Source organism: Heterocephalus glaber, unplaced genomic scaffold (assembly GCF_053883595.1).
Source record: "Heterocephalus glaber isolate CG9 unplaced genomic scaffold, H.glaber_assembly_v1.0 deba00001555, whole genome shotgun sequence".
Taxonomy (NCBI): domain Eukaryota; kingdom Metazoa; phylum Chordata; class Mammalia; order Rodentia; family Bathyergidae; genus Heterocephalus; species Heterocephalus glaber.
The window spans coordinates 8452124-8740481 of NW_028258346.1; the positions used below are offsets into that span (position 1 = coordinate 8452124).

The window sequence follows — 288358 nt, forward strand, 5'->3', positions numbered from 1 at the left end:
TGAAAGAGTTAAAGTCATCATAGAGATGAAGGTATATCCGTGTTTATAGAGGTACAATTCATTATATCTAAATTATGGAAGCAGCCTATAAGTCCATTAACAGATGAGCAGATAAAGAAAATGTCATATATATACACAATGGAGTATCATGCAGCCATAAAGAAGGCTAAATTTGAGTCATTTATAGGAAAAAGGGTGGATCTGGAGATCATAATGCTAAATAAAATAAATCAGACATAGAAAGTTAAATATCGCATAGTTTTTATGAGAGACCTAAAATATAAGTAATTTAAAGAGGAAAATCAAAGAGACACAGTAGGAAACAGGGACATGGATTGTGGAGAATGAGAAATGTATCTGGGGAAGGGGAGAGAGGAGAGGGTGGGTAGATAAAATAGAAGTAAAAATAATCAAGATGCAACATGTATATATACCAATTCCTCCAGATGAATTTAATTATTATGTATCGCAAACATGTCAAGTACAGGTGCAAATTCCCTATGATGAGTGTTATCATTATGTATTTCTAAAATGTACCAATAAATATTGTGCTTAAAAACGAATATATGCTAACAATAAAATGATGTAAATGTGCAGATTGTATTTGACATACTAGTATATATTTATAAGGAATTGAGTTTGAAAAGTGGAATAAATAATGCTTAGGTATCTGGAGAAACAATATCTGTGTTGCTGACTCTCCTTATGGCTTTGGAGAAATTTTTGTATTGTTTTGTTTTGACTTCTCTACTTCATTTCCTCATCTATTAAAATTACAGTAAGTCTCAATTTGCTATACAACAATGTGTATAATTTGTAGTGTTTGCAAACTCCCTTCAAGATCTGTTAAGCAGTAACTCCCTAATTGCTGATTGCAATAAGCTCATTGGTATAAACAGAAAAAAAATATATATGTTGCTTGTATTTTAGTTCCTAAATAAGAATATGTTAATTTAAGTTCTGCTATATATGTATGTGTGTGTGTGTGTATATATATATATATTTTTTTTAATCATGGAAATCTAATCAATTCATGAATTAGTAGACTTTTGGTAAAAAGTAATCTAGCATATGAACTGCCAATAATCTGATAAAGACAGATACTTCTCAGCACTGGCAATAATCTAGCTGTCCCTCTGTTCCAGCCAAAAGACACTATGTCCCCGAAACAGGTCAGAGCTACATATTAGCTGCCGATGTTGGATTACTAAGTAGGAACATCAAAATAGTTGGTGAAGATTACCCTGGTTGGTCCAGGGACTCATTTGGTGCACGCATTCTGGTTGGCTCATTCACTGGGAATATGATGACCTTTAAAGGTTAGTATAAGTGCAATTTATTTTTCTAAATTATATAGGACATTGCCTCTTCCATTATTAGTTCTTAAATAATTTTTACTTCACCATAGGATTACATGGAAAAATAAAGCATTAAAAGTGTTCCTGTAGTTCATGTATTACCCTCCAAGTTAATTCTGTAACATTATTGGCTGTTCATTCTGTTTTCATAGACAATAAGAATTTCAAACACTGACCTTTGGTAAGAGTACTAAACCTCTCACCAAAACAGAAATCATTCCATAACATGTACAACAAATCATCTGTTGTTTTGCTGTTGTTTTTGCTTGTTTTAAGGAAAATTTTAGACATATACTGAGAACACAGAAAACAACATAAATTCAATTGTCTATCACCACCTCATTACCAGCTTTGGCCAACCTTGTTTTATCTATGCCTCCATCCACTCTCTTCAAGCTCCTGGATTCTATTGAAGTGACGACGTATTATTTCATATTAAAATATTTCAGTAGCAGATCTAAAAATATTGATAATTATTCCTTATTCCATTTTGCAACAGTTTTAACATTAGAAAATCTATATATTGTGCAGAAACCTATACCAATATAACTTTTACCTTTTGGTCATAACCAACAGAAACTTACCTTATGATAATGAGGATGATAGTGGTAATAATAAAATATAAATATAATATAAAATCACAGGCCCTGTGCTGAGCATTAAACATGTATTATCTACTGCACAAATATTATCCCTCTTTAAAAATAAAAAAAACTATGCTTAGAAGGGTGAAATTGAATTTATCTTAGATACTACTCTGTATCTATCTTATTTCAAATTTTGTGATGGATTCTATTCCCAAGACAATCTTTCCTTGCTTCTGTAAATTGTTTTGTGATGTAAGTAAAGAAAAAAACAAAAATAAAAACAGCTCCCCCCCACATTTATGGCTATTGTTATAACCAGTTGTTCTATTTTAATCATTTCTGCTCCATCTCTTCTGATTATTCTTATGTTCTCCACCATGTATTTAATTGCTAGCTCATGAATTTCAAGGAAGATTTTTCTCTTCTAGTACAGAATCACTCTCCTCCAGTGCATCCTATAAATACTAGTTTTTGAAAAAAGGACTATCTTCTACTGTTTTTTTCCATCCATGAATTTCCAGGCCTGAGTTTTTTTCCCTAGAAGTTAAGGATAATAAAAGCCCTTAAATCATAGAATACTTTACAGAATTAAACTCCATATTGCCTGTTAATCATTTAATACAGCCACTTGGTATAGAGCAGTTGCTTGTGGATTATCATTGTTATGATCAATAATCTATAAAATTATTTTATGTCACTTCAGTGGTACTCTGACAAACTGTTTGGCAGATAACTGGCAACACATATTCTGAAAGATTCTCTGAAAGATAATACCCTTAAAAACTCTTTATAGCACCAAAATTGAAATCTCAAATAAACTTTATCTCATGCCTTGTGCATATTTTCTCAGCATGGCAATGTTATCCCTAAGGGGGAGAAATTTGGTCCTTCAGGACAAAAAGTACTTAGCTTTCACAATGGTTTGTAGTTCTTCAAAGGGCCACTTTATATTTACAAATATATGATACATCTGCAAAAGTAAAATTTTACAATTTTATGGGAAAGGGAGTTTATTATGAGAAAATGTTTAAGAAGGGCAAAAATGGGAAAAAAGGTTGAGAAATACTGCCTTTCTAAGGAGCAGAGAAAAACTAATGCAGTTTCCAAGAAAAATGTGAACAGTTTTATATCTTATAAAATGTTTTATTGTATTTGCTTTAGGAAATTTTCTTCTGTTTCCTTTCCCTAGGAAATGCAAGAATAAGTAACGTTGAATTTTATCACAGTGGTCAGGAAGGCTTCAGAGATAGCACAGATCCAAGATATGCAGTAACATTTCTTAACCTAGGACAGGTTTGTACTTTGCATTTGTTGAAGATAAAATATTTTTCCTTTTGGTTTTTTTTTTGGTAGTGGGTATCAAACTCAGGACCTTGCACTTGCGAGGCAGGCAGCGGAACCACTGAGCTAAATCCTTGGCCAAAAATATTTTTACTTTTACTTTCATTTAACTAGCCACATCTTCATATAGATAAATTTATAATCTAGTATGATAAAAAATTTCTTGGATATATTTTGTATTAACTTTTTTAGATTCATAACAGCATGTGATTTATTCATTTCATGCATTTATTTACAGTGAGTAAAAACTGTAAGAAAAGTAACAAAATTGAAGATCTGTAATAGTGGTTCGCATCTCCACTTTATGTTGCAGTGGCAAAGAATAACAGTTTCTATTAAAGTGATTTTTTCTTACATTTGTCAAATGATAAGTGTGTCACTATATCTATGTCCCAATCAAAAGAGGGAAAATAAATATTCTGAGAGGGCTGATGATTTAAGAAAAAATGAAATTAAAAATTTCTTAAAAGAAAATAAAAAATAATTTTGTTAAGTTTAAGGTTTTTTGTAATTTAAAAAAAATCCCTGCTTATTATAGAATAAACTATTCTGGAAAATAATTTTCACGTTAGCATTTTATAGGTAATAGTAGAAATATGTATGGATACAAAAGCACATTAAACTATTTTAAGTGTGTGTTAAAGTAAGCATATTTTTTGCTTCATTTAATTACAAATTTGAGATTATATGAAAATTTCCCATGATTAAGAAGCCTGTTGAGGTATCATCTCCTTTAATAGAAAGCAAATTGAGAATTGATCGAGATTTGTTTACCAAAAATCATTTACTTCTTTTTTTGCTTTAAATATACTTTAATTTTATTTTTTAAATGCTTGCTGAGTCTCAGTGTTTTATAGATTCAAGAACACGGCTCATCTTATGTTCGAGGCTGTGCTTTCCATCATGGCTTCTCTCCAGCGATTGGTGTGTTTGACACAGATGGCTTGGACATAGATGACAACATTATTCACTTTACAGTGGGAGAAGGTAACAGCATCATATTTTGCTTCAAATAACGTCTTTCTGTGGCAATATTATCTGTAAAGCCATACTGTCCAATTAATCTTTTTGTGAGGATGGAAATGGTCTATATCTGTGCTAATGTGGTAATCCCCCAAGTCACGTGTGGCTAATGAGCACTTGAATTGTGACTGGTATAACTAAGCACCTAAATTTTTAATTTTAATTGTATTTGATTTAGTTATGCTTAATTTACATTTAAATGGCCACATGTGTCTCTCCCAATCTTATTGGAAGCTACTATGTCCCATAACATGGAAGAACTATTGCCAGACCATGACCTAAAATGAGTTATCTAGTTGCTAGTCATTTAAATTACTATTATTTTCAAAATATTCCTCACATATTAATTGCAAAAATTATTTCTCCCAAAAGTTATTTTATTTAAAAAGATTCTATACAATTTTAAGTACGTTTCTGAGGTATGTTTGTATTTGTTAAAATCTGAAGTGAAGTCTGTGAAGCTATCCTTTTACCAGATACCCCAGAAGATTCTAATTCAGGTCATATGAAAGGGGGGTTAATTATCAGAGTTGAGAAGACTCATAAATCAAATGGGAAGGTGAGGTGAAGCTCAGTGGAACAGCACATTCCTGGTATGTTCAAGACCCTGGCTTCTATTCTTAGCTCTGGTAAAAATCTAAGAGGATAACTTGTCAGGCTCAAACTACAAAAATAATTTCATGAAAAATAAATAAAAGACACCACCCACAGCATTGATTACAAATAATATATGTATTCTGGGGATCTTTCTTTCTTTTCTTTTATTACAGGCATAAGAATCTGGGGGGATGCCAACAGAGTCCGGAGAAATTTGGTCACACTTTCAGTTTGGCCAGGAAGCTATCAGGACAGAAAAGATTTAAGCTCAACTCTCTGGCATGCAGCAATTGAGGTAGTGAGAACAAATTTATAATTATGTAAATTTATAGTTGTCATTTATAATCATAATTTCTGTAGAAATTATAAATCTCAAAATATTGTTGTAAACCATTTCTTCCTTTAGATATTGAGAAACTAATGAGACAAGTTAACAGGAGTGAATGAACTTTAAAAAATAGGTTGTGAGCTCTAATAGTTAATTTTTTCTTTCTGTTGATGGTCCAGTGGTTTAAATAGTTCTCTTAGTTCCTTTTATCTCTAACTTTATTTACTTTCAAGTTCTAGTAGTACTACAGGATTTTCCTGGTGCTAACTGACTGATTACGACAGCATGTTGATTCTGATCTCTAGTTAGTTACCTCCCTCATTTGGAAAATCCGAATGATAACGTATAGAATTTTTAAAATCACTTTCTCATCCACAATTTTCTGACTGTTATTTGCACATATTTGATATTAATCGAACTCTTTTTGTTTCCCATGAAATTTCTTCATTTATTTTAGGAGTTTGCTTAGATATAGATTGAGACAACAGGCAAGAAAATAGCAAGTATAGAGAAAGTTTGGATGAGAAATGGCTTCTTGTGTTCACTTTACTTACTTACCTGTACTGTAGGAATGAAAAAGAATTAAAGAAACTCTTTTTGAAAGATGGATAAGAATTGAGCATGGATTCTATGCATCTTAGTAACTTAAGGTAAAATCTAACACAAAGGGTGATTGAAATACAGTGAATAGTAAAAGACACTTGTCAGGAAGGTAGGCTAAGTGTGTTTCTAGAAGTATTTTGAAGGGAATTAATGGCAATGTGCCTTTTACTGTAATAATTAAAATTTAAGCATTCACTGTATTTTTCAATCACAACACATTGGTCAAACATTTACTGCAATTTCTGTCAAATAAAAACATTACAGTGTGTTCTCTTCCACCTTATTCACCAAATCTGAACCCAAAGTCCAAATGACCATGAAAGGTAAATGTTTTGAATCAATTCAGGACATCAGTGCACCCACAATAGCCCAATTAAACAACTCTCATGTAAAGGACTTCCACAACTGGTTCAAAAAGTGCCAAGAAAAATAGATAATTGTACGTGAAGTAAGGAGGAGTATTTTAAGGAGAACTAATGGCAGTATATTTTTAATCATTTTTAAAGATTTGATCATTCACCATACTTTTTTATTACACCTCATACTCGAGTATAATCAAATGTCATTTCTAAATCTTTAAAGTTATCTATAACTTTTGAAAGAAGTCACTTATTTTACATTTATGAATTCCATTTTACTCTTTTTATCACAAACTTTAAAAATAAGGGCATTTATATGCTTTAAATAATTGAGACTGTTTTACTGGCTCTGTAACCAAGAATTAAACCTTTCTATGATCTTTACTTTCATTTTTTGTCACTTTAACTTGGCTAATAAAATAAAATTGTTTAGTTATTACTTATCACTGGTGCTAACTTAGTTTTTGATTACAGCAGTTTTACTTAAATTAATGAATGTCACCATTGAATCCTATATCTACTATAATTGCCTTAGTTGTCTTTTTCATAATAAATCAAATTGGTAACAAAATATAAAAAGAGTGATAAAGTCTTTGTAACCTTCCTATAATCTGGAATTTGGTCTATGACTTGTAAAGTTTTGCATCACATTCAGTAGATTTTGTGACCAAAATTTAAAAAACCAAACATCTCTTTAATGCAGTTCAAGGATGTAGTATTACTGAGGATATAATACCTAGTGATAGTATCATTTTAATACTTCAGTTCTAATATGTTTGAATTCAGCAAATAATTCGAATTTTTCTCCTGAAAGTGTGATCATAATTAAAAGTTTTCACAGGCATGGTGCCTTATACTTGCTCTCATTGTGTAATTGTTTAACCCAGAGTATTTTCTTTATCATTGTGCCAGATAAATAAAGGAACTAATACAGTTTTACAAAATAATGTGGTTGCTGGATTTGGAAGAGTAGGATACCACATTGATGGTGAACCTTGCGCAAGTAAGTTTTTTTTCTTAACATAGAAATACTAAAACAAGGAAATAACTAGGCCACATCGGTAGAAATTAATAGTTATTATTTGTTGATTTGATATGTGATGTCTTCCTTCCGGACACCAAAAGAACTCAGTAAGGAAAATAATTTTTTTAATATTGGATCTACAGAGAAATGGGTAGGCTTTTAAGCAAAACTATTTTTCCAAGTTCATAATCCCAAAAATTCAGTCGCAACTTCAGTTCTTGATTTGGTTGTTACTGGAATTTTGAGTACCTCATCCTGCTATCACTTTCACAAAAGCAGTCTTTGGAGCATAGCAACATTTGTGCCTGCAGGCGTAGGACATGATTTTATGCCTCCAGTTTAACAGAAAAAAAATGCTCACTATTTATACATTAAAAATTGCATGCATAAAAATTCAAAGGACATGAAGGGTTTTCAGTAAAAATTAAGAACTGATCAAACGTCTATCTTTTTGGAAAGGCTGTAGGGAAATGCAAATTTATACATTACTGATTGAAGGACAAAATGAAATAGTATCTACATAAAGGAATTTACCAGAATCATATGTGAATTTACCTTTGATTCAGCATTTCCACTTCTGTTAATCTAGCTAATGGTCATCTTTACACAATTAAAAAATGATTTATAATGTTTTCATCTGCATCTCTCAAATGACCAGTGATTTTGAACATTTTTTCATATGTTTATTTGCTGCTTTTACTTCTTTATCTGAGAAATGTTCATTTCAGATGCCCACTTTTGAATTGGGTCTTTGAATTTTGGGGGGTCTGATTTTTTTCAGTTCTTTATATATTCTAGGTAGTAGTCCTCTGTCTGAGGTACGGCTGCTAAAAGTTTTTTCCCCACATTGTAGGTTGTCTCTTAGCTCTGTTGGTGGTTTCTCTTGCAGTGCAGAATCTTTGTAATAAGATGAGATCCCAGTCGATTCTTTGTGCTAGTTCCCATGCTACTGAGGTTTTGTTCATAAAGTCTTTTCCTATGCCAGTGTCTTCAAGAGGTCTACCTAACTTACCTTCCAGCAAATTTAGTGTTTCTGTTTTAATATTTAGATCTTTAATCCACTTTGATCTTAGTTTAGTGCATGGTGATAGGTATGGGTCTAGTTTTAATCTTTGGCAGGTTGAAATCCAGGTTTTCCAACACCATTTATTAAATAGGCTATCTTTCCTCCAATGAGGGTGCTTGGCTCCTTTGTCAAAGATGAGGTGGCTGAGTATGTCTGGAGTTGTTTCTGCATCTTCTAATCTATTCCACTGATCCTCAGGTCTGTTTCTTTGCCAGTACAAAAAATAAATACATACATAAAGATTTATAATCAAGGTTTTCATCAAGGAATTGTCAGTACTAAGATCTAACCCATATCCCTTAATGGTAGTATCATTGTATAAAGCCAAACACTGAAACACTAGGACCTGCTAAAGAAGAATACAGAGAGCTGCACATGATATTGAGAAAGTGCCAAGGTATTCTTAAGTGATAAGTGGAGGGTATAAAATACTGTATGTAATGCATATATATATATATATATATGGATATATATCTCCATGTATATTGTAATATGTTTTGTGGGGGAAGGGAGAAGAAAATATAACTGGGTATGGATTTATATTTACATAAAAACACAAGGTGATTCAGGAACTTATTTTATAGCGTCTTATTTTATTTTTGTTGTTGCTGTTGCCGTTAAATTCTTTTATTGGTACATTTTAGATATACCACACAATTACATTTCTCATTGGGAACTGTACCTTTACATGATGCATCTTGGTTCTTATTTTTTCCCCATTCCTAGCCCTCCCTTCACCCCCTCCACCCTTCCCTATTTACAAAGACTTTGTTTCCATTTTTTCCATTTCTCATCATTTTTCCTTTCCCTTCTTTCCTTTCCCCTGCCCCTCTCACTACCCCTACCCCTTTGGACCTTTTCTTCCTATTTTGCATTATTGATTATTCATTCTAATCATTGATACATTTTAGGCATACAATATAATGACATTCATTATTGGAAATTTGCCCTTTACATAATCTCTCTTGGTTCTTATTTTTCACCCTTGCCCAGCCCTCCCTTCAACCCCTCCAGTCTGCCCTATTTACAAAGATTTTGTTCCTATTTTTCCATTTTCTCATATTAATCCCATTCCCTTCTATCCTTTCCCCTAGCCCTCCCACTTCCTTCCCCTTTGCCCCTTTTCTTCCTATTTCACATTACCTATTATACATTTTAGTCCTTATTTACACTTTCAATTTCTCACACCAGAGAAACTATTTAGTATTTATACATGTGTGTCCTATTTATTTCACTTAAGAGTAGCACCTGAATGTGCATCCACTTAGCTATAAATGTCTCTAACTTCTCATTTTTATGGCTGAGTAGTACTCCATTTTATAAAAAAACCCCACATTTTCTTGATCCAGTCTCCAGTTGATGGGCATTTGGGCTGTTTCCAAGTTTTAGCTATCACAAACTGTGCTGCTATGAACATGGGTGCACATATATCACTGTGGTATGACTCTTTTAATTCTTTGGGGAAGATCCCCAGCAGTGGAATAGTGGGGTCAAATGGGACTTCCAGTCCTAGTTCTTTGAGGTATCTTCATACTGATTTCCACAGTGGTTGCACCAGTCTACACTCCCACCAGCAGTGGAGCAGGGTTCCTCTTTCCCCACAGCCCCACCAGCATTTCTTATTGGTTGATTTCATGATAGCAGCCATTCTTTCTGGAGTGAAGTGGAATCTCAGCATTGTTTTCATTTGCATCTCTCGAATGACCAGTGATGTTGAACATTTTTTCATGTATTTATTTGCTATTTCTACTTCTTTGTCTGAGAAAAGTCTGTTCATTTCAGATGCCCATTTTCAGATTGGGTCTTTAAATTTGGGAGGTCTGATCTTTTTAAGTTCTTTATAGATTCGAGATAGTAGACCTTTGTCTGAGGAAAAGCAGGTGAAGATTTTTTTCCCACATTGTGGGTTGTCTCTTCACACTGCTGGTGGTTTCTCTTGCTGTGCAGAAGCCTTTTAATAAGAAGAGATCCCATTTGTTGATTGTTTGTGCTAGTTCACGGGCAACTGAGGTTTTGTTTATAAAATCTTTTCCTACACTGATATCTTCAAGGGTTCTACCTAACCTCTGTTCCAACTGGTTCAGAGTTTCTATTTTAATATTTAGATCATTAATCCAGTTTGATTTTAGTTTAATGCATGGCGAGAGATATAAGTCTAGTTTTAATCTTTGGCAAGTTGAAGCCCAATTTTTCCAGCACCATTTATTAAAGAGGCTATCTTTCCTCCAGTGAGGGTGTTTGGCTCCTTTATTGAAGATGAGATGGATGAGTGTGTCTGGCCTTGTTTCTGCATCTTCTAATCTGTTCCACTGGTCCTCAGGTCTGTTTCTTTTCCAGTATCATGCTGTTTTTTTATCACAGTAGCTTTGTAGTATAGTTGCAGGTTGGGGATTGTGATACCCCCTGCCATGTCTCTGTCACCTAGAATTGCTTTTGCTCTTCTGGGTATCTTCTTGTTCCAAATGAATTTTTGGATTGTTTTCTCAAGGTCCATGAAGTATGCTGCTGGGATCTCAATTGGAATTCCATTAAATCTATATAGCAGTTTTGGAAGTATAGCCATTTTCACTATATTAATCCTTCCTACCCAGGAGCAGGGGATGTTTGCCCATTTTCTGATATCATTTTCAATCTCTCTTTTCAGAGTGCTATAATTTTCAGAGAAGAGTTCTTTGGATTTCTTTCATTAGGTTGATTCCTAGGTATTTCAGTTTTTTGGATGCTATTGTGAAAGGAATTATTTGCCCTATTTCTCTCTCAGTGAGTCTGTCATTTGTGTACAGGAAAGCTATTGATTTTTGTGTGTTGACCTTGTAACCAGCTACTTGACTGAATTTGGTTATTAAGTCTAGAAGACTTTTGGTGGAGTTCTTGGGTCTTCTATATAGAGTATCATGTCATCTGCAAATAATGACAATTTGACTTCTTCCTTTCCTATCTTTATTCCTTTTATTTCTCTCTCTTGTCTAATTGCCATGGCTAATGTTTCCAGAATTATATTGAACAAGACTGGTGATAGTGGACATCCTTGTCTTGTTCCTGATTTTAGTGTGAAGGATATCAGTTTTTGACCATTTGATATGATATTGTCTGTTGGTTTTTCATAGATGGCTTTTATCAGATTGAGGTAGAGACCATCTATTCCAATTTTTTGTAGGGATTTTATCATAAATGCATGTTGGATTTAGTCAAATGCTTTTTCTGCATTGATGGAGATAATCATATGGTCTTTGTCCTTGGCTCTATTGATATAGTGTATTACATTGATTGATTTGCGTATATTGAACCATCCCTGGGATGAATCCCACTTGATCAGGGTGTATGATCTTCTTGATGATCTTCTGCATTCTATTTGCCAGTATCTTATTAAGGATTTTTGCATCTATGTTCATTAGTGAGATTGACCTATAGTTCTCCTTTTCACTTGGGTCTTTTTCTGCTTTGGGGATCAAGATGATGCTTGCTTCCAGGAATAAATTTGGGAGTATTGCTTCCCTTCCAATTTCATTGAAGAGTTTAAACAGTAGTGGCAGCATTTCCTCTCTAAATGTCTTGTAGAATTCAGCAGTGAAGCCATCAGGGCCTGGGATTTTCTTAGTTGATATGTTTTAATTACATTTTCAATTTCATTGGTTGATATTGGGTTGTTTAGAATTTTTAGGTCTTCTTTGTTCAATGTTGGTAATTCATATGTAACTAGGAATCTGTCCATTCTGTGTTGTCCATCTTATTGGCGTATAGGTTCTGGAAGTAGGTATTGATGATCTCCTGGATTTCTGCTGGGTCTGTTGTAATTTCAACCTTTTCATTCCTAATTGCATGGATTTGGACCTTTTCTTTCCTTTTTCTGATAAGGTTGGCTAAGGGTTTGTCAATTTTGTTGATTCTTTCAAAGAACCAACTCTTGGCTTCATTGATTTTTTTTGTATCATTCTCTTAGTCTCCATTGCATTGATTTCTCCTCTGATCTTTATAATTTCTTCCCTTGTACAAGCTCTGGGGTTGTCCTGCTCTTCTTTTTCTAGAAGCTTGAGGTTCAGCATCAGGTTGTTTAATTGGGCTCCTTCTGTTTTCCTAATATACGTATTCACTGCTATGAATTTCCTTCATAAGATTGCTTTCATTGTGTCCCATAGATTCCTTTCATTGTGTCCCATAGATTCCAATATGTTGTACTGTCATTGTCATTTAATTGAAGGAACTGTCTGATTTCTTCTTTAATTTCCTCTGTGACCCATTGGTTATTCAGAACTGTGTTGTACAATTTCCACATGTTTATGAAATTTTTCCAGTTTCTTTTGCTATGGATCTCCAATTTCATCACACTATGGTCTAATAATATACAGGAGATAACTTCAGTTCCTTTGCACTTACTTAAACATGTCCTATGTGTGAGTAGGTGGTCTATTTTTGAGAATGACACATGTGCAGCTGAGAAGAATGTGTATTCTGATTTTGTGGGGTGGAAGACTCTGTAAACATCTGTTAAGTTCATTTGTTCAAGAGTTCGATAGAGTTCTAGTATTTCATTACTTATTTTTAGTCTAGTTGATCTATCTATTTGTGACAGAGGGGTGTTGAGGTCCCCCACTACAATTGTATTAGTGCATATATGACTTTTCATGTCCGTTAGTATTTGTTTTATATAGTTGGGTGCACTAGTGTTTGATGCATAGATATTTATGATTGTCATCTCTTCCTCTTGGGTTGTTCCCTTTACAAGGATGTAGTGTCCTTCTTCGTCTCTCTTAATCAGTGTTGATTTGAAATCTACTTGATCTGCAAAGAGGATAGCTACTCCTGCTTTTTTTCGGGTTCCCATCGCATGGAGTATTGTTTTCCACCCTTTAACTTTCAGTCTATGAGTTTCATTTTGAATTGTTTCTTGTATGCAGTATACTGTTGGATTTTGCTTCTTGACCCATTCTGCCAGTCTATTTCTTTTGATTGGTGAATTGAGACCATTAACGTTGATGATTTTAACTGAAACATACTGACTTATCATTGCCATGACTTTTTCTTTTTGTTGGGTTCTCCCCCTTTCCATTTAATTTCTTGTCATGCCAGATGGGTTCATTCTGCTTTGCTTCCTGGGGTTGTGATCCTCAATGTCTGTTCCTAGGACATTGTGTAAAATTCTTTGGAGTGCTGGTTTGGTATTCATGAAGTTCCTAAGGTGCTCTTTGTCATGAAAGTATCTTATTTCTCCATCCATTTTGAAAGATAGTTTTGCAGGGTACATCAATCTGGGTTGGAGGCTGTTTTCTTTTAGGGCTTGGAATATGTCACTCCAAGCTCTTCTTGCCTTGATGGTTTGTGTTGAGAAGTCTGCTGTGATTCTGATGGGCTTTCCTTTGTATGTGATTTGTTTCTTTTCTCTAACTGCTTGTAGAACTTTGTTCTTCTATTGAGTTTCTGGAATCTTAACAATTATATGCCTATGTGTAGATTTGTTTTGATCAAGGCTATTTGGAGTCCTATATGCCTCACTTATCTGTATGTCAACCTCTTTTCCCCTGCTTAGGAAGTTTTCTGCCATTATTTCTGTGAAGAGCTTTTTTATGTCATCTGCACTCTCCCCTGTTTCTTCATTGACTCCAATCAATCTTATGTTATTCTTCTTTGCATCATCTAGCAGCTGCTGGATTGTTTTCTCATGTTCCCTTATAATTTTGAAGCAATTTTTCTTTTCCTGGTCACTAATTGCAATCTTATCTTCTATATCTGAAATTCTGTCCTCTCATTGGCTCATTCTGCTGTGTAGACTTTCAATGGAGTTTTTCATGTCCTGGAAATCTATTTGCATCTGTTTTATGGATTCCATTTGTTTCCTATGTTGGGATTCCATCATGTTCCTGAGCTCCTCTCTAGATTTATTAATCATGTCTTGCACTAGGAGCACAGTTTTTCCTGTTATCTGAGAAATTATTTCTGATTTCATTTTTTCCAGATCCCCTTTTGTTGCCAGTTCAGTGGGTCCAGGTGTTTGAATATCAGAATATTCCATCTCATTTCCCTTTGGGGTTGCTGTAGGTGATCTGGAAGTCTGGTTTTGAGATTTATTTACTTGTTTTCTCATTTCGACTGGGGAGGTGGGGGGTACTATTGGCACCCATGCAGATTACCTCCTCTGAGCTGGGAGAGGTGGGACAGGGGCCGGGAGTGGCAGTAGGGATGGTGGCCCAAAAGCCCTTTCCTCTGGGCTGGGAGCAGCAGGAGGGATGGGGGCTGGGAAGCTCCTTCCTCTGGACCAGGAGCAGTGGGATGGTGGCTCAGAAACCCCTACCTCTGGGCGGAGAGTGGCGGGACCCAGTACTGTGGTCTGGTGGTCCAGTGTCCTCTGCGTCTTTGTAGTGTGGAACCAGGTGGCTGTACAGAGGAGCGGGGTGGGGGGTCGGGGGGGTCCAGTGGATTGCTGCCAGGGCCCAGGCTGATTCGGCATGTTCTATGTGACTCGCGACCTTGGTAGGGTGTCCCATTTTATAGCATTTAAAATTTTTAATTATGAAAGTATATTATTATCAGTTTGTAAAAAAGTTAATAAAATACAAAACTTCAATTTTGCTCCTTGAGAAATTCAAAGGAATTTCAGTGACAAAACTTTTAATTTTACACCTTGAGAAAAGCAAAGGAATTTCAGTGAAATGGGACTGTCTCAGAAAAATTTATGTTCCTTTTGAAGTTGATTTAAAAATATTTCAGTGTAGTGTTATTTTTAATGGTTTCATTAGTTATAATTTACATGCCATACATTTTGTTTTCACTGGGATGCTGGTTAATAAATAGTTTAAGATGTTTTTAAGATTATTTGAATAAGTCTTTTTCTCTCAGTTCAAAATATATTGAATTTAAGCTAATTTTACACTTGTGCAAAATACATTTGAAGAGTAAAACAACTTTGTCCACAGATTTAACTGATCCTTGAACCATGTTGTCATTACTTTAATTCCAAAAAACTTGAAGTGGATTTTCTTTGACACAAAAATTTGAAACCTGTAGTTTCTCTGAAATTGTTATGGTTTTTTTGAAAATCAAAATATAATCTTTGAATGTGAATACTTATTAATAGCTGTAACATTTATTACATTTTCACTGACTACAGTGATATTACAACATAATTGAGAGTGTTTAAAAAGAGGTTTTGGATTTGTAGCAACAGAAACATGAAACATCACAGAGAAATGGAGGCTGAAGTTCCTTAATGCTCACCTATTTATCCAGATAAGAGCCTCGGATGCTAAGACAGGGACAGTGGCATAGCTGTCATGGCCCTTGAGTAGGTTCAGGGACAGAAATATAGCCATCTTCTTACAGTGGAATAAAATCAAACCCAGACAGATCATAAGTAACATACAAAATCCAAAGGGCTCCGAAGAAGGGAAAATCACCAGAAGACAGGAGGAAATCAGATACCAGGGTTCTAAGCAAGCCAGCTGGTTTTAAGTACAATTTTAGGATGAGGTACTGCCCTGTACAGACAATCCTTCAACTTATGCATGCTTTGGGAGGGGTTATTACAGTTACTGATCCAATTTGGATATAAGTGAAACTTTCATTAAAATCTACTGTAATTATGAGACATATTAGTAACGAGTCCAATTCCCATTTACTGAAGATATTTGCAAGGCACCTTATGTAGTTTATTCATTTCACTTTGAAACTGCTATGAATTAGGCATTAAAACATTTTATACACAGGAAACAGGTTCTAAAAGGTTAACTAACTTTCCCACAATCATGTATACACCAATTTAAAAAATATTGAAGAAGCATTTATCTCAGTCTTACATTTTGGGGTGCAGGAATATGGTGATGAATGAGCCAGAAACCATTATCTTCTTTCACAAAGCTTACATTCTAGTAAAAAAAGAGGAAAGAGTAACTCACAAATATTAAAATAGCAAGTAAAAAATTTTAATTGCAATATAAATTTTAATTGCAATTTAAATGCAGTGTGATGAAGTGCTATTTTGAATGAGATGGAATGGGGCAGCCTTTGGAGGAACTGAGACTGAAAATAGTGCAATGAGAAGAGCCAGCAAGTAAAAGGACAAGGAAGCTTTGTACAGGCAGCAAGTGGTGCCATGGATTTCACATTTAGGCTCCTTTATTATATATGCTGACTTTAACTGATGTTCTTATTAGAAATATCTGGCTTGATTTGTAATGTTAATTCTCTGGTTGTATATTCTCTTCTAAGGTCATTCTAATCCTGTGGAAGACTGGCTTGACAATGAAGCCCACGGGGGTTTGTACGGCATCTATATGAACCAAGATGGCCTTCCTGGATGTTCCCTTATACAGGGATTTACCATTTGGACGTGCTGGGATTATGGAATTTATTTTCAGGTGAATGGGATTAAAGGTGGTGATTATTTTCTTTCATGATTTCCCTTAGTGCTATTCCACCTATTATTTTTGTTACAGACCACAGAGCATGTGCACATCTATAATGTGACCTTAGTGGACAATGGAATGGCCATTTTTTCAATGATTTACATGCCAGCTGCTGTATCTCACAAAATTTCCAGTAAAACAGTGAAGGTGGAGGTAAGAAGTGAATAAGGGCAAAGAGCAAATCTGAGAAGGGAAAAATTGTTGAAAGACAAATAAAAATAATCTTTGTCTTCTATCTCTATCTGGATCACACCTCTGTGCCTTTGCATCCATACTCTATACCAGGAAACTCTTCATCCTCATCTCTCCTCCATTTTCTTCATCTCTTTACTTATCACCTACTGTACTTGAAATAGTTTGTTAAATGTTCACTCCTTCTTTGAAGGGTTTCTTGAAACAGCATAGGGAATAAGGACATTCCCTCCACTTTTTGTTCTTACTGTTTCCTAGACACATTTCTATCACAGGAACCTAACATGTCATTTTTAAGAAACATTTACACATCTGTCTTCTTCCCTCTCACTCTGACTGTCATTCCAATAAGGTCAGCAATCATACATTTTCTTCTTTGATTAATGAATGACCCACTTCCCAGATGTTTAGCTTGTGCTTTGCTACCATAGAATTCAGTGTTATTCATTCATTATTATGTTTTTTAGGAAGCGTTATTGTTAACACTGTATTGCTTGACATTTTTTAAACAGAGCACATTAATTGTTGGAAGTAGCCCTGAATTTAATTGCTCTGATGTCCTAAGCAATGATGATCCCAATATTGAGCTCACTGATGCACATCGCAGTGCCAGACCTCCAGCAGGTGAAAATTTGCAATTTTGTCGTTGGTGTTTACATAGGTGCATATTCAATTTCTGTTAACTTTCTCCTCCTCTTCCTCCTCTTTCTCCTCCCTACTCCTCTTCCTCTTCTTTCTCCTTCTATTTTGGTAAAAGGTGGAAGGAGTGGGATTTGCTGGCCTACCTTTGCTTCAGCTCACAATATGGCGCCCCGGAAGCCCCATGCGGGGATCATGAGTTACAGTGCTATCAGTGGCGGTCTGGATGTCTCAGGCAAGTTTAAACACTGTCTTTCACAAATCTACTCAATTAAGTCCTCCAAAGACAATGTAAAGTATGATATAATTAATGTTTCATTGTTAGTAAAAAAAAATACTTAAATGAATTTATATATGAATGTGCTCATTATGACAAGAAAAGAAAGATTATCAAGTCCATTTCTAGACTGGTTTCCTAGGAAAAGTTTTATTTATTTAAAAATGACATTTAATTTTTCTTTCAGAACAGCAGGAAAAAACACTGATATAGTGATTTAATATTAATTTTATACTTTATTTTATACTTTTACTCTTTTCACATAAGTAGGATTATATATTACTCTCCCCTTTTACAACTGAAGAAATTTAAGCCCATGGAATGTATCTTGTGAAATTCTTTCTCCAGAGAAAATAATTACTTTCCTTTAATGCTTTAGGTTCAACATTTGTTGGATTTAAGAATGTTTGTTCAGGAGAAACCAATGTAATATTCATGACTAACCCTTTAAATGAAGACTTACAGCACCCAATCTATGTGAAGAATGTACAACTGGTCGACACTACAGAACCATCTAAAATATATATACATAGGCCTGACATAAGGTAAAATATATAAAAACCCAGTTTTTTCTTTGCCATCTTTATAGTTCTCCCTTCTCCCTTCTCTGTGTTATAGGTTTAAAAATGTTGCTATATTAAAATAACAACTTTCTATAAAATTTTAATAAGCATTATAAAAATTAAGACTAAATAACATATGTCTGTTTTCTCAGTTGATTTGTAAAACCTGGGCTTTAATGTGTGTATTTTCACTGATGTTTCTCATTTACCATCAATAACAACATCATTTGGGCCGGGGATTTAGCTCAGTGGTTCCGTCGCTTGCCTAGCAAGCGCAAGGACCCGCATTTGATCCCTGGTACCAAAAAAAACCAAAAAACAAATAACAACATCATTAAATATAAAAAATATAAGGATTTGAAATATGTTCCACTTCAGTACATCTCCATATAAAGTCATTTAACAAGAGAAATCGTTATCATTTCTTCTGTTTCTTATTTTTTATTACCTTTTGCTTTCTAAATATTTTATCACTAGCACTCCAAAATATGGTTAGAAATTAAATATCAGCCCTTCTAATCCCCGTGATTATAAATATACAGGAACTTAGAACAATAATTTTTGTAATCACAAAAAGTCAGTTGTCTAGATGTCTTACATTCTAAGTCATAAAAGAATGTAGCCAATAACTGCTATTTTTTGTAGGCAGTTTGAACAAGAATTTAGATGCAAGACAATATTGGGGGAAACAAAGTTCTATCAGAGATCTTTGACCATTTTCAGTTTAGAAGCAAAGAGAAGGAATAACGTTGTGTAATTAAGCAGGCAACTCTCCAGAGAAATGTAATGTTTCATAATAGTTCAGCTTCATCTGTTTTATTTTGCTGACAGCCCAACTTACTCATTTAATTATTGGTGAATTTTAAGGTTCTGTGGTTCAATAGAGGCCCTCCTCACTAGACAGTTATAATCTCCTGTTTCTTATCATCAAGTCTTTCAGATTTAATGTACAATTGTAATTTGAAAAAAACACTTCCTCTTCAAGTATACTTTCTTTGAGTTCTGTTCTTCTAGTAGATGCTGTTGGTGCTGTCCCAGATCTCCACTAGGCAGACACCGAATGCTCTAAATGTTGGCCCACAATAGTGTGCAGTTGCAGTTGCCCGTTTCTCAGCATTTTTCTTTTACCCAAAGCCCTCTCACAGCTACTACCCTTGCGTTCCAGAGAGAATGACTGTCACATTCAGGTGTACAAGGTGGGCCTCTTTGCTTTGAAGTAGCAACAGACGTAATGAATTCATGTTGCAGAGGTTTCCATGGGATCAAAACGAAGCTGGTCTAAAGACTGTAGTCTTGTTTTCTTTCCTTTGCTCTGTGTGGCTTCTCTCTCGCCTTTTTGAGAAGATTCCTTCCACGACTCACACAAAAATCTACTTCTCAGGCTGTGCTTCTTGGGAAGTTGAACTAACAGTGCCTCTTACATTACTGCCACCACGAGGGAATGCCACTGAGCACTCTTCTCACAAACTTGTTTACAAAAGTGCATTGTACATACTCAAATACAAAGGACACATGAATCACATAGTTTATTTATGTATATATGTGTGTGTGTGTGTGTGTGTGTGTGTGTGTATTGCTAGTGGGGATTGAACCCAGGGCCTTGTACTCTACCACTGAGCTACATCCTCAATGTACAGAAATATTTGTCAAAATTCTTCCCCCAAACTAGGAGATTATGGTCAGGCATAACTTATAGCTGTATGTTTTTCTTAAAACAAAAATGGAAAGACATAGTAGATAGTACCTAATAAATCTGTGTGTTTCACTATTATAGCTGTGGCTATGACTCTGGAATAAAATATATTTCCTCATACTATGTGTCATAGTATTTTATAAGTATGCTGTATGTCATTTGAATATGTAATACATTGCATAATTAGCAGGTATTTCATTATTATATCAGGGATCAATCAGTTGACACTGCAGGTAAATCAAGATGGAGCCAAAATGCCATTTATAGTTGAACTGAATAACAAATTTATGATGTTTCATTTCTTTATAATTATCTGCAGAATGTTTACTAATGTGTGGCATAAGAATCTATGTCTTTACATAGATAAAAGTCTACAAGAATACATAACGGGGCCAGGGATTTAGCTCAGTGGTTCCACCTCCTGCCTCGCAAGTGCAAGGTCCCGAGTTCAATCCCTGGTACCAAAAGAAAAGACAAAAAACAAAGAATGCATAACAGTCTGCAATTGATAAAGAACCCAAGAGCTAAAGATAGAAAGATGAAAGAAACTGAGCTTTTATTAAATATTTATATTATTTTATGGTAAACAATACTTATAAACTTTAAAAATGAGAAGGGAAGGAAAATAATGAAGACTTTCTGGCCAACATAGGGATTTTGTATATCCTGAACAATAGAGAACTCTTCACCAACTGTGTAAGGAAATGTTAGTATATCATGAATAACGCACAAACATGAATCTATCATTCCAGGATAGCAACAAGCAATTTTGTATCCCACAGGTACAACTTGTCATTTTGAAATGTTAATAAATTCATGATAACAGACCAAATCATCCCAATGGAAAAGCAGACTTCATTACAGTGGTATTTGCATATGCTACTCAGTCCCACTTTAAATCTTTTCTGAAATAAGATTTGATCCATTTTTTGATACCTGCTCAAATACTTAAGAACTATATTCAGACTGCTGTTTTGGAACAGTGAGATAAGCTATTCATTTTGCCTTTTCTCCCCAGTAAAGTGAATCCATCTGATTGTGTAGACATGGTTTGTGATGCCAAAAGAAAATCGTTTCTTAAAGACACGGATGGCTCCTTTCTGGGGAATTCTGGTTCAGTGATACCTCAAGCAGAGTATGAATGGAATGGAAACAGCCAACTAGGGATCGGAGACTACAGAATTCCTAAGGCGATGCTCACATTCTTGAATGGAAGTAGAATTCCTGTCACTGAGAAAGCACCTTATAAAGGTTTGTTGAATCTTATTCTATTTTTAGATCTCAAGTTCATGAAACAAAATGTGTTTTATTTGGAATGATTAATGTACTCAGCTAATAACTTAGATGTTCTACTTATTAATCTTACATAAGAAAAAGATAGTGTATGCATATTTTGTGAAGAGATTTCTTTTCATTGCTAAAATGTATATACGTATATTTCTAGGAATTATTAGAGATGCAACCTGTAAATACATTCCTGAGTGGCAGAGCTATCAGTGCTTTGGGATGGAATATGCAATGATGGTTATTGAAAGCCTGGATTCTGACACAGAAACACGAAGACTTTCACCAGTGGCAATAGTGAGCAATGGTTATGTTGATCTCATTAACGGTAGGTGTTTGGTATAAGTGGACCAGAGTTACTTAAAGCATTGTATTAAATACATGGAGGCATCTCATTATCACATAAAACTAGTGAATACCAGGACTTTTCGGCATTCCATTTGTAAGAAAAATTCTATGTGCAGGGTGGAGACATGACTCTGTGGCAGTTCCCCATCCAGGAAAGCCAGGACAGTTATTTCAAATTGACGATTTGAAGGAGGAGGTGGAGAAAATTCAAGGAAATTGGGCTTAAATGTCTCCAGAAGTATAATTTTCCTTACATAAATTTAAAAATGAATATCGTATTATTTGGAATACTTGAGAAGGGGTCTTCTTGGCCTAATCATTTTTCATTTTCATGAATCTTTGGAAGACTTATAACCTCTTTCCTCTCTCTCCTATCTGATTCCTTTGACTTTCAAGACCAGTTTGTGAAGGTCCGGAGTCTAAGTTTCTTTGGTTATGGTCTGAGATAGCCCTAGTACAGAGGAAAGACAGCGGTCTGCGCAAGGATGCAGATCGACGTAGGAGACCAGGACTTTTTGAATGAGTAAAATAAGCCTCTAAAAGGTACTGAGAACATAGCACAGGGATTTATTGTGTATCCCTGAAATGACACTGGGGCTCAAAGATGAGTCCTTCAGCAGGCTTAGCATTGAAGGGCACATAGCCTAGACCAGGCAGATTTCTGGCCCTGACAGTAAAATGACATATCAAACTATTCTAGGATACAACAAAATAGCTAATACCCTACAGAAATACACATTTAAAAACTTGTTAAAGAGAATAGGATTAACTAAATCAGGGATATACCAAAGTTTCATGATTTTAAGCCTGTCCTCACTTCTGTCACCTGAGTATTCAATCCTTTGAATGCGTGCAGTCAGCTCAAATTTTGAATGTTGCCTTTCACATTTTACAAAGCAGAGATTACAAAGGGGTCTGTGAATAATGGAGGAATGGAAAAGAAATTTCCAAATTGCTCCCTTCTATATGGCGGAGAAAGATTTCATTGTACTTAGTTTTACTTTTTACGGAAAGGCAACATAATTTTTTAACTTACAATAGTGACATGACATTTCTCTTTACAATGAATATACATTTTCAACAGTGACTAAAGAAGTCAATAAGTAAATTACAGTCACGTGGAAAAATCACAAAACTGTTCTAGGAGACACTAATGATACTCTCTATGCTCTGTATGCTCAAGATGGGGAGGAAAAACTCCCCGAGATAAAAGTTACCGAGTATCACCAAGTTTCCTTTAAAATTGTAATACTTGACTTTATTTATTTTTACAATATAACTTTGTGTCACTCTCATCTCATTGTATACACAAATATTCTTTATTTTTAATATGCTTTTTTCACTCTAAACTTTTCAGTTTTTACAGACATTTCTTTATGTTTATTTTTGAAACCCACGAAGAAGGTATATTATAAATAGGATTTATATTTTGCATGCTAAAGAAAAGGTTATATTCTACTTGAGCTTTAGAAGTTTCCATTGGTTTAAAATTTGATTGAAACTTAGTTATCAATATTGATAATGCTTCCAAATAAGCCATGAGATGCAGTAAACATAATGCATAAATGACATCAAAAAAGTTCATCATTCTGTATTTCACTGCACTGACACTTAAGTAAAATAAAGAAGTTTGCTATGAAAGTCATGTTACATCTGTTCTGAAAATACCTGGACTCCAGTAAATGAGCATCCACCATCTCTTAGCTTTTTAAGGAGTTTAATGAAATTTTATTTTTCACCTAGCTTCAGTTCATTAATTTTGTTGGCCTTCCAATAGTACCTTAGTCAAAATTTTTAAAAAAATTATATAATTAAAATTCAAATCAAGTATCCTTAAAGACTTGATCAAAGCAAACATGTTGCTTGGATTTACAAATCAATGAACAAATGAGTGAGTGAAACCACAAATCAGTGAATCAACAATCTAGCCAAATAAATGTCCATGCTTTCCAGTTACTGGCCCCACTTTTAAAAACTTAACTATGTTGAAACACGTTTCCTAGTAAAGAGCCCAAGAAAGATGGACCTCTACCCAAACTCACATTTGACAAGAGAGGAGAAAGATAAACCATTTTTTCCCTCATTATATAAGGCTTGAATTTGATTATTAAATTAGAAATACATGTAGGTCTGCTATTTCCTTCAATGACCTTCCAGGATACATTTATTTACCCTTCTAGCCATGGGCAATGTAAAAGTCATGGCAATAGGATCAAGTTGCTTCCCTGCCCTCCTTCTTCAGCCAAGGGGTGAGAAAAAGCCTAGATGGGTAGACAGATGGTAGGATAGTTAATGGGTATAAATGCTGAATTTGCATTTGAACTCAACCACCGCAATTTATTTTGAATATAGTTACTCTTCATATTTTGTGCTAATAAATGCTCAACAGAACACGATCTTTCATTTTGCATGGATTTAGGCCCACAGGACCATGGCTGGTGTGCAGGATACACGTGCCAGAGAAGGCTGTCCCTGTTTTACAGCATTGTGGCTCTGAACAAGTCTTATGAGGTTTACTTCACTGGTACCAGTCCTCAGAATCTTCGGCTGATGTTGCTTAATGTTGACCACAATAGGGTAAGGCAAGATAAAATGTCTTAAGAGTTACTGTAGTTGGTTTATTTGCATATGTTTCTATCTACTAAGGATTGTATCTTGTTCTCCATTCTAACATTTTCAGCCCTACTCATTTTTGAAGGACTCAGTAAAATATTAATAAAAATACTCCTGGCCTAGACAGTTTTCTCAACTGAAAGGTACATACAGGTACCAAACATCCTTCCTCCCAAAATGCACTTCATTTTGAGGCTCCATATATGAGGCATGACAATGATGCCTACGGTTTATGGGATTAAGAATATGTATTTATTCTTCCATGGAGCTCTAATGTATATATGTCAGAAATACACCTTTGGAATTTAGTTCAGAGATTGCAGCATATTATTTTAAATATTTTTGACAACATCAAGTCTTTGCTATAAACTGAGTTTACTTGGGATCATTAAATTTATATACTATGCCAAATCCTGTAATTGAGGTTTTCTTTTCTATATGTATGGGACTTCAAAGTCCCAGAGTGTTAGGAATATGAAGACAGAAACTTGAAAAGTTAATCCAGGAGGAGGCAATTCAAGTTGTGCAAAATAAAGTCTTGACCGCTCTCTTTCTCTTGGATTCTGCATCCAATCCGTCTGTGAATTCTATTGAGCTTCCCTTCAAAATATCTGGAATCTGATCACTTCTCACCTGTTCCACTGCTCCCATCCCATGGAATACACACTGTCTCTTCCGCAAATCAAGGCAGTTGCCCCCCACCACCTCCTTCTTCTATTTTGGCCTTTCTACAGTTTTTTTCACCCCAATAGCCAGATACCTGCAACACATTAATTCTCTCCTCTGGTCAATCGCCAGAGCAGGTCTCTCCTCTGCCCCAAGGCCTGCAGGTTTTCCCTACTGGTATTTGTACTAAGGTCAGAGTTGGTGGTGCAGGCCTATAATTCCAGCACTCTGGACAGGCTGGGGCAGAAGGATCACAAGTTTGAACCCACTCTGGGAAATTTAGCAACTTAAAGCCTGTCTCTAACTAAAAAAGTAAAAATAATAAAGGGCTGGGGAGGTGACTCAGACCTGAGATTCTCTGCTTCTTCTATTTCTCCAGCCTTACTGGGCTTCTTGTTGTTCCTCAGTACACCAGACATGTCACTACCTTGTTTCAGGTGTTGCACCTGCCTGGAACATTCTAACCTAGGCAGCTAAATACCCCATCTCCTCAATAGGCCGACCCTGGTCATCCTCACCATTTGGCTCTTCCAGTGCCTTATATTCTGATTTGCTTTTTTGCATAGCACTTATCACATTCTAACATGCTTCAGACTTTACTGTTTATTACTTATTGTCTCTCACTTCACTCTAGGATGTAAGCCAAAAAACCACAGTGGCTTTTGCCAGCATTTACAATAGTACCAGGTGAGATAGGAGCTTGAGTTTGATTTTTAGAAAATTGAAGACTATTTTAATTTAAAAATTACATGTGGTGACTACAAAGTAATATGGCTATTAGTATTCTGAGCCTTGGAAGACAATATCAAAATAAGATTCAGACTGATATAGTTCATTAGGCTACTTGTTAATCCTTCTATACCCTCGCAAAAAAGTCTGCTTACTTTATGGTCATGTCTGGTAGCCTGATGTGTCGGGAATATAAACATAAAAAATGAACAAAATTAAATCACAGAGTACAGTTATTTTGACTAATTTTTGTTAGTCTTATTACCAAGTTTTTCTCAGCTTTTAAGTTTTTCGTTTTTCGTTTTAGCCTAAGTACCTATTTTTCTGTGGCTACATGATACAGAGCACTGCTAAGTCCCTACCATTTGTCTGGAATTGAAAGCCTATATTGTATGTCAATGTCTTTTAAAAGAACCCTTTTCTTAATTTAGAGGTACCTCTTTAATAATTTATTTCTTATATTACACTCTTCTTTAGGGCACCATCAATTAAGGGTGAAGTTATAATGTCTGAATGAATGGCTGGATGTAAGCCCATTTTAAATTTTAGTTCAGTGTTTGTCCTAAATTCATGAAACTTAGTTTTAATATTTTTACAGATGTACACAGTTGAAGATGAACACAGTTGAAGGACTTTTTAAAATGCTAAATTCTAAACATTCTGTTTTATCAGTCTCTTAAAACACAAAAATGTTTTTTTTTATTTTAACAGGCTGTTCTAGTAGGAATTTTTTATTCCACACTTCAGCGACTGGATGTCTATGTGAACAATTCATTGGTGTGTCCCAAAAATACAATATGGAACGCTGAACAAAAACGTTGCAAACTTAATATGCATCTGTATGCAGGTACTTCCTCAGAAAAGTACAGTGCACATGGTACCTGTAATTTAGTTACTTATAAAGTTCTTTGAGATGTTTTGTTAATATTTTAAGTTCCTTAACCATTTATGAATACATGAAAAAATAAGGTTTTAGCCACCATCCACCAAACACTAGGACATATTCATTTATGACATTGTCCTGGGAGACTGCTTGTGTGGATCTGTGCTTGTTCACGATAGACATATTTTTCTCTCTAAGAAGTTTTGAACTCCACATACATTAAATTTAATTATTCTTGTGTCCAAAAGATATTTTGCCTAGAATTTCTACTTTATCTCTCCTTTACTTTTATTTCATGGTTGTCAGACCCTAAAATACTTGGTAGTTAGCAGAAGTATTGCCATTCAATATAAATTAAGCTGAATACTGTAAATATGATAAAATAAACTTGATTTAAATGAAATATATGGAAGAAGCCACTTAGCAATATCTACAAAATGAGGATTTATCTCTGCTCATTTAAGTCTTTTTGTTAAATGGGATTCTAATGATACTGGCATTGGGCATTCCATTCCATGTAAGCTACCTATCACTTGTAGACCTGCTCCATAACCGTGGCTAACCATTGCATCAATATATGTGGCAGATCATGATAAAAGCTAGTCTTGAGAACATGTATAGATGACCTATACTCTTCCCATTGATAAAGCAAGTCTTATTTTTACTGATTGTATGATTAGTCAGTGTTTCTAGAGACATTACTACATCTCAGGCACTGTTTTAAGGGCTTCGTTACTATGTCACAACACTCTTAGAAGGGAAGCACAGATGAATAAACTGAGGTACAAGTGGTGAAGTAATTTGTCAAGGTCTCTGTCTTAGTCTGCTCAGGCTGACTTAAACAACAGAATTGTGTTTCTCAGAGGCCTAGAGACAGAGAGCCTGAAATCTCAGCACCATCATGGTCAGGTTCTGATGAGGGCTCTCTCGTTGGCCAAAGCCACTTTCTTGCTGTGTTCTCAGATAACGGGGAAAGTCTGTTTCTTCAAGGGCACTAATTCCATCATGATGTCTTCACCCTCGCAATCTGTTCTAATCCTAGTTTCTCCTCAGAGGCCTCCATTTCTAAATATCATCATAGTGGGGATTGGGAGTTCAGCATATGAATTTGGAGGGGGCACAGTTCAGTCCACAGTGGTCTTTAAGCTATTACGGGCAGAGCAAGGACTTGAAAACAGCCTAGCTCTGGAACTCACGTACATAACCATTATGTTACATTGACTCTTTATTAAGCTAAGGGGGTGGACTTAGCACTTTTTACAAATGGCTGCACATATTTACAGCTTGGTTTGCATAAATTTTAAACTGTTAAAATAATGCATATGGTATTGAGTACTCTCATTCAAAATTAGAAAGGTAGAACCCAATTCAAAAGGCAGAATTTAATATAGAAAATTGTTAATCCCAGTGCTGAAGGGCTGAAACACAATACTATCACTGCCCATTCATAGATAAATGTGTATTGTTATTTTTTTGGGGGGGGATATTTTTTATTAATTTTATTGGTACATTTTAGGTATACAATATAATGACATTCATCATTGGAAATTTGTATCTTTACATAATATATCTTGGTTCTTATTTTTTTCCTCATTGGCCTGCCCTCCTCCTTCAACCCCTCCACCCCTCTGTTCTTTTAATGAAATAGCGCTGCATCCTCCCATGCCCCTGAGCTGGGAATTGGACTCAGGGCCTCAGCTATACTAACTAAATACGCTACATCTAAACCATGGGTCCCTAGCCACGTAACAATGCTTTTAAGTGACACTTTTGCTCTGGCACTTGGAATGCAAAATATTATCCCTGTATTATGAATCTCTCTATATTTCTGAGCTTACCTAAGTGTTCTACCACATATATGTCTGCTTCCTTCATTGCTATGATAACATGAGAAAGTTACTGAGAATGAACGGTGATGTACTTTAGTAGTAGGTGGGGAGCATTCTCAATTTGTAATACATAGCACATTTGTCAGATTCACATAATGTTTAAGACAAATTACCTCGAGTTTATATTAGTACATATTAAGGAAATCTACGGTAATCATGAAATGGCTTCTTTTTTTTTCCATTAAGTTTATTGGTACATTTTAGATATACAATACAGTTACATTCATCATTGGGATCTTGTGCCTTTACATGAGTATCTTGGTTCTTATTTTTTTCCCCATTCCCCTGCCCTCCCTTCACCCCCTCCTCCCTTCCCCATTTACCTTTGTACCTTTGTTTCCATGTTTTTCCTTTTCTCCTATTTTTTCTTTTCCCTTCTTTCCTTTCCCCTACGCCTCCCACTTCCCCTGCTCCTTTAGACCTTTTCTTCCTATTTCACAGTATCAATTATACATTTTGATTCTTATTTACAATTTTAGATGCACATTGAGGCGATACTCTTAAGTGGAATAAATAGGACAAACACGTGTAAATACCAAATAGTTTCTCTGGTATGAAATGGCTTCTTAATGCTGTTATCTGTTACATTCATAAGAAATTCCCTTTTCTTCCTAAAAATTCTAATTCCCTTTTCTTAGCAAACTTCACTGTGAAATGTGATAAGGAGCTACATGTGTTATTTCACTACTGCTATAAATTCACCCTTGGGCTCAATGTGCTGACGAATTTATCATCTCTTAAACACTGCTAGCATGCAGCCATAGATCATAACATCTATATACACATATACATTCAAATGATCTCAATTAACTTGACAAAACTCTATTTCCTCTATGGGAATTGAATTAACCATAGATTAGCCATAGATTTTTTTCAGGTTTAAGATTCCTCTGAGATGTTTTATTATATACTTCATTATTATTACATAACTTTGTCCTTGGTAAAAATATAAACACTGAATTATAACTGCATAAATTAGATTGCTATTAAAGCTAAATTTATATTTTTAAAATTACAAATGCATCAGCAGAGGCTTTAAAATTCTGAAGATGGAAATAGTGTTATAAATATAAATTCCTGGGTTTATAATAAGATTTGTTTTCACTTATACTGAGTCTATAGCTGATGTAAAAAAATAAATTTAATATATAATGATTATGAATAGTAAAGGATTGAGTTCAATTTTGCATGTCACTTCTAGAAGAGGTTTTGTAGTATGTATACTTTCTTGTGAAATAATAACATTGAACTTACCTTGAATTTTCTAAATTGAAACAAATATTAAATCTTGTATGATAATTGTGATAAATATATTTAACTATGCTGTTTTGGCATTTTTTTCTTCACAGAGCAATTTCTTCCTAAATTGAACTCCACTATTCTTGGTGAAAACTATTTTGATAGAACCTACCAGATGCTTTACCTTTTGGTTAAAGGAACTGCACCTGTTGAAATCCACACTGCTGCAGTCATATTTGTTTCTTTCCGATTACCTGCTGTAACAGAAGATGACTTTTACAGCTCACAAAATCTGGTTAGAAATCTCGCCTTGTTCCTAAACATACCAAGTGACAAAATCCGAGTCAGCAAAATAATACGAGGAAAGAGTATGAGGAGGAAAAGATCTACAGGACAAACAATTGAATTAGAGATTGGAGATCCTCCCATTCAGTTCTTAAGCAATGACACCCCAGGTATGAATAGTAGTCTTTAAGATACAGGAATGTAATTACGAAGTCCACAGCCATAAATAACTTCAATTACTTTTAGTACATTTTTACAGTACATAATGTTCACATTCATCTTTGGAGGTAGAGGCACATATTTAAAATTTCTTTTTATTTCCATTCCCCTCCCCTCTCTCACTCCTCCATCTGTCTGTGGAACCCCTTCCCATTTACAAGACATCTATCTCCCTGTTTCTTATTGTCTATCTTTTATTTTGCTTTTTAAAGGTGATTTGTCCTTCAGATTTCTCATATAAGAGAAGTTACGAGATATTTAAGCTTCTGTGTCTCATGTTCTGCTTCATTGCATTTAATATTATGGTCTCAAGGTATATTCATTTTCCTACAAATGTATCCTTCCTAATGGCAAAGTAGTACTCTATTGTGTACAAATACCAAATTTTCTTTATCCATTTATCTGTTGATGGATATATAAGCCACTTCCAATCTTCAGCTATTATGAGTTATGCTGCCATAAAAATGAGTGTACATTTATCACTGTGATATGATGTCTTTAGCTTTTTGGGGAAGGTACCTAGAAGGGGAATAGCTGGGCTGAATGAAATCTCTAGTTTTAGTTCAGGGTTTCCTAAACCAGGCCTCAGGGAATCTCACTAGCCCATAACCTGAAACTGTAAAGAAATTTAAGCCTCTTTTTTGTTGTTATAATGATTAATAAATTAAATAAAAGGATTTGACCTAATGTAGAAGATCTACCTGGGGAAGTAACTTTATAGCTGAGAGATTAGGGATGAAAGGGGTCTGACAGTGTTAAGACTGACAATGGTAAGAGGAAGTCTGTCCATGAATCTATCTTGTTTGGAAGAGACAGGAAGCACAGAATTTTGTTGCAACCAGATCCCTCTCTGGCTACAGTCATACTTGACTTTCCTTCTTCAGCCCTGCACTTCCTTGGACTTACAGGGTCAGCACTCTGACTCCGTATGCTTAGCCGGTGAATTTGGCCTGGTTGTCATAATGGGTCTGTGATACCCATACAGATTACTCATCAACTCTTAGAAATCCCTGGAGAACTCTTGTAGGTAGTCAGATCCACAACTTACACACTAGCCACTGCATACCCAAAGAATTATGGTTTATTTCCCATGTGTAACCTTAATTTTTTCACAGACAACCCCTGCTACCCCATATTCTTAAGGCAGTTTTAGATTTTAGACTTATCCAGATAGGAATACGATGGCCTGAGAACACAATCATAGGGACAAGGAAGGACAAGCTCATGGAATTTTCCAGGTGTCCTAGAATGGGATTAGTAAGGACTAAGAGACCTCTGGGCAGGCAGAGTCTTGGCCTCCGGAGTAAAAGGACTTCGGGTAAAATCTTTGATTTCCAGATGGCAGTCAGCAGCAGGTACTTTCCCATTTCAGAGTGGGGAGGAGGGAACCCGTGAGCAGTGCAGACCAGGCCAGACCTGCCACTGTGCCAAAAGTCGGTGGAGCCCAGCAGGCCTGGCAGTACACTGACATCACTCCCTTTGTAGCACTGTGATGAGGTTGCATGAACCCTCTTACCCGGCAGGCCTTTCTGGAGAAGACTAACCTAGAAGTCAGAGGAGAGCGAGAAATCCGAAAGACAGCACAGTTATCCAAAGAGGCTAAATCATGCAAAAGACACATTTTAAACTGACAGAGCCTAAAATTCCCTGACTGTGTTTCAAAGTATCACGCGAGACCTACTCGCTTAGGGCATCTACTACTTCCTGAGCAAACTAAGCTTCACAGTTTGGCCTTAACGGAAGAAACAAAAGAATCCAAGGCCTCAACATATGACTCTGCATATGGAAGATACAGGGCACCTAGGAACAAGGGCAAAGCCAGGCCTGCAGGACACCCAAACATTACACTGGTTACAGGTTTTTGAAAGACTCCTTTACTTACTGTCTGTGTGATGGAGCAGAAAGGGAGCGAGTGTAAGCTGCCTTAGTAACACCACCCGCCCCTGAGGACAGCGCTCACTAGGACTTTGACAGTAGGGCCGGAGAGAGTTAGACGTTGGTAATTGATTAGATGTGGCGGGGAGGAGTGGTGAAGTAGGGACGATCAAGCACAGGTCCACGGCTCTGGCAAAAGGAGTAAGGTGCGTGGAGGTGCCACTTCACAAATCAGTGAGAACTGTGGGAGCGGCAGGTTTAAGAGGAAACCCCATCGTGGCCTGCCATGCCAGAAAAAGAAAACAGAGAGTACACGTAGTGTTAAAATTAACCTTGAAAGTTTGTTGGATGTCCCAAGCAAGTAACAGCTTGTTAGCAATTTAATGATAGCTTTAGCAACGTATTCATACATATCTGGATAATGTAATAGGTGATAATTATTCTTCCATTTCAGAATTATCATCCTATTTCCAAATGATATGTGAGGATAGAAATGTACAGTGGTACTTCTAAAGAAAGAATGACGTGGGAAATATTGAGATATATCTTCTCAGCATGCTTTCATTCATTTTTTGTATTGCTTTTATCAACCTTTGTTTTTTTCTTTAATTCCAGTTTAAAACATTCTATGAATCATTTTCTTTGCTTCATTAATATGACTGTCATGTTTTTCTTGGGTGCCATTAAAAAGCTGTAGAATTCTATAATGTGATGGAACAATGCAAATAAAACTAAAATAAAATACTTACATGTTCTCACAATTTTAAATCCTTATAATCCAAATAGAATAATACTGCTCCCCCATAGGTTGGATGAAATTCTCTGAACTTCAGGAAATTTCTGGTTCTCTTGGACAAGCTGTAATTTTAGGAAAAATCAGTAGTATCCTTGGATTTAATATTTCTTCCATGTCTATTACCAATCCTATACCCAGCCCAAATGATTCTGGCTGGACTAAGGTAAGAACATGCAACTAAAATCATGCATTTTAGCTATTTAAAATATTCTTTATTTCTTATTTTAACTTTCTTTTTCTACTTTAACACAATAATTTAGAGATCAGGTCTTTCTCATTTATTTTTGAGTCTCTTATGGAATCATTAAAATGAAAACAATGTAGTTTAAAAAAAAACCTAGATTTTAAAAAGAAATGTCTCTTTAAAAACTTGATTTTGCATATGCTTTGCTTTGAATGTTTGTAATAATGCTTCATAAATGTGGTTTAGAAGAAATATTGTGCTGATACTAATTTGAATGTTGAACATATTTTTAAATGAACAACAAATGCATTACACTTAGCCTGGCTGAACTTCGCTGTGCAGTTTGTTGTGGGAAAGCCACTCCCTTACTCCTGTCCATGCCAGGTGACTGCCCAGCCTGTTGCAAGGTCTGCATATCCCGTTCACCATGTGGCCCTGGTGACCTCACTCTGCGTCATCACCCAGCCAGTGACAGCACAGCCAGGACAGCCTTTTCCTCAGCAGCCTTCAGTAAAGGCAGTGGACCCGGATGTAAGTCACAGCTCAGCGTTCTTCCTGGGCAAGGAATTGAACTATACATTCTGAAAAGGGAGCCAGCGTGACTCATCCCGAGGTGCTGGCAAGCCAGAAGACTGTGCCAGCCATTAGAAATTGGAGTAGTACTTTTGGGTATTCTCTTCCACTGTTTCAAAATGTTTCTTCATTTCTTCATCCCTCTTCATTTCAAATGAAGTTGGTGCTCTTCTCTCCATATTTGTGAACTCTTTGTGAGAGATAAGGAGCCTCTGTAGATTTGAGATTTGTCATGAGGCACTTAAAGAAATAAAAGGTTGGCGTAGCTTTTCAAAAGAGTAAGGGACAGGACCATGGTTATAATTCTCTGCTACTTTTTCTTTTTGCTGAAGGGTAATTGTGTATCTGTTGGGATTACTTCACTGACTTTGAAGGCCGTACTAAAGGACTCCAGTAATAACCAAATCAGTGGCCTTGGTGGAAATACAACAATTCCATTTAGCAGCTGTTGGGCCAACTACACAGACCTTACTCCTCTGAGAACAGGCGAGTGACCTGTCTATTTGGGTTTCGTTGTGGCATTTTATTACCTGCATATAACAGACTTTGATCATATCCATCTGCCTTACTCTCTTCTCCCTCTTCCCCGAGCCTCTTCCTCTTTCAAACAGTCTAAATGGACTCCTTCAGAATCTCACGTATGTACCTGTGAATAGAGACAATTACAATTTTCTCTTAATGAACAAAACATTTGATGGTACAGTGGTCAATAAAATTGTAGAAATCAGGATATTGTACTGTCCCTCATTTCAGAAAATATTTAATCTAGCTTATGAAAATATCTTTAATGTACAAAATGAAAGAGAAATTAAAATAATAAAGAAAATAAAGAGAATGAGAAAATAAAAATAGATGATCTGAGGTTATGCATAAAAATTATGATTTATATTTTCTTTTTTACCCATTTGTGTATTTTTCTAAATGTTCTCACTAAATATGTGTTACATTTCTAGTAGGAAAGATTAATATATATTTTTTCAAATTTAAGAAAGAAAAGAATATAGTAGGCTCATTCACTTTAATGCCCTAAGGGCCTGGGATTTAGCTCCATGGTTCTGCTTCCTGCCTCAAAAGCACAAGGTCCCAAGTTCGATCCCCGGTACCAGGAAAAAAAAAAAACCCTCAAGAACTTTAATGCCCTAAGCAGGAGTTGAGGTAGAAGTTGGCTGTAGAGCTCTGAAAGTGAATGCAAGGAAAAAAAACATAAGCATTGTCATGACTAATGGTGCCTATCGGATCCACAAACCAGTAGCTGTGCAAATTGTAACATGCACTGAGAACAAACATTTCCTGTGAGTTCTCGTAAAGTATATCCAATGAGTCTGTGCCAAGTGGTATATTTAATGTTGGAACAGTAACTACAACCATAAACTCCACAGTAATTATAATTATATTACCTCCATATGGGTTGATGCCATTATTTCTTTGGTACAAACCATTTTACTAGGGCCCATATGATATATCTAAATAACAGATTTTACTGGTGATGAGTTATAGAGTATCTAAAAGAATAATGAATAAGCTGTGTATATTTGAAACAGGCCTCCATCAGTCTGTCTGTTCAACTTGGGGCCCATTTAAGACCATTTGCAGCCTTAACCTCTGGAAAGGTTTTATGGTGGCACTTCCTACTTCTTATCACTGCTCTCTCCTGTCAAACACATATCATTATGTGTACATACCCATACATACACATACACGTATGCACAACACACACACAACAGGTTGATTAAAAATCACTATCAAGAGTAAAATAATTAAAAAATGTTCAACAGAGTCTGATTTTTTAAAAAATATATCAAAAGTTAAATTAATTCCAATAGATTGTCTCCCTTCATTTTTTGTTTCTTCATGCATTGATAGGGTCCTGCACCAGATATATTCAGTCTGCCCAGTGGGCAACCATATCTTAACCTGCTTACTAACAATCAAGAATTCTGCTTTGTAATCAAGAATTCCACTTTGTGCTCTTAGACAAGCCCCAAAGATGTTCTAACACCTGCTAGTTCTTTTAACAGCCACCTAATAATAGGCCTACAATGTCTTAAAGAAAATGAGGCATCTGATAGGAACACTGCCTGAAGAGAAGGTTGCTCACCTCCTTATAAAGGTGAACTTTGCAGCAAAGACCTGACCTTGTGACCAAGGTCCTCAAAATATCACTTCCCATAAGCAAGATCACTGGGGTGCAAAGCTTTCAACTCTCTCATAGATACCATCAGTCACTGTAAGAAATCCCCTTGCAGATGAGACTACAGCTTGATAGCACAGCAGCAGCAGAATCCTCTTCTACGTATAGCTCCATAAAGAGCAAAGCAGGGCTGCTTGGGTACAGGAGACATGGGTTGTGGTTTCTAACACAGAAAATAAGGATGTGAGAATTGGGTGATCGAGTAGGAGAAGAAGGAAGTTACGAGATTACATTTTTGACCAACTTAGATCAAGATGTTCTGCTAATGGGGCCTTTGAAACCTGCTTATCTTGCAACCTATATAATGTTTAGTGTTTGTTTTAGTTCCTAGTGCTATGTATAAAACCAGCTTAAAATCTGACGGCTTAAAACAACTACCACTCCGTTTGTTCACAATTGGATGGGTCAGGAATTTGGGCTCAGAAGGCTCATACCTGTTCCTTGATATCTGGGGCCTCTGCTGAGATGCCTACTGGCTGTCCCTGACTGAAACAGCTTGACTTGATTCATGGTGTTGAGGTCCTGATTCTGGAGTTTGGCTGCATTCTTCATTTGTATTCCATGTGGTTTTTCCATGAAGCTAATTTGGGCTTCCTCACAATATTGCAAGAGGGGAAGATAAGATCAATTAAAATCCTCAATTCTTTACTGATCAAAAGTGCTTAAAAAATAAAATGCAGCTGCCACACAAATTTATGTTTTCTTTTCAGAGTGAAATAAGGAAATATTTAAATACAGCATTTCCACTAATGTCAGTGGCTGAAAATGCATAGATCTTGGAAGTTGGAAGTTTTAGAATACATTGCCATTGTTGGCGAAAGCACAAATGTGGTCAAGATCTATTTATATTCTCTCCCTGAGAAAAAATGAAAGAATGGAAATAGAATGATTTTTTTAAAAAAACAAATAATAGTGAACAGAAAAGAGTAAGAACTTACAAGGTTGTACAAGTATTCCAAACCCTGTTCTATGTGATAACTACAGTTCATGATAGCAGTAGTGCCAGAAGAAATTATGTCATGGAGAAATACGTTAGTTATCTCATATTCAAAACTGTAGGAGATTTAGAATGTGGATTAAAAATTGTTTGGATGAGGTCATTATTATTCATCCTGTAAACATAGTTTAACAGTGTTTCTCCAAGTTGTCTACCTGGGGTAGGAAGGAAGAAAGATTCTCAATCATTTAAGTCTCTGGGACTTAAAACAAATGTGGAAGATGGTTAAAAATTATTCAACTTGAATGGAGGTCATAGGGGTGTTTGTTGCACTATTCTTTCAACTTTTCTATAGTTTGAGATTTTTATAAAGTGGAAAGTTTAGTATCCATCCTCACTTCCCCTAAGTGAGACTGAGGTCTCCTCACACCTAGATCAGTTAGGCAGGGATGGAACTCAAGTCTTTTATTCTCACCTGCCTTCCTGTTGTCCTGTATTTTAAATATCCTGCTTCCCATCTCTAGGAAAGAACACTCAGAAGTAGTACTGTTGCTGCAGAGAGAAAATCTACCCTAGTTCCCCTGCACATGGTTAGTGGGAAGATTGAAATGTTCTCATTTGGAGATCTTCTCTCCACCATTGTTTGTACTTGAACCAATTTATTTGACTCAGTTTCCAAAAATACTTCTTTGGTAGATAAACATGTTTAAGTCAATGAAAGCCAACTTGGAACTATTGGGAAGTAAGCAAGGAAGGCAACCATTGTGATGCTTCCCTTTCCCCCTCCCCAGGAAAAAATTACAAGCTTGAATTTCTCCTGGATAACGTTGTTCGGGCAGAATCTAGAACTTTCAGCCTGCTGGTGCAGTCTGCCTCTGGTGACAGCAGCAGCACTAGCAGTAGTAGCAGTGGCGGCAGTGGTGGCAGCCACAGCAAAGCATCGACTGTGGGTACATCTGCCCAGATAATGGCGATCCTGATTAGCTGTTTGATGGGAAGAATGTTGCTATCGGAAATACTTATGGCCGCTGCTTTTATTCTGAATATAAATGTGGGTAAGTACCGTTCGTTTTGTATGTAATATGTGTTACCACATGTTCAGGTACCAGTTAACGTTTCCTAAGGAATGAGTGTGTGCACAACAATTGTGCCTGGCACCGCAGTCTCAAGAGCAGAGATGAGACAACCCTACTGGAAATGCTATCCACAGTACATGTTGGTGTATACGAGGTGTGATCAAAATATATGGTTAATGTTTAATTTTCAAAATTTATTACAGTAAAAGTCACATGGCTATTAAGTGCCCTCAAAATGCATCCCCTCTCATAGAACACACTTATCTCATCATTCTTGTCACTTTCCGGAGCAGTTCTGGAAGTGCTCTTTCATCAGTCTCTTGTCTTTCATACATCTCGGTTGATGACAATGCCATCTCTTCAGATGGCTCAGGTTGGGACATTTTACACTTCAAGCTCGGCATTCCCTCATGCTCTGTGCCATCTTCAGCCAGCCATAACACCTCATATCTGTCCCTCATTAAAGTCTCATTGCTACATTTATAATGCTTTTATTTCTCATTCAACCTATTATAATAGCCTTCTGAATTCCTTGCTTACAAACTGCCTCATTTGGGTCTTTCCTCCATGTGGTAGTTTGATGTAGCTTCCTAAAGCTCAAGATCATGTAGCCATAGTGTTGATCTCAACTCCCTACAAGGATTCCTCCCTACATGTAAAATATAAACAACACCAAAGGCTTTGAAACTAATTTTGAGGACTGCCTCCCTGTTCCATTCAGGCCCAGAAAGAGCCTTCTCATCCTCATAGTCCCTCCGTCAGGGGTGGGTCCTTCTATTCATCACATCTACCTCTCGCAGCGCATCCTTCTTGCTTTATCAGGCTTCCTTTCTTCTTCCCCACACTACAATGCATTGAAATGTTCGGCTCTTTTATACCTTTTCAGTCCAATTTAACCGTGCTTTACATTTAAGAGAATTATGAAGCTCTGCTAAATAAAATGACAAAACTTGAGTGTGAAAAGTACACACAAAAACTTACATAATCATAATTCACTCTCCACATTTCCACAAAATAAAAAGAAGCATAAAATTGGTACACTTTAAAATATTAACTTTTAAATATTACTTTTGTTCTTCCAGTAACTTAGAAAGTTAAAATTAATAGAACATACTTTCAATCACACTATATTGTTTTCCTTTTTCAGGAAACAACTGAAGGACTGCTCTGAATGAAGAATAGGCTGAAAACAAATACAAGAATTACTTTATGACTATTTTGTTGTACAACAATAAAAATTCTATAGCATTTTCAAAAAATATTCTAAAACATTTTTGTAATATTTAATGTGTGCTCTTAGCTTTAATCACAGAAGCCAGGTTTCTTCAAAATATGAATTTCTTACGATTCTTTATATTTGTGTGTTCTCATTTTACCTCAGAAAGCCTCCAGAAATCTCTGATTTGAAAGTAGATATGCCACCTCCAAGTCATTTTACCAAGAAATAATAGAATTTTTTAGAGCTAGAGTTTGACTTGACCTACTTGGATCAGGTTGGAGACATTTTGAGTTTTTTAATATATCAAGGTGATTTTTTTCTATCCATTGGTGAGTCTCTGACTTCCAAGAATCTAACTCATTCTGATTTCTGAGAATTTGAGAGAGATGAGATTGTTCTCACCTTTCTCATCCTGAGTTAGTCTTTCAGATCTGCAATGACACCTAGGAATTTTAGACTGTCCTGCATTTCTGGAAGTGCCAAACTCTGGCTAACATTCTAAGAGTTTTCTGAGTGTGCTTTGCACAGGATTTTGGAACAAGTGCAAGCTTGTTTCCTGCTCCTTCTCACTCAAAAGAGCCACTCCTGGGGATAGAGATGCAACTCAGGGGCAGAGTGGTTGCCCAGCACCCGCAAATCCCTGGGCTCTCCACCCAGCAGCACACAACAAGTGCTACAGATAGGAGTGGGAGCCCCTTCAAACCATACAACAACAGAACAGAGCAACTTTATTTTCAGGAAGAGAAATTAGGGAATGCAGAGAACCCACAGATTAATGTAGCTAAGATAGCTATAAGCTCTCATACTACAAAAAAATCTCTTACCTAGAAAATTCTATAAGGAATCCTTAATTTAGGAGAAATCCCAATGAGGCATTGCAGCCATGTCTGGAGCAGGGAGAGATGGTCTTCAGAAGTTACTTGCTAAGTCACATACAGCAAGCATGTGGGACAGCTGAGAAAATTCAACAAAGCCCATATCTTTGTCTCCTGTATTATCACCTTCGAGTAGATTCACCTCTGATCACTGTTGGCCTTGCTTAGTAGAAAACTTATATTTACCAGGTAGTTAAATCCAAATATCTTTATATATATGTTTGGCATTTTTCTCAGTTGAATAGTTATTCAGCATCTACTGGGTATCAGACTTTCTAGTGAACGAGAAGACCTCAGGAATAAGGTGCTATGTACACCCTCCAAGAGTGTATAGGGTAGATGGAAGAAATAGTGGAGACAGATAATTTCAGTACAGTGTGGCCTATGAAAATGATAGATGCTGGAGTGGGGTCAAGGGGGACACCTCCCTTCAGGGGAAAGGGTATCCTAGGAGAGTGCAGATGGATGAGGGACAGTTTCTAGAGGATGATTCTTGAGGTGGGATCAAGGAGGAAATTCAAGCAGAAGGTCTGGTGGCAAGAGAGGTAAAAGACCACCACATGGCATGGCTCCACCTCAAGGGTGGGAGCTCTCCCTCATGCAGCAGTTGGAACTGTCATCTCGCAAGTTAGCCCTAGTGGATGCTTGCTCATTGTTTACTGCATGGATGAAGAAAGGAGTGTGGAAAAACAACAAGCAGTTGGATGTTACAGGAGCATCAAGCAAGACTCAAGGGAAGGCAAGAGACAAGGCTAGAAGAGGGCGGCAGCCTTTGGTCCACATGTCTGAGGGGCTTGGGTTTGTTCTGTGGCTCACAAGGATGCAGGTTTACCAGATGTTATGATAGAAGTTTTGGCTAAGAGGAGTACAAATGGGGCACCAAAGAAAGATGTAACACTTTTCAAAGTAGGTAGGCTGAAAGAGTGGGAAGTTAGGAGGAGTTTAAAGAGTGGTTCTTTGGAGATGGCTGTGCCATGAGACCCTTTTCTCAAAGGGGAAGGAGTGAAGGTACCAGTTCCCAATGCCAGGCCAAGAGGAAGGAGTTTCATTTGGCCCACGGAAAGCCCCATAGGTGCTCCCTGTGGTACACAAAGCACACAACAGACTGGTATTTAAGTCATAGGAATCTAACCAGAGAGCAGATGGCTGAAGCAACTTGTGGCAGCCAACTGTAGGGCTGCAATTTAAGATGTATGGTAACAGCATAGCATCCATCTGCACAGCATGTCCCATGAACCTGGACTCTAGCAATGTGGAGGTCTTACGTTTTGCCCAGCTGGGGTGCTTAGAAGGGATGGAGACTGCAGGAAAAGGAAACTGGGAGGAGGCTACGCAGTGCCGAGAAGTTAGAGAAAAAGTTGAAGCAAACAGCTGTAACAGAAATATTCAGTTTTAAGGGAACTGCAGGTAAAGTCTTCTTGATAATGAGGGCTTCAGAGAACATGTGGAAGCCCCTCTATAAGGGACATTTGCCTTGTCCAGGGAGCACTGATACTGGAGCACAGTCCACCAGGTAATTCAGTACTTTCACACTCCCCTCAGTTCCTACCCTGACAGAGTGACAAACCTGCATTCCTAAATGAGGAGGAGAGACACCCAAGTTGCCAAGACTTAAACATTAAGTTTTCTAGTGCAAATCCAGTTTACTTTCTATTTGATGGTGCTTTTGTTCTCTTAGAAAACTAAATTCTAAGAATTGCAGTTTTATCATTATGAAACAAATGTCTATATGCAGGTTCTGGAAAAGATGCAAAAATAATTTTTACGTCAGAACACTTTGAAAGCCACAGAACTGGCAACATCTGTAGTCTTTCTTTACCTTTAAGTTAGTCTTCTGGAAGTTTGGGGTCAAAGGTTTTCCACAGATTTTTACTAAAGAGGTTTCCTAATAGAAGTTATTTGGTAGTAAATGGTACTTCTGAAATTTTGATTCTTGGCCACAGATTTTGATTAAAAATTCCTGATATAACTGATTTAGGCTTCCAGCTCTCTGCTTTTTCAGAGTTTTCTAGAGTTATCATATTAAATACACTTACTACTCTATGCTAGATAAATTACAATTTAGTCCTTTTGGAAATTCACAATTTGGTAGAAATGTATAGACAATATGCCTTCACATAGTCTTCAATCATTAGCTAGCCACTGGTTTTATATTTTGCTTCTAACTTCTTTGCTCTTAATATTTCTCTCACACTGCCGTCTTAGCAATTACATTCTTCAAATAGTTTTTAAACTAAGAACTGGCCATATAACTGTGGTACAACTCATAAAAATCCTTTGTTGTGGTAGGCTTTTGAGATATACATGTATGTGATTTGGTTTTTATCCATAATTCCCAGCTTATAACTCCCTCACAAAGACTGGCCACAAAAAGTACAATTTCTTTTCCCTAAGGCAGATCATACAAACCCTAATCTTCCCTCCCTTTCTCTGATCTGCCTTGGTTGATGACAAGAGCCCTCTGCTGCTGCCGTTTCAGAAGCAGTCCCGTCCCATACAGGGTAGAAGGGATGCTGCTACACATAGACAGCCCGCAGTGGGTCTGTAAAAACAGGCTTTCCTGAGTTTTCCCACCAAGTCTGTTAGTCTGTGAGTCTTAAACATGAAAGGGCATCTCCATAAAAAGCCCCACAGGCAGGGTTCAGAGTTCGAAGAGCTTCTGTATAGTGGAATGTGCGAGATTCCCAGAAGGGTGGTAACAGAGAGGACAAGGAAGTTGTGTCTTTCCCCTCAACGGGGCCCTGTGCATCTCTTCATCTACATCCTTTGAAGCATCCTTTAGAATAAGCTGGTAAACAAATGGAAGCATTTCCCTGAGTTCTGTGAGCCTCTCATGTGAGGTAATCAAATCTGCGGAGAGGGTTGTGGGAACCCTGATTTGTAGTCATTGAGCAGAAGCCCAGATAAAGCAACTTGAACCCCGAAGCTTGCAATTGGGATCTAAAGGGGAGAGAAGCAGTTTTGGGACCTGAGCCCTCACCCTGTGGGATCTGATGCAGTCTCTAGGTAGCTAGTGTCAGAATTGAATTGACCTAGAGGACAGCTAGGTGGTGTCTGATGCAGAACTGATTGCTTGTTTGCTTGGTGTGTGCGGCAGGGAGACCCTACCCACAGTCTCAGAGGTGATCTGTATTGTGAGCGTGTGATAGGAAAAATTGAGTCTGTTTGCTTTTTCCTACTTAGTACTGTTCTTTCCAGGATCTGAAAAATTGGTAAAGTGAATATGCTCCCTTTCTGGTCAATGTAAGGAATGGGGAACTGGAAGGTAATATCTTCCTGCATTTCTCACAACAAATGAAATGTTTACGTCTTGTACCACTCTCTCTCCTCTTCCCTAATCCCATCACCTTCTGAGCATTGCAACAACTTCTAGATGATCTGTCTGCTTTTATCTCTTCTTGTGCTATTTAAAACACTTCTGCCATGAATAGTAGGGATGAAATGAAGACTGACCACATGCTAATTACCATAGAATGACGCTGAGATGCTAAGTGTTCTACCTGACTCCCCTTACAATAACCCTTTAAGTCTAACATCTTTTCCAGATGAGGAAACTTGAAGCCTAAAAAGATTAAGTAGAATGTCCAAGATTACACAGAACTACTAATAGTGAATAAAGCTGAGATCCAAATCCAGGTAATCTAACTTTCGAGCCTAAATTCCAACATTTAATTGGCTCTCACTTTTCTTCAGGCATGGGAGTGTTTAAGTGTGAAAAGTTTTTAGGATAACATGTTTCTGTCCAAATTCCTGCACAGATTACAGGTTTATACTCTACCACCTCTGTGCTCTCAGGCAAGTGCTTAGCTTTACTTATTCTCAATTTCTTACTTATAAAATAGGGAAAATACCCACCTTGTGGTGGAGTATTTGAGGACTGATGATGTCACACACGTGATACGTAACAGATAGCCTAATAGGTGGTAGACTTTCAGTAAATGATAGCCATTCCTGTTTTTTACTACTATAATGTTACCTATATCATATCAATCGTTAGTCCAGTAAACCACTAGGCTTCTTATTATACTGGAACAGTGCCTAGCATGTAGTAAGCACTCTGTTAGAGCTAATTATGGAAGCATTGGCTGGGCACAGAGCCACCTAGAACAAAGACTGTTTCACAGCCCTCCCTGCAGTGAAGAATGTCCAACTTCTGTGTAGTGGCTTATAAAACAGAAATAACCCTGTGCCATATTCTAAGAATTTTCCTTAAAATATAGCTATGATGCATCCCTTTGCCCCTTTTTCGTGCCTTCCTGGTTTCCATGCTGGATGGACCAAGAAGCCTCCTTGGACCAGGAGGACAAAGGCCAGCCCCTGGGAGGAGGGCCAGGGAACTCAGTAAAAGGGAGTCTGGGCTCCTGATCCCGTGGTGTGCATTTTGGTAGCACTTGCTCTTTGAGGCTTTGCGGATCCTTGGTGGGGCTCCTAACCTCAACTGATATAAGATCTGGTTTCACTGGATGTCTGAGATGGCAGAATTTGGAAGGAACAAGAGGACAGGGAATTAATCTTCCTGGGAGAGAAAGTGTAAGAGCAGGTGGGCAGGGACAAGGTCAGGACAAAAAACGGGGTAAAACAAAATATATCCTTTGAAGTTATTACCCAAGGGTCCATTGTATGTGTGGTTAGGGAAACATCTAGAAACATCTAGAGGGTTGCATCCTTTCTCTACGCTGGTCATAGTCATTTCAGCTTCCTCAGGCTGACATCAGCTGCAGAAGTGTCCAGTCTCCTGTGAAAAAAGCACTAAGATTTCTCTATTGCAGTACTCCCCTTCCAAAGAGTGACTGCACATGTACTGTGTAAGACCAGCAAGGAACGACAGGTCTGTACTTGAACCCTTGTTGCCATCTGACCAGCTGCAAAGCTCTTGCTACCTTACGCAGAGGTCTCATATAGTATTTTTGTTATTAGGATTTAATGCCTTAGAATCCTCATGGAAAAACTATACTTCTAGAAATGCCATTGACTCAGGAGTGCTCACTTTAGGAAGAAAGGCCCTTTAGATTATGGTTTGTTTGTTTGTTTTTGACTTCTCTAAAGAGATAACTGAGCACACAGTGTGTCCATAAGTGTTGAATGAACTGCTTAAATGAATGAATGAACTGGTAGCATTATGAAACTTCTTCTCTAACAGATTTTGGAAATAAAGAAATCCTTTCAAAATGTTACAGAAACTGCGCTTTATCCTAACTCACAGCCCAATGGTTCAAATAACAGTGTATAAAATTCACACCCAGTTATAGACCCACTAGTTATGGTTGCTATGGTAACGGGCTCTATGCCTATGAGCACAAAAAATATCTTTTGGACGAGATACTTATGAGTGTGTCTGGCTACCATGCAAGATGATTTTCATTTGATTTTTCTTTAGAGTAATTCATGTTCTCAGGCAGATGATTCTTCATAATAATTCTTCCTAGGAAAAGAGTAAAGTTTTTTATACTGGACATTTCTTGTATAACATGAATTTAATTCTCACTTGTAAAGGATATAATTTCAAATAAGAACTACTGCAAGAAATACATATTTCATTGTGAGGAGGTGAGGAGTTTTTACTGTATAAAATGTTTCATATACATATAGAAAAACACCCTTAATGAGAATTTCTGATATGTCTGATATTTTTAAAGGCCAGAGATGGCCAGGTTGAGATCCACAAATAAGTGTTAGAAATTAAGGCTTTAAAGAGCAACAGTCAATCAAGACACAACCTCCTGAGTGAGTTTGAATTGATGGATGAGGGTAAATGAATCTCTCTTTATTTTGACAAGGATAATTACCGTGAAGAAGGCTGTACTTTAAAAATGTTTATGTTAATCAGACAGCTAAGTACTGACCTGACTTACTGGAATGAAAGAATAAAATACAAAAGACTAGTCAGATGTGCTGAGACAACGGACACGGAAAGCATGGAAAACATTTCCTGTGCATACTGTTAGAAGCAAAGCAGCTCAGCCAGGAGTGGTGAGCAGAAGGTCGGGAGACGGAAGGGAACTGTGGGGCTTTAGCTCCGCCCATTGCTTCTTCACCCCAGGTCTTTAAAGCAAAGGGGACGGAGGAGCCAGGGGCAGTGGGGTAGAGATGGATTCCTGACTGTAGCTGCAAAGTTTTCTGTTCCCTCCCCTTTTCCTTTTATTTAATGTGTTGCTGGCAAACATGCCTGGATTGGGTTGCTGGTGACAGAAAATTCACTTCTGTTTTCCTTGAAAGCATGATTCCCTGTTGTGAGCTCGGATAATTCTCCTGGACATGAAGATGATAAATCTACAGGGCTGGAAGATTTCTTGATTCTATTGCTGTTTCCAATACATTTCCACATGTACTATGGCATTTAAATTCCAAAGTAAATCCATTCCATAGTAAACCCAGGAGGAATGAATTATTATCCTAATTTTGCAATGAGAAAACTGAAGCTTAAATTTGTTTAAGGTCATAGCCACAAGGTCTATCACTCAGTAGCTAAGGGGCTGAGTCTTCCACTGTTAGGTCAATATTGTTTTATTTTTAATATTTCAGCTCACATACCAGAGAGATGATATAAACTATTGTTTTACATTGATTGTAAAAATTTCAACGCATTTGCTCTTAGAAATAATAAAAGCCCCATAATGTCAGATCTTGCTCAGAAGGATCAGCTTTACTGAAGTCACAATATAGCTGAATTATATTACAGCTCTAATAGCAATGTGGGCATTAGCCAAAGGCTCTGACATTGCTGAACCTAACTACTGGACATAGAATGAAAATTCACTGATCATTTCAGGTGAATCCATTTCTAGCTTAAAAAAAAATGTACACTATCATATTATTTTTATCCTTTCCTATTCAGCCTCCTTCTGATGGAACTTGGTTAACTTTTAAATTGTTTTTAAATCTTGGGCCTTCCTGTATTAAGTTATAAAGATTACTGCTGATTGTTGTAATAATTATGATGAAAAACATGTACTTCACAGAAAGTTAAGTTTCATTTAGTAGCATAAAAATGAAAAAGCTGTTTCAGATTGTTTGGCTTCTTTATGAAGCAATTGACCCTAACTCTTAAATAGTGAATTTGGATATTACAAATGTTATAATTTTCCAGAATATTAAAGTTTACTATTTTGAATGCAAGTGAAGTTCTCCAGTAGAAAGAGCAATAAAATCCATTAAAATTATCAGAAAACCTATCAAATGTATTTGTTCAAAGATGTCACTTTCTGAGCTGCAAGACTTGTTTTGTTTGATCAAGAAATGAATGTGAGTTTACGATCTGTATTTAACCATGAACAGCTGCTCATTAATAAAAAGCCATTAAAGTCCAAGTCAGAACAGCAGGTCTAAAATTGCACTTGAGTGGTAAAACGCCGGAGAACTGTGTTGGGGGTGATGTCAAAGTAGAGTGTTTGCAAGGTCTCCTCCAACCTTCTAGGGGATCAATTGACAAGATAAGACTCCGTCCCAGTTTGAGAACTCTGAACAACAAAGACTATTTTGGAGGCGAGAAAGGAGGTGGTTGGAAGCTGACAATCTGAATTAATCAGCTTGTAATCGGGCAAAAACTGATCAGAACTTTAAAATGGGCAAAATTGTTTGTTCATAGAGCAGGTAGAACTCACTACACCCCATGGAAGGGGCAGGGGGGAGGGGGGAGGAGGGAGGGGGGGAGGGGGGAGCAAATTTCTACGAAGTTGACCCGGACAGGAGGTGTTGGATCAGGGTAAGGTTTCTTTGGCGGGTGTGTGTGTGTGTGTGGCGGGATGTAGAAAGAGAAAGATTGGTTGAAAAACAATTTGCGTACTGTTTTCAGCTTTTGAGCATATATATAAATTTGTCTTCTCTCACCAAAACTTTGTAAATTTCCGAGGTTCTCTTGTCCACAACAGCAAAGGACTCTGGTCTTTTAATAGCATACAAGATAAAAGGACGAAGTGAAAAGAATCAGGCTTCAAAGACCCATTCAAAGAATACAGCCTTGGAGGACTTACTGGCAATATTTAATTCTAGTTAAAGGAAATGCAATAAAAATTGGTGAAGGACGTTATCATGAATGAAGCGGAATTAGTATCCATGAGGTGGTGAAAGACAGTGGCAGGAGGTGGATGTCCTTCAGTTTTTCCAATCCAGACGCTGCTGTTTCTGGCAGGGGTGACGGAGCCCGCCGTCACCTGTCGAACAGTACCTGAATGGGGGAAGGAGGATGAAGAAAAAGAAAGAAGCAGAAAGAAAGACAGAGATAGAGTAGGGAGCCTTTCAGAGAGGGGGGGGGAGGGGGAGGGGGAGAGGGAGAGGGAGAGGGAGAGGGAGGGAGGGAGAGGGAGAGGGAGGGAGGGAGGGAGAGGGAGAGGGAGGGAGGGAGGGAGAGGGGGAGGGAGGGAGGGAGGGAGGGAGGGGAGAGAGGGAGGGAGGGAGGGAGGGAGGGAGAGGGAGGGAGGGAGGGAGGGAGAGCCCCACGCTTTTCACTCTCCTTCTTTTATTCACCGGTGAGTTTGGCTGTTCATCATGACCCTTATCCAGAGACACCTGCTTCCTTGTTTTCTAGTTCTTTGGGAATTCCCCACCCTCCTGGGCCTTCCCGTTTCTCGGGCTTACAAAACGTTCATCATGCTCCAGGGCAATCTCCGAAGGTAAACATCTAATTCGGCAAGGACGCGGTTCCTCGTAACATAGTCTCCTTGTTCTATACAATGGAGGGTAAGATTTAACATGGAGCCTCTATAGCTAACACCGCTCTCCACACAGGGGGTTCTGTGGATGGCTCACAAAAGGTCTTGATTGGAAGAGACACTACAGAGAAGGGAGGCTGGATAACCTGGCACAAGCCCAGCCTCTCCACGACCAAAAAGCCGAAAGAGTTTGCAACGGTCTCAAAACCCACCCGTGACTAAACGTCGACGTGTTGGTCGCCGCTGACCCCGCCCCTCGGCGTTCACGGGTTACGAGTCCCAATGCCGACCCTCAACCTCCCGCCTATTGGGCTAGACAAGACGTGGGGCGGGGCCCGGATGTTGAGGGCCTGGAGATAACCAGAGCCACCTTGCAGGAGCAGAGGCGGGGTCGGGGAGGAGCTGGGGGAGGGGCTGGAGAGGGGCCGGGGGCGGGCTTCCCGGAGAGGGGCGGTGACGGCAGCTGCGCGGCGGCGACGGCGGCCGCGACCGAGCGCGCGCCCGGCTTTGAATGAGCGGGGCCGGGACTGCACACGCGGAGCGCGGGCTTGAGGAGGAAACTGGCAGCGCGCGCGCCTCCTGTGCGCGCGGCCCGCGGCAGCTCGGAGCCTCCGCCGGGCGGAGGGGCGGGCGGGGGAGGGGCAGGTGAGTGTGCTCAGCTCGCGCGCGCCCGCGAGGGGCTCTCCTTCCCGGCCGGCCCGGCCCGGCCCGCCTCCGGGCTCCTCGGCGCCCCTCCGCCGGCCTCCCCCGCGCCAGCCGCCTCTCGGGGTACTGTTTCCGGGTCAGGCTGACCTCGGGGTGAGCGGAGCGCAACCCGCGGGGGGCGGCGTGGGAGCCAGGCCTGCGAGCCTCCAGCCCCCGGGCTGACCCCGAGCCCAGCGCGCGGCCCCGGCCCCACCGCCTCGGCTCGCGCGCTCCCGTGACTCCGTCCGCGGGCGTGGGCTGGGGCGCCCCGAAAACGCCCGGTTGCTTTTCTCATCCGTGCAGTGGGTATGATTTCCCCCATACCCATTTGAAGTGGGTAGTCTGAAATCAAACTATTTTAGTTACGAAACTCTGAGTTTGGTCGTGCAGGAGACCTTAGCCTGCCTTGGTGACAGCCCCGGGCCTGGCTTTCAGTTGCCAGGGATGGAAAAAAAATGTCAACGTGTTGCAGCCGGCCTCCCGAACTCCACTTCTCATTCAGCTTCTCTCACTTGCCGCTGCTGCACTTTTGATTTTCACATTTAGGAGAAAGTCCAGGTAAATTTTAGGTTGGGGCTTTGTGATCCTTAACCTACTTCAGAGAGTTGCAGACTTCATGTGAAGATACTCTGTACGAGATTATATGGTTTTTCAAGTGTTGGTATGAAAAAATTCAGCAGTGCAGTTTCGGAAATACAGCACTTGCTTACGCAAGTGTGTAGCAACTTAGACTGATTTAATAAATTGTGATATAGTGGATCCACCGCTATAGGATTTTCAGTTTCCTGAAAATTACCAGAAGGAAGGATATCATTAGTTGCTCAGTTTCTAATGCAGCGTTGTTTTTTAAATTGTAGGAAAATCTTTCCCGATGGACATAGCAGGGCTCTCATTCCTGCTGATTTCCTAGCGATGTCCTTTCTCCAAAATCCCTGAAGACAAGTTGCTTCGTAGTCCTGAACTTTATTCTGCTAGCTCAAGTTTCTGTATTTTCCTAGAAACTTCAAAGAAAACTTTAATTTTACAATTAGATTATTTTAGTACTGCAGATTTCTAAAAATTTGGAGCATCCCAAATGCAAACCTTAGATACATACTTCTCAAATTGGTGATCTAGCGGGCGTTTCGAAAATACTGAGCAATGCGTATACATTAAAAGGTTTTTCAAGTGCAGTCAGATGTGACAGCTCAGGGTCAGTGTCTAAATCCTGGGTGAATGCATCTGTGGCCCAGGCTAATCCCCAGCCTCGTCTGTTGAACGGGAATAGTAAAGTCTTCCTCTTCTGATTGCCCTTCCGATTAAAGTGAAGTGGTAGAACCTGTGTCTTGAAGTAAGCGCTCAAGGGAAGTTAATTTCCTTTCATTCCCAAAATATCTGAGCTTAGCAGGTACAGAACTCTGTGCCAGGCATTGGCTAAGGCCTAGAAATCCCAAACTGAGCCGCACTGATTCGGGCCTGCCACTTTAAGTCACCTGCGTTTGAAGAGGAATCAGTGTGTATACAAGCTCCCGGTAACTGAGCGGTTATGGAGGTTCTCTGCTGGTTTGGGGGTGTTTTTCTGGAAATCTAGTGTAGCGTCTGTTATGTAGTTGGTGCTAATATATATTCATTTAATTGAATTGGAACAGATATGAATATGGGTTCTGAAGAATATTAATGTCTGCAAATTAATGTAATTGATAAAATCGGAAGTGGTTCTTGATAGGCAGTTTGATTGTATTTGCCCCTTTCATTGCAACTGGTTGGGAGTTTTATCCTGGAAATTATAATCTCTTCACTAAACTACAAATGTTCATAGTTAGTGAGGTGTTCCTGGCTTTCGAATTAAATCAGTGTGGGTTTGAAGCCAAGTCATTAGATGTGGGACAGTGGGGACACTTGCTTAGTGTGTGCTTCAGTCCTGTGGAAGGAGGACAGTGCCATCTTTCTCCTGAGATGGTTTTGTGGCATCAGTGAGCTGTTACTTGGTGTAGGAAATGGCCAGTGAATATTGGTGCTCCTCTTTCATTAATCCCAACTGCAAATTTTCCACAGAATGAGTCTCTTCTTAATTTGTAGGGAGAGAAATCCATTCCGTAATCAATAATAGTCTGCCTTTTTTTTTTTCTTTTGCGATACCAAGAACTTAATCCAGGGCCTTCACACTATGCTTACATCCCTGTTTTAAAACAGTTTTTGAGGCAGTGTCTTGCTAAGTCACTAAGTTGCTTGGCCAGGCTGAGATCACACTTGGATCCTCCTGCTTCAGCCTCACAGAGTGCTGGGATTCCAGGCGTGTACTACCATGCCTAGCTTGGTTTTGTTTTTCACTTGGAAAAAACTTTAAATTTTATTTCCAGTTGCTGTTGGAGTCATTCATGTTGCCAAATATATATTGAATACTGACACCAGCCACATTTGTGGGAAGGAATGGCTGGGTGACCGAGGCTCTAAAGGAAATTTGGTCTCAGCCTTTCATTCACGTGTGTCCTGAGACTGACCCATCTCCAACCCCTAAATACTGAATGCCATTTTCTTTGAAAATGTTCTGCTAAAGTATCTTTTCCCTTTTCCACAAGAGTCACATGTTATAAATCTCTCTGATAGCTCTTTTTAAATGTAATTTTATAAAAATTTGTGCTCAATTTTCATTTGGGCAAGTTTCCTTTCCTTTTGGCTGAGAGTTTTATTCTTGAGAAATCAGCTTGAAATAAAGCTCTTGTTCATCATCTTAATTCTACTCATAATAAATCAATCAAATGTTTCTTTCCAGTCATTCTACTTTGCAAATGGTACCTGAAGGTACCAGATGAATACAGTCCTCCCCAGAGCAGGTAAGCCATATAGAACAGAGATATAGTACAAAATCGAAAATGTTAAGTTTCTCAGAGGAAGATACTGGAATTAAGAAGACTTTACAGTAATTGAGCACGAGATAAAGGTTTATACCAAGCAGATTGCAGTGAAACTAGGAAAGAATATGGACAATATTGGGAAATTGAATAATATCTCTTTTGTTTTGGAACTAGGGATCGAACTCAGGACCGTGAGCTTGCAAGGCAGGTGTGGTGCCACTGAGCTAAATCTCTGGCCTGAATAATATCTTTTTGATAGTTTGGGTATAAACTGATAAGGAGTCAATGTCATTACATTTTTTGAACCTGACTAAACCACTGATTGGGGGTGCATATGATAGAAGTATTTAAATTACTTGAACAGTATAATTCTTAATTTCTTCTGGTTCACTGTCTTTTAGTCACTGTTCTTCCCACCTTCTCAAGTAGTGGGCCATACTACTAATGTCTACGCACAGACATTTAGTAAGTCATTCAGCATACTTCCATACGTACAAAAACTCAAAAGCATTGCTAAGGGAACTTTTTGGAACTTTACTGTTGCATCTTTAAAAGCCCGTTTCAACCCTGGAAAAAGAAATAACTAGCTGTGTGTTTTGCATTTTAGAAGGAGCTGCAGTACTGGCTCTATAGAGTAGGAAATATCAGGTATCCAGAGAATTAAGTATGTTTTCTTTGTGTGTGTGTATGTGTGTGTGTGCGCGCGCACATGCGTGTGCGCTTTAACTGTTATAGTTTATACAGTAGCATATATGATGTTATTACTCAGGATCGAGATACATAGATCTTGGTTTCCTAATGTTTCCATACCTTTCCTCTAGAGATAACCACTGTTTTCTTGCCATTTAATTTTTAATCCACTTAATGTAAGTTGAGTTGAGGAAAAAAACATTTCTCTCTGCTTTAATTCCTATGTAATTATTTTAAAACAGCATGTTAGAAGAGTGATGCTATATTTATCCAAATCAGTTTTAATCCTTGTTATGTTTATAAAGGTTGTTGCTTATTTTACACTCGTAAGTAATTTCAGAAACTAAACAGTATTTAAATCTTGAGAAGGAATACTTAGCTGTTTAATGGTGGTTACCTGATAGTTATTAAGTCGGGTTTTAGGCCCTTTTAAGTAAATATGTATAGAACTGAAATTCAAATATACTGTTTTTCTGTTTTGAAAAAAAATACCACATTTTCCAGTTTCCCTTTTAGTTTTAAGAAATTACTCCCCTGGAGTTAAGAAACTCCAGTGAGTTTTCATTGTCACTTTATTACTTGTTACTTCACCTTGAGCAGCACAGTTAAGTTCAGGTTATCTAGTTTCCTCATTTAGACAATTTAGAAATTGGACGTTATATATTATCAAGTTATTCCAACACAGAAATCATGATTCTAAATGCTCAGTAATCTTCCTCCTTGGACAAGTGTGTTAGTTACTTTTGTCTTCATTTCTGAGACAAAATACTCAACACCCAGAGTTAAAGGCGTAAGGTTTATTTAGCTCACTGTTTGTAGAGGTTTCAGCCCATAATTGACTGGCTCCGAGGCAGGGTGGCACATGGCAGAGGGCGTCACAGAAGACAAAGAGTTCATGGCGCCCATGCAGTTGCAGAAGCAACAAGAGAACCTTAGCAGTGTCTTTCTGCCTGTTTTGTCTCATCCAGACTGCTGGGACTAGGGCGGTACAAAACCAATCAATCAGTGGACTGGTTTAGTAACCACACGCCCTTAATCCCAGCATCACACATTCTAGATTCAGCCATCTCTGAAAAAGCCGCTATGACCACATGAGGCTTTAGGGGGACATCTAGCCCCAAACCATAACAACAAGTAAAAGGCAAAGAAAGGCTACAACATGAAATTTCAATGTAAGAAACAGTCCTGTGAGTGTGCGTATGTATCCCTGTGTAATTTCTTGTGACTTAACATGATCTGTTCTACCTCTCAAAAGTGGAAAAATGACCGTCTCTCATGGATTACTATATTTTATTTTCCTTTCCGCTCTTTTGCATTTGAGTTTGAAAGGGGGAATTTATGATTATTTGATACATGCAGCTTTAACTTTGTCAGAGTTCATTTTAGGGAATTTTAAAATAAGTACACAATACAATTGAAAAGTATGGTGAATGTTTAAATTTTAAAAAATTTGTTATAGTAAAAGAGACATTGTTATTAATTTCCCTTAGAACACTGGCCCTTATTTTGAACACATTTATCCCATCCTAGTCATTTCTGAAGAAGAAATTGTATGAGTGTTTAGTTGCCCTGTTGTGGCTGCCTCAGTATCCTCAACTGATTCAAAATGTTTTCACTTTCAGTGTCATTTTAACTTTGGCGAAAAGCCAAAGTCATAAGTGCCCCATGTGGTGAATAGGGCGAGTGAGGACACATTCCACAGGGGTGTGAGATACTGTGCCAGCTTTTCTGTCGGATGTCACTCACAGCAGCATCCCCCGTATTTTTGTCATGCCTACAAAGACACCCACAAGGAGGGCTTCCACAGCTGCTTCGGAAAGTGGCAGGAATGACAGACTAAGTGTGTTCAAAGAGGGGAGTATATGAGGAGGATCAATAGCAATGTGTCTTTTCCTTTCTTTAAGCATTCACTGTATATTTTGATCATGCCTCCTAGGGATGTTAAGGTAATATATGGTATGGGTGACTAATATGTGGTATGTGTGAAACATTGTGGAAACATGACCATATTTAAAAGTTAGCAAAATTATACCTGTTTTAATGTCTTTGAGAATTTTTTTATTTATATCATTGCTGTGGCTTTAGTTCTTAATTCCTATAGCATTTGTTTTATATGGAAATATATCTGTTTACTTAAACAATTGTTGGAGGCATTTTGATCTTTAAGGACTTAGCTACTAGAATGCATTCCCCAGGTTCAAATCCCATGCTGGGAACTTATTAGCGCCATGTTTTTGGGCAGGTACTTAATTTACCTTGGTTTCCCTATCTAAAATAAGGATCAGATAGTACTTTCCTCAGATGCTTCACAGGGGTGTTAAGAACATTAAATGAGTTACTAAATGTAAAGCACTAACAAATGCTTCGTAAGAAGTAGCTGTTACAGTATATTGAGATGCTGTTGTGAAATCAAAGCTCTGTCCCTAGAGAAGTTTGGAAATATGTTTGTTACTAATGCCCTAGTTTCCTGATGGAAACTGGCTCCCTAGAGTTATAGTCAGTACAAGACATCGATGGTATTCATCACTTCTTTCAAGATATGAATCAGAATCTGAAACTTTTTCTAACTTAAGTGACGTAATGTTCACAAATGTCTCTGTGTAGTTTAACAGCTTTTTTGAACTGTAATTGAGATGCAGTAATTTGCACATATCTATAAAGAGTGCAGTTTGATTAGTTTTGATGGCTACACAGATACTTGTAAAACTATCATCACTTTCAAAATGCAGGTATATTGCTGGTCAGGGTGGCATAAGCCTGTAGCCCCAGATACTTGGCAAGTTTGGGACTAGCCAGAGCGACGTAGCAAGACCCTGTGTCAAAATAAAATTTTAAAAGGGCTTAGGAAGTGGCTCATTGTTGGAGCTCTTGTCTGGCATCCAAGAGCACTGCAGAAAATTAAAAAACTGTGTTTATCTTTATGTATCCATTACCTCCAAAAGTTTTCTCATATAAGTAATTCTTCCTTTCCACATCCTCATTCCCCACCCCAAGAAACCACTCTGCTTTGCCACTATATATTTGTTTATATTTTCTAGAGGTTTTTAATATATGAAACCATGCGGTATGTTCTGAGTTTTTTCATTCAGTATAATTATTTCGAGATATATCCATGCTCTACCTTGTAACAATAGTTCATTCTTATTGCTGAGTAATATTCCATTGTATGTCTTGTATATATCACAGTTTGTTTAGCCGGTCACCTTTTGATGTATATTTTGGTTATTTCCATTCTGAAGCTATTAAAGATGTTATTCAGATGCAAGTCTTTGGATGAGTGTGTGTTTTCATTTCTCTTAGGTCAATTCCTAGGATTAGAATGGGCAGGTAATGTGGTAGATGTCTATTTAACTTTGTTAAGAAGTTACTAAACTATTTCTCAAAGTGATTGTACGATTTTACATTCCCTGATGTATAATAGTTCTACTGTTCTACATTCTTGCCGTCATTTGGTATGGCTGTTATTTTTAGTTTGAACCATTCTAATAGGTGTGTAATAGTTTCTAAATGTGGCTTTAATTTTCATTTCCATGATGTTTAATGATGGTGACCATCGTACTTAAAAATAAATCTTTCTAATCCAGGGTCACATCGATTTTCTTTTTTAATTATCGTACTTTCAAATTTTACATTAGATGTACCATCTATTTTGAATTACGTTTTGCAAGTGCTGTGAGATATGATTGAAGTTTTTTTTGTTGTTGTCATTTGCATATTGATAACCCAATTTTTCCAGCACCTTTTGTTGAAAAAGGCTGTCATTTTCCCCAAGCTGTCTTTACGTGTTTGTCAGTTTTAGTTGTTCTGATGAATGTGGTCTATTTTTTGTACTTTCCCTCGATCTGTTTGTATATCTTGATTCCAGTTGTACACAGTTTTGATTACTGTGGCTTCATAGCAAGTCTTGAAATCAGATAGTGTTAGCCCATCTACTTTGTTCTTTTCTTAGTGTTTTGGTTATTATAGGTTCTTTGAATTTCCCTATGGGTTTTAGGTTAGCGCTTCCAAGTTTTGGAGAAAAAGCCTGCTGAGATTTTGATTGCGATTGTATTGAATTTATTGCTCAATTTGGGGAGACTTAATGTCTTAACAGTATTGTGTGTTTTAGCCCTGTGAAGTTCTTCTTAAATTAATGCAGGTCTTTTAAATTTTTCTCAGCAATCTTTGGTAGTTTTCAGCATACAAATGTTTCATCAGATTTCATAAGATTAGATTTATCCTTAGGTATCACATATTTATTGAGGCTCATAAATTTTTAATTTTTGATTGTTAACTTATAAAAATGCAGTTTTGATTGTTGTTAACTTATAAAAATGCAATTTGGGCCGGGGATTTAGCTCAGTGGTTTCACCGCCTGCTGCGCAAGCGCAAGGACCTGAGTTCGATCCCCAGTACCCCCCTCAAAAAAAATGCAATTGAGTGTACAGTCCACTGGATTTTATTCATAGGCAGAGTTTTACTTCTTCCTTTCCAGTTGGGATACCTTTTGCTTGAGTTCACTGGCCAGAACCTACGCTGTGATGTTGAGAAATGCATGGAGAGTAGACATGCTTGTGTTGTTCATGATCTTAAGGGAGGGGTGTCTAGTTTGCACCATTAAGCCTCATGTTAACTGGATGTTTTTCAGTGTTCTTGATCAGGTTGAGAAAGTTCCCTTCTATTCTTAGTTGCTGGTTTTGTTTTTTAAAAATCAAGAATAGATGTTGAATTTGTCAGCCTTTTTTTCCTGTCTAATGAGATGCTTAAGTGTTTTTTCCCCCCGTGTATTTATACAGTGAATCGGATTTGATTTTTGAATGTGCAGTCGACCCTGCATTCTGGGCTAAGCCCACTTGGTCATGATGTATCATCCTTTTATGTATTGTTGGATTCAATTTAACAAAATGTTGTTTCGGAGTTTTGTTAAGGAGTTTCTTAAAGTGTTAGTCTCTAGTATTGTTTTCTGGTTGTATCTTTGCTTTAGTGTAATGTCAATGTGAAGTATGAGTTGGGAAAAACTCTCTTTTTCAGATTTTTGCCGGTTTTGAAATTGGTATTATGCCTTCTTTAGGTGTTGGCTAATTATCAGTGAAGCCATCTGGACCTGGAAGATTTCTAACTGCAAATTCAATTTCTTTAATCAGTAATAGAGATTTGGAGGTTTCTTGTACTTTGGTAATTTGTATCTTACAGAGAATTTGCCTGTTTCATATCACTTGTCAAATATAAGCATAAAGTTGCTTATAGTACTGGCAAACTTTTCAAAATTTTTTGTGTTGTTATATACTTTTGATTAATTGACCATTTTATTATTATGAAATGACCACTTTTGTACCAAATACTTTTTTCTAAAGTCTGACATTAAAATACTTCAGCTGAAAAAAAAAATACTCACTTCAGCTGTCTTTTGGTTAGTGCTAACATAGTATATTTTCCTCATTCTTTTACTTTTAACCTATTTGTAGCTTTATATTTAAAATGCATTTTTGAAGACAACATATAATAGGATCTTCCTTTTTTATCCAGTCTGTTTCTGTGTTTTTATTTGGGTGTCAGACAGTTGGCATTTAATATGACTGACGTTATGGTTAAGTTTATAACACTATGATGTTGCAGTTTGTTTTCAATTTGTCCCCTCTGTTATTTCTCCTATTTTCTGCTGCCTGTTCTATTGCGTAGCTTTTTATCACCTTTGTTAGCTTATTGGCTTATTGGCTGTGACCAAACCCTACCAGGGAATATTATTTAATTGACTATTAAGAGGAGGCCCAGGTATCAATATTTCTTTGAACAGACCCCTAGATCTGTGAATCACTGAAGTTAGATAAACTCTGTGATTGCTTTATTAGCTATGTTACTTTGAACAAGTTGACCATCTATGAAATGGGTATAGTAAAACCTAACTACTACAGATTAAAATGTTTTAAATACTTTGAACAGTGCAAATTCACATTATTCAGCTTTCAAAAGGTATAAAAAAATTCAGTATATACTGTTTTCTATTTTGATTTTTAAAATTGTATTTATATTAAATAGATAATATAAGGAAAATAATTTTCAGAAACTATTCAGAATGAAAAAGGTTTATTCCTTACACCTACTGAAAACTCTTTAAAAATCTAGTTTCTTCTGTTGTTATGTTCTACATTTTCATAAAAGGTACAATGTTCTATTTGTGATTTATAGAGGAAAAATAAAAATGTTTGATTTTTCTCAGTTATATAAGGACTTTTCACCTTGACTTAAGAACAAGAATATGGCTTATGAAATCAATTTGATGCATTTATCTTTGTATGCCTTTCCCACAGGTTTTGATACCCATCATGGCCATCACTCAGTTTCGGTTATTTAAAGTTTGTACCTGCCTAGCAGCAGTATTCTCATTTCTAAAGAGATTAATATGCAGGTAAATAAATTTTATTTCAAACTGACCTGTTTATTTCCTCATTGGTTTTAGGTTCTTTCAAAACTTCAAAAGGACAAAAGAGATTCTGTTTTATACTAAATCATTGATTATAATATTCATTTGTTAATAGTTTTCAAAAATATTTTTTCTCTAGTTCAGATTTAGAAGGTAAAAGTTCATTTGTTTTCCTTTTTTCAAATGACATGCTAAATACTATAGAATTTCAGAAATAAACTGGTTTTCATTATAATCTTCCCAGAATTTTTATGTATTGTTTCACTCTTGGAATATTTTAAGGTGGTTATGTGAAATTAGGCATATGTATCTGTCTCTATGAATATTATATTTATTTTAAAAGCTTCAATAGAGAAGCCTTATGAAACAGATTGTTCGCTTCTTAAGAAACATTCCAGAATCCGCAGGCTGTCCAGACCAGGTGATTTGCACGGCTTCAGTGGGTTGTGTATAGATCCCACTTCCTGGCCTCTTGTCAGATCACCATGCCCTAGGGCTGTGACTTCTGCCCTGGGCACTGAGGTGCCTTGGGGCTTCTCAGGACACTTATGGAGCTGTCATAAGATTTAAATTTTCCAGTGAAGCACAGTGACAGTCAGCATCTGTTGGACACTGCAGACTCCTAACTCAAGATATTTCATGTTTTCAGCACTAGATCCTGCAGCATTCCTTATCGTGGATGGTTCTTAATGCTTGAGATAAGTTTTGGTTTACTTGTATTTTTATGACATCTTTTGCAAAGTTAGGTTTTAGGTTGTAATTAAAAGCAAATATTTCATCAAAATTAATGTAGAACAGAAAATGAGGATGGCAGTCTCCAGTCTGATTCCACAGCATGAGAAGAAGTGAGGCATCCAGCAGACACACAAATGGTAGTAGTAAGAAATTCTCCTTTTCATTCATAACAGAAATATTATATTTTCTTTAGACTTATTGTATATTCTTTTTCAAGTGCTGGTGAGCTTACTTAACTTAGAGCATATGTAAGTGTTAGGTTGTTTGGGCCTAACTACTTAATCTGTGGAACTGGTAGGTATTTCTTTTGTCCTGGGGTACTGTGAAAAATACTTTCTGACACACTAAGAATAAAGTGTAATAAAAGAGGAAGTACATAGTAATCACTTTATCTCTTTAGTAGATATGATTTAGAGGTTGCATCCAACTATACTGTTCCTAGGCTACTGTCCAGTGCTTAAGTCATATGGCCACCTTGCCACAAGGAAGGCTAGAAAATGTAATCCCTGGCGAAATGGCCATTTGATAGCTCCTGAAAATTTGATACTTGTCATTGAATTTATTGCTAGAAGTAGACTGCTCTAGGGTATTTCACTAGGAACACATGGATAAATTAGAGATGATTGCAGGAAGAAAATTCAGAAAGAAATGGAAAATTCAAGTGATTGACTGGCAATTACCCAAGAGGCTAGGATTTGAGAAGTAGGAAAAATGGTGAACTAAGTGTTGAAATCATCAGAGAATAAAGAGGAATGGCCAGAAGTACACTAGGTAAAGTAGGATAAAAGTATTAATTGCCAGAAAGACAAACATTAAAAGCAGCATTGTGTTAATAGTAGTAATGAACTATAGAAGTTTACTTTTCACATCTGAATTTTCTAAAATTATGGTCATTGTGGATTAGTTTTAGAGTAAGAAATTTTACTTGTTTTTAAAATATTAAGGACTTTCCTGTTGTCAGTATAAATTTCTGTTGTGAGTGTAAATATATTTAAGATTGGTTGTTCAGTTAGGATCAGCTTGTATAAGGTGTCAAAAAGAACCTCTAGAGCATGTGTTAATAAAAATGCCAGGCTTATGTTACAAATTTTGTAATAGACTGTAGTGTTTCTCTCTTTATCCTTTAAACAAATAAAATATAACTTCTAAACTTGTAGTAAACATAATTGCCTTTACAGGTTATCTCTAAGTAGATGCTTTATAGATTACTTGAAGTGAAGCAGAATCACTAATTTGCAGTAGCTACCATTTCTTGTATGTCTTGCTATGTAGCAGACACTGTCTAGGTATTTTAAATACATTTCTTAAGCCCTCACAGCCACCTTTCAAGATTAAGTTTGAATACTGGTATTTTGTAGATGGGAATATTAAAGTTGAGAGTTTAGGCAATTCTAACCAAACTGAAAAGAAGTAACATTGAACATCATGGTTGACATAGATTCTGCGGCCCACGTTCTTAACAGTTGAGTGTGGTACATCCTGAATAATGTAGTACTTTTCCTCCTAGTCCATAAAAGTCAGTTGCAGTTCAGTTCAACCCAGTGATTTTCAAACTTCTTAAAATAGCTTAACAGCTGGTCTTAGCAAGAACCTTAGTAAGTAAAGCAGGAGAAGCTAAGCCATGCTGGTTAAAGTGCTAGAGATGTCCAGAGCTCCCCTGCAGAGTCCCTGACCATAGCACTCCAAGGACTACGATTTGAAATTGCTTTGCATTTTTGTTTCTGGCTTTGTATTTCTCTTGAGTTCATCTGTAATATTAAGCCTTAACTCAAGAAGCAGCTATATTGTCCTATCCAAGACTTTAAAGACATTCACAGGATGTCTGGATTCATGCCTTTTCATTATAGTTTAGTGAAGCAGTTATTAATTATTAGAACCAATAATGATTTGTAAGCCTGTAAACACTGTCCAAAATGCTTTTTACTCATGCTTATTTTGATGGTTCTTGAAATAAATTATTTCATATTTGTTTTAGATCTGGCAGAGGAAGGAAATTAAGTGGAGACCAAATTACATTGCCAACTACTGTTGATTATTCATCAGTTCCTAAGCAGGTAATTATTTTGTTTTGTTTTGAAAAATTGAATATGTGTTTCAGAACAGTATTTTTCAAACTGGATTGCATATTATTAGTAACAAAATTAATTTGGTGGTCAGGACCTCTGTTGCTATTTTTACATATTTCAGTTGTAAAATTTAGATTATCTTGACTCTGCTGATATTTTCTATTTTTTTCCCTGTGGTTTTGGAGCATTTTTATATTTAAAAGTTTTATATGTATATATTTAAAAGTTTTATTTATATATATATATATATATACTTAAAAGTTATATGTAGATATATTTAAAAGATAATTCCAACATTTATGTCATCCAGCGGTTGACGACTATTGATTTTCCATGTGAATTAAGATTGGTTCTGTACATGCTGAATAATTAATTCTGGATTGTTTATGAGATTTTTGAATATTATGTTTTGAGACGCTATCTTATATAAATGCTGGGAGAGCGTTGATTTTTTTTTTGTTTGTTTTGCTTTATCAAGCAATCAGTTTGGTTAGGCAGAAACTTTTAGTTGTGGGCTAAAGTTATAATGTCAATTCAATTTCCAAAGCATTTGCTTTTGATTTTTTAATTTTTGCTTTAAATTTTTTAAAATAAAAGTGGTCAGTATAGAACAAAGTAGAAGACAATAGAATATGTCAGAATGTGTAACCCACAGTAAAAATAACTTTTTAAATTTTGATTTAGAATTGATGTGTGATTTGAAATGTACATTTTTCTGTGGGTTAAAAAAGTTTGAAAACTGGTAGTATTTTAGAAAGCCCATTTTTCAAATAGCTGATGAATGAGGATGCTCATTAGGTTGCCCCTTTGTGGCTGACGGTGTTGATCACCTAAATTTAGACAGATGTGGAAGAGTGGACCTCTTGGGATGAAGATGCTCCCACAAGCGTAAAGATTGAAGGCGGGGATGGGAGTGCGGCCACACAGCAGAATGCCTTGGAGCAGCTGGAACCTGACTACTTTAAGGACATGACACCTACTATAAGAAAGACTCAGAAAGTAGGTTGAGGATTTGTGCTTTTGAGGATTAAACTTGTCAGACTCCTATAGTAAAATCACACACTATGATGACTTATTTATTAGAAAGCCTATTTGTAATTATTGTTTGTTTTCTGTCAAGTTAAATAATTTTTTATATTCAGATAGGCTAGACAAGATCTATTAAATTATGTCCCCCAGTCATTTAACATTACAGCTAAGCATTTAGTACAATCCAATTGTATCTTAGATTCTAGACTCCAGGCTATGTTTGAGAGACTAAGTTGATTGTGATAGCAGTTCTAAGGAGTTCGCAATTTGGTGATATCTGCAAACTGATAAGTATGTCCCATTGTTTATAACCATTATAAAGTGATGCAGGACTCTGGAAACTTCATGTGTTTGTGTTAGCCATCTGCACTTGATTTAATCTCTTGAATTCCATACAGAGGATCACTTTAGAGATACAGGGAATTATTCGGAAAAGTACAGTGGCTGAGTATTTTCCTTTTTATCAAAATAGTACATGTACTTTTTAAAATCAAAGGATATAGAAGTGCAAAAGAAGCATGACAGACTTCTGTCCCTCCCAGAAGCAGCCACTCAGTTACCTTTCTGTTGCCCAGTGTTGTTGTACTATGATAAATGAAGATTTATTTCATACTGCCTCACCTCCTGTCCAACTTCTTCACATAATGTTATTCTCATCTACTCTACTATTTCAGAGAAACACACTTAGAGCTTCATTTGTTATTCAGTGAAATACGGAAAATATTTCTTATATATACTTTATAAAGTGAGGAAATTATTTATTCTATACATCCTAAGTTCCTTACCCTCTTCTACCCGAGTCAATTTCAGCTACACATTTATTTTTACATTACCAAGGTTGAAAACATTCACCTTGTGTTTTGTTGAATTGTCCAAATGTCTTAATACTAAAAAGTACTAAGTTTCAGGGCTCCTTTAAGTTTCTTAATAGATGAATATTTTGTGTTGTGGAAATGTGTTGCTGTTTTCCAGAGGAATTTAGTATATATTAATAATGTCTTATTAAATTAATTAGGGTGGAAATACTTTTAATAAAAGTTATGAAGTATTAAGCAATATATATTCTAATACTGCTGGCCTGAAAGACTATTTGTAGATAGCCCACATGTATTTTGGGCCGGATATTATTTAATTATTTAAAGTTAGTCATTTAATAAATAAAAGTACTTAATTGTATTTGGGGATCCAAAAAAAGTAAGGAGATGGGGAAAATGTGCAATACACTTTTTTCTTTCTAAAAGTATAATATACTTTTTTTTGTTCGTTTGAAATTTATTTGTTTGACAGTTACTTGGGCCTTTTGGTACACTGTACAGACTTTTTTATTGTTCTTGTTTTTACATTGTAAATTTTAAAAAGAAAGTATATTTTAAGTAGGTACAAAATGCAGTGGTCAGTTGTTTATTTTTATATAGCTCTGTGTAAAATATCCCTTTAATCCTATTTCATCTAATCTTTCAGATTGTTATTAAGAAGAGAGAACCTTTAAATTTTGGCAACCCAGATGGTAGCACAGGTTTCTCCAGTAGATTAGCAGCCACACAAGATATGCCTTTTATTCATCAATCTGTGAGTATATTAATGGGATATAAGTAATAAGTTTGGTTTGTTTTTTTTTAGAGAAAAGGAAAAACTCTAAATGAATTGAATAGTTACATTTCTTTGACTTTGAAACATGTTTAGCAGTTTGCAAGAAGTCAACCTGGAATTGTACCAATCCTGATATTTTATGAGTTTATAAATTAATAAGGTACCAAGATGAGGGATCTGTTGTACACAGGAAAGATAGAGACAAAATGTGCTATTTAAAAAGTAAGAACTTGAAAAGATCACCCCTAAAATGACTAACCTTAATAGCAAGTTAGAATGTGTTACTGTTGTTTGATTTTTTGTTTTGTTTTTGCAGTGCTAGAAATCAGACCCTGCAGGGCCCTGTGCCTGCTAGGCAAGCACTCTATCGCTGAGCTACATCTCCAGCCCAGCAGCATGTTAGTTTTGAGTTACATTTTTGTTCCTCTCGTGGAGTATTTTTACATTTAAAGTATGATTTGATTGAAAATGTATTTGACTTAAAATGAAATTTTTAAAGCTTAAAAAGTAGTGAACAAAGTAGACTGAGGTTCTCAACCTTAAGAACACAGCAGCATCAGTTTTGGAGGGTTTTCTTAAACACCATGGGGTGTGTTGGCACAGGCATGTAATCCCAGCACTGTGGAAGGCTGAGGCAAGAGAGTAACAAGGTTAAGCCCAGCCTGCACAACTTAGCAACTTAGTGTGACCCTGACTCAAAATAAAAAATAAAACCAAAATAAGGTGCTAGGAAGGTAGCACTGTATAAGGCTCTGGCTTTAGTTGCCAATACCAGAACACAAAACAAATCCCAAACCCCCCACAAATACCTGGACTGCTCCTCAGACCTAAGCTTAAGTGGACTTTGATTGATTGATTTTTTTATTGATGTGTTGTGTAACCACCCCAAATTTAGTGACTCAAAACATAATAAACGTTTATTGTCTCATGCAATTTCTATCTGGAATCCAAGGCCACTAGATTGGATGGTTCTGGCTTAGGGTGTCCAATGAGTATGTGTCATTGGGCTGGGGCCCATTTCAGAGTTGACTCACTCACATGGCTGGCACATTAGCATTGGTGGCTGGCAGGAAGCCTCAGCTCCTTGCCCTGGACCTCTCCATGGGGCTGTTTGAATCTCCTTAGGGTGTAACTGCTAACTTTCCCAATGCAAGGGACGCAGGAGGGAGGAAGCTAGGTCATGAGATAGGCCAACACCACAGTGTATTCTTATGGCACGGTCTCACAAGTGATACATTGTCACCGCCGTGGGACTTTGTTCATTAGAAGCCAGGTGGTAAATCCAGCCCCCTAAATCCAGGAGGGGAGATGAATTAAACTACACCTTTTAAAGGAGTTTGGGGACATATTTTTAAATCACTCCATTTATCTGTCCCTCTATGAATCTTACTTAGGCTTTTAAATTGCACAGGAGCTTCTGAGGCCATATTTTGAATTGATCGCTCAAAAACTGTTCCCAGTAATGCAGTCCATGTGCTAGATGCTAGTAATACAGTCCCTGTGCTAGATGCTAGTAATACAGACGTAAATAAGCAGAAAGAGTTCTCATGTCAGAAGAATGCATTCTGCTGGGGGAGGCATAATAACTGAATAAATGATCATACACCCAATTACAAACTTTAATAACTCCTCTGCAGTTACATGATACTGTGAAAGCATAGTAACATTATAGATATTTCTCTGAATAATATAACATCATATTAGTTAATTTTTTCTCTTTCTCAATTTTAAACTTTATTCATGTACATTTGATTAATAGCGGTAAATTGTTCAGTTCTGCCTGTAGAATTAATTATGATATTGTAATTGTGAGTTGTCAGTGTACAGCCACTTACAGAGTTGGGAAGGGGTAGATAGAGTAGATGGAGAATGTCCAGTGCTACTTTTACCTATTTTCTACCAAGCAGACAATGTTGGGAGAGCTTTGATTGCTTATGAGAGAATGCTAATCAACTGGACTTCCTTCTCTATACCAGATATACCTACCCTATCATTCTTTCTTTAATTAGATCTTTTTTGAAACCAAACATTCTATTTTTCTTCTGAAATTCATCATTTGTGTTGTGGGAACTCTTTTTATACTAGTGATATTAATTTTTTTCTGTCATCTTTTGTTTTTCAGTTTGTTCTTGGCTTTATAATCTGCTTTGGATTTTCTTTGGTACTGGAAGTTGAACTCAGGGCCTTATGCTTGTGCAGCAGGCTTGACACCACTGAGCTAAATCCCTGGCCCTTGTCTTACCCTTTTTGCTTAGAAAGACATCTCCACTACAGATGTCACCTCTTTTTTTTTGGTGCCGGGGAATCGAACTTGGGACCTTACGCTTGCGAGGCAGGAGCGGAACCACTGAGCTAAATCCCCAGCCCCGTCACCCTTTTTAATGGTCTTAGTAGTTTTACTTTTTTAATATCAAAATCTTTTATGTACATAACAGCCAAATACCTGAGTGGAAAAATAGCTAACTATTATAAATGGAAAATTTACAAATGAGAATTACACAACGTAATAACACGAAGAAAACTTTGATCTTATTCATTCTTGAAGAAATTCAAAGTATGTCTTAGCAAATTAGCAAAGATAAAAAAATAAGACCAATAGCAGTGTTGATGAAGGTACAAACAAAGTTTGTATCAGTTTGTCAGGAGCCTGAATTGTTACAGCATATCAAGTCATTTATACTTTGTTTCAGTTGCTTTAATAATGCCCCTTTTCTGTGAGTTACCTAGTTTTAGAAATATATAGTAAAGATAATTAGAAATAGTTTTTAACAGAGGATGGTATTACATATATGGTCAGAGGAGGAAAATCCAAAACATTTATATTTAGGGCTAAGTGCTCAAAACAATATCTGTTCAGTAATTTTACACGTTATCACTTTCACACCTAACCACACATCCTAGAATGACCATTTTCACTGGTTCTTGGAAGAAAAAAAAATGAACATTTAGAGAACTGGCCTGGGAAATCGTGAAAGGTATTGACCAACTGATGATCAGCTCTCTAGGGCAGGGAAAGGAATGCATCAGGTAAAAGTAGCATCACAGCTAAGATAAGTTCTCCCTGATTTAGCCTCATTGCCTAGAGTGGAGATAGGAAGTGCCACTGAAAAAACACACATTGTGTACACTTAGGTGAAGATGACTGTGCTAGCTGGAAACGTCTCAGTCCACATTAGTTCAGTCGAGCATTTCTAATTAGGTCTGGCATCAGTTGTCTCTTCTCTCCTCTCCTCTGTCCCTTTTCTCTTTTGAAAAGAGAAACAGGAAAAAAATTTTATTCTTGTCCATTCAAACTAAGTAAGCAACAGTAGAACATTAAATATAAAAGAGTAGCCCCAGTAAGTATGAGAAGAAGGGTAGACTTGCCCAGGTCTGTTCACGCGGAAAGTCTTGCATTGTCAGGAAGCCTGCAGTTCCAGGCAAACCAAGAGCCGAACCATTTTTGCCTGGAGAGGCATGGTAGGGAAGCTGAGAAAACCATAGGAGAATGATGAGTTCTCAGTTCCCTTTTTAAAGATATTCTTCTTGACTGCTTTATGGAGAGAGGAGGGCTCTACTCTCTTACTTTTGCTTTATTTTTCCTTGTAGTCTGAATTAGGTGACTTGGATACCTGGCAAGAAAATACCAATGCATGGGAAGAAGAAGAAGATGCAGCCTGGCAAGCAGAAGAAGTTCTGAGGTATTTGAGTGACATTTACAGTATAACCTGAGTAGAAGAACTAGATTTGCTTCCTGTTGGGTTTTAAGGTCAAGGAGGCCGGTTATGCCGGATGTTCTTTCTTCAGTCTTTGTCAGGTGATAGATCCTCATATCTGTAGGTAATGTGGATTCATTCTGTTTCTCAGACTGCATTTGCCATTTTATATGACTAAGAATAAAGTATTGTAAGAATAAAAAATAACTAACTTCATTGATGCAATGCAAAATCTTTTACAAGTGTACCATACTGCAGTCATGATACATCCTCCTATGAAAGGGAGCCACTACTATACTGTATATTCTTCTAGGTCAGAAGTGGTAACTTTGTTTTCATTTTCTCATTGCCCAGCACTGCACATTTGAATGAAAATTAATGTAGCACTTTACATCTGTGCATATATCTTAATTGATGTGTAGGAAAGTCCTACAAAGCAGATTAGTCATAAGCTACAGGAAGGTAAACATTATTCTGCAGGTTTTAAAGTTCATTTTTGTTTGTGGTTTGTTTATTTCCGTGAGCAATAAACTCAATTCTTGCTGCTTGTATTAGGTCAGAGTAAAGAGAAAATTTATCTTGAAGAGCTTGTGACTGTGATCGCGGATAAAAACTCATATTGAAATGTATCTGTTATTTTATGCATTTTTAAACTATATAGTGCAATGCAGTGATATGATTTTTTTGTATTTTAAAAGTAAAGTCATTTTTACCATAGAAGTAGAAAATGAAGGGCTGGGGATTTAGCTCAGTGGTGCCGCCGCCTGCCTTGTAAGTGCAAAGTCCTGAGTTTGATTCCCGGTACCTAAAAACAAAAAAAAAAAGAAAGAAAGAAAATGAATTACTTTATCTGTCATTCATTTTTGAATTTTCTTTCTGGTCTTTGTTGATAAATTACAGTTGTTTTTAACAGCCAGCAGAGGGTGCAGTTAAGTAGCTGGAAGTTATGGGTGATTTTTAAAAAAATTGTATCCTTTCTGTTTTCAGCATGTGTGCTTTTGTTTTGTTTTGAAAGTCAGTAAAGTTGTGAAAGTTTTTAATACTTAGTTCCTGTTAAAAATTATGTACTACAACATGTATATTTAAGGAGTATCAATAAAGGACATATTCTTTAAAAAATATCATAGATACAGAAGTCAGTATTTTAGAAAATTTTGGGCATTACAGTGATTATTAGTGTCATTAGCCTCAAGGATAAAGGAAGGAAAGAGACGTTCATTTTTTAAAAATTTATATATATTTTTATTGGTACATTTTAGGTATAAAATACATTTACATTTATCATTGGGTGTTTGTACCAGAACATGATGTATCTTAGTTCTCATTTTTTCTCCCATTACCTGTGCACCCTTCACCCTCTCCACCATTCCCTATTTACACAGACTTTGATTCCATTTTTTTTTTCCTCATAATTTTTCCTTTTCCTTCTTTCCTTTCCCCTTCCCCTTCCACCATCCCCAAACCCTTGGGCCTTTTCTTTTTTCAAATTATCAGTTATTCATTTTAATCATTTTCATCCTTATTTACACTTTCAATTTCTCACAGTAGAGAAACTATTTGGTATTTACACATGTGTGTCCTATTTATTTCACTTAAGAGTATGGCCTCCATATGCATCTATTTAGCTATAAATGTCTCTAGTTTCTCATTCTTTATGGCTGAGTAGTACTCCATTTTATAAAAAAACCCCACATCTTCTTTATCCAGTTTCCAGTCGATGGGCACTTGGGCTGTTTCCAAGCTTTAGTTATTACATATAACTATGCTGCTATAAACATAGGTGCACATATATCGCTGTGGTATGATTCTTTTAATTCTTTGGGGAAGATTCCCAGTAGGGGAATAGCTGGGTCAAATGGGACCTGTAGCCCTGGTTCTTTGAGGTATCTCCATACTGATTTCCACAGTGGTTGCCCCAGTCTACATTCCCACCAACAATGGAGAAGGGTTCCTTTCTCTCCACACCCCCGCCAGCATTTCTTATTGGTTGATTTCTTGATAGCAGCCATTCTTTGTGGGGTGAGGTGGAATCTCAGTGTTGTTTTCATCTGCATCTCTCGAATGACGAGTGATGTTGAAGATTTTTTCATATATTTATTTGCTGTTTTTACTTCTTTGAGAAATGTCTGTTCATTTCGGATGCCCATTTTTGAATTGGGCCTTTGAATTTGAGGGGTCTGATTTTTTTCAGTTCTTTATATATTCTTGATAGTAGACTTTTGCCTGAGCTACAGCTGCTGAATATTTCTTCCCACATTGTAGGTTGTCTCTTAGCTCTGTTGGTGGTTTCTCTTGCAGTGCAGAAGCTTTTTAATACGATGAGATCCCAGTTGTTGATTCTTTGTGCTAGCTCCCATGCTACTGAAGATTTGTTCATAAAGTCTTTTCCTATGCCAATGTCATCAAAGAGTTCTACCTAACTTATCTTCCAGCAAGCTTAGTGTTTCTGACTTAATATTTAGATCTTTAATCCACTTTGATCTTAGTTTAGTGCACGGTGATGGGTATGGGTCTAGTTTTAATCTCTGACAGGTTGAAATCCAGTTTTTCCAACACCATTTATTAAATAGGCTATCTTTCCTCCAATGAGGGTGGTTGGCTCCTTTGTCAAAGATGAGGTGGCTGAGTATCTCTGAAGTTGCTTCTGCATCTTCTAATCTATTCCACTGATCTTCAGGTCTCTTTCTTTGCCAGTACCATGCTGTTTTTATCACAGTAACTTTGTAGTATAGTTTCAAGTTGGGGATTGTGATAGCCCCAGCCATGTCTCTGTTGCCTAGAATTGCTTTTGCTATTCTAGGTTTCTTCTGCTTCCAAATGAATTTTTGGATTGTTTTCTCTAGTTCTGTGAAGTATATTGTTGGAATTTCAATTGGGATTGCATTGAATCTATATAATAATTTTAGAAGTATGGCCATTTTCACTATATTGGTTCTTCCTACCCAGGAATAAGGGATATCTTTCCATTTTCTTATATCCTCTTTGATCTCCTTCTTCAGAGTGCTGTTTACAGAGTGTTCCCACAAAATCAGAATACACATTCTTTTCAGCTGCACATGGGTCATTCTCCAAAATCACATGCTAGCTTATAGGACATAACTAAGTAAATGTAAAAGAATCGAAGTTATCCCCTGTATATTATCAGACCATAGTGCAATACAATTGGAGATCAATAACATAAGAAACTGCAAAACTCCAACAAACACATGGAAATTGAACAACACCCTCCTGAACAACCAATGGGTGACAGAGGAAATTAAAGAAGAAATTAAACAGTTTCTACAAGTAAATGATAATGCCAGTACAACATACAGGAATCTGTGGGACACAATGAAAGCAGTTCTACACGGGAAATTCATAGCAGTGAATGCCCATATTAGGACAACAGCAAGAACTCAGTTAAATAACTTAATGCAGAACCTCAAGCTCCTAGAAAAAGAAGAGCATAAGAAACCCAAAGCTCGTACAAGAAAGGAAATTATAAAGATCCGAGCAGAAATCAATGCAATGGAGACTGAGAGAACAATACAAAAAATCAATGAATCAAAGTTGGTTTTTTAAAAGAATAAATAAAATCGATAAACCTTTAGCCAAGCTTATCAAAAGAAGGAAAGAAAAGGCTCAAATCCGTGCAATTAAGAATGAAAAAGGTGAAGCCACAACAAATCCAGCAGAAGTCCAGAGAATCATCAGTACCTACTTTGAGAACCTGTACTCTAATAAAATGGAAAACACAGAAGAAATGGACAGATTCCTAGATACACACGAATTGCCAAAAATAAATGAACATATAGAAATTCTAAACACCCCAATAACAATGAGTGAAATTGAAAATGTAATAAAAAACTTACCAACAATGAAAAGCCCAGGTCCTGATGGCTCCACTGCTGAATTCTACAAGACATTTAAAGAAGAACTATTGCCATTACTCTTTAAACTCATCAAGGAAATTGAAAGGGAAGCAAGGCTTCCAAATTCATTCCAGGAAGCAAGTGTTACTTTGATTCCAAAACCAGGGAAAGACCCAACCCAAAAAGAGAACTACAGACCAATCTCCCTAATGAACACAGATGCAAAAATCCTCAACAAGATACTGGCAAACAGAATACAGAGTGTCATCAAGAAGATCATACACCCTGACCAAGTCAGATTTATCCCAGGGATGCAGGGATGGTTCAACATCTGTAAATCAATAAATGTAATACACTGTATTAACAGAATCAAGGACAAAAACCACATGATCATCTCAATAGATGCAGAAAAAGCATTTGACAAAATCCAACACCCATTCATAATTAAAACACTACAGAAAATTGGAATAGGAGGTCTTTATCTCAACCTGATTAAGGCTATCTATGAAAAACCAACAGCTAACATCATACTAAATGGTCAAAAACTGAAAACTTTCATGCTAAAATCAGGAACAAGACAAGGATGCCCACTATCACCACTCCTGTTCAATATTGTTCTGGAAACATTAGCCATAGCAATTAGAAAAGAGAAAGAAAGAAAAGGAATAGAGATAGGAAAGGAAGAAGTGAAGCTGTCATTATTTGCTGATGATATGATGCTGTACATAGAAGGCCCAAAAAACTCAGTCAAAAGTCTTCTAGACCTAATTAACAGATTCAGTAGAGTAGCTGGATACAAGGTCAATACTCAAAAAACAATAGCCTTCTTATACGCAAATAGCAGACCCATTGAGAGAGAAATTGGGGAAATAATTCCTTTTACAATAGCATCTAAAAAAAATGAAATATCTAGAAATCAATCTAACAAAGGAAGCAAAAGACCTCTACACTGAAAAGAGACGTTCATTTTGAATCAGTAATCTTAATGTCAGTACTATAAAGTTTACCCCATGAGCTCTCAAAAATCTTAACACCGAACGCACCAAAACCTTCTCTTCTGTCCCGTTTTTTGCTCCCTAACAGAACAAAAATGATTTTAAAAATCACATTAAAACAACTTGGGAGAGTGAGATTGTTAGTCAACAGCAGACATCCTTCATGCAGCACAAGTACAGAGGAAGGGATGTGGACACCTCCCTATGTTGTTACTGCACTGAAGATTGTTAAAGTACATCCATGCCCATACCATCTTGTGTCTCCTCCAGTTGCCACTGTAAAATGTTCCAGTACTATCATTAGTATTTTTAAAGGAAAAATACTCCAGTACTTTAGCAATTTCAGGCACGAATCTGGACAAATGTATATATTGTCTTCAGAGAAATCCAAATTTCTTCTTGTGCCAGGAGCATCAGTTGCTGATGTTTCTATTTCAGCTAATAATAACCATGTCGAAGCTCAGTTACCTTGTTTACAACTGTGCTAATCTTTTATAGTACTTTTTTTGTCTCTTGTGCTGCTAGAGTTTTAGTTTTTTTGGTGCTTATTATCAGTTTTTCTTGCAAATGAGCAGAGCTAGTTGAAAAGTAGATTTTCTTTTGTTCTTTAGAAACTTAAGAGAATTGATGGTGAAAGTCAAAATGGTGCCCGAAATAAGGTTTTGTACTTTTCTTAAATTTTGGTTATCTGTACCTGAGTACTCTTTCATATTGTGTTTGAGAACCATTGCTCTTGATAGCTTTAATTTGTGCAGATGCTACCATATATAGTAACAATTACTGGATGTAACCTAGTATTGGCTGTCACATTCCCAGTTGTAACCTACTTCTTCCTTCCTCAAACTTGAATATTTCTTGAATTATTTTCTCACACCCTAACCCTTCAAATTTAAGACCAACATGCGTTCTTCTCCTCGCTCCTATTTCATCACTCAAGTCCTGCCTCCACTCATAGTCATTAAGGATAGAGAAGTTTTGTGATTCAGGACTGGTAGAGTTATAGTAGGATTTAAGATGGAGACAACGTATACATAACGTGGAATTAGTAAATATCCACCACTCTGATCCTTAGTAGGTCTGGTCAAATGGTAATCCTTAAGTAGATCTCTAGCTGTAGGTGGAAAGTATGTCTTAAGTATCCATTTTCTTTTGGAGTATCTTACATACAATCGTATTCTTAGCATCCTTTAGCTGATTGTTTTAACTATTACAATAGGAAATTTAATCCTCAATATCAAGCCTTTAAGAATGGTATTCCCTTCTCCAAAGAAAAAGCTGTGGTGAATGGAGGTAGTCTTTAAGAGGAAATAATCTGAAGGAAAAGGTAAAATGATGTGCGTTCTTATCCCCTGTATTTAATCCTGTGATTTTGGGCAAATCAAAGCCTTTATACCTCATTTCACGTATTTGTGAAATAGAGATAAAACCTCCTCTGTTTGACAGGTTAAGTTCTAAAGATTAGCAGGAATGCTGCTTTTGAAGTCTTTTTTAGTGAGAAGATTTAAGTCTTTAAATATTTACTTCATGACAATAAAAAGGGATTATTATTTCTTCCTAGAACTTTTTCACCATTTTACCTGTGTGGTGTTTTCTAAAAGATAACGAATATGTTTCTTTCAGGCAACAGAAAATAGCAGACAGAGAAAAGAGAGCAGCAGAACAACAAAGGAAGAAAATGGAAAAGGAAGCACAGAGGCTAATGAAGAAGGAACAAAACAAAATCGGTGTGAAACTTTCATAACAAATGTGCTCCAAATGTCATAGTGCCAGTAGGAGAAATCTGAGCTCCACAAGCCACACAACATTTACATGGATTTAAGAGTATTTTCAGGATACAAATACACTGCTTGATTTAATGCATTCATCAGGCCACGCAGGACACAAGGATTCTCCCAAAGTACTTTGAACTCTTAGTGATTGAGACTCAAAGGAAATAGTCAGAAAAGACTATTGAGGCATTATTTTTCTCAACATGCTCCAAATACAAGACAATTGTTTGCTGTCGAGAAATTATTACAAATGGAATATACTGGTACCTCTCAAGCTCGTGTTTCCAGCTAAATAAATGGGTATAATTTTATGGTGGAAAAGAACTCTGCTGTCACACTTTCCTTCAATGTGCATAATTATAAAATAAATAATTTTAATAATCCTTCTGTTTTCATGTTACCTGACCTAAATTAGACAAATTGTAGGTAGGGCTTTCACTTCTTTATTTTTGTTGTCAGAGCTGGTATTGGCATACATTTTCTCTAATTGAACTGACCTTGTTTGTTTGATATGTTAAAGAATTTGATTGTGGTTTTTAAGAAAATGAAATTAAATGCAATAATATTATTTATCATACATATTTTTTACATCATTTTCTTTTGGATGGTGTTGTACTAGTATACATATTTGTAATTTATATTGCATGTATAAACATTGAAATCAGCTAAAATGACAAACTTGTTTTATATTATAACATGAGTTTTAAGAACCAGTATGAGTAGGTTTTCCCTTTCATTACAGATTTTAAGGTGTTACGGTATCGTCACGTACCTTAGATCTTCCTCCCCATCAAAAGCCATTAATTTACAAATGCAGAAAGGCTTCATTTCTGATATTTCAAAGCTTTTGAATGATTTCTATATTGGTTTTATATATCTGACATAATGCAGGTTACCTGTGTTGTTGGCTAAGAAAACATTATTAATTCATTAAATTATGAAGAAAGAGAGGAATAATCTTTTATTTATAATGTTGAATGGCTTGCCTTAGAGAAATATTTCAATACTCTCTTCATGGCGGGGGGTGGATAAAAAACAGATTTGATAGTTTAAAAGCCCGTTAAATTTTTCTCCACAAACTATATCAAGCCTGATTTTCCATGGCTTCAGAATTTTAAAAGATTGCTACTTTATTAAGAGTTACTGTGCAGAATTAACATTTTGTGCAGTTTTAAAATATCATAGAGACTCTATAGACTAAACATTGCTAATGAGCCCAAGCCATTGAACGATATCCCCAGCCTGTCCTTATTTTTTATTTTGAAACAGTGTCTCATGGAGTTGCCCAGGCTGGGCTCCAACTTGTGATCTTCTGCTTCAGTACCACTCTCTGCCACCCAGTGCTGGGATTCCAGGCATGCACCACCATGCCTGGCTAATATATTTAATTATTAAAGTGATATTTGGTAGTAAATTCATTAACTATACAGTGAGAGGTTTCTAAGTCCTTGGGCTAAACTCGTGCACTGAATGTGATTGTATGGTCTGTTAGTTGACTTAACTGTAGTGGAAAGCTTGTTAAAGCTCCAAACCACATTTTCATTTACCATGTTCGTTAGATTTCTGCCAGTAAACTCCCTACTCAATAAAGGGACTCAAATTTTTAGTAATTTATTTTCTTACCCTCTTTGTATTTGATAATTTTAGTTAGTATGGGAATATTACGTGATTTCTCTTAAATTTGGGGATTATAAAGGATAGCCTCTCCAGTATAATTACTTTTATTGCTTTTCCCAATATTTGAAAAGTATTGGTTTGTTTTGATCATGATTTTCCTGTGTGCAAGGTTTTGTTCTACTGTTTGTGTTCTGATAATTTAAAAATAAAGAATGTTTAGAAAGTATAGTTTGATGAATCAGGAACAAATATTTTTTCTTGTGGAAAAAATAGATAACAATTCTAGAATTTTTTTTACCTCTGTTGATATGTAAACAATTCCCATATTAAATTGGATACATTGTGGGCAAAAGAGAAGTCATTGAGGTAAATACATATAATATATGCTTCATGGTCAAGAACTATTTCCTTTTACTCCTAAGCTTATGGTTTCTAATTTTCTCCTTTTGATTTTTTTTTTTTTGGTACCAGGGATCGAACTCGGGACCTTGCGCTTGCGAGGCAGGTGGCGGAACCACTGAGCTAAATCCCTGGGCCCTCTCCTTTTGATTTTAATAACAATTTCTAGTTTTGGAAGTTTATTAGAAGTACAGAAGTATGGAAAAGTTTAAGTAGAATTGGTGAAGTTGTATGCAGTATGTGAATTGTGCATTTGAGATAAGTAATCGTAGACATGTGGAGCTTACTTCATGTTCTTTATATAGACATTTCATGGTCCCCAGCCATTTCTTCCTATTAAGCTTTACATAGAGATAGCCCTCTCAGCTCGTTTTGATTGCATTGTAGACTAACAGTACGAAATTCTGCATCTGAATTTATTCATTTTGACATGCAGTTGCCTCTGATCAGAAAAGTGTTTGCTCCTGGATGGAGACTGGTAATTGGAAAGAAGATGATAACAAAATTGGCATCTGGATTGAGCCTCCAATAGCACTGTGGATCAAGCTACTACCACAGGGTAAACCCTGCTATTCTGTTAATAGTGGTTGTTTACTAAAAGAGATCTGGGCCAGATCTAGCTAGCATAATTATCTTGTTTTATTCTATGAAGTGCAAATTTGGGATAGTTTTTTGTAATGATTTGTATGCCCTTTAACCCCTTGATCAAAGACAGTCTTGCAGTGGGTGTGGAAGCTGACAGAACAGTTACTAGTGAATGGTTGTGGGAAGGGGACAGCGAGCTCTGGCTACAGACTGTTCCAGAGGAGCTTCTGCCCTTGCTTTCAGCTCAGAGCTGAAAAAGGTGGTGGATCCATGAAGAGCGTATTTTAGTTGCTAATGCATGGTATGATTGAAAAGTACAGCGAATGTTTGAACTTAAAAAGTTCTTACAGTAAAAGACATATTACCATTAATCCCCCTCACGTACTCCCCCACTTTGAACACAATTATCTCATCATTCTTGTCACTTTCTGAAGCAGTTGTGGAAGTCCTCTTTTGTGAATATTTAGTTGCCCTGTCATGGCTGCCTCAGTGTCCTAAACTGATTCAAATGTTTCCCTTTCATGGACATTTTGACTTTAGGGAAGAGCCAGGAGTCACAGAGTCCCAGATCTCTTAATAGGGTGGGGGAGGACGCACCATCATGTTCTTACGAACCTGCCTTTCCATTGGATATCACATAGCAGCAGTATTCAAAGTAAAGAACTGCTTCAGAAAGTGGCAAAAATGAGTTATGTGTGTTTGAAGCAAGGGGGGAACATTTCTAGGGAGTTTAATGGCAGTGTCATAGTGTAATAAAATTTTAAACATTTACTGTATATTTTGATGAAATCTTGTAACTTCACCTTATTTCTGCCATTTACCTAGTTTTTGGGTTTTTTTTTTTCAGTTGTTCTATGCTAATACAAAGAAAACTTTTCTGCATGCTTTGCTTTTCTCTAACATTAACCACAGTTGCTGTTCCACAGTTGTAATAACAGCTAGAGACTCCTTTTGTACTAAACTGTTTTTTATTTTTATTTTTATTTTTTACTTTGCTTCCTATTTTTTATTTTGAGCACCCCTTAGCCATGGCAATTAGGCACACTTAGTAGTAAATTTTTGAGAGCTGGTAAGATGCTTTTTCACCAAAAGCCTCGGTCTTCTAGGCTAGAAAGACACTATGTTCTAGGAAAACCTTCCTCTCCTCTTTCGTCCCTCAAGCGACAAATGTCTGTGTTCTGCACTTGCGTACTTGCTGCTGACACTGCTAATTCACAACCAGCAGCTTTTGCGGAGAATCTTTCAGTGAAGGTCTGGCCAATCCAAAATAATCTCAGCCTTCTCTTTCAGGAGACTTCTATGGCTATTTTTGGAAGGCTTTTCTTATAAACTGATCTGATCACACCAACTTTGATAGCTTCTCAGAGCTGCTGCCAAGATGGTGCAACTGGAAAGAGCTTGCTTGATGTGTAAGTTGTTTTTCCTTTTTAACAGAGAGAGTGGTTTAAAGAATAAACACACCTTGTGTGTTAGCATGAGCACTCAGAAAATGGTAATTGTGAAATCCTGTACACAGTTTTCCTCATGAGGTCCTGTACATGGAGTGGTACTGACAGCCCTTTCCTTACAGAGGAGGTGGAAAGTTGATCTTGAAATACTTTTGCACACCCTTTGGGAGAACTGCAAATTTAGTAAGAAAGAGAATCAGTGTTGAGAATGCTGTTGTGATTTGGATCGTAGATATCCCCCAAACCTAATAAAGCCCAAACCCTGAACCTTGGTCACCAGCCAGTGGCAGTATTGGCAGGTGGTGCAACCTTTACAGGGTGGGACCTGGTGGAAGTACGCTGAGTCACTGGGCTACACACACCCTTGAAGGTGGTATGAGAGGCCTTGCCCCATTCTCTCCTTTTCATGTCTCAGCCACGGTAATGTGAGCAGTTTCCTCCACATGCTCTCCTGCCCTACCGCAGGTTGGAAAGCAGCGGGACCAAGTGACTGTGGATAGAAACCTCTAAAACGGTGATCCAAAATAAGTCTTTCTGGGCCGGGGATTTAGCTCAGTTCCACCACCTGTGTTGCAAGCACAAGGTCCCGAGTTTGATCCCTGGTACCAAAAAAAACAAAACAAAAAAACTGTCTTTCTGCCTTTTAACTTGGCTATCTTAGGTATTTTGTCACAGAAAGAAAAATCTGATGTGTGCTTAGCACTGTTTAAATCTTTGACTGTATCAATGACTCCTAGTAATCCCATGAGGTAGATACTATCTTCATTTCACATAAAGGAAACCAAAGCTTAGAAAGTCAGTTGTGTGCTTGATTAATAGGGAAAGTAGTAAGCTAGAGACCTGTTAGAGGTTGATCAGTGTTCTATGCACACTTATTTCTAAGGTCTCTCTTAACAAAACTATGATCTGCAAAACTCAATGAAGATGTGGTTATAAATTATAGTACAGAATATCCATTGCATTTTCCAAGAATTTAATAAATAGGAAAAAAGCTTCGTTTTTATTTTTCAGATAAATGACAGCTTAACAATGTAAATGCTGTATAATTATGTATTCATAGTTTATTTGGGTCAGATATAATCAAGGCAAAATGAAGTGTAATTTATATTTGCACAGTTGCAAAAGTAGGCCAGTTAGCTCACTGATTTGGTCCTAAATTGGTGTGCGTGTTTGTGTGATACCAGGGATGGAACTCGGGACCTTGCACTTGCGAGGCAGGCAGCAGAACCACTGAGCTAAATCCCCGACCTCTGGTCCTAATTTTAATGAGGTGCGGGCCACAGGTTTCATGCGTGTAGAGACCGGTATTTTTTTTTTTTTGGTACTGGGGATTGAACTCGGGTCCTTGTGCTTGTGCAGCAGGTGGTGAAACCACTGAGCTAAATCCCCGGCCCGAGACCGGTATTTTATGTGGGAACCTTCCTGCTACAAACTGTCTCTAACTTTGCCCAGTTATTAATGTATGTCGTTTGAACGTGGCTGTGATGAGTGACCGAAAATAATCATCTTGCATAGAAATGCAGACATACCATCAGTGTCATGTTGACTTTTTCTTAGGCCAATTTTAGTTCATTGTAAGATATTTACTGCTGCCCCTAATGTCATTTGTTAAAATATTTCAACCCTAACTTGAATCATTAACTCATATAGCAGTGCAGTTTGCAAACCCGATGAATAAAAGTAGTGCTTACCTATTTTGTGGGGGGAAACAGCACCATTATTAGATAAATTAGACCTCCAAAGTACGTTTTTAAAAACATATTTTACTCAGAATTTTATTACAGTGCTAAGTAAAGATGTACATAAAGATGTATATTGTATGTAGAGCACATAGAAGTACAAGAGCTTTTGTTACTGTTTGAGCCTCTGCACTGCACCTGTACTTTATAATTGCCTAATCTTTCTCTTTTTTTTTTTTTTTTTTAAGAGTAGGAAAAATTTATTGGGAGAAAGAAAGCTTCTACCTAAGACAGACAGAAGGGGGACTCGACTGGAAAGTGGGTTTTTTGTCCCACTGTGTACCTGCCTCACCACATGGCTTTGCTGTATAAAACATCCTTGAAAAGTGGGGTGGGTGAGCAGCCCACTTGCCTAATCTTTCTTGATTAGAAGGAGCCTTTCTTCAGTAAAGAAGTACCATGAGTGGTCATGCAGAAAAACTGGTTTTCATATTCTTTCAGAGGAGATGAAATTATTGACTGCTTTCTTGTTTCATTTTCTCTATACAAACAACAAGTCAGAAGTAATGTGCTGGTGCAGAAGAATTAAAGGTCAGTTTAAAATGCCAGCACCTATTGTTTAATGTAGAAAGAGATACAGGCAAAGCAATTCAAATACTGTGAGGTGTTTAGGTTGCTGAGAAGGGGAAGGAGGCCCTTAGGCTGTGATGCTGTGTCTCATTTACAAGGAGAGTCTGCACCTTGATTTTAAGTCATCAGTTACTATCACCACATTTCTGGATGCTTAGAGGCTTCGGAGCGAGGTAAGCTTTCTTCACAGTGAAACCCACAGAGCACTGGATAACAGCGTTTTGTGAGGAAGGGTTGGAAAACAGTCCTTATATTAAATGTTCATTTATTTAGGGCAGTAGAGAATTGAATTTTTTGCATTAACTTGGATACAATTCCAGTTAATTGTGAGTATCCACACGTGAGATCTTACATAGACTGGCAGTTCTCAAGGAAGCTGGCTATGGGGAAGTGATTTGCAAGCTGTTCTGAAAGGTGATGCACGGGTCACTTCAGGGCACAAGGGAAAGGCAAAGGGCAGGGCCCAGCTGTTTCACTTGGGTTGCATGTATTTGGTGTTTTAGCTTTAATACACTTTTTAAAGAAATAAACTTTGGAACAAACTTGAATACTACTGAAATATTTCAGTCTTTTAATGAAACTCAAGTAATATTTAAACCTTTTGTGAATTTTAAAATTCTTTGGAATTATTGCTGTAATCATTATAATAATCCTGAATGTGGGGAAATCAGGGACCGCACAGCGATGCCTTCTGGTTTGAAAGTAATCACCTGGTGTGAACCTGCTCTGTTTTGCTGTTTGGAGTTCCTAATGACTTTTGCTAAGGACAGTTGGGAGAGCTGCCATTTCAAAGTTCGACTGCAATGAGCTGTTCGTTTCCTAGGCTACTGCCTCATTGTGCACATTCACCTGGCAGGGTTAGAAACAAGCGAATTTTGTAAAAGTACTCACTGACTCAAAATGCAAGTAGGAAACTGTCCCAAACCTTTTAAAATGAAAAACTCAAGAGAAAGCACCAGACTGAGCTGCTGGGCAGGACCAATGGTAAACCCAAATCACAAGCTTCCTTTTTCTTCTGCCACAAATGTCAGAAACGCTTGGCATCTGAGTATGTTGCATTCCCCCCCACACACACCTTTTCTGAACAGCTCAACTTGGAAAGGGCAACATATCCCTTTGGGAAAAATCTTTTCTTATAAATGGGGATATTTGCCTGCATAACTGCAGGAAGCGTTTAATATTTGCTTTGATGGGATAGCAGTTTGTTGAATAGAGTGGAATGATTCTTTTTTTCCATTTTCCTGCCTGTTTGTACATAGTAGGCACCCAAATGACTGAAAGCAACTTTGAGGCACAAAACCAGCCAATGCCTTAGGCTTCCAAAAGTCAAGCATGTCTCATCCTTTATTTATTGCAAGGGACTCATTTGTGAGAGACTTTGCTCTGAATAAAAGGAGTAATTTTCCATAGACTATGTATGCTGAAATCTTAAGAGGAGCACAGGGGAGGGGAAGAGAAGAAGGAAAAGGAGTAATTGCTGCAGGATCTCCTGTTCTACCTTTGTGCACATTTGTGCAAATGGGAATAGGACATGGGCTACTTTGTTTGAATCTTTTAGATTCCGCAAAGAAGGATGCAGGACATTGAGACAAAACATGGTGGTATTGGTGATCACCTGCCTCCAATCTGATAACAGAAATGTGTGATTCATGAAATTCTTTCTCGCTAGAGCTCACCCTTTCCGTCTGTCTTTAAATGGTGAGCAACAATGCTGAGTTCACGTGGTTATATTTGTTTCTGTAGCAAAAAGCAGACACCAAAAACTGGCTTCTCATTTTTCTTAAAAATGCTTTCATTTAGCAATGACTAAAATACAGTAAACACAAGGATTAAGGACAATCTAGGTATTAGCCTGGGCCAGAGTACAGGAAGAGACTTGAGTCATCATTTTCAAACACTTCAGAACATTCACCTTCAGAAACAGTTTCTTTCCCCTTCCAGCCAGTCCTCTTCCTGCTAACTGGAACTGCAGAATGTGTGTTGTGTAGGGCATATGTATACTGCAGTGCAAATGCTCCTCAGAGACCAGCCTCTCCCCACATGTGTATCCTGCTCTGGGGCCTATCCCTGATCTTCAGGGCTTCCCTTCTTCAGTTAACCCTTCCTTTCCTGTGTCATCCAATTCTTTCCCTTCATTGGCTCAGTTACTAAGGTGTACAAACATGTGTGGTCTCCTGTCAGTACTGAAGAATAAAACAAACCTTGACCTAATACTTGGTTGTAACTACTCACTTCCCTTTTTCCCTTCACAGTGAAAATGAAACAGAAGTAGCTGCATATACATTTAAACAGTGGACCCTTGGCTTACAAACTTCATAGGTTCCCAAGGGCTGGTTGTAAATAAGTCAGTACAGCTGAGATCTCTCTGTTTACCTGGGTACACGCTATAGATAACAAGAGGCAGATGAATCTTCCATTAACCTAATTAACTCAAGTTGTTCGTGTGCCAGGCTGGTCATAACTAACTTGAAGGTCCACTGTACTTGCTGTCTTCTATTCATTCTTTTTTTTTTGGTACCGGGGATCGAACTCGGGTCCTTGCGCTTATGCAGCAGGCAGTGGAACCACTGAGCTAAATCCCCAGCCCTCTTCTATTCATTCTTATTTATTCATTCTTTAACCTGCACCAATCTGGCTTCCATCCTCCTTTCTCCAAAGAACGTGATCTTGACAAGGTGGTGTTAAGACCTTTCTATCAAAGCCAGGGGATATGAAACTCCATTTTACTCGTTCCCTTGATGGAGTTTCAACATGGTCGATCACTTCTCTTGATCACACATTCATGATGCTGCATTTCCCTCATTTCCTGCTAACCTGGCTTGCCTTTTCTCTGGCTGTTTGGGTGATTCTTCATCTTCCATTTTTGTCCATATGTAGAAGTACCACAGGACTCAATTTTCGGCCTTTTTTTCTATACACTCACTGTATGATCTCATCTGTTTGCATTGTTTTAAATACTATGCAAAACCAAACACCAGTTTTGTAACTTTACCTCTGACAGCTCCTGTGATTTCATTCACATAGGTAGCTACTTACTTGGCATCACCACATAATTTTTCTTCCTTTTTTTCATACCAGGGATTGAATTCTGCGCCTTGCACGTGCTAATCTACCACTGAGCTGCAGCCCCAGCCCTTTTTATTTTTTAATTTTTTTGAGGCAAATTCTTGCTGAGTTGACCAGACATGCCTTGAATTTGTGATCCTCCTGCTTCAGCCTCCCAAGTAGCTGGGATTACAGGTGTGTGCCAACCTTTCTGGCTCCACATAGATATTTTAATAGACATCTAAATTTTATTCCCCAGCTAAATGCCTTTCTCTTGAACTCTTTCCCATTCTCAGCAAATAGCACCAGAGTTCATCTAGTTGCTCAAACCAAAACCCTGAGTTATCTGTAAAATTTCTCTTTTCCTTTCACCCTACTCCATCTCTGGTCCATCAGTAAGTCACACCAGCTCTATTCTTCAGTCGGTCTTCAATTATTCAGTTAATCAGCATATCTATTCCACCTCCAGTAGTGCTAATGTATCATCTGCACTATGGCAGTAGACCCTTATTTTTAAAGTTAATTCCAGTTTTACAAAACTATTGATAAAGATGGAAGATCTGCTATTCATTCTTACCCTGTGTAGAAGTAAGCTCACAGACATAATTTTTCTGTAGGAGGATAAAACATTTATTTAAAGGAAAACACTATAGGTCTTTATTTTCATCATGCTGAAGTGTGTGCTTACAAACAATTTCCAATAAAACACTATATATAATAAGCAAAAAATAAGTTAGTACATTGTAATCTTACATACGATTCCATCAATTAACAGGTTTAAGAACAAACAGCCATTTAAGACTTGAGCTACATTTAGTAAAAAACTGCAAACACTCAAACCTTATCAACCCCAAGTAAACACTAAAGAGCTACTCAAGACTTCTTGAACCAGTTACACAAGTACATTTTTATTTTTGGTTACAGTCCCCTGCTATGCACAAGACCATTGGAATGCTGGAACAATTACACATTTGAAAACGGCACAAAGCAGAGCAAGGAGATAACATGCCAGCCTTGGAGATGCTGTCTTGAAAGTGCAAACTTTGCATTTTCTCTTCCTGAACCACTAGGATACAAACGGGTACTTCAGACGACACGGCAGGGTCACGAGCATGCTTTCTATACCACACTGCTGGGACATTAACTGGGACCAGGTCTCCATGCCTTTGAAGATACCTCCGGTTTCAAACAGTGAACAGGCTTCAACTAACTATAGTGCAAATCCAATACTGAGGGGCAAAACAACAGGCTAGACACTGCCACAGATCGACCTGCTGTTTCTCTACCTGGCACAATGCTGCACGGACAAATTGGCACACGGTGACCACTTGGACTTAGGTTTTGATATGGAAGGCGGTGCGGCGGAGATTATGCAGGGCGACCACACAGCAGCCCCGGAGCAAGGCTCCAATGTTGTAGACGGGATCTACTCCCCCTCTCTGAGTACTGAATGCCCACAAAACAGTGGGTACCACTGGAGCACCCACAGCCAGGAGATCCACCAAGAAATTGCTGCTCCAGTACTGCCTCACGACGGTCCCCTGAGATAGCGGGATACCGCCGTCCAACCTTTCTTCTGCAGGGTAGGAAGCAAAATCCAGCTCTCTCATGAGGCGGCTCGGAGGAGCTTCTGCAGCCCTCTTGCTGTATGAGGTCTCCACGGGAGACAGGAGGAGGGCCGAGTTCAGGCTTCTCGGCGTTAAATCAAGCATTAAGGCAGAGATGGACTCTGGGAAGCTCTCCGTGGAGTCGGCCCCGGATTCTTCGGGGGAGGCTGAGCTTGAGGGACAGCAGTCCTGGAGCTTGAGCACATGCTGAATGAGCTCAGAGACTGTGGGGCTGAACAGCAGCACATCAGTCTGCACAGCCTGCTCCACCGCCACAGGAAGGAGCTCAAGAACTTGAGCCTCAGGGGAGGAAGGGACTGGCTCCAGGTCACCAGATTCTATGGCGGTGGCTGTCACCACATCATCAAGCAGATCTGCACCATCAGCCATGCTGTCTCCCACCAGCAGCTCACTGTCGGCCCCCTCCTCTGTGACCTGCCCATCCACAGATAAGCCGTCTGTCATCTTGCCAAGAGGGGTGTTGAGAGCTAAGCTTTTCTTCGGGGAACCGCACGGTAAGTCTAGACACAGTTCATCCCTCACGGAGCCGCTGTGGGCCATCTCCATGCTCTGGAGCAGCGACTCCAGCTTCTTGTTCTGGATGTTGATGTCCACAAAGTATTTCTGAATGCCTTTATCTTTATCCGCCAAGTTGCTCCTCATGGTCTCGATGACCTGTTTGAGCTGTTCAATCTCTTTCCTGGCTTCTTTGAGTGCCAACTGGGCTTCTACCCGGTGGCACTCTTCTTCGATCCAGTCTTCTCTCATGCGAGCTAGCTGGGACTTGAGCTCCACGATTTCAGTTTCCCTGAGGCAAGGCAAGCACAGTGAGGAACAAGGGCAACTCCGACCGGGGCAACAAACGGCTGGGACACAGCCCCGAGCCAGGCCCTTCCTCCTGAAGTGCACACGTTAAATCAGTTTGGGAATGCTTTTCTTTGGGAGGTATTAGCTGCGAACTTCCCCCTTAATTATGAAATAGCTAAAGTAGTGATAGTAACCAGAATCAGAAATGGTTTTTTTTTGTTTTTGAGTGCTCACTGTGTGTCAGGTGTTGCACTAAGTACTTGACAAGCATCCTCCTCTACTTGGTGCTTAATAGAAATTGTATTACTAGAATCTCTTGGCCTGCTTTATCTGCATCACCTACAAACAACACCTACAGACAGCTGTGTAGGAAAAGTCTGTTCCACTTTTAGTAAAGACAGAAGCTGAAATGATAACTTAGCATTGCAAAGCTGTTTTGATCATACTCCAATCCTAAGTTTGTAAAATTATAAAAAGCTACACGTTATAAGAACTTTGTAAAAAGTTGCTTATTCTGTCTCCTCTCAGGTGAGGATGATGAAGGCAGCCTACACTGAGGAGAAGCTATCCTACTTTTTAGATCCTTCACAGAAACCTATTTCAAAGCCTTTGCCAAGGCAGCTGTGATTACATAAAATTGCTTCCCAGTCAGTGTGAATACATGTCCTCACGTTATTCGTGGATATGAAGAGCCCACAGTCAGAATCCTCATACAAAGTGCTGTTAGCACTGTGTATTTAAATTTAGGCTTCCATATTTTCTCAGGGTTTTTTGCTTTTTCATACTTCCTCCTCCCATCGTGTGCAAATATTTCCATGAACTCCTTAAATCATAAAACAAACACTTCCAGAAAGTGGAGTCTGACTCACCTCAGAAATGAGTTTTACTCTCAAGTCTATTTCAGTCAGGTGAAAATCACTTAACTGGGATGAAAAATACCCCTTCTCATGGTCTGTAGTGTTATCTGCCCAAAGTTCCCTCAGCCCCTGTACTGGGATTGAACCCAGGGCCTTCCTTCACGCTGAGTTACATCCCTTTTTTAATTTTTTGAGAGAAGATGTTGCTAAATTGCCTGCGCTGGGCTCAAACTTGAGCTCCTCCAGCTTCAGGTACTCAGAGTATTGGGATTATAGGCTTGTGCCACTCTCAGCGGAAGTCACTGCGTCTTCTCCACATCCTTAGTTGGGGCCAGTGAAGCTGCCAGGTGCTAAATCAGACCCCAGGCTCCCAGCGGATCCAAATGCTGTCCTTACCCTGAGCTCACAGCGACTCTGGTTAGAGCTCTGCTATTCTGTCCCAAAATGTTCGAGGGAAGCCAGCAAGCAGAAAAACTGGCATGTCCCCAACATGACAAAGGCCTTTTCTTTCTCAGATACGATCTCTTAAACATGGGCTAGTTTATTTTTGTTTAGCTTTAATGCTTGGCCAAGAATAATGAACCTCTTCCTTCAGCACAGAAATAGCTTACAGTGTACACAGAGAGCTGCTCTCTTGTAGAGATCCACAGGGCTTGACCGGGCCCCTGTGACCCATTCTGCTGGAAGTGTGGGATTGTTCCTGTAGATGCCTCTGCCGTTGAAAAATAGTAGCGTACACACCAGGGGAAGCCAAGGGTCCTGCTAACCCTAACCTCCCAGGCCCCTGAGCCCTGAAACAGCCAGGTCCCAAACACCCATGAAATGACTCTGTTCGGAGCCCAACGTAAGACATTTGACAAAAGTTAAATCACTTTTTCTCTACTGTTTTTTCTCTGTAGTTTGAGTTTATATTTCATGTTGTGCAAAAAAGAAGCTGTCCCTTCCATAGTGCACAGGAAAAGCATATTCACCTTCCGTGAAGCCGGCGCTCGGACTCCTTCAGCTTGGTCTTCAGGTGCCTCACGGTAACCTCCTTCTGCTGCAGAGGAGTCAGATACTGCTCTGGACTGGGGGGTTTGACACCGTGATTTTCTCCACAGGACATGTACCTTCCAGACCGCCTGAAACGAGCCACGTACAGAGGTATTACTTTATTCCTGTTTCCTTTTCTTTATGAAGAAAAGAACGCTCTTACAGACTGAACGTCTAGGTCCCCCCACAATTCTTACGTTAAAATCCCAGTACCCCAATTCGATGCTATTTGGAGGACGGGTCTTTGGGACATAATCGATCGTGACAGAAGAGTCCTCGTGAATGGAATTTGTGCCTCATAACAGAGACCTTGGGAGCTCTCTACCTCTCTCTCTACTTCGTAAGGAGCTGGCAGTCTACAACCCAGAGGTGAGCCCTCCCCAGACCCCAGGCTGGTGCCCTGACCTCAGACTTCCAGTCTCCAGAGCTGTGAGAAAAGTGAGTCACCCATCTAAGGTGTTTGTCATAGCAGCCCTCGAAGACATACAGCTGACAGCTGGAGAAGAAATGGCAGTCAAGTACTAGGGTCTGGAACCTCAGCAACAGATGAGCTCACTTCAGAAGGCAGAGTAATATACATGCCAGTCCCTTAGAAGATTGTGCAGCGCGTGTGTTCATGGAGGGGAGGGGCCAGTGGAGAGGCAGGATTGTCTGCGCCTGAGGAATGACCTCATGGAATCATGCACAGCTGTGTGCAGGCCTGGGCTGTAGTTCAGAGTGGCACGCTTTGTAGTAACAGACAAAGGGTGGGAGGAAGGGAACGAGATGACCTAACTTTCCACCCAATGTGCCACTGCCCACCAATCTGCTTGTCATTGCTGAATTCAGATTGTTCTGAGATCAATCCCTGGTGTGAACAGACTGGTGTGTGGGAACAGGAACGGAAAGTTCCTGCTTCTGAAGGGAACAAGACTACTGCACTCAGCAGCGTGCTTTGTCGGAGAGGGGCTCCGTGTTCTGCAGACGGCCTCAGCCGGACTCCTGGTCCCTCTCAGGCCTGGGCACCAGCCACACATCCCTGCTGCAAGAGCTGAGCAATTCGGACGGACGGGACGCCTGGGAGAGCAGGGCCACCAGCTTCTTCCCTGACGGGACCCGGACCGGCCCAGGCCACAGCTGCCACCCCATGCCTGTGCTCCCTCCAAGATGGCCCGCGGCCAGGACCCAGTTCTTGCTGCTCCACTCTCCTCCCACCCCATGCCATTAACTCCTTGCTTGCCCTGGAGTTCTCACACCAGTTCCCTCCTCAGGGAGGCCTCCCTGCGCCCTTTGGCCTGACTCGACCGCTCCTTACTGCTACACTCACGTAGCAACAGCTGCTTGCACAGTAATCTTAATTTACTTCCGTCATTCACACCTTTCTTCTTTTCTGGGCACTGAGCACAGGGCCATTTTTCTTTACTGCTGCAGTCCCAGTGCTTCACACAGTACTTTTACTCAGTAGACACTTGGTGTTGGAGTGAATGAGTGATCCCATATGGGCTTCCTCCCTGAGATGAGGAAATGAGTCCAACCCTCCTCCTGCCACTACACCGTTTTCCTCCCTGTTCAGTAACTGCTTGGACAGCTGAACCTTGTTAGAAACTGTGGCTTGTGCTCTTTCTGAAGTGACCCTCGAAGGATTAGCTGAGTGTAGGAAAGGAAAGAGAAGTATCTTCCTACAGAATAAGGCAGGAAGTCAAGAGTTATATATATTTTTCTCTTTTTTTAAAGAAAAGCTTCCCATATGGGACCATGTAAACAGTGGTCTCACCTCATGACTGGGCTGCAGTCGCTTCCTTTGTAGGAGCCTGAGTTGCTACTACTCGGGGATGAAGGGGCGTAACCAGGGTGGATGTTAATGGGGCTCAGCTGATTCCTGCACAGCATGGACAGAAGGTCCTTCTCCCGAGGCGATGGTGGGCTGCTGCCAGACTTGTGCAACGAAGCGCCATTACTCCGTCCATGGGGACCTCGACTGGGAGAAGAGCACAGCAAACATCAGGACACTGGTGGCTGGAAATCTCCATGTGCCAGTCTCCTCTACTCCTTCCTAGTGATAGTTTGCTTAGGAAATCCGATTCATAGAGACGAAAGGAGCAGTCTAATTACTGACACACACTGCTCTCATGGCAGCCCTTTTTTCACCTGCGTGGTAATTTCTCTCCTTGTGTCAAGAGCACCAGCAAGAGCTCCCTCTGTTGTTCTTTCAGATAGTTTCTGACCATACAGCTTGTTTTGGATTCAACCCAACTGCCTGTTATGAATACACACAGCACAAAATATTGATATAGCTTGGGTTCATTTTGGAGGTGGTTTTGCAGATATGGCTTCTGTTCCAATCTACCTTTTTAAGTTGAGGAATATTTGGGTTTGGTTCATGTTGGACTAAGAAAATTAAGGTGGTTCACTAGTGGGATGGAGGCTGCCCATAAAAGAAAAAAAAACACAGGACAGATAATTTTGATCCCTATTTTTTTCCTTTCCAAACCCAGTGACTTAACACAACCTTTTCCACTTAAGTACTGAACTGTTGTCATGGCCCCCTATCAGTACCCTGCCTCTTGCTTTGCTCCTCCAGCAGGAAGCTGTGTGGCCACAGAGTCCTAAGAAGGACTTTGAATGCTGTCCTCAAGCCCTTCAGTGCTTTCCCACTTTGTTCCTCCAGAACAAAGGCTAGGCTCCTCAGGATGGCTTAGGACACACCCTCCACCACTCCTAACTCTCCATACTCTAGCCTTCCACAGGGCATAGTTTCCTGGAGGATCTATGTTTGCGGTCATCTTTATGTTCTTGAACTTAGAATTTCCTCTGCCTAAAACACTCTCCTACAGCCTTCCCCAAGACCCAGGATACCTCCTACTTTAAGACTGATGGAAAGCTGCTTCAAGCAGCCTTCTCTGAATTCTTCCTGCTATGCCAGTGTAGGTGTCACTCCTTGGTGCTTCCTGATAGTCTGCAAACTTCCGTCATGGGACTTGGTGCAAGCATCTCCACTGCATCTTTGCTAGACTGGAGTATCCTTGAAGGTAGGGACACAGCCCGTTGTTTACATCTCCATTATTTTGTGGCGTGTGGTAGATGTCCCTTGAATAACTGCTAAGTAGACAGACTGGGTTTAAGCCCAGGCAGCGTTACTAGAGGTAAGCCATTTCACACGCACACACACCCACCCACACCCAGGCCTTCCTCTTAGGGTTGGTGGGAAAATAAAAAGGCATAAAAGTGCATTCAAGAAGCTAAGTGCAGCTATACTACAGGCCGTTATTACATGATCAGTGTGTTTGGACTGTCCTGTTAATCTAGTTCTAGAGGTTTGCTACCCCTTAGGGCTGGGAAGCATCTTGAAAATGTTGAAATTATCTGAACAGGGTAAGACTCCTGTCGAGAATATTATTTGATGACATTACTAGAAAATAAAGAGCAAGAAGATTCCTTTCCGATGGCTGTATTTTTTTGACAATCCCTTGTATTTGCAATTTTAATCACGGCTCTATCCAAATGACACAGTTCAATGAGAAATGTGTGTAAATGTAAATACTAGTGTGCGTGTATGGGTACACTTGGCTCCCAAACCATAATTACTTATTTAAAATTAAATATATTTTCAAATGGTTGTCAACCCAGCAAATCACATAAAAATGAAACCAGCAAATTCTAAAGTTAAAAGTTCTTTCCTCTTGAAATCATCCAAGTGGACTCGCTCTCCCTGAGAAAAGGACACTTTATGTGGAACAGATGTGCGATGGCTTTGTGACAAACCAACTTCAGCTGCCCAGGGTTGGGAAGACCTTCCCAAGTCGCTGAAAGGAGCATGTACTCTGGCATAGATTGTCTTCTCCATGCTTATTTCTCAGCCTGATACCCACCAGCCTATTTCTTAATATGACTAGGAGGGATGTGGGGGATTAACCCTTATGAATCAGGAAAGAACAGAAAGAACCTATCCCGTATTTTGATCCAGAAAATTCTATGCTGTTAACCTTTGCTGAGGACATTCTATGATCCTAGTGCTGTTCCAGACATTTTATGAACACTTTCATTTCACATGACCATCATCCTATAGGACAGACACAATTAATACCTCTCTGTACACGAAGTAACTGAGGTTCAGGAAAGAGAAATCATCCAAGAACACACCATTGAGTTGGGATTCAAATCCAGATCTCTCAACTCTCCCTACAAAAATATCTCCTACTTTACACAGATGGAATACATGGCTTTGGACTGGTGAACAGGTAAGTACTGGCTATGTATGTGGTTATTACCCTAAAGTTCACCACTGACGTTCACAGTGGAAAGAAGCACTGAAGTACATGACTAAATCACTGTATCCTCACCATCACCATCCACTATCACTACTGTTATGGGTCGAACCATGAAGCCCTCTGCCCCCGGTTCGTGTGTTGAAGCCTTAACTCCCAGGACTTCAGAATGCCACTACACTTGGAGACAGGGCCTTTAAGGATGCATAAAGTTAAAATGAGGCAGCTCCAGTGGGACTTTATTCAGTTTAACTGGTGCCCTTATAATAAGAGAATTTGAATACAGACATGGGGAGAAAGAAGACAACACAGAGACGCAGGGAGAAGGTGGTCACCTACAAGCCGAGGAGAGGCCTCAGAGGAACCAACTCACCAACACATCAATCTTAGATTTTCAGTCCTCAAAACTGTAGGCGACCTACTCTGTGATACTGTTATGCTGCTCTAGCACACTAACAGCATCATCACCACCGCCACCAGCAGCATAGCGGCAGCCACATGTCTCTTTTCTTACTCCTGCAATCTCTGACAAACAAAACGTAGAAACCTCTATTGAGCCTCTCACTACGTTTCAGATACCTTGTCAAGCAACCACGTTTACCTTTTTAACCCTGTGAGAGACGTTATTGTGACCCCATTTTCTACAATAGGAAACTCGGCTGTTAAACAGTGATCAGCACGCCAAGCCCACGTCTGTCTGGCTCCAAACTCCAAGCTCCCCCTACCCACTTTCATCAGCTTCTGAACAGATGAGTGTGTGTTTTAGTTTAAGGAAGAGGATTCCTTAGAAATAGCATAAGATGAGATCATTCATAAAGTCACCTGTCATCAATATTCTCACCAACTCCACCTGTTCCTCATGTTTCCAGCTTGCTCACCAAATGTTCCTGCTCGCTTTCCCCTGCCACCAGAACAACCAGCCAATTACAGGGATCCCAGGAGTTTGGCATGGGTACCCGGCCCGCTGGAAGAGCTGCCCTCAACACGGTCTCACAGAACCCAGGGACTACATGAAATGCCTGGGCTTTTCCATCACTGAAATCTACTGACGGCACTCTATGCCTGGGTCAGTAAAGTGAGGAGTCCATTTGAATTTTCCAACTATTAATTGTTTTTAAGCCTTTGATTATTACTGCTTGGCTACAGTAGTTTTTGGCATAAGCATTTTTTGTTTGTTTTGCACACTGTCGTATTTGCCTGTTTCATATTTAACACATCAATTTTGATCGCTTGAAGAAACCATGAACTTCAGACTAGAACATTTTCTCTAACTCTTACATTATTGACCTGACCTAGGAATTTAACCGCAAACCCTGATTCCTTTGAAATGCTTAATATAGTGTTTTCTTCTTTTGTGGTCAGTTCTTCGGTTGTATGTATCACGGATATGTGCTAATTTGCTGAATGGCTTAGAGAAATGATTGCCCCTCAGAGCAAGTCACTTGTGATTTCCACAGAGAATGTTTGTATTCACGCCCTGTGATCTCAGAGGCATTTTATTTTCAAAATAAAAGGGGCTTGGGAATATAGAAATTGCGTTTTCCACTGTGTACTTCACTCTTCTTGTACAGGTGTGTCTGGCTTCAGTTTTATTTTCAACAGCACAACTGTACTGGGGGTGTCTCAGGTCCCTTTGTAAACATCAGCCAGACCCTTTGCTCTCCAAGACAAACAGGAAAATTTTGCCTGCCGAGTCATGGATGTGGAAACTACACGTCCTTTCTCCAGGGAGGGACCTTGAAATTCACAGAGTCTAACCCGGGACAGTCAAATGACTCACTAAAGTGAGCAGACAGAGTCCTCAGATGGGGGTGCTCATTCCACCCTTCCTTTTGGTCCCTGCTGGGTGCCTACATCACCACAGAGGACTCCTGGGACCAAGTCCTCTAGGGTACACCACACACCCCATTACTCTCCATATCCTTTCCCTGCATGGTTTTAAACATAATTATATTATTAATCTATTTGTTGTCTTTCTTGCCCTATTAAAATGAACATAGTTTTCATGGAGTTTTGTTTTCTGCCTTATCTCCAAACTTTGCCTCATAATAGATGCTCCACGAATATGCGAGTGAGTAATGATAGTGCTGCAGGAGGAAAATCCTGGGGCTTACCCCCACTGCCCCTAAATGTGAGTGGTGGCTTCCATTTTCCCACAGTCGCCGTCCCCAATTCAAATAACATCAGTGAACATCTGATTATGCTTACTGTGCTCCAAGCCCTGACCTAATCAGAAACCCTATGAGAGAGGCACGCCTACAGCTGTATTTTACAGATGAGGAAACTGAGGCGGAGTAAGTTAAGCCTTATGCTCAGGGCCATGCAGCCTGCAGATGGCGGCGCTGACACACCAGGGCGGCCTAGCTCCAGAGCCCACACACTCAGCTACTTCGCTGCCCCTTGCAGGGGTGGCCACCCAGGCTGGGCACTTTACATTCCCTCCACTCCCTCCCCAGTGGTCAGGGGTGACTGCTTCGTGCACACAGGTAAGAAAGGAGGCCAGCTAGGGGAGAGAGTGAATCAGAGGCCTCACCGGGAAGAGACGACAGACTCTTGAGGAAGAGGCTGGGTAGGGGGTGGGAGAGACCAGCTTAACGCCCAGGTGAAGAGAAAAGATCAAGATCGAGGCAGAGAGAAAAGGGAGAGAGGCGTGGGTGGACACACAACTAAGGATCTGGAGGGAGACGGCTATGGAGACAAAACAGGCTGAGCCACGTGACCTCGGTGGGCGAGGCAGAAAAGGACCAACCTCACATCACTGTAAAATACAAAACAAAACGCTTCGCTGAATAATAACAAAATACAAATGGACGGTGATCCAGGCGGCTGGGCGGAAACCTAAGCCACAGGTGAGCCGCTGTACAAAGCCTCACGTTACAGAACAGGACACAGCGCCTACTTGCGTGAGAAAGCGGACCGCTTGTTTCCGGCTGTAGACATATGGATCTCCGGAGCTGAGATGCTGCCTGTGCTGCTCGAGGAGCTGAAATCAGCTTCACTACCTGAAAAACAGCAAGGAAGACAGAAACATGAAGGGAAAGAACCCGAGAACACGCTGGCCAGGCTTCTGCCCTGAGGTCCGCTCTCCGTTGCACACCCTCACCCAGCCCAGGTTCCGGAGCTTAGGAGCCCTCAGTGTTTCCCTCAAGCAGAGAGGAGGAGGTGCCTTCATTTCATAAACACAGGCTGGGCCCCAGTCACGCTGCTGGCATACAGATGCCAGGCTGCAGCAGACGGGCCGAGCTGGGCAAGCAGTGCCGCCTCCCTCGGGACAGCTCTCACTGGACAGGGTGCCAGCCCAAAGCGCAAGAGAAAGGAAACGCGTACTTGGCCATTCACAAGCAGTTTTTTGAAGAGAATTTATCTTTGGGCTTCTGCAGGCAGCTAGTCACAGCTGAATTTGGCACTTTAGGCCTGGAGGTAGTAGGCTAGGAGGGAAGCCTGGGCTCCAGAAGCTGTTTCCACTCACACCATTTGATTACAGATCTCACTTTCTGTGACTGCCAATTTAGTTTATCAATAAGGAATATGCTCAATTTTGACCAAGCGCAGGAAATTTTAACCAGCATGACAGAGATGAGACCTGTGAATTATAATGACATTTGGAATCTTACTTAGCTTTGGCCTGGGATAGTTTAATACTTCACAAAGATAACATTACATGTTGAGTACAGATGAGAGCTGGGTGTGTGATTATAATACAAATTCATTCTGATAAAAAGTGCATATTTCTGAAAGAGCAATAATGAAAATATTTCCAGAGATTGCCTGGGGAAGGGGCAAGAGAGAATAATGGGAAGGAGTAAAACAGGACCTTTAAAATGAAAGATGTGCTTTTAGAAAAGAAATCTAGGTATACAATATTGTTTGGCCTTGTTAATTAACTACGACACTATTTGTAATTCTTCTATTCTACAATCAGAGGCAGCTCTCATTTCTGGGCCTAAGGAAATGTGAATAGTCTAGATCCTTGAGTTTCTTACGGTGAACATTAATTATAATAACAATTATTTGTTGAGTGCCTACTAGATCCTAAGGCCTTATATTTTCATTTTTTTATCATTTAATCTTGACAACTTTGTAAGGCAGACACGAATCTCACTCTTGTACGATTGAGGAAACTGAGGCTGGTTTGCTGAAGGCTGGTGTGTGATGAATGCCGTGCACGACCAAATCCTCAGACACTTCTGTGACACCGTGCTTTACCCTCCGGAAGACGGAGCGAACTGGGGGTCCGAGAGGTCCCTGAATTAACTACGAGAGTCCCAGGTACAAGTGGCTAGACTAGAGAACAGATCCTCTCTCTTGAGTGGGCTTTATTAGTTCTGCTGAATGGGAAGCTGGGCCACAGCAAAGCAGAGAGAGAAAAATATCTTTTTCAGCATCCATGAAGTCCAGTCTCTTCTGGGAATGACACTGAGAATGACCTTAGCCAGATGACAGCTGTGACCTAGCTCCCAGGGGAAGAAGCTAGGAGGGCGACTCATCAGGACCCAGACCTGGGTGCGGGGACTTTGTCAAACGATGTAATGAACTCCCGGAGTGCCCTGAACTTAATTAGTTGCCGCTGAGTAATACGCTGGCTGAATCGTAGTATTTTACAGGGATTCGTGATTGATAGTGCCATCCAGCAACAAGCGATTCCTGACAGCCTAATTCAACCAGCTTTGTCTGCTAGCAACTTATCACGTTACTTATTCAATGATTAATATGGGTAATTTTCAAAAATATGTCCTGTCATTGCAGCCACCAGGTTTAAAATATTATTTTCTAGTGTGAAATTATTCCTCAGAAACACCCAGTTTTCACTCTTCAAAAGACACAAAAATCCATGAATTCTAATTTAATTGCCTGCATAAAAACAGAAATTCTAGACTGGAAACAGACAATAGCTGAAAATCTGCTGTTACCTCTGGATGCTTTTAATCTGGAATAATTGTTTGCTGAGCTAAAGGGGACAACTTTGTTCTATACTTTATTGCTACTGGGACTCAATACATTGACTCTTAGGTATTTACAGGGTCTGAGGTCACTTCATTCGACTACTTCGCTGTCTTATTTTCTGTACATCTGAAAAATATTAGAAGCACATTCAGGGTGCCTCACAGCTGTATTCAGAACTATGTGAATCAAATGGTAGAAAAAAATAAGCATGTGCTACTTCACTACTACTTTAGCTTGTGATTTTAAAAAAATATAAACTATCTGTAGTTTGGTGAATACAATGAGAAAAGTCTTTTCAAAGGTACACAGTGTCTTAGTCATTTTTCCTTGTTGCTGGGACAAAATACTCAACATCTCAACTTAAAGGAGAGTGTATTTTGGCTCACGTTTCAGTCCAGGGTCACTGGCTCCAAAGAAGAAAGTGGGGAGGGAGTGGAGGGGAAGGGAATAAAAAAGAATGAAGATGTGCTACGTATGTGTGCCGACTCCCCATGACAAATGCAATCATATACTGCCAACACATCCAATAAAAAGATGTTTAAACACTTTACTAATAAAAAGCAAATAAAAGAAGAAACAGCATGGCAAAGGGCATGGTCAAGGAGAGCTGCTCCTGGCAGGGCAGACAGGAAGCAGCGAGAGTGAGGGGAGATGAACCCTTCCAGGCGGTGCCCGTGGTGACCCTTCTCTTCTGACTAGACCCCACTCCTAACAGCAAGTCAGGGATATTATGGGAATCCTACAATCCAATCACTTTCCAAAGTCCCATCTAGGAGTACTTGAAGCTCTTGAGGGACATCTAGATGTACCAAAACACACAGGAAAATGAATTTGACTTTTTTTTTTTTTGAGATACAATGTCACTACTTTGCCCAGGCTGGCCTCTAACTCCTGGGCTCAAGTGATCTTCCTGCCTCAGCTACAACTACAAGTGTGTTCCACTGTGCCTGGCTCAGAAAATCGATTTTAGTAGATCATACCTTGCCAATTCACTAAGCAAATAACTAAGAGAAAGACTGAAGACATGAAAACCCCATTTATTTACTAGTTGGCAATGAAGACACAAAGGAGAGCCATACTCTATTCATTTCCTTTAAACAGCATATGCAGTGCTCGCTTCGGCAACACATATACTAAACAGCATATGCATCTGGGGCACTGTTGCAGGTACTGTGTTTCAGTGTAGTTCTTGTGGGCTACAGAAATCAGACAAAGAGCACTGACCCTAAACACACAAATGCTGAGTCAGATGGCTTGTAGTCAGTCAAATTCCACCTCTGCTTACCAGGTGGAGGGCTTTAGGCAAGTTATCTCACCACTCTGTGTCTCAGTTTCCTCATCTGTTAAAAGGAGATGATAATCATATCAACTGCTTCATAGGGTTATTGTACGCAATCAATATATATAATATATAGCTTAGAAAAGCACCTGACTCATCATAAGATCTGAAAAAAAATAGCTGTTATTATTCTGCAGGAATTAAAAAGGTAGCTTGTAATATACTATATATTTCTTTTGCAAAAAATTTAGAAAACAGCAATTTCAAGAAGGGTCCATGATTTCATCACCAAAGAATAACTATAGTTGATGTTGGGTACTTGCCATATTATTATATGAACTACTTGGTTTTGCCCTTAATACATGAATACCTTTAAAACATACCATATTTTAATTTAATTTTGTTTTTTTAAATTTTTCTAATTCTTTTTTTTGGTACCGGGGATTGAACTTGGGTCCTTGCACTTGCACAGCAGGCGGCGAAACCACTGAGCTAAATCCCCAGTCCCATACCATATTTTTAAATGAAATCAATGAATAGGTAGGCTGTTTCTAATTTTTCTACTATTATAAACAAATACTGTGTACCAGAAACCATCCTAAGAACCTTTTACATATTCTCATGATGATACAGAGACCCTATGAAGTGGGGACAATTGTCAGTCCCTTTTCCAAACAAGACAGACAGAAGGTGAATGATATTTAGAAGGTCACACAGCTAATGCAGGGCCTCTGACCCCACACACCATGCTCTTGTTCAGTGAGTGATATTCAGAGGATATCCTTGTGCATACACATTTGCCTTTTTGCTAACCTCTGTAAATGTCTAAAAGAATTTTAAGCCAAATGATATACTCAATGTTAATACATAGTCCATATCCATAGGGATTCGGGGATGCTACTAGCCTAAAGCAGTTTTTTGTGGTCCAGAAAGTGTTTGCTCCATCTACTCGGGTGTAGATACCCAACTGAAAAGTCTCTGGTGTCAACAGAAATACTGTGATACAGCATGGAAAACTAGCCATTGAAAGTTGTACTTGAGAAGTTAAGAGGAATTTAAAAGTAAGCATTTCTAAGTCATCCTTATCTTTGTCCCTCATGCAAATTGTCTTTGATCAGCTGCCTGGATCAGTTGGCTGGGACTCCAGAACTGAGCAGGGAGGTTGAACATAATGGCCTTTAAGGTACTTTGTGATGCCAAATCCTGGTGACCAACATTCCTGCAGCAGAAAGCATTTTCCCTTATCAAGAAGCTCTGCCTGGTGGTGTCCAGAAGTTCTGGTCATTTCCTGTTGGACAATACTGCTGGACTCTTGAGAGGCATTGCTTTTCTTCATAATGCTAGGCATAAATAAGCACTCAGTGAATGTATGGTAAAGCAGGGAATTAGAGAAGAAAAATGGAAACAAAAAGAGTGCTTACCAAGACTAATCACTACACTTATTTTTAAAACACTGTCTATAACCAGGTCTCCTAGGATACTATTATTTTTGCTTGCTTTGGGGATATTATGGAGTCTCTGTTCGTCATAACATCCCAGGTCTCTGAGAAGACAGCAAACCTGCCATCTACTAAGCTGTATCAAACCACTGTGAGCCACTGATTTAAGGAACCCAAAAGTCTCTGTCACCTTTGTCACTGCAAAGCTATGCAATTAATTCAGGCCGAGCATGTATATCCCCACCTCAAACAGAGCAGCAAATTGCAAAGAGGAAAACAGAACCAGTCCCCGCCCTCTCACCCCCATGCTCCCACCCAACACACACACACCCACACCCACCCACCCACACACACACACACACACACAGCCGGGTCACTGAAGCCAAGCACAGCTACCAGGGAGCAGCTGGAGTAGTGGACACTGGCAATTACGCCAGACGCTTTTAAAGGAGCTGCTCCAAAGTGGATTCCGTAGAACTGACTCTCAGTGGCAAAGGTTTGGAGATCCAGCCAAGGAAGCCAAGACATTCTTTCCAACTAAACAGGACTTTGCTTTTAATTATTTTGCAATCTACTTCCCTGAGTCCCTATAAACACTTATCTCAGAAAAGGAATATTTCATCCAAAGATCAGTAGGTTGATTGGAAACATATCCACAGATTTTGCATTTCAGAACGGTAGACTTCTTAAAAAATTATAAGTATAGTTTCCACACACATCATAAATTCAGAAGTGATTTATCTTCATTGGGACTGATGTTCGTTCAATTGCTAGAGCTGCCATATGCATAGAAACATATAAACATTTAGAAGCAACAGAGAAGTTCAGACTAAAAGTATTTACAAGTGAATAATTTGCAGTTTGATCTAACCACATAAAAATAAAGTTGCTTACAGGAAAAAAGTCAAAGATAAATGATCATGAAATATTTACAATATACGAAACAAAGGCTAATTTACTTATTTTACAAAACATTCATACAAATAAAAAACACACTAAAAAAAAGTGGAAAAAGAACATGAACAAGCAGATGACAGAAAGAAAGAAAAACAAAATGGCAATATACATGAAAAGCTACATAATCTCACTCATAACATTAAAAATGTAAGAAAAAATACTTTTTGTCTATAAGGTTGGTGTGTTACTTTTCTCTCATTACTGAGACAAAATGCCAGACATCCAAAGTTAAAGGGGAAGGGGTTTATCTGGCTTACAGTTCGTAGAGGTTTCAGTCGATAATCAGCCATCTCCAAGGCAGGGATGACAAACGGGCATGCCAAAGCAGAAACAACATGGCACGCACAAGGCAACAAAAGTAACAAGAGAATTAACAGCTTCTGCCTGCCCCTCTTATCTTATTCAGACTACTTAGGGCGGGCAGCATTCACACCCATAATCCTAGTGCCCTTGAGCCTAGCATTGCATCATGAGTCAATTCCAGCTTCACACACTCTAGATCAAGCCTATGTCCACACGAGGCTTTGCGGGCATGTCTGGTCTCAAACCATAACGTTTGGCAAAAAACGTTTGTTAGTATATGCTAAGGGTTGTGAAAACAAGGCAGTATCTGAGTGTGAACTGAAACTATTAAAGGCTATGAATTGATACTATGTGCATAAAAAGAAAACTGCTAGGCTGGGAATTTAGCTCAGTGGCACCTTGCCTGCCTTGCAAGCATAAGGTCCTGAGTTTGATCCCTGGACCTAAAAAAAAAAAAAAAAGAAAACTGCTAAGAACTCATCCTGTACAAGAGCACCCAAATGGACCACCTTGCTGTCCACCAATTATAACTGGGTAAGTTAGGTGCTCCATAGCTTGGCAGAATCACCAGCATTTTGAAAAGTAGTGAGCTGAGTGTTGAAATGCAAAGACTTGGAGGGCTTGTTATTAGCCAAGAATAATGGCATGGAGAACAGGGGGTGCATAGGTCTGCTTTGTGTAAATAAACCTTTAAATCACAGGTCACCTGCTCTATGCATAGAACATCTTTCCTGAGGGATAAAAGACCTGTGAACACTGGTTCCCTTGGGAATGGGAATGTCACTTGAGATGGGTAGACATGAAAGGACTCACTCTTGTCTTACTATCTTTATGAGTCATTGATTTTCCTAACCTTGTATATATTACTTTTGTCATACAAATATAAATAGAAGTACCATAACTTATAGACAATTTTTTTCTTTAAAAAATGTAATTTTTTAAGGAAAATCTTTTTATAATGCAAGTAAACATGCCAGAAATGCAGTATTACAAGCTCTTTGGAGTCAAGCCACTGGAGTTCAAATCTTGGCTCCTCTGTGGGGCCTTTGTGATTACCACTCCCTGCCTCAGTTTCCCCATCTATAAAATGTAGTTGAGGCAATTAATACTCAGTACTGCTAAGGGACTGTGGACATTCAACTGAAGCGTGCAAAGAAATGGGGCCTGGCATACAGCAAGCAGTCCATGTATGTTTGTTATTATTTTAGCTAGACCCACTGGTATAGTGGTTTGAGGACCAGAAAGGGCTTTTCAAACAATATGCACCTTTCCCCTAGAAAGACCCACAATAGGAAATGCCTTATTCTGCTGAAGTCATGCATTTTTATAATCACTCTTTACAAAAGTAGTTTTCCATCAGCCATTTTTCAGGGAACAGCCATATGCCTATTTTTAGTGCGCGTGTGTGTACACAATAGAGTGCTGGTAAAGACGGGATCCTAAAACAGACTCCCCATGGATGGCTCTGAAAAACCCTAGAGTTGCTCCTGAGTCAGAACCCTCCCTGCCTTCAGAAAGCCCCAGAGAGTGGGTCAACTACAGCTCTCCTCTTAGCACAGGCCAGTGTCCTCCCTCACCCTTGAGGCTTTGGATGGAGGGAGCTTACAAAGAGCCCTGAAAGAGACAGAAGGTCAAGAATAACTCCTCCTGGTTCATGCCTTTGCTGGGGGCTGGCTCAGCTACCAGTCCTGGGCAGAAACAATCCACCTGCTGACCAAGAAGAGTGAAGGAGAGAAGATAAGCAAAGAGCACGTGCAGAAACTTCACTAAAGGAGGAGAAAGCAAGCATTTTTTAACCAGCAGGTGCTATAAGGCTTTGTTCTACCTCTTACCATCTGTTTGGTCTTGCCCAATTTTTAAAATCTTCTCTAAGACTCAGTTTCCTCATTTAAGTGTGTGTATACATATTTCAAAGGTTAATTAATTTAACTTAGGAAATATTTTTGCACACTTGCCGGTGTCAGGCCCTGCTCTAGGTAGGAGGATAATGATTCCAAGCTTGTAGGGTGGTCGTGAAGATAAAATTATTCAATGCACAGAAAGATATGCACAGGATGTTCAAACTGAGCCAGTGCCAGCCAAACCCACGGGACAAAGACTGTTTTGCAAAGCAAGTGGGATACTTTGCCAGTCACCCAAGGTCTGTGGTCCTCATGAATGCTGCTTTGAAAGAAGAAAGGCCAAGCAGTGTGCACACACAGTTCAGCAGAGCGAACAGCTCACAAGCCGGCAGATGCTGCGTTGGAGTTACTCCATCAGCTCTAGCCTGCTGTCTTCAGTGTAGTCCAAGTATCTACGGCAGACACACCCAACAGCGCCAAAGGACACTCACTGGACCCTGGCCTCCCACACTGAATGGGGATTGGCAACAAGGCCTCTGGCAGGTGGGCTCCAGGGGCAGCCCCTCCCCCACTCCCTTCACTGATGGGGCCTGGGCAGGCTCAGGGTGGCACTGAAGTGGTTGTGAACTTCACCGTAACTGATTACCTTGTGCACCCGGTAATAACAGAGCATATCCTCCCTAGACTCTCACCTGCTCCTTACTGTGCATCTCCTGTCAACTCTGCCCGTGGAACTGAGTTTCTGCCCCTTTCACAAAGCTAGCTACCAAGCCTGCTGTTTCTATTTAAAGAGAAAAGTATTTATCCAGTGTTCTCAAAAAGGAGATGCCTGCCCTGCAAGTTGGGCAGGAAAACCTAAATGAGGGAAAAGCGGCACAGAAGGTGGAAGTGTGTATGGGGCAGAGGTAACACATGGGGACAGCTAAAGGGAGGAAGACGTGGGAGAGACAGACAGGGACGGAGCGGCCACCAGCACTGAAAGGCCGGGGCAGGACTACGGTGACCACGACTCCAAGTCCAGAGTAGAAGGGAGAAGGAAAGGACAAGAATTCCTCTGGCGTCAGCTCTTCCCACTTACCAGTAAGGGGTGCTGTCAGTTTGCGTTTCTAGATCTAAATGGAACAAAAACTCCCACTTGCTGGAAAGAGACGGTATAATTTACAACTCATTGCCAAGGCAACCAACAAATCTCTCAAATAATGTGTTTTTAAAAAATTGCATGTCTGTACTTTTAAAATAGATCTTTTGCAAATGGGAAGGCGACCAAGAGGTGGAGGGGAAGTTGTTGAAAAAAAAGAATTAAGATGTGTTCTGCACATGTACCAACTCCCCGTGATGAATGTAATCATTATGCACAGCACCTATGGACTAATAAAAGTCAAAATTAAAAAGAAATTGGTTCCAAGGCCAAACAGGCTGGAGCCTCCCTCACCTCTGTCCCACCATGGGAGCACCTCCGGGCCACACCACCGTCTGTGCGGACTCAAGGCTCCTGTCACCCCCGGGGGCAGCCCTTCGAGCAGGACGGCCTACAGTCCACATGGAAGTCAGGTCGGCCCCGACCTTCTCGGCAGCTCTGACTTCGACCTCCACGCCATCTAAACTGGACACAGATACGCTAGATGCGGCCACACTCCACCGCCAGCACCCAGACGTCCTTTCATTCCTGTTCTTGAGTTTCCTCTTCTCTCAACTGCATTTTCAATCTCTGCGAAGTTATTTCTCTTTGCTTTTTAAGAGTAGCCACATTCACTAGCTGTGTGACCTTGACCCCTGTGCACCTCACTTTCCTCTCTGCGAGGGGGGCGAGAACTGTATGTATCTCAGAGTTGACAGAAGGATCATGTAAATCAACATGTCAAATACGTGAAACGCAGTGCCTGCCAGTTCATAAGCGCATTACACCATTGCTGTTGTCCCAACTTCCCTTTTCAGGGTCACCCTCTCTGAACTATGTCTGGGTCCCAACAAGTGGGAGGCCACACTCAGGACTTGGGGTGCAGCACACAGAGGGGGGAGACAGGCATGGGCCAAGGGAGCTGCACATGGAGACGGCAACCGGAAGAGGGAGAGCAAAGCACAGGAAAGGCCCAGGAGTCCGCGATCCTCCTAGGACTCAGCCCCGCTGTGACGGATGTGACTGGAAAAGGTGAGAGCCACTCAGACTTGACAAACAGGCTTTTTCCATCCCCCAGAATTCCTGGCTCCACTTCTCTGAGAAAAACGTGAACACACTACCTTTCTCAGAGCAGTGGATAACGATGAAAGCGTGTGCTTTCCTACGAGGGTTACCACGAACCGGTGCGGCAGCAATGACCCCACCAACCGCCTCTGCTGCTGACCCATGCCGGCCGCAGCGCTGGCCATCTAATGGTGCGGACTGGTGTGGGAGGAGAGAGACAGCTCAGGTGCTGGGGTGCAGCCTGGAAACCAAGCTTGCTATTCTCCTGCAGAACAGTGACATCTCATTATTTTCTCTGCAATCCAGGACGCTATGTTCTCAATTTCTTTTTCTTAGTATGAATTTCAGATACATGGAACCGGGTTGATCATAATCCTTGGGTTTTACACAAGACTATCCCCTTTGTCCGCTCATTTATTGACGGATTTGCCTGAGTGATTATGTTTAATAGTGTCCTAAATGACGAAGCCATCACCTGTCACAAAAACTAGAAGACACAAATTTACCTCTCCCTGTGGTCCCCCCCACCTAGTACCACACCTACAGGTACTGCTGAAAAGTAGATTATCTTTGTTTTTATTCAGCTTGTTTTTAACTTTTTATGAACAGATTATCATTATGTGTATAATCTTTTGTGATGACTCCCACTCGATATTATATTACTCTAAGTCTCCATATAACTGTAGTGCATTCGTCTACTACATGATATTCCAATGTATGATTTATACTTATTTCTTCATTCTCCTGACGAAAAAATGGGTTGGATTTATTCCAGTCACTCAACTAGTTCGATTTGCCATACCTACAAAGTTATTTTCATTTCCAGGAGTAGAAATCTCAATGAAAAAAATTTAGACCAAGTCTATTGTTACGCAATATATTCCACAACTACTACAACAACAACAACAGCAAAGTAGCTGTATGGATCACCTGTCCTTATATCCCTTTCCTCTGCATTATGGAGAACTAGAAGTTAAAAGCAAAACTAGAATCTCTGTTTGTCCTCTCCTAATTTTAGGATCCAACCAGGCTAAGGTAATGCTTCATCCTGTGACAGACAGGTCAGATCTTGAGTAGTCCTGAAAGATCCACAACTACCTGCAACTTTGTTGGGCTTAGTTTAGGTCACTCGGTGACCCTGTCCCTTGCAGCCCTTGGATGAGAGAAGATGGCCCAGTCACTGGCTTATGCATGCAACCTCACTGAAGGAGACAACCCTTGTCCCCAGGAGGTGAGGCACGGACACAGGCAGAGGCTTCCTGGGAGCGTGTGCAGGTGTGCAACACAGCCCAGAACCTGTACCTAGTTCTAATTTCAAACTCCAGGTGTGAGCCGCATCTGAACTTTAAACTAGGCCCCATGTAAAGGTCTGTATGAGAGAGCAACCATCCTGCTTTACTGCTGTTAAAACCAAAGCAAAGATTTCCGCCCTCTTATCCCCATCTAAGCATCTAATGATGTGACAATTTGCCATTTCAGACTCACCAGCAGCCCCCAGGAATGTGTCACTCACTGATGGTGCTTTCTGTGAAGGTAAGTGACTCACAGGTAGGGGTGGACCTGTACTTTCGGCTCTAATAAGCCCTGCAGCTATGGGAACACTCAAGCTCGAGAACCACTGTGCTAAAGTACTTCTATCCTCAAGATCCCTTACATCACAGCTTTCTTAGACGCTGCCTCTGACAGAGTGGGAGCAGAAGGCTTAACTGTTGTTTAAAATATACATGCAGGCTGTAGTATCCATTTTGGGAATCACTTTCACACATTTCACATCCCAAATGAGTCAACTGCTTAACTTACTTGGCATAATACTGAGTAGTACTAACTATGCTTCAGATAACTGGCAAACATATTTCAGAGCTGTGATTAAGGACAGGTTCTAGTATCAGCATGTCCAGAGTATAAACATCTACGCTTTCATTAATGACCTCAGGGAACTGCCTCACCTCGCTGTGCCTCAGTTTCCTTACTCTAAAAGGGCAAAAAAGAGTGCCTACTTTATGGGGTGGTTGTAAGGATTAAATGTCATAATGTTTCACTGCAAGCACACAATTAGTATCCATCATCATTCTTACACCATTTATCCATGTGTTTGGTGAGCACACTGCCTAGTGTTTCTCTGAGAATTCTTGCATACTGGCCCTATATACTTCAAGAAAAATTAATGTGTCTTAAACAAGAAAATAAAATGTTTATTAAATAACTAAATTCTAAGACAAATGTCATGGTTTGATCCAAAATGCTCCCCAAAGAGCTCGTGTGTTCAGAGGTGGGACTTTCGGAAGGTGATTGAATTAGGAGGCACTGTGCTGTACAGCGGTTTAATCCTTGAAGAGTTCATCGCTGAAAAGGCTATTAAGAGGTGGGGCCTGGTTGGAAGAGGGAAGTCACTGAGGGCATGGAAGAGTGTGTTCCTGTCTCCAGCCCCGTTTTCCTCTCTCTTTGGCTTTCCCCAGCTCTCTCCTTCCCAAGTGCCATGAGTTGAGCACCTTTCTTCTGCCTTGCCCTTGCACCATGATGCTTCTGCCTTGCAGCCAGCCAACCATGGAGTGATCCCTCTGAAACCATGAGCCAAAATAACCCTCTCTTTCTTTCCTTCTCTAATATTCCTCTCCCTCTGATATTTGTTGAGTGTCAGGTATTTTGTGCTAATGCAAGTGACTAAGACAGTGTTAGAAAAATGCACTGTACAAAATACACAGGTTCTCATTTCATCTTCACATCAAGCTGTGAGACAGGCACAATTATCACTCCCATTTTATAGGTAAGGAAAGGAGAGGGCTGGTGGTTTGCCCGAGGTCACACAAGTCAAAAATGGTGAAACTTGGATGGGAAACAGCACAACAATAAAGGTTTCAAAATATGTCTTCAGCACTAAAAAATGCATCTGCATAGCACATCACATGCTGGGGGAATTCTGTCTCCCTGCTGTGCGTGCTTGCTTGTTCTTGCAATGACCATGCACAGACCTTTAAAGTTCATTTCTAAACAATCTGCAGCAGGGATCCCAACAAGATTGTCACCAGTCTGCTCTTTGTTCCCGACTACACACCAATCAATTAGTGCAGACCACACTAGTTGGGAGACTACTTTTGTTGGAGCTCAGCCATTCATCTACTTCCAACAAGGGCGACAGGACTGAATCGCCATTCTCAGGCAAAAAGTTAACGTATTATAAATACACTTAACAGAAGCATTGCCATATTAGAACATCAGATAGGAATCTTCCATGGTATGGTCTGAGGACCACAAGCATCAGTAGCAACTATACTATTTACTAAAAATGCAGATTCCTGCCTCATTCTCCAGATCTGCTGATTGAAAACTTGCACTGCAAGGCAGGCAAACTGCCTAGATGACCTTTGGTGTACAGGAAACTTGGAGAACCATTACAATAAAGGGCTCTGGTTTTCGGTCTGTCATTAAAAACTGTCACTGGTTGCTTCACCCTGTCTTGGCTGCTTGTTCCTTTAAATCCCCGAGGGCTCCACCGGAGCTCCTCAGACTCTCTTGCCCACAATTACCCAAACAGCGTCACACAGTGCCCAGCTGCAGGGTGTGGCCCTAGGCACTTTCTCTTCCACACTGCTCCGATTGTCAATCTCATTAGGTGATTCCCTCCTTAAAGCCCTCCAATGGCACCGTGTCCTTATGACAAAGTCCACCCTCCTTAGCATGATCTAAACCCCTTTATGGTCTCTTCAGCCTGCCCTGCCACACCCCTGGCCAGCAGAACCATTTCCTGAATTTCCTGAGGGTGGTAGGACAATCTGCTCTTCTCTCTACCAGGATTACTGTCTTTCCCTCTGGGTCTGGCTCACTCTGACCTCTTTTCCAGATCACAGTTTCAGGTTAGCCTTGACCTTCACTTCCTTCAGGAAGGGGATCAGGTGCCCCTCCTGCATGCACTAACTCACCTGGGATTTTACAAGTGCTTATCAAACTGCAGTGTAATGGTCCATTTGCTTTAGCACATTTCCCAGGAGGACTTGCTCCTTGCTGCATTCCAGTAACTAACTCAGGGTTTAGTGCACAGTAGGTGCTGCTGGCTTGAAAGCTTTCATAGCATTAAAGGTCCCTCCCTGCGGGCACTCAGTAAAGTATCCTGGAAGGGGTCTCTTACTTTCCTTTTAGGTTGAATTGACAGATTGATGTTATTTACAATAAATTAGAAGTATTGCCTCCATTCCTAACTCTATCTCACATGCCCAAACCTCTTAAACCTTGTATTTTCAGATCAGGATACTAGCATGAAAAGCCAGGCAGACTGAGAAGGCCTCTGTCTTTTCCTCACTAATCCCCGGAGCCAACATGGTGCCTGGAGTACAGCAGATTCCAAAGAATATTAGCTAGTGAGGGAAGCAAGGTTGTAGAAGAACTTATAGATATGACTGTGGAACCAGTAGCACCAACTTTTGAGAAATCACAAAGGGAAAGAAAAAGCAGGTTGGAAATGGATTAAAAATATGCAGGTTATTAACACAGAGAAAACTAAGTTCTGAAAATCACAAACTGCTAAGTTTGGTATTGATCACCAGTAAAATTTTTTAAAAGTCCTTAAATAAGGCCAGGAGCCAGCAGGAGTTCACTGCAATCCTTTTCTGACAGTTATGATCACTGCATACATCACACCTAGCTGGAGCGCAGCAGACGTTTAACACAAACACTGAGGATCTTCCTGTGAAGATGGCTGGCATGTATGCCCTGGAGGACAGCACAGCTCAGCACCCAAGGATGCTGTCCCCTAGCTCCACCCTACCTCTTGTCCCATTTAGCATGCTTAATGACAGAAATGAAAACACGGAAGCTGGATACTGACAGCAGACTGCAGATTACCTAAACTTTGAAGGGATAACAAATTCTAACCATGACAGAGTCAGATAATAGTGCTACTAACCACTGTGCACCCAGGGCCTCCTCTGTCAAGAACTCTACACCTGCTATTCCCTCTTTTCTTTCCTCCCAAAGACACACAGGGTAAAGACAAGGGAACTGAGGTCCTGGCAGGTGATGAACTTGGCCCAAATCACAGAGCTAGTCAACAGCAGGGCTGACTTGAAGTCTGCTTTCCTCACTGCCCTCTCTGCTTGGTACCTCATGATCAGAATTCACAAAGATCTAACAACTGGAAACCAAGATGACAAGATTCAAGTATGTGCAGAGTCTGCCACACACTCAGGTACTGCACAGGGGAGGGATATGGAAAAACAGTTCCTGTGCTCAGGATCTTCAAGGAGCAGCTGAGTGCCATGGTTGTGATGGCTGATCTGGACTGTCGACTTAACTGGATGGAGAAATACCTAGAAAATTAATGAAGCACATTTCATGTTTCCAGGATGACTTGGTATGTGGGACAGCGAACTGATGGGGGAGACCTGCCCCAAATGTGGATGGCACTGTTCAACAGGATGGGGGTTCAGATGGAATGCAGGAGGAACCCCATCACCCTATGCTTTTTCCCTCTCTTCCTGCTTCCTGGCTACCATGAGGTGAACAGTGTTCTCTGCCACACACTCCCCAACATGATTTTCTGCCTCACCACAAGCCCACAGCAATGAAACCAAACCACCATGAACTGAACCTCTGAAACCATGAGCCAGAACAAGTCTTTCCTCCTTCAAGATGATTTTATTAGATGTTTTATTACAGTGACTGGAATCTAACTAATATAAACAAGTGGGCCATAAGAATATGATGAGTGCAGTGCAGCGAGGGAGGGCACTAAGCCAAAGAAGAAAACACACTCTCAGCTGGGATGGGGGAAGGGAGCAGAGGGACATTGTGTGGACAAGATGCCACCTGAGCTGGGCCTGGAGCACTAGGCAAAAAGGAACCAGTGTTAGAGGTGTGGAAGGGAGCTCACCTCAGGCCAAAGGAATGACATAAAGTACGGCATGGAAGCCAGACATGATGGTACACACCTACAATCCATGCACTCACTCACTCTGGGGGGCTGAGGCAGGAGGATTATAAGTTTGAGCCCAGCCTGGGCAACTCAGCGACTTAGCAAGACCCTGCCTCAGAAATTTGAAAAAGGCTGGGGATATAGCTCAGTGAAAAGGCCCTGGATTCAATCTTCAGCACTAAAAAACCCAAAAACCCAAACCCCCCAAAACAAACCACTACAACTTGGCAGAAGAAAAACACAGGGCAGGTGAGGAATATACTCAGACCCTTGTCTGAATGGAGCACAATGACCAGATCAGAAAAGGCAGCCAAAAAGGTGGGCTGTGGTGAGAGAACGGAAATATATGAAATCTAAGATACAGGTAAGAGGGAAGCAGGCCGTCCTGAAGGCCAGAGGGAGCTGGGATGGGTTTTGCACAGGTGTAACATGAACTGAGAGACGCTTTATGAACACACCAGGACAGCAGTACCTGGAGGACAGGCTGGAGGAGGGACAGCAATCAGGTGACCATTAGAACTAGGGCACACGTTGCATGAACAAGCGAAGAGACCTGACTGTGGAGTCTCTGTTTTATAGGGTCACAACATTAACTGTGTCAGCTTAAAACCCCGTAAAATTCCAGGCAAGTGAACAAAAGGATGTAAAACAGGAAAAGTATAAAGCAAGTTAAACATTAATAACCATCTCTATCTCTGGCTACACACTTGGCTGCAGTGCTGCCCACATAAAGGAACAATCAAATGGAGATATGTGTGCTTGCCACACAGCCAATGAGCTGAAAAACAAACAAGAATGATCTCAATGGAATGAAAGGGAAAACTGCCTCTAATATTGTCTGAGGAACTTGGAAAAAAAAGAAAAAAAGAAAAAAACAAAAACCTGAATAATCTGAATGGACTAAGGTTCTCAAGATCTAGACTTTCCCTGTGTAATCTTTAATGCATTTGTTTTGTGAGCACAAATGTCAATAAAAGAAAACAAATAAGCTGAGTAAATTCCGGCAATCTCTAGCATGAGTACAGAGTGGGAGAACAAGGGCAAATGGGAAATGAAAGGCCAAGTGGGGTTCACTTTCATTCGGACCTGGGTCCTGCCTGGGAACTAGAATGAGAAAGGGAAAGACGGGGTAAATTAATGAGGAGGCAGGGCAGTGTATCTTGGGAGAGGCCTGGCCACACAACAGAGGTCTCCAGATCCAAGGGCAGGGTCTGAGGAGAGCAGCTGCAAGTGGGCCATGGGCCATGCACTCTGGCCTGGAGACACCTGGTCAAGGCCTGCAGAGCCCAGCACCTGCCTGGAGTGGACCTGACGAAGGTAGACGAGATGTTCCACCTCCAGCGACAGGAAACAAGTTCAGCCGTCCACCTGACACCATTGTCCATTAAATGAAAGTTATGAAAACTCTCATACTACTGAAGAAAATGCTTTTGAAGCTTCTATCCAGCTCCTAGCTTCTACGTAGCTCCCTTTCCCAAGAGCAGTCCTCTATTTGTCCTCATGCTCTTTGTGGCACTTAGAGAGACCGAGGCGTACTTACGGTTAGATGACTGTGCTCTGCATTTCCAGGGCTCCTTGACTGGACTCTTCCCCAGGATGTCAGCCCTCGGTGACATCTGGCACAGAGCACATTCTCCCAGGCCAACCCTCTGCTTGCCCAGCTACTCAGCCCCACCCTCTGGCACAAGCTAACTTTCAAATTCGAGCGTACTCAGTGTTCTCTAGTTTCTCCGCTCCTTTCTCCCCACCCCACAATGTTCTATGAAAAACCAAAATGGAATGGAAATGCAAAGCAGAGCCTTACAAACAAATGAAGGCCACCTTCCTCAGTTCTATGCAGAGTGCTGGGGTGACAGTCAAATGAAAACGGGTAGGCTTTGGAAGTGCTATTCTGAAAATATTCCCAAACAACTGAATGGTGTTGACTGAATTTCTGTACCCAAAATCACCCTGACGTGGCAAAATTAATAAGGTTCAAAAGGAAACAAGCCCACTGAAGTCGCGTTACCATACCACCTTGGCACAGGGAGCCACTGAACTATCTTCTGGGCTCTGCCACGTCCATTCATTCAGATGCCTCTCCTGAGGACCTACTAAGTCCTGCCCAAGATACTGATTAAGAGAAACACAAAAACATAGAAAACGTGGCTTTGGGGCTTTAAAATGTTACCCTTGTGTTCCACCATATTTTTAGGGCCACACATGTAAGATGGTAAAATTATTTTAAAGTGCAAGGAAATGATAAAACACTTACTGCAAGTCAGTGGTTACCTTGGGAGGGAGGTAGAGAGCTGGGTCTGGGACGATCATGCGCACAGCTCCAGGGGTGGTGATTCTTACAGTGGGAGGGAGGGTACTCGCGTTGGCTGGTAGAGCTTACACTTACAGCATACACATGTGCATCCTTCGTATGCGGCGCCTCGTATGTGATTTTTAAATATGCAATATTTTCAAAGAAAGAGGGTAACAAAGAAAATTTAAAGCTAAAGATAATAAAATGGTTGAGAGAATAAGAGAGGAAAAGAAAGGACAAAATGAGAAGCAAAGAAAAATAGGGTTCTTAGCCTAGAGAGGTTCACATCCTTATAAGGAGTTGTCTAAAAATAATTATTAACTACAACATAGTGACCAGGGCTAGGGATGTAGCTCAGTGACACTGTTCCTGCCTTGAAAGCACCAGGTCCTGAGTTTGATCCCTTGTACCAAAAAAAAAAAAGAAAGCAGAGTGACCATAAAAATACAATTTTTAAAAACTCTGAAAGGCCCAGGTACAAGGGTACAGGTCTATAATCCCAGCACTCTGGGAGGCTGAGGCAGGAGGGTCACAACTTTGAGCCCAGGCTACGCAGTTTTGTGACTTAGTGAGACCCTCTGTTAGGGTAAAAAGAAAAAAAGGGGTGGGAACGCAGCTCAGGGAGAAAGTCCTGGCTTCAGTCTCCGGTACTGCAAACTAACAAACAAGAACAAAAATCCTCTAAGGGTGCACATAATACTTTAGTTAATAACAATGGCATTTAAAGTTTGAATCCTCAAGTGTTTGCACTTAAAAACCTAAATATCCGGCTTTATGCTTTGTAAGTGTCAGGATCACGTCACACTCCCCAGGCCCCAGTGTCTGGTCATGAGCTCCTCCTCCTCCGTGATGTCAGGAAGCCCTTTCCCACCCTGCTTCTCTGGGCCCGCAGCCTACAGGCCACTGTTGCGCCGCGTGAGCTGGTGCTTCCAAGCCTGTGGCATGGATCCTTCCCTTCTTCCCCTGACTCTGAGGAGAGCACTGGACGTCAAGCAATAACCCTGTATCAGGTTCAGTGTTGCCTCCATCTCTGGAGAACAGTCAGGCTCGCTCCTAGCCCCGGTGGAAATCACATCTTCCTGGCGGAGGCCTGCAAGGTGAGGCCGCCTATCTCAGCCCCAGAGGTGATGACAAAAGCCAAAGACTCAGGAAGATCAAGTTTCCCTGAACAATGTTACTGCCGCACGCAAGGCATGGGAATATCCCTTCCTGGAACTGCTTGATGGAAAGAGACTCAGCGAATAGAACTGTTAACTGCGACCTCAAGAAGCTCCCCACAGGTCCACAAAAGGATACGACCCACAGCTCATGACGGTGGCAACAGGAACGCAACACACACCTGACACATCACGCATCCACACTGTGTGTGCCTGCAAGACCAAAAGCAGTGGGAAGAAAGCAGGGTGCTGTTTGAGGCACAGACCAACAGTACAGGTGAAAGCTCACCTAGGAGTGCGGAGGCTGCCATGGATTTAATTTTTTGTCTTGAAACATCAGAAAGGAAAATGTATTTTCACTAAATCTCCTGAGTGGTACTGCACGTGAAACTATGCTTAGCAAAGTCCATTCAATACGTGCGGGGCCTGCACTGCTTCCAAGTTCCCGACCTCTGGAGGCCGCCCTGAGGTCGCGTCCTACAAATGGCATCCCTTTCCTCTTTGAGTGAGTCTCTCTTGCACAGGCCAGGTTTTCCAAGGCAGATGGAAGGATGAGAGTTTGCCAGGAAGAAGACGGCATTAAAATAGAGCTGCAGAGTATAATCTAGGTCAGTTCCTCCTGAGCTTTACAATCAGCACCAGTAGGCTCTGCACATATGGCATATGGCATTTTTCAACTTTTCTTTTGGCTCAAATGTCACACAGGATTAGTACAAAAGGGAAAAATCCCAGCATGGGGTCTATTTTTTTTTTTATATGGATTCATCAATGATTTCCCATCTCTTCCTCTCCTACTATTCCCAAACTTTCAGCTTAATTATATTACTCTTTTTTCACAATATGCCACTGACTGCATTCTGAACCGAAATCCTTTCAGAAAAGGAAGTGAATTTACAAACTTGAACCTATAGTTTAATTATCACATTTCTAATTCAAGTCATAAATATTAACTAGAATTTTGCTACTTTCCTTTATCATACATCTCCATCGTGGTATCCTACAAATCCTTTGTGTTAGTGGTACCAAAATCAGTTGGAAACATTTTATTGTATATATATCTAGCCTTTCAGCAAACTATAAAAGCCACACTTTTAAAAAGGGAAAAAAACCTACTGAATATTTTGTTTTGTGATGCTAATATTCTCATGTACACTGAATCCTACAGTTCCCTTCAAAATGGCAAGTACATGTAGGTTCTTAGAATTTAGTAGGAAACTTGATAGGCTGAAAAAGAGAATCAAATTAAGGAACTGCTCAAGCTGTTTGCTAAAAGGTTCCTTGACCCTCTGTGCATTGTAAAAGTGATGACAATGATGCATATAATAGTCACAAGATAAAAGCAGCTAACAGTCTTCTATGTCATGTGCCACGGATGTGTCACTGGATTATCAAAGCAGTCTTATGAGGGAACAAACAATTTTACACAGATGTGGACATTTTCAGGTTGGATAAAAACTCATACATTCCTGTTTTTACAGACAAGTGAGAGAATTCATCAGACCCCCTGGGAGAGGGATATGAGGCCTTATACTAATAATGAGGATGAAGTATCACTGACATGGTTTCCAGGTCTGCAAAGTCCTGATCTCTACAGGATTTACCATGCACCCATGTTTGTCCATTGCTCCATACTGATGGAAATCAGAGTGACAGAATATTAAAGCAATGCCTCTGTGATAAAGTTGGGACAGAGCAGTCATCACAACTTCCACATTCGCACAGGGTGGCACGGTGTCATCATTTGGGGAAATTAAAATTAAGCCACGACTGGCAAAGATGACATCAGTTTTTCCTTTGCTTGGATGGTCATGAGTACAGAAAAGAGGAGAAATGTCTAACCTGGCACAATGATTTGTGCTCACTGTTTTATATGACAAAACACAAGTCACTTATACCATTATAGTCCATGTTTTGTTTGTTTTTTTGTTGCTTATAGTTTGCTAGATGTCAGCTCTCTATTGTGGACAGTCTGAAAACTTCAATTTTATACAATTTGAAGGTACTGAATGGGATGGAGTTGGAGTTACCATATGTGTAGTCTTTTTTGTATTTCTACTAATTTTAACACCACAGGCATTAATCATCTGCCCAGCAGAGGAAATGAGCTTTAAGGTAACTTACGTGTTTTCCAACACTGGGAACCTGGCCCTTATGCTCTTGGAACGTACCGTAAAGAGGAAGTGTTAGATCAAATCAGTTAATACAAATAAAAATTTTCCACATCTTAACTCCATGGACACGAAGAGTTTTAGAATTTCTACTGGATGCCACATGAGAAAAACAAATTAAAACAAACCCAAGAGATGTGCTCTGAATAATTTTCATGGTGAACCAGCAGACATGAGCATTCCTTTTCCTAATCACACGGGCAGTCCTCTTTTGATAATAAATACATCCCATCTCAGCCTACAAAGAGGCCCACTGCAAATTGTGTGCAGTGCCAATTAGCATTAATTGTGGCCGTGCTCTATTCCCCTAGCTCTCGGCTGCTAAGGCCACGCTTGATATTTACACATGCAAGATTCGATGCTCAGGATGAAAAGAGCCTTCAAAAACACAATTTCCCACACTCAATCTTTTTTATCTTTGCATCAAATTACATAAACAAATTCACAAACAACCAGGAGTATGTGAAACAATATATATGCATATTTTGAATTTTTTTTTTTTTTTTGGTACTGGGGATTGAACTTGGGACCTTGAGCTTTCGAGGCAGGCACCAGAACCACTGAGCTAAATCCCTGGCCCTGTATACGTATATTTTTAAAGAGGTTAACTGCATTCAGAATATCTAAAAGGTGGAGTTGAAAATTTATTTTTTGTACACATTTTTAACCTAATACAACTTGCACGCGCGCGCGCACACACACACACACACAGACACAGCATAGCTTCTGTGATCCAATATAATTATTTACTTACTGTAACTAATACTACTTACTTAGAAGGTAAGCTCCGTAGACTTTCATGGCAAACACTGCCTCTGCAAACAGCCTCCCACCACAGGCTGGGTACGTCTTTTGCAGACATACAGTGTGTGCAGTTCATCTCTCCGTAGAGTACAGTCTCAGAGTGGGGTATCCATGGAGACTGAGCCTCCTGCATGTGCAGGGCAAGGAAGTTACTCTGCTGGGCACCATAGCAACAGGAGGCAGAGGGAGAGCTGGCCTATCAGGGAAGAGCACAGGGCCTTCTCCCTGGCGTCTGCAGCATTTGAAATAAATCCATCACCCTCATGAATGGACACAAAGCATTGGAAGAAATACCAAACTGTAAAACAGAAGTAAATGCCTATACAACCATCAAGGCTAATCCTTTGACAATACTGGGACAAAACACGTAGGATTTTTCTGCACTGATTATAATATCCCAATAAGCAAGTTTAAAAATGATATCAACACCCCCACACATCCCTAAATGTAATGGCAAGCATGTGACATTTTGAGGAAAATGCTTGGGTACTTCATGAATTTCAGCTATTTAAGTATGCAAGGCACTTCCCAGCACTGCCTGGAAGAGAGGAACAGGGGAGTTCTGTTCTTCTGTGGGCAAAAGAGCAAATCTAGGGCTCTCTGGGACAAGTGAAGGCATATTCTTCCAAACAGGAGCTTTCTTGAAGTAAACACACTTCTTTGGCTTTCACTGAAACACTCCACTATCTCAGAATATTCTTACTAATGACGTATCCATGGGAAAATAGGGCCATGCACATGGCATAGTGAGGGAACTGAAAAGTCTTCAAGTTGTTCTACTTGTAAACTTTATGCATCTCTCATTTTACAAGAATAATGACAATGGTCATTATTGGGCACCTACTCTATGCCAGGCAAATGTTGTCCCTACAAATGCAGACTCTAGTCCAATGCTGACAATGGTTTTTGCAAAAAGGATATGCGTATTTAGCTTGCAGGCTTAGGCAGCTTTATGAGATGAATACTCTGCTATATATCTACTATCTTTTATGACCCTCACAGCTATATGAGAAACAATTATTTCCTCCATATTATAGTTAAAGGAAAGTGTTTCCTTACCACATAAAATAAATGCTCTCTCCCACTAAATCCCCTTCCACCTACTGCAGTGCAGGGGACCTGGTCCACCCTATCGCAAGGTCTAACTAGAAGATGAGCACTTTTCCTTCCACAATTACCTCTCTGAAAAGAAGTCCCCTTCTATTAGAGTCTTTCCAAAGCCTCTTATTGCAGGGCTCTCTCATAATTAACTTCTTTGAACAGAAAGTGCCATTTAAAAAAGACACATCAGTCTCCAGTGGCTTAGGTCTGTGCTAGTTTCGGTGGCCTTCAGAGGTCAAATGATCAGATGGTTTAAAACAAAAGAGGCAGAGAAATGCAAAAGGATATTTTCTAATTATTCCTGAGGTATGAGCCCTTGTAAACATCACTTTAATAGGAATACAGTATGCCTGGCTTGCTCTGAGGTCAGGAACGGAATAGCCTCGGAGAGTGAAGGATACTTCTATACACCTATAGCAGAAGAGCCAGCTGTCCCCATGCTAGGCAGAGGATACTGTGACAGTCTGCTGGCATTCACTAATGCCTACCTCTGTCCTCCCCTTCTATAATAACAGGTGCCCACTGGCTAAGATGTCCTGGTATATAATTGGAAATGACATGTGGCACTGCTTCATCCTCACCCTAAAATGACTAAATGAGTGCCCCCTGCTCCCTTGCCCCCTCCTTTCTGCCAGTTAGGTGACAGCAATCTGGTCCCCAAAGGGGAAGACAAGTGTAATGATAGCACAGCTGCCTATCAGCCCGGAGCATCCAAACATTTATGGCTACTTTGCCAGAGACAAATAAACATCTGTGTAGTTCTGACTTCTCTATTTTGGGGTCCTTTTGTTACAGTAATTTAATCCATTCCCTACCTGCAGACTTGAAACAGTGCTTGTTTCAGCGCTTGAAACAGACTTGAAACGAGAGAGTACAAGACATGGATTCAAATTGCTGCATCTCAAACAAACTGGGTGGAAGCGAAGAAGATTTGCTCTGGCAAAGTCAGATAGATTAAAAAGTACCTCAGGTGAGAAAGACTGAATAAAGCATTTCAATAATATGTGCATAAAAAGCAAAGCTTCAAAGCTAATAATGGAGTATAAATATGTTTAACTAAAATAATTAACTAAAAAACAGTGAAGACTGACTACCTCATGTCTCTCAGGCTTCCTAGAGTTTGCAAGCAAACATTTTAACCTCGTGAGGAAAATAGAGCGCTGTCCCTTGAACGCTGCACCTGTATACATTTCCACTTCCTCCACCTCCACCCCAGGCCACGGCTTCAGAATGTGCTTGCTGTCAGTTTCACCTCTGATAATCCAAGCCCTACAGGGTCACCAGAGAGACCTCAAACACATACTTCATTCTTCTCTGCTTGGTCCCCCTGCCAATGCCCTCTGCCCTGTCCTCCTTCCTCACGCACTGCTTTGCCACCACCTGTGCCCTCCAGAGCCTCCCCAGGCAGGAAGGGCGACCGCTAGGCTCAGCTCCCAAGTCCCCTCACACATGGCCCTGTCCCTCGTCCCTCCCTCATCGCTCCCCGCCTGTACCTTGTTCCATCTGTCACCATCTGCACCGTGCTGCTGTGCGCTGATCTGCCATTTGGCTCTCACATTAGAGAGGTGCTGGGAGAACAGGGGTCTCATCTTCTTTTAAGCTCCTCCATTGTTACCCCAGAACAACAGGATCAGGACATTGAAAGTGATTAATAAATATGTTGAATGAATGAAAGCTAGTAACTGCACAGGTAAGACTCAAATGCCATGTTCCTTTTTTTCTTTTTCTTTCTTTCTTTTTTTTTGAGACAGTCTCACTATGTAGCCCACGCTGGCCTTGAACTCTTGGCGATCCTCCTGCCTCAGCCTCCTGAGTGCTGGGGTTACAGGCCTGCCTGTGCCACTACATCAGGCTGTAGCAGTGTGCCTGAAGCACTATCTCACTAAACCATGGCCTGTATTCTCCTTTTGCTGCCATCAGATACAAGCTTTGGTGGGAGTAGAATTTAACTCAGGGAATTACCGAAGGGAACATGCTACATTCACCTTTATGGTAACAGCGTTACATAAACCCAAAGCCCACCCAGAAAACTGTACCCGCACGGAAGACGGCAAGGCCAGGATATCAATACCTCTGCTCCCGCATTTCTCTGCCCATATCCACAGTTCCTTCACGTGGGCCTCTGGTCTCCCTCTCGAGTATAACACAGTCCTCCTACAGCAAAGGAACGGCTCCCAACTGTCGCCAGTGCACAGGATTTCATGCCACTCTGCTGGATCCCCTTAACCAAGCCCATGCCTTTGCAGACAGTCTCTTCCACAAGGGCCCCTCAATTACAAGAGGTGGAGGGGGAGCCCAGCCTACAGCATATATCTGCATGATTTGCAACGCTTGGTCAGTAAGTCTGCAAATAAGGGACGTTTCCAGGGTTCCTTCCATTACGCTGACAGTTGTTAAGTACATTCAGTGCTGGGTGTGTGGTCTGCAGGAGCTTCCTTCTTAATGCATCAGAACACTTAGTAAGCATCTGGCCCGGGCCCCAGATCAGTGACTAAGAACATTAGACAGGTGATACATCCTAGCAGACCCAGATTTGGATGGAAGTTGCCTTTGGGAAGTAGAAGACTGAAACTCACTAACTCTTAGGGAAAGATCATTAAGGTCCATTTGGCTCCACTATGCTGACTTGGTGCATGATCAGAAGCCCAGAGGCGAAGCAGCACAGAGTAAACGTGACCCTGCCACAGACACAGATACTCAAACCCACTGTGGCACTGGCAATGTATTTTACTGGTTTGGCCCCTGCTGGGGAGAAGTGATAGAGTAGGAAACAGTCTACCACGAAACACCCTCTGCTTTTTTACCGTGTAAATACTCTGTTTCTCAGGGCGAAAGAAAGTTTCAGAGGTCCATTTCATTATAAATGCAAAAGCTGTTGCTGACAAAATCTAGTGTCTTTGATTAAAAAAGTATCCATGAGAAGCCAGGAGTTGTGATGCACACCTGTAAGCCTAGCACCCTGGGAGGAAGAGGCACGAGGATCGCAAGTTCTAGTTCAGCATGGGCAATTTATCAAGACCCAGTCTTAAAATGAAAAAGTTAGAAAGGGTTGGAAACATGGATTGGTTTAAAGGCCCTGGGTTCACTTCCCAGTACTACCAAAAAAAAAAGTATTCATGAGATGCAGAAATAGCATCTGCACTTGGACTATATAAGCTAATTTATAAGAATTAATAAGAATTTTAGGGCCCTACAAATATTAAAGAAAACTAATTCGTATTTCATATCAGCACATCTTTCCTAACTGTCACACTCTCCTACTGCAATGAAAATTACTTCTTTGAAAGTGGCCCTAACAACCTGCAGTGGGTAAAAGCTAGGAACAAGACTACCCTGTAAGTGATGTGATCTTGGATGACTTACTAAACCTTCCTGTGCCTCAGCGTTCCTATCTGTAAAATGAGGGATAATGATATTCCCCTTCCCTGTTTTTTATGCAGTGATCTTAGAATTAAATAAAGGAAGTATTTGGAATTTCCCTGGAATAGTCAGTGCTCAATAGCTATTAGCTAAAAAAATGAATTATATTTCCGAGTGTTACTCAAGCCCACAATTACATCTAATACAGCCCTCTAAATATTTTCATATGGCTCTCAGTCTCTCAAACAGATTACAACCTATATTTGAGGCTGGGCTTTGCTGCTGGAAGACTTGCTTACGACTGGTGAGCTCCTGGGAAAACAATGCCAAGTCACAGAATGTAGAAAGTTTTCATAACCAAAATCTTCCCTTTTAGCACCAATATTTTAGTATTTTTCATTCTGTAGAAATAGTTTTCATGCTTAAAACAAATTTTTCATATACATATATATTTTTTTGCCAGTTCCACCATCACAATGGTTTACTCTGCTCCTATATCAACTATCACACTAAGGACTACAAAGATACATAGATATTATATACCGGGGCAGAACCCAGGGCCTTCACCCTGAGCTACATCCCCAGCCCTTTTCAAATGTTGAGACAGGGTCTTGCTAAGTCACTGAACTGCCTTGGCTGGGCTTGAGTTTGCAACCCTCCTGCCTCAGCCCACCAGAGTGCTTGGATTACAGGAATGTGCCACCGTGCCCTGCTGCTGATAACTGCCTGAAACACTTTAAGGGCACTAGAGTTCTTAGAGGGCTTTCATCTGCTTTCTTTTTGGTACCAGGGATCGAACTCAGGACCTTGAGCTTGTGAGGCAGGCGGCAGCACCACTGAGCTAAATCCCCAGCCCTCATCTGCTTTTTCATATTTTCCCATCTCTGCTCATCACCAAGCCATCAACTGTGAATTCATACTTCTGTCAATGTCCTTTTTTATCAAGTGTTCCTCTCGTTTTCAGTCAACAGGGATAATTTTAGAATTTATTTCAAATAAATACAAGTTCTATGAGAGAGTTTCAGGAGTTTTCCTGTAACTGTGAAGAGGCTGGGGTGGGAAGATGGTAAGCTCAAGTTCAGCTTGCAACTCAGCAACCCAGTGAGACCCTGTCTCAACACAAAAAGTAAAAAGGGTTTGGGGAGGTACCTTAGTGTGGCGGGCCTGGGTTCAAAAAGGCTACAGAGGACCAAGACGAACAGCCAGGGAGGAATTAATTTAATCTTTTAAGAACCCTCTTTGCTCAAAGTTTCAAAAAGGTAACAAGCAGGGGAAGATCAGACAGTGATAAGAAAATCTGAACACAACCGGTTGGACTTGAGTCTGGTGATTAGAAACTGTTCCCCCCCACCACACACTGTTTTCTCCCAGCACAGGATGATCTGTGTGACCTAGGGAGAGAAGTGGTCTAAGCCTGAACCGTTCTCCTGCAACTACTCGAAGTAGTGCAAGTTATCACTGTATAGAATAATGACCCACCCAGCTAACTTGCCTGCTGTTATTTCTCAGAATTAACTTTGAAGTGGAGATGGTGCTCATGATAAGAACGGAGCCATCTGTGGGCTTTGGCTGTGTGTGGAAGCATCAATCACTAACTGAGTCGGTGCCTTCTGAGTTTCCTAGTAAATGCCTCTGACTGTGGGAAAGTGGTTTTCTAAGTAACCAATCCCTGGCTATTGTTGTGAGGTTATTCTAGTGCAGCTTGGCCAGGTCTCTGGTTTCAATACCCTGGTGGTGTCCGGTGACAAGGAAGACTAACTTGGTTTGAAAGCTTCGGAGATACAGTGACATCTTTCAAATGCAGATTTCAACATTTTGGTCTGCAAATGTGAATTTCTTTTAAATTAATGTGGCCTTAACCCCTTGCTCACTACTTATCTCTGTAATCTCCTCAGGTGGTGTTTTTCCTTTCATGTTTTCTAATTGCTGTATTGGTTTAACTTGTGTAACTGTCTCCCCACCCCTATAAGGATGGGAAAAGGATTTAGTATTTGTATTTGTAAAACAATGCAGGTAGATCTTTCTCTTCTTCCCCAAGTAATAAACCAAGCATTTAAGTTGGCTCAGGAATTGCCATTTAGTGTACTGGCGCAATAATCCAATTAGGCCTCTCATGTTTGGGTAAAAACGGTCTGGGCAGCACACTGCAGAGGTGGGGCACACAGAGAAGGAATGTCAACATCCCGGATTCCTCAGCAAGTTCCCTGTGCGTCAGTACTACAGGTTAGATTTATCCTTCTTCCATATTCCTCCTTAAACTACAAATTCCCCCCAAAGCAGGATAATGTTTCGGCATTTTTACCTCATCTTTTCCACGTTCCTGTCACACAAAACATTATTCACTTGGATAAACCATGCACACTTTCCTGTTTAAGTATCTTTTGGGCATCTACTCTATGACAACAATATTCCACTCTGGAGATTCAGTCTTGAATGTTTTGTTGAATTCTCAATAAAAGGAAAATAGGAGCACACAAAGCCATTGTCCAACTGGACCACAGGAATGTCTTCTCTTGCTCTTGTTGGCAACTTGTAATTAAATCTGCAAAAATATTAAGCGATGGAAGCCAAAATGACAGGAGGTGCATGGTCTCCAGGAAGGTTCCAGAAGGAGCCCCTGCCTGGTAGCCAGGGCTTTCCCGCTGCCCACGCCACAGGGCCCCGTTGGCAAAGCTGGGGCTTGCTCATTGCTCAGCTCACCTTGCAAGCCCTTCCCAGCATCCAGTGATATATTTCCTTTCTCCCTCTGCATCATGGACTCTGGAAACAGTATTCTGTTTATCTCTCTTATCTTAGGGACCTCAGGGCCATTTCAATAACTGCTTTCTGAGGAGAACAGCAGGCTTCCAAAATCTAGAACAAGGGACCTAAAACGGGTTACTTACTGTTAAAGAGCCTCTGAGCATCTGTATAGGAGGCTCTAATTGCTTGCTATTTTAAGAAACTGGTACTGGTATTAATGAGTCAGTTATTTTAAAAAGTAGAACGTGAATCGAGAGTGGAAGATGAGCTTTGGCTGAGGGAAGAGGGTTACGTGAGACCGCAGAGCAGGTGGACCACTTTAATGCAAGAGCAGGACCTTTCTGTGGTTTACCAGATGATGTCTGCATTTTATAAACTTTAGTGTCAGCCAAGGGACTCGATTCCAGGATTTCCTCACTTCACATTTATGAGACTGACAGGTTTACTCTGCCCAAAGTTCAGAGAACTATAGGTCATGGTACAGACTTCTCAAATAGAAAGAGCATACTGTACAGAATTGGGTCCCATTCAAAGGCTACAGAGTTTTTTTAATGATGACATTAGGAATCTTAGACAACTTGGAAGCTCTAAGGATCTCTTTACCTTGGTTCAATACAGGCAATAAAAAGATCACAGCTGAAGTGACATTTATGCCTATGAGCAAGTAAACCAGAGCCAGTTGACAAAACTGTTGTTTCAGGCTCTGCCTTTGGGCAAGTCATGAAACTATGATTCATAAGTCTTAATAAAGGACAGTGATGAAAGCTGTGAAGTAGCATATTTTGGGCACACAGCCATTTCTTTTCTAAAGCATAGGTCTTTAGCATAATGGGATGAGTGGCTTTATGAGAAGAAAGAGAGCCGAGCTGGTATACATCCATGTTATGATCCCGGGAGAAGGCCTACGCCAGATGCAGGCCCCCTGACCTTGAACTTCTCAGCTTCCAAAATTGTAGGAAACACATTTCTTTTCCTTCTACATTTTTCAGTCTTGGGTACCACATTATAGCAACACAAAACACACTAAGGCAAAGGGGTCTGGTAAAAAAAATACAGACAGTAACAAGTGTTAACCAGGATGTGGAGACACTGGAGCCCTCGTGCATTGCTGGTGTGAATGAAAAATGGTTTAGCCATTTTGGAAAGGAGCTGACAGACTTGGCAGTTCCTTAGAATGGTAACTGCTGGGTTACTGTTAAGACCTAGAAATTTCTTTCCTAGGCAGGTACCCCACAGAATTGAAAACATGTTCACACAAAAGTTGCACACCAACATTCATAGCACTATTGTTTATAATAGCTAAAAACTGGAAACAACCCAAATGTTCGTATGAACAGATAAATGACATGATATAGCGTTTCACAGAGGCAAGATGTTAATAACGGGAAGCAGGAGGCGGTGACAGTGAGAGGCGTATGTGAGAACGCTCAGGAATCTCCACCTAATTTTTCTGTAGACCTGAAATTGACTCTTAAAACACTTATTTTAAAATGTGGCAATACATACAAAGGAATATCATTCAGCCATAAAAAAGAATGGAGTACCGATATGTGCTAAATGGTGAACCTTGAAAGCATTCTTCTAAGTGTAAGAAGAGAAAAACAAAAGGCCAAATAACACGTGATTCCATTTGTATGAAATGAGTAGGCAGATCCAAATCGAGATGGGGGGAGAGAGAGACAGAGAGACAGAGGGAAAGAGAGAGACAGAGAGAGACACACAGAGACAGAGAGACAGAGACAGAGAGGGAGAGACACAGAGACAGAGACACAGAGAGAGACAGAGAGACAGAGACAGAGAGAGACAATGAGAGAAAGAGAGAGACACACAGAGAGACAGACGGAGAGACCGAGAGAGACAGAGACAGAGCGAGGGAGAGAGAGGGAGAGAGAGGAGAGAGACAGAGAGAGACAGAGAGAGGGAGAGGACAGTTCCAGGGCCAGAGGGAGAGAGAAAGGAGAGCGAGAATGCTGAGGAGTACGAAGCTTCCCTTTGGAGGCAGGAGAAAATGTTAAGAGTTACATAACAGATATTTGCACAGGAGTTTGAACAGACTAAGACCCGCCTGACGGTGCACTTTGATTAGGTGAACTTATCTATATGTGAATTACACCTCGACTTAAAGAAAGACAACTGAACTGAGGGAGAGAGTGAGCCAGTGCCGGTCTGTGCACAGACAATAGTTTTATTTATTGGCTATGCGATTAATTACACAACATTTTCTTTTTCTTTCTCTCTTTCTTTTTCTTAAGTTTTGCTCTGAGATGAAATGACACTCTCCTTGGTGGACCACAGCAAGATGAAGAATAAACTGCCATGACAGACTGGGCACATCAATTACTCAGGGGCCACAGGGATGACAGAGATGCCGCCTCCGGGACAGAGGATTCAGGAGGAAGCCCTGGCCCCATCGAAGGGAAACCATGTGGAGCCCCTTCATACCAATGGCATCACACACAAATCTGAAGGCAAACATGCAGTGAAGTCCCGTGCAAGCCACTAATTTGCCTTTCAACAGAAATATGTGTAGTGTAACTATGAGTGTTAAGGAAAAGAATTCAATATAGAGGTTGTCTCCGAATGGTAATGCTGGGTTTCCTTGACTTTAAAGTTATCACTTTAGTTTTTCTAAAACTGTATTTGTTTATATTTCTGAGATATTAAATATTTATTTATATTTGCAGATTCTGACAACTGACTTTTTCTGATGCTCATGATAGGCATGACATTCACTCATGGCAATAATCATTTTCATTTTACCTTATGGAATTTAATATTTCTGAAATAAAATTATTGAAAATATATATACATATGTACCGTCATCTTCATATAAAAGAAAACAAAATAGCCAAGTTATCAAGTGTGCCCATCTCTATGGATTTCCATCACAAACTGTTCTGCACCAAGCAATGTCTTTTATTTCACAACTTGTTTTAATAACTTAGCTAGAGTCAATTATATACTTTAAATGTCTGTTAGACTATCCAGTACACATTTCCTCAATGTGGTTTCTTTAAAAGAATTCTTTATAATGGATACATGTTGTTGTGTTCACTTGATTATTAATAACTGTTGCACAAAATATGCCACTCCACACTCCACCTCCTTTAAAACTGTTCTGTATTCTGGGTGCAGAACTAGTTATTCCTGATTTGATACATAGTTGTTTTGTTTCAAACAGAGAAGCACTCAAGTCCTAATGCCCCATGAAAACATGAAGCCAATGTACACTTACCTGGCTTTACAAGGCCTGACTTCAATTCTTTCTTGTGCCGAGCTGATGGGATGCTTCCCTCCCCAGGAATTCCAACTGTGCATTTCTTTCTGGTAAAGTCTTCATCACTTCCAGGGCAAAAGCCAATGGGGCTGTTTCCGGTGTCCGAGGGCGTCTTCACAGGAGACACTGACTGGCTGCTAGGACAGCCTGTGTCATCTAGGAGACAGGAATCGGTAAGTGTTTCATGAGGAGGAGGAAATCAAGGATGGCAAGGAGGAGCTAGCTGTACATCTGCCCGGCCCACAGGCGCATGTGTGGCTCACATGCACGCTCAGTCCATGCGGCATAGGTCAACCCATGTGTAAGACCTTCTCTGGTGACGTCCCTCTTACCTTTCCATATTCAGTTCACTCAGGTTAACAAAGAAAACACCAACTTTTTTTTTTTTGGTACTGGGGATCAAACTCGGGTCCTTGTGCTTGCGCAGCAGGCGGCAAAACCACTGAGCTAAATCCCTGGAGACACCAACTATTTTAAGACAACACTTTAAAGAAATCAAATCTTATAAACTTTCTGATCACAAATAATTCTGCAGCATGTATATTTCATACTTTGAAAACTTAAACATATATTTGAATATTTTCAATAGTATGATTTTGGGTCCTATCTGGCCATTGGTTTTGGGATGGGGTTAGTAATAAAAAGTTCCCCAGAACCACTCAGGATCATTCGTGTGTATAATTCAGAGCTGCTTACATTAGGGAAACAAAAAGACTAGAATATTATTGATATATCCGGTTTTTGGTCACTTGGCCCCTTAATTGGTTCAGGGAATTTGACAGGTAAAGCCCCTCTGGCTTTAGAAGTTCAGGGAAGCAGAAAGGAATAATCCTGTTTTATCACACACACCCAACCAAAACTACTTTACTCTGACACACGTCTGTCTGGAATACACTACTGAAAAGAAGATGATATTCACATTAGAAATATTTCCTTAACTTTCAAGCTACAGATTATCATTACCAGGGCCATTATTTTAAGTTAATATGTATGATATGATGTATAAATGTTTCTGAAGCAAAAAGAAAGTCAGACTGCTGGATCCTGTAAATTCTTCCCATACCTACAAAGTGTTTATGATAGTCGGTTAATTGACTTGTACTTTGGTGAGGAGACTATATTGAAATTTAAAGCTAAATCAGTATTACTCAAAAATGTGCCTACCCTAACTGGCCAGTTAGTAGTAAATTTTCATTACTGAATAATTTCTTCATTGTATATAAATATTTTGAGGCCAGTGTTACTGTAGCAACTAATTAGATAAAACAATGAATAAAGATATATATATATCATTAATTTTTAGAGTTATTAATTTTTTATGACTGTTGAGGTAACCAAAATAATTAGGCATCTATCAAAGGCTATCTTAAATCTACATAGCTGGAATAAAGACAGAAACAGAATTAGGCCTGAATAAAATATTCTGAGTGCCTGAGTTATACCTAGAATCCATCTAAAAAAAAGAATTGCTATTTCTTCCTTTTTGGCTTATACTGCATTTCTTATTATGAAATATCCCAGGGCCTACAACAAAGTGAACTTGGCACTAATAAAACAATTGGTTTCTCTTGATGTCTTCCCTTGACTTTTGGACACATTGATATCCACAGGACCTCGTGGGCTGCTCTTGGCAGTGAGCAGTGTTTAGTGCACTGCTTGAGCTTCCGGCTTTGCTGCTTCCATGACAACCCTCTCTTGGCTGCTGCTGCTCCTGGCTTACTGTCCTGCCTCTCCCTTATGTTTTCATGTCCCCTCCTTCAATCCAAAGAAATCTCAGCCCTGCCATAAAGACACAAAGTCGCTAACTATTCAATCAGACTCCAGTAAGTTTACAGGGCTCCACTGGTGGGCACCTTGCCTCAGAGAGACTGTTTCTGGATTCCTATCTCCAAACAGGTAAACGAGTAAGGTGTAATCTTTTAAAATTACCTATTGCCTTTTAAAGTATTCCCTATGAGTGACCTCTGTAAATTACTTCTTTTCAAAGAGGGAGAGCCCAATAAATAAATAAATGTATGCTTTAGAAATTCGAAAAAGTCATTTACCTTGACAATCCCCAGACTCAAAGGGATGAAATGATGATTTCCAGTATTGAGAAGCAGTATTGAGAAATGCTATCAAAATTATGGTTTAAGCACATAGAAAGGCAGATAAGTTTTGTTTGGTTCTATTAACAATTTTCAAGAGTTAAATAAGAATGAATATGTCCACACCATGTTTTCAGTCCTGGTAATTTCACAGCTTAAGTGATGGGACTGGTTAAACATTGAGAACTGGAATTAAAGTGTTGGAAGTGTGGGGAAAGGCAGTAGCAATTTTTCACCACAAGTGTGTGTCTCACCCTGTCATCAATATTGGCAGCCTGTACCTCCAGGAGCAGGGAATGAGAAGATGAATACCTAAATAAATCCTGAACTTTGGGTACCACTTAAAGTATTTCAATTAGTACGTAAACATCTCTTAGCTGTCTACCACTGTGGTTCATAGGAGGGAGAACAATAGGAATATAAAACATGGTCTTTCATTGCTTAAATGAACGTATCACAGGCACACCCAGTCCCTATTTTGATGGAGCTTATAAATAAAGCCAAAAGGAGTAGATATATATTACTTGTTGTACACAGTTCTTATAAACTGGCAAGTCTGTTCAACTAATTGATTTCCCCCCAAAATCAATGAGTTCTCAGAGAAGCCTGAGGTATTTGCCCGTTTTGCCTAATGGGACCAACATTAACAAGGAAACTATTTGACAAAGGTCAAAATTGTTAATTTTCCTATTATGGAGGACACATTTTAGATCATGCAAAGGAAACCCCAGCATGGACACGGAGCTTAATGTGCCAGAGGGTCATCTGGCCCACCTGTGGCACCTGAGGGGTTTTCCTGTGGTGCACTGAAGAAATAGTTACCATTTCTAGAAGTGTCATCAGGCGCTCCTCCTCTGCTCTTCACCACCCCATCTCTTCAACTGCATGGTATGGGTGAGAGCCAACCACCAGCTGAGATGAATTTAAAGTTTTTTCTCAAGGTTCTGTGCAAAATATTCTCAGTTTACACCAAGATTCTAAGAATGGTAAAGCCAAGCTCATGTTCTTCATTGTTCAAATTTAGTCTTATGTGCTAAACTACAAATGGACCAAGCACCCATTAAAGACATGTGCTGTGTTTACTAAATCTACTTTTGTTAAACGCTTTTTGCCTTCTGGTTCCCGCCGCTACCCTAACTCCTAAAACTTGGTCTGGAGAGTCTACAGATTTGCAGACATGATAGTTACAATTCCAGAGTTCATAAAATATGGTAACGTGAAGAAACTATTGATGACAAAATTTTCTTCTATTATAGAAATAGGGGAACTATTTCTGGGGGGAGAATGGCAGAAATTCTGTATAATCTACCCAAAAAGTGTAGGACATTTCAGATATCCAAAGAGTGCTTGAATAGGTAAAAACTTTCAATCTGGTTTGCCATTGAGGGAAGTTTGTTCCATGGTTTTAGTAAGAGGATGCAGAAAACTGTTGGTTTCCTGGACAAAGAGGAATTTAAAACATACATACATGCGTGCACATGACCTTTGATAATTTTTCCATTTGTATACTCAGGTTTTCTTACTGATCTGTAAGAAGTCCTTATATATGAAAGGATTAACCCTTTGTCATATTCAACCCAGTTTGTTGTCTGCTTCTAATTTTATATTTTTGACATTCAAACCTTTTTCTATTCTGTCAAATCTCTCTATATATTCTTTGTGATTTCTTCCAATGCTGTTATGCTTAGAATGTCCTTTTTTACTTAAAGACCAACTAAATATTTATGTACCTTCTAGGTAGTTTTCATTTAAATTAAATCCATTTGGAATTCACTGTAAAATGTGCTGTAATGTGAAGGTTAGATGCTGACTGTATTATTATCATTGTACTTCTCTGGAAATCTATCCTTTCCACAGTTTTTTGATGAAAATCCTTTCCAAAGTTTTTTGATGAAAATTTGAAAGCAGTGACTATCTTTTACATAATTAATTTATATAATTAAAACTATTAAAGTTATTCAAAGTGTGTGCAAGTGTATGTGGGTTTGTATTATAAAACTTCTGGTATTTAATAAACACGCCTAACAACCAGTACCATCAAATACATTTGGTGGCATTTATGATGACCAAGTCCTACTTAAATTTCCTTGCAACAACTACAATTAATAATAAAACACCGGGTTCTAAAGATTGCAAATACAATATTTCTTCAAAGCTCTAGTCTAAATCTTCTTTTTCACTTTTCAATTTAGGACTCATAGCTCATTGATTTCCAAAATTGGACTAAACAATTCCAGAAGACAGATTTAAAAATAACATCAGGGAGAGGAAAATGTGGTTTTGTGCCATAATGTCTTAAAAGATTGTTATGGTTTAATGCTATTCACTGTTCAGTTGCATAATTTAAGGGGAAAAGTCACTGGTATTTTAAGGAAACATAACTGATCTATATGAAAGTCTAACTGATTTTCATAAACAAGGGGAGCATTTACTGATTATCTATTCTTTCATTCAATAAATACTGAGTATGTACCAAGTACCAGATGCTACTATGGTTGTTATTATTTTTATTGTTTCAGATACTGGCCTTTTTTTGGTACTGGGGATCGAACTCTGGATCTTGGGCTTGTGAGGCAGGCAGTGGCACCACTGAGCTAAATCCCCAGCCCCCAGACACTGGTATTTTAAAAAGTAGTTTGATGAAGGCAGATATTCATGAGTTTAAAAAGCTTAAATTCATAGTGAATCTGAACTAGGTGACATTTTTAACACACATTCATATGGCCCTAAAGAACATAGGTAAGGGAATTAAACTAACATTTATTAAATAGCTATCATGTGGCAACCACAATAATTTTTAACCATATAATTTTAATAATGTATTTCAGTTGTGAAGACTAAAACTCAGAGAAGTTAAGAAAAGGCTTGTCCAGAATTCTCATGGCCCTTGGGTTCAATCCCCAGAACCATAAAATTTAAATATATATTTTTTTAAAGAGAGAAATTCATGGCCACACGACTAGCAATTAATTTTTAGGATTCAAGTACAGATTTGTATGACAAAATGCCTTTTTTTTTCCACCATAAGCTAGCTGTTTTTAAAAATTTCCTACTTATGCTTGTTCCAAGAGGAAATATCAGCAATTCTGGGAATATCCAAATTAAAAACAGACAAAGATGTTTAAAAGAAGCCATCCCATAATAAGAAGACCACAAAAATTTGAGGCAAGAAACTCTTGAGTTGTTTCCAGTATTCCTGCCTCAACAATGTAGACATAGGCATAGAACCTACACTTTTGCATTCTAAGTTTTCTTTAGTAAAATTTGAATTTCTGTAATTTCACCTAATTTTAGCATCTTTTCATAGTGAGATTTCACAAATCTATACGACTTTCTACTAATTTCTTTTGGAATTCGAGGTCACTAACTTGGGACCAATATTAAAGTGTAAGAATCCCATCCATCCATCCATCCATCCATCACTGTGATAGTTTCCTGATTGTGTCAACTTGAGTAAGAAACGCCCAACTAAACTAGCTCAGCATAGTTCTGGGTGTGCCTGAAGGGATTTACTGAAGACAGGGGACCCACCCTGAGGGTGAGTGGCCCCAACCAATAGGTTTGTCACCTGAATGGAATAAAGGAAACGAAGAAGGAAGGGTTGCTTTTGTTTCTTTGGAGCAGCTGCAGTCTTCACCTTCACCTTAAGCATTGTTTCCTGGCTTCCCATACAGACCCTTCAGCCTCCTGATACAGACCAGCACAGGACACTAGAGTGGACTCCAGGCCTTTGCCTCTATCCTTTGGATGGCTCTCGGGTGCACAAACAGCCCTTCTGCACTCGTCCACACCTAACTCTACGAGTGGCCACTGTGAGCCACGCTTGTAAATCCTTCTATATCTGCATATCTCCCATTAAACCTGTTTCTCTAGTAAGCACCAACTGATATGATCATCCATCTATCTTTCCACAAATCATTACTAATTTCCTATTGTGTCAGGTGTTATTTTATATTATCAGGCTATAACGATGACCAAAGCTCAGATCATTTGCTGAAGGAGTTCACATTCCAGCAGTGAGGAGACACAGTTAATAAGCCAGTAGAAAAATACATAAAGATGACATTTTGGATGGTGATGTACCATTAGTGAAAGGAACTCTGTGACAGGTAGACTAAGCAGGCAAGAAGGAAATGGACTTCATCAGATAAGTTGTCATGGAAAGATCTTCTGAGTTGAAACCCAAAAATGAGAAGCAACTAAAGCTCTCGGTAGGAAAGAATGTGGAGTGCTGAGGAAGTGGAAAAGTGGCTGACAGTGACAGGAAGAGGGGTGGTGAGGTTGAAAGGAGGCAGAAATCCAAGCATGTGCAAAGCTGTAGGCCAGGAATCACTAAGTTTATCTCAGGTGCCATAGAAGCCAAAGTGCGCACTAAGCAGAAGATGTCAAAAAACTGGTTAGGGTTTATAAAGGGGAGCAGACTGAATTAGTGATATTATACCCAGCTAATCCTCACCGAATGTCTACTAAGGACCAAGAGCTTCTTTAGTCACTTTACTTATCACAAATCTGAGGTAATTCAATCTAATGTCTCTCCAAGATAGGCAAGCTGTCACTCTGATTTGGAAGGAGCACAGGAAACTAGCACTAGAGGTTAAGCTGTCTGCCCAAGAGAGGCTAACTCCAGAGCTGCATTCTTAACCACTGGGCTTTGGAAATAAAAGGCCCGAGCAAACCCACTTAGTGACCATTACCACAGCACAAATCAGAAGTGAGCAGTGGTTTGACTAGGATGGTAGCAGTGAAAATGGAGAAAAGTGAATGGATTTGAAATATACTTGGAAAATAACTGAAAGCATTTATTCACAATAATGAAAAATAGAAAATACTCAAGGATCCCTTTTAGGTTTTTTTCTTTAAATAAGTAGGTATATAGTAATCATTTCTGGTTTGATAAAATGGGTTTATAAGTCTGCAGGGAATGAAATCAAGCATTTTGATTTTGAGATGCTAAATCTGAGGCACAATAAACATGATACTCCAGATACCAAATTAAGGCAGGAGATTATGCTGAGCAAGTGGGTGTGACTTGTCAGTGATAGAAATCCAGGACACATGCGCAGAGAAACAGCTCCTAAAGCCTACCACCTGGAACCAATCAGAAAGTGTTATCTTCAGTACTTCTCACAAGAGATCAAAGCAGGGTTTTGACAGGATGGCCTAGATCTGTCTCCAGTTGAGGAGGGGGAGATAAAAAGACAGTGGGCATTAACCTCTTGGCCACTGAGTTCTCTCTTTCACAGTGGTCTGCTCTCATGCTGAAGAATGTACTTCTTTTTCTATTTTAATTGGTCCAAACTGTACTAACTATAAAACCTGCCTACCTTTTGTGCTTGTCTTGGCCATTTCTTTGTTCAGAATGACAAGAACCTGGAAAGCATCTGTAGAAGGAGTCCACAGCCCCTCAGAACCCTGGTAACAAAGCAGGATTTCTACAAGTGAGCCTGAAACAGAGGGGTGGTTAGAAGGCTCAGCACTCTACAGGTGAAGGCTGTAAGGAGCCCTGGACAAAGCCCTCGGGGAGGGCAGGTAGAGAAGAGGCCAATGAAGGTGACAGAGGAGAGACCTGAGAGGCAGGCGGGATGTGTGGGTAGGGTCACCAAAGCCGAGGAAGGTCTTCCCTAAGAGACGGGCTTGTTCTGTTGTGTTGAGTGCTGCTGAGGGGGTCAAGGGAAATGAGGGCAGGCAGGTGACCGTGTGGCCACTCATCTGCTTGACAAGGCAGGTCACAGAGACAGGCAAAGTTCTGCTGGGAAGATGAGCAGAGGAACAAATGGGATGGAAGTTGCAGAGGGGAGAAGGCCAGGAGCTTCCTCCTCTCTGAACACTGTGGAGCAATATGCATGCTGATAGGAATGAGTTTGTCAAAGTATCTGGGAGGGAAAGCTCACGTTAAGATATATAACCTGCATCTCTAAAAAAATGGAGCATGGAGAAGTTATTTAGTGGATGCTTCCCCTGTTTCTTGGAGACAAGATAACTGTTTCACATGTGAACATTCCGGGGATTCTGCGCTATTTTGGATCCCTGAGTGCTCCCATAAAAGTCCCGCTGGTGAAGCCCTCGGCAGTACAGGGAAGTAAATGAGGTCAGCTCCCTTTCCTCAGAGGACCTGGGCTCTCTCTCAAGCAAGGGCCTTGAATTGGTTTCATACCAAGCATCAAGCTGTTGACTTGCATGAGCAGTCCCTGCAGAAGGAATCCACAGGGAAAACATCACGGTCCAAATATCTGATGTAATGCATCCACCTAGATGTTCCGGTGAGGGAGGGGCTGAAGACGGAACCTGGGAAATCAAGGGGGTGGTGTCACTCCCCAGAGACAGGTGAGCCTGGCGGGGGGGGGGGGTGCGTGGTTCCTGTCGTGAAGAAAGCTTTTATTTCTCTTGTTTCTTGTTTCACAAGGTTATGATCTTTCCAAAGCAGGCCCATTACAAATCTTTCTGACCTACCTTCTCCTGAGCAATATGGCTTTATTTGCAGTTTCTAGGCTATGCCCTTTTAAAAGCTCAGGTGTTTTTTTTTAACGTTTCCTGGATGGGGGGAGATGGGAGCAAGGGGGAAGGGGAAGGGAGAGGCAGAGACAGAGAGACTAGGAAGGCAGCTCTTCATCTCCTAAAATCCTCTATTCAGGAAGCTCCAAATCACCCTCAAGACACCTGAAATACTGTTAGCGATGTTGCAGCAATGCAAATCTCTCTCCTGTCTTCTATTCCTTCTCATACTGAGAATCTTAAAATAGTGATCAAGATACAGCAAGGAAATAAGAATGTTAAGGAAAAAATAAAACAATGCTCATTATATACTTTATGCAACTGCAACATTTGAGTTTTCTATTTGGAAACAATTGTTTTAGATAATGTGCATGGATCATTGTATTTACTTGTTTTTGGGGGAGGTGGGGGTTGAGGATTGAACCCAGGGCCCTGCACATGCTGAATACAAGTTCTATCACTGAGCTACACCCCAGTCTACTTTATAAAAGGAACCAAAAAAAGAGGAGAGAATGAAAGAAGAAATATGGCGATAGTCTACAGTTTAAGGGAATTCATAGAAAATTTTCTGAATTTTGAAAGCCTCAGGGAAAATGTCCATCTGCAGAAGAATGGTTGAAAAAGTGGTGGTACAGTGTGCCGGCATCGCAGTGACACAAAGGAAGGGGACGTCATCACTCACATGCGATGTATTTTCTGGAGTACACATCCTTGAAGGCAGGCACCCTGTCAGTATTGTTTATTGAGCTAGCTTGGCTACTAGGACAGTGCCTTGCATTCAGTAGGTGTTCAATAAATATTTACCTAAGGAATGAACAGAAGGTACCGCAGACCAATATAGGATAATTCTTGCAAAATAAAATAAACCCTATAAATGCAATGATATCCACTATGACATAAGAGCTCAAACATTCTATAATGAATATGTGTTCATTACTTTCGAATTTAAAAATAAAATAATAAGGCGGGTGGTGAGGAGGAAGCGCAGGGAAGAGGTGAGGGAGTTGGGTTTCCAGTGCTTCGGAGCCCAAGGACAGCACAGATGAGCTTTGGTTTGGGCTCCCTGGAGAGAAAGCAGTGAACCTTAAAGAGCCAGGCTCCTGGGGCCAGGGGGTCCTCACGGCTCCAGAGGTGGCACCCAGGGGTCCTCCGCTGTGGCAGGGTGGCAGGGCTGTGTCCTCCACGAAGGCAGGGATATCCGAACAGGTGCTGTACCTCCACTGAGAAAAGTCAGCTCGAACGTCAGCCTACCCAGCAGCCCTGTAAACCTGAAGGGCAGTAGGAGGCGCCTAGGGCTTCCGAGAGTAAATACCAGCTGGAGGGCGGAGTAAGGGTCAAGTCAGAGTCCTGGGACACGTGGGTAGGTGACTGGGTGCTAAATACCCTCTTGTTTGTAATCTGGGATGCTGGATTTTCTCATGATTGAAAAATGCAGGTTAGGGAGGACAATACTTCTTGTGCCCTGTTCCTTGAACATGCTCTTCTTTGTATTTTCAGGACTATGTATGCTTTTATACACATTGATCTCTCTTCTGCCATATCATGGTGTTTCTCAAACTCCTACACAACTTTCAAAACCTTGTTTACATGCCAACTCTTGAGGGAAGCATTTTCTGTTTTGCTTATCATGTGATCTCTCCTTTAATTACTCACAGTACTGGGTTCATGGTTCTATTTTAATAGGACCTTATGCTTCATGACATTCAGAGAGCCTGAAGTCCTCAAGATAAAAATACTTCTTTCATTTAATAAAATTAGTGAATTGGATACTGAGTACTTCTCCAGTTGTTTAACTTCTCCTATACTAGGACAGTACCTTGTTCTTAATGTATTTTATTAAGTAAATGAGAATTCTCCCCTTGCCCTATTCTCAGAATAATGCTTTTTTCTAAATCCCTACAAATACTTAATAAGCGACTGCTGTAAGTCAGGACCACACTGTTCTTGCCTTCCTGGAGCACAGGGCCTACTCAGGCATTAGGTAGCTAAATAATAAATTTGAAAACCAGGTCATGTTGTATGACAGGGGAGGCTTCAAACAGGGCACCTAACCTGGCCTTGGAATTGTACCCTTTGGCTTCCCACTCTGACCTAGACAGACACACACAGGCTGCGTATCCCTGATCTAAATCCTCGGAACCAGAAACGGGCTTGAGATTTTCCTCAATCTTGGAATATTTGCATAAACTATTAAAAGCTTCAGATTTTGGAGCATTTCTGATTTTCGACTTTTCTAATGGGGTGCTCTTCCAGTAACATACATACTTATTTCACATCCAGCCTCACTTCTTTTCTTCTAAATTTATGCACCTTTTTCGGTCTATCTCCAGTCTTGACAAAAACTATGATCACTTCTTTACTCTAATTTTTAATCTTTCTCTTTCTCTTCCTTTATTGTCTGCTTCTTCTCAATCTAAAACCTTTACCAAATGCTGCCCTCTGATAAACACTCAATTTTGGATGAGCCGGCCCATGGTGAGGACCTCAGTAGCATGGAGCTCCCTGCTCTGTCCTCACACTCTGCCCACAGAGACCAGTTTAGCACTCCGCCCTCCCCCCAGCCTCTGGCCTCCTGGCTTGGCTGTGCTGCTGCTACCTGGTTCCACACTACAGAGACACAGGGGGTCATAAAGGCCATTGTCCTGAGCTCCAGAAGATAGAGCAGAAGTGAGCAACAGAAAGGGGGCCTTTCTCAGGGTCCTTGATGAAAATTGAAGCCCACTGGAAAAGTGAAGAGAATCTCTCTAACAAAGGCTCACCAGACCACCGTAGTTGGTAAGCTGGAGGGATCATCATCTCCCATTGGAACCTGGACTATCTTCAGGGGAAGAGCAGCTGGAACCTGCAGTAGAACCTTGCAGAGTTCAATCCTGCAGGAGGACAGGGAGCTTAACTTGGGACTTGCAGGCAGAAATCTGCCTGAATCTCACAGATCTGCTACTGGCTTGCTGAGACTCACTGACTTATATCTGCACATGGCTGCCAATGTTGTCTATTGTGACAGCACAGACACACCCTGAAGGAGGCCCTTCATTTTTATTTTTTACTTGTAAAAATTTTTTTTCTCTTATTTTTAATTTTTATTTTTTTTCTACTCTTTTCAAATTTTTATTTGTCTCTTCTTTTTTTCTTTCTGTTCTCTTTTCTTTCTCTCTCTCTCTCTCACTCTCCTTCTCTTGCTGGCCCACATTGTTCTGCATCTCCTTTTCGTTCCTATTCTGCACCTAATTTGGATTTCTTTATTTTTCTTTTCTTCTCTTTTTCCTTCTCTCAATTGTCATTAGTTTTAAAGGAAAGTAAATACAGTTTCTAGCCTCCCTATTGCTGTTAGGTTGTTCTGTTCTTGTCTTTGTTCCTTCATTCTGCCTTTTGCTCTTGTCTTCAACAGCTTCTTAGAGTTTGTGTGATCTTCCTATATCCTCTGGCCTCAACGCTAACCTTTCCCTATCCTTGTACTTATCTATCCCTCCCTCCCAAACTCCTTCTAATTCCCCATCCCGAAGGGTAAAGTTGCTATATTGAAGAGTTTATTCACTATAAACATATGTTGGCCTGGTCCTCGATTTTGATTTAATTCACACAGTTAAAGGTGATAGATTAATAACTACCACAAACTGTCATTTTCTAAGCTATGCTTGATGCTATGGGGTTGCTGATTGTATCATTTGAGTTAAGGTGTTGTGACTGCCTTCTTGGTATAATGAAAATAAGATAGCCTCAGAGTCATTAGACTCAAAACCTAAAGACCAGCTATATCTGGAAGACACCTCTGAGAAGCAATCATTCCATAAGGGTTCTAAATACAAGCAATAAAGATACTTACAATAAGCAATTTCGAAGAATCAACAGAGGAATTAAACCAAGGAAATACCAAAAACAAAAATGAGAAGACATTTAAGCAAGTCACAAACTCAGACTTCCAACCCACCAAAGGCAAATTCTGGGGGAAATGAGGTGGAAAAGTCTGAAAATCAACCATCTGGACACCCTGAACTGATAGCACAGGAAGTAACAAAACAGCTGAATGAGGCTCTAAAAAACTTCAAAACAGGGCCAGGGATTTAGCTCAGTGGTTCCGCCGCCTGCCTTGCAAGCGGAAGGACCCCAGTTCGATCCCCAGTACCAAAAAAAAAAAAAAAAAAAAAATTCAAAATAGAAATAACCTCCCAGATAACTACAGAGATGGTGAACAGAGTGAAAGACATGATTAGAGGCTCTAAAACAGAAACAGATTAAAAAAAAATAGACGAGCTCAGAACCATGCTAGAAGCCATGAATGTCCAGCATAACAAAGAAATGGAAACCATGATCACCCAACATAAGAAAGAAATGGAATCCGTGAAACAGATTCAAACAGATATCCAGGAGATTAAAAAATTCCATTGAAAATATTCACAGCAGATTAAGGGAATGTGAAAACAGAATATCAGTTATGGAAGACAGGACTGTGGTTAGTGACCATGAAAACAGAGATTTCTTAAAAACAGTAAGGGACCACGAGAAATCAATCCAGCAGCTGCTAGATGATGGAAATAAGAGTAACATAAGACTGATAGGAGTCCACGAAAAAACAGGAGAAAGTATAATAGACATAAAAAAACTGTTCACAGAAGTAATGGTGGAAAACTTCCTAGACAGAGGTTGAGAATTGGACATAGAGATAAGTGAGGCATATAGAACTCCAACTAGCCATGACCAAAAAAATCTACACCCAGACATATAGTAGTCAAGATCCCAGAAACCCAACAGAAGAACAAATTCTACAAGCAGTTACAGAAAAAAAACAAATCACCTACAAAGGAAAGCCCATCAGAATCATAGCAGACTTCTCAACAGAAACCCTCAAGTCAAGAAGAGCCTGGAGTGAAGTATTTCAAGCCCTAAAAAAAAATAACTTCCAACCTAGGCTGTTGTATCCTGCAAAATTATCTTTCAAAATCAATGGGGAAATTAGATACTTCCACAACAAAGGACACCTGAGAAATTTCATGAACACCAAACCAGCACTCCAAACAATTCTAAATAATAACCTAGAAAAAGACAATGAAGGCCATAACTCCATGAGGCCCAACAGAGTGAAGCCACCAGGCAAGGTAAGACAATAATGGGAAAGGGGGAAAAATTAGAAATAAAAGAGCCAACAAAAGTAAAACATCACAAGGATGAGTCAATATCTATCAATTATAACCATCAATGTTAATGGCCTCAATTCACCAATCAAAAGAAATAGACTGGCAGAATGGATTAAGAAGCAAAATCCAACAATATGCTGTATGCAAGAAAGACACCTAACTCAAAAAGAAATTCATGGACTGAAAGTAAAAGGATGGAAAACAGTTTTCTATGCTACAGGAACCCAGAAAAAAGCAGGGGTAGCCATCTTATTTGCAGACAAAGTAGATTTCAAACCAAAACTAATTAAGAGAGACAAAGATGGTCACTACATCCTTGTGAAGGAAACAATCCAAGAGGAAGAGATGACAATCATAAATATATATGCACTAAATACGAATGCCCCCAACTATACAAAACAAATATTAATGGGCATGAAAAATCAAATAAGCACTAATACAATCGTAGTGGGGGCCCTCAATACCCCACTATCACAACTAGACAGATCATCTAGACAAAAAGTCAACAACGAAATTCTAGAACTGAACCAAGCTATTGAACAAATGTTTACAGAGTATTCTATCCCACAAAGTCAGAATATACATTCTTTTCAGGTGCACACAGGTCATTCTCCAAAATAGACCACATGCTAGCTCATAGGACATGTTTAAGTAAATGTAAAAGAACTGAAGTTACCCCCTGTATATTATCAGACCACAGTGCAGTAAACCTGGAGATCAATAGCAATAAGAAACCGCAAAACCCCCCCAAAAACATGGAAATTGAATAACACTCTCCTGAACAACCAATGGGTCATAGAGGAAATTAAAGAAAAATTAGACAGTTTCCACAAGTAAATGATGCCAGTACAACACAAAGGAATCTATGGGACACAATGAAAGCAGTTATACAAGGGAAATTCATAGCAGTAAATGCCCATAGTAAGAAAACAGAGAGAGCTCAAATAAACAACCTAATGCTAAACCTCAAGCTCCTAGAAAAAAAAGAGCATGACAAACCCAAAGCTCATACAAGAGAGGAAATTATAAAGATCAGAGCAGAAATCAATGCAATAGAGACTAAGAGAATAATACAAAAAAATCAATGAATCAGAGTCGGTTTTTCAAAAGAATAAATAAAATTGATAAACCTTTAGCCAAACTTTTCAAAAAAAGGAAAGAAAAGTCTCAAATCCATGCAATTAAGAACAAAAAAGGTGAAGTCACAACAGATCCAGCAGAAATCCAGAGGATCATCAATACCTACTTCGAGGACCTTTACTTTAATAAATTGGAAAACACAGAAGAAATGGACAGATTTCTAGATACATATGAATTGCCAAAGTTAACTGAAAAAGATACAGAAATCCTAAACACTCCAATTACAAGGAGTGAAACTGAAAACGTAATTAAAAATTTACCAACAAAGAAAAGCTCAGATCCTGATGGCTTCACTGCTAAATTCTACAAGACATTTAAAGACAAACTATCACTGTTACTCTTTAAACTCATCAATTAAATTTAAAGGGAAGCAATACTTCCAAATTCATTCCTGGAAGCAAGTGTTACTTTGATTCCAAAACCAGGGAAAGACCCAACCAAAAAAGAGAACTACAGGCCAATCTCCCCAATGAACATAGATGCAAAAATCCTCAACAAGACACTAGCAAACAGAACACCGAGGGTCATCAAGAAGATCACACACCCTGACCAAGTTGGATATATCCCAGGGATGCAAGGATGGTTCAACGTAAGTAAATCAATAAATGTAATACACTATATTAACAGAACCGAGGACAAAAACCATATGAATCTCAATAGGTACAGAAAAAGCATCTGACAAAATCCAACACCCATTCATGATAAAAACGCTAAGAAAATTGGAATAGGAGGTCTTTATCTCAACCTGATTAAGGCTATCTATGAAGAACCAACAGCCAGCATCGTACTAAATGGTCAAAACTGAAAACTTTCACGCTAAAATCAGGAACAAGACAAGGATGCCCACTATCACCATGTTCAAAATAGTTCTGGAAACATTAGCCACAACAATTAGAAAAGAGAAAGAAATAAAAGGCATAAAGATAGGAAAGGAAGAAGCTAAACTGTCATTATTTGCTGACGATATGATATTTAAAGACCCAAAAAACTCCACCAAAAGACTTCTAGACTTAATTGACAGATTCAGTAGAGTAGCTGGATACAAGGTCAACACTCAAAAAACAATACCCTTCTTGTACACAAATAACAGACTCACTGAGAGAGAGATTAGGGAAACAATTCCTTTTACAATAGCATCCAAAACAATGAAATATCTAGGAATCAACCTAACAAAGGAAGCAAAAGACCTCTACAAAGAAAACTATAGCACTCTGAAAAAAGAGATCGAAGAGGGTATAAGAAAATGGAAAGACATACCTTGTTCCTGGGTAGGAAGAACCAATATAGTCAAAATGGCCATACTTCCAAAACTTCTATACAGATTTAATGCAATGCCAATTGAAATTCCAACAGCGTATTTCACAGAACTAGAGACAACAATCCATAAATTCATTTGGAATCAGAAGAGACCTAGAATAGCAAAAGAAATTCTAGGCAACAGAGACATGGCAGGGGGTATCACAATCCCCAACTTGAAACTATACTACAAAGGTACTGTGATAAAAACAGCATGGTACTGGCAAAGAAACAGACCCGAGGATCAGTGGAATAGATCAGAAGTTGCAGAAACAACTCCAGACATACTCAGCCACCTCATCTTTGACAAGGGAGCCAACCACCCTCATTGGAGGAAAGACAGCCTATTTAATAAATGGTGTTGGAAAAACTGGATTTCAACCTGCCAAAGATTAAAACTACACCCATATATATCACCGTGCACTAAACTAAGATCAAAGTGGATTAAAGATCTAAATATTAAAACAGAAACATTAAACTTGCTGGAAGATAAGTTAGGTAGAAATCTTGAAGACACTGGCATAGGAAAAGACTTTATGAACAAAACCTCAGTAGCACAGGAACTAGCACAAAGAATCAACAACTGGGATCTCATCTTATTAAAAAGCTTCTGTACTGCAAAAGAAACTACCAAGAGAGCTAAGAGATAACCTACAATGTGGGGAAAAAATTTTAGCAGCTATACCTCCGACAAAGCACTACTACCTCGAATATATAAAGAACTGAAAAAAACTCAGACCCCCCAAATTTAAAGACCCAATTCAAAACTGGGCATCTGAAATGAAGACATTTCTCAGACAAAGAAGTAAAAGCAGCAAATAAACATATGAAAAAATGTTCAGCATCACTGGTCATTCGAGAGATGCAGATGAAAACAACACTGAGATTCCACCTCACCCCACAAAGAATGGCTGCTATCAAGAAATCAACCAATAACAAATGCTGTCAAGGGTGTGGGGTAAAGGAACCATTCTCCCTTGTTGGTGGAAGTGCAGATTGGTGCAGCCACTGTGGAAATCAGTATGGAGATACCTCACATAACTAGGACTAGAGGTCCCATTTGATCCAGCTATTCCCCTGCTGGGGATCTTCCTCAAAGAATTAAAAGAATCATACCACAGCGATATATGTGCACCCAGGTTTATAGCGGCACAGTTTGTAGTAGCGAAAGCTTGGAAAGAGCCCAAGTGCCCATCAACTGGAAACTGGATAAAGAAGGTGTGGTGTTTTTTTTTTAATAAAATGGAGTACTACTCATCCATAAAGAATGAGAAACTAGAGACATTTATAGCGAAATGGATGCATATTGAGGCCATACTCTTAAGTGAAATAAACAGGACACACATGTGTAAATACCGAATAGTTTCTCTGGTATGAAACTGAAAGTGTACATAAGAGTTCAAATGATTGAAATGAATAATTGATGATTTGAAATAGGAAGAAAAGTTCCAAAGGGGTGGGGGAAGTTGGAGGGGAAGGGAAAGGTAAGAAGGGAAAGGAAAATTTATGAGAAAAGGAAAAAATGGAAATAAAGTGTTTGTAAACAGGGAAAGGTGGAGAGGGTGAAGGGAGGGCTAGGAATGGGGAAAAAATTAGAACCAAGATGCATCATGTAAAGGTACAAGCACCCAATGATAAATGTAAACATATTGTACACCTAAAATGTACCAATAAAAGAATTTAAGCAAAAAAACCACAACTCAATTTTTACTGTAAATGTGTGAATGCAGTATTTGGTTTTATTCCACTGTCTTGTTCCCATCTCACTTATGCTTTTAAAACCTGTTGCCTGTCCTTTCCCTTCTGTCACTTCTTTTTTATGTCCTTGCCAAATAAAATCTGGACTTTACTCCCATAGTTTACAGCAATTGTTTCTTCTTAAGACCACTGATAGCTCCTGGTTTGCTCCTGGAGCTCCCTGGTGTGCATTTCCCTTAATCTTGGAGTCTGAACCTACTGGTTCCTTCTTGATGCTCTCCTTCCTCTCTGTCCTGGCTTCCTTTTCTCCTTCTTTCTGATGCTTCTGAGTCCCATTCTTGGTCCTCTACCCTTCCTCCCCACACTCTCTGGAAATAACTAACTCCCTCGACTACAGCTGTCATCATTTCTAAGTTCTCCTCAGGGCTCTAGACTTTTGCGTCAAATGCAACAAAGCCTAAACTGAACTAATAAACTTGACTCACCATCCCTGTCCTCACTCCTGCTGTTGCATTGGTTTTCACCCTGTGGAAATGTAGACACCTTTCCTGTGCCTGACACCTGCAACTGGCAACTGAGGCCCAACTGTTTTTGCCCTGAACCCAAACTTGCAGCGGCCTCCCAACCCATGAAGCTCCTCACCCTCCTTTCCTCTGCTCACCCATGCACTAATACATAAACAGACAGATCTTTAAAAATGATAAGCCTGGTCAACAGCCCTCCCAACTGCACTCCTCCCTTCATTGGTTCTTTAAGATCTTTCTAAACTTACTAATGGCAGCCCACGGGCCATATCCAGCTATTTATGCCCCATCTTGGCCTAGGGGGTTAGTTAAAACTCTGGATATTTAAAATTCTGAATGCCCTCAGGAGGACCACACACTGTCCAGCCCTAGAGTCCCCCACACGGTCTTTTATCCAGCGGCCTCACTGCATTACTGGCCTCTTTCTTGTGTGGACCCTTAACCTCATGGATCAAGGCCTGGTGTACCCAGCCTTTCATGATCTGGCCCTGCCTTCCTTTCTATCCCATTTTCTGCTTTTAACTCGGGTCTCTGGATGCCAAGGTTTACGTTTATCTACCACACTATAATAATTAATGTTACCTCTTTGCATCCTTGGGCTTATGAAATGTGAGAGGCCCTTGCTGATAATAGTAGTGCAACGTTCTGAAATTGCAGAGCAGCAGTGGGTGTGGGTAAGAGGGACAGGGACATAAAACGAGTGAGTAAAAGTCTTAGTGTGGGAATCACATTCAAAGATTTGCTCTCCCATTTATTCAAGTGTCTGAGTTAAGGCAGTAAAATAATTGGCGTTTTCTAATCTCTCGGTTTCATTCATTTTTGTAGCCTTAGCACAATTCCGAACACTTTGCAGGCATTGAATAAATGCTTACTGGCGGAATATGTGTTGGCAGAAACTTGTAAATGCTGAATGTCCCAATTACTCAGGCTTTAGTTTCTCTTCTTTTGCTTCTTTCAGTGAAATTAGTGTGTGTTTATGGTCCACCCATCATTCTCACTTTCAGTCGGCCACAAGTCACCCCAATCCCAAAGTAAGGAATACAAAAGTACAAAAAGTATGGACAGAGAGAGCACATAAAGAGAGAACTAAATACAAAATAAAGTAAGAAAATTATTTCTCTTCCTCTTTCCTTTTCTACAATGTACATTAAACTCCTTATGTAGATATAAAGAAATTATTGCTAAGACTAATGACAAGGGACTTATAAAGTCTTTAGCCAGTAATTCCTGAGCATGTAGAGGTATTCCTTTGGCCCAACATTTAAACAGCTTGCTGGCTATGTCCACCACCTTGTGGGTCCACTTTGTGCATTCCCTTCGGGTCCCCCAACAATACCCCAAACACATGCAGACCACAGAGCCTCAGTGCTCAGACTTCAGCACACACAGGATTGCTGGACTCCATCCCAAGATGATAGGCTTACAGTGGGGCCAAGATATCTACATTTGAACTAAGTTTTACCAAGGATTTTCAAAAGACAAACACCGTACTCTGAAACTGCAAAATGCTGTCGTAAAGATGAGTAGTTTAGAACATAAATGATTGTCAGGTTAAGCACCGTAATTTGCTTTTTAGACATGGTCCAATTCTTCCATCGTGATTACCTTTCATAGTCTGCTGCTAAGTATTATTTTTTTACATTGAATGGAAAAAAATTTTGTTCATGTCATTCTAACTGCAGTTACCATGTTACCATGAAGAAATATTGCCTATATACCTGTCATTTGTAATCTATTTCAACAGGTACTTACTTCTGTGGCCAAGGCAGCAAAGCCCTGCAAATACAGATTATACAATAGTGCCTAAGACTCATTAAAGTGATACTAAATTCTTAGGGTCTTTATTTCTTAATTCACAGCAGGTTGGCAGTCATTCAATTACAGCATAATTTGGTATTGCTGCTCACTTCCCTTGAAGCGGTTCATCTCAAATCTAATCATCATGTTCAAAAAGGTTCACTCTATCCAGATGCCAAGTTTCTTCAACTAGACAAAAGCATAGCAGAAATATTTCTGTTTGGCAAGGCCTGGAAAATTTCTGGAAGCTTTGTCATGCCTCAGCAGGTCACTAGTCAGGTTATAATTTGCCTTAATTATTCTGCCCACAAACAGCAAGAATGATTACCTCCAAGTTATTGGCATTTCTCTCGAGCCACTGTAAAAACTAAAAGCTACTTTCTGTAAAACACCTTGTTCAAGAACAGACAGCAAAGAATTTCTGATTCTGACCATTTTGTTCCTTGACCTCGTGTATTTTTTTTTTTTTTTTTTTTTTTTTTAGTGTAAGTCACAAACTTGGGCACGATTCTGTGTGTGCACATCAGAAACATAAAAATAACTGAGAGAAATTACTGGTCTCCCATAAAATAACCAGTGTTCTATATGCATAATTTGTTCCACCTGCCATGTTTACAAGGCACCCTAAGGAGAACTAGCTTAAAACCCAGTAATCCATCTGCCTCCTAGTTCTAAGGGGTAATTATTGCCTCAGCTAAGCAAAGAGGAATGCACAGCATGCTGCTAACCGTGGCAGGTGACTGATGCCTGTGCCTCATTCATCCACCCAGGTCCCCGCTCATCAAACAATGCCAGGAGTCGCTGTATGATGACAAACACAATTCGCTAACAACAAGGGGGAGAAAAATGAGCAGAAACCTCCATTCAGTGGCCTACACCCAGAACACAAACTTCGGATGTGGGCTTTATCACTTCTCCTGGTCATGTTAAAAACAAGGAGGATGAGGGAGAAAAAAAAAAGAGAGGGTGACATTATGCCAAATCTCTGTTTAAACAACAAAATATTGGTTTTAAAAAGCAGGACATGAAAGCAGGTGTTCTATTCACTGTACTTTTTATGTGTTCTTTTATTTAAATAAAGCATTAATTACCATTTAGTAAGAATGTTCTGTTGGCTACAGCCCTAAAACAGGGCCTGGCCTCCAACACAACATACACCTGACCATCTCCAGCTAAGGAGGTTGTGACTGAGACTGGTCAGAAACTGGAAGGAATGGTCTGCTCTCACACTGGAATGGTGTCCAAGTACAGAAACAACTCGTGCTGACGTAGTGCACAAAACACATGCACATCTTCAAAGAGATTCTGCCGATAAGAAGCTATTCAAAGGAGAGCTCTTTGGGGACACGCCCCAAATGAGCTGCAAAAGGCCACACACAACTGCTTCCCTCTGAGATGAGATCAACACAACATAGAAATTAGCATACAGAATATCCAGTTATTAAATGTTCCTGGCCAAGGCTCCCATGGGAAGAAAGGAGGGAGGCAGAGAAGTGGGGGAGGGAAAGGGAAAGGAGGCGGAAATGGACAGGTCACTTCAGAAATGGCTCCGGTTTTTAAAAATGTCACCGCTCTGTAAAATTATATAAAAAATAGGGATGAGAGTAAAAGAAACAGCAACATACAGCTGTCATTTATTTTGCCAAAGTGTAAGTGCCATCCACCATCACGGATATTTGTTTGCACACAAATGGTAACTTCAAAAGCCAGACTCTAAAGCATAATCTCTTATATTAAGTAAGTTTAACTTCACGTAAACTCATTATATTTTCTTTCTTTTAAACATGAATGTTTTAGAACATAGGATGCTCTTCATAATTAATGCCTTTGTACAGTTCTGGGGGAAAATGCAGTTTTCAAAATAAATTTAATTCTATTTGAATCATACCCTCTTCCGTAATTTCACTATCAGGCTGTAAGACTTCCCTTACCTACAAATATCCCCCTTTGGCATGAGTTGAAATGATTTGTAAGGAACATAAGCTGATGGAGACTGATTCCTCAGGGCTATGAAGCTTTGGTGACGACAGACACCTCTAAATTATTTTAGTTTCATGTGAGCAGAGACTGGCATTTTAATGTTTGCATGGACCTTGTTCTCTGATTTAACTGCCATGATGAAGCAACACATATTCTGGCCTCAGTGTTTGAATGGCTGGATTAAAACCAGCTATTTCCCCCTGCTGGTCGGACATGTTTTACATTCTCTACCTCACTGCCCGCAGCAGTAATGCTCCCTGTAGCCCCAAATCCATTTATTTTCTACCCACGGACTGACCTCCTAAAGCATCATTAACATGCCCCCAAAGGCCTTGCTGCTGTCAGTTTCAGTGAGCACTGCACTCAAAAGCCTTTATGGGGTTCATCAGAGCCCTGCAGGAACGGAAGGCAAGAAAGGGAAAGGCATCAGAGCCAAGCCTTGGGGAATGATTAGCACAGGAAGACAAGGGAGAGGCGCAGCTCAAGTGGAGGGAGTCCTGTCTGGAGACAAAGTGCAAGGTCGGCTTACAGAGGACCATAATTATGTTTCTGCCACTCAATTCTCAGCTAGTTAATGGCAGGAGGACCAATATCAACTTTTGATCTTCATGTACATCATTATGGCCTCAGTGGGAAACAGGTCTTCTGGGAAAAAGGAATGATTCAGGAAATGGCTCTGGAAGAGAATGATTCATGACCAAATTTGATAATTTTATTGATTTGTCTTTATATTTTCTATAATATATCTGGAGTTGTTTTTCTCTTGTTCTGACCAAGTTTGTATTTTCTGGTAACTACTCACACTGAAGTCAGTCTCAGAGAAATTAATTACTTGGGAGAATATGGGGAATAAAGGTGGGATTTGGTTATGTAAACAAATAGGGTCCAGTTGAAATGATGTCCCTACACCACCAGAGTGAGCTCTAAACTCCAGCGTGGCGTTAAAGTAAATAGGGTTACGCTCTGTAAATCCCACTCTAGGCTGAGGCAACTTTACTCCTCTCACCTGTCAATTACACTGTGGTTTCCTTCTTGGCAGGGTACAAAGCTGACCATCAGCGGGCTGCCACTTTAAACTAGCTTTGTGTCATTCAAATGGCAGGAAGTAAGTTTCAAAACACACTTAGACGACATTTTCCAGAAGCAAGACAAGAATTTGAGACTCCATAGAGAAAAAGTTAAAAGTAGATAGCAAAATATTTCTAACATATACCTAAGCATGGAATGGAAATATGTTGCAAAAGTATGCAATAAATCCAAAGCCGTATTTATAAAAATATTTGAAAATGTAGTTTCTGGCACTAAATGCAATGGAATGTTGCATCCTGCAAAATGAGAGCATTAATCATGCCATCTTTAATCACACACCCCTTTTTATAAGTGGATTAATCCTTAAATCACATGTTTCCTAAATAAGTTCTAAAACATTATCCATTCTGAAACACATTCTTCATTAACCATAAGCCAATCACTTGAAATTTTACTCAAATTCTCAATGCTTCTCAAAGAATACAAGTTCTTCTAAGTTATGTGCTTCAGTGGGTGGCACCAGCTTGGCCAGATGATAATGATGGCACTCAGGGGCTATGAAGAAATCTGTGCCCTTCCTTACATCTTTGGGGAAACTTCCTTGATCATATGCCAAAGCTGGCACGCACAGTCCATCACATCAAGAACCATCACTTATTAAATACCTCTATAAACCAGGCTCTGGGCTAAGAGGACATTTAGCGAAATGATATCATTTAACAAAGTAAGTACAGGGTGAGCATTCCTAATGTGAAAATCCCAAATGCTTTAACATGTGAACCTTTCTAGGCACCTGCATAAGCCACAAGTAGAAAATTCCACACTTGACTTCTTGTGACAGGTCAAGTGAAAAGCCAGGTGCTCTGAAAGTATTGTATCAGATTGTTCTATTTGCTGTGCACATAAAATAGGGCCTGGCCCTATGCTGTATAAACATATATATGGACATATATGTATATACATCAATCAATGTAATCAATTTTAATATATATGAACATATATGTATATATATCAATGTAATCAATTTAAAATATATATATATATATGTAGTGAAACATAAATGAATGTCACATTTAAACTTGGCTGTCATCCCCAAGGTATCTCATTATATGTAATTTTCCAATTTTTTAAAAAACTCTGAAAGCCAAAATACTTTTGGTCCCTATATTTTTAAGTGAAATAAATTGGGCACATATGTTTAAATATCACGTCGTTTCTCCTGTGAGAAATCAAGAGTAACTAAGGACCGAAATGAAGGATGGATATTGGGAAGCAGGAAGGAAATGTTCCACTGGGGGAGGAGGATAAAAGAGGGGCAGGGAAAGGGAAGAAGGAAAAAGGGGAGAAAAAAGAGAACAGAATGAAAAAAATGGAAACAGCTTTTGTAAATAAGGAGGGGAAGAAGAGTTGAACGGAGGGGAGGGGAATGGAAGAAAAAAAGAAGGATCAAGATGCATTATGTACAGGTACAAATTCCTTATGATGAACGTGCTCATTATGTGTATCAAAAGCATACCAATAAAACTGATTAGAAAACCACTTCTGGTCCCAAGCGTTTTGGGTAAGAGATACTCAACGTATATTATCTTCCCACTTTATGCGTGTAACAACTGAGGCTTAAGGCAGTTTAGCAACTTGCCCAAAGCTACACAGCAAGTGGTAGAAGGGCCAGGGATGCCAGCCTTCTGGTAACTGGGCACGGCACCTCACAAAGCCTGTGCTACTCCCCGCTAAACGCCAAGGCCAGCCCTGACGTGCAGCCCCCCTGGTTCTTACCCTCACTTATTAGAAATCACTCTATTTTGTGAATTCCATAATCAAAAGTGCACAGGCTTGTCGAAGTTGTGAGCATAAAATTCAATCTAATATCCACTCTGGACTTATAATCGGACACCCTGTTTTATGCCACAGACACCAGAAGTTAGATTTTATATTCTGCTATAAACTAGAAAAACACATAAAATCAGGTACACAATTCCACTGGCTTGAATCAAATGGAACTGCTGTTATCTGTAGGCTGAAACCGCAGCCGAAAAGGTTCAACCTTATGAAGTCATCCAAGTAGAAGAAGCCTCGCTCTGGGCTGCCAGGGCCCAGCCCAGGCCCCGTTCGCCCGCACTAGGCCTCAGTGGCCGCCCGGGGCACCGTACCTGAGCAGAAGCTGTTGCTGCTGATGGTCCGCGCTGAGCGCCCAGAGCCGCTGGGGTTGAACTCTCTGCTCTCCTCCTCCGAGAAGGGAGACTCAGAGGTCGGGGACACCTTCTGCTGCTGCTGGGGCAGGTGGGGCCGAAGAATCAATCGGGGAATCCGGCTTCTGGGAATCTCCTTCTCGTGATGCTGCACCCTCTGCTCCTTCTCAAAATCCGACATCGAAAAGAGAACAGAAGGAAACTTGTTTCTCCCTCTCAAGCTCCCGTCTGCTCCTTCCAGGGCCCGTGTCCGAGAAGTCACATCTCTGAACAGCAACTCTTCAGAGTCGGCCTTATCTGTCACTGAAAAGAGCTCACAGACTCTGGACTGGGCTTCTCTCTGATCTACTCAGCAGCCCGCACGCTTGCCCCGCACGCACGCTTCCACCCACTGCCACAGGCCTTCTTCACTCACCTTCTCGCTTGGCTTCTGGCACACTCAGGCTTTAGGCTCTCAGAGCTCCCTAATTACTCACAGCACATTCCAGCTTATTAGTTATTTCCTCTAGACTTCCATTTCGCCTTTCCTGTGCCAATTTGACTTGTTTTTCCGTCTCCTCACAAAGTAGACACCTATACCTAAGATGAGTCTCTCTTTTTCTGATACATAACACACTCTTATCTTTAAAATCCCTCCTCTTCCAGACAGGTTCTTAATTATTCATTAATATCCTGGTACCCAGGGCTTGTTGCCAACAGCAAAGCAAACAGATCCAATACCCAGGAGGATGGCTCCACCTTTTACATCATGTTTAGCTTTTGTTTTCCTTACAGGACAACCCACGAGAAGAGGTTTTTCTCTCCATAAAAATACAGCATTAAATAGATTTGCCATCTCCTGGCTTTAAAATGCTTAAAACTACTATTCTGACAATGTTTTCCAATTTCAAGTGCTCTCCCAGCCTTTATCTCTGTTCTTCTTAAACCGCAGCCTGCAACACAGAGACCCCAGGAATCCACATCCCTATTTACAGATCAGGAAACTGAGGCGAAGGGAGGTACAGGGTGTACATCACCTCCATGCAGAGCCAGCTTCGGATCGGGTGCTTTTCAGGCCACCAACACCCTGCCTTACTAAAATGGATTCCTGGGAAGGGCATTTGGCAAAAATTCCACTGCTCACTCCAACCTCTGCAATTCAAAGAGAGCTTTGACTTAGGGTTTTAAAAAAAAATCATTTCACAACATGACCTCCTGCTCCTCTCAGGTTTACCAGGCAGGGGTCACGGCCAAAGTAAACACGCCCGAGGCTCACACAGTGCAGGCAGGGAAGGGTAAACCCCCGCCGCAGGGCACGTCTGAGGTGGCTCAGGCATCCCTGCCATTCCGGCCACGAACCTCGAACAGCACCCCGCCCTGGCTCAGCCCTGCACAGCGTCAACCAGCAGGTTTCCCACGCCAGCCGCTCTGCGTGGCACTGCAGACTGAACCACTGCCGGGCCACTGACTCTCCGGAGTCCTGTGTCAGTCACGCATACATCAAATTCCTTTTGCGCGCACGCGTGCACACGCACACACACCCCAAGCTTCACTCCGAAACCCCAGTTCAGCAGATAGGATCAACCCTCCAAAGTCAATCTCTCTAATCCTGCTGCCAGCCTCCCGAATCTCCTCCTCCCTGCGTGCCACCTCCTCTCCGCCAGACCCCAGCACCCAGCCTGAGGTCCCTCTGCCCTCCCGCCCGGCTCCGGCTCCTCACCTGCCCGCTGCGCCCCCCACCCCCGCAGTGCCCACCGCGCCCTCTCCTGCGCCCTCGCCGCGGCCCCGCGCCCCCGGGACGACCCGCTTACCTTGGCGTCGCGCAGGGGCCCCATCGCGCCGCTGCTGCCGCCGCCGCCGCCGTCCAGGAGGAGGCACCTGCGCGCGGGGCGAGGGACTGCGCTGAGCGCGCTGCGGACGCGAGGTGTCGCCGCCCCCCTCCCGCGCGCCCCGGGGCCCCGCCCCGCCCCGCCCCGCCCCGCCGGACACGTAGTGCCCGCCCGCCGTGCGGCGCCCAGGCCACCCCGCACCTGCGCGCCCCCGCCCAGGGCCGCCGCTGCCGAGCCCGACCCAGGAGCGCGCCCGGGGGAGGCGACGCCCTCGCCCTCTCCCGGGGTCACCTGGTCTGGGTCCGGCGCAGGTCGGGAGGGATGTGGAGACTGCGGAGACCGCCGCGTTAGAGCGCCGGCTGCTGTCGGGGAAAGTTTCCCGCCCTCCTCAGCCCCGGCTGCCCCCCAGCCTCGGACCCCTCCCCACGGGGTCGCCTTCTGAGGGTGGCGGGCGGGTCCCCTTCTCCAGGCGCCGGCCACGCCGGTGCCGCAGGACTGACAGCCTCTGGTTCCAACGTTTGCAAGGCTGCGATTCTCCGGGTTTGCGTCAGAAGGGCCTCGGGTGGCAGCGCAGCGCTGCCGCAGGGAGACAGCGAGGAGGCAGCGCCCAGCTCCGGCGCCGGGGAGGCAGCCGGGGGTTCCGGGAGCAGCTCTGCCCCCCCCCCCCCGCGCTGCTTTGCGGATGGGGGGTGCGCGTGAACTCGGAAACCTGGTCGCACCCAGCGCTCCATTCCCGGCAGGCTGACAGCCTTTATGCCTAGCGTTCCTTGACCCCGGGATCTGAAGTTTGTCCTTGTAAAACTGACAGTGACAACGATACCCACCTCAAGGGTAGCTGTGAAGATTAGAGGAGGAAAAGAAGAGAGCTGAGCCCCGCTGATTGCTCAGAGCTTTCCACTGGGGGCTTAGACTAGGTCCGAGGGGTCCACTCAGCGCCTGCTGACACCCTTATGGGAGGGCAGGAAAAGCCTTTGTAATACAAACAGATTTGTTTAAAGAAGTTCCAAAACCTGTCCAACTGAGGATGCAGCACAGTTATGGGCCTTGATGTATTGCACTGTGTACCCCTAAATCCTGTCTAGTGATGGAGTTCAACCTGTGCAGTGACCCGATGCCCTTTGCTCACAACTGGGTAGTGTTCTGAGTACTCGGTGTCCCTACCCCTGTAGGGAGGCTCCCGGCTGTATTGGAACATCCAGCGCTCCCATTTGTCTGCCTTCCAAATAGCATTTCTCTGAGTCCTCAGCTTTCAAATTTAGCAGTGGGTTTTTTGAGTTCAAAGTTAATGGGCTCAACCTGCCTTCTTCCTACAACCCTAAAGAAATTTCATTCGGTAAATCTTCACCCCTTTTCCATCTACTTATTGCTCCTCGATTAAGCAGTGAGGTTGGTAATCTCAGGATTCTTTACTTGGAGAGAAGAGGTGATTAATTTGTACTTTTTATACCCACAGGTGTTTCCAATATAGACCTGGGGCGTTGATGGTCCAGAATGATTTGTGCCATGTATCATTTCTAAAATTATGAGGGTGGGGTCATATATGGTGAAATAGAAGTTAACCTTGTCCCCCTAATATTGGGGACTGAACCCGGGGCCTTTGCACTGAGCTACATCCCAGCCTTTAAAAAATATTTTGGGGAGATTTTTCAAATGAGAAGGGGAACAAGAAAAGGAGGGAGGGGGAAGGGAAGGAAAAGAAAAGATTAAAAGAGAGAAAATCGGAAACATGGTAATAAACTTTTTCAAACGGGAAGGAAAACAGAGCTAGTGGGAGCAGGGAGGAATGGGAGGAGAAAGAGACAAAAAATAAGCAGTGTTATGTGCATGCACAGACTCCCCATGATAAATGTGGTCCTTATGTGCTGCAAACATGGACTAATAAAAATTGTAAAAAGAAAAAATATATATATATTTTAAATTTTGAGGCAGGGTCTCCTTAGGTTGCTGAGTTGCCCAGGCTGGCTTTGAATTTTCAATCCTCCTGCCTCAGCCTGCCAGTGTGCTAGATTAGGAAAGGGCTATTTAAGATCAAAAGTGTTTCTGAGCTTCCTATGGAGAGCAGAGAACTGAGCCTAGGGACTTAGAGAAATTCACCACTGAGCTGTCCGAGTCAGAACCCCAGCTCATCCGTGACCTCTTTCTCTCACTCGGCTGACCTACAAATAGCATACATCTCCTCGAGTGGGCTCCATGCTACCCTGGCAGCAAGGGACTTGAAGCTGCTCCCGTCTGGCTGCTATTTGTCTCCATTACCTTCGTCTAGAGCCTAACCGTAATCACCCTAGATTGTTTCAGGAGTGGTCTAAAGTCGTCTTGCTTGCAATCTTGACTCTTCTTCCTCTCTTGGCAATTAGTTTTTCAATTTTCCCACGCAGCTTTTATAAAGGGCTACAACAAGCCATCCTCCCCTGGACCTCATTAGTGATGGCCCTGTTGTCCTCCGGGTAATATTCCAACTCCTTAGCAGGGCTCAGAGGCCTTTCGTGGTCTGGCAGCTCCGTGTCCAGGCTCATTTCTTGCTGCCTCTTTTCTGAGCACACCCCTCCTCCCGGTCCAGCCCCTAGGCCCTTGGTTCTCTCTCTGCACATACAGAGGCTGCTGGCTGCTGCAGCCCTTCAGCTGCCTGCAATCAGCTTTCCCGTTTTTTGCTCGCTAGTCTGCTGCACATGCTGGCCCCTCTGTCGGGGACATTTCCTCTACCCACCCACACACCCCTCCTCCTCAACTCCTAAAGATACTAAAGATACATTAGGTTTCCTTTTAGAAGCTTCTCCTCGGGAACATCTGGTGAGGTTTCCAGCTTAACCCGGGAGAGCTGTTGTGCTCTTGCCTCAGAGCTCCCCACATACTTGTTTATCTTCACCAGAACCGCAGGCAGCGCTCACAGTAGGCACAGTACATTAACTGCCCAGTGAATCGAAGCATGAACAGTGAATCCCATCACCCTACAGAGGGGCACCCATACAGGTAAAGAGCAGAAAGACAACTTCCGTGAAGCAAATGACTCCGATCAGGCTGCTTCCACTGTCCTTGTATTTGATGATGGGGTGTGTGCCTAAAAAATCCAACATGTGTGCAGTGAAAGCTTTTACTGCAGAAGTGCAGGCGCTGAGAGGCTGTCCAGTAGCCTGGCTGTCGCCATAGCAACCGTGCTGAGGGAAAGGCTGATGGCCTGGCGTTCAGACGTCTCTTAGCTCTACTTTTGGAGCCCAAGCCTGCTTTGCTGCTGTTCTAAAAGGCAAGTTTTTACCAATGATAATATCTCTGCCCCCTTTAATTCCATTTCAGCCTTTCTTATGTCATTAAGAGAAATGTCATATTGTGTTTGGATTGTACCATCGAAGAGATGTAATCTAATACAGCATAATATACCCATCTGTCGTCTGCTTTATAATATTCTTGTGCATCATTTTCATTTCCTACTTAGATACTTATTTTATCATCTTGTTTGGTAATTTTGTGGCTTTTCATTGAAAATGAACGTACTGCCGGCTTTTAAAAAATATCAACTGCTTTAGAAAGATTGAACCCTTAAAAATTATAAATAATATACCTGTCCAGGCCTGACAAGAAACAGGAGAGACAGGGGATGGTAATTTGGGGCAGATGGGGGTGGGTGGATGAATATCTTTATATAACTATGCCCCAAATCTGGGATAAATGATTTAATTCTTTATGTGAAATTTGTAATTAAATTATTCATACTCTCACATGCACAGAAGTTTAAATTTTCAGAGCTCTGTCACATTTAAAATCTTCTCTGTGACTCACACAATTCCTATGAGGTAAAAGTGGCCAATCCCTGAAACCAGATGAGTGACTGAAAGGATTTTACTGGCAGGAACCCCCAGACCGCAAACTTCACAGAAAAGACAATACAAATGCACTGCCAAAGAGAAAACATTCGCCCCACACAACCAAGCCACCTCGCGGTCCTCCACATCCACTCTTCCTCCTTCTCACCTGCGTGTGCTGGGCCTCTCTTGGACTCAGTCAGGCTGACAAAGCATTGTCTCCTAACCCTCCTATCAGCTGTGTGAGCAAGCGCTGCCCCGATGTTGGGCGATCTGCACAGCAACAAGGAGCAGCTGACGTGCTTTCCCACACGTCATGAAGGAAAGAAACTGCATCCTGGGGCATCCTGGGATTTTTTGTGGTGGGGTGGAGACCTGTATTTTTCGTACCAGGGAGAGAGCTGCATGTTTTCCTGTAAGAGCTTGTTTGAGTGATCGACCCTCCTCTTATTGTATGTGTGTTATTGTTACAGTATGGTTATGGTATTTTGATGCTGTAAAACTGTAATGACGAGGCTGACGCCAGATCACTCCCTGAGAAGGGGGCCCAGGGAGTGCTTGGGGCAGAGAGGAGAGAGGGTAAAGCTGAGGCAGGGTGACAGGAACATTCACTGGGTGTGAGTGTGCAAACTACTGCGTTTTCAGTCAGAGCCCCCCTCTCTGTGAGGAACAGAAATTGAGGGACAGTCCAGATGAAGAGCTTGAGGCCAGTCGGGGCTGCGGGCTCTGTAGGGCAGTAAGGGGCAATGCTCTTGGCGTGCTACCAAAACACGCTCTCTGATGTTTGTGGCCTTTTGCCCGTTTGTTAGAAGAGGCCAAGATACCAGCCACAGCATGGGTACAGAGATTGTACTGAAGGAAATGGGAACACACGATGGGCCGCGTATACTTGTTGGGACAGTGGATTGGAATCATTGAAATGAATTTCTCTAGAAAGGATGAGGGTAAAGCTGTCCATCCAGGCAGGAGAGACCGGGCCTTGACATTTACCGAATGAAATGTTTTGGATGGCTGGACAGTGTGTTGGCTCACAGATTGATGGAAAGGGCAAAGGAAGTCATCTGTGAGGACGGCCCGGAAGGCTGATTTCCAGAAGTTGGATTCCTGGCCTGATGAGAAGCACCTTCCTTCCCCTAGAGGCCAGGAGCTGGGAGAAAGGCAGTCACCGCTACCCAGGGGGGAGATGAGGAGAGGGGGCCGAGACTGCCCAGACATGGCAGGAGCAGGCTCTGAGAGGCTGAGAGGCTCATTCCCAGCGGTGGCAGCGGAGGCCGAGCAAAGAAGGTCATCATCTCTTCCCAGGAAGCGGATCTGTAGCTAGTTGTGAGTTAACGCTGAAAACGGTCTGTTCTCCATAGCATCACTCGTGCCCGTGATTTTGTAGTTTCCCTCTCCCTTTGTAGTGAACATCTTTCTAAAAATAATTCTGCCTTTTGGTTTCTCCTAAAAGATGGGAGGAAGGGGGAAGATTTCGAGATCGTCAACACGAAGGAGAGCATTACTGCGAAACAGAGCGCAGGCCCGGCCGCCCGCCCGTAGAGGCCCCCGTTCTGATGGCAGCCAGAGCGGGGCCCGGGGTCCTCAGGGCGCGCGCCACAGAGTGACTGCTGCGTTCTTTCCACCTCCTAGCTCATTCCTGCAAGCCGTTTTCTTCGGTCTCTGAAATCTTGTGACCTAGTGAGCCTTAGCTGTGCACTCATTCCTTGTCCAATCCACTACGGAAAAATGTGTGGGAAATGAATGTGGAATTCGGGAATCAGACCTATGTCGGTTCACCCATCTCTGTACCCTCTTTGGCTGTTTGATGGAAGAAAACAATGCTTCTTAAAAGGGAAGGGACCTTTTAATATTGTTTTCAAAGGTACTGGAACCACATCGTCAACAATTTTTGGAAAATAAAAGAAAAAAGTACTCATTATTTCACTGCCCTAACACAATGATCCAGGTCCCTTCTGTCAGCATTTTGTGTGTTGCTTACGTGTTTATTTACTGTGCCTCAAAAGAGCGGGGTTAAAATGACAAAGGAATTCTAAGCGACATTGGGCATTTGGGGCCGCGGATGGCCGCACATCTGGCTATTTCAAGGACTGTGGTAGGCTGGGATGCCTGCTGTTTTCCCAAGTCACTCAACACTGTGTGTCCTCGATTGGGCACTGGGCTGAGACACAGGGTCGTAGGCCTCCTCCATGGGGACCAGCGGAGGAGCTGCTGCTGGAACCCTGGAAGCTCCAGGGTGGGCCTCGTGCTGTCAGGGATGCTGGGGGGAAACCCACCTGGGTCCCTTTCTGTCAAGAAACCCAGCTACTGGCGTGCCTTACTATGATAATTCAGGGGACAGCAGGGAGGGAAACGAGTCTCCCAACTCTGTGGAGAGGTCTGTGATAAGAAAGTGAAACCGAGCAAAAGACACTGATCCCTGAGTCCCATAGGCCTGGAAGTGTGACCTTTTTTGAGTCTCTCTGACAGCGCCACTGTGGGTAAGTTATTGAGGCCCTGCAGGACTTGGCAGGTAGTAAGTGCAGGTTAGTTTAAAAAGGAAGGAGGAGCTATTTGCTCCAGTTAATCATTTGGGCAAATTAAGTTCTCTGAGCTTCATTTTCACACCTATAACGTGGATTTAATAGCAATAATTAGCTCATAATACTATTACAAGGATCGGATACGTCTATTTATGTCTGGCATATGGGTAGAGTTTTACAGGTATCTTTTACCCTCAGGATCAAACTATTCCAGCCACCACTGCTACCTCTTCTTTTTCATTCTCATCCGAAAGAATTCTATTTTAATTTTTATGAAGGTAAAACAATATTTTTTCTCCACATTACTTATGACACATAAATTAAGGAAAAGTGAATTTCTCGTTAGCAAAGATGTTGCTGTACTCTCCCTTCCGAAGGTAGGTAAACGGTCAGGCTCCTGTCATTCACTCATTCATCCTTCAGTGATATTTGGCTCCTTTGCCAGCCACTGGTTCCAGAGTATTCAGAGATGAGCAGTGCTTCTTCCTCTCAGTGTCTCATGGTGCATGGCCATCAGCTGTGACACTCTTCAGTGGTTTTTTTTTTGGTACCGGGGATCAAACTCTGGACCTTTCTCTTTCGAGGCAGGCGGTGGAACCACTGAGCTAAATCCCCGGCCCCACTCTTCCGTGTTTTGACACCATGTCAGTCAGATGTCCAGAGGCCTGCCAGTGCCTGGATTAGACCAGGGTATGAGCTTCCCCGGGTGAGGTATGAAATGAATTTTGAAGGGTGCATGGCCCTTATTATTATTTTGGCTTCCGGAGAGTTTCTTTTTCTTTAGCTCTCCTTTTCTCCTTCTCTTTCCTCTTCCTCCTTCTCCCCACCCCCCACAGCACTAGGTACAATACTGGTGCCTCAATCGGTATTTGTTAATTAACAATATTATTTAAAAATTTGAAAACTCCGTGCTATACTGCCACCTATTGGCTCATTAATGAATTATGAATTTCCATTTCATGGGTAGTCTTGGTTTGCTACAAGTCTTCAAACGGAAGTTTAATAGTGCCTTCATTGAAACTTTCCCAATAGTATTTCAGAAAACATTCAAAATGTAAGGCTATACAAAACTTAACTGAATGTCAATGGTCAGAATCATTATTCAGTGTGTGTGGGACGACAAACAAGTATTCATTGTCAATAGACAATGATTTCAAACTGCTTACCTTCTGAACCACTTTAGACAGGTTAGATAATCATCTTTGTGTCCTTATTTGTGAAATATATTTGTGATTTTACTTAGGACTACACTCTGTAACACTTCTAATAAGCCCACCATAGTCCTTTGTATAAATTGGGAATTTAACCATAGGTTTCTTATCCCCTTTCTCCTTTCTTTTTTTTTTTTTGTGGTACCAGGGATCGAACTTAGGACCTTGCTCTTGTGAGACAGGCACAGTACCACTGAGCCAAATTCTTAGGCCTGCCTTCCTCCTTTCTTATTCTTTAATTCATTTACAACAACCCTGGGGAAGGTGAATTATGGGATTGAATTTTAGCTAAACAATCAAATATATTCTTCTAAAGCCAGAAAGTTAAGTGAATTCAGATGTTATATTATTTATTTCCAGGTCATTCTTTTATTAGTCCATGTTCCATTTAAAAAAAATTAAAAGACTATCTTTTTGACTGATTTTTGGTTTCCAGAAAAATTAAGCAGAAAGAATTCCTCTGCCCCCTCTCACTAAGCTTTTTTCAACCTTCAGACACAATCAATCCCCCGCCCCATTTACCTGATTAATGAGGTATAATTATGCCCTACTTTTGAAGAAGGTTCAAATAAGTGCCAGTTAAATGAGTCTACACCCTTTTCTCTCTACAGCTCCCCTGTACCCCTACCTGGCTGGCTCACCTTCAAAGTCTCTGTGTCCCTGACTCTTGGAACTTTCCTAGAGTCTAAGAGAACTCTCTCTCCCCTGACGTCAAGCGGACCACAAGGGGAGACCCTACAACCTTGCTGACCAAGGACACTGCTTATTCTTACTTTCTTAGTGTAGTGGGGCCTCAGTGCTGCCTGGCAGCCATTTTGTGCTTCCCAGTCAGAGTTCTTTCTTGTTCACCACATGGTTATTGACCCCCCCCCCCCCCACTGGCCTACCAGCCTCAGGCCTTCCCTTGTGCTGTGGGAATGCCCTTATCCCTTGACTGACAGACAAAATAGAAGATACGAGGAATGCTCAGTCTCTGCCTCACCCCTCTCCTTCCCTTCCTCAGAATGGAAGTTTGGTTTCTTCCCATACAAGATAATTCTTTTCTCGCTGGGCTTTGGGTCACAACCTTTTCTCCCTCCTAAGGGACGTGGTCTATCACTTAGCCCTGCTAACTCTCCAGGCTTTTATTTCTTTATCTACAAAGAATGCTCAGCACCTACCATAGTACCTAAGGTTTTGTGAGCATCAGTGGGATATATGGAAGAGTGTCCAGTACACACTAAGTCCTCACTGAGTGGGAGCTGTTATTATTAGTTATTGTTTTTAATTTTTAAGTGACTTCAACTTACTTTTCCACTGGGCATTTCACATTTATAGTTGGAACACACTGAAATCTTCGCTGCTGAAATAAACTACTCTTAAACGCCACTGTCTGTGTCATGTCTCACACCCTCCTGTGTTCCCCTCTCTCCACTCATGTCCCTACCTTCCTATCAAACACCTCATGCCCAGAGTCACAAATTTCCTCCACGTGGTTTAATGGAATGACTCGTTTTTACCCTAATCTTGACTTCTTGTTAGCCTTTGGCATAACTACTACTACACTTTTATGAAACTACTTTATCTTCTGTGAAATTGCCCTTGAGTTTTTCTCCTACATTTTAGTATCCTTTCAGCCCATTCCTTAAATGTTGATATTGTCTTCTTACGTACTTCCATCCCACTTTCCTTCCCTGGGTAATATTTATGTCTTTCCAATTCTTTCAACAAAAATTTATAACCAGGCCCTCTATCAATTCAGTAAGCTACATCTCTATTTCAGGATTATTACAAAATCCACCTGGAGAGCTCTCCTTTCCTATCCCACAGTGTCCACACACTCATTATATCATCATGCTTCCTCTGGAAACTGAGCCTACTGCTGTACCCCCTGAGTTAATAACTGGCATCATCATGCAGGCCACGGAACCTGGGTGACAGTCCTAACTCTCCTCTTGCCTCCCTTTTACTACTTGGAGCCTAAGTGCTATCTGTCTCATCCCCTAATTATCTTCAAAGTGTGTTCATGGCTGTGCCGCCACTTCCTGCCTGGGTTTCCAACCTGGCCTCCAGACTTGCTCCCTTTAGTCCATTTTTAAGCAGTTGCCAGAAGTCTCTCTATAAAGTGCAGATCTGACCCCCCCACACACACATACACACACCCTTCTCTCCCCTAGAATCAGCTGAGACCTTCCAGAGCCCACCTCTGCCCTTAGAATAAAGTTCATACACTAGGCACGGCCTAAAGAGCCCTCGGGGTCTAACACTTGCATCCCCACTTTGCCTTTCACAAGAGTTTTCTCTCCTGAGAGTACTGTTCTCCAATCTCCAATCTTCACTTCCCATCACTATCCCATTTGGTTAATTAGATTTGTTAGAGTCTAGAAATTTACTTTTGAGTGTAAAATAAGAGACAATGAATCCAGGTGTGGTGGCCCACACCTGTGATCTTAGCACTCTGGGAGGCTGAGCAGGAGGATTACAAGTTTGGGGCTCTCCAGGCAACTTAGCAAATTAATGGGACTCTGCCTCCTATCACAAAATGTTTAAAAAACAGGCTGAGGATGTAGCTCAGTGTGAAGGCACTATGGGTTCAATCCCCCAGGTCCACGGGGGGATATGAATGATTTCTTGATTTATAAATACTTTCTGTAGGAACTGTATATAGACTGACAGAAAGATAAGCCATACTAAAGACATAAGAAGCATAGTAGTGTTGCTTTAGGCCTTGCAACAGAAGTTGAGTAGCAATTCAAAAGAACTTCTAAGTGACCAAGTGAAATAATGATTTCCAAATTGGTATAACTTGAAAAGCTTCTGCCATGGAGAATACATATATTTTATCTTATGTATTATAAAATATTAATCTTAGCTTCATTATTTCAATGGATTCACTTCTCTTGACTGATTATTCAAGGAATACTCTTTGAAAAACTATTCCCTTGGTTCCTTCTTATAGTTTTTCCTCCTGTTTTATCCTGCCACCTATTAGACACTTAGTATTGAAATCAAAAATAGTTTTAGACAAGAATTTGTTTTTTAAAAGACACTGGCATTTATATTCTAATATATTTATATAGTTGCATTGTTATATTTTTATTGTTCTATGAAGTTAAGATAATGTGACACTTTGAAATGTATATATGATTTAAGTGGGTTTATTCTGAAACTTGGGGAAAAAAAGAAACAGTTACTTAGGCAAGAGAACATTAGAAAATCTCACACTACAAATCTGCTTCAAAGATACTTTGGGAGCAACCCATCTTCTAATTCTTGCGATCCGAAGTATAGAAGTGTGAGTTTGTTAAAGCAGATGTGCTTGTCATTCTCATAGTAAACACCTGGAATCTTTGCATGTAAATTACCATAGTTTTCCTGCCTAATTCCACTCATTTTCTCCATGGTGTCCTAAATTCAGACAGGAGCAGACTATGACACATGGAGAACAAGGAATAGAGAATTGAGGATCTCTGGATCTCTGGATTTCCATTTTTCTCTTTTACTTATACAATAGGGGATATCTGAAAAACATTGTCTTAAATTAAAAAGATGATTCATCACTAAACCCCATGAAGATGAAGCATATAATAATTATGCACGTTCTCTAATGCTTACCTAACAATTTCTTTACAGTTACACTTTGATTGACTACAAATCCTACCCCTTGAATTCGAGACTTTTTATAAATAAATGATTTTATTTATTCAACAAATAGTAATTGAGCTCTTTTTATGTACCAAGAACTCTGATAAATATAGAGAGAAATTTATGTGGTTGGCTTTGACAGTAGAAGTAGGCGTGATTTCTTATTTTATTCTTCCACAGTGCTCTAGGCAGTGTTTGGACTGCTATGCGGCCACAGGCAACAATAAGGAATGGAGGTAGAACAATGCTTCACTCAAATTCTAAGCCACACTGCATGCTTTTGTCCAACTTTTAAATAATAAAATATGGTTATTTTAACACAGGATAAACACATGATTCATTTAATATTAATATAGAGATAACTTCTATTTTTAGCTCTAACCTATATTTTAAGATATACCAACAATACACAAAAAAGGCACCCTGTTCATTAATGTAAAACAAGGATTATATTTTTTCTTTCTAGTTAAGAAATATGATTAAGTGAAAACTATGTATCTTTTTCATCCTTAGCTGAATCCCTGGAATTCCTTTTTCACAGAGCATTACTATTTTTATAGACATTAAAATGAAGGAGACATTAATTCCTTAATGGTAGGAAATGTACTCATTTCTTCCCTACATTTTGCTATATATAGCAGCTTGATTATTACACTTTGCTCAAACCAGCCACCTCTGTAGTTCAACAATACAGCGAGAGATAATTTACAGACAAGGGATAAACAAGAAAGTCTATATTTTTTAATCAGGAGGAATATGGTTCTCCCTCAATACCAACATTTTCTGGTGGTATTTTGCCCAAGGGTAAATTGTTTGTTCTAGGGAGCTTTAGTAAGAAAAGGTTGACAGCAGATGTGTACAGTAGATAAGGCCTTTTGTGGAAATATGCATTAGATATTAAAGTCCTTTCTCCAGCATTCTATTCCTGTATTCTGACTTCATCCTTTCCTTTCCACTGTTGCTACTGAAACTGGAATGACTGCAGAATACAAATCATATGATAAATATTTGAGAATTTGTCTTTGTAGTTTTTCAGCCCCACTGCCAAACTTCTTGCCTAGAGAGCCATGTGAGGCTTTTCAATCTGAAACCTTTGAACAATCCCATTCTTGTGCCAACTGGGAAGCATCCACATGATTTAATTGCAGCAGCCTTTCAAAAGGATTAATAAACATTTCAGATCCCTTGACTCCATATCTAAGGCTTGTTTATTTGTTGGTTACACATTTATTTCCAATGATTTTAAACACTAGGATGCATCTGTATAATGGAGCCCTCCAAATATAATGCACATAGCTTTGAATAGCATTAGTATATAAATGAAGAATCTTCCCCTGCAATTTTTTATCATATTGCCAGCCACCGTACAATCTGATCCTACTGAAAGATGCTACCTTTGCATTTCTTTCTTCATTCACCAAGACCATTGAGTGTACCATATGAGGCCTCTTTCTTGACTCTCTTGAGGGTACTGTACTGCTTTCCAAAAAGTGATATGGTAAAGAGCCAGGCACACCGTCCTTCTGGACACAGTGACATTTGCAGCACAGATTTGATACTTTATTCATTAGTGGAATGTGTAGGATAAATTTTAATCTAGTTAGCAGCTCTGGACTCTCAGTTTTAGGCTTGGATTTGTAATTTTTTAATGATCATATTTTTAAGCTAATGCACTAATGTAGGAAATACATGAAGAAGAGTTTTGCCAACCCTACTTTTATGCTATAAGGAATGCCTTCCATCTGCTTTCTTTGGTTGTTCAACCCTTTCTATAAACTCTGCTAAAGGTTTTCAACTCACAAATACAAATGAGAATTGTTTAATATAAGTTATCAAGAGAAGTAAGTGTGGCAAAAATGTCAACAAAGTCAGTGTTTTAAATGTGCTCATAGTTCCTAGATTTCTAAATGATGACTAAGACAAGCCATTATGGTTTGGATCTGAAATGACCCCCAAAATCTCACGCGTTGAAGACTTGGTCCCCAGTGTAGCAAAGTTCAGAGTGTGACTGTTGGTAAGTGATTAGATCATGAGGGTTGTGACCTCATCAAAGGGTAAATCCATTAATGAATTCACAATGTGATGGTGTTACTGGAAGACAGTAGAAACATTAGGAGGAAGAGCGTAACTGGCGGAAGCAGGTCACTGGGAATGTCCCCTGGAAGGGTGTGCTTTGTCCCCTGCCTCTCCTTCTCATTCTCTTGGCCCCCCTGTCCTCCATGAGGTGAGCAGCTTTGCTCTATTACATGCTCCTCACCATGATGCTCTGCCCTACCACAGACCCAGAAGCAACAGAACCAGGCAACCATGGACCGAAAACTCTGAAACTGTGAGCCAAAATAAACCTTTCCTCCTGGAAACTGCTTACTCGGTACTCTTTCAAGAATTTTGAAAGTTGACTAACACACAGATACTGAAATTAGAAAGAACACTCCTTGCTTGAGTGGGTCAGAAACTTCTCTTCACTGGAAGATTAGAGCCAGTGCTGTCACTCACTGAACCAGTATGTTTGTTATTTACATCCACTCCAAGCTCAGAGGCTGTATGAAAAATTATATTTGGCAGAGCACTTTACCCACATAGACCATATACATCATTGTATGGTCATTAGTACTTACGTCTTCAGACCACTGTGTTTTCCAGCAAGGATGGAAAAGAACTGAGCTCCCTGAAGAGTGGCAATTGGATCATGTTTGATGATATTTCCAATGACATGAGTGAGCTTCTGTTTATTTTCCAAATGGTAGTCTTGCTTGAATTTCACTCTGTAATGGGCTTTTAGTTTGACAAAATGAGAAATTCAGCTAAGGGCATTTCCAGTTTAGCCATTGTAAAACTTCACATCAGCACCTATACAACTTCTATTTGTGGCTCCTAAATTGAAGTTCTCCAGTGTAGTAGAGGTAGTGATTTTTCAAAGCTTATAGCTTTTTGCTGCATTTCATTGTCTAAATGTTTATTTATATTGTTCTTTTTCAACAAGGAGACCATGATACTATTGACAAAAGCAGTACTGTGTTTCACAGTGGCACCATTTGAAGTTTTTCTTTTGCACATAGAGAACAAAATATTTTATCCACCACAACTTGATGTGAGATTCATAGGTCTACAGTTTTGTCTACTATTTTTTAACTCTTTCCACACCAAAATCCATACACTTATTGCCTTGTATTGCTGTTTTCTCCTTAGTTTTTTTTTCTGTTTTCCCCCAAATCTTAAAGCTCTTTTGCAGTTTCCTATAAATAGGCACAATGTAGTGAACTATGAGTATAAAAATGGAAAAATATATATTTGCTATTGTTAATTATAGAAATTGGCAGATGTTTTGTAAATTTGTGTCTCAAGTTTTTCAAAAATTGTACTGATATGATCATTTATCAGGTAAAATATAAATGTTGCATGGAAAAGGACAAAAATGCTTTTGTTTTAACCTTTATGTTTGTGAATTAAGTAGCCCATAAGCCAAGTATCTCTGATGAAATGACTATGAAACATATCTACCTGTGGAACATCTTCTGGAATTATCTATTTGGCTTAGATTATTTTAATAAATACATGGAAAGACACTTTCTACATTCGTTTCAAGTATAAAATAAAATCAGAACTACATTTTTGGTCTGCATAGGAAAAAAGTCAGAGAAAGTCACAGATATTATTTATAATAACAGATAAAAGAATTAAGTTTGTTACTAAGAGAAACTTGCGTAAGTTACACTCTTGATTTTTGAAGTAGAAATCAAGACAACAGCTACTTTTTTCTATAACATAATGTTTAGTTTAATGCCAGTGTCATATTTCACAGATAGTGGACCATGTCAAGTACAGTGGTACCTTGGTTCACCAACTTTATCCACGATTCTGGTCACAAACCAAATTGGATGAGAACCAAATTAAATTCAATGGTTAAGTTCAATGTTGATCGTATAGAGAAATTTGATCTGGTTGTTGTCCAATTCAGGTTGTGACCAGAATCATGGAAAGAATTAAGTTTGTGAATCAAGGTACCATTTTAGAAATACAAAAGAAACAGAAGTCTTTCTCAGTCATATCTTACGTGTGTGTTGGGGGGAGGTGACAGGTTCGTAAAAATACATGTGTATAAAAAAAAGGGAATGAAAGCAGAGATAGGATTGACTTTAATAGAGAAAATAAAAGCTCGAATAGGACATGATAGTCCCGAGGTTGGAATTACCATATTTCCTAGATATCATCTTTCATGTTTAACTCTGAATAATTTGCTTAACTATTCTAATTTTGGTTTGTCAATGCATGTGTATATAAAAGTAATGAATCAATCAGGCTTTTGAATTTGGTCAGTGAGTGCTTAATTTTGGAAAAGTAAGTTATCATTAACACACAGGATGGATGGAGAAATATAGTGCATTTAAATTTTAAAATGCAGTAAAAGACATACTGCCATTAATCACCCTCAGAATCCTCCCCCACATTTTGAGCACCCTTATCCCATTGTTCTTGCCACTTTCTCAAGCACTTCCGGAAATCCTCTTTTGGGAGTGTCATTATCAGGCATGACAAAAAATACAGTGAATCCTGTGGTCCATCCAAAGGAAAGGCAGGCTCATAAGAACTTTATGGTGTGTCCTCATCCACTTTATTCATCAGATCTGGCACCATGCGACTTCTGGCTCTTCTCCAAAGTCAACATAACCACGAAATGTAAATGTTTTGAATCAATTCAGGACATCAAGCAGCCAAGGCAGCCCAACTAAAGCTATGAAATAGGACTTCCAGAACTGCTTCTGTAAGTGGCAAGAATGACGGGAATGAATGTGTTTGAAGTGAGAAGGATTAATGACAATGTGTCTTTTGTTGTAATAAATCTTTTTTTAAAATGTAAACATTCACCATATTTTTTCAGTCACACCTTGTACAACCAAGCCAATATCTGATAAAATGGCTTTTTAAACAATTAAAATATATTTAGTTGTACTTTATTATTCATTTAGTCTTTCCTTCTCCCTAGTCCATGTCTTACTTTAAATTCTTTTCTATACTATCATTTCCTAGCATCCTATTTGACCCAAATCTATATTTTCAGGTGATTTTACTCCTTTCCCTAAAAAAATCATTGTATATATTTACTTGGCTTGATGTTGCTGATACTATTCCACATGGCCCAAGACACAGGCTTTCCTGTATTTCTGTCATTAGTCAAAGTTTAAATTTAAAGTATTGGGCAGTAGCAAGAACCACAGAATTAGCTTATGGTGTATATCCAGTTAGTATTACTATTATAATTAGCAGGATGAAAACAAATGCAGTATGGTCACTTCTTATTTATGGCTAAGCCAACAGGTAATTACTCATTTCCCACAATGCCAACCAAAATAATTTCTGGCTTCAATAAATGACATCTATTACATGTTAGGAAACAATAAATACAGGTCTGTAAATTGAAGTAAATGAATGAAATTTACAGAATGGGTCCAATTAAGAGGGGCAAAAAGGCCACAAAAGAGGTATGTACTGATTAATGGTACATGATATTATTCCTCAAAGTGTGCTGCTAGGACTGCGGTCCTACTATGCTCCTTTGTCCAAAAAAGATCAGGAAATGCTGGATACCATATGTCTCTTTAAAAGTTCTCAATCCAAATTTAAGCTACGATCGACTCTACATTAACCTTTAATAAAGAGACAGACGTGTCTGTTTCCTGTAGTATTTCTCATATTAAATTAACCATGGAACTTTGTGTCCTTAGAAAACATAACATTGGCTATGCCAGTGTTAGAAGAAACACACTTTGAGAAAGGCAGTAGTAATTACATGCTGAGGAGAGCCAGCTAGAGAGAAGTCACTTGTAGGTGGGGAAAACTATTTTCAAAAGGGAAAACCTTGAGTTAGATCTTGAGGATAGAGGCAGGGTTGAGCAGGGGAAGCACTTCAACCAAAGGGAACAGCAGTGTGACACAGAACCAAGTGTTGGAAGGAATGGGTTAGATTAGGGCCAGCTGAGGAAGCAGAAGTGGAAGTTTCAGAAATGGAAAATTGGGCTTTAACCCTGTGAAAGTGATGCTACATGGTAAAGTGACCTGCAAATTATGTATTCTCAAACATTTCTCTTCATAGTAACATGATTTCTTAAATGTTTCCTTGATCATGAAAATGATTGCTTAATTAAAACTTGAGTAGCCTCGATCAGAGGAGTCCGGTAGAAATATAATTTCCACAAATGTGCCTTCAAGTTTTTAGATAGCAACACTAAAAAAGAAAGAAACAAGTAAAATGAATTGAACAATACATTTTATTTAACATATCCAAAAGTTTATCATTTTAAATATGATCAATATAAATATCAAAATGACCGGTTCTTTTTGGGTCAGGCCTTCAACATCTGGTTTGTATTTTATATTTGCAGCACATCTCTGTTCAGAGCAGCTACATTTCAAGTGCTTCATAAGCAAGTGACTAATATGACCAACACAGGTCTCTCTCTATATGTATGAGTGAGCTGGGTGAAGCAGGGTCGATTTGGAGAGTGTTCTAGTAGCTTTTACCATGATGAAAACTCTTAATTAATTAATGTGTTGTGGTACTGGGTATTGAACCCAAGGCCTTTGCACTAAGCTACGACCCCATCCCTTTTTATTTTACTCTATTCTTATTATTTTGGGGGGACAGGGTCTCACAGGCTTGGTAAGTTGTGCTTGAACTTGTGATTCTCCTACCTCAGCCTCTCCAAGTGTTGGAATTACAGGCCATCATGCCTGGATGAATCCTTTAAAATTAGGTGAATGAAACACATTTTTTTGGCAGGTTTTTAAAAAATTGGTTTCTCATTTTGGGGGCTAGATTTAAAAGTGGCAAATTAGGTGAAAAGTGAAGAGCTCCGTTTCTCCCTCCCAATCAGCTAACTAATGCAAATAAATTACTGTCATGCACTCTTCTGGCGTATCAGTTAGTTAAGAAAAGTCAGTGGCTGGTGACAAGCGGAAGGGCTCTGCTGCCTGTGCCAGCTGATTTGAAACCTTGTTCCATGACACTTTTTCAGTTTTCTTAAAAATTTAAATGATTCCTCCCACTGGTGCAGCATCTTCACACTTCATCAGATTTCTAAGCAAGTGCATAGACATCCTTGTGTCCTGAAGGCATCTACCACTTCTTCCAAATGCTTCTACTTAAAGTACAAGGCAGCTCTGTTCACACTTCCCATTTTTAAATCCACCAAGGCCATTTTGGGTGAAAAGAACCCAAAAGCCTGCTGTTTGGTTTTTGTTTTCCACACATTCTTTCACTGAGAGCTTGCATATTTCTTTCTTTTTACTTTCTTCCTTTTTGTATTCATCCCTAGCCATTTACTGGGAACCCTGCTATGCCAGGCAGCTTGGGAGGCCCTGTAGAGTAGGTATTTATAGGCCTGTCCCTGCACCATTGCATATTCCTTGTGAAGTTTCCAAAGCACATTTAATTCCCACTAGAAACCGAGTAACTGGCACGTTCTGACAGTGAAGGCCTGGAAAGCTGCTGCTGTAACACGGGAGATTAATGCCAAGGCAACTGTGGTGCTTCTGAGCAGAGTGCGCTATTCAACCGTCACGGACACGGACTGAGAATGGAAAGTATCCAGTAACACAGCCTGCTCTCGGAAAGTTCATGGCTTTATTCCAAGGTTTCTGATTAACACATTAAACTGGCTAATTCTTATTGTGGAGTTGTTCTCAGCACGATTAACATATTAAACTGGCTAATTCTTATTGTGGAGTTGTTCTCTGCCTGTAAGATGTTTAGCTGCATTACCAGCATCTACCCACTAGAAGCCAGTAACAATCACCACATCTGCTCTCCAGCCCAGCTAGGTTGTGACAAATCAAAAATATCTCCCCGTAGTACCAAATATCCCTGGGAGACAAGATCGCCCTCAATCGAGAAACTCACCTCTAGTCAAGGTCTGCAAATTATATATTTAAAAATATAGTCTGAGCTCTACTATCAGACTACAGATGGATTAATATTATAAACAACATGTACTTCTCCTAAGAGCTTATAGGCTTTGGAAAATGGGTTAAATTCACATGACATTTGAATTTGAAGATATCCCAACTTCTCAATTTCAAAGATCTTGAGACCTCTAATTTAAAGATAAATACTCCATCTCATTTTTACCAGCAGATAGTATACCCTAATGAGTATGTTGACCTTCATATACAGTTATTATTATATATATTTCATACACAATTATTACCTTCATCAGAGAGTAAGATGTCACAACTTGGACCTCCTTAGATAGATATTAAGGGTGTCTACTGAAATTGTTTATAATAACAACCTGTACTCCCTAAATAAATAAGAAAGGCACTCAAATGTCACTATAATCAATTTTGTATCTTTCAGTAGGGCTACAAAGAAGATGTGGTAATTCCTGTCTTAAATAGTACCTAAAACCTCTACAACTGCGTGGAATACTAGGGATGAATAGAACTCCTCAATCCAAATGCTATGTTTCTCTTTGCTTCTTAAAACATGTCAGAATAAAGCAGCTTAGCACAGCCTATTCCTCGTCTTATGTGAAATTTAGAAAACTTAAGCATAGTAAGAGAAATATATTAATGATGATAAAAATATATTCCAGTTTATACATTTACTTTGAAAAAAGAACAGGTAGATAAATGAAATATGAGGACAAGGATCACAGTTAGGTTGGATGCCCCTGTTACAATGTATACAAACTATTAGTTCTCTATCATCCTGGGCATTTTTTTTTTTTAAGAAAAAAGTCATTATTCTAATCACTGATAATATTATCAACTACCATTTACTGATAAACGCTATAGTAGACTAGATGAAATCCTCTCATTTAATCCTTTACTGCTTGAGGTGAGTGTTCTGGCTCACATTTGATAATTAGGGAAACTGAAGCTCAAAATGTGAAAGTATCTTGTTGAAAATGGTCTATCTGATAAAAATGGCATTCAAACTCAAGCGCTTTTCATACCTAGGTTAAAGTTTATTCCAGGTATTTTGCTGCTTCCTGAGCAACTCTTAGTGATAGCTGGCCCAAGGATTGGGGTGAAAATAAATGGGAGAAATAGATCAGTCATCTCTCCTTGGTTTTCATATCTCCTGGAACCAGTGTTTAGAGATTCTTTACCGGCCCAGTACCAGAGATTGAACCTAGGGCCTTCACACTGAGCTACATCCTCAGCGCTTTTGTATTTTTCATTTTGAGACAGAGTCTGGGTAAATGGCCAAGCTGTCAAGGCTGGGCTTGAATTTGTGATCCTCCTTCCTTAATATATAAATATTTTTATATCAAGGTATATAAATATTTATTGGCTCTGGTATGAATACCTACAAAACCTGATTGAACAGATTACTTTTATTCAGTATTATTACAAAAGCATATCAACATGTTAGACTTCAGCTGGAAAACATTCTGATTTAATGCTCTGTCAGGTTTTACACAAATATTGTGTTTTAGTGTCAGGAATGTAAGTAAAAGTCGGTCACACCAATTAGAAGCTTCTCTGGGTTCTTTCCTCTCTTCACTGTTCTTCCTCTACTTGTCCAAGGAAATGCATGGCAGCCAGAGTCTAGTACCCATGACAAGATGCATTATTGAGTCTAGAATATCTGTATGAAGAACATTTATTTGTTAGCTTAACTAAGTCCCCGTTTCTCGATTACAACTGTCTGTGTACGAGCAATATTGGCTGAGCCTGGATGATAGCTACATACGTAAACCATGAAATCCAAGCATGCTCAATTGAAGTATTTTAATCCTTCTGTAACTGAAGAATGCTCACCTCCACATTCATGTTTATATTTAGTATAAATGTAGAGGCTTAGCAAACTTAGCTCAAATGAAGAAAAGATTAGTAATGGTAACAGAATTATGAAGAGAACTCTAGTAAATAATTTCCATGATGTAGCAATTAGTTTGTTTTATTTGATTATTGCCAACATATATATGCATATATTAATATATCAATAAAAATTAAAAACAAATACTGAAAAAGTTAAATTATTTAAAAGAAAATGTAAAAAGTCAGCCTTTTTATATTCTAGAAAAATACTTTATCATATTACCTTACATATTTCAGTTGTACAAATTAGTTTCATGATAAGGTATTACCTCAGCTTCTAAATGTCTCAACTTTTATGTGATGTTTTCTCTATAGTGTTATTTCTACGAGGTTACAGTGTAGTCATTTTTATTCTCGTGAGTACTACTGAACCAACGTACAAAGGGTAGCTTGCTTCTACCATTTATCTTTCATTACTGTTTAAGTATAATAGCTTTCAGTAAAGTTTGAAAGAACATTTGACTCCTCTCCAACATGATGTCAGTTTTTGCTAAGCAATCCTCATTATTTCTTTTCTTTTCTTCCTTCTCTTCCTTCCATATATAATGTAATCTTTGAATATAATTTGTCTTTTTTCTAAAGAAAAGAGAGGAAGGAAAAGAGGCAAGGAAGAGAAGGGGAGGGAGAGGAGAGACATTGCTTTACTTTTTGTAGATGTCAAAGGAAAACTTCATATAGAATTTCTCCTCTTTGTGTTCTAAGAGATTTTTTAAAAACCCTACAGATTCTTTTAAAAAGACCATCTGAAACAACATCTCTAAAACTATGAATCTTCTAGATGAAGTTACACTTGTTTTTTCCAATTTATAACATAGTAAGCAGGTATGAAAATTCTCACTTCAAATGTGTAATGCTGGTTTTCTCCTCGCATAATAGTGCTTTTTGACAGAGTGAACTAAATTTATATTCAAAAACTATTTTTGTGGTAAAGTGCTATGGAATTGGAGGCCAATTTTATTTTAGCAGTTCTTTTTTTTCCTTCAGATGGGTGCGGCATCATCTTTTCTTAGAGAGGAAGGCCATGGGTACATATTTCATAAGCTTCTTATTCATTATTTATGCATACCATTAGAGAGCGAAGGAGGTTACACATGGGGCTTTCTCTCAGATGCATCCTCTGAGACGTATGCTCAGCCTAACCTCGTTCCCTTTTAGTGGGGTGGGGGGCAGCTCAGAAGATGACAGCTGACTTTCCTTAGACTGTTCTTACAGTAATGCTGTAGTGGGTTCTAAGATCCACTCTATTTAATGTTTGGCCACATGTGTTAGACGTACAGCACTTTATCTTAGAATAATTTGAGCAATTACAGCATTTGAGAAGTTTCAAACTAGTTTTCTTCTGTGTGTTTCATATTATTTTCTGAAACATAAAAATAAATCAACCTCTAACTCAATTTGTCTTGCTTACTTATTTGAATGAACTTTGATTCTTGCAAGAATGTATAGTTGTTGTAGGCTTATCAGTTAGTTGGTAAGTAGTGGAGAGAATATGGGTACTTCATAAACAATTAAGCTAGCATATTCCTCCCCTATTTGAATTAAAAATGAGTTATTAGTGTAAAACTTTGGAAAAAACTCATATACAAAGTCAAAATAAACTAATAAAATGTGTGCTAATATACACCATATAATTTAAGAATAGGTATGAAAGCCTCTCTTTTCCCTTAATATGGTTTTGGAATATGGTTTTTCTTACTTTCCATTACTTTCAGTAATGAATGAAATACTCAAAAGAAAACAGATAAATGTGAATTTTAGAAGTAATCCCTTCCTTCATCCCATTTCTACATACATCTAAGATGGATTCACATTTGTCATCTCAGGAGAACATTTATTAGAATTATTAAGTTAAGTGCTCTTGTACTTGATTATCATTTTTAGAAAGAATGTAGCAAATGCAAGTAATTTTAAGGCCACTGTGTATTTAATGGCCTGCAGTTGAGAAACCTGGAATCTGGGGTCCCAGTATTAAGGGCAGCTGTGTAACTCCAATTTCACAATACAGCATCAGGGTTTTTTGTAGACAAATATGAATAAGTAAGAATTCAACTGAAGTAGAGAAGGCAGTAGCAATTTCTGCATTGAGATGCACTGCTTGATGTCCATAAATTGTATGATTAATACTGACTTACATGTTTTCTTAGTAAACTGAGCTATGGACATGGCACTTAAGAGGGAATGGGGTTTTCTATATAATTAAGAACATGTCAGTTTGGCATTATTGGATCGATTGGGCAGTGGTCAGTTGTTAAAAACATTTAAGTTGGCTAAGACCTTAGAATATGTTGTGGAAAACTCTCTCTTCTCTGTTAAGGAAGGTTTAAGAAAAAAGACCTAAAAATATGTAGAGGCAAGAGTTGTCAGTATGAGTCATTATTTGAGCGGGAAGTCTTTAAAGAACTTGTGTGGAAGATGATGTTCATTCACAAAACTAAGAATTTAAGACACATTAAAAATAATATACACAAATGAATCAAATATAAGAGCATTCAAATAATTCAAAAGCTTTCTTCAGTATATTTGCTAGTTACCAGAATAAAAGCATATTTTAGTTATTCCCTTTAATTTTAACATTCAGACCGGTTACTGAAACTTACAATTTCTGTATGATTTTTTTAAATAACTAAATTCCTTTAATTATTTAAAATGAATTATAATGAAATGTGCATCATGTTCCAGGCAAAGCTTGTAATTAATTTAATTTTAAAAAACAACAGGTTGAGGACCAGGGATTTAGCTCAGTGGTTCCGCCACCTGTCCCGCAAGCGGAAGGACCCAAGTTCAATCCCTGGTACAAAAACAAACAAACAAACAAACAAAAAACAGGTGAATGAATATGTGGGACGTAATAGTTTTTGTAATATTTATTGCCTTAAGGTTAACCTGTGATATTTTAATGCTAAAATTAATAATCTGAAGAATGAAAGTGCAAACTAAAACACCCACTGCATATCAGGTACCATATTAGATTTTTAATATGCGCTATCTGTTGAATTCTTTTAGTAACCTTGTAAATGAAGTCATAATCAAATCATTTATTTCTACATGAGGAAACTGATTTGGATGCTTCCAAAACTATAGACTGAGATGGGTTTCACAGAAAGGAGAGTGATACACATTACTCAAAAAGTCAAATATTTCCTTTATATATGTAGATACAGAAAAATAAAATTACCTTTTTCATTAAAAAAAGCAAAATGTAATGTTATTTTCAAGAGCTGATTTTAAATACATTAGCATTCAGATAAATCCTCTTTGCATTTTCAAAACTAAATATATTTGCATCCCCATGAATTTTATTCTTCATGTTGTAGGTGGATTAATCTTGAAACGCCACTCCTTGCTTTGTCTTAAAAGTAGACAGATCACTTAGTACCTAGTACTGCTGTCCAGGGTAAGGAGAAAGGGCAGTTTAGAGGACTTTTTACGATTATGGAGGAAGACAACTCTTTCTCAGGCAGTGGTTCTCAATCTTGGTTAAATCTTAGAATTACATGGAGGAACTTTTAAAAATATTCATGCATAAGGGTCCCGTCCCCCACGGGCGTGTGCACGGGCCCTGAAGTGCTCGTGGGTCCGCGACAGGACTCTGCAGGACAGAGGCAGGAGCCACGGGCGGGACCGCCAGCACCCGCCGAGGCAGGTTCGAAGTGGAGGAGAATGAGAACATCACCGTAGCGAAGGGCATCCGGCTTTCAGAAAATGTAATTGATCAAATGAAGGAATCCTCCCCATCTGGTTGGAAGTCTCAGCCGGTATTCTGGGATTTACGGTGCCTCAGTTTCTGATGAAGAATCGAAAAGAAGAGTGGCTGAAGAACTGGCATTGGAACAAGCCAAGAAGGAATCTGAGAATCAGAAACAACTAAAAAAAACCAAGGACCTAGGCCGAGAGAGGGCTGCAGCCAATGAGCAGTTAACCAGAGCTATCCTTCGAGAGAGGATATCAAGCGAGGAAGAACGCTGGAAGGCAAAGCACTTGGCTAAGCTGGAAGAGAAGGACCGAATGATAAAGAAGCAGGATTCGCTCTCCAAAGAGCAGCTGGCTAGACTGGAGGAGAAGGTCTCCTCATGTTCCAAGATGGCTGCTGGAGTTCTGTCCGTCTTTTCTACATTGCAAACTAGAAGAAAGAGACCAAGACCAAAAGCCTGAAAAGCAAGTATGTCCAACCCAGCCTATGGGCTGAGACACAAAAAGACAGGGACAAGAAAAACTAAGATACAAATATGCATATTCACAAGTAGTTATTAGCAGAAATTTGTGGGTACTCAAAGTAAGTACCTATCCTTTTGAGCTCAGCTCTTACACAGAACCAACAGCAATGCCGCAGTTCAGAGATGCAGTTTAGCAATGATCATTTTTCAGGTTCATGCTTAAGTGTGTAGGCAAATTAGTGTAAAGCCAGGCTCTTTGGATTACCTACAGTGCCAGTGGCTGTTGGCAGGAATGATACTGTGATTGAGAACCTCAGCCTTCCGAAAGGAAAAACCAGGCTCTTTGCCAACTTCTGAACTTGCGTTGTTCTATTGATAGAATCACCTCATTTTAGATGTTAAAAAGTGAGGCTCTTTAAATAATTCCAACCTTTCTCAGTGTACCTTTTAGAAACAATACTGGATCTGATATACCATGAACCTGAACCAGTGTTGGCAATTTGCAAAGCGATTTAAATATGATCTTTGTTTCTCCTGTACTGTGGATAGCATTCTCCAGAGCAGGGGCCAGAAGGGAATGAAAGGGGAGAGCTAAGAGACTGTGGAATCAAGGCTATGAATTTAAAAAGTTCTAGTACTAAAATGTTCTGTAAGATGACAGCAGCTCTACTCAGCAGTCCCTTTTCTTTTTTAAAAAAGTTTTGGTACTGGGGATCGAACTTGAGCGATCAAACTCGGCTCCTTGTGCTTGCGCAGCGGGCGGCGAAAACACTGAGCTAAATCCCCAGCCCAGGGGTCCCCTTTCTTACTGAGAATTTCTAATTCCACAGTTCTGCCCACCTGTAACAGACTTCAGAATGTACAAGACTCAGGAAGGTGAAATCTCAAACCAGCCATTAGGCTTTCCAGTAGAAAGTTTTTTCAGGGGAAATACTAAAACTACCAAATTTGGACCACTGGTGATTTTTAAAAAAAATTCCGTAGCTCTTAAAATTGTAGAAAAAATATATAGTTACATTGCCAAAAAGAAAAATACTAATGCATGAGGTCCACCATGTGATTCTAACATGCAGCTGAGTTTGGAGTATGGTGCTTTTCATTTTTCCTCATGGTAAGAGCACTATTACTTTGCTATTCTAACTATGTGACCTCAAGTGACATGAGGTTTGGGGCACCAGCTGGATGTGAGGAGACACTTAATCTTATGATTTCGGATAGCACAGGTGTGGTAACAGGCATGGTGTTAGGAATGAGATAACCCTGACAGTAATAATAACCGCCATCACTTCAGAAGAGATTTCTGAACTCTAAGAAACATTGTAAGACTTACTACAGAAGCAACTGTCTTACAGTATTGTTTAGCAACTTTCCCCCCTTTTTGAGGTGGGATGTTAATTGGTCCCCTGGTAATACCCAGTAGGATTAGATCCTATAAAAATAAGAGCTATATTTAAATCCTATTTAATGAGCAAACTTCTCCAAATGGATTACTATTACATTCATGTAGCTATTTTATTTATTTATTTATTTATTTTAAAAAATTCTTTTATTGGTACATTTTAGGTATACAACACATTTACATTTCTCATTGGGAATTGTACCTTTACATGATGCATCTTGGTTCTTATTTTTTCCCCATTCCTGAGCCCTGCCTTCACCCCCTCCACCCTTCCCTATTTACAAAGACTTTATTTCCATTTTTTCCATTTCTCATCATTTTTCCTTTCCCTTCTTTCCTTTCCCCTGCCCCTCCCACTGCCCCTAACGCTTTGGACATTTTCTTCCTATTTTGCATTATCGATTATTCATTCTAATCATTGGTACATTTTAGGTATACAATATAATGACATTCATCATTGGAAATTTGGATCTTTACATAATCTCTCTTGGTTCTTATTTTTCACCCTTGCCCAGCCCTCCCTTCAACTCCTCCATTCCTGCCTATTTACAAAGATTTTGTTCCTATTTTTCCATTTTCTCATAATAATTCCATACCCTTCTTTCCTTTCCCCTACCCCTCCCACTTCCTTCCCCTTTGCCCCTTTTCTTCCTATTTCACATTACCTATTATACATTTTAGTCCTTATTACACTTTCAGTTTCTCACAGCAGAGAAACTATTTAGTATTCATACATGTGTGACCTATTTATTTCACTTAAGGGTATCGCCTCAATGTACATCCACTTAGCTATAAATGTCTCTAATTTCTCATTTTTTATGGCTGAGTAGTACTCCATTTTATTAAAAAACCACATTTTCTTTATCCAGTCTCCAGTTGATGGGAGTTTGGGCTGTTTCCAAGTTTTAGCTATTACAAACTGCACTGCTATGAACATGGGCACACATATTATCACTGTGGTATGATTCTTTTAATTCTTTGGGGAAGATTCCCAGGAGGGGAATAGTGGGGTCAAATGGGACTTCCAGTCTTGTTCAATATAGTTTTGGAAATATTAGCCATGGCAATTAGACAAGAGAAAGAAACAAAAGGAATAAAGATAGGAAAGGAAGAAGTCAAATTGTCATTATTTGCAGATGACATGACACTGTATATAGAAGACCCCAAGAACTACACCAAAAGTCTTCTAGACTTAATAACCAAATTCAGTCAAGTAGCTGGTTACAAGTTCAACACACAAAAATCAATAGCTTTGCTCTACATGAACGACAGACTCACTGAGAGAGAAATAGGGCAAATAATTCCTTTCCCAATAGCATCCAAAAAACTGAAATGCCTAGGAATCAACCTAAAAAAAGAAATCAAAGACCTCTTCTCTGAAAACTATAGCACTCTGAAAAGAGAGATTGAAGATGATATCCGAAAATGGACAGACATCCCCTGCTCCTGGATAGGAAGGATTAATATAGTGAAAATGGCCATCCTTCCAAAACTGCTATATAGATTTAATGCAATTCCAATTGAGAACCCATCAGCATACTTAATGGACCTTGGGAAAACAATCCAAAAATTCCTTTGGAACAAGAAGAGACCCAGAATAGCAGAAGCAATTCTAGGTAACAGAGATATGGCAGGGGGTATCACAATCCCCAACCTGCAACTATACTACAAAGCTACTGTGATAAAAACAGCATGGTACTGGCAAAGAAACAGACCTGAGGACCAGTGGAACAGATTAGAAGATGCAGAAACAACGCCAGACACACTCAGCCATCTCATCTTCGATAAAGGAGCCAAACACCGTCACTGGAGGAAAGATAGCCTCTTTAATAAATGGTGCTGGAAAAATTGGGCTTCAACTTGCCAAAGATTAAAACTAGACTTATATCTCTTGCCATGCATTAAACTAAAATCAAAATGGATTAAAGATCTAAATATTAAAATAGAAACTCTGAACCAGTTGGAACAGAGGTTAGGTAGAACTCTTGAAGACATCGGTGTAGGAAAAGATTTTATGAACAAAACCTCAGTTGCCCGTGAACTAGCACAAACAATCAACAAATGGGATCTCTTCTTATTAAAAAGCTTCTGCACAGCAAGAGAAACCACCAGCAGTGTGAAAAGACAACCCATAATGTGGGAAAAAATCTTCACCTGCTTTTCCTCAGACAAAGGTCTACTATCTCGAATCTATAAAGAACTTAAAAAGATCAGACCTCCCAAATTTAAAGACCCAATCTGAAAATGGGCATCTGAAATGAACAGACATTTCAGACAAAGAAGTAGAAATAGCAAATAAATACATGAAAAAATGTTCAACATCACTGGTCATTCAAGAGATGCAAATGAAAACAATGCTGAGATTCCACTTCACTCCAGAAAGAATGGCTGCTATCATGAAATCAACCCGTAACAAATGCTGGTGGGGCTGTGGGGAAAGAGGAACCCTGGTCCACTGCTGGTGGGAGTGTAGACTGGTGCAACCACTGTGGAAATCAGTACGGAGATACCTCATGTAGCTATTTTTGAAAACCTACATTCTAGATGATTAAGCAATAACTAATATAGCACTTCTACTTAGGAGCAGATATGACACTTCAATCTTAATTTGAGATAGCTCCCAACTAGAACATGTACAAACTCTTATAGGCTATAGAAGAATTCTAGTTGTACAACTTCAAAAGCAATTAATGTATCACATTCAAATTAATGTCATGGAAATTGATTCTAGATCAAAAGCATTAATTCTTAGTCACATGTTAGAGCAAAACTTCCAGTAGAAAATTATAACACCTGGAATAAACTCAGAATAAAAATGAATGGAAACAACCACTGTGTCAACAGCCAGCCTTCTGGCAAGTATGAGGATTGCTACAGGGCAGGATGGTTGGCGGTTCTCCCCTTCTCAGTCAGATCACAGATACTCATCAGTGGAATGCAAGAAAGGAACAGAAATCAGGGAGTTAGATCTTTTGCAAATGGGAAAGAGATATCGAGATGGAAGGAGTGGGTAAAAAGAGAGGGGAGGGAAATAAAAAGAACTAAGATGTGTTATGCTCATGTATCAACTCACAACGAATGTAACCACTGAACTGGAACATGTGCTAATAAAAATTAATTTTAAAAGAACACAAAACACAGTTTGTATAGTTTGATAAGGGGGAAGCTGTTTTCTGCCCTAATGACAAATTTGGGAGAGTTTTCTGTAATACAGGATTTAGAATTTCTTTGCAGGAATCATAAGCCAGGCAATAATATCTTCACTATTGAAATATTCGCTCAGAATTTTGAATTTTTTCCAGATTCCTTCTAAGTGCAAAATTAGGCTTCTTTGGAAGATTAGCAACATTTTACAAAAAGAGATTTGGTTAACTCATCTTTTCAAATCTTTGGCAAGCATATAACCCCTCAGCAAAACAAGTATTCCTCCCTCATCACCCCGAGGAAACTCAACAACCAAGGAAGAGAAGTTATCCACAAATACTGGCCTGGGCAACCAGAAAGAGCTATATAAAGCTCAGTTCTGGCCCAAGACCTGGAGACTTGTTTAAATGAAGCCCCAGTGTTCATGCTTGCTGGGCCTTCTCTTTGTTCTAAGTAAAGTGCTAATGCTAAAATCGCAGTTTGCATTTGTGCTTGCTCAGGGAACACTGATACAGGCTGACAAAGCTTCCAGCTTAACTATCCCGATGGGGTAAAAATGAGGCCCAGAAGAGGGGCCTCCCTTGTGCTGTAGTCAAACAAGGCACATGAGGAACAAATCTAAACAGCTGGAAATTTTGTGGCCACATTTATGTTACCTGATTTCATTCGCAAGACACATATTACAGTGTCATTCCAGACACTGCAAAAAGAAGTTTTCCATTTCTTGTGCATGTGCATTAAAGAAGTAAAGCATGTATCTTTGAATTTTTTCCCCACCATTTTCTTCTCACTGGTGTGTGAAAATTTCATTGGCACATAGAAGTAGTTAGTTTAAAGAGAGAAATTCTTAAGGGCAGTAAAATATAAGTCAATGCACACATAGCATAATGAGATAAAAATGCTAAGGAAAAGTTAAGGCCATGAAGATAAAACAAAATTCTAACAGTTATTCAGGTGCTATCATGATATATTTTCAAGTATAGGAGAAGCGTAATTCAAAATCATTTTAATGTTTTTTCCCACTATACACAGTAAACATAAAACCAAGATTGCTACCCTGTCTCAGATTTTTACAAAGAATTTAAAAATATTTTATATGGTATCTCATCCCTTCTCACACTATCTGTCTAATTGATAAAGTTTGTTTTTCTATCATTATTTATGGTAATTGGATAACAGAATTACATAGTTCAATGACCAGGGGGGAAAAATCTTTTAGAGCAAGTAGTGAAGGCATCACACATGTAATTTGCAATTTTCTATAGATATTTACTGATTTATAAGTAGGACTAGTAAGCACATCAATAATATATTAGTCATTTCATTTAATACACAACTTCATCATCACTTTGGCAAGGAAATCAGATTGCCTTTTGTCTTTTCCAATAGGGAATTTAGTGCTTCAGTATCACTGGCATATGTAGTGTTTTCAACGCTCTGGGATTTAGTAAACTTTCCATTTTAAAGTTCCTTAGCTGAATGTCAGAATGCAAGTTTATGAATGGGAAGACCTTTTTGTGCCTAATGCAACTGCGCTACCAAATCTATTCTCCTAGTACTCCTTAGTGGAAAGTGATCAGGATTATTACTTTTCGGTTGAGTTTAATGTGATTGATGCCTTTTCTGGACAAACTTCATTGATGACTAATGATACATGCTGGATTTAAAAGTTTGGCTTTCAAAAATGCAACATAAAGACAAAAAATATCAGTCATGCTGGGAAAATGTGGGAACATGACTTAGTGGGTTTATTAGTGAAACTCCTTTAAATAAATTTACTGCATAAGACATAATTGATCTACGTGCCTAAAGTTAATATTGATCTTGTTGGAAACTGGAAAATAAATCCTCTTGCCTGGGACATTTTCTTTCAAGTCTTTGTCTTCACCTCAAAGTAGACATAGCTACTTTGGTATAAGAGGAAATAGGAGAGAACACACTAGATGCTAAACAGTTATCACTGTTGTGCATCCCCCAAAACATTCCCAACTGGGAACAGAGAGTAGAGAAGATTATTCTTTTCCTACTCTACCATTTCCTTTTTCTACTTCCCATATAAACCCAAAGGATCTCTCTAGCTCCTGGCCTTTTTGCTTTTTTTCCTTCCTTTCTCAGCTATGAAAAGGGAGAAGAGTGACTTGTGTATTGTTAGCTGAAAAAGAAAGTTTACCTAGGTAAGAGATTTTTTATGAACAGGTGAGGAAAAAGGTTTCTAAAGAGGTAGAATTTCCATGATGAGGTATACAAATATGCCCGGAACGTTTGGTAGTACTGATTAAAAATTCAAAATTAGACCCTACCCAAAATAAAAATAAAGAAAGGACTGGCAATATAGCTCAGTGCGAAGGACCTGGCTGGTTTCAATCGACAGTATTGCAAAATAAAACAAAACAGCAACAAAGCTCAAAATCAGTACTGACTCTGAGTGCCTAATTATTGACTGGGTTGCCTACAAAAATCAGGAACACAAGCTTAAATTATAAATACAGAGCAAAATAAAATACAGGTAATAGGGGGTAGGGAGATCTGTCACTAGTGGGAAGGGAATGAAGAAGTGGAGGGAGGGGCAGAAAAGGGAGGAAAAGGGAATGAAAAGGAATTAAGATGTTCTGTGTATATGTACCGACTCCACACAAGGAGCATAAACTATGTTTTCCAAATACGTACTAATAAAAACTCTCCTCCTTTGTAAAGATGAATGACAGTAGGTGTAGTGAGTATTAAATGAACTGGGATAGATAAAGCAACTAAAATATCTAGACTTTAATACACACTAGTACAAAGTAAACTTACTTTTGCTTTTGATAATTTAATGTACTGAGGAAAACGGATTCACGTATGTCAATTTCTCTAATTTAGAAACTGGAAAATGCATACTCCTTCTACACTAATTGGCTGTAAATCAAATGCATCTGATTAGTGTCATTCATCTTCACTGTTTTTGTACCTATTCACTCATTCACATTCTAATTCACTTAAAGCATTTATTGAGCATTCATTATGTGTTAGGAACTGTGTTACATAGCAGGGGTAAATCAGTAAAAATGTCAAACAGGCCCTGTCCTTCAGTGATCACAAATTCTGGTAATAGATATTTCTTTATGTTATTACTTTATTTTAATTCATATACAATAATTTTTAAGTGTTAGGCTTCTCAGGGGTCAAAGGCCTTGTATCAAAAATTTTTGAAATCCTCACAATTATATGTGTTAGAAATTCCTTGATTTAATCTGAAGCTAATAATAAATATTCTACATATATATAAAAGGTGATGAAAATGATGGGCTATTATTAGAATATGTATATTTTTTCCTTGTATTTAGAAATTGCTTGAAGAATATATGATGCTAAGAAAATCCAAAATGAATAGTTTTTGGAAAACAATTAAAAATAGACAACTATTAAATATTATTGCTGTATCACAATTTAATTAATGAAGAAACTGTAGAAGCAAAATGCTAAAAATTCCCAATTTGTGCTTCAAGTAGTTTAAAAACAAATAATTGGCAATTCATCTTCCAAGTTGCCCTTGACTCAAATACACAGGTAATGTTTGCAGATTCTTTAGACTGCTATGTTGACTACAGAGTTGCACAAAACGGATTTCTAAGTCAATGTTTGTATTCTTATAAGGTATGAGCCTAAAGAAATATCATTTTTTCTTCTTTTCTTTTACTTAATCCTGTATGGGGGCACTGAAAGGAATCCGGGTTCAGCACCATGGACAAAGCATGTAAAGCACCCAGCCTCTCTCTTGAGAGCAGGAGCTTTCCCCTGTGGTTAAAATTAAGAAATAACTTTACTGTGGCCACCTTCTTTCATAATACATTTTAAGGACCAAATGAATACTGAAGAATATTTAGCTCAATAATATAAAGTTTATATTTTTAACCCCTCTGTCTTATGGAAATAATATAATGGGCCTTTCAAAGACATGCATCACTGTGATAAATGCATGTAAGTGTCATTAGGTTTAATGGCACCTACTCATTTAGACTATTATTTCACACTTTTTAAAGTTAATTTAATGTGCAATAATGGTGTGAAATTGATAAAATTATAGATCGAGTTTCCCTGGGCACAGGTTAAGCCAAGAAAGAAGAGAGAAGACTGGTTAATATTACCTTTCACCTCTTTCTTCATTTATACTACAAAAGATGTCAGCTTTGCCCTTGGGAAATAAATTCTCACTGTTAGTAAGTTAAATCTAAGTTGCTTTATATAGTTTTAACTTGGAAAACTGTCTTTTCTTGGGTCACCAAAGGTTCATCATCATCTTCCTCAGGGAATAAGAAAATACGCACTCTTCTAAGATTAAATTTCACTTTATTTCAGATTTACAGAGAAATAGCTTCTTGCTTCCTTTCTTTTTTCTAGCCAAGTTGCAAATTCAGTTGAGAGGCCATTCAGGATATTATTATTTTCTCATCTCTATTTTACATCACCATTTATCATATTAAAGAATAACATAATTAAATTAAAAATTGAATTATTACTACTATTATTATTAATGTGAATAACTGAAAAATCCAAGGTTTTGATCACCCCAGGAACGTTCAATATAGTAAGACTTCATTCACAATACCAGGAAGATAGGAATCTAATTTTAAACTGTGATTCCAAAAATAGTAAGAAACAGAAAAATATTGACTTCGTTATCCATGAAGGAAGAGTAGAAATAAAAGTATAAACTCATTATTTGTTGTATTTCATTTAACATCGATGGATGACTAAGATAATACAGAATTCCTCAGCTACTTTTTGCTTCTCTATCAGGTAAAAATAATCTCCAAACTAAATGAAAGAGAAAAAAACTTAGTGAAGGAGAATAAAGCCCAGGCCAAGTAATGCTGCTAGCTTTTCTAAAGGTATTTAATTCACTTGACAAGCAAAATATATCCCAGACTTCATTATCTCATCCTTTACAAATTGACACATAGCACCACTGTAAAAGTCTTTAAAGAATCCTGGGGATGAGAAAAGGTGCCAGTAAATACAAAAATGAGGCATTTAGTTCTGGTTCGCAAAAACTACAGAGAAGGAAATCTCTAAAATACTGTTTGGGAAGACTGAAATAAATGACTAGGCAAATTTTAGCACAAATTGATAAAAAGATGGTTTTGAAGGATTTAGTGTAGAAAAAAAGTATTGTAGAAATAAGCCTAGGTTCAAAAGAATAATGGGGGCCAAGCCTGGCTTTAATTAATTAACTAACTTTCATTTATAGACAGGATTAAGACTACTAGGTCTGAGAAGTGCTAGGACAGTATAGGTTACAAACCTCGGCACTTCCTTCGACAGGGAATTCACATGGATGAGTCAAGCTGTCAGTGTGTGATCAGAGTCCTGAGACCACTGTCAGCAGAAAAGCGTGATCTGGAGGTACTCAGCTCCAGCCAATGTCCTTTTCCCGTGGAAGCTGAACTTTGGCACGATTACGTGAAGGCTCTTTTAAAATTTATTTTTAATTTCAACTGTTTTTTTATGAATATTTCCCTGCATTTTAAAAGAGAATAAAATGTATGACTGAATGTATTCCCAAAGGCTGGCAGCTTGGACTTGTAGGGAAATTTACGTGCTTTGGTGAGGCATCTGAGAAGGTTTCACGTGATATTGAGAAGTTCCAGTGGGTGACAGTGGAGATGCTACAATTAGGTGCATTCAAATCTAATCTCAGTAAAGGAAAATTGGATTTTCCCAATCCATGACTGAATGGGCTGCCCTAATGTCGAAGTATTCATTTTAACCCCAGTATGACATTTTGTGAGACCAGAGATGGAAAAATAATCTGGAGCCACATTTTAAATTTACTACTAAAGGTTTTTGTAGTTGTTCTACATAACTAGGCTTTCCTGTTTCATCACTCCCTGGTGTGCTCCCCACAGCTTTGGCGCTGTACAATGATGTCTCCCAGAGTGCCGAGTAAACAGATGATTCTTGGTGATTTTCAGATAGGTCTCTTTAAACATGATAGGCATATTTTTATGCATTAGGAGAATTCTAACTAACATATAAAACTTGTTATTTTCTGGTATTCTTTGGATGTTCTAAATGAAAGAATCAGGTCAATTTTTAATAGTATTAAGTAAATAGTACTGCTCATCTTTGCAGATGGCAAAAATTCTGAAGGATACGAAGTAAAACTAAAGTCCTGGAAATCTTGGATTCTTGGATGCAGAACGATGCCTCTTTGGTCAGAAGTGTGTACAGAGTGACCTTTCTTTCCTCTGCCAGCACCTGCTAGGACCTCAGTCTATGGGACCATTTAGAGCCCTGTGGCCTTTTGCAATACATTTCAGCATTCTGAAATGCTCTCATGTTGGTGAGGATTCAGAGATTTCAATTAAGTTACTTGCATTCCTGATTTCACTCAAAGACAGAAGGCTTTACAAACATCAGTTTCTTTCTATAGGTAGCCTGTCCTGTCCTATCACTTCTGCCGGGTAATAACTTAAGGGTCAGTCACCTGAAGCCAGAAAACATTCTGTTACGAAGACGAAACCATTGTAAAACTAAGCCCTTGTATTTTCATGCAGAAAAAAAGAAAGAGGGAAAGAAAGGAAAGAAGACATCAGGTTTCTACTTAAAGAAATATTTTTTTCTTGTTTTCCAAACGTAAATAGATAGAAATTAAAATCAGTTGTCAAAATACTACTTAGTACCCTCTAGGCTGTCCTGAAATCTTAGCATGAATAATACCAGCTTAAATGTATGCATGGTCTCTAAAAATATCAATAGAACTATGCAGATAGTAGTTTGTGTCACAAGTATTTTAAGCATGCCTTAAATACCTAAAATAACATATATAGTAAAGATATTTTATGTACATTCAGATTTGGAAAAGCAGCCAATGTTGGGATTTTGTTATGCTTACAAAATGACCATAAAGAAAGCTTTTCATTTTGAAATAATTATAGACTCACAGAAAGTAACAAAGATAGAACAGAGCGGTTCCGTGTACCCTTTACTCAGGCTTCCCTAGTGGCTATAGCATACACAACTCTGGTATAATATCAAAATCTGGAAAGTGACATTAGTGCAATGTGTTTATGGCTTTGGCGTCTCATCACACATGCAAATTTGTATAACTGCATAAGAATCAAGACACACAGACCTGCTGTCATCACAAGGGTCCCCTCTCCACTGCCTCCTAGAGTCATACTCCTCTTACCCTGTCTGGACCCTGCCACTCATTAGTTTGTACAATCACCACTTGTGCTGATCTGTTACACACATTTAATAACCCATGAAAAGAAACCCACGTGACTCATATTAGGAGAAACCTAATTATTCACACCCTGGACTCTGCCACTCTCAGTAGCTCTTCCATGAGAATGAAGTTTGCAACTCATTTATTTTAGAGTGGCACCATTTAAGAAAACATCCAATTCTTTACTTTCGATAATATCACCTTAAGGATTATTAAGTTAATAAGACATTAATGAGATGTGATTTGAAAATGTGGAAAGCATCATGAACCAAATAGTGTATGTTACAGGAATTTTTCATCAAGATAACATCAGTCAAATGAACTAAATAACCAAAAGTTGCATTATGATAATACATTGCTGCTCCAAAATCTGCAGCATGTAAAAAAACAATGATTTCACTTGGACTCATCTCTCAGAGGAACGGTGCATTGCTCTTCCAAATGGGGAAAGGCTGGGCAGATGTCACCTGGCTCCTCTGGCCCACAGGGGAAGCCTTTGGGGGAGGAAGAAGAGACCATTCCCAAGTGTGCCTGGCCCAGGGTCTGAGTGGGGAATGCTGTGACAGGAATTTTAGGTTAGGTTTTGAAGTGTGGGGTCCAATCTTGATCCTCTGCTGAGAAAAAGGATTCAGGTGTTGGTGCTTCTGAGGGCTCCCCATCAGGGCCGGAGGACCCCCAGGTCCTTGGCAGTGGATGCTCCTGCTTTGCTTGACCGTTCTCCTTGCTTCAGGTCGGGAAAGCAGTGCTCCTCAGTGACTTCCCCATCTTAAAACTTTAAGAATCTCTTCCGACGCCCCAGTGTAACCTCACCGATCTCTTCCCTCTCTAAGTCACTTCTACTTTAAATTTGAACTTGTTGATTCCACCCAACACGAGAATGTTTTAAACTCATCTGCTAGGCCCTTCACTAACATATTCAACAACAACAACAACAAACAACCACCTACTTCTCACCTTGAATAATCTAGGAGAAACGCAGAAACTTGGGAAGACTCCTCTGGAGACTCAGGACTATCCATGACTCTGGAAAGATCTACCCAGGCTTTCTGGAGACCATCCAGGCTTCACTTAGCCTCCCTTTCCAAAAGGCACCATTTCCAAGCATCACCCCCGGGACCCTCAGTGAAACCCAATGCCAGTGGACCGGCCTGGCCAACCTTGCTTGTTGCTACGGGCAGTCGGGCAGTCCGGCAACATCTCACCGACCGCGCACACAGGGAGCCTGTCCCTCAGTTCTCGGTTTCTCTCTGCGCAGAGCCGCCCTGGGTCCAGGCTCCTTCGCCCTGGAGCAGTCTGGATCCCTTCTTCCGTGGAAGGGGAAGTTCCGGCGTCAGAGCGTCCCGCCTCCACCCTCATTGGACCGAAGGCTTCAGCTGCCTTCGGCGGTGCCCGGGGGCCCTGACACCGCGCGCGCAGGGACTCCTGGCCTTTACCTTCTCTCTCCCCGCAGGGATCCATCGCGTCCGGGAGCTGACACCTCCGTGCGCCTGGGAGGCCCGGGTCCGGCTGCACCGGGCCTCGCCGCCACTGTGAGCTCGGGCTCCGGGCTCGGGACCTGGCCCGGGACCTGGCCCGCTCCGCCCGCGCTAACCCGGCTCGGACACGTGGCTCTGGCGCGCTGCCACCCCCGCGGGCCTCGGCTTCTGCGGCCGGACAGGCGGCTGCTGGGGCTGCGGACCGAGCAGGGAGGCGGATGGGGACCGAGGGCTGGCTCCGGTAGGAGGGGCGCACTGCGCGGGCGCGGTGCGGGCCGAGCGCAGGGGCCGCCAGGCCTCGCGACCTGAAGGCCTGGTCTCTGTCGCCAGGCCGGGTTGATGGCTCTGCAGGCTGTGCTTACCGGAGCCCCTCGGGGCTGGGGTGGCGCCCCCGAGGCTCGGTTCCCGCGGCGTGAAGGCGGGCGGTCCGCGCTGCGCCTTCCCACGCTGCGCCCGCCGGGGAGCGGCTGTGGGCCCGGGGCGGAGTGTCGGGGTCCCCGCTCCACCAGCTGAGGAGCACACTCTTTCCACGCTGGAGGCGAAGACCGCAGCGCGGACCGCAGGTGCCCTTCAGGACGGTCTCTCCCTGGGAAAATTCCTCTCGGGTCACAGCTTGGCTGGGGTCCTCTAAAGGGTTGCTTCCCGAAACTGGGGGAGAAAGACTTGACTTTCGTCTTGGCCTCTTGCCAGCTGCAGGGACCTCAGGGGTCTCTGTGGAGTTTCCTGATTTCTGACCTGGGGATACACGTGGCTATTCGCTTTCAGGGTCTCGGGAGAGAACATCAATTGGGTTAAAAATAGATAGATAGATAGATAGATAGATAGATAGATAAATAAATAAATAAATGTACCCAACAAAACTCCAGACGTCTTTAGTAGCAAGTGCAATATAGATATAATTTGCGTTGTCTTTAAGCAAAGCCGAAAAGACTTTCCTCCAACTAGAGAGAGAACTGTGTTCTAATTTGTTACTCCATACGCAAACCCGAGCACTAAACCTTCCTCCCCTCCACCCCTTGCTTTTCTGGGAAGGTGCACTTTGAGGAGACTGATGGGAAGATGTCTGTTCTGCTCAGAATTGTTAGGGTTCCACGTAGCTCCATCAAGGATTTTTTCCCCCTCTGGTGTTTTTAAAGCCCTGGAGCCCCTCACCCACCCCGCACCCCATTGAAAATGCAGATTGATAACACAACGGAATCCATCTTAACAAAAAAATTATTTATTTATTTTTGCCTTATCATGACATGACTAGGTCTTCATCTGTACGTTGCTCCACCCCCTTGACTTCCTTCCATTCAAGGTCCAACCATTGAATTGAATCTTCCCTTGGCCTTTAAAGAATACAAGTACCCCATCTGCTGCGCAAGCGCAAGGACACGAGTTCGATCCCGGCACCAACACCCCCCCCAAACAAACAAACAAAAGAATACAAGTCCCCCTATGGATTTTGATCTAAACAGCCGTTTGTCCAGCATTTCCTTTACCTGGTGATTTTTCTTGGGTCTGCGTCCTAGGAATTTGGGTTCCTTTGTTTCTTCTCTCCATAATCTTCCAGAATCTTTGTGTCAGATATTGTTCCCACTGAATACTGACTAGCTTTTAAAAGATCATTAAGGACCTAAAAAAGAAAGTGCATGTAAAGCACGATGGAAATGTAAGAGTATTAGATTAGAGATAACCAGTCTCTGCCCTTAGAAGTTTGCAGTTTCCTTTAGAACAGGGATTTTTGCCTGTTTGGAAGGAAATAACGTTGTATTTTTATTGTGAGGCCTTAAGAGTGCTGAGAACACAAGTAGGAGGGGTGAGTGTTGTAACTTGGAGAAGAGACCGGAGGACAGGTGCTGAGAGGGAGTTCTTGAGGGGTAGAGTGGAGCAGACAGAAGATGGGGAGAGGGGAGGGACAAGTCCTGTTTGGAACAGCTTTTATCAGGCGGGAACAGTGACACTTGAACCAGAGGAGAGGGTCACCCACGAGAGCTTTGATCCTCTCCCTTCGTCTGTGTACGGCATGGTGCATCTTCTATAAGAAGACCTGAAACTAGAATAAAGCAAATATCTGAACGCCAGTATGGAAGCATGAACCGCTAGACTCAAACTTTGCTGGCACATTGCAAGAACATAGTCTAATGGCAGACATTGTTCTAGAATGCATTTTAGAAGGAAGGTTTAACTCAAGGGGTTTATAGACTCTTGGAGATTGAAGGATGGGAAAAGGTTACCTAATCCAGCCTTTTAGATGTTACATCAATAGTGCTTCCTCAGTTTGGATTCTCTGTTTTTCATTTTTTCTTTTTTTTGAGGGGTACTGGGGATCAAACTCAGGACCTTGCGCTTGCAAAGCAGGCGCCAAAACCACTGAGTTAAATCCCCGGCCCTCTCTGTTTTTCATTTTAAGCTCCCAACTCTTTTCCAAAACTCATGATTCTAAGCCTGGCCTCTTTCTCATGACTACAAAAATAACAACATCAACAAGAACACCCCCCCCTACCCACAAACTACTTTCCCCCACCTACTTGTTTCTTCCTAGGTTTTAGATTTAAATTAGATGAAATGTAATTTCAGTAATTGTTTTTTTAAATTATATTTTATTGGATCATTTTAGGTAAGCAACATAATGACATTCATCATTGGAAATTTGCACCTTTACATAATCTCTCTTGGTTCTTATTCTTCCCCCTTCCCCTGCCCTCCCTTCAACCCCTCCATCCCTCTCTATTTACAAAGACTTTGTTTCCATTTTTTCATTTTCTCATATTAATTCCACTCCCTTCTTCCCTTTCCCCTACCCCTCCCAATTCCCCTTCCCTTTTTCCCCCTTTCTTCCTATTTCACATTATCTATTATACCTTTTAGTCCTTATTTACACTTTCAGTTTCTCACACTAGAGACACTATTCGGTATTTACATGTGTCCTATTTATTTCACTTAAGAATATCGCTTAAATGTGCATCCATTTAGATATAAATGTCTCTAATTTCTCATTTTTTATGGCTGAGTAGGACTCCATTTTATAAAAAAAATATTTTCTATATCCAGTCTCCAGGTGATTTGCAATTGGGCTGCTTCCACGTTTTAGCTATTACAGACTGCGCTGCTATGAACATGGGTGCACATATATCACTGTGGTATAATTCTTTTAATTCTTTGGGGAAGATACCCAGCAGGGGAAATGCTGCATCAAATGGGACTTCTAGTCCTAGTTCTTTGAGGTATCTCCATACTGATTTCCACAGTGGTTGCACCAGTCTACACTCCCACCAGCAGTGGAGCAGGGTTCCTCTTTCCCCACAGTCCCACCAGCATTTGTTATGGGTTGATTTCACGATAGCAGCCATTCTTTCTGGAGTGAGGTGGAATCTGAGCTTTGTTTTCATTTGCATCTCTCGAATGACCAGTGATGTTGAACATTTTTTCCAATGTTTATTTGCTATTTCTCCTTTTTTGTCTGAGAAATGTCTGTTCATTTCAGATGCCCATTCTTGGACTGGATCTTTAAATTTGGGAGATCTGATTTTTTAAAGTTCTTTATAGATTCTAGATAGTAGACCTTTGTCTTAGGAACAGCAGGTGAAAATTTTTTCCCACATTGTGGGTTGTCACTTCACACTGTTGGTAGTTTCTCTTGCTGTGCAGAAGCTTTTTTTTTTGGTACTGGGGATCGAACTTGGGACCTTGCACTTGCGAGGCAAGCGCTGGAACCACTGAATTAAATCCCTGACCCCGAAGAACCTTTGTAATAAGATGAGATCCCACTTGTTGATTTGTTTGTGTTAGCTCAAGGGCAACTGAGGTTTTGTTCATAAAATCTTTTCCTACACCAATATCTTTAAGAGTTCTACCTAACCTCTGTTCCAGCCAGTTTAGTGTTTCTATTTTAATATTTAGATCTTTAATCCACTTAGATTTTAGTTTAGTGCATGGTGAGCGATATAGGTCTAGCTTTAATCTTTGGCAAGTTGAAACCCAGTTTTTCCAGCACCATTTATTAAAGAGGCTATCTTTTCTCCAGTGAGGGTGTTTGACTCCTTTGTTGAAGATGAGGTGGCTCGGGCTGGGGATTTAGCTCAGTGGTTCTGGCGCCTGCCTCGCAAGTGCAAAGTCCCAAGTTTGATCCCTGGTACCAAAAAAAAAAAAAAAAAAAAAGGATGAGGTGGCTGAGTGTGTCTGGAGTTGTTTCTGCATGTTCTAATCTGTTCCACTGATCTGAAGGTCTGTTTCTTTGCCAGTACCATGCTATTTTTAATCACAGTAGCTTTGTAGTATAGTTTCAAGTTGGGGGTTGTGATACCCCCTGCCATGTCTCTGTTGCCTAGAATTGCTTTTGCTATTCTGGGTCTCTTCTTGTTCTAAATGAATTTTTAGATTGTTTTCTCAAGGTCCATGAAGTATGCTGCTGGGATTTCAACTGGGATTGCATTGAATCTATATAGCAATTTTGGAAGTATGGCCATTTTCACTATGTTGATCCTTCCTACCCAGGAGCAGGGGATGTCTTTCCGTTTTCTGATATCATCTTCAATCTCTCTTTTCAGAGTGCTATAGTTTTCAGAGAAGAGGTCTTTGATTTCATTGTTTTAGGTTGATTCCTAGGTATTTCAGTTTTTTGGATGCTATTGTAAAAGAAATTGTTTGCCCTATTTCTCTCTCAGTGAGTCTGTCATTTGTGTAGAGGAAAGCTATTGATTTGTGTGTGTTGACCTTGTACCCAGCTACTATACTGAATTTGGTTATTAAGTCTAGAAGACTTTTTGTAGCATTCTTGGGGTCTTCTATATAGAGTATCATATCATCTGCAAATAATGACAATTTGACTTCTTCCTTTCCTATCTTTATTCCTTTTATTTATTTCTCTTGCCTAATTGCCATGGCTAATGTCCCAAAACTATATTGAACAGGAGTGGTGATAGTCTTGTTCCTTATTTTAGTGTGAAGGATTTCAAGTTTTGACCATTTAGTATGATATTGGGTTTGGTTTTTCATAGATGGCTTTTATCAGATTGAGGTAGAGACCGTTTATTCCAATTTTTTGTAGGGTTTTTATCATAAATGCATGTTGGATTTTGTCAAATGCTTTTTCTGCATCTATTGAGATAATCATATGGTTTTTGTCCTTGGCTCTATTGATATAGTGTATTACATTGATTGATTTGCGTATGTTGAACCATCCCTGCATCCCTGAGTTGAATCCCACTTGGTCAGGGTATATGATCTTCTGCATTCTATTTGCTAGTATCTTATTAAGGATTTTTGCCTCTATGTTCATTAGTGAGATTGACCTATAGTTCTCTTTTTTGATTGGGTCTTTCTCTGCTTTAGGGATCAAGGTGATGCTTGTTTCCAGAATGAATTTGAGAGTATTGCTTCCCTTTCAATTTTATTGAACAGTTTAAAGAGTAGTGACAGTAGTTCCTCCCTAAACGTCTTGTAGAATTCAGCAGTGAAGCCATCAGGACTCAGGCTTTTCTTTGTTGATAAGTTTTTAGTTACGTTTTCAATTTCATTGGTTGATATTGGGTTGTTTAGAATTTTTAGGGCTTCTTTGTTCAACTTTGGTAATTTATACGTACCTAAGAATCTGTCCATTTCTTCTGTGTTTTCCATCTTATAGGCATATAGGTTCTGGAAGTAGGTATTTGATGATCCTCTGGATTTCTACTGGGTCTGTTGTAATTTCACCCTTTTCATTCCTAATTGCATGGATTTGGGCCTTTTCTTTCCTTTTCCTGATAAGGTTGGCTAAGGGTTTGTCAATTTTGTTGATTCTTTTGAAGAACCAACTCTTGGCTTCATTGATTTTTTTGTATTGTTCTCATAGTCTCCATTGCATTGATTTCTCCTGTGATCTTTATAATTTCCTCCCTTGTATGAGCTTTGGGGTTGTCCTGCTCTTCTTTTTCTAGAAGCTTGAGGTTCAGCATGAGGTTGTTTAATTGGGCTCGTTCTATTTTCCTAATATGGGTATTCACTGCTATGAATTTCCCTCATAAGACTGCTTTCATTGTGCCCCAGAGATTCCAATATGTTGTATTGTCATTGTCATTTAATTGTAGGAACTGTCTGATTTCTTCTTTAATTTCCTCTGTGACCCATTGGTTATTCAGAAGTGTGTTGTTCAATATCCATGTGTTTATGAAATTTTTCCAGTTTCTTTTGGTATTGATTTCCAATTTCATCACACTGTCATCTGATAATATACAGGGGATAACGTCAATTCCTTTGCACTTACTTAAACATGTTCTGTGTGTGAGTATGTGGTCTATTTTGGAGAATGACCTGTGTGCAGCTGAAAAGAATGTGTTTTCTGAGTTTGTGGGGGTGGAACACTCTGTAAACATCTAATAAGTTCATTTGTTCAAGAGTTTAATTTCTAGTATTTCGTTGCTTGTTTTTTGTCTAGTTGATCTATTTGTGACAGTGGGGTATTGAGGTCCCCCACTACTATTGTATTAGTGCTTATTTGATTTTTCATGTCCGTTAGTATTTGTTTTATACAGTTGGGTGCACTAATGTTTGTTGCATAGATATTTATGATTGTCATCTCTTCCTCTCGGATTGTTCCCTGTACAAGGATGTAGTGTCCTTCTTTGTCTCTCTTAATCAGTGTTGGTTTGAAATCCACTTGATCTGCAAAGAAGATAGCTACTCCTGCTTTTTTTTCAGGCTCCTGTCACATGGAGTATTGTTTTCCACCCTTTAACTTTCAGTCTATGAGTTTCCTTGGGAAGTTTTCTGCCATCACTTCTGTGAACAGTTTTCTTTTTATGTCATCTGCACTCTCTCCTCTTTCTTCATTGACTCCAATCAGTCTTATGTTATTCTTCTTTGGATCGTCTCGCAGCTCCTGGATTGATATCTCATGGTCCCTTACAATTTTAAAGCAATTTTTCCTTTCCTGTTCACTAATTCCAATCTTATCTTCTATATCTGAAATTCTGCCCTCACATTGGGTCATTCTGCTGTGTAAACTGTCGATGGAGTTTTTAATCTGGAAATCTGTTTGCATCTGATTTATGGATTCCATTTGTTTCCTATGTTGGGATTCTATCATATTCCTCAGCTCCTCTGCACTGGGAGCAGTGGTACGGTGGCCCAGAAGCCACTTCCTCTGTCTAATTCAATAATGTTAACAATCAATCATGGTTAAATAAGCGACTCACAAGTTGGGTGGTTCAGATGGTGCCCAGAGCTACATGTTAACATAAGAACCCAAAGTTAAAGAACAAAAACTTAAAGTCATTGCAAAGAAATGCTAGCCTTTCTTTTCTGAGACAAAGTATAATTGTCTTGTCCTAAGAATATTTTAAATTCAAATCTTCACTGTTTTATCAAAAATATGCAGAAGTAGTATTTGACTATAATTGTTGCTTATTCAACAACATTTATCTAGTATGATATTCCAAACCTATCTTGCCTTTCCTTTCTTCAATTTCTTTAAGATTTTTTCCCTAATGTGTGATTAGAATGATATATTATGTCTTCAAGACAACTGGATGGGGAGTATCTCCCATTAGCTCAATGTATACTACCATATATACCAGGCACTATTTTACATTGTCTAACTTAAGTATTTCACATTTCTTAAAACACAGTTATTTTCATATACTTTACTTGTGAAGACAAGGAAGACTATCAGTTGTTTACAGACATTTAGTAAATTGTGCAGTGGGAATTTGAAGCTAAACGTTTATGATTATTCTGTATTCTTGTTCCCTATTTGATACTATTGCAGAATTAGGAAGGAGTAGATTTCATCATGGGGTCTTTTGTGCATTCAATGCAAACATGCAGAAACTGTCTTTTTTCTTCTAGAAAGATCGGACCTGAGTCTTGTCGAGACCCTTGCGAAGCCAAGGAAACTATTAGAATCTCTAAACTACACATGGTTAATATTGATTTAAAAGACATTTTAGAGAAAGATCACTTATTAAGATCCCTGCATCTACATGATGATTATGAAACAATTAAAATCTTAGCCAAAACCTTTTTTTCATAGTGGATGTGTTTAGTGAGAGGCATGGAGAATTTAAGCATATCTTATTCCTGAGCTAAATGGAAATAGCATGTTGAATTGAACAGAAAAGGAATTCTTTTTAATTGAAGTCAGCTTTGCATGCATACAGTTATGAAATTTCCATATTGATGAGAAATGTATAGATAGTTTAGTTTCCCCCATTTTATGAATGAAAAAAGGAATGCTCATAGGAAGTAAGTTGTCTGCAGTCACACGACATCTTTAAGAATTGAAAATTCTTTTGAAAATTCTAAAATAATAAAAATGGTGCCATGGGGAATAGGCAGAGTCAATAAATATTGATAACAATTTTAGATGCTAGGAATATAGTGATGGACAAAATAAATAACATCCTTGCCCTCTAAGAAGTGGTATTCTAATGAAGAGAGTGAAATAAATAAGTGTGAACAAGTTCATTTCAGCTCTTAAATGCTTTAACGTTGTTAAAATCAGAAATGTGGTAATGAACTACAAGGCTTATCTTCATGTATCACCTTACAGTGATGCCTCAGTGGAGGCCTCAGAGAGTAGATGGAAGTCAGGTAGCTTCAATGGAAAAGAGGCTCAGAAGTAAAAGTACTTCAGACAAGCTAGCTACAGAGATAGCAGGACCTACTGGTAGTTTGAATGAGAAGTTGAAAGAAGGGAGACCCAAGCACGACACTGAGCTTTCTGTCTAAACCATTGAGCTAATGGGTACAAGGTTTTCGATGGGTCAGGATTGAGGTCGAGGTGATTGTTGGGATGGTGAAGGGAGAAATGATTCATTCTATTTTGATCATATGAAATTTTAAATTATAGTCAAGCTTTCAAATGGAGTTGGTGAGTGGAGTCTGGAGCTCAGAGGAGATGTCCAGGCTGGAAATAAACATTTAAGAATTACATTAGAGGGAGCTTAGTGGCACATGCTTGTCATCCCAGCACTCTGGGGTTGCAGATTCAAGCCCAGGCTGGGCAGTTTAGTGACTTGGCTAGACTGTGTCTCAAACAAACAAAACACCAACCAACCAACCAAACAACAACAACAAAACCAAAAAGGGCAGGTGATGTACCTCAGTGCAAAGGCCCTGGGTTCAATCCCTACTTCCACAAAAAATTACATTTTAATAGGCACTTTTAATATTGATCATTGATTCTGCTATGTGGTTATATGGCAAAGCCCAACCAACCTCCAGTGCTGCTTGACAAAGTTCCAGCTGGGGGAAAGAAAGGGTGGAACACATTGGACCCTCATGTGTTATTTTTTCTTGCCATAATGTTTATAATTGTTACTCTGATCACAGGAGTCACTGTGTTTGTGACTAACAACAAACTCTCCATGAGGCTAATTGGCAATGATATATTGAAATCTGATCTGGCTCAAAAGTCTCAAATTCCAGTTTCTCTTAGTTCTATCACCACATCCACTCCTAAAGAAACCCCTCCTAAAACCCCCTCTGTTTTCCCACTACTATAACTCCCTCTCTTGTTGCTGACATTCTTTTTACTAAAGGGGTCTTATAAAGAGATTGGAAGGACAGACTTTAGATGTAAGAAATAGTGGGAAATGGGAAATAAAAAGAACGTTAAGACAGGTAAATGCATTAAGGAGGCAAATTACTCAATATTTCTCAAAGTGCTGTAAATATCTTCTGCTCATGGACTATGAAGCCAAATGACATTTAGTTAAGATGAATAGAGCTAATAGCAAACTATACTAACCATTGTGCAGTTTCTCAGGGGCCAGCTGGTGACCACAAGTTTGACATTTAATTTGATTAAGTTACTTTCTGTTCTGCTTAGGTATGGGACAATGAGGGAACTGTTCTGCTTAGGTATGGTACAGTGAGGGAACAATTGTAATTTTTAAGAAATGTATTCATGATGTTCAATGATATGAATCAGCTTAGAAAAAATATACTGCTTAACAAAAATAACCTTTACCTCATCAGATATTGCTAAGGCAACATGTTCCGCCCAATGCCTCTTCGCTATTGCTTAAAGTTATAAAAATAAATCAGACCCTGAGACTTCTCAGAGGGAACCTGAACATTGCTTGTGAAGGTTCTTTTCTCATCGCCGGCCCAGGACATCTCCCCTTCCTACCCTACATCGACTGTGGCTGGTCCGCGGCAGTTATATTTTAGCAGCTTCATATTATTATGTCATATGATCATACTAATGCTATTTTCTGCCAAAATGTAGCTACAGATAGTGCCATGGTTTCATAAAAAGGAGTAGGTTCATATACAATTGAGTGATGTTTTTAACAATTTTCTGCAGGCTAAATCAAGATAAAACTATCAAGGGCAAGTAAAACATGATGAAAATGATCAAACAAAAAGATTAATTGGTTCCCTATCTTGTTGATGGTGTGTATGAACTGTGATCAGGGCGTTATGCTGTAGGTCAGCTAGAATGCTAAAGGTCATTCAACAGGTATTGGACAGTGTTAAAGCACACATGTATCTGTCACAGTGTAATTACATATACATACATAGATGTAAGGATTGATGTAGATGATATAGGTATGGGAGATAAATGGCAACCTTGGAATCAGACGCACTTGTTGGTTTTCTGTGACTTGCTGTATCAAGGAGCCTCTCCTAGCCACCTGGATCTAAAATATAAAATATGCCTGGTGATTTGATTTTTATTACTGCAAGAACTGCTCCTGTGGTAGAGCATCATCACCAAATTGTTGAGTTTTACGGAATGAATGTGTTCAGTTTACAAACTGAACTGAACACTGAGTACTACACTAAGGAACACTCTGGACATTCCACTCCTTCTTTTGTAGACCATCAGACCAGGTTCTTACATTCTATTCAGCCAGTGTGGCTCTTAGAAAGAGTGAAATGTTTTGCACATGAATGTAATTTTATTCACAATAGTAAAAAACTACAAAGAACCTGAATTTCCTTAGATGGGTGAGTGGGTAAACAAACTATCACTCGGCAACAAACAGTAATGAGCAATTCATACCTATGACAATTTGAATGAATATCCACAGAATTGTGCTCAGTGGGAAGAAAAGCAAGTACCAGAAGGTTATATGTTCTGTAGGTTTACTAACATAATAGTCTTTAAATGATAAAATTATAAGAAAAAATTCATCCCCGGTACCAAGAAAAAAAAAATTCATCATTGCCTCAAATTAAGGGAAGGGGAAGGGTGGAAAGTTGATGAGGATATAAAAGGACATGAGAGAATCTTTGTGGTGATAGAAATAATGTGCATCTTGACTGAATCCTTGTCAATTCTCTGGTTGTGATATCATACTACAGTTTTATAAGATGTTACCACTGGAGAAAATTGGATACCTGGGTTTATAGATGATCGTGTTGAAAAGGGAGTAAAATTTAAATAGCTTGCCTCATAATTCTATGATGGCTCTAACACTCAAATATGATAGTGTATTTCATAGTGAGGTGTATGGACTAGTGCCATCTGCATTAGAGATACTTATGGCTTGTTAAAAATTGGATTTCTGGAGCCCATTCTTCAGCAGGTACATAACATTTTCAGTTTTAGGAGCTGGTGATATTGCTGAATGGTGGAGCACTTGCCTAGCATGCACAAAGTGCTGCTTTTGATCTTGAACATCACACACAAAAGTCCCTCAAATTTGACACTCTTTACAGTGACTCATACGGACCTTCAATTATTAGAATGACTGAGAATTTAGAGAATTAAATATGTTTGTGAGTCCTTAGCATTAGACATTTTTTCCTTATTTGTATTTTATTTGTGTCTCTGTCACCTATCACAATGCCTAGCCCAGAAAGTAATGATTATGTATTGGTTACATTGACTACTTGTTTTAATATTCTAATGTTGTAATAAATTCTTGCTTTGCATTGTAACACTTTTCTGCAAAAATAACTTTCAAACATTCCTCATAATATTTGTGATTGTTCTTTATGAAGTAGACCCTTAATGAATGTTAATTACATGAAGGGGTAAAATGGTGTAGGATAACATCTAATCACTCATGCTCAGAGCTGTGAGCCACCTCCAGTTCTGGGGAAGCTGTCTTCCATCCCAGAAGGTCTCACAGGTAAGGGTCAGACTCTGTGTATTTAACAGCTGCCAAAAGTGCCAGCTGACCACGGATGAATTGGCTAACCCCTACTGACCTTGCTGAGCACTGCTAACTGCTGTAGATCAGCTTTGTGATCTATAAAACAAAGGAAATTTCGAAAGTTCAATTGGATAAAATCTATTAGGACACTTTGTCCTTAGTGAAATGCTTTGAAAATCTAAGTTATTGTTCTTATTTTTTCCATCAAGGTCATTTCCATTAAGAACTTTTCCACCCATCTCAATTCCTGAGAGAGCCAATGCCTGTCCATGTACCTGTGGTAAGCTTATGGCAGTAAGTCTGTCAGTGTGTGAGATTCTTAAGGAACAAGATGGCAAATAAGTTGACTTTGGTCCGCCATCTTAACTCTAGTGTCCAAGGCAAACATCACTAGTGAATCAGTCCTAGTTCTTAGGCCTCAGTACCACAGCAGCCCCTGGCTTTGATTGGCATTAATCTTTCATCAAAACCTATTTTCCATCTCTGATCAGGACAAAATATGCATGTATTAGATGTGAGTTATATACATATTTGTTAACGATATGAGATATTGTGCAGGATGTGTGGGCTGTGTGTGTAAATGGATGCGTTGTATGTGTGAGGATATTGGAAATAGTGTGTGTGAATGTATATGTATGACTGAAGGTATATGTGCAAAACAAAGAGAAATTAAGGGAGTATTAAGGTCATATTTTTAGGTGAGGCTTTCTCATTAAAAATTCAGAATAAAATCTTTTGAATGGATTCTAAGAAACAATATGAAGGTTATATAAGTCTTCCAGCTGCCAGCTAGTAGTTTTTTTCCTGGTTTTCTTGAAACAGGGGTCTCGCTATGCGGTTCAGGTCAGTCTTGAACTCACTATGTACCCCAGGTGTCAGGCAAATATTAAAGTCAACCTCTTAGGTCCATACACCAGGACCAGAGTTATCATTTTATTTATTGGAAGATCCATGTTGGAATCTTATCTCTGCAGGGAAGGGTAGAAGCCTGAAATATTTGGTACTTTAGCCTCATAATGAAGTGGATATTATAATGAAATGCGATCCTAATTTAGTTCCCTTGTGCTGGAAATCTCACCACATATTCTTTTGGTGTGATGTCTTAGCTGCATCCCTTAGAATTTTACTCAAGTATTACATGGGCTAAATTTGCCCCTTTGGAAAAAGTTGATCCACTTTTAGAGTATCTAGTAATGGGCTAGATGGTGTCATTATTTGTATCTCTATTGGTCAAGACAGGGAGTAGTATACTTATTTTGTAAAAAGTGCGATAATAAACAATTAAGGATTTGAGGGCCATTTAGTCTCTATCACAGCTACTCACCTCATCACTGTAGTGTGTAAGCAGCTATAGACTATCTGGAAATGAATGAATGGGGCTGTGTTCCAATAGAACTGTATTTCCAAAAGCAAGCAGTGGGTTGATATTTTCCTATCATTGCTTGATGTATGACAAGTGCTCAATTTATTATCAGTAGTAGCAGTGATACGTTAGCTTTGTTGAATGAATAAACAAAAGCCTAGTGAAACCTGATGTTTACATTTATGGATCTTATATTACAGTGGAGATGAAAACAATTACAAAAATTACTTCAGGAAAAGTCCAGTGATGGACTATATGTGGTGTATTGTAGGAGCTGAGAGAAAAGGAATCCTAATCAAAATGGGGCAGGGGATTCCTGGAAGTGGTAGATTCTGAGTCCTGTTTTGAAGAAGGAATGGAAGTTATCCACTGACAATGAGAGGCAGAAGGCATATCAATAAGTATAGAGGTAGAAAGGCAGGCTCAAGGCTCCATGACACATTTGGAGAACTGCAGGCAGTTTGGTACCCAGACAACTGTAACTATGGAAGACAGTTTTGCAATTTAGTTCCTCAGTATGTGCTCTAATTGCATGTTTATTGCCCTCTGAGACCAACACAATGATCACCCTTTTAATTTCTCTTTCTTACTGGTCTTTCACCTTAGTGGAAGTGTCTCCTGTATCTAGAGTTGCTGCTTCCATTCCTTCCCTCATCACTGCCATTACCACCTTCCCCACCACTTGCATCATTGCTCACACCACCGCCCCCATGGCCGCCAGCTCCTCTCCTGACACTTCTGCCCTCACCCCTTCTACCACCTTCATCACCATTGCCCTCGCCACCTCCAGACTACCCCGTCTTACAGCACCTCCACCTCTCCCACCTCCTCTACAGCAGTTAGCACCAGCACCATGTTCCAGAGCCACTGTTCCTTTCAATCTCCAGTCCTCCGAAGCAGTCACGACATCTCCATCCTCCAAGGTGACCTTCTCAAAACAGTAACATGCCCTTGTTTTTCCCCTTTGTCACTTTCTCTTGTTACTGCAGTCTGGTCTCTAGTCTCATCACTTAATTGAAATTATTTGAAATAAAGTCACCACTTTCCGTGACCATCATATTGCCACAGTCAATAATGACTCTTGGCCTTTGACTTACTCGACCTCTCTGTGGTGTTTGATTATTTTCTACTTCCTCTTTACAAGACTCCATTTCTTTGTTTTTTTAAAAAATATTTCTTTATTAGTGCATGATTGCTGTACATGATGATTCCATTCATTGTGAGGAGTTTCTACACGACACAACTGGTTACTGCCTCTCTCCTCTACTTTTTCTGTCTTCTCCAAGGGCCAAGCAAGAGCCAGTTAGCCCTTAAGTGCAGGACTTTTCCTTGGTTGTCTGCTGATCTCACTTCACTGTGGATGTAACCTTTTACCCTCACTTTCTATATCCCGAGAAAAAAGGAAAATAGGTGAGAAGACTTGAGTAAAGAGGCGAAAATTTGGCAAGCTGCTGAAGGAGCTGAGGAAAAGAGCCCAACAGGACATGCTGGTCAGGGCAGGGAGCCCAGCTTAGGTGGCAGGTCTTAGATTTGTGGTGTTTTGAAGCTACTGAGTTGTCGATTTTTTCCAGCATCTAAGAATAGAAAACAACTGAATGGTTGGACAAGTGACTAGAAGAGGGATAAAATCCTTACTTATTTTTTATTGTCTTCACTCAGGCTGATACATCAGCAAATGGAGCATGCAGCAGTTAAAGAGTAGTCACCTCTAACTATTTTGTAGTTAGATTAATATATTCTTCTTGTTTGATGTGGTAACTCTTTATTCTACTGATCCTTTGTTATAAAAAAATTTTAAAGCTTATATTTATTGCTTTAATTAATATGCTACAAAGTTAGATTTGTCTAGATCCCTTGATGTGATCTTTGTAGACTTTCTTGAAAGGATATATTACACCAATGGCTAGAACAGATAAAATAAATTTTATGTAAACATTAGGAGCTGTATCCAAACTTCCCCTAAAAAAGGCACTCCCTTGATATTTTTAAACCAGCTTAATTTTAACCAGAATCCTCATTTGACCATTCATGGATAATTGTGTAGATGAATTTCATATGTGAATTCACGTGTTACTTGGCATTCTATTTCATCTTCTGTTGCAGAGCCTTGGATATATTATTTGAGATTAAAGTCAGAGAACACTATATTTTGGATAAAATTCAAACATTTTCACATGGCATTTTGCTTGAGGTCTTTTGTTTTATCTCCCTAGCCTCACCTTGCAGAACACGCGTCTGCTCCAGCCAGGGTGAGCTGCTTCCAAGTCCTCTGTCCTGCCCCTCCTTCCCTCACCATCTCGCCCTTGAACATCCCGCCCACTTGTAGTGGTTGACTTTTCCCTCACTGCCTCTTGTGAATTCTTTAAGATTTCACCTCCACTGAGAAGTCTCCCTGACACCGTGGTGCTAACTGTATCATAGGCCTTACTGTATTGTCTTGTAATAATTCTATCTTTGTTGTCTCTGTAGACAATAGGATCGTTGTGGACTATGTTTTTAGCCTACTATACCTACTATATAGCACAGAACTTGATGAGCAAAGCCATCCAATAGTTGCTATTTGGTTGAATGAATGAATGAACGAATGAATGAAATTTCTCTGCATTTCATTTTTTAAAAAAAATCATATTACTCTGACATAGTTTAGACATATTTCATAGTATCTTAAACATACACTTCTATTTTAGTAACATTTAATATAAATATTGTTTCTTAGTGATTTGTATTTTTGTGGTTGTCTAGCATTATTTATCAGAGCTCTTATGCTATTCCCGCTCTCATAAGCTTCACCTCCTCCATTTTCATGCATTTACTTCATCTCACCTACAGGCCTAGAATGGTTCCTGCTGCAGCAGGAAGTGTGTATAAGAAGCTTCCTGCCAGGGACTGAAGATCGCTTTGGAATCGAGCGCTCCTTTTTGCTGATAGCTGGGGTCCGTTCTTCTGCTCACCTTGCTTGTAGATCACCTGGCTCCTGCTGACCTGCCTGGGCTTCTGACCAACTGGCTTGCCCTCCAGCTTTGGGAGCCTCCACCTCACCTCTGCCTTCCTGCCTCTCACTCACCTGTCCTTTGCTCTGGCCTTCCATGCACTCACGGAGTTTTCCTTTTATTCTTGATTTCTGACTGAGTCCAGCATCATGAACTTTGACTCATTTGTGCATTTGAATTAAAGATTAAGCAACCTGGCTGCTATTTCATCACCTCATCTAGACTCCCTTCCTCTCAATATGTCTGTTTTCTTGGTCTTAAATGTATGCATTATCCTCTTTAGTTAGAGGCCTGGCTCTGTCACATTACTTCTTTAAAACAAGGATGCTGTTCGTATTTCCTTATGTAATGATACTAGAAGCTGAGGCACACAGGTTTATAAACTCTAAATTGACCACTATGTTACATATGAGTATTTAAGCAAAACATATTCCAATGAATCTAAAAGGAGTAGTTAATCGGTCACATATTAAATAAGTGTTCTGAACTATGGTTTCATATCAGAATTATCTTGGAGCCTAAAGTAAATGCTGATGCATAGGCCCTAACACAGAGCCACTGAGTCAGAGTCTTGAGGTATTTTCAAAAGTTTCTTGATGTGTTTTCATGGACAGAATGGGTTGAAGCTGAGTACTGTTGCATGAGTGCTTGCCTTAAATATTGTATAGATTAGATATAACAATGTGTATCTCAATTTTAGAGGAATAATAAAAGTCAACTTTTATCCAGTGCTATCTGTAGGCATGATGCAAAGTCATCTACATCTGGTTCTTCATTAAATTAACCTTAAATCAACACTATTGTCCATAAAGAGGATGATTCAACTTCAGTAGAAAGAGGTTAAATTACTGACCAAAAGTTTCACAGGTAATTGAAGGGCAGGAGTTTAAATCTAAGTCTTTCTTACACTTAACCATCCTGCCATATGATATACCCATAGCTCAAATAATCATGTCACCATACACAGTATGTTATAGCTCTATTATTAACCCATTGTTTTACTAATAGACTTAGTATGTTCAAATAAATCTGATCATCTTCTTTCTCTGCTGGAGGAGTCCTACAGTTTTCTTAGTGATGATGAGAAAGAGTAAATTTTCCTTGTCATGTTATAAAATGCCCCTTACAAGCATTAAACTTTTCTTGGAAAAGTATGCTATCTTATCCTCACTGTCAAACTTGATAGCTTTTCTCTTACTTCTTTCAGACTGATATTTTATTTGAAAAGTTGTAATTTATTGAGTTTTAGGAAATAAATTTAAACTAACACAGAGTCCCCACTATTTATTGCCATGTGAAATAGCCAAATTAAAGCAATATTGGAATGGAATTCATAGTTTTACTTTTGTCTTAGTTTTGTCATAGTTTTACTTTGGTCCTTGACCTAGTTGGTGAAATCCCTGAAGATAGTGCATATCACTAAAAAGACCTATATTGAATTTATCCCTGTAGACTTGGACTTAGGCAGCAAGTTTTCCCCTTGCAGATGACTTTTTTTTTTCACATAACACTGTATGTTTTAAGAAAAAAATAAAGTATGGCACTGGAATCTTTAGTTTACTAAACTTATTAAATACTATGAAAAAATAATGTACATAGTAATGTACAATATCTGGTATGCAGGAGACAACAAACTAGTGTGGCTAGTGCAGCTACACTGTAGATTAGTCTTCAAATTTTTGGTGCTCTAATTTCCTGGAGGTAAATAACCACATCCGCTAACTTTTATAACATTGTAACAACGAGAGCAGTCCTTACATAGATGAGATATTCTAAGTTTTGGTGAATGAATTAATTAATGAATAAAAGAGACAATTGAATGGGACAACATGTAAGAAAACAGCTTGTAAATCACAAAATGCCATCGAAATCCTAAGGGGCTATTATTATTTTTACTGTTTTTTTTGACACATTACTGTTTTTTCATATAATGATAATTATATTGCATCAAAATTTTGTACATGGTAAAATATGGACCTTATAATGTTCAAAAGTTTCCAAATTTCTGTACTTGCTCCATGTTAAGGTCAAAACATAAGTTCAGGATTTGGTTTTTTTGTTTTTGTTTTCTTTTTGTTTTGAATTTATATTAAATGTTTTATTTAAAGGCTGTAACATGAAAAAAGAAGAACACAATACAGATTACATTATGATGACCAAGTCAGTGTTCTACATGACAGAAATCAAAACAAAACAAATGTGTACAGTAAATATACCAGTGCTGAACACAGTACTTGAAATTTAACCCAAGCTACATATGCATAAAATGACCTGACTACAGGATTATGCAAAAAAAATTTTTTTAGAACCCAGAATGTCAACCATTCTGACTATAAACTGACTTATTTCCCTAAAGAGTATTTTGAGACAATTTCTATATGACATGAAAAGAACTGACATAACACTTAAATACTACAAAAATAGTTGAAAACATATTTGTAATGCAGTTCTCTATGAAATATACAGTTAATCTTATTACTTAAAAAATTGAAAAGCAAAAGACCACCCTGAATAATGGTGAAAACCTCAACAAAGAAAAATGCTCATCATTTGGATATCATTGACAGAAAACTGAGAAGATTTTGTTAAGGGGAACAAGGAAGGTATCTAATGAAGTCATTCATGAAAAATTTGTTCAAAAATGTTCATAAAGTTGTAAATTTCTGCTTGTAACATCTTAAAATATTATACCATGAACACACTTTCTGCTATTTAACTGGAGGACAAAAGAATATCTTGAAGAAAGTGTTTCTCAAAATGAGGTTCAAAAGCCCAAAAGAATTCTAATGTAGGCTCAGTAATAAACATGTTAAACACCCTGGGTGATTATTCTACATTTTGAAATGCCCTACGGAAAAGAGCAATACTTAAAAGCAAGATCCTAAACATATTTCTGACATGTTAGAATTCTCTATAAGTTTATGCTGTGAATACTGCTTTTTGTTTTAAAACAAGTTCCAGGCATTAAGAGAAACGTACATGCCTCGGAAATGAACACGTGAATATCTATAAACATTTTCCTTTGATGTTTTCATTAGTTTCAAACTAAATTATATGAAGAAAAGACAATACACGACTACAAGCCTTGGAAAAGCAATATTTCTCATGAAATGGGGCATCTGCAAAAGATCAAAAGATAATTTATTAATGTTTACAAATCCCAAATTATTCTGAATTCAAAACCAGATTGTCAACCAAAATTAGGATGCTATATATCATCCTTGTGTTTTAGTATCATTTTTATGCCAAGGATTTGAAAGGTAACTGTCATCATCTAAATGTAAATAAGTTATAATGGTACAATCTTAGTTTAATTTAATTTTAGTTAATGATCCAGTTCTAAATCCAGAATAATTCAAAACTTGTAAACATCCAAGAAACCATCCTCTAATCATCTTCAGATGCCCCAGCTCATGAGAACCACCACCCTTCCAAAGCTTGTAGTCGTATACTGTATCCTCCCCATACAAAAAAGGTACAAGTACATGTGTTTTAATTCGAAATTGTTGCTATTGTTTGGATTTTCCTGAATACAACATAAACTAAGCCCAAAAGGTACAGGTAATGTGGTTGGAGAGAAACTAGCATAGGTAAGATATTTTACTGAAAAGACAAATTGTTTTCTTGTATCATAAGTAAAAAGAAAAAATATTAGGCACTATGTCCCACTCAACAAATGGAATGTATATACAAGTGTGGTTAACAAGCGACTGCCTCATTGTTATTTAAAGAAGTTCATAAAAATCTAATCTATGAACAAAAAATTCCACATTCTCTACTATAGACTATAAGAATAAAGTATTACATCTAAATAGAACTTCAAAACAATAAATTAAAATTAGCTTCCAAACAACTCTGAAATGGTTAATTCTATCTAGGCTGGTAACAAGTTTTTCCAAGAATTAAATGGCAACATAAGAAAAATGCATAGTTGAAAAATGAGAATCAGAGCCCTTCTTATTCATACATCATAAGATGATTGATATGCTCAAAACCTGCAAATTCATATCCATCAAGCTCCCTCATGACGTCATTATCATCTGGGGTGAGCCGGACAGGTTAGTTAGTAAATTCAGGATCAAAGTTGTCCAAACCGAATCCCACAGAGATATTTGGTTTGAAGGGAGGCACTACCTGCTTTCGTTCCATCATGTCCCAGTCCACATTTTGAAAGAATGGATGCTCCTGAACATCAGCAAAGCCCCTGTGAGGATGACAACCCAGTCATTCTTTTGGGTCCCCTTTCAGAAAACCTTCTAGGATACTTGCAGCTTGTATAGACAGACAACAAGGTATGACAATGTCTCTTTCCAAAATTACTTGGAAGAGATTCTCAATTGAGTCTCCATAAGGCTTATCAGAGCTCTCATCAAGATGGAATGGAAACTCTCCGATCATCATCATGTACATCAGTACTCCAAGAGCCCACCAGTCCACACTGAAACTGTAATCTTCATCTCTTAGAATTTCTGGAGCCATGAAATGAGGAGTGCCACAGAAAGTGTGGGTAGTGTCTCCTGGCTGTAAGCCTTCCTTACTCAAGCAATAATCGGTGAGTTTAATGTGCCCTTCTGAGTCCAGTAATACATTTTCCATTTTTAAATTTCTGTGAATTATTCCTTGCTGATGAAGACAGTTGACTGCTAAACTGATTTCTGCAGAGTAAAACCTGTCATGTTCTTCAGGAAGCATTCTTTGTTGCTGCTCATGAAACAGTAGATCTCCCCCACTGACATAGTCTAGAACAAGGAACAGTCTGCTTTCTGTCTGGAAGCAAGCATGCAGTGCAACTAGAAAAGGACAATTGGATGTCTTCTGTAGAATGCGCCTCTCTCTCTCTCTGTACCCAGTGAATGTAGAAATGGTCTTTTTTCACTGCCTTCATGGCATACATATGATCTGATTTTCTCAGTTGGACTAACAGTATTTTCCCATAACTTCCTCTGCCAATCACTCGGAGCAAATCAAAGTCCTCAAGACCTAGACCAGATGAGGCTTTGCCACCTTCCCCAGTATTCTCTGCCTCATTCTCTTCATCAACTTGTTCTAAAGCCTCATGAGTAAAATGCTATGTGGGACCACTGTATGCTCAGGGTCTAAATCCATGGATGATGGATTGACTGGCACTGTGGGTGCTGATGGCAAAGAATGCTGCCCACATTCAATTGTGACAAATTTATGGCACTTCTTGTGAACCAAGAGTTTGCAGTTGGTGCACATATACAGCTGGTGGCCAAGTCCCCCTACATGGTCTGTGCAGACAGCACAGCGAGCTCTCCTGCTGAAGTATTTGGCCTGAAAAGCATGGCCATTCACATAATGCAGCTTTCTCCAGCGGCTTGCAGCTCTGTGGTGGATGGATTTCTCTTCTCCTGGACAAGGCACTTTAGGATGTTCTGGTATACAAGGCAATGAATGAATGAAGAGCTTAGAAAGCCTAATGGCCTCTTCTAACTCCCACTGAGGTGACGCAGTATATGGGTCTCCTTCCTCCTCTACCCAGTGTGTGGTGAAAAGCTGTTTATTGTCCAAACACCACACATCTCGATCTTTATCACACAGGCCCTCAAAGTGGATGGAATTCTCAAGAGACCTTGTCATGGTGTCTCTTCCCAAAATCAGGGCCGATCGGGTAGAGGTGTGGGTCGTGGAGATGCCTGGGAAGAAGGGACCATAGACGGGTTGGGTGCCCAGGTAAACAGGCAGGCAGGGCTCAGAGAATGAGAGTGGCCTGACTGCCCGCAGGGACCACACTGGCCGGAATCCTGCAAGGCTCTCTGTGAAGTTGTTGCCAATAGTGGCGGCCAGGCCTGGATGGATGAACACCAGGCTTCTCAGTGTCTCTTGGGGGCCGGTGGCTGTGACTTTGGTCTCCCCCCCGGACTTCGACACTCTAGGTTTTCTGTGCCTGGCTCTGGGGAGACCTTCCCAGAGCTAAAGGGTGTTTCTGGGCCTGGTGATGCTTGCCCTGCGCTCTTCCCAGTTTCTGTGCCATTGGTATTTGGGCTTAGGGAGACTTCACTGGGGTACCTTGATTGTAGTAGGTCACTGGTGCTCACTCCCTGGGAGACCTTCAGTGGGGTGACTGTGGCAGTCCTGCGGTGTCTGAATCAAGTTCGCTGTCTTTGCAATCTTTCACAGACTCTTTCTCTACCTGGGGTCCTGACGCTGCAGCCTCTCAAAGTGGAGAAGCAGCTCAGCATGTTTGCTGTTGACCATCTCCAGCCAAGTAAGCTTGGGAGACGGCTATTACTAGATTGTGACACCCATTAACCAGGGCTCCAAGTTCTGTTTGGAGATGTTGCCAAGGAAGTGAGCTCATGTCTTGGGTTCCATAACCTGAGTCTCCATGTAATAGAAAAGCCTATAGCCCTGTAGGGATAGAGACCCCTAGGCAGGGAGAGATGAGCCCCTCCCCAAAGAACTTCAGATAGCTGGCAGAACAGGCTTGACCACCCATAAAAAGCTGACAGTCTGCTGAGGTTGCACCTCCTCTTCATACTGTACCCTGAAAAGCTTGGTTTGCTAAGATCAAAAGGAAAAAGAACCTTGGCCCTAAGATGCAAAGAGCCCCTGAAAAGACCCTTCCCCGTTGTCCCTATTAATGAGCTAACTTAATCATTAACCAATCAAGTAGGGGCGCCCTCAGCCCAGACGCAGGATAGGCCCCCAACTACTATAAAACCAACATATTGAGCCTCCCTGCAATGGTGGCTCCATTTCTGGCACCTCTGCCTGTCTCTCTGCGAGAAGGCAGCTGTACTCTTGCGTGCTTGCTGAGTAAAGGTACAACTTTGCCTCTAAGCTTTCGGTCTCTATCTGATTCTTCCACAACCTTACAACCTTCTGCGTCGTCGGGAGAGTCAGGCCTGGGACTGTGGGGACTCTCCCCCTGTCTCCGCCCATGACAGCCATTTTTGGTTCATACTAAATAAATCTGTGGCCACTTATTTTGTTATTTTTATCTAAGTATCTATGAATATTTTTATCTATTTATCATCTATCTGCTAGTTTTTCACTTTTGCATTACTGGGGCTTGTACTCTGCATCTCCTCAGTGAACTCTATCCTCGGACATTTTACTTCAGATACCCACTAAGGGTCTCACTAACTCACCAAATTGGTCGGGCGGTGTGGGTGGTGGAGGTGCCTGGGAAGAAGGGACCATAGAAGGTCCCCTGTGTGACCTTCTTACCTCAGCTGTCCAGAGTGCTGGGACTGCAGTCACACACCATCCTGCCTGATTCAGTGTGCAACTACAGTGGTCTGGGGTGCCTTTACTGCACAGATTTTCTTCACTTTTCCAATGGGCTTCCATTTTCATCAAGGAGCTGGAGAGAGGCCCTCTTTCTGTTGCTCACTTCTGCTCTATCTTCTGGAGCTCAGAACAATGTCCTTTATGACCCCCTGCGCCTCTGTGCTGTGGATCCAAACACTGTCTCAGCGCAGCCACAGGGGTGGGGGAGAGCGGTGCTGCTGGGACCCGCGCAGCTCACCTCCTCGGCACTGGGGGGGGGGCTCTGCTCCTCCAGTTTTTTGCTGTTTTGCACTGTGAAGTCCATCTGAGGATTTTATGTGGCTATGGTGTTCCTGGGCCTACTCTAGAAAGTTGTATAACAAATTTCTTCCACGTGAGCGTCAACCTGATACCAGCAATGTTGAGCTGTTGAAATCTTGATTTCAGGATCTGCAAAGAGGTGAACCTGAAGAAGATGACTTGTTCAGGACAGTCCCCTTCAGAGCATCGCTTGTTTACCCTTCATGACTGTGCGGCCGGCTGGGAGCAGCTGCGTTTATCAGGAAGAGAGTATCAGGTCACATGTGGCCAGCAAATTGTTACCTGCTTCCAGATGTGGTGGAGGATGCTTGTAATCCCAGCACCGCGAGACTGAGGATATGCCTTTGAAGTCACCCTCAGCTACATACTGTGTTCAAGGCCAGCCCGAAATACATAGCAAGATCCTGTGCCTGGGACTGGTGTGGCTTGCGCACCTCCATCACAGGGGCTCTCTGATGTCCAGGAGGAGGCAGCACAGCTCCTTGTCCTCCCCTCACTCCCCTATCCTGATGTCTTCACAGAAATCAGCATCCTGGTTCAATTATCACTGCATAACGAACCATCTCAGAATATAAAGCCGTCAAATATCTTCAATATTAGGGTCCATGAGTCTGGTTGCATCGTGGCTTCTTCAGCTGACCCTGCCTGCATCATTCTTGGAGCAACATTCCATTAATGGACCTTCTCAGTAGCATCCCTTGAAAGAACATCTACAAGACACTGATGGATACCATCGCTGGTGTGCATGATGAGAGGCACAAATCTTTCTGGCTGAGACCAGAAATACAGCAAAGATTTCTCTTCTCACAATTTTTCTTCAATATCACAGTAGAAGTTGTAGCTGTGCCTCAGAGCCGAGCCCAGCCAGTGCGTGGCTGCCATTCGTTGCCCCCCCCTCAGCCATGACTCCAGTCCAGCGTTGGGCAGCGTGTCCGGGGGCAGGACCTGCAGGAGCTCCAGGCTGCTGCGTACCACCTCGCCCTGGGCGGGTGGGCGCCTGTGCCCCGCCGCTCCCTGGGGGCCGCACGGGGACAGCTTGGTGACTCCTCCCCCTCCTCCTCTTCCGCCTCCCCCTCCCCTCCCTCCCCTCCCTCCCCCTCCCCCTCCCCCTCCCCCTCCTCCCAGCATGGCCACCAGCGTGAGCCTCAGAAGGAGCAGCGGCGGCGCACAGTCCCAGGGGCGCCCACACGCTCCTTTTTCCAGGGCCTCCACGCTCGGCCTCGGGGAGCCGCGGTGTCACGGCCGCCGGCTCCCAGTGCTGCTGCACAGCCCCTATTTTTACTGTTACATGTAGCTTAAAACTGGTTTTGAATTATGACTACATGTGGAAAAGTACAAGATCTACAATATGAATACATTCATATAATCAGTTCCCAAATAAAAAAAAAATTATTATCAACATTCCAGAATACCCCCTCCAAGTCACTGTTTTTCTCTAAAGTTAAGTGCTATCTTGACTTCCAGCGCTATAGATTTGTTTTATCCGTATTGAATTTCATGGAGTCATACAAAATGTGTTCTTCTTGCCTCTCATTTTCTGCTAGATATTAAGCATGTGAGATCCACTCATTTTGTCGGTTAGCTATTGTGTGTTCATTATCATTGCTGTATAATATCCCTTGGTATAAAGTACGACGGCTTATCCTTTCTAACGAGAAGGTACATTTGCATTGTTTCTCGTTTGGGCTGTTATGAATAGTACAAGACATATTCTCCCACACATCCTGGTGAACACTTGTGCATATTCCTGCTGGATATACACTTGGGAGCGAGACTGCTGCATCGCATAGATAGTGTATCTTTCATCAGTGCTGCCAGGCTTCCCAAGTACTGAAACCTAATTCTATTCCTATGGGCAGCAACTGAAAATTATATGACCTTCATTCCAGACAACACTTGGTTTCATTTTAACTATTCTGATGGGTGGGTTTTGGTGTTACAGGATATTCTAATTTGTGTTCCTATGATGACTAATAAAACAAGGACCTTTTAAAACCTGATATTTGTATATTTGCTTTTTGAAGTGCCTATTTCACAGTTTGGATTGGGAGGGGCCATTTCTGTTTTCGTTTTGTAGGAGTCCTTCAAACTGATGTAGGTTCTTTGTCAGATACGATGTTGCAGATACTGTCTGTGTAAACATTTTTGCCCAGCCCACTCAGAGTGAAGCCTTCATATCAAGCTGTTGTTGTACTATAGAGTAGATTTTCTAAGACACTGGGCTAATGCATCATTCCTGAATAATTGATTTGGAGTCTTTGGATTGGGCGGACTGGCTGTCAGTTTTGCTCTCATTGTATCATCAATGCTTAACAAGTAGTATTCTTGATATTGAAATAAGTATATAAAAGTTAATATTTATTTTGCAATTCTTTCACCAAGCTACATTTAATACGAATGCATTTTAAATGACTAAATACAGTTGATGGAAGCTGATAAATGCTTATTCTGTATTCATAATTATAATAAACTTTCTAATACTATCCTCATATAAAACGAGAAAGTCATTACTTTAAAAGATCTTACTCGGGCCAGGGATTTAGCTCAGTGGCACTGCTGCCTGCCTCAAAAGCGCAAGGCCCTGACTTTGATTCCTGGTTCCAAAAAAAAAAATCTTACTCGTCATAAAATGATAGCATGACTTACAACTTTTTAAAGGTGGGTAATGGAGCTTTATGTTTTAGTGAAAGTGGCTCATGGTTCAAAAGCAGCTCAAGTGTTTTTTTTTTTTTTCCTTAAATTCTTTTATTGGTACATTGTAGGTATACAACACATTTACATTTCTCATTGGGAACTTGTATCTTTACATGATGCACCTTGGTTCTTATTTTTTCCCCATTCCTGGCCCTCCCTTCAGCCCCTCCACCCTTCCCTATTTACAAAGACTTTATTTCCATTTTTTCCACTTCTCAGCATTTTTCCTTTCCCTTCTTTCCTTTCCCCTGCCCCTCCCACTACCCCTACCCCTTTGGACCTTTTCTTCCTATTTTGCATTATCGATTATTAATTCTAATCATTGGTACATTTTAGGTATTCAATATAGTGACATTCATCATTGGAAATTTGCACGTTTACATAATCAAGTGTGTTTTTGTGAAGGGGAAATTGGGTGATATGGAAAGGGTGCAGGTTGTGGCTTGTAATGAAGAAATGGGGAGAGAGCTGCCTAACAATCCAAAGGCTTGTTTCGAAAGACTGGAAGTGACTATTATTAAGAGTAGTCACTTGGACTTTGAATTTCTGTCTGGGTGGAAATTTCCACCACAGGTCAGATTATGTGACCTCTCAGAGTGTCTCATAGCTTTAAATGCTATATATATATATATATATATATATATATATATATATATATATATTTGCAATGTAAGGCATATCAGACACAATGCAGATACAGCTCTTCCCCAGGAAGTAAAATCCTTCTAACTTTACTGCTCACAATATTCTTGCTCTAGATACAGTGCAAAATGCCATCCCAGGGATTTAGGAGTCACCCTTTGCCAGCATTTTGGCATAAAGGATGCTTTCCCATCACTGTTTTAGCAGAGAGGCTCTTATCAGTCTTCCTTTTCTCTTTTGGAATTATTTTTAGGGGCCCACACCTCCCTCCACTAAATGTAAGATGTTCTGTGAAATGGAAATGTAGCCAGTGGAAGTGAGATTGACAGTAACAGTCCTCAAACTGCCATTTATAAAGGGTAATTTGTTCAACATTAAATATAAAAAGCTCTGCCTGATGGTTTGCATTGTAGCCAGTGGGTGTCTTGTCAACCAATATGCTGGGAAACAGGTTTATACAACTCCCTCTTTTTAGTAATTATTGCCTTTAAGGGAGAGCATCCAAGCATTTTAAATGAGACTTAGTTCATAATTGTCAGATATTAGTATAATGGATTCAGCTAAAAGGATTTTAAACATTTGGGCCAATTTTTCCCTCTGTTCTAGAAGCTGCTCTCGGCATGGAATGAATCTATTCCTTCAAATTGTAGAGAGGGTGATATGGATGCTGGTGCCTGGCTTTAGTTATTAACATTTCTTCTTAACATGTTTGGCAAGCAGCACATCACTGACCTGAGTGTGTAGGACTTCAGAAGTTATCGACACCAGGGTACACAAATCCAGAGCATACTTGTCAGACTGAAAATCCACAAGCAAGAATATTTTCACTTTGTTTCTTAGCTCATGTTTCCAAGTGTACGAGATTTGTTGGGCAACCTTTAATTCTGTGTTAGGAAATGAGCTGTCCTGAATTCCCACATGTCCTGAACTGTTCAGCACATTATGTTAGTGGAAGATTGTGGAAGTTTTAATGTAAGAAATACATCATCTACAAGTTAGTTTTTTCTTAAACCGCTAATACAGAAAGGTGTATATTCATGTCAGAGATCACACCAATTTTAGTGATAATCAATCAGCATGTCAAGGTTGGGCCACAGTTTTACATGTTAGTATGGCTGATACACGCATGCGTGTGTGTGTGTGTGTGTGTGTTTGTGTGTGAATGGGATTGAATCCAGAGCCTCTGCACTGATTTACATCCCTGGCTCTTTTTATTTTTCATTTTGAGACAGAGTCTTGCTAAGCCATTATGTTGCCCAGGCTGGGCAATTTACGGTCCTCCTGCCTCAGCCTTCAAAAGTGTTGGGGTTATAGGTATGTTCCATTATGCCCAATAGGTTGTCATATTAAATGCAGAGTTGAGTTAAGGACCATTTGAAAACCTCTTTTGATTTTGTCTCAGGAACTCAGGAGTGCAGGGCTTGTTAGTTTTCGGATTTTGTAATAAAACTCATTAGATAATCAACTTAAAAAGAAGGGTTATTTTGGCTCATAATTTTGGAAGTCTCAGTTCATGGCAGGGAGGACATCATGATAGGAGCTCATGGCATAAGAAGCTGTTTACCTCATTGTGGCTGTGGGGAAGGGGAAATCTGGAGTGAGCTCCCACAATCCCCTCTGGAAGACCTGTACCACTTCAGCCAGGCTTGGTGGCCCATACTTGTAATCCCAACACTGTGGGAGGCTGAGGCAGGAGGAATACAGGTTTGTGCTCAGCCTGGGCAATTTAGCAACTCAATGAGGCCCTTACAAAAAAAAGGTGTGTGTATGGGGGGAGAGTGCTAGGGATATATGTAGGTTAGTGTGAAGGCCCTGGATTCAATTTCCAATACTGAAAAAAAGAAAAAAAGAATTCTACTCTCTCTCCATAGTGTCGAGTTGGAGGCCAAAGCCTTAATACATCAGACTGCATTTAAAGATCCAAACTGTAGCATGGGGGAATAAATGATTATTTTGTCGAATAGATTCCCAAGGCAAGTGACTTTAAGCACAACAGGCTTAACCTCAAAGAACATTTAGTTGGAGACAGAACGTTCCCTGGAATATTAATTTTAGAATTCCTTTCAATAAAAGTTTCATCTGGGAATCCCTGACTCTATCATTCAGTTTAGACTAATTACACTTTTCACCTTTTAAGATGCACTTATTAGTTTACACAGGTAGTACACTAATACATTCTTTTGGAAATATTCCAAAGGACTATACTCAGGATGAAAGTGTTTGTCTCCCTTCATTTCTGCCTCTAAACCCACTCTAGTTTACACCATTCTAAAAGTAGCCATTATTAATAATGGAGTGTTTTTCTAATCTTTTTCATGGAGTTACATTAATATGCATATATTCTTGGAGAGTGGTGCCTCGGTTCAGCTATTTAATTCTTTCCATGATTCTGAGGAAGACAGCCCAGTCATGTTCATCACTCAACGCAGAGTTTTTTAATGGAAGCAAAATTTTGCTGACCCTTCTGTTTGCCAACTGAATTGTTCACAGACAGAAGTGTTCATGAACAGAGGTATTACTGTCTGTTACTTTTACATTCATTTATATAAACATACAAATATATAGTTTAGCAAATCATAGCATATGCTTTTATTGCTGTACACTTTTTCATTTAGAAATATAAATTATACTTAAACTAGAAATCATGAAGCTTAAGACTATCTCCGTCTGTCAACCCAAATTTGGAGAAGTTTCCAAGGGGTGTGCTTGGATGTGACACTGTTTTATTGTCTTTCTCATCATCTCCCTTTTTAGGGGCACCAAGAGGAAAGATATTCTACTCAGCACATCTCAGAAAGCCTTGCTTGTGTCTTCAGATTAAAGTCTACATACGATTTTTTGAATTAACAGGGTGAGAAAATGGAAACACAAACGAAGATTTTAATTAAGAATTAACACTGTATAGATAGGCTGCTCGAGCAGCAAGGGAATACTTCTCATAGCCCCAGAGATGGAAATGGGATAATTACTAAGACAAATGGATCCATCTGACCTATTATCCTTTATTTCTACCAAATTCTAGATGCTTCCCCAGCCCTTCCTTTATGACTGCTAGACAATGGAGAAGAAGGCAGCAGCTTTTCCCTGCAACAGTTGAGCTTGATTGCGTACAAGCTCCCACCCCTGGAGGCTCGCCCCCCCCGCCCCCCATTAGGAGAAATGGCCTCCTGCCCATCCTGTCGAGGCGCCCCATGCTGCACGGTGAATAGGGGAGAAATCTCATTTTGGAGACAAGCATTTTCTGTGAACTCTATTAAGCAACAAAGAAGCCCTTCTGGAGGTCACATTCCAGGATATAATCACCAACTTCTTGGGTCCAATATAAGACCCCTGCCGGAGTCCACTCCTTCCACGTTCATCAATGTGATTATTTCATGATAACAGCTTTCTCAAGGGAGTTGGAGATGGTTTGTGCACATTTTAATGAGACTGTCATCCTGTTTCCATTTTTCCCCCTTGGTCTTTATTTCTTTCTGATTCCTTTCTTTCATATTATGAGCCACATTTATTTGGAAAGTAGAGGGGACACGGAGATTTTAAATGTCACCCAGCTTAGATGAAAATCTATTGTCTTCTCTTGTTGAGATTTAACCTTTTTTGGTTTAGAGGGGTTAAAAATATTCTATATTTGTGTTCCAAAAGAAAAATACATAGCTGGGCATGAATTTTTGATATGTTCTTAAATAAGGAATATTTTTATTTTTCATGAAGGCATGACACATGAACTCAGTAAAAGTATAATAAGAGAACATTACAACAGGCTTCTCTGTGTAATGAAAGAATTTGGAGTTCTTTTCACTGACTCAGCAAATGAAGATTCTACAATTCTGGTTCTACTAGATTTCATTAAAAAGAATTAAATAGTCTATGTACAAACACATTTCTAATTCTTATATTTTTAGTTTTTAGGTGTCAGTTTAACAGCAAATGCTAAATTTGGGATTCAAAAAATGTGATTTCTTTTTTCTTTTCATGAACAGAAAAAGGACTAGATCAAAGGATAGTCAGAATATCTGATTTTATTTCTATTTGACTTTCCCTAAATTTATACTTAGTTTTCAATATGTTTATTATTTTTTTCTCACACTGGAATTTGATTTTATAACTATATTTACTCAGGGATTAGTATCAAAGCACAGTAGAATAGATTTTGATTCTATAAATAAATTTACCTTAGGATTTACTATGTAAGATCTGTATGTGAGGGTATATTTTCATGAATTTCATCTATCCAATGACTATTTTTTATTTTTTCAGGTGGCTTTTGTTAGCAAATAATGCCTATGACTAATGCTCTCTGTAGCTTCACTTAAATTAATCTGGCTCTTTATCCTTTGTAAACATATGTATGATCTGCTTCAATCAGATTTTCTGAAAACAAAGGAAAGTGGTCCCCATATTCTCCCAGGAGGCTTACAAATGATATGCATTGAACTAATCCAATTGGACTAATATGATTATTTTTTGTGTGTATGCAAAAGGCCATAGATTCCTCAATAATGCATGAGAACAGAGAGGTGACTTATTCTCCTGCCAGCTTCTTCTGCATGTGGATCTGGGGGAGCAAGTGTCTCTGGGTGAAGAACCCATATGGCCACTAAGACTTCCTTATGAATGGAGCTCCCTCTTTTTCTGGAAACAAAGATGTGATCTCCGGCACCAAGGAGATGATGTGTCAGATGACCTTCAATCACGCCTCCATTCTCGGGAGAGACAGGGGCTTGCAAGCACAGAACAAGACTCCCACCTGGCCCCTAGTGTGACAGTGCAGTCCTGGGTGTCCAGGCCGGCTGGCTGAAGGGATAGGCCCTGCTTGTCTAAGCTTGGGTGTGGATCCTGGAGTTGTCCATCAAAACACTTCCCGTCATGCTTCCTTCTCTGCCTTCCCTTTCAATCCCTGCAGTACTCCCTTGGACCTCCTTTCTACTCATCCACTATGACTTCATCAAATTCATGGTTTTCATCATCTAGTAATTTCAAACAAATATTATTACTAGCCAGTCTCTCCCCCAAGATCCATACAAAATTTTCAACACGTTATTGGACATTTTAATTTGGATGTATCTTTGGTTCTTGAAATCCATCAAGTCCTGAGATGAACTAGTTATCTTTATTCTCTAACATGCCTTGTTTTGTGTTTTCTATCAGAAAGAATGATATCACTCAAGTGCCCAAAATGAAGTCATAATGGATTCTTCCTTCCTGTCACTTCCCACATTCCAGGTCACTAAATTCTATAAATTTTGTTTTCTAAATATAGTTCAGACGCCTCCTGTTTTCCATGATCACTTCCACCATATCAGTTCAGGTAGTGAATTTCTTCATTATTTTGTGGAAGAAGGAAGTGAATGGATAGGAAAATGCTTGGTTTTGATAGATGTCACTCTTTGTTGGGGGGTATTAAAGATGGAACATATTAACATTTCTGTTTTCCTTCTTATGTAGAATTTAGGAATGTATTTTTAAAAAATTACAAATTATTTCAAGTTTAGAGACAAACTAGGATGATGATTTACCTGATCATGTTCTTTGCATCAATTTATACTTCCATTAATATTACATGAAAGTACTTTTATGTACAGTCTTGCCAACTCTATCATCAATTTTTAATCCTATGATAAAAAGCTGTACTTCATATTCTCTCTCTCTCTCTCTCTCTCTCTCTCTCTCTCTCTCTGTCTGTCTCTTGATACTGAGGATTATCTCACACACATTAGGCTAGGTCTTCTACCACTGAGCCACATCCTCAGAATCTTCATTCTTTTTTAACGTCATATTTTCATGATTACCAACAAGTTTTAACATTTTCTTATGTTTATTACTCATTTGTTTTTATTACATGAATTACCCACTATCCTCATGAATTTTCATAAAAATAATATGATGTAAATGTTTTATTGAATTGGAAGAGCAATTCATATACTAAGAGCTATGGAATTTATGTGTAATTTTTTTCTGCTACTTGCCTTTTAATGTTTTGTGTTATATTTTGTAATTTAGAATTGTCTTCCTTTTTAATTTTATGTATTACATTTAAAATTTTATTAGTGCATATTAATCACACAAAATAGCTTTATTTTGGCCTATTTGTACATGTATATAATGTACTTTGGTTATTTTTACCTGCCAGTACCTCTTTTTCCTCTGCCTTCCCCCTTTCCTTCCTTTTCTCTAATTATCTTCTTTCTACTGAAAATTTTTCTAATGCAGTGGCACCCCCTTATCTTTTCCTATCTGTCTCCTCAACTACCATAGCCTCTCTCACACAGTCTCCTTTCCTGTCCTTAAGTTGTACCAGATTTATCTTTTTGCAGTACAGATCAGCCCCCTCGCTTCCTGCTTATAACATTCAATGGCTTCCTGCTCTCTATACAGATGTTAGCTTGGCAAAGAAGGCCTTTTGTGATCTGGTACCTTGCTGCCTCTCCAGCTCATAGTCTACTACTCTTGCCTTTTGGTTCTCCAGTCAGATTAACCCAACTATACTCACACACCCCGTGTGCAGTTATGTTACAGTCTTTGTGCTTGAGCCCTCTTTGTCTGGAATAGCTTCTCCCCGTCCTCTTAGGAATTCCTATTCATCTTTCTGGGTTCAAGTATAGTTGATCATTCCTTTCTTCATGTAATTGTAGAGTGTATATTCTTCTTTTCACTAGTATCCCTTTTTTGCTGTGCCAGCCCACCTGTAGTTTTGTTTAATAGTTTGCATTAATGGATACCCTTTCTTAATTTAAATAATACTACTGTAAACAGCACTGTGACATTACTTGCAAAAGATATGAAAAAACAGAAAAATAAAAACATCACTGTAAAACTCCAACTGTGCCCTTCCTAATATCATCTTGCACAACACTAGTGATATGTTCACCACCTTGCAACTCTGCTCACTCGCGCCATTTACCAGATGATTTTGTGGTGAACTTAGAGATTTGTGGAGAATATTTACAGGTCATTGTACAGCCATAACTTATGAAAAGATGTAAATTTGTGAAAGTGATTAACACACCTTTAGATAATCACACTAATCTGTAGTTGTTTTTGCAGTAAAAGGTACTATCTTGTGCAAATGGAGCAAGTCTTGCTCGGCCATACACTGACTTCATTATAATCAGAATGAGATGGGAAAATGGTTCTTGGTCCATCTATCCAGGGCGTTTGTCTTAATTCAGTGGGAAAGTATTAAATACAGATAAAGGACAATGAAATCAGCAGGGTAATGAAAATGCAATGTGCCTCAGGGGGCAGATGTTGTTAGGTCTGTCAGGCTGAATTTGTTAGATTATATGGTAGGATGAACATGAGCTTAGAATAAAACACAGTATGATATTTAGATTTGGGAATGGTGAAGTACAGCTGCCAGGCTGGACTTAATTGCATGTACCCTTGACTTTGTGCTACTTTACATTTGTAAAAATCTCAAAATCTACTCTTTATCCTAAAAATTTAAATATAAAATTCACATTACTTTCCATGGTTTCTTTTTTTAATCTCCAGGTGCTGATTTGTACATTTATTAGAGATGCAGTAGAAAAAGCCTGCATTCAAATGGTTTTATTACTTGATTTTCCAAGAATAAGTCAACATACAAGTTGGATATTTAATAAATTGGAAGCCATAAAAATGAAAATTATGATTTAAAATGTTTCAATTTTTTGCACCTTTTATCCCATGGTTATAAAACACCAATTTCTACTAATGCATAAAAAGGCTGCCAATCTTAAAATTCCACAGAGAATACTAAGCATTAACTAGTAGTATAAAAATAGAACTCTGTAACCAGTAATAAAGGGGTGTTTATTTCCTACATTACTCCAAAATGTATAATCTTAGTTGTTCCTTTTCAAATTACAACCGGATACAAAAACCTCTCTTCACTCAGAAAGGATGTTATTAAGTTTTCCTTTAAAAAAAAAAAAAGCAGCTGCGTGTAGGCAGGTCTCAAAAATAGTCCCAAAGATGAATGCAGTTGCTCATTAACAAGCTTATACTGTAGGGGGATGAAGTAACAGTGTCTTATACTTTATCCTTCTGCACTGACTTTATTACCGTTCGCCATTTGTGCTCTCGGATAAAGCTGAAATCGCACCCATTAGTCCGTGGGGTTTTGCTCAGAGTGATTTGGCTCTGTTCTCACATCTGTGATTGCCGTGGTTCTCCAAACCCGCACTGATGATGGAGGTCACGTGCCAGCGCCGACCTTCCCCCGGCCGGAAGTGTGGATCCCTCCGCAGCTGCCCGTAGAGTTGTTGATGCCGCTCTCTGAATCAGAGGTCAGTGGTAGTGGGAGCGGTGTCAGGGTGCCATAGCCTGTGTCCCCCAAATCATCCACCACAGTATGTTCATATATTCCCCTTGTACTTCTTTCTCCTGAAGAAAGATGCTGTAGATGCCAGAGGATTCCTCAAGGGTTTATTAATTAAACCCTTATTAATTAAAAACGGGTCGAAAACTGTTCTTGTAACACCTAATTTTATTGTAATTTATAGTCCCAGTGCACCTGCTGCCACCTTATGTAGACTCCAAATATTTTTAGGGTAAGACACAAAAATCTCTTTAAAACAATATTGTGGTAAAACACGCGACATAATATCATTGCATCCACTGTGAGTGTACAATTAAGTGGCATTAAATACTTTTACAATGCTATATAACCTATGTAACCATAATCTCTATGTATATTCAAAACTCTTCAACACCCCCAACAAATTAAACAATTCTCAGTTTGGTAGATAAGTCATTAAACAGTCATTTCCTCTTCCCCCTTCTCTCTGCCCTGTGGTAACCTCTGTTCTATCTTCTGACCCCATGAATTTGCCTACTTTGGGTATCTCATATAAATTGAATCACACAATATTTTTCCTGTGGCTGGCTTATTTCACTAGCATAATATCTTCAAGGTCCATCCATGTTGTTATTCGTGTCAGAATGTTATATTCTTTTTATGCTGAATGTTATGATGCTGTATTATATATCAAGTTTTTTACCATCCATGGCTATTATGAATAGTGCTACTATGAACATTGGTATAAATATCTGTATATGTTATATTGGTATATGAACTCTAGCGTAAGTATATATAAATATCTATTCAAATCCATGATTTCAATTATTTTGGATATAAGCTTAGGAGTGGAATTGCCAGGTAATATTTCTTTGTAATTGATTAAAGTTTTTAAATTAGTTTCTTCTTTTCATTATCAATGGAAGATCTTTTTCTTCTTTGCCACAGAAGTACCCAAATGGTTACTTTATATTCTGTTGTATGTAGCTTGCCTCATATAAATCAACCTGAGGTGTCCCTGTGATCACCTTATTTTAAAATTGTAAGTAGTTTTCTCTTGTTAGTGCCTTGAAAAACACTTGGAAACAAAACCTGTCTAAGAAAAAGATAGTTGTTCTTTATTGATCTTGAAATATAGATCCTGTTCTTTTCTCTTTTAACATTCATGCCACAGAAAGGATATTTTACTTCATGAGAAATACATTCTAGACATGATTCCAATACAATCCTCAGAATTTATTTTGCAAATTGCTTGAAATGGCATTTGTCACCAATGAACAGAATGGAAAATAAGGACATGTCATTCCCCTTGTGGAAATGATTATTCTGGACACGGTGCTAATTTGCCAACCTTGAAAAGTCAGTTTTGTTTATAAAGACCTTGACATATTCACTGAATTGAGAATTGTAAGTAAATATCACGAGCTTGTGTTTGCTGATCCCTGGGGTAATTGCTTAATACAAGTTCCTCAGAGCTCTTTATCCTCGGAAATCAGATTAAAATGACATTATCAAGGTGCTGGAGGATGGGAGAGGAAAAAAGAAATATTGGCTTATTGTGGGAGCTCAGACTGAGGGATTCATTTTCACATTTTGCTCTTCCTTCTAGACTCATCCTTCTGTCTATCAGAGAAGCAAGAGAGGAGGCATGGCATATTCCTTTGAGGCTCATAGTTAATTATTCTAAATAATGCGGTAGAGGCTGCTAGTTAATGGGAATGGAAATCAAGTCCTCTCAGGAACCTCATTGGCATCTCACTTCTTTTACTGTGCTGTCAGACTTGCTCTGGATTAGCTTTGGTTCTGTGGTTTGCCTGGAGAACAACTGATTCACAGAACTGAAGGGTTCGATGTGGGCTATACACTTCTGTTTGAATTTCACCAGCATCTCTGCCCAGTGCTTTTGTAGATCCCAAGTAATTTGCTCAGAGACAGCAAGTAGCATGGAGTGTTGCTTCTGAGTTCTCTGACTTGGGGGTCAGACCAAAATGGATGAGATTTCAGAGACTAGCTGTGTCTTTGATGAGACCTGGTTTCCTCATGTGTAATATAGGATTAGTAACACTTTACATAATTGGCAGGAGAACAGAACTGAACAAGAGGGGTACGCTGATGTGCTTACTAAATGGCGGCTTTTTCTCATCACAGTAGAGAGTGCCGTACATGCATTTTCTCTCTGTCCGGCTGGTGTAATGACAGTGTACGTGGTATTACTAAGCCTTGAGTTACCGTAACAGCATCAGATATCATCTCACCTCTCCTTCAATTCATTCTTCAAAATATGATTTGGGAAACTGCTCTACAATATAAATCTGATCATATTACTTAAAATATACCAATGCCATTTCATCACCATTAAGACTGTTTTAACTCTTAGTGTCATTTGTTCCAGTGAGGTCCGCCTTTTCTCCTGCATCTGCTTGTCCTCAGATATAGTTAAATATCCGAAGTTTTTGTTTGTTTGTTTTTTGGTACCGGGGATCAAACTCTGGACCTTGCACTTGCAAGGCAGGCGCTGGAACCACTGAGCTAAATCCCCGGCCCAAATATTTGAAGTTTTGCACACACTCTATCCTCCTCAACTTTCTCCACCCATTCTTTGCTGGAAGGCGAGGCTTTGCTGCTTTATTCTGCTTTGCTGGCCACGTTCAAATGTCACAGCTTCTAGAAGCCTATGTGGACAGCCTCACACAGTGTCACCATTAGACTACTTGATTACAATGGGGTTTCCACAGAGCAAGAACTGTCTTTCATTTCTTATGCAAAAATGCCAAGCTGCCTTCCAGCCCTTTAGTAGGTTTCAACTAATAGTTACTGAACAGATAAATGCATGGATGTCAGATCTTTGAAGGTAGTTAGCTGCACACCCTGATTTTCTTCTCCTTATTAAACCAGAAACACACTGTCTCTAGTTAGCTTTATTAACATTCTGCAGTGGTCTCAGTTGACCACAGGATAAATGTGAGCTTAACTTATGATCCAGGTTGAGGGTAAACACACAGGCTTATCTCTTCTTGTCTCAAAAATCCAGAAATGATGGTACAAAGGGTAATACAGGCTCAAAAGCACAGAGAAAAGCAGTAGGGATACAAGTGCAACAAATATTTTAACCAGTTTCCAGAAGTGATTAAGTTCGCATTGCTGGATAAAGCAGAAAGGAGGAACCCACAGTGTATGGCATGTAAGTGTTCAGAGTTTATATAAGACAGAACTGGAATAGAAGCTGGACCCATTTTTATTAAAAAATGATGACTATGTCCTACTTGGCAGTGGAATAGAGGGTCAAAATCAGGTCTCTGAGAACTGACTAAACCAGCCTGGATCCTCTCCACCCTCTTTCTCCACTGTTGCCTGAGTAATGGTAACATTGGCAATATGGCCAGTACCAGATACGTACTTTCTAAGGAAACTGACCACCCTTCCTGGGGAGAGAGACCTTTGAGAATGGAGCTCAGTACTCCTGAAGAGAACTCTTCCTTCTTGTGGTTTTTGGCGGGTCTGGGTATTGGGGGCATCCATCTGTCTGCTCTCTGCTTGCACAGCCCAGTGCAGCCTGGCAGTTTTCATCACTGTGCATCCTGCCCTCCCTCACACGACAGTCCTGGGAGGCCATGTCCACATGTCAGTCAGCTGTCACTGGCAACAGAGCACATCCCACAGCCGCCAGCCTGCTGAGGAAATCCAACAGTATGACAGCGAAGCACTGATGGGGCCAACACAGGAAATAACTGATCTCTAAAGAAACAGAGATCATTTATGGTAGGAAAGAAAAATTTGAAAATAACTTTGATTTTGAGATGTCTTATAAAAATATAATGATTGCTAAGATCTGAGGGAATAAGCAAAGAACTCAGAAATAAAAATAAAGGAACTAAAATAAAAGGTCATGGAGCTTTCCATAATATAGAACAAAAAGATAAAGATATGGAAGAATATGAGGAAAAGACCCATAAAGTATCAATATGGAAGAGCCTATGTCTAAATAATAATTACTGTTAGAAGAGAAAAGATAGAAATAATCCAAGAAAAACATATAGGCAAACAAAGAAGCCCCAAGCCAAATCAACTCAAAGTGAAAACAACAAAAAACCCCAGCTTCTCTGTGCTGATGAAAGATAAATATTAAAATATTCAAATTCTAGTAGACAATTGAATGAGAGCAGAACAAATCAAAGAGCATCATTTCAAAATGTCTTCATGGCATCTGGAATACCACAGGTAGGTGGAAGATTTAAAAAAAATATTTCAGAGAGAAAACCAACTAACATATTTAGGACAATATAAAAGAATAGAATAGTGGAAAAAGGTTGAGAAATGGAGATAAGAGACGGGAGAAAATTCATGGGCAAATATATATCATAATTACCCCCACACATAGCTCACCTAGTTTTACAAGGTAGCCATTTTCAGATTCCTTTAAAGAAAAAGAATGAGAACAATCTGTTCTGTCATGAAACTTAAATTCATCACATACAGGAAGAAGTTTAAAAATATTGTTTAAAGCCAGTGGATCAAGAAAGAGAAATTTAAGCACAGTATAAAAACATAAACATAAGCAGGAAACTAACAAAACAAATGTGATTCATGGAGGTGAGGAGGAGGGAGTGGATGGAACAAATACAAAGTGCTGACTTTTACGTCTTTTGTAGTGAGCCAGCAGTAACTCCCATGTAAATTTGACTCATGGAAAGATACCAGAGGGCACGTGATTTGGGATTATGAGATGTAGGAAGGGTAAAACCAGAAATGGCAAGAGGCAGGTCCTCTGGCTTCTGCAGTTTGAGTACCAGGCCATGGGAGAGGGGTTTCCTTTTTATCCGTATCCTCCTGAGTGGTTTGACTTTTATGCATACATAAATTAGTCTATAAAGAAAACACAAAAGTGGAAAAACCCACAAATACCTTCACGGGGTCCATCAGCCCATTCTGATCTTACATTAATTCCCTTTTGTCTAGTTTCATCCCTGTAGCTCCCTTCTTTCTCTGCCCCTCCCCGTACACCACGGTCAGCCTGAAATATTGATAGAAATACAGAGATATTTGTTGCTTCAGTGTATTTTGGCTCAGGGTCTGCTCTAGTTACTTCCCCTGCTTTACTGTTCTTTTCTATATTCTCATTTGCAAACCATGCCTCTAATAAGGGGTTAATATTGAATACATGAGGAACTTAAAAAACTCAATAACAAGAAAGTAAACGACCCAATTAAAAATGGGAAAAAGACCTGACCAGATGGTCATGTGTCAAAAGAAGTCATAGAAATGGTCAACAGGTATATGAAGAAATCGTCCATATCATTAATCATCCTTGAAGCGCAAACTAAAACCACGGTGCCATACTTCCTCACACTTGTTAGAGTGACTGTTTGTCAGGAAGACAGAAGATCACAAGCGCTGACGAGGACGGGGAGGCAGGGACATTGCATGCTCCTGGTGCACAGGTGATTAGGGCAGCCATAATGGAAAACAATACGGAGATTCTTCAAATCATTAAAGCTGGAACTCCTATTTGTCCCTTAAAACGCCATTCCCACATCTCTTGGGAAGTCTTTTCTCACTTTGGGAGTTAGGAGGTCCAGGGCTGGATCTGGGATGGATCCAGAATGTCCCCAGTGGGTCCTATGTGGAAGGACTATTCCCCAGGACAGCAGGAAGTAGGAGGCTGGGAAACCTTTAAGGGCGTGCCTCAGAGGGAGATCTTTAGGCCAGGACTGTGAGACCCTGCCCCTTCCTCCTTTCACTTTCAGTTTCCAGACATCAAGTGAGTGGATTTTGCCCTGCCACATGCTCCTGTCGTGATGTGACAGCCCCAACAATGAGACAAATTGAACAAGGTCCCAAACAGGTCCCAAACAATAGGACCATAGACTGAAACTTCAAAAATAGTGAGCCTAAATAAGTCCTTTCTCTTTACAAGTTGACTTACCTCAATTGTTCATTATAGGGATGGGAGACTTACACCTTTAGAAATTCCTCTCTCAGAGGACAGAACATGTGACACAATCGGTTTCTGTGGCCAGTATCCTCATGGGGTATGAGCTTCTTGGAAACAGCATCTGTATCTTATTTGTATTTGAATCTCAGTTCTTGGTCTCTTGACTGCCATAGTGTAGATTCTCAGTAAAGGCTGACCGAATGAATGCATGAACGAAGGACTATGACACTGTTTTGTGTTTTTTCCAGCACTGACCTCTTTCTGTAGAATATGATAATATAGGTCTATATTTTCTAGATACAGTCTGAGTATATTGGAAACAGTCCTAAACATGTGGAATATTTACCAGAAATTGGGTTATACGTAAAGAGATTAATATACATGATATATGCAACACTGTGCAATGATATTATAAATAATAAACTACCTAAAATTCTACCTCTTTTAAAAAGTAGTGTTCAAGCTGGGTATGTTTGCATATGGCTGTAATTCTAGTACTCTCGGAGGCTGAGGGAGGAGGATCATGAGTTCAAAGCGAGCCTGCGCTACATAGTGAATTTGAGGTTGGTTTGGAACATAGCAAGTCCTGTCTCAACAACAACATCAACAGCAACAATAAAAACAACAACAGCGACAATGACAACAACAATAACAACAACGATAACACTAAAATCAAAATAAAAAAAGTAATGTTTTCATTTTTCTACACTTCTTTCTGTTTTCAATCCAAGATACATTAAATATTATATTCTTTGTTTAATATAGTCAGATGCTTACTATTCAATCATCTACCTTGTCATGACATCAATTTATTTCTTTAATTAAACGTATTTTATTTAAATCTACAAATTTGAGATTACTTCAAGTTTTAAAAGATAATTTAGAAAGTGTTACAAGGACTATTGTGGACACATCTTTCTTTTTCTTTTTTTGGAGACAGGCTCTTGGTATTAATTCAGGCTGATCTTGAACTCACTAATAAGCCTTGTTGGCTTCCAACTTGGAACAATCCTCCTGCCTCAACCTGTCAAGTGCTGGATTCTAGGCATAAACCACCATGCTCAGCTAGATTTTTGTTAGGGCTTATATTTTACAAACATTTCAATAAGTTGAATAAGAGTCAAAGCATGGGAATTTTTATAAAAGAAATTATGGTATTTTAAAAAATTCCTAATTTGAATACCCACATGCACTTCTGTGTATCTGTTTTAACACACACACAAGCACATATGCACATGCATAGGAAGTCTAGAATTGAATCAACCCTGCCCTCTTGTGTTACATTTTAAAATTTCAGGGCAGACTTTTTCCTAAGGACTTAATTCATTTTATTGTAAATGATAAATTATAGTTGCATCTACATATGGAACAAAATTAGATGATGTGATTTGTAAGTATTATTAGATTTTTAGACATTGTGAGGCTATTCTAATGTTTTCCCTGGCCACTTATTTCTTTCAAATAGACTGTACTGAACCTCAGTATTAGTTGAATGGATTCACAGAAATGGTTTGGACTTATTGTCCACGACATTAACAAACAAGTAAACTTGGGGCCAGACATGGTAGCACATGTTTCCCAGGACTTGGGAGACTGACACAGGAGGATTGCAAGTTTGAACTCAGCTTGGGCAACTTAAGACTTAGTGAGACCTTGTTTCACGCGCGCGCGCGCACGCGCACACACACACACACACACACACAGCTAGTGATGGGATCTACCTTAGTGTGAAGGGCCAGGCTTCAATCCACAGTATCACAGAAAAGCTTGGAACAACAGATCCACATAGGAGTGAGCAAATTCTTGTTGAAGTGGATTAGGAAATTGGCAATACTACCCAGGAAGAATTTTGGAGGAGATGGCCTTTATATAATTTAAGGGAAGCAAAATGCGGTGAAAGACTGAGGGAAGTGAGGTTCTTTAGATTCCGAGGAAACAATGGAATTGTCTTGCTTAATGCTTTACAATGAGGCGTTAGTATCAGAGCAATTGAGGGTTTCCATGAGGCTTCTTTTTAAAGAGCTGTTGGAAAGCATCCATTGAGAAAGTGCACAAGCAGTGCTTTGAGAAATAGTCAAACACAAGAAAGTAGAATAGTTAGGTCATTGGGTAGATGCACAACGTGATCTGACTCAAGAGAACTGACTTGCATCAAAATCTCTGGGTTTGGGGCTTAGGCCATTGTATGGCATTGGAAAAGTCACTCAACTCTTCAGAGTATCAATTTTCTCATCTGCAAACTAGAGATGACAATAAAATCACCAGAACTATTATAAGGTGTGGTGTAAATTAGCCTGGTTAAAATCATTTGAGCCAGACATGGTTGGACATGCCTGTAGTCCCAGTTACTTAGAAGGCTGAGGCAGGAGGATTACAACTTCAAGGGCACCCTGAGCAGCTTAGTGAGACCCTGTCTGAAAAATAAATAATTTACCTAGAATTGTCTGCATATTCAAACATTTCTACATTGAATACTTACTTTTTTATAATTGTATTTTTGAAAACAAAATAACAGAAACATCACTTACAAAATATGGTTAATTTTGTACTTTATTATTGTGGGCAAGAGGAACCTATGACTTGAAGTACAGGAAGTCAAAGGGAAAGATTAATAAATTAACTGTTGTTCTTTTTGTAATTTTTGAAAACTTTAGTATATGTTTGCAGAATATATGATTACATTCACTGTAGAGGACTGGTATATGTACACAACACATTCCAATTCTTTTTTCCCCCTTTTTTCCTGTCACACCCCTTGTATTTTTCCAGCATCTGACTCATTTCTTATAAGATCTTATAAAGTCAATTATCATATATACAGATCAAACACCAAGCTAGTAGATCAAAGAACATATAAAACATGTAAGACAATTGTACTAAGTCAAGGTACTTTCAGATACACTGTCCATGTTGCTGGATGCCAATGCCTTTTCTCTCTCTCTCTCTTCCTATTATCTAGCTTTTATTTTGTTGTATATATAAGATTATATATAACATATACCTATATATAAAATGCAATATCTTAACAATATATAATATAATATATAATATACAATATATATTTATAGATAGTATATTGCAATATATCTATAATATAGAGAGAATTTTTCATGTAAGAGAAACCATGTGATATTGAAGCTTGTGTGTCTCAGTTCACCTACCATTATGGTTTCAAGATGCATCCATTTTCTTACAAATGATTCAAGTTTATCCTTCTTTATGGCAGAGTAATACTCCATTGTGTATAAGTGGCACATTTTGCTTATCCATTCATCTGCTGATGGATATATAGGCTGTTTCTAAGATTTAGCTATTATGAATTGCATTGCTATAAACATGGGCATGGATACATCACTGTGGTATGATGTCTTTAACTTTTTTGGGAAGATACCTAGAAGGGGAATAGCTGGCTCAAATGGAATTGCTAGCTTTTTGAGGAATCTCTATACCGATTTCCATAGTAGCTGTATCAGTCTGCACTCCCACCACCAGTGGAGAAGGGTTCTTATCTTCACACAGTCTCACCAGCATTTGTTATTGGTGGATTTCTTGATAGTGGACATTCTTTCCAGAGTGAGATAAAATCTCAGTGTTGTTTTAATTTGTGTTTCTTGTATGGCCAGTGATGTTGAACATGTTTTCATATATGTATTGGCTGTTTATAGTTCTTCATCCGAGAAGTATCTATTCTAGTACGGCAAACTTTTCAGAGAGCGAGTGCTCAAACTGCAACCCAAACCCACTTATTTATCACAAAATGGCAACTTATTTTCCCATGATGTAGGTTCACTCTTCTAGTTGTTTCCTTTGCTGTGCAGAAACTTTTTAATTTGATGTGTTCTCATTTGTTGATTCTTGATACTATTTCTTGTGGCACTGGGGTTTTGTTCAGAAAGTTTTTGCCTACACCTATGTCTTCAAGAGTTTTACCTATTTGCCTTCCAGCAGATTGTTTGCAATCTAATGTACAGCTTAAAAATATTTCTGTACAATAATTTTTAAATAAATGCTATACCTTAAAAAATAGATAGGGTTAGCTCAGTGCTTCTTGAGTTTAATCTCTAGTACCATGTCAAGATAAAAAAAATTCACTTGAAATGGCAGAACTAAAAAAAGATTTTAAAAATCCAGTTCAGCCCAAGCTATTTACTTAATGCATCTGAATGAATGTACACAAAGTGCTTAGCCTGGTGGTGGAGTGTAGCAATGGCCCAAATAATATTGTGTAATAATCATTACTTGTCCTTAGAGCTTGACATAGATTAACTCCTTCAGTTCTAACAGCCACCCTGTGAATCTGTTTTATCTTTAATTTCATGTGTAGATGAGGAATCTGAGGACTAGAGAGGCTAAAAAGCTTGCTATGATCACAGAAATGCAAGTGGCTGATCCTGAATAGGAGCCCAGCAGCCTGGTTCTGTGACTTGAACCCTTCCTGCCTTCCTAGACTAGCTGCAGTGGTTCATCTCCTTCTTCTTCCCTTCAGGTACCTTTCTGTCCTGTGCTGGAAACTGGAAAATGTTCTCCCAGTCTTTCTGGACTTGCATGTAACTTTGCTATGATCCCAAGTATCATCAAAATGAAGTCACTACTGCAGCAGAGGAATATTTCATTTGCTTTGTAATAAGTTATAGTGGTGGAGGAGAAGTGACAAGACTTATGTCCTTTCTTCCCAACAGCAGAGAGGGAACAGTGTTAAGAGATCCCTTTTCATTTAAAAGTCAACTACAAGTACTGAGAGTCTTCTTAGTATGAGGGCTGAGGTTATCTTGATGACTGAGGCAGGTATGGTCCCTTCTCTCCTGGTGTTTATATTCTTAGAGAGGAAATGATTATTGCTTACCACAAAGGCAATGTGATCATCACTACCAGAAAAGAGAGATGTATGAGAAACTTTCCTTGTGGGTCCTGTCTTCATAGGGAAGGTAGGACAAGGACTTTGAGAATGTAACACACAGTTAAGAATTGGGGGCTGAGCACAGATTAAACTGGTGAAGGGCAGATAAAGTGGGAAAGGGAGGGTATCCAAGGAGGAGGGACTAGCACATGACGCGACTGAGGCAGAAGGGAACATGGCCCCATGAGGAGATGAAAACAGATGACAGAGGCCAAAGCTGTGGAGAGCATGAGAGGACAGGGGAGATGAAAGGTGGTGATGAAGAGATGTCCTGAGGACAAATGTGACAGTGGCTGAAGTGTAATTCTTAATGATCATGGAGTACACTCTGGGAAGCGGGATGTTTGTGGGCAGGTTGAGAGGTAAGGGGAGAACATAAAGTCAAAGGAAAGGAGGATGGGAGTCCTACCTAAGATTGAACCTGGAGTAACTTAGGGAAAATTCTGAAATTCATATCTTTCAGGTATTTGTCTGAATCAGCCTTTCCATTATTGGACAAAGTGATTTTTACTACTTGAAGGAGAGAATTTTATTTTGGCTCACAGTTACAGGGGTTTAAGTTCATGATTGGCTGGCTCCAAGGCAGGAGCATCATGGCAGAAGGGCATGGAAGAGGGAAGTTGCTAACTTCATGGCATCTGGGAAGTGGAAAGCAGGGGAAGATTATCACAGAGAAAGGGGTAGAGTGCCCAAGGTCATACCTCCAAGACCCATTTGGACACCCCCAGAAGTGTGCTTTGCTAGTCTCTTAGGTGTCTGTCTCTGAAGCCAGTGAAGTTGACAATCAAGATTAACCATCATAACCATCATTTCAATGGTTAATGGTGCAAATCAGTAAATGGCGCTTTGCTGAGCAGGGCCCAGTAATACCTTTTTGGGTCTAAGAAGTCAGATCTGGAGTTTTGCTTAGCATAGGCAGAGGAGCACTAGCTCCAATATTCTGAATGTGAGTTGGAAGCATCAGAGTGGTGATGAGGGGTCAATAACCCTGAGATTGAGCTTCCAAGAGGGCCTAGAGCAGCCCCGGGCCACTGGAGAATTCCCAGTAGGAATAGGAGTGGCAGGTAAATTTTGATAATTCCAATGCCCATTTTAAATTTACAGTTGGTTCATTTTTCTGTGATCCTCTTCTCCTAAACTTTCAGAGCTGGTCTGCCCTCTCCATTGCCTTGGATTAGTGATGCTCAGGAGAAGAGACAAAAGGAGGCGGGGAGGGAGAGAAGGAAGGAGGAAGGGGAGGAAAACAGGAAGGAAAGAAAGGGCCGGGAAAGGGACTGGCCTGAGGAATCTCTCCTCTTACAGGGGTGGAATGTGGCTCCAGTTTCAGGTAAAACGGGGACCTAAGTGTACGTGCAGCTGACTTAGCAGTGGGTATGGGTCATGTGCACTATGGGAAGGGGATTTGGGAAGATAGGAAGATACTTGGGCAGCTTCAGCAATAACAGTTAGGAGGCTGCATTATTCTAGCAGAGGAGAGGGAATTTAACTAGCAGACATAGTAGAAACATACCAATTATTGTAGGCCATAAGTATTTTTTGGGAGGAAATGGTGTATACTGGCTTAAAAAAAACTTACAGTTTAATGAGACTGGAAGGGCAAAAACAAATGAAAAACAGAAGTAATGTCAAATAGGCATACAAACAGGTACAGTGGCTCAGAGTTGCTGGAACCTTTTGAGTGACAAAAACTGTGCTCTGAAGGAATGATTCAAGACAGAGAGCACCATGTTATACTCAATTTGGTGGGTTCAGTTTTCATGGAATCTTCAAGCGTCCCTCCTCTTTCCTGCCCCAGAGCCTACTTGTTGATTACGTTTCTCCTCTGCTCTTATCTGCAAAGTCCTAAAGGACACAAAGAAACAGAAGGTGAGTCTTCCAGGCGCTGATACCCTTCCACCTTGAGACTCTTGAGGAAAATAGGAAGTAGGTGACAATCTAGGGGAGAGAAGAGGCAGCCAGGCCATGCACACAGAGGCACCTGAGCTATCCTGAGGTGCCCTGTAGAAGGGCAGTGAGTTTGGCCAAGCCCAGAGTCCAGTGTGCAGAGAGACACGTGTGGTTGTGCGCTGCGATGGGCCTGTCAGGTTGTTCTGGGCCACAAGTGTCACACAATTGTTTCTTTGTGTTCTCTCCATCACCGGGCCCTCTGCACTCTTATTATCCTCTTTGTAGACGAAGAAATTGAGGCCCAGGAATAATTCACAAGTAACTTTTCCAATCATACCACTGGCAGCGGGGACAGATGGTTTGTAATTCCAAATCCTGCTCGAATCCAAAGCCCATTCCTCTAGCCACCATGCTGGATAGATAAGGCACCCCAGGAGAGGGAGACATTTTTTTCTAATGTCAGTAAACAAAAAGCATGTGTCAGTCTACTTGGCTCACAGCTAATTCTGCTAAGTCCTGCCTGGTCACAGAACCCTGTCACTCTCTTTTAGGGGATCAGATGGTTGCAGTCAAAAGGTTTGGCTGCATCAGAAAGAAAATGAGCATCTATAAGATGGATTTTGCTTATTTGTGGGGTAGATTATTTAATTCTGTTGCATACTCTGCAGAATTAAATTCATGTTCACTTAATTGTCTATGGTCTGGGAACAAACTTGTCTATGCATATCAGCTCATGAATAATAAACAGCTCATGAATAATAAAGTAAGAAAGCTTATTTTCCAATTGTTCTATTCCAATGCTGTTCAGTTTACATAGAGAGCAAGGGAGCAAGGATTTCACATTAATTGCAATAGAGCTCGCTGAATTATGCAGATCAGTGGTTGGATTCCTCATGGGAAACACTTTCATTGTGTTCTTGCAAAAGTAAATTTTAAACAGTGTCCCTAAAGATTCACCTCTGTATTTAAAAAAATGCATTTTAAGAACACTATTTTGCATCATTCAGTATCAGCCACATAAATGTTTTTCATTTATGGCAAAGTATTTGTGAGTCTGGAACCACACCCAGCACACTGAGATCAGAATCTACCCCTGGGAGGCTGGCATAAGAAGCTTGGGACTGAGTGAACTGAGTCTGAAGGTTGTATTTCAGTTGTGGTTGGATACATGGCTCACGGCCATTGCTTTACAAATCTCCAATCTCCAGGAATCCCGTACCTCTGGGAAAGTTACCTCCTACCCTACAGAGGCCTTTAGAGGCTCACAGGTTTCATCATGTCTGCCAGGACCCAGGCAGGAGAGGTAAAACAGAGACAGCTTTTATTCCTCCTGCCACTAGCATGTGCAAAATAACAGTAATTCTAGGGTTAAATGGTGAAGAAAGACTACACGATGAATAAATATGAATAGTTAACCACGAATTTTTGGTTTCATTGCTTGGCCTCTGTTGGGTTGAAACTCCACTATCTGGGCAGATTTAATATTTGAGGAGTGAAAGTCCTGTTTTCTCAGTATTTCATGGGAATGGCTGTCACTTGGAATTGACTTTTTTTGTACCTTAACTGTGACTCCCGGGCCAGAGATTTAGGTTGCCGAAAGGAGAGCAATAGTTTTAGAGGCACTTTTATTATTTTGGTGTCATTTCCCTAGGTTCTGAATTATTCAGTAGATTATCCAGATTCCCGACTTTTTCTCTTTCCACGTTGTTGGTGTTATTTCATTTTTATATCACTCGCTAGTGTACTTGGTTCACAGACTCTCAAGAAAGCAGGCAACCGCGGCAGTCCAGGAACGATTTATCACAACTCCCAATCAGCCTGGCTCATCACTCTTCCGCGCCTCACCACCCACATCTTTGAAAGGATTTTTTTCTCTCAAAAACTTCCTTTCCCTTTTTCTATGTCTTACGTGTTCTTATGAGAGCAGTTTGACCTTGGACGAGACACTTAACTCTGCTAAGGTGAATTTAGTCTTCTATAAAGTGAAGCCCTTCCTTGCTGCATCCTATGAGCCTGGGAGACCTGAATGCCATGGGGTCTGCGGAGCTCTTTCGCGATGGTGAAGCCTTTCCAAAGGCTTTTAATGTATTAATGAACAGCCTATGCCCTTCTCTAGCGTGGGTACTTTATTTCTTCCAGTTGCAGTTCCACAGTCTGACCTCTGAAAGATCCCATCATCTCCTTAATGGACTGCACAACCAGACATCTGCCCCTGGTAGACAAGTGAGTTTGACTCCTCTTTGCCTTCTTCAGCAGCGGATCTCTTCAGTCTGCTGCTGGGCTGAAGGTTAGCTTCAAGGAAAATCAAACTTGATTTTTGAAAGCCAAAGGTCACTCCATTGCTGATTTCTAGGCATCACGCTGTTCTCGGATTGCACACGAGTGTATGAGGCATCTACTTCAAGTCGGGCCCATCCACAGCTCTCAGACATGGTGGCCTGCCTGGTGCCTGGTCTCTGCCTCTCTTCAGCGGTCCCGCTCTTCGGCTATCTCTTTGTGACCTGCTACCTTTTTTTGTGTGTGGGGGTGTCAAACCCAGGGAGCCTCAGCAGGCAATCTGAGGATGGAAGAGAGGGAAGTGGAGATATAGATCCTCCTTGCTTTCCTCAAAGGGGTCCAAAGGCTAGGTGTCTCTTCACCGGGTCTCTGCGCCTGTCAAGTGGTCTTGTCTGTGCAGGGCTCCATTTTCTGAGTTCCGGCAGTATTTCCACCACACCTTTAGGGCCTGAAAGGGACAAAAGCACTGCCCAGGTACCAGCCTCTGAGTATCACACTGGAATGGAGGCCACTCAGCCTCACTTCATAAATAGCAGCTTATTAAACTCTCCCCAATTACTTCTGGGTTTTTTGTTGGGCCCTGATTAATTTAGGCAATATACAAGATATGAAAAATCTTGGTCTATGGGGTTTCAATTCTACAAGAGGAAAAAAGATAATTTATAATTAAACTAAAATAAGCAAAATAATGATAGTGAAATTAGCTTTGAGAAAACATTGTTTACTTGAGAGAGAGAGAGACACTAGAGTCTGTGATGACGTACAGCATTATATAAGGTAGCCAGGAAAAGTTTTTAAAGGAAGTAATATTTAACTTGAGTAAGTTAAGGAGTAGGGGCCGGAAGTCAGGACCCAAGAAAGAAGCCCTGGGCTTTGGCTGGTGGTGCGCCGGTGCCAGGATTGCTCTGTTGTGTACACCGATTTTTTTCTGCTCATCTACCTGGAGACTCCAGAGAGACAATAGATCAATAGCAATTTCTTCCCTGCTGGAAAATGCAAGTATTGTTTGTATTCTGAGTGACAGTTCTTACAAAGTTTCTTTGTTTTTCGAGATCTAGGTCAAACACTGCCAATTGAATCATTCTCTTTAAAAACATGCCTTGGGTTTCTCTATTTTGGCTGCCGCTTTCCATCTCTCTGCTTGTCATCCACTTGTCTAGACCTGAGACTGTTTTATGCCATTGCAAAACTCTCTTCCAGAAAGCCAGGCAAGCTTACGGCCTGTTATTTCTCAGACAGAGCTTCCTTTGAGGTTTCCCTGTTTTAAAAAGCATGGAAACAGTGTCTCTGACATTAGGGCTGTGAGGATCAGAGCCCTTCTCTGCGGGTGTCTAACTTTGGGAACCTAGCAGGGTTTTGTTTCTGACCCTTTAGGGCCAGCTGCAGCTTCCCACAAGCAACCCAGGCTGCCAGGCGAGTTTGCAACGCGACCTCCCGTGGTGCCAATGACTGCAGAAGTGGAGAACATCTGTCTCGGGGGAAAAGGTTTGGAACAAGTTTTTAAAAACAATTTTAAAAATGTAAAACGAAAGGCTGCGTTGAATATTCAATTGAGAGCCACTATGATTCTATTTAATATAGTCAATGGTGATTTACTGTCTTGCAAGAAACGGTTATATTGGATCACTTGATATTTAGTAAAAAGAACTCCTTGAAACACTTGAATTTCAGAATGTAATATAGTCATTTGCCCCACGGGGGACCCAATGTGAGGGAAAATCGTGAAACGTTCCAGAATTTATTCCACATTTGAAGCCCTGGCCTCCTGTTGAAATAATGGGGACAATAACAGAGGCAGAAAATGTACAATTGTGTCCATACCAGAGAGAAAGGCTTGGGATTGTCACACAGGTAAATAGGCCATCGACACCACATTTTTGTTTCAATTTCCTGATTTCACAGATCTGACTTGGGCATGACTATAGAATAACCACTAGATGGCAGGGGTGAACAACGTGAAAAGCTTTACCCAGTAGAAAACTAGTTTTTGTTTTGCTCATTTTCCCCCTTCTCCACTTCTTTATTCTCCCACTTTCTCTCTCTCCATATCTCACTGTATTTGTGTAATTTCAAACAACTCTACCTGTTTCTTTGCAATTAGATCTGAAAGCCAGTCACAAGCACTGGAAATCTAGATACTAAAAATGCACAAAGTATTTTCTCGAATTTAAGAGATCTTTCATAACTGCTTTGTGCTTGAGCTGAAGATAAAGCTTCCGAGGATTTCAAGGCTCAGGAGGATTTAGGCTTTCAGTCCTGGCTGTCACTCTGGCAGGTGCGGCCTCAGGTGGAGATGAACAGCACAGAAAGTAAGATGAAAGCAGGACCAGGGCCCCTGTCTAAACCGTTAAGCCACATTACCTGTCTGTGATATTATCAAAGGGGTGGTTAGAGAAAGATCAAGGTGCTGAGCTGAAGTTACTCTTCAAAACAAAGCAAAGCAGCCCGTTCCCCAGTAGACAAACAACAAAATGTGGAAAGAACAACACAAGTCAGCTACAGACTCCACTTGAGAAATGACTACCATTTTGCTGATCCACTGGATAGAGGAGAAGCTTTGGGTTTGAATAACAGCTGTGCACATGAACCCCAAGACTGGGGGTGAGGCTTAGGCATTTAGGCACCCTGTTCTCTCTCCCCTTGAAGTCATCTTTCTCTGCTCCAGGCATCTTTGTCCCATTTATTTATTTATTCATTTATTTTTCTGTTTTCAAGGCTTTTCCTCTTGAGGATTCTGGGTCTGATTTCCTAAGTACAGGGTTGGAGTTGTGTCCCTGACTCCCTCTAACACTCAAAGGCAGGCTTCAGAGAGCCCCTCGGAGGTCAGCCACAGCACGCAGGGTGCTCTCCGAGCACTGAGAGCCAGCGAGGGGGATTTCCAGGGCCAGCTCCCCTCTCTCCTTGTCTCTCTGCCCTTGTCTCCGTCTTTCTCACACATACTATCCCAGAAAATACGCAATGAGAGGAAATGAGAGGAAAACACACTGAAGCGTGGATTAAAATGAAGCCAGCTCCTAACTAATGAGATTATGGAAATCCTCTTCATTGTTGATATCATTGTGCTGTTTTCCCTGATGTTAAATACCCGTTTTTGATAGGAGATTAAGAGAGAGGACTATACTATTGTAGGGGACAGGGGAAGGGGACGTTACCAGAACCTCTGCAGTGAGTCCTGGTCTCCTGCGAGCCACGGCAGCACACGGCGAATTACAGGAAAGGTAGAAAAATGAGACTGAGAAGAAGCTGAGCTTTGGGTCTGATCAGTGCTGCTCTGGGCAGCAAAGACAAAGCCCCCAGTTTACCACACCTTTTATTCAGTACATCAGGAGAAACAAATGTAACAAATGACTTGCAGAGAGTTCAATAGTTCACATTGGGATAAACAAGGTGTAACGGAAGGCTTGCAGAGAGTTCAGTACATCTCCAGCAAACAAGATGTTAATCAGTCCAAGAACAATGAGGAACTGAGCAGCTGTTTGTTCTCCCAGGATGTTTCTTGTCCTGGAGAATCACAGCATCACTGGATCACTGAAGTCTCAGTTGTGACCGGAGGCCAAACTGGAGTTATTCCGTAGCTGGGCTGTAGGCAAGAGAACTAGGCTAACCAAATGATTTATCCCTAGAATTATGTAGCATTGCTCCCAACATACTATTACTCAGCAAAGCGATTTCTGGGATCACAAACTTAATGCTAAGAGCTATGGTAGCCTATTACAATTCAGGGAGCATATGGTCTGAGTCTCCCCACAGCTCTGGGTGCAGCAGCATGGGCACAGGAACAGGGCTGCTCAGCTGAGGTGTGGCTTTCTCACTGTAAAGCCAGGGCTTTGACTATGCCACAGCACTGCACCCAGAGTGAACTCCGAGGACAAGTGGCAAGGGGCTGGCTCAGGTGCTTAGTGAGTAAGCATTATTATATGGGGACAGTGACAGAGGGATAGTAGTGTGGTCGGTGAAGTCTATCCGACTTGGTTTAAATCCTGTCCTTCATCTCAGGTAGCAGGATCTTGGATGAGCTCCTCAATTCTCATTTGTGAAATGGTGACAAATCGCATTGTTTGAAAGGTTACTGCTCCTGGGGTTTGGTACTAATTCTGTGAATGTTAACTCTTACGGTATTATTGCTATTACCTGTTTGTTTCTGAACATATCTATTGAAACCAAACCATGTCGTGTGTTTAGCACTCTGTTGAAGGCCAAGAGAGAACAGACAAAAGGATCATGTCACACTCTTGCTTTCAAGAATGGTACAGCTTTGTTGATGAGGATACAAACAGGTGAAAACACTGTTGCTTAGAGTAACAATGTGAACGATCCCAAGTCGTTAACAATGACACAGTGTACACTCAAGTCTGATAGAAATTGGAAAAGAGGGAGAAATGGCAGGGCTGCCATCATTTTTTTTTTTTTTGAGGATGCACAGATGTGGGCACTGGGGTGGACTGGTAGTGACTTGCTATGGAGAACTTGCTGGCAAAGTAGAAGAGATGAGGGAATGAGACCTGTGCTCACTCTGGAGCAGAGCCTTTCACACCAGGGAGCCCGCAGATGCAGAGGCCCTGGGGCAGAGCCCTGCTTGGCTTGTTGGAGGCCAGGGTGGGCGGAGGGCAGGAAGCACATGGGCTATGGAAGTAGGTGAGGTATTGCTGTGGGGTACTGGCTGGAATAAATATTGTGCAGGGCCTTGTGTGCCATTTCGGAGACCCTGGCTTAACTTTGAGCAAAATGGGAAAAAATTGAAGGATTGGAGCAGAGAAATAGCAAGATCTGACTGACTTCTGTTTGCACAGGATTGTTGTGGCTGTCATTTTGAGGAAAAGGTGACACAGGGAACCAAAGGGGGAAGGGAGAAGCCATTTAGGAGAAAGTTGCAATACCAGAGGGGAGATTGGAGGTGCCTTGGAGATACATGAGTCCTTCGGGAAGTTTTTGCTGTAGGTAAGATCATCTACGCTGGTAGGCATGGAACTGATCCAGGACATTGAGAGACTTCAAATGTGCAACTGAGGACCTGAAAGAGGACTTCTGGAACTTTAGGAAATGGCAAGGACAGTAGGATTGGTATGTTCAAAGCGAGGAGGAGTATCTTTTTAGGGGGATTAAATGCAATGAATCTTTTACTGTAATAAATAAAAAACCAATTTAAACATTCACATTACTCACAGCTGTTGGATCTTACTGTCTCACTGAATTGTCTCCTGTAGTGGAAATGGCACATGAACTGAGCTCAGCTTCTGGAAGGCTATTGTGTATCACACGAGCTCCTCTCTGAAGGAACTTAGCATGACGCCTGGGCCTTGGCAGGCACTGAGGTGTTACCGTCCCTGTGTTCTAGGTTTGCCCTCTTGCACAAGACCTGCTATCTCATTCCTTTTCTCACTTAGCTCAGAAGAAGGAGCCCACGCACTGATCTATAACCATTTTGAACTTGAAATCCTTTACCTTTAGGTAAAGATCAACACTGAGTTCCAAAATGTCAGTTCTCAAATTTGGTACTCATGTGAATGATCAAATACTCAGTTTGTGTGAACCTCACATGTATGGGGGTTCTTTTGAAAATATTTTAATCTAGGAAATACATGACGGCACATCAATTTCTTTTTAAAATAAGCATTCTAGGTGATTCTGTTGCAGGTGGGCTGAGGACAAACAACACCTGAAGATATGAGATGAGCTCACCTAGAACAGCCTGAAGTCAAGCTTGCATCTGACTATTTGCACAGGCACACATGGCTGAGACATCCATAAGTAAGGATGCTGGCTAAATGCTCTCCTTTCCTCTCCTACCTACGAGACTCACATGCCTGCAGATGTTTGGTTTTGGTGCTCTGGCTCACTCTGGCTTAGAGGACTCATGTCTTAAAGATATGTGGCTTGTCGGGTTTGTTTTTGTATATTCTTTCAGAGCAGAGTTTGGCTAGTTTCAGTTGGGACATATCAATTTTGAAAATGGAAAAAGCGACCTAATGATGTCAACACATCCCCTTTGATCCCTACAGGTTTTAGAACCTTGATGTAGAGTTTTGTTAAGAAAAATGAGCTATATTGGCACAATAAAGTTTTTTGAGATGTTAACTTTTCAAATCGATATGTACTAATGCATCTTTCTACAGAGTTCCATCAATCACACAGAAATGATTTTGTCTACATTTTTCACCTCTCGTTAACAGTAATGATTTTTTTTTTAAAAAAAGAAAATGATGAGCCTGGAATAGCTCTGACTCATTTCAAAAGAAATAAACCCCTCACAATTAGTGAAAATAATCCTTAGTCTAGAGGTTCTCTTTTGATTTAGAGAATATTTTCCCCATGTGTGTGTGCATTCATGCTTGTGTTTGTAACTCTGTTAAAAGATATTTGAGATATAAACTGAGGATGACTCATGCCTTGTGTAATAAATGATCAGTTTGATTTTTCCCCTCTGGTAGTCTTTGTGTCTTGTATTTGAGTTTGATAATATTTTTAGGAACCTTTGCCTCCCAATACAATAGCTAAAAATCTCAGTCAGCATATAATAGGAGATTGTGAAAATTTCAGTTTTTAAATCTCACCTTAATTCGTTTCTTATCTTTTCCCTGGCCACTGACCAAGTTGTTACCAAATATGAGACTACAGATTTACTTTCCCCTGAATAAATACTTTTCCATCGTCTTTTTATTTGCTGTTTTTAACCTAATATAGACTTTCTTCTCTTTTTAAAATGGCAATTATCATTTATTATCTCACATAGCTTCTGTGGATTCCTCTCCGCTTGATTAGGTAAAATCCCATACTTTCTTCAGAGTTTAGCTTTACTTCTGTCATATTACAACCTACACTACTAATGCTACTAACAACAACAACAACAGCAGCAGCAGCAGCAGCTTACAATTATTTCCAGAACAATTCTTACACCAAGAAACATCACCCATCATCAAAACAACCCAGGAAGGCAGGTGTCCTTATTACTCTATTTTTCAGGTTAAGAAACTTAATTGACCAGAGAGTGAAGAGATTCACTTAACTCTCGCAGAGTTAAGACTTAGAACCAGGGTTGCTGCCCTTTATGATGGAGCACAGATCCCGATGCTGTTGATCACAGTGCTGAAAGGGGTAGATTTTGTATTCCTACTGGACCGAAAACTTATTGACCAAATATGACTGCAGTTACTGTCTCATCAGTTCATACTAATCAGGCTAGATAATAAGCTTTTAGAAAATGGAAACTATGTTAGCCTCCTTATTAGATGTAATAATTTTATTTTTCCTTTTTTTTTTTGGTACCGGGAATCGTGCTCGGGTCCTTGCACTTGCACAGCAGGTGGCGAAACCGCTGAGCTAAATCCCCGGCCCTAGATGTAATAGTTTTAATTAAGTATTTGCTGAATGGATTGGGTTAGATATGCATTCCTCAGAGCTCTTTCCAGTCTTTGGTAGTGTTTTGGTCAGCAGTGTTTATAGTTTAAAAATAGATTTATATATCCAGAGTTTTTTAATCGCCAAAAAGAGTCATGAAAGCCAAAGTTTGAAAATGAAGTGGATTGCTAGCAAAATCGTTGGAATCACTAATACTTATTATTAACTAATGCTATTACTGCCAGTGGTCATAACTTCAGGACAAGGCTCTTATTCCTGAGATGTACACTCATTTTATTTCATTTAGAATTAAGTTTGTAAATAATAATCATTATAATTAAAGATACTAAATTTTTCCTTGAGTTTTAATGTATCTGATACTTGCTGCTAATAAATATTTACTTTAGTATTCTAAGTGATTCAATATTGAACATTTTCTTGCTTTTTGTGTTGCAGAGAACCGTAATATTGATTATGCCCAAGGCAGACTAAAGCGTTAACCTCACAGTTGGCTTGTTCGTAGAAGTGAGTCTGGCTGAAGCTGAGGTCAGAGTAACTCGCACCCAAATTCCGTTCCCATGACTAAAACCTTCTTACCAGAAGGACAATGTTCTAATTACAACCATATATTTTGTCTATCCTTTTCCTAATTGGAGAATGCTTTGTCTTGTCCTTTATGAGCCCTGTTTACATTAATTTCCATAGAAACCAAACGTAGCTCACCTTTAACCCAATTGATTGCCAGTAAAAGTCAGTGCCTGGGACTGGCCAGGGCCTTTGTGGGTTGCACAGGCACTGGTCTTCCTGGCACCCCGCTTTCTCTGCTAGTTCTGTCTCTTAGTGTATTTTTTTCTCAGGCCTGTGCTGTATACTGGGCAGGTGGGTAATGAAACCTGACTATAGGGGTCTCCGGCATTGTGTAGGCTATAAAAGTCTTTATTTCTGACAATTGTAATTTAACATTTGGTAAATAAAAAAGCTTTATATGTTCTGATACAAAATATTTGGATAATTTCCATTCTATCCTTATCTTTCGGGTACCACTTTCTCTACGCTGTGTAGATTTCCATTTTTATTGATTCACAGTTGGTTTCTAGGCTGGAAACCATTTCAATTTTCTAGCACTTGGGTACCTAAAATCTACCTTGCAATGATTTTTCTAAGGCAAATATTAGGTAAAAAAATTGAGCTTTAAAAGGGGCTAGATGCCTAGAGACATAAAGAATAAATACAAAAGGAACTTTTATTTATGAAGGGACTCAGAGTCGATCTCTTTTAAATCAAATGATTAGTGATGTGATTTAATTAATGAAGACAATATATTTAGAAATTTCACAAACCTTTAAAATGTAACACAATTATTTGCTAATAATAGCTACTACTGGATAAGCCTTTGTTACTCAACAAATAAAGTAGGTAAAGCCAGGTATAACGAAGAATATTGATTACACCCTTGGAGGTTGGTAGTTTGCTCTCTAGAGCAGCTTTAAGCTCACTTTTACTTTAATTTTTCTGCATCGTACACATCAGGCGGGTCTCAGGAGTGCTTGGTATTACTTTTGCCTCTTCAATTCAAAGTGATAGGATTAAGAATTTGCAACTGTTTTTTAAAAGTAGTATGCCTTTTACCATTAAATCTTCATTACCCTACATGAGCCTTCTCTTCTTATACAGAAATAGTTATTTAAAATTAATTTTTAGTGACATACATGGAAAGATTTCTAACAATTTGTTGTGTGGCCGAAAAAGATAGGGAATTTTCCTCTCAGTGATTGTGTTGGACATTTAATTGTTCCCAGCTGCATGCCGAGAGGACCTGTAGCACAGCTGAAAGGAGAAGGCAGCACTGGACTCCCTCTCTTGTAGCCCCTAACAAACTTACCCAATAAATGAAATAAAATCACAAATTCCCTTCAAATCAGCAGACTTCTTAAAATTGTATTTTCGGTTAACAATACAATTATTCCTTCTTCCTTTTTGAGGCTTGACTCTCAGTCTTCGTATTTACTTGACAGTTTTGTTGGTTTTCTTTCTCCATTTACTAAATATCTATTCTTCTCACTTTTAATAGCATATTTGAAAAAAAAATACATGCAGTGCACTTTGGGGAATGAATGAAAAAATAGGAAATACAATCTATTGAATCTCTGTAAAATCCTCTTAATCCCTTCATCCAGAAAGACTGGAGCAAACTGTGTGGAATGTGTCAGGGTAGCCACTTCAGGGCACTAGTGGTGGACCCACAGTCTTCCCTCTGATCCAGCAGGTTAGACAAGCAATTCCCAGAAATTCAGTTCAACAGTGTGTGAGATAAACACTGTGAGGTTATCAATAAAGTATGCTTTTTTCAGTAGGAAGAGATTATTCTTTTGGATGACATGGGTGGATGGTGTCACAGGGAGATGGTCTCTGAACCAGGGTTTGGATCATGTAAAGGAGGGAAGGGATACCTCCAGCAAAGAGGAAGAGGAGGATAATCGAGGAATGGACAGCTCAATTCATGCTTGCGGAAGAATGCAGATCAGTGTCCATGTCTGAAAGAGCAGTGGTCAAAAGGGGAAAGGGAGGGGAAGCCAGAAATGTGGCTGAATGGGTGAATGCATTCATGGGTGAATTCATTTCCCAGAGAATGAGCAGCTATCTGAGGGTTTCCTCTGTAGGGGATTAATGTGATTAAAGCAATATTGTAGTCATATGAATTCAGTTCCAGTACACAGTGCTGAGGCAGGAGGATTCTGGGCATTTAATTAGAGGATATTTGCAATAGTCTACCTGAGAGATACTGAGGAATAAACTGGAATGAAAACGAATGTTTTTGTGTCTGCGGTCTCAAACAAAATAAGAAGGGGTGCTTGGAAGTAATAAGGAAAATGTTTGCATGCATCGATTCATTCTCATGCATTCCTTGAACAGCTAAATGTGTACCAGATGCCAAGACTTGTGCTACCCAGGTTGGAGAGATGAACACGATGGTATTTCCCTCTTTAAGGAACTCATGGTCTACAGAGAGAGACAGAAAAAAATAGCTCAGCAGTTACATATCCTGAGAGGGCCTTTCCCCTTCATATTAGTGACAGATTTTCTCTGATGATCCTCAGTGTTCTTCCCTGGGGTTGTGCTTAATAGTATTAAATTATAAACTGGCCAGAATCACGGTAAAGTCTGTGATCTGCCATCTATGTAAAAGAGTGCTTTCCTTGATTTGAAGAGTGTTTTTTCAGATCCTATTTACTGCTTCAGGCTCACCTGCTGCTATCAGCTAAGGATAAAAGATCCCAGACAGTGGAGGATAAAAGGAAGTGAAAGAGAGGGGAAGGCATGCAACCTGCAGACACACCTAATTGGTGAACTTCCCAAACATCCCGAGGCCTCCGCAAGCTTTGATGAAGACTTAAGATCTTGTTTTCAGGGACTGAATGTCTTTCCAATGGTGATAGATCCTCTTGCCAGGATAAAAAAGAGCAGAATGAGCCCCTTAGCCTACAACTGTCATCATTTCACTTTATTTGGACAGCAATCGACTGATGAAGAGGGCTTGAGCTTCTGAAAAGGGAGGGAAAATGCTTCTTTATTACTCACCAGTCTTTGGGCTCTGTCAGCAACACTAGCACTTGCCAAATAAAATTATTCAGTGGGTAGAAATAATTACAATTCCCACCCCTTCCCTATGGGTAGTAAGTGGTGACAGACACAGGTGGTATGTCAGGGTACAAATGAAATGCTCTGGGTTGTTCTTCCCAGTGGGCTCCTTGGCACAGAATGGCACTCAGGTTTGCATGACTGGATGAATAAAATGTGCTGATGTGCTTGCAAAGGGCACAGGTGCATAACAAGCACATAGTAGGTGCTCAGTTAGCCCTTATGGAAGACACTGTGCATTACATATTCTTCTCCTGTGTCCTTTAAGTTCTCCGACTGCCTTCTCCATTGTTGCACCATGTATAAAAAGAAGGAAGGAGACATTTAGAACTAAGAAGGCACTATATTGAAAATTTTAAAAAAACTAGTTATGTGGGGTCATAGCTAAGAATCTAACTTTGCAAAATTATGTGATATATATCTATATGTATTTATAGCATACATTATTCATATCTGTATATAGTTTTCATCTTAATCAAACATTTTATATTGAAAAAGAATACTAGATCAAGTTTCTCCCAATTCAAGTGTATTCTGTACATAACTGTCACTAGGCGAGATCATTTCTATGAGTTAAATAAATTCACCTCATTTTCTTCCTTTTTAATATTTGGCCAAATATTATATGAAATTAGCGTGCTAATTTTAAATGTTTTTGCATTAATTCAAGTGATACATCTTACTATTTTTATCATTTTAAAACAACAGACTAGTGTTTGAAATTTCAATGCCTTTTCTAATTGTTAATATTTTACTAGTACTTTAAATTCCTTAGACATACTTTTAGCCCAGATTATCTTTGATTTGTACTGTTAAAAAAACTGAAGGTTAGTGAAAGAAAGGATATAAAACCATAAGATTTAAAAATGACCTTCAGGAACACGCCGAATCAGCCTGCACCCCGGCAGCAATCCACTCCACACCCCCCTCCCCGCTCCTCTGTACAGCCACCTGGTTCCACACTACAAAGGTGCAGAGGATACCAGACCATCAGACCATGGTACTGGGTCCCACTGCTCCTGGCCCAGAGGTAGGGGCTTCTGAGCCACTGTCCCACTGCTCCTGGTCCAGAGGAAGGGGCTTCCTGGCCACCATCCCTCCTGCTGCTCCCAGCCCAGAGGAAAGGACTTTTGGGCCACCTTCTGTCCCCCCACTCCCAGCCCAGAGGAAGGGGCTTCTGGGCCACCATCCTACTGCTCCTGGTCCAGAGGAAGAGGCTTCCCAGCCACCATTCCTCCCGCTGCTCCCAGCCCAGAGGAAGGGGCTTCCAGGCCACCAACCCTCCAGCTGCTCCTGGCCCAGAGGAAGGGGCTTCCAGGCCACCAACCCTCCAGCTGCTCCTGGCCCAGAGGAAGGGGCTTCTGATCCACTGCCCTACTGTTCCATGTCCAGAGGAAGGGGCTTTCTGGCCAACATCCCTCCCATTGTTCCCAGCCCAGAGGAAAGGGCTTTTGGGCCACCTTCTTTCCCGCTGGTCCTGGCCCAGAGGAAGGGGCTTCTGGGCCACCATCCCTACTGCCACTCCTGGCCCCTGCCCCACCTCTCCCAGCTCAGAGGAGGTGATCCTCATGGGCGCCAACAGCACCCCCCTGCCTCCCCAGTCAAAATGAGAAAACACGTAAATAAGTCTCAAAACCAGACTTCCAGATCACCTACAGAAACCCCAAAGGGAAATGAGATGGAACACTCTGATACTCAACCACCTGGACCCACTGAACTGGCAAGAAAAGGGGATTTGGAAAAAATGAAATCAGAAATAATTTCTCAGATAGCAGGAGAGATTGTGCTCCTAGTGTAAGACATGATTAATAAACCTAGAGAGGAGCAGAGGAACATGATGGAATCCCAACATAGGAAACAAATGGAATCCATAAAACAGAAACAAACAGATTTCCAGGAGATGAAAAACTCCATTGAAAGTCTATACAGCAGAATGAGCCAATGTGAGGACAGAATTTCAGATATAGAAGATGATTGCAATTAATGACCAGAAAAATAAAAATTGCTTCAAAATTATAAGGGAACATGAGAAATCAATCCAGCAGCTGCTAGATGATGCAAAGAAGAATAACATAAGACTGATTGGAGTCAATGAAGAAACAGGAGAGAGTGCAGATGATGTAAAAACACTCTTTGCAGAAGTAATGGGAGAAAACTTCCCAAGCAGGGGAAAAGAACTTGACATACAGATAAGTGAGGCATATAGGACTCCAAGTACCCTTGATCAAAACAAATCTACACATAGGCATATAATTGTTAAGATTCCAGAAACTCAACAGAAGAACAAAGTTCTACAAGCAGTTAGAGAAAAGAAACAAATCACATACAAAGGAAAGCCCATCAGAATCACAGCAGACTTCTCAACACAAACCATCAAGGCAAGAAGAGCTTGGAGTGACATATTCCAAGCCCTAAAAGAAAACAGCCTCCAACCCAGATTGATGTACCCTGCAAAACTATCTTTCAAAATGGATGGAGAAATAAGATACTTTCATGACAAAGAGCACCTTAGGAACTTCATGAATACCAAACCAGCACTCCAAAGAATTTTACACAATATCCTAGGAACAGACATTGAGGATCACAACCCCAGGAAGCAAAGCAGAATAAACCCATCTGGCATGACAAGAAATTAAATGTAAAGGGGGAGAACCCAACAAAAAGAAAAAGTCATGGCAATGACAAGTCAATACGTTGCAAATATAACCATCAACGTTAATGGTCTCAATTCACCAATCAAAAGAAACAGACTGACAGAATGGGTCAAGAAGCAAAATACAACAATATGCTGCATACAAGAAACACATTTAATTCAAAAGGAAACTCATGGACTGAAAGCTAAACAGTGGAAAACAATACTGCATGCGACAGGAACCCGAAAAAAAGCAGGAGTAGCTATCCTCTTGGCAGATCAAGTAGATTTCAAAGCAACACTGATTAAGAGAGATGAAGAAGAATACTACATCCTTGTAAAGGGAAGAATCCAAGAGGAAGAGATGACAATCATAAATATCTATGCACCAAACTCTAATGCACCCAACTATATAAAACAAATATTAACGGACATGAAAAGTCATATATGCACTAATACTATTGTAGTGGGGGACCTCAACACCCCACTGTCACAAATAGATAGATCAGCTAGACAAAAAATAAGTAATGAAATACTAGAACTCAATCGAACTCTTGAACAAATGAACTTAACAGATGTTTACAGAGTCTTCCACCCCACAAAATCAGAATACACAGTCTACTCAGCTGCACATGGGTCATTCTCCAAAATAGACCACATACACACACATAGAACATGTTTAAGTAAGGAATTGAAGTTATCCCCTGTGTGTTATCAGACCATAGTGCGATGAAATTGGAGATTCATAGCAAAAGAAACTGGAAAAATTTCATAAACACATGGATATTGAACAACACACTTCTGAATAACCAATGGGTCACAGAGGAAATTAAAGAAGAAATCAGACAATTCCTACAATTAAATGACAATGACAATACAACATATCAGAATCTGTGGGACATAATGAAAGCAGTCTTACGAGGGAAATTCATAGCAGTGAATACGCATAATAGGAAAACAGAATGAGCCCAATTAAACAACCTCATGCTGAACCTCAAGCTTCTAGAAGAAGAAGAGCAGGTCAACCCCAAAGCTCATACAAGGGAGGAAATTATAAAGATCAGAGGAGAAATCAATGCAATGGAGACTAAGAGAACGATACAAAAAATCAATGAAGCCAAGAGTTGGTTCTTTGAAAGAATCAACAAAATTGACAAACCCTTAGCCAACCTTATCAGGAAAAGGAAAAAAAAGGCCCAAATCCATGCAATCAGGAAGGAAAAGGGTGAAATTACAACATACCCAGCAGAAATCCAGAGGATCATTAATACCTACTTCCAGAACCTTTATGCCAATAAGATGGACAACACAGAAGAAATGGACAGATTCCTAGATACATATGAATTACCAAAGTTGAACAAAGAAGACCTGAAAATTCTAAACAACCCAATATCAACCAATGAAATTGAAAATGTAATTAAAAACTTATCAACGAAGAAAAGCCTGGGCCCTGATGGCTTCACCACCGAATTCTACAAGACATTCAGAGAGGAACTGCTGCCACTACTGATTAAATTCTTCAATGAAATTGAAAGGGAAGCAATACTCCCAAATTCATTCCTGGAAGCAAGCATCACCTTGATCCCCAAAGCAGAGAAAGACCCAACTGAAAAGGAGAACTATAGCCCAATCTCACTAATGAACATAGATGCCAAAATCCTGAAGAATATACTGGCAAATAGAATGCAGAAGATCATCAAGAAGATCATACACCCTGATCAAGTGGGATTCATCCCGGGGATGCAGGGATGGTTCAATATATGCAAATCAATCAATGTAATACACTATATCAATAGAGCCAAGGACAAAAAACATATGATTATCTCAAGAGATGCAGAAAAAGCATTTGACAAAATCCAACATGCATTTATGATAAAAACCCTACAAAAAATCAGAATAGATGGTCTCTACCTCAATCTGATAAAAGTCATCTATGAAAAACCAACAGACAGTATCATACCAAATGGTCAAAAACTGAAATCCTTCACAATAAAATCAGGAACAAGACAAGGATGTTCACTATCACCACTCTTGTTCAATATAGTTCTGGAAACACTAGCCATGGCAATGAGACAAGAGAAAGAAATAAAAGGAATAAAGATAGGAAAGGAAGAAGTCAAATTGTCATTATTTGCAGATGACATGATACTGTATATAGAAAACCCCAAGAACTCCACCAAAAGTCTTCTAGACTTAATAACCAAATTCAGTCAAGTAGCTGGTTACAAGGTCAACACACATTAATCAATAGCTTTTCTCTACACGAATGACAGACTCACTGAGAGAAATAGGGCAAATAATTCCTTTCCCAATAGCATCCAAAAAACTGAAATACCTAGGAATCAACCTAACGAAAGCAATCAAAGACCTCTTCTCTGAAAACTATAGCACTCTGAAAAGAGATTGAAGATGATATCAGAAAATGGAAAGACATCCTCTGCCCCTGGGTAGGAAGGATCAACATAGTGAAAACTGCCATACTTCCAAAATTCCTATATATATAGATTCAATGCAATCCCAATTGAAATTCCAGCAGCATACTTCACAGACCTTGAGAAAACAATCCAAAAATTCATTTGGAACAGGAAGAGACCCAGAATAGCAAAAGCAATTCTAGGCAACAGAGACATGGCAGAGGGGATTCACAACCCCCAAGTTGAAAATATACTACAAAGCTACAGTGGTAAAAACAGCATGCTACTGGTAAAGAAACAGACCTGAGGACCAGTGGAACAGATTAGAAGATGCAGGAACAACTCCAGATACACTCAGCCACCACATCTTTGACAAAGGAGCCAAACACCTTCACTGGAGGAAAGATAGCCTCTTTAATAAATGGTGCTGGAAAAATTGAGTTTCAACTTGTGAAAGACTAAAACTAGACCCATATCTCTCACCATGCACTAAACTAAAATCTAAATGGATTAAAGATCTAAATATTAAAACAGAAACCCTAAACTGGCTGGAAGAGTGTTTAGGAAGAACTCTTGAAGACATTGGTGTAGGAAAAAATTTTATGAACAAAAACCTCAGTTGCCTGTGAACTAGCCCAATCAACAAGTGATATCTCTTACTAAAAATCTTCTGTACAGCCAGAGAAACCACCAGCAGTGTGAAGATACAACCCACAATGTCAGAGAAAATTTTTACCAGCTGTCCCACGGACAAAGGTCTATTTAGAATCTATAAAGAACTTAAAAAAATCAGACCGCCCAAATTTAAAGACCCAATCCAAAAATGGGTATCTGAAATGAACAGATATTTCTCACACAAAGAAGTAGAAATAGCAAATAAACATATGAAAAAATGTTCAATATCACTGGTCTTTGGAGAGATGCAAATGAAAACAGCACTGATTTTCCACCTCACCCCAGAAAGAATGGTTGCTATCAAGAACTCAACCAATAACAAATGTTGGTGGGGCTGTGGGGAAAGAGGAACACTGCTCCACTGCTGGTGGGAGTGTAGACTGGTGCAACCACTGTGGAAATCAGTATGCAGATACCTCAGAGAAGTAGGACTGGAAGTCCCATTTGATCCCGCTATTCTACTGCTGGGAATCTTCCCCAAAGAATTAAAAGAATCATACCACAGTGATATATGTGCACCCATGTTCATAGCAGCACAGATTTTTATAGCTAAAACTTGGAAACAGCTCAAATGCCCATCAACTGGAGACTGGATCAAGAAAATGTGGGTTTTTAAAAAATAAAATGGAGTACTACTCAGCCATAAAAAATGAGAAATTAGAGGCATTTATAGCTAAGTGGATGCACAGTGAGGCGATACTCTTAAGTGAAATAAACAGGACACACTGGTCTAAATACTGAACAGTTTCTCTGGTGTGAGAAACTGAAAGTATAAATAAGGACTAAAATGTATAATAGGCAATGTGAAATAGTAAGAAATGGGGCAGAGGGGAAGGAAGTGGGAGGGCTAGGGGAAAGGATAGAAGGGAATGGGATTAATATGAGAAAATGGAAAAATAGAAACAAAATCTTTGTAAATAGGAAGGAATGGAGGGGTTGAAGGGAGGGCTGGGCAAGGGTGAAAAATAAGAACCAAGAGAGATTATGTAAAGGGCAAATTTCCAATGATGAATGTCATTATATTGTATACCTAAAATGTACCAATGATTAGAATGAATAATCGATAATGCAAAATAGGAAGAAAAGGTCCAAAGGGGTAGGGGTAGTGGGAGGGGCAGGGGAAAGGAAAGAAGGGAAAGGAAAAATGCTGAGAAATGGAAAAAATGGAAATAAAGTCTTTGTAAATAGGGAAGGGTGGAGGGGGTGGAGGGCTAGGAATGGGGAAAAAATAAGAATACAAATGCATCATGTAAAGGTCCAATTCCCAATGAGAAATGTAATTGTGTTGTATACCTAAAATGTACCAATGAAAGAATTTAACAAAACTAAAAAAATGATCTTCAGATTTTGTCTTCATTCTTCACTCCTTGTATCCAAAATAATTACATAATTGAGTGTATAGGTTATAGAGCTCTTCAATAGTGTGTAGGATTTTCTGATTTTTTAATTACAATTGAAACATTTGCCACTATTGCTGTTTAAAAATAAAACAACAATAAAAGGACATTTAATTATGTCTGCCTGATAGAAGAGATTCTTCCATGCTTTGGTATAGCACTTTCATGGCTAGAACAGCTAATCATTTCTACAGTTTTAACACCAAACATATGAACTCTCAATTAGACTTTTAGTGTCCGCATTCCCCTGGAGTTTTAGTGAGAAAAGCATTGTCTTGGGAAGCTCCTTGAAAATGGAGATTTCATGAGGAGAGGACAAGGAGAAGAAAAGAAAAACAGAGATTCCAGTATTCTGTGCTCAGGGATTCTGATCTCATAGGATCGAGGAGAGCTTCTAGGGTCTTGCTTTTAATAATACCCTCTTCTAAGGGCTGGGGATTTAGCTCAGTGGTGCTGCTGCCCACCTTGCAAGTGCAAGGTCCAGAGTTTGATCACCAGTACTGTAAGAAAAAAAAGATACCCTCACTGGTGCATCTGAGGATACTCACGCTGTCCTTGCAGAAACACTCTACCTGGGCTTTTGAACCTCTACTTTGGGCCAAATGTCACTCAAACGCTCAATGTTCCCGTGTGCCCTATACCCCATAATATTCAGGTACCTTTGTATAAATATGCACCTCATTAAATAACATTTTTATTAAAAAAATAAAGTGATTCATTTTTGTGATTTTTATATAATGAAGTTCTTTGTGAATTTAGGAATAGGCTTAATTACTCATAATTTCTTGGTTTAAAATTTGCATTTGGATGGAGGAATTTCTCCTGGATGAGTAAACATTTAGATAAAATGGGAAATAATCACCTGCCATTCAGACTTGACCAGTGTTTTAGAAATGGAATGATTCATAGAGTTTCTTTAGGAAGGGAAAGTTTCTGGGATGATGGAGAATTAATGCTAGGCCACGTGAGGTTATTTAAAAATTTTTAATTGATTATCATCAGCAATATATCTATACTTTGGGGGTTTCAAAAATCAAGATTAGTCTCATTTGAATAAAATTTAAATAGAAATATGAAGGGAAATTTTGGAAGCAACTTCTTTTAAAATATATATATATATATTTCAGTTTGTAGTTGAAATGGGCCACCACCTGCTATTGGAGAGAATTATAATTGAGCTTCTTTTAACTTTCTAGAAAAACAATTCACTTAATTTGTAGAGTATGTTGGACTGGGCCTGTCTAGTAGAACTCTGAGCAATGACAAACTTATTCTATATCTGTGCTAATATGTTAGCTACCAGCCACAGGTACCTGTTGAATACTTGAAATATGGCTAGTACAATAGACGTGGAATTTTAAATTTTAATGATGTAAATTTAAATAGACACATGTGGCTGCTAGTTGTATTGTACAGCACAGGTCTAGACAATATCGATAGCTATAGAACTTACCTATATTAAGCCATATGAAATTCAAAATTCTGAAAAAACCTCAAGGTACTTTAAAATATCTGATGACTGGAATGATGGCTACTTAATTATTTCAGAGGGTTGTGGTGAAAAGAATACTGAGATGAAAGGAGACTGCACCACTATTTAGCAGAGTTGTCTCACTTTTAATTTTGGTGTTTATTTTTTTCCCTAGTGGAATAAGGAGAGTTTAAATGCCAAGATTTTTTGATTCACAGGAAGACCGTGTCTAGGTACTCAAAATGAAGTGCATAGAAAAATCAAGGAAACACTTTTCTTGGCTATTTGCTTTTTTTTCTCTACAGATTTTTCCTTGGTGAGATTTTTTCCACTTTCATGATTTCCATTATTATGCCTCTACCTATATAGCCATATCCCAGCTCTAAGTCTCTAATGTGACCTCTTATGCATGTTTTTGTCTTACAATTACAATGATTTACCATGATCTCTTTGATACTCTGTTCTTAAAGCACATCTGTTACTTACTAATTGTGCCTCTTCTTCCTCCAATATATATGATGTCCTAACGTTTAGTACCTTAGAATGTGAATCTATTTGGAGACAGAGTCTTTAAAAGAGTAGAGTTAAGATGAGGTCATGAAAGTGGGGCCCAACCCATGATGACTGGGCCCCTGATACCCAAGAAGGGGATGTTAGATGCAGATTTGCCACAGAAGAGCATGGGGGACTGGGGGAGAAGGTGGCTCTGGGAAAGGAAGAGAAAGAAGAAAAAAGAGGCCTCAGAATAATCTAACCCTGTTTATCTGAGACTTCTAGCATCCAAATTGTTTTATTTTTAATTTATTTTATTGGTACATTTTAGGTCTATAATATAATAACATTCGTCATTGGAAATTTGCACCTTTACATAGTCTCTCTTGGTTCTTATTTTTCCCCCTTCCCCTGCCCTCCCTTCAACCCCTCCATCCCTATCTACAAAGACTTTGTTTCCATTTTTTCATTTTCTCATATTAATTCCACTCCCTTCTTCCCTTTCCCCTACCCCTCCCAATTCCCCTTCCCCTTCGCCCCTTTTCTTCCTATTTCACATTATCTATTATACCTTTTAGTCCTTATTTACACTTTCAGTTTCTCACACTAGAGAAACTATTCAGTATTTACACCTGTGTGTCCTGTTTATTTCACTTAAGAGAATAGCCTCAATGTGCATCCATTTAGCAATAACTGTCTCTAATTTCTCTTTTTTATGGCTGAGTAGTACTCCATTTTAGGAGTATCCATCAGGGATCCATCAGGGATTGAACTCGGGTTCTGGCGCTTGTGCAGCAGGCGGCGAAACCACTGAGCTAAATCCCCAGCCCCAGTACTGCGTTTTATAAAAAAGCCACATCTTCTTTATCCAGTTTCCATTTGATGGGCACTTGGGCTGTTTCCAAGCTTTAGCTCTTACAAACTGTGCTGCAATAAACATGGGTGCACATATATCACTGTGGTATGATTCTTTTAATTCTTTGGGGAAGATTCCCAGCAGGGGAACAGCTGGGTCAAATGGGACCTGCAGCCCTAGTTCTTTGAGGTATCGCCACAATGATTTAAATAGTGGTTGCACCAGTCTGCACTCCCACCAACAATGGAGAAGGGTTCCTTTCTCTCCACACCCCCACCAGCATTTGTTACTGGTTGATTTCATGATAGCAGCCCTTCTTTGTGGGGTGAGGTGGAATCTCAGTGTTGTTTTCATCTGCATCTCTTGAATGACCAGTGATGTTGAACATTTTTTCGTGTTTATTTGCTGCTTTTACTTCTTTGTCTGAGAAATGGCTGTTCATTTCAGATGCCCATTTTTGAATTGGGTCTTTAAATTTGAGGGGTCTGATTTTTTTCAGTTCTTTATATATTCTAGATAGTATCCCTTTGTCTGAGTTACAGCTGCTAATTTTTTTTCCCCACATTGTAGGTTGTCTCTTAGCTCTGTTGGTGGTTTCTCTTGCAGTGCAGAAGCTTTTTAATAAGAGGGGATCCCAGTTGTTTATTCTTTCTGCTAGTTCCAATGTTACTGAGGTTTTTTCATAAAGTCTTTTCCTATGCCAATATCTTCAAGAGTTCTACCTAACTTATCTGCCAGCAAGTTTAGTGTTTCTGTCTTAATATTTAGATCTTTAATCCACTTTGATCTTAGTTTAATGCATGGTGATAGATATGGGTCTAGTTTTAATCTCTGACAGGCTGAAATCCAGATTTTCCAAAACCATTTATTAAATAGGCTATCTTTCCTCCAATGAGGGTGGTTGGCTCCTTTGTCAAAGATGAGGTGGCTGAGTATGTCTGAAGTTGTTTCTGCATCTTCTAATCTATTCCACTGATCCTCGGGTCTGTTTCTTTGCCAGTAACATGCTGTTTTTATCACAATAGCTTTGTAGTATAGCTTCAAGTTGGGTATTGTGATTCTCCCAGCCATGTCTCTGTTGTCTAGAATTGCTTTTGCTATTCTAGGTCTCTTCTGGCTCCAAATGAATTTTTGGATTGTTTTCTCTAGTTCTGTGAAGTATATTGGAATTCCAATCGGCATTGCATTAAACCTATATAGCAGTTTTGGAAGTATGACCATTTTCACTATATTAATTCTTCCTACTCAGGAACAAGGGATGTCTCTCCATTTTCTTATATCCTCCTCGATCTCCTTTTTCAGTGTGCTGCAGTTTTCAGTGTAGAGGTCTTTTGCTTCCTTTGTTAGATTGATTCCTAGATATTTCATTTTTTGGGATGCTATTGTAAAAGGAATTGTTTCCCTAATTTCTCTTTCAGTGAGTCTGCTATGGTGCAGAAGATTTTTAACAAGAAGAGATCCCACTTGTTGATTGTTTGTGCTAGTTCATGGGCAAGTAAGGTTTTGTTCATAAAATCTTTCCTACACCAATGTCTTCAAGATTTCTACCTAACCTCTGTTCCAGCTGGTTCAGTGTTTCTATTTTAATATTTTGATCTTTAATCCATTTCGATTTTAGTTCAGTGCATGGTGAGAGATACAGGTCTAGTTTTAATCTTTGGCAAGTGGAAACCCGATTTTTCCAGCACCATTTATTAAAGAGGCTATCTTTCCTTCAGTGAAAGTGTTTGGCTCCTTTATCGAAGATGAGGTGGCTGAGTGTGTCTGGAGTTATTTCTGCATCTTCTAATCTGTTCCACCACTCCTCAGGTCTGTTTCTTTGCCAGAGTCCAAATTGTGAGACAATAGGTTTCTGCTGTTTGAGCCACCCATCCTGCAGAACTTTATTCTGGCAGCCCTAGCAATGCACTAAATCTAAAACACTAAACTTAAGATATTTTGTCCAATTTGCCCATTACTGAGATCATTTACCTTTTTTTCTTCAAGATTATGGGCATGTCATCTGTCTCACATGAAGCACAATGGTTCAAATATGTAAATAAAGAGTTATACAACTTTTAAAGCTCTGTACTTTGGTATATCTATTATTTATTCCTTACTTCTGATAAATCTTGCTTTTCTTCTCTTGCTACTGAGATTCCGTCCTTGTGGACTTTGTCTTTCCACTTTTCCGTTTATTCTAATTCTGAGCAACATCTGAAACGTGGCTCAAGTGGTCTCCGAGTGCGGAGTGGGCGATCTCTCTCCTAAATTCTAAACTTCCATTGCTCCCCATGTAGCACAACACACAGCTTGTTTGAGTTCAAGTTTCCTTGTCTCATTGACATTCTGTGATAGTCTTTGTTTCCCAGCACTATGGGGTACCTAGTGTTGGACAGGTACTCTAGAAACATTTTTGGAAATAAAACATGCAGTAGTTGTAACTCTTTAGATTCTAAATTCCTTGATGGTTATTTTTTTGCATGTTTCTTCAGATATTCAGTGTTCACTGAGCATTTACTGTATGCAAGACACTATAATTATTGACCTTGCACTTCACTTGGGATGCACACAAAGCCCTAGTCAAATCCTGTTTTCTTTTTGCTGGATTGCTTGGTTGGGTAATCATTCAAGCATAACAAGCATCTGCTTGATTTTACTGAGTTAGTTAATACTTATTTGAACTGAATACTCTTATGTGAATAGAACTTGGGTAGTTTGCTTTGTATTTAAATAATTTGGTCTCTTAAATATATCTTTTTTGATTATTCCTTCTTGAAGTAAAATATATAATTGATTAAACTCAAAGAAGTCTGTATCAGTTGGAAAAATCAGAAATACCACTTTCAGAGAGGCTGAGTTCAGTCTATTAAAATCGGATTTTTACTTTAATTACAAATGATTGTTTTGGTCTTCTTATATATAAGGTATCTGAGCTAAACGTGCTAAAAATTTAAAACTAGAAATGTTAAGGTGCACATGCAGTAATGATGTCCTTTTATTTCATAATGCTTTTTTTTCCTGATTAGACTTATGTACTTTTCAGAAAAGGAAAGTTCAAAGTGGGAACAAAGGCAAGCATGAGTGGTAATGGTCCCTCAGTCTGTAGCTTCTGCAGATTGAAATGCATATGGGAATTTCCCCAGGAAATAAGATAAAAGAGAAAATTGGAAACAATAAAAAAGAAGAGCTAATCTTCATCTCCCTCTTCAGTTCACATGTCAGAGAATAAAAAACACAGGGCACGAGAGGGCACGAGGACGTGGAAACCATCTGCTTGAAATTCTGTTGATTCAGTCTATAATTTCAGAAAGTCATGAGGTGAATCCTATTCCCAACTGCACCCTCTACACCACCAGAGAGAGGAGCAGACTATGCCTGACAGGTTCAGAGGTCCTGGTGTGGGGGCTTTGCTGAATTTATTATCCCTTTCAGTCTTCAGCATCACTCTGTACCATCAAGACGTAGGGCTAAAAAGGAATCCTCGTTCAGTTCTCTCATTTAGCAGATGAGAGCAATGAAGCCCAGAGGAGTTAAGATCTGGGACAAAAGCAGATGTTTGTTAATTCACTGGAGTCTCATTTTCACCATTTACAATGGCAATGATTAACACTCATTTGAACTGGGCTACTGTTATGTGAAAAGTTACTGTTTAAGCATCTAGGTACATTTCTGCTGAGATCATAGAAACTAGACATTTAGAAACAATGAAGAGGTTGATGGAGTTGGCTATGAAAAGGGTTAATGGAAACAAAAAACCCTGAAACTGAACAAAGGTAATGTTAAATTCTGCAAAGCTCAACTCTATGACTGCAAGGCATTGCAGATCTAGGTTAGGGCGGGTCTAGGTTAGAGTGGTCATCAAGAGCAAAGTGGAGATGGGAGCCCGAGTTAAAATTCCAGCCAAACTGTTACTAGCTATGTGCATTTGGTAAAATTTACTAACCTCACTTGTCTTAGTATTCTTTTCTTAAAAGAGAAAACCAAACTGTTACAGTACTATAGTCCCACAGCATGAAACTTGCCTAGGACAGTATAAAAGACACTATGAGATGAATCCAATGATGCCCTTCTGTAATCCCCATCTCTTGACTATGGGCTGGACCTAGTGACCACTTCCAACCAGTAGACTATGGAAGAGGTGATAGTGTGTATTCCCGAGGTTAATTTTAAAAGCTGTAACTTTCTTATGCTAGCAGTTCATCTCCCTTGATAGACATCATGTGGAACAAATCTGTGTGGCAAGGACCGAGGTCCTCATCCCCACAACCCCAGGGGAACAACCGCTGGAAGTGGATCCTTCCCTGGTTGAACTCTGATTGTAGCCTCAGGAGAGACCCCATAGCAGAGGACCCATCAGCATCCAGTATTCCTAACCCACGGAAACTGTGAGATAATAAATTGGGATGATTTATTATGCAGCCACAGGTAACCAGTAGTGTTCTAAACAAAGTGGTGGGTTCGAATGGAAGAGTAGGTGTGAGTTTAGGAAGAGTTGTGGGGACAAGAGTGTGGAGGTCGTTGAGGGACCTTCCTGGGAGCCTGGAGGAGACTGCTGTGAAAAGGGAGGTTGGGTTAATGCAGACGCTCATGTGCATCTCTACCTGTTTGCAAAAAGGCCAGAATGGCTAGAACAGTGGTCATAGGTCTGGGGGTGATGTCACGTGATACCTTGGCGACAATGGAAAATATTTGGGATTTCTTTCTTATTCTGGGATGGGAAATAAAATAATCTGGTTAATATTTTGACTGCTCTTAGGAGAAATGATTGTATATGTGTTTGTTGGGGGTATCAGCAAGAATTGTGTATGGTCAAGCAAAAGATAAGCGTGGTTTGGATTCGGGTAGTAGCCAGGATGAGAAATGGTTGAGGCTATGTTTTGTAGGAAGTCACAACAATTGTGCAAAGATAGAGTGTGAAGCATGACACTCAGCAAGAGAATGTGTGAAAACAAAGATTGCTGGCCCCACCCACAGTTTTTGACTCAGTAGGTCTCAAGTTTGGCCCTAGAATCTGGATGTTGAACAAGTTCTCAGATTGTTCATGCTGATGCTCATGTTGTTTTTATAAGGTCTACAGTTTGAGAACCACTGTTATCAGAGCTTACCTCACTGTGGTCCACAGAACATTTGTGATCACCATTCTCTGATTTTCATCCACTCAAAACTTATTGATTTCAGTTACAGTCACTTTGGTAGGCATTAGGGGTAGATACAAAAGTATTCAGGATCTAGTAGAGTACTGACACAGCGTCATATCACAAAGTAGTGTGCTGAGTACACCGGGCATGGGCCAGAGTAGCAGTGTGAAGATAGAGGTTTGGGACTGGAAATTTTGAACAGTAGCCATGATGCTTTAACTTAGAGTGCTTTACATGACTTTAAGAGGGAAATGTAGTGTAGAAGTTAGCATGTGCAAGGACTGGAGTGAACAGGCATGATGTATTCATGAGATTCAGGACCTTGCAAAAAACCCAGCTTAGTTGCAGGCTTTGAAAAGGCAATGCAAGAGGATGAGGTTAGATTTGGACAGATGTGGATCTTACGTATCTACCCCATTTTTTCGCCTCTTCTCAACATCTTGTTACGTTTGGATTTTTCATGAATAAGGAATGATTATTTAAAAACTAATATGGATGAAACCACTGGGGTGTCCTTATCAGAGATTTAACAAGTCGGGCAAATGGCTTTAAAAAAGATGTAAAAAGCAACACAAAATATATATTTTATGATTCTATTCACAGGAAGTAGCCGGAATCGGTTAAATCCATAAATAGAAAGAGGCTTGTGGTTGCCAAAGACTGGCAGGAAAGGGACCAGGCGTGACTATCTACTGAAAGGAGGTCTCTTTTGGGAGGATGAGGATATGTGGGGAGAAGAGAGATGTGATACTTGCATAGCGATATGAAACTACCAAATGTCATCCAACTGTAATTTAAAAATGGTTGATTGTGTCTTATGTGGATTTCATCTCAGTTTAAATATATTGGCATAAGTAAAATTTTAAATGCAATATTTAAAACTTTCATATGTCATCAAGAATGCAGATTGGGGCTATACATGTATGTCTAGAGAGAAATTTCAGGCAGTTTGATCTTAACATATAGAGGTTGTAAATCATTAACCTGAGAACAGTATAATATGAATTTCTGATGAATAAAATGCAGCTTAACTAACACGAAATTCTAGGAACCTCAATAGCTTAAATGAAGATAAACTTTCTTTTCTTTTTTTTCCTGATGACATTTACTGACTGGCAGGTCTGTATTATTATCTTAAATTTTAATGGCTTAAAATGACACTCCATTGTTTAATGTACTGCTATTCATGTGACTCATTTCTGAAAAAACATCAGTCCAATATTGCAAATATATAAATTAGTTAATGTCAATCATCTCAGCATACAAACCACTTCCAGGAAGAAAGCATTCAGTTTTTTGCTTAAATATAATTATAAAAACAAAATTACAGTAAATTCTAGCTTATGGAAGAATAGAATAGCCACACTTACTCAGTATTGAACACAACTATTTTTATTTTGTATGTGTTCTTCCTTATAGTTTCTCGAATAGAATTTGTAAAAAGAATCTTATTTTGCCTCCTCTGAGGCAGAGAATTGAGTTTATCATACTCAGAGCTGAGTACTTCGCTGGTCTATGCAATGCCTTTCCCATCCCCCTCCCATTTCAGTACACATCAGTCTTACCTCCAACTTATCACTCTGCTTTTTAACCTATGTTCATTGAGATTTATGCCTATACTGATTCTGGAAAGGTATGATGTTATTTAGTTAATCTTTGCTTTGAATTTATATAAGTGATATCAAACAGGTCTGATTCATGCCACTCTATATTTTAAAAATACATTATGGCATCATCTTTTCTGCTCAACTCCCCTTTTCGGTTTTTTAATTTTGAATAATATATTTTTCATTTCCAGTGTCTCCAGATATTATTTCCTTATGACTCAATTCTTATGTTATACTTTGAATACTGTCATTTCTTTGAGGATTTTAATATTTTATTTAAAAATTTTACTTCCAATTCTTATTCAATCCAGTGCATTAACTTAGCTTCCTCTACTACTGAGGGTGGAGTGTCCTGTTTTCCTTTCACTGGGCTTGTAGCCCTCCTGTAGAATTTGGGGGTTGTTTAGGGAGATACTTCAGTGTGAGAGCTCCGTGTTACCACCTGGGCTAGATCACTGCCTCTTCCCACCCTTTCCTCCCTACCCTCCATGAGATGCCATTAGTCTTACCTCCAGCCATCCACTCATTCCATTTGTTAAGAGCTGCTTTCCTTGGATTACACCACCTAGACCAGTGGTTATAAAAGCATTGTCAGGCATCAGGCACGCTTGTTTGAGACCAGAGGGATGGGCTCAACCCCCAGTGAGCCTGGGCCGCAGAGTATTTGCAGTTGTAACAAGTTGCCAGCTGTTGCTAATCCTGCTGATCAGGAACCACACTCAGGTGTTCTCCACCTGCCTGCACCTATTGTGTTTTGCCCCTCCGTGCTGGTTCCGGCATCTATCCCTGCTTGGATGTTAGTTCCCCTGATGCCTCTGGCTGGCTCTCATTTGGTTCTCCCGTTCTTATACTGCGTGTAGTTGGGAATCGGTGGATTATGATCCAGGACCAGGTGAGCTGAGATAAAAGACTCAAGGCAGAAGTTCCTTTCGGTTTATTTCCACAAACATGACTGAGGCCCCTCTCTTCTCCTCTAAGCAGAACTTTTCCCTTCCCTCCTTATTCCCCCCTGAGGTGGATCTAAACCACTTCTATTTCCTCAGAGCTTTTTATGGTTTAAGTATGTAAAACTAACCAGTCTCTCCCTCACCCAGGCAGAACCTTTGTCAAGCATGGAGGCAGAGCAAAGCATCTCCTAGGGGTTTGCTGTGTTGGCAGGCAGCCTGAAATTTTTACTTTTATTTTTAATGGAGAGACCTATAGGTTTCCAATTTGCTTTATTGTCTACCTTGCACTTGTCGTGGTACTTTGAGGTTTATAATCATGATGCATAATGAACAGATTGCCCAATATGATAATACATTTCTTGGATAAACACTAATTCACTTAATTATCCCTTTCTGTTGGATATTTGAGGTTCTTTCCACTGTCCCAACAATACTGAGAGCACCAAGTGACCGTACAGTATTAGTAGATATTTTCCTGTTTGGCTTTGTTTGCCAGTATTCTGAAAGAGTTAAGGCAGCCTCCAGAAGTGCTTTAAGTTTTAGGAGAATCTGGTTCTTTGTGTCTGATTCATTTTCTGTGTGGGTGGTGCCTCACTCTAACCTTGTCACTGACAGAAAAGTTCAAATTTCACTCTCTTACTGTAAGGAGAAAAGAAGCCTGTCCTTGTAGCTCTTTCCCAGTGAAGCATTTGCCTCCAGACAATGAGTACATTCGCTCTTCCGTCAACATCTTGGTCTTTGCTAGCGTTGGTTTTCCTTTCGGTTGAAATTGCAATCTCCTTTGTTCATTCAGGCTATTTGAACAATGACAAGTTTTATTTAAAAGGTACAGGCTGTGCTCCAGGTCTGTCTTGTCCAGATTTTGTCATGAATATGATGTTATCCATTGCAACAGAATAAATCAAGTGGAGAAACCTTTCTTTTCTAATTTATTTGGCCAAAATGAACGTTCAGATAATGTAATTTTAGTTTTTGTATAAACCCTTAGAGATTTGGTAGACAGCACCTGAAGATAGGTAAATGAATCATCATGGGAGGAAACTTGAGAGTATTTGGTTTTAAAAAAGGATGGCGGCTGATGAAATGCATCAGCTTCTCCCTCAGGCCACACCCATCAATTAAAGTGGAGGAAGGGAGAGGTGGGGTAGACTCCAGTTTGCCTTTGTGGATTTCATGGTTTCTGCTTGTACTTACTCTCCTCACTTCAAGTCCTGTTGTCCTTCCCAACTGCTTACCCTGTGAGCTACACAGACTCTGAGACCAATACCGGCCATAGAGGCAAGAGACTACAGACTTCTTCACCAGCCCCCACAGTGACATAAGGGATGCTTCCAATGCATTTTAAAAAATGAAAACAGAATGTTAGCAGTCACTGAAGCCAATCTGCAGTCCAGAAGCAAAATTCACCTCTGTCTATGAGTTTTGATTGGACTCTTTCCATGGCTAGAAGATCCTCACCTCCCCAGAGGGCTCTTTATCCTTGGAGCACTATAATGAGAAGTTGTCTTTCATTTTTTTCTTGATTTGATATCTGCCTTCCTGCCTTCCTTTTGAAATCATACAGAAAAAGGGTGTATGAAGAGATTTACCTTGTCTCCTTGTAGTCTTCTTTTATTTCTCTCATGCTTAAAATAAATGTGTTTAGGCCATATAAGCTTTTCCCCCCTCCCCCCCTTCTCGCTCTCTTTTGATAATGTCTATTCCTAACCATTTCAAACACTTATGGATATTTTCCACTTTGTGTTCTTGAAATAAGAGCTCTGGAGCAGAACGTAGAAGTTTGTAGACACCTGGTGTGTTAGTTATCTTTCACTGCTGAGAGAAATACCTGGCACCCAAAGATAAAGGGGAAAAGGTTTATTTGGTTTACAGTTTGTAGAGGCTTCTAGTCTAAAATCAGTTGGCTCCAAGGCAGGGTGGAAGAGGGACAACAGTTCATGGCAGACGGATAGTAGCAACAAGACAGCTTAACAGTGTCTTTCTGCTCCTTTTATCTTATTGAGACTACTGGGATTAGGGTGGTATCAAAGCAATCACTCAAGTGTAGTGGTTTAGTGATCACACGCCCTTACCTGTCACACTCTAGATTTAGCCACCTTCAAGAAAAAGACTGCATGAGGCTTTGGGGGGACATGTAGACACAAGACACACACCCGGAACCAGTGCACATTCTAGTGATCTTTACTTGAGACATGTGGCTTTCCAGATGTCCTAGAGACTCTTCAAAGTGTATTGACATGCAGCTCCTCACTGCTCATTCCATGCAGCAGTTCTCAGTGATATGCTGGACATGTGTTTTACTTCCAAAAGTCTGATCCTACCTAGATCATAGCTGCTGGAAGATGGCACCTTATTATGAGTCACGTTTAAGTTGTTCATTTTAAGAGAGGTTTGTAAAAATGCTGCAGGATTTCAATGGGAATATAGTTTATAATGATTGATAAAAAGATTATTATTTATACCAGAGAGTTAATCTTTAGCTGTAGCTTGGCTTTCATGGCTGAAAATGGAAGAAAAGTAAAATAGAAAAAATTTGAATATCAAACTTAAACTAAAAGGAAACATGCATTACATATCATATCCTCTTAACTACACAAGTGACGACCACTCCTAATTCATGTCAAATACCTGGGAATCATTTGTATTTTGAATAATTATTTGAGAGGCAATTCTACTTTATAACTTTTCATTTTATTTCTTTTCCTTTTCTAGTTCCTAATGTATGAAGATAATTGTTTTAAAAATTTTAAACATTTTCTTTTCAGTGCTAGGGATTGAATCTAGGATCTTGTGTGTGCTAAGCACACATTCTACCACTAAGTGATACCCCAGCCACTTTTGAACATTTTTGGCTGGTTTTAGTCAATTTGTCTATTTAATACAAAACAAAGCCTGTTAATATTTACTGACATTTTAAATTCAGGTTTACCACAAGGGTTTAATGTACCAATTCTCAAATATATAAGAATAAAAATCTGTAATATACTTTTTAATTAGTATTTTTATATGAATAATTATATTTTTTGATTTTAAATACTTAAATTTACATACAAAATATGTAAGACATCCCCCCTCCCAGAGGAAAATATAATCCTGAGTTTTGTGATAATTATTCCTGTATGTGTTTTTCTGGTTTTGCTATGTATATATCCATAAACAATACATTGCTCAGTTTTGCCTATTTTGGGGCTTCAAATAAATACCATCAAAGTTGGTATTTTTTCTATGACTTGCTGGTTTTGCTCAACATTAAGTTTGTGTGATACATCCACATGGCTGTGTATCATGTGGCTCCTTTATTTATTTATTTTTATTTATTTATTTTTTGGTACCAGGGATCAAACTCAGGACCTTGTGCTTGCAAGACAGGCAGCGGCACCATTGAGCTAAATCCCTCACCCAGGTTCATTTATTTTTAATGCTGAGTAGATATAATTTATTTATTCATCTTACCATTGATACACAATTGGGTTATTTCCAGTTTTTGTTTTTTGTTTGTTTATTTCTATCTATTATAGACAATGCTGCTAGGAATATTTTTTATATGTCAAGTGGTACACAGATGCAAGAGATTTCTTCTGTGTAAATCCAGAATTGGAGGTACTGAGCTATAAGGTAAGTGTTCAATATTAGTTATATCAGCATAATGTGAAAGTTCTACCCACTCCATATCATAGCAATTACTTGGTTTTGTCAAACTTGAAACATTTTTGTCAGCTGGAGGTTATGTCTTGTGCTTCATTGTGATTTTAATGTGCAAATATCTGACTACCAAGACTAAATTTTTTTGAATGTTATTGGTCATTTGATAGTCTTTTCTATTGAAGTGTCTGACTAGATTATTGTTTTCATTTATTATTCATACACTTCAAAATAATATTATTGGTTCTAGTCATTTATTGTTAAGAGTGCTGCATATATCCTATACTAATAGTTTTTTTTATTACATTCAGTACTTTTTAAAGATTTAAGTTCTTGATTTTAATGCAATTGAGTATATCAATCTTTTTTTTTTTTTTCAGTCAGCACATTTTGAATATTGATTCCTGTTTAAAACTTTCTCTAAACTGAAGCCATAAATATGTTCTTTTCTATCATGTTCCAAAATGTTTATTACTTTTACTTCAATTACTTTATGTTTGAATGCCAGGAAAGATATCATCTGTGTTGTATATATGGACAAATTAAAATAAAAATATTCCAATTTCTTTGTCCTAAGTGTAGCACATTTGGCACTTATAAAAGAGACTCTTCTTTTTAGTGCTTGAAAGTCAATTTTTATAATTATAGATTATTTCTGGGCTTAAATTTTTTCTCTGTATTATTTTAACTACTTTAAACAGACTAAAACAAATTTTTGGTTCTTCTATTTGTTGTTACATTTCATAGCACCAAATAATTTCTGGAGTTGCCCCAAAATGGTATTTTCAAACTACATAGAACAACCTCTTCCCTGAAGATGGCAGGAAGGTGAGCCTTTACTCCATCAGGCGCACACACTTCCCCAAGTCATAGTGGCAGTTAGCTGTCACTATAGCAAGAGAACTTCTTATAGTTTGAATTGTTCCATGAAGTTTATGACAAATTTCCTTAATATAAAAAGTAGAATTACCTTTTAAGTTCATGAAAACACTCCTTGTAAGAGTTTGGTATGGTCCCTTCCTTATGTTTTCGCGTCATGTCTAAGAGAGCTTGGCCTCATTCGGTGCCACAAGTAGTTTTTCCTAGGTTTTGCTAATAGAATTTTATAATTTCTTTTTTTTTTTTTTTTTGGTACCTGTACTCGAACTCAGGTCCTTGAGCTTGCGAGGCAGGCAGCGGAACCACTGAGCTAAATCCCAGGCCCTAGAATTTTATAATTTCATCTCATATTTATTCTGTGATCTATTTTGAGTTCAATTTTGTGTATGGTGTAAGGAAGGAGTACAGCTTCACTCTTGCATATGGCTGCACAGTTGTTCCAGCACCAATTGGAAAAGATTATTCTTTCTGCACTGAATTATTTTGGCATCCTTGTTGAAAATCAATTAAATATAAATTTGTTTATTTCTGAGCCTTTCTATCTCAATTTCTATTTTTTATTACTATACTACTATAGCTTTGTTGTAAGTTTGAAATCAGTAAGTGTGTGAGTCCTTCAATTTTATTCTTCTGCTTTAGTTATCATTATTATTGTGTTTTTCTTTTGTGATACTGGCTATGGAACCCAGGGTCAAGCCCTTTACTGACCTATGTACCCTGTTTTAGCTCTTCTCAATTCTTTGTTTTCATATCAATGTTAAGACAGATTTGTCAATTTTCACAAGAAAATTAGCTGGAATTTTGATAAGTGTTGCATCAAATCTATAGATCAATTTAGGGATTACTGCTATTTTATAATATTAAAGCTTCAGATTTATAAATATGGATGTCTTTCCATTTATTTAAATCTTCTTTATTTCAGCAACTTTTATAGTTTTCAGAGTATAAGTTTTTACTTCAGTTAAATTTGTTCCCAAGTATTTTATTCTTTTTGGTACTATTGCAAATGGATTTTCTTCTTAATTTCAGTTTTAGATAGTTCACTGTCAGTTTATAGAAGTGCAATTGATTTTCTGTTCTGAATCCTTGAAGTTATTTAAATAATTTTTGTGGGTTCCTTGCCTTCTGCAAATACAGTTTTTCAATCTAGTTTTCTTTATTTTCTTGCCCTATTGCTATGGCCAGACTTTCTAGTAAAATGTTGAATAAAAGTGGCAAAAGTAGACATCCCTGTCTTCTTCCTCCTCTTACAGGAACATGTTTAGTCCTTTATTATTAACTATAACAGTGCCTCTTATTTTAGAACCTTTTGTCACCTGGGGAAATTTCCCTTTATTCTTTCTCTGCCAAGTGCTTTCACCATAATAGGATGTGTTATATTAATTGATCTTCAGGTGTTGGAGCAACTTTGAATTCTTGAGATAAATTCTTTTTAGTTATGGTATACAATCATTTTTTAAAGTTGTTAGATTTAATTTGCTAGTATTTTGGGGGGAGTTTTATATCTTACATTCATAAAAGATATTAGTGTTGAAGCTTTCATCCTGCTTTGATATCAGTGCAATGCTTACCTCATCAGATAAGCTGGGAAGTAGTCTGGAAGGGCTTCTGAAGAATTAGAATTAATTCTTTAAATATTTGATAAAATTAAACAGTGTGGTACTACTCTTAGTAGGAAGTTTTAAGATTATTAATTCAATATCTTTATGTGTTACAGGTCTGTCAGGGTTTAATTTTTTTCTTGTGTCAGTTTTGCTACTTTATGTCTTTCTAGGAGTTTTTCCATTTAATCTAAATTATTCTATTTATTAGTGAATGAACTCTTCTAGGATTTTTTGGGGGGTACCAGAAATCAAGCTTGGGACCTTGTGGTTGCGAGGCAGGTGGCAGAACTGCTGAGCTAAATCCCGGGCCCATCTTCTAGGATATTTTCTTTACAATATTTTGAAGCTAAATGCAGCCACACAATAGTTAACCAACGTTCTGGTAAAACAACAACAACAACAACAAAATAACCCCAAACACCAACTCTAGTCTAAAGTTCTAAATTGAACACTTATAATTTCATCATAGCTGTGGGTCAACCTTTTCTGTAGGAAATGCCATTCTTATGACACAAATTTATGCAGAGGAAGAGCAAGAGTCAAGATGAAATGCTTACATCCAATCTGTCTCTGCTCAGGAATTTTTTTCCCTAAGGCTTATGTTCAGAACTTCCAAATTCCCATAATTGAACAAGGGTTTAGAGAACCAGTTTTATGGCTAGGTTGGACTGAGAGAGGACAAGAAATAGTTATGGTGCTGTTTTTATGGAGGAAGGTATTTTCTTTCTAAATTTTTTGACACATAAAGAGGAAGTTTTCATATATATATTTAAATTCTTTGGGTTATAGAAGTTCACCTTACCAAGGATTGGTTTCCAGTATGGCTTGGGTATGTGGGATTTGTAGATTAATTTCACAAGTTGGTGAGGTGGAAAGAGATGCTCTTTGTCATGTATTTTAATTTCATTTTAGTTGGGTTGGCTTTGCCAGGAAGGGCTCTAATATTAAGAAGTTGGCCTTGTTTCTTAAAAATCAGGTCTGAAATAAAATTTAGAGGAAGAGTTGTCATTGGCTATAGTTAATTTCAAGATCAAGGCAGGAATGAGAAATCCCATTTATTGCCTTCAAGGCAAATAGTGAGGTTCTGTGAATAACTGCATTGTGCTTTAGACTTTACAGAGCCTTGCCATTTAAAGAATGCGCAGTAGGCTGGCAGCATTGGCACTATGCTGCTGGACTCAGAGCTGTAAAATTCCAGGCCTCAGCCCAAGTTCCCTGAATATGAATCTGCATTTTAAGATGTTCGAATGATTCCTAGGGTTTCATTGATACCCAGTTCCCCAAGAATTTATGGGATCTCTATAGCTGCTCTTAGAATCTCTTTACTGGATTTACAAAGGTCTTGGGGATCCTTCTTCATTGCTACAGTTCAGAAACAGTAATCAGTGCTTTGAAGAATTGTTGCAAAATATGCCTGAGACGGGAGACATCCTGGGGATCACAACTAGCTAGTCCTTCCAAGGTGAGTTTGAAAGCTTATGTCCCTGTGTAGATCTCATACTGGGAGAAAGGACCTTTCTGGGTTGATGGGAAATGCTGAACGTTCAATGCTTAATCTGAGCGATAGGAGTCATCATAAGGAATCCCTGTACTCTCCCACCTATTTGGGTTGTAAGGAAATAGCTGGCCTTAATTTTTAAGTAAATGCAACATTTGTATATTTTATGGATGGTTTGAATTTTTCCCCCCTGTAATTTAGCTTCTGCTCATTGCGTTTCCTACACTTTATTATGTGGGTTTGTGTTACTTGCCCAAGGAAGAGACTGAGTCAGCCCTCCTGGCCACAGGGTATCCAGATAATGCCAGTTATGCAGAGTCAACCCAGGTGCATAAAGCAATAGAATCTAGAAGTTTTGAGAGCCTAGTGTGTGGGTTTCAAGCCTGGGGAGCCAAAAGGCTGAGCAGGAGTAAATTCAGAGGCCCCAGCTTACTGGTGATCTCAAAGGTGGGGTACAGAGAGTCTCTTTTGGATTTATCTGAAGGGAGCGATTTAATGTTACTCCTTTTAGAACCAAGATTCTGAGCTTTCAGGAATTTGAATTCAGGGAACGTGAAGCTTCAGAGAATTGTTTGTGATTGGTTCATGGCTTCATTAGGGACAGCTGAGCTGAGTTGTTTTGCATCAATAATCCTGCTGGCAATTTATCCTAATATCTTCAAAGGAAGAGAGAGGTCCTGAAGTTGATAATAAGTGGACCTAATCATTAGTATTAGAGTGAAGTGTGTCAGGGAGCCAGGGCATGTTTATGTCCATTCTTAGGAATTGTTCAGTTTGATAATGTTAGGAAATTGTTGTATTTTAATTGCATAAATTCATGCCTAGATGTGTAGAGCACTAGTGTTTTATTTGCTGTTTAGACTAGAAGATCTTTGAGTGCAATGATCCAAATTTGTGGCTTTTTGTTTAGTTTGCAGAACTTATTAGAATAATAATAAATATTTATAAATATCCTTTTGATATGTTTAAACTGAGCAATTTGATTCAAGCTAGTCAGTATTCTACTTGTCTGGACATATTGAATGGAGGATAATTTCATAAATTAAATGATCTCTATCTCTAAGAAATTTAGAAAACTTTGATTCATTTCACCGCCTTTATGAATGCACTATTATATCTAAGCCTGTTTGTGGTTCTTCTAGAAAGAATTTAGGCAACACTTTGACAACATGTTCTTGGAACTGATTTTCTTTCTAGTATCCCTGGCATCCATAATGTTTGGTGTAACAAAGTGCATGTATTTCCACATTTCATCCCAGCTCAAGGATATGAGGGTTACCACACTGTTCTGACATCTGGTACTTGTATCAAATGGGACAGGAAGAAGCTCTCTAAGCCTTACGTGAATCCAGTTCAAACCTGGATGACTTTAAGCTTGTGATCTTTGCAAATAGGTTTTCCATAGCCGCCTAGGTGGGGTTGTGGCAGAACATGGTCACCTGAATCCAATAGTTATAATTGAAGGACAGGGGAAGGAAGAAGAGGCTAGTATAAGTGTCAGTTCTCCCTGTGGTTTTAAGTGAAATACATCCATTTCTTATTCTAATTAGGATTTAAAGTTTTTGTCATTCTCTATCTTTTAGTTTCTAGCTTCTGACTTTTAGGTTCTATAGGAAACTCAATTTCCTTTGAGAAAAATTTGAGTGTGTGTGTGTGTCTGTGTGTGTGCTGTATGCTTTCATCTATTTTAGGTCTGTCTTCTCCAGGTGTCTATTTGGTAGTTTCTACCCACCCTCAGCTTTCCAGGAACTGAGACAGGCCAGGTTAGCCATTTATTTACTTATCCAGGGAAAGCCTGGCCCTGCTGGTTCAACTTCTGTGTCCCAGGTGCTTCCTTGATCTCCTGCTCTATTGTGTTTGTCTCACTTGGCCGCCTCCTTGTTCCTTCTCAGTCTCTCACACTCTAATCATAGGTGACAGGTAACTCTCTATGGGTCTGGCTCTGTTGACACTGGATGGACACTGCATGTGTTCAATAGGGTTTTTTAACTTGATGCTCAAGCCCATCTTTTATTTATTGAATCAAAACTTTATAATATGTGCTTAATACTATTGCTGTCTAATGCCAGTCATTTGAAGATGCAGATTCCTAAGTTATAGTAACTGAAAAGTTGTCTTAGAATGATTGATCATAACAGCATGAAGCTAGAGTCTCTATAAAGGAAAAAATTCTTTTAAAATTTTTAGTGCTGCTGGCAGTGTAAGTTTATGAAATTTTCACCAAGGTTTTGAGTATCACATATTACAACATATTTTACATTTTATTGTTTTTGTTTTTTTGGAAACAAGCTCTTGCTGTATAATTCAGGCTGGTATTGAATTCCTCCTGCCTCAGCTTCCCAAGTGCTAGGATTACAAGCGTGGGCCACCAGGCCTGACATCATATCTTACTATTTTGATATGATAAAATGTTACCTCAAGTTTGCTATTGATGTTTTTCTTCCGCCCCCTCCCTCTCTGCGCTCTCCTCCTCTTCCCAGGGTCTCAGGTGCACTGAGCACATTATGTGCTCTGCCAATGAGTGGCATCCCCAACCCATTTAATTTGCTTTTTAAAATGAAGAAAAGTAGATCATTTTCTATTTAGCGTCTCCTCTTTGTAAGTTTTTGTATTATAAAGTATATATTTCTCTTTCCCTCTATCCTGAAAGTCTAAAAAGCAAATTCCAATCAGAGTAAGGAATCTTATTTTTATATTAAAATTGGATTTTAACATATTTACATTATAAATATATTTAAATATTCCAGGCTGAATTCTCCAAAGAATACATACTCTTGATTAAACTTAAATTTTGACATGGAAGGTTTTTTTTCTTATTGTGTTGCAATTAGTAGAAATTGCATAAAATTTCATTTCACTTTTAGAAATGCATTTTAAATAACAAAATAGGCAGCTCGTATACATTATCATCATGGAATTAAAAGCTATCCCCAAGGAATTGATATGTGGGATAAACTTTATCTTTTTCCTGTTATATACTGGGCATCCAGTTGAAGCAGGTAGGTTCAGTACTGGGGATATGACAGAGAACTGGCTCTGGCCAGTCCCTCGAGGGACTTTGTGGTCTGGTGAGATAGAAGAAAAGCATAAGTCATTATAGTGGATGTTTCATGGTAAAAGAAAAAAAAAATCAAGAAAAGTTCACATCTGGTTGAGTCCCAGAATCCCAAAGGGGAGTGATGCAGTGTGAAGGGGAGGCATCTCGTATACCCTGGGGAGTCAGTCAGCCTCCTAGGAGAAATTATGAGATGTGGGGCCGGGGATTTAGCTCAGTGGTTCTGCCGCCTGCCTCGCAAGCACAAGGTCCTGAGTTCGAACCCCAGTACCAAAAAAAAAAAAGGAAAAGAAATTATGAGATCTGGAGGACCAGCAGGATTTGCCTGCTTTATCTAAGAGGGCTGATTTATCTGAACTTTGTTGTTCTGGTTGTTATTAGTTTTTAGTCTTTATGGATGAATGTTAACCGGTTTTGTCTTTTCTCGGGAGGCACACATGGGTGTCACTGGAAAAAAGTTCAGCCCCATGGAAAGGAGCCAAGCGGATGTCCTGAAGGCCAGGCTCCTCTACCAGGAAGTCTGCTTGGCAGCTCAGCGTCTTGATCTTTTTCTGCATAAAGGAAATGCCTGCAAAGAAGTGTTCAAGCCACATGTCTTGGCCCTCAGGGATGCAGTTCAGCAAGTCTGCATTAGACTCATGTTTTTGTACCCAGTGTCTTACGGGAGGAAGGCAGAAGAGCTTTTGTGGAGGAAAATGTACTCTGATGTTGTCATGTTGTTTATGAAGACCAACAGAAAACACAAGGACACCGTCCAGCTCTGGGAAGGCCCCTTGCGGGCTCACCTGAAAGGCGGCCTCAAGTTCTACGAGCATCTCTTTCTGTTCCTTCAGGGGCACTATGAGCTGAGGCTGCAGAACTACATAGATTGGCCTCATGGAGAGATTCACCTGATCGGCTGTGAGAAAGCAGGACCCACGTCAGAGGAAGAGGCTGCCTGGGCTCGCATGGCCTGCCATCGCTGCCTGCTCTATCTGGGAGACTTGTTCCGCTATCAGAATGAATTCCTAGGCCTGGCCACCATGGACTTGGCTGAGAGATGCTATTACAGAGCCCTGAGTGTGGCCCCAGACATGGGAATGCCCTTCAACCAGCTGGGAGCTCTGGCAGGGAGCAAATACTATGATATCGAGGCCACATACTTCTATCAGCGCTGCCTCCACTCAGAAGTGCCTTTCAGAGGGGCAGCTTGGAACCTCAAACGGCTCTACGACCATGCAGGGAAACGTTACAGCTGTCTCAATAGGTACCAGGGAAGGAAACTGTCTTGCAGCCAGCAGCAGTGTTGGGACAACAAACGGCTACTGGTTAACTTCCTTTACCTCCAGAGTCTCCTGCAGCCTCAGCGGAAATACAAAGCGGCCAGATCGATAGCCCTGTGCCAGCTGGTTTTGGAAGACTTTCATCTCTGTCTTTCCTATCGGCCATGTCCATGTGATCCATGCCAGGGTTCCACTGAGGGAAAGCCCCCCAAGGGCCATTTGATTCTCCCAGACCGCCTCGTCTTCCACATGGTGGTTCTCTGCCTGATGAACATGCACAGCCTGAGGAAAATGGGCTCAAAGCAGCACAAACCAGCAGTCCTCTTCGCCTTGACCTTTTTCTCTCACCTAATTCAATATGTGAATACAAGAATCCAGGGTGAGCTCCAGAGAGGGAAGCTGAGTCCAGAGGTGGCTGTGCGAAGTGATGGAAGCCAGGAGAAAGAGACTGGAGAGGAGCACCCAGACTTTGCAGCCCCCAGAACCCCCTGCCACAGGTGGTCTTTTGTTTCTAGCAAGGGTTACATCTCAGCGGCCAATTTTCACTCCTGCTGTGACTCAGATGAGATGGAGGAGGAAGACGAATCCTTAGGGTCACAGATACACTCAGAAACGAACAGTGACACTTCCTGTTCAGATGTAAGTGATGCAGAAGGGGGTGGCTTCCTGAATCCAGAAGCAAGGCAGGAAAGTGGAGCCACACCCAAATATGAAGCTGACCAAGCCAAGAAGAAAATAAAGGCATGCAAACCTTCTGATAGTCTCCTAGTTCTCTTCAAAACAACTCTTTCTGCTAATCCATCTGTGCCATTGGACCAAAAGCTCCAAGGGACACATGGCTCGCATGTGGCTCCTGTCTTCAGTAGCAGCAAAGCGATGCCTCCTTCTGAGCTGAGCCCTGACTCCGACAGTGCCCCCAGCACTGAGGATGATGTGAACAACTTCCCAGATGCCGAGTTCCACCCTGGTTCCTGGCGGGGGCAGGGCACCTCCCTTAGCGAGTCTCCCAAGCATCTGCAGGCCATTGAAAAGAAGTTGAAAGTCCTGTCTGCGGAGGGGCTGCTGCCCACCCTCAAGGTGATCCTGGGCTGGCTCCGCACCAACCACAGCCTCCTCACCTCAGGGCGGCGCAGTCTGCTGAGTCTGTGGGAGCACCTGTGTGTGCTGCTGAACCTGCTGCCCTCGGTGGGGGAACTCCAGCAGCCAGGCCTGGGTCTGTCCCCCCACGTCCATGACCTGCTGCAGAGCTGTCGAGGCCCACAGAGCCCCACGTTCCCACAGCTCCCCGAGGACATTGGCCTGTTCCAGCACTCTCCACCTCAGGCGTTCCAGGACAGATTGGGTCCATGGCAGGCCCTGTCTGCACTCAGCACTCAGGATGAGGCTGCTGTGCGCATCTGTTTCTTCCGAAGCTTTGGCCACTTTGCCACTAGACTCCCCGGCCAGTTTCTGAGGTTCAACTCTAAGTTGGGTGTCTTCATGAGCAGTACACTTGACGGACCAGAAGCCCCATCTTGGCAGCTTCCAGAGAGAGCTTCAAGGATCAGGTTTTCCAAAGACATCGTCCAGCTCTGGCTTCAACGTGAAGTGGTATTGCTAGAGAAGACCCTTAGGGGTCCCCAGACTCGGTCAGCTTTGACCCCTTACCTGTTCCCTGACCCCAGGGCCCTCTGTGAGCATCTTCCGGTCATCCAGCAGCTCATCACCAGTGGGAAATTTTTCCTCATCATACCCAAGATTGTGGTGGACACTTTGTATATCCTAAGGAGGGAGGACTGTAGGGCCTTGGCAGCCATTACTTTCCTAGAGGACGAGCTGAAGAGAGGAAACCAGTACATTCTCTGCCAGTCCTTTGTGTTCAAGAGGTTGGTGAGGCCCAGGATGACCCGGCCAGACTCTGATGCCTGGGACCTCTATAATATTCTTGACTTCTGCAAAGTTCTGCTGGACTCCTCCAGGCCAGGAACACCTGATCCTAGCAGCATGGTGACCATCATCACTGGTATCTGTTTGGACAACCCTAGAAATTTCTCATATCCTCTGCAGTTGGTCTTGGGGACTGCAACTGAAGCCGGAGTAGAAATCAAGAACATCCTGCGCTTCTACAGAGAGTGGAAGGTGATCAGCTAATAGGGTCACATTTCCATGACCACATCTCTCTTCTTTCTCCACCTTCAGCATTTATGGGTCAAACTCAAAATATTTCTCTCTCTTGTTAGCCCCTAATGTTAAGATACCCATTGTGGGAAGTATCTGTGTCTATCCATAAGTAGAGCTTTAGTGCACTGGCTTCTGCAGGCCTTCTTGTGTCCTTCTTTGTCATCTTGGCTTGGTACCACCTTTTCCTTGAAAAATCTCAAAATTAGGTCCATGCTCAGTGTTCTTTTGGCAAAGCAGCAAACCCAGGAAGCACTCCAAACAGCAGGTCTAGCTCCTTGGGTACTCTGTAATTTACTTTGCACTGTTTTGTGACATTACACATTTACTTTTAATGTTGTTTTGTCATGATGGGACCATGCCTACTATCAAAGGTAGGCATCTGCCATCTATGAAGCTCAATAAATGTAAGGCTAAAATTCCTTATTGTGGTGAGGGATCTTATTGTAAGTCTTTGTCGTGTCTTCCTTACTCTATGTTCAGTTCAGATTTTCACTTTTGAGTAGAATGAGGTTGATAGTCTATCCTACTAAAGTATGATGTTTAATTTTTTCTTTTTGTTTCTTCTAAGCATGATAGCAGTAGCCTCAAGTATTAGTGGACTTCATTCTGCTTCTGATAACCTGGGAATATGTATTTCATGGTACAATATATTTTTTTCCTGTATCTGCTCAAAGTTTTCAATGTTTAATTTCTCTCCTCTTCCCTTCCCTGCCACTCTCCCATTCTTATTCTCCTCCCCATGCCTCCCCCTCTCATTCTCAGATACCTTTGGGGACCTCTTCCTAATCTGCTTTATGTGTTATCTAGGGATGACTGTTTTCCTATACTTGGTGGAAACTGGAGGTACATCCTATCAATGTGGGATGAAGGTTAAAATCACAGCTTTACTCTGACTGAAAGGTAGTAAACCTATTAACTGCAATGTCTTCCTCTCTGC

The 288358-nt window shown here is 39.8% G+C and overlaps 4 protein-coding genes and 2 long non-coding RNA genes across 27 annotated transcripts in view; 4 read left to right on the forward strand and 2 right to left on the reverse strand.

Moving 5' to 3' along the window:
* Positions 1-39162, forward strand: part of Pkhd1l1 (PKHD1 like 1) — a 150919-nt gene extending 111757 nt beyond the window's left edge. For 3 of the 4 annotated variants that reach the window (XM_087190687.1, XM_087190689.1, XM_087190690.1), the window contains 20 exons: positions 1146-1319; positions 3135-3238; positions 4144-4273; positions 5080-5201; positions 7109-7199; positions 16486-16634; positions 16713-16835; positions 17387-17498; positions 17632-17748; positions 18170-18335; positions 21065-21297; positions 21491-21658; positions 24098-24255; positions 26398-26563; positions 29808-30152; positions 32884-33035; positions 33441-33587; positions 33962-34115; positions 37549-37812; positions 38981-39162. In XM_087190687.1, the coding sequence (XP_087046813.1) occupies positions 1146-1319; positions 3135-3238; positions 4144-4273; positions 5080-5201; positions 7109-7199; positions 16486-16634; positions 16713-16835; positions 17387-17498; positions 17632-17748; positions 18170-18335; positions 21065-21297; positions 21491-21658; positions 24098-24255; positions 26398-26563; positions 29808-30152; positions 32884-33035; positions 33441-33587; positions 33962-34115; positions 37549-37812; positions 38981-38991 (3086 nt within the window). In that variant the 3' untranslated portion in view covers positions 38992-39162. The remainder of the gene's footprint in view (positions 1-1145; positions 1320-3134; positions 3239-4143; positions 4274-5079; positions 5202-7108; positions 7200-16485; positions 16635-16712; positions 16836-17386; positions 17499-17631; positions 17749-18169; positions 18336-21064; positions 21298-21490; positions 21659-24097; positions 24256-26397; positions 26564-29807; positions 30153-32883; positions 33036-33440; positions 33588-33961; positions 34116-37548; positions 37813-38980) is intronic. The other variant, XM_087190688.1, reaches the window with a different exon arrangement.
* An 8632-nt stretch (positions 39163-47794) lies between these two features.
* Positions 47795-48987, reverse strand: LOC101724781 (uncharacterized). Of its 2 annotated transcripts, none has more exons than XR_015442866.1 (3): positions 48788-48987; positions 48502-48589; positions 47795-48091 (listed from the first exon to the last, which is right to left on the reverse strand). It is a non-coding gene; the product is annotated as an uncharacterized LOC101724781 (long non-coding RNA). The 2 variants fall into 2 exon arrangements; XR_015442867.1 differs by lacking the exon at positions 48788-48987 and adding an exon at positions 48673-48783.
* Positions 48988-49032: 45 nt separating this feature from the next.
* On the forward strand, positions 49033-75296 carry Ebag9 (estrogen receptor binding site associated antigen 9). 6 transcript variants are annotated; one of them, XM_087190697.1, is made up of 8 exons: positions 49261-49373; positions 52012-52072; positions 59071-59168; positions 61894-61972; positions 62825-62983; positions 64475-64582; positions 68192-68283; positions 74765-75296. In XM_087190697.1, exons 3-8 carry the CDS (start codon positions 59086-59088, stop codon positions 74883-74885), a joined length of 642 nt encoding a protein of 213 aa, XP_087046823.1. In that variant the 5' UTR covers positions 49261-49373; positions 52012-52072; positions 59071-59085; the 3' UTR covers positions 74886-75296. The 6 variants fall into 6 exon arrangements, with proteins under 6 accessions (XP_087046824.1, XP_004850237.1, XP_004850236.1 ...); XM_004850178.4 differs by having other exon boundaries at positions 49360-49817; XM_087190698.1 differs by lacking the exons at positions 49261-49373; positions 52012-52072 and adding an exon at positions 49033-49220.
* Positions 75297-84922: 9626 nt separating this feature from the next.
* Positions 84923-194557, reverse strand: Sybu (syntabulin). Of its 13 annotated transcripts, none has more exons than XM_087190691.1 (10): positions 194101-194557; positions 169554-169710; positions 156612-156734; positions 155770-155836; positions 153941-154142; positions 128574-128771; positions 95763-95865; positions 90373-90576; positions 88559-88708; positions 84923-86731 (listed from the first exon to the last, which is right to left on the reverse strand). In XM_087190691.1, exons 4-10 carry the CDS (start codon positions 155791-155793, stop codon positions 85651-85653), a joined length of 1962 nt encoding a protein of 653 aa, XP_087046817.1. In that variant the 5' UTR covers positions 155794-155836; positions 156612-156734; positions 169554-169710; positions 194101-194557; the 3' UTR covers positions 84923-85650. The 13 variants fall into 13 exon arrangements, with proteins under 13 accessions (XP_087046817.1, XP_021118367.2, XP_004850239.2 ...); XM_021262708.2 differs by having other exon boundaries at positions 153941-154145; positions 194101-194357; XM_004850182.4 differs by lacking the exons at positions 169554-169710; positions 194101-194557 and adding an exon at positions 159751-159940.
* A 51022-nt stretch (positions 194558-245579) lies between these two features.
* Positions 245580-250820, forward strand: LOC147824089 (uncharacterized). Its single transcript, XR_015442868.1, has 3 exons — positions 245580-245731; positions 246111-246221; positions 250371-250820. It is a non-coding gene; the product is annotated as an uncharacterized LOC147824089 (long non-coding RNA).
* A 21684-nt stretch (positions 250821-272504) lies between these two features.
* The window catches only part of LOC101715581 (nonsense-mediated mRNA decay factor SMG5-like), a 19730-nt gene continuing 3876 nt past the window's right edge, over positions 272505-288358 (forward strand). Inside the window, exons 1-2 of the mRNA XM_087190699.1 lie at positions 272505-273266; positions 284431-288358. The exon at positions 284431-288358 is cut by the window's right edge and continues 3876 nt beyond it. Of these exons, the coding sequence (XP_087046825.1) occupies positions 273252-273266; positions 284431-287391 (2976 nt within the window). The 5' untranslated portion in view covers positions 272505-273251 and the 3' untranslated portion in view covers positions 287392-288358. The remainder of the gene's footprint in view (positions 273267-284430) is intronic.

Coding starts and splice junctions, on each gene's coding strand:
- Sybu (XM_021262708.2), bottom strand. CDS start 155,793: ATGGGGCCCCTGCGCGACGCCAAG. Junction 154,146..155,769: donor GGCCCCTGCGCGACGCCAAG/GTAAGCGGGTCG, acceptor TCGGATTTTGAG/AAGGAGCAGAGGGTGCAGCA. Junction 90,577..95,762: donor CGGTCCGCTTTCTCACGCAA/GTAGGCGCTGTG, acceptor CTCTTCTCCCAG/TCGAGGTCCCCATGGACGGA.
- Ebag9 (XM_087190698.1), top strand. CDS start 59,086: ATGGCCATCACTCAGTTTCGGTTATTTAAAGTTTGTACCTGCCTAGCA. Junction 61,973..62,824: donor ATTCATCAGTTCCTAAGCAG/GTAATTATTTTG, acceptor ACCTAAATTTAG/ACAGATGTGGAAGAGTGGAC. Junction 62,984..64,474: donor CTATAAGAAAGACTCAGAAA/GTAGGTTGAGGA, acceptor CTAATCTTTCAG/ATTGTTATTAAGAAGAGAGA.